At 44.4% G+C, this 288,358-nt stretch overlaps 1 protein-coding gene across 30 annotated transcripts; it reads right to left on the bottom strand.

Moving 5' to 3' along the window:
• Positions 1-71,051: 71,051 nt before the first annotated feature.
• Positions 71,052-264,659, bottom strand: TCF7L2 (transcription factor 7 like 2). Of its 30 annotated transcripts, XM_087432613.1 has the most exons (17): positions 263,949-264,659; positions 263,606-263,670; positions 263,271-263,397; positions 251,401-251,469; positions 190,017-190,118; positions 143,946-144,089; positions 96,822-96,954; positions 94,384-94,486; positions 92,112-92,198; positions 86,973-87,113; positions 86,192-86,351; positions 85,679-85,786; positions 80,568-80,616; positions 79,955-80,005; positions 78,589-78,661; positions 77,898-77,970; positions 73,093-73,184 (listed from the first exon to the last, which is right to left on the bottom strand). In XM_087432613.1, the coding sequence occupies exons 1-16, from the start codon at positions 264,135-264,137 to the stop codon at positions 77,928-77,930; spliced, it is 1,644 nt and encodes a 547-aa protein (XP_087288739.1). In that variant the 5' UTR covers positions 264,138-264,659; the 3' UTR covers positions 73,093-73,184; positions 77,898-77,927. The 30 variants fall into 30 exon arrangements, with proteins under 30 accessions (XP_087288719.1, XP_087288722.1, XP_087288724.1 ...); XM_087432593.1 differs by lacking the exon at positions 77,898-77,970 and having other exon boundaries at positions 71,052-73,184; XM_087432596.1 differs by lacking the exon at positions 77,898-77,970 and having other exon boundaries at positions 71,052-73,184; positions 94,396-94,486.
• Positions 264,660-288,358: the final 23,699 nt, after the last annotated feature.

Below are 288,358 nucleotides of genomic sequence, written 5' to 3'. Positions count from 1 at the left end.
ACATCCGAAGCCAGAAAGATCCTGGGAATTCCAGCCTCAATACTGAGAAAGTGATGCCTACAGGAAGACAGACCACAAAAGATAAACCAGGATGGTATCTTTGCCTAAGAAGTCACCTTGTATGTCTGAAAAACCATAAAACAAACTTAGAGAGTGCTCTCATTGATATGAAACAGACATTGCCAAGCAAAAGGACTCAGAAAGATTTTTAGTGGCATAAAGGGTGGTCTTTGCCACAAAACAGATCCCAGGGACCACTACACGTTAGCCATGCTCTATCTTTCATGATTTCTGCCTCCACCGCTGCATCCCTCCTGGCCTGCTGATGCCTCTGGCGGTCCAAGGTGCAGCATCCACAGCTCATCCTCTCCAGGTGTGTCTAGTGATGAACATTCCTTCTCTCTCCTCCCCTCAAAAATACTCTTCCCTCAAGGACAGCTGGTTAGAGGCATTGATAGGAAAGCAATCTGATTGAATTTTTCACATTAAATATAAATGACTATAGCCCTAGCTCTCCCTGTGGTGTCTTTTAAATGACACTAATTCATTTCTTTTTAAAGTGTCACCTTTGAATCATCTGCTTTAGAATCACCTGAGTGCTTGTTAAAATTATCGGTTTCTGGGTCCCACTCCTATCAGAATCAGAATCACTCCTGCTAGGCTCCAGGGATCTGCATTTTAAACAAGCCCCTTTGATTCTTTCTTTTTTTTGAGGAAGATCAGCCCTGAGCTAACACCCATGCTAATCCTCCTCTTTTTGCTGAGGAAGACCGGCTCTGAGCTCACATCTGTTGCCAATCCTCCTCCTTTTTCTCCCCAAAGCCCCAGTAGATAGTTGTATGTCATAGTTGCACATCCTTCTAGTTGCTGTATGTGGGACGCGGCCTCAGCATGGCAGGGGAAGCGGTGCGTCGGTGCGCACCTGGGATCCGAACCCAGGCCACCAGTAGCAGAGTGCGTGCACTTAACGGCTAAGCCACGGGGCCAGCCCCACCCCTTTGATTCTTATACACTCTAAAGTTTGATGACTGACAGAATATGGAGGAGAGTGAATACCTTTGAGCAGAGAAGTCTTCACAGTTGAATGACCCGCTTTCCACTCCAGGAGTACCCACATAAGAACACAGGGGTCAGTAATTCCACTAACACTTAATAAATGCTTTTTATGCAGCAGGCACTGTTATCATCTACATTTTAACAATGCATAAACTGAAGCTCAGAGAGAGTAGGTAACTTCCCCAAGGTCACACAGCTTTTAAACGTTAGATCTAGCTTTTGAACCCCAGCATCCTTAAGAAAGCCTCCTGAGGACTTATTTCACACATCAAGTTATAACCTGTCTCCATCACAACGTCTCCAACTTACCTGAGACAGGCAGCAGTGCCCAAACTTGAAAGCCTGTGAAGACATCCCTAAAAGGAGAGAGGAAAAAAAAAAAACACCTGACTTAAGTAGTGAATTACTTAGAACCACTACACCGGGTGTCAATTCTCATTGAACATTTTGGACACCAATTTAGGCTGGTTGATGTATTATAGTTTTGCCTGAGAAGGCTCAGAACTTTGAAACTGTTCCCTTTTGTGCTTTGATTACACGTTCGTTCTGACTTGAAAAAGGATTATGTTGTAGGAGCCACACGCTCCCACGTAGCGGCCGGTGGTAGCCGCTTCCATCTGTAATGATTGCTTAATGACTATTTAAGAAAGTGCTGCCTGAGGTTCTCTAATCACCCAATTTTTATTAAGCGCTCAAGGAAATCACACAGGTGCAGAACTGCCTTATTGACAGGCAAGCCATGAGTTGTGCAGAGCCTCGTCCTCCAGAGGAGGAAATGCAATGCTGATGGCAATGTGAGACCCACCCATCCCACCACCAAAGGGGGAAACTGCCAAAACACAGAGGGAATAGCACCTTGGTTCCCCCAGGGGGAGAAAAAGAGGGATTTAAGAGATAGGATAGATGTGAGAGAAAGACAGGGACCAGACAGAGTAGATATTGTGAAGAGGATAGGAGCAAGGTCTAGAAATGGGGGTCAGAGACGCTCTTCTCCCCCTACCCTGACAAGTATCCTGGAGATCCAAGACCCTTCACCCCAAGGGCTGTGGGAATCTTCAGCCCCAGTTAGAATGAGCTCTGGAGCTGAGCCATTCAACAGCTATTGATGAGCCAGACATTGTACTAGTTACTATGAAGTTGGTACATAGAGGAAATACATATATAGCATTTATTAAGTTACTTAGTTCTTCCCTACCACACTAACCAAAAAGTACTTCTGGGTTGGGTACAGAAGATTAACTAAAGAAAATCAGAATTGCCTTTTTAAATGGTGTATTAATACCAATTTCACAGAATCTCTTCCAGAAAATAGAAGAAGAGATTCCTAACTCGTTTTATGAGGCTAGTATTATTCCTCCTCTGTAACAACACAGTCTTTACCTGTGAGGAGCTTGAGTCTGGGGTAGGCGGGAGACACAGGTATAATACTGCAGCGATACCTACCACTTATTTAGCCCTTCTATGTGCCACACACTGCTAAGCGTTTTGCAAACAGAATTGAAGTGTTCCCATCTCCAGATGAGAAAATTGAGACTTAAAGTAGTTGGGCTCCTTACCCCAAATCATGTAGCTACTAAGTGATGGAGTCAGCATTTGAACTGAGATCTGGCTCCAAAGTACCTGCTCTTCACTACTCTCCTAGACAAAGAATTTAACTGAGAGCTATTGTGCACATGGAGAGCAAGATGTGCCCAGGGCATGATGGGAGCACTGAGAACGGACACTTAGCCCAACTTGGATCCAAATTCTGGATCTAGCATTTACTAAACATCAGACCTCAGACAAAGAACTTAATCCCTCTCAGCTTTAGTTCTCCCATCTCTAAAATGGGTTCAAAAATAGCAACCACATAGGATCATGGGGGATTAGAACGAAAGGAGATGAAGTACATAAAGCATCCAACATAGCCTCATCTAATAGGGCACGTAGTAGGTGCTGAGTTACTATTGCTTTGCCTTCCCCTCTTGCCTGCTTCACAGCTGGGAAATGGTGGGGGCCAGCAGCCCAGAGCTGAAACAGGCCAAAAGTGCACGGGGTAACAGGGACTGCCACACACTGCTGGTGGGCGTGTGGACAGGGGCAGCCACTCTGGGGAGACTCTAACATTACTAGTGAAAATTAAGTAAGAAAATGCAACCAGGTCCATAAGGGCATGACATGGGATATTCATCACAGAAGCGTCTGTAACCATGGGGAGTTGGAAGCAATCTCCATGTCCTTCACTTGGAAATGAAAAGAAGATTATGGGAGATGTCTATTAGGGAATACATTGTAGGAGTTAGGGGTAATGTACTATTCATATATACAACACGGAGAGAACTTAAAAACATAGTTTTGGAGTAAAAAGTAAGAGTCAGAAAGAGATCTATAGCCCAATTCCATTCATATAAATAAAGAATCTTTGCACTCTCAAAATAATATTGTATATTTTGCAATGATGCCCATGTATCTAATGTACAAATCTGTGTGAATAATGACTCCTAAAGATGTCCACATCCAAATCCCTAGAACCTGTGATATGTCATGTTACATATCAAGAGGGAATTAAGGTTGTAAATGGAATTAAGGTTGCTAATCAGCTGAGCTTGAGATGAGCAGCTATTGTGGGTCATTCAAGTGGTCCCAATGCAAGAAGAGGGCCCTTAGAAGTGAAAGAAGGAGAGGAGATCAAGTGTAAGAGCGGTGAGAAAGACTAGACCAGCCATTTCTGGCTTTCAAGATGGAGAGGGGCCAGGAGTCAAAGAATGCAGGCAGCCTCTAGACGCTGGAAAAGGCAAGAAAAAGGATTCTTCCCTAGAGCCTCCATAAGGTACACAGCCCTGCTGACAAATAATTTTAGCCCAGTGAAACCTATTTCGGGCTTCTGACCTCCAGAACTGTAAGATGATAAATTTGTGTTGGTTTAAACCCCTGCATTTGTGGTCATTTGTTACAGCAGCAGTAGGAAACTAACACAGTATCAAACACATTAGTATGAATACCGGTGGTAGAAGAGGAATGGAGGTGAAGACAGAAAATGGAGGGAGCACCGTGCATGGACCAAAGGTGATATTATGCCCCATGCTGAGGAGTGTGCTGAACTCAACTCTGTACCTGAGGTGAAGGAAAAAAGAGAGAGAAAGGGTGAAGGGGGTTGGGAGGGAGAGACAACAGAGGGAGGGAGAGGGGAGAGTTGGTTAGGCGGCACATGTCACATGGACGGTGGCCTCATGTCCAGTACAATGCCCTAGATGCCCTGAATGAGCCCATGCACAGATGAGAACTGGTGACTTTAAAGGGGGTGCACAGTGAAGGAATAATCCTACTAAGGTGGTTGGATTAAGACAACTTCTAGAGTGGGCCAGAACCTGGTCCTTGGTTTCCCGTGGTTTCAGGGTGTGGTACTAAGCCATCTTCCCTACCACACTAACAAAAATGTACTTCTGGGTTGGGTGCAGAAGATTAACTAATGAAAATCAGAATTGCCTTTTAAAATGGTGTATTAATACCAATTTTACAGAATCTCTTCCAGAAAATAGAAGAAGAGATTCCTACCTCATTTTATGAGGCTAGTATTATTCTGATACCAAAACCAGATAAAGACAGTACAAATAAAGAAAACTACAAATACCCCTCATGAGCTTAGATGCAAAAATTCTCAACAAAATATTAGCAAATCGAATCCAGTGGTATATAAAAATATCTACATACCATAACCAAGTGGGATTTATTCCAGGTATGCAAGGCTGGTTCAATATTCGAAATTCAATCAATGAAATCCACCATATCTACAGACTAAAGAAGAAAAATCATGTGATCATATCAATTGATGCAGAAAATGCATTTGGCACAACCAACACTTATTCATGATAAACATTTCTCAGCAAACTAGGAATAGAGGGAAAATTCTCAACTTGATAAAGAGCATTTACAAAACACCCACAGCTAACATTGTACTTAATGGTGAAAGACAGGAAACTTTTCCCCCAAGATCAGGAACAAGGCAAGGATGCCTACCCTTGCTACTCTTCAGCATAATACTGTGGAAAAAAGAGTGGACTTATTGGGCTTTCCTGGACTTCCTAACAGTAGGAGCCAACATCCAGACCTGCAGCTCACCTCGAGACAGGTGAGACCGCAGGGATACAGCACATGGGCCCCACTCTTAGTATTTAAGCTGCCCGAATGCTCCCGTTTGGGCAGTCTGAGGTCTCTTCCACTGGCCTCTCTCATACATCCCCATTTTTTTTAAATAAAAACTTTCCCTTCGACATTGATTATTGGATTCAAACTCTCACTGCATCCCTTTGTTCTTTTGAAGCTAAAGAGCTTCCCAAGTTACCATCAGTCCAGTCCAAGCTAAGAGAAAAGAATCCAGATTGCACGCTGTTTCATATTACCTGAAATCAGAATAAGAGCTTATCTTTTATAACCCTTCACAAATTGCAAAATGCTGTCTTGTTCATTAGCTCATCAGATCCAACCCTCTCCTCTCACCTCTGTGCCTTTCCCTGGCTCCCCCCTGGCAGGATGAGTTGCTCCCACCTTGGAGCTCCCATAGCACTTTGTCACCTATTGCCACACCTGGCACTTTCTATTAAAGCACTCGTTCAGGTCTCTCTGTCCCCTGCTGGACCAGGAGGGACCAGGAGGTGATGAACGTGGCATCTTCTCCCCAGCATCTCTCACAGGCTCGGTAACAGGGTTTGGGTATAGTTCAATTGAGAGGCAGGTATTATTGGCATGTGGAAGGGCCTCAGTAACTGGCAGCTGGAGTGGGACGTGGGAGAGATGAAGGAGCTGAGACCTGGATACCGTGAAGGACTCCATCAAGGTCAAACAGCAAGATGGTGACAGAGCCGGGCTCTGACACAGATCTTTTGCCTTTCATTTGGATAAACAGACACTTTTCACCTGCTGATGTCCTGCCCTATAGCTCTGGAGGGACCATACCCCAGGAAAGCAGCTGAGCGTTTAATTCATACCTCGGCGCGGGAGCTCAAGAGAAAGAAAGAGCCTTGTTCCGGCCGTGTGGAGGCGCCGCACAGAAACAGCAAAACTGCCGGGCTTCAGCCTCTGAAAACAGAACACAAACCACAAAGCACGGCCTATCACGAGCTCAACAAAGTTTTCCTGCGTTGAACTCTGAACTTGGAGAAGTCTGGAATCTTTAGCGATTGCTTATTGCCTGCAGGATAGATGCGGTTAGTCCCGTGCCTTCTGGGCATGCCCTTAGCAGCAATCCTCATTGAAGTTCCTGTGCTGCTGCTTTCGAAACTGCTCAAATTCCTTCACTCGAGTGTTCTTAGCATTTATGTTGATTGGGAATACTTCAAAGGGTACATCTTTACTTTATCAAATCTGATCTAATTTTGCAGATGGAATCAAAGAGGTGCATTTTGAGTCTAGTCAAGTTTGCCAACCATCCCGGAGAGGAGGCATCAATGCCTTGTCATCTGTGTAATTAACCTAAACTGAGAAGCCCCCAAGACACCAGGGTCTTCGGCCATCTAGACCCAGAGACTCCTAGACAGAGGCAGGGGCCTCCCTCCGGGTGAGGGGGGCAGGGGGAAGTGAAGGACCAGTCTCCGACATCCTGGGACCCATGACTGGTCGTTCGTAGCCATCAAAGACAGGATGGGTGTTCCGGGGGAGTTCTAGGAAGACAGAAAACATAATGAGCGTCCGTGTGCATGGCGGTCTTTAGAGTGTGCTGTATGGTGTAGGGGAGCCCCGGATGCGGGCAGCCAAGGCCCGGAGTATTAACCTTCACCCTCGGCTGTAGGAACAATTACATTTCTTTTCTCCCAACCTGGCACTTTTTATAAAATCCAAAACTTGATATCAGTGCTAATTTGCCCCTGATACCTGAGTTTGAAGCTGGATCCAGTCATGGATTCAGCTGCCTAGCCAGACGGTAATTTCCAACCGAGCTCTTATAATTGTTACAGTAAAATGTCTGTCTGCATACAACACACCAGGTCAGGGGAAAAAGCCATTGATTTGGCGTTCAGAAAAGTTCTCTGTGGCTCAGAGGAGAGACAGTTCTGGCTGGTTTTATTTTATTTGGATAGATATATATATGCATGCACAGGGGCAACCATTTGGCATTGAAATTGAACACGACAATAAAAGGCTTAGGGATTCAGTTCTCAATGTCCTCAGCTCTGGGGTCGCCCTTTCAAAAAGCTCTTCAAAAACTCCCACACACAACCTGCCCCCACCCCCTTGGCTTTGGACACTGGAGGGACATGCTCATCTACCAGCCTCCAGGAGGTCAGCGGGAAATGATGGCAGAGGCTTTGTGCGAGGCCCATGCAAATTGGCCATGAAAAGTCTCCGAGGCTGGGATCTCTGCCCTCATAGTCTGGTCATCAAGGGGGTGGGCGTCACTCTCCCTTTCCCTCAGAGGAGAAAAGCAGGCCAGGCCAGGGGAGGCGGAGACCCCCCTTGAGCCCTGAGGCCTTTGGGCCTTCCCAGGTTGCTGGCCCCTTACCCCCTCACTAAGAGCTCGTCCATCCGGCTCTCTTCCAAATGCTTCTCTACCCAGTAGCAAAGTGACCTTCTAGAAACAGATCAATCAAGACAGAATCCTGAACTTGGCCTTGAGGGCTCTATCATCTGCCCTGACTGCTCCCCTAGCCTCTCCTTCTAGCCTGGCCTGGCTTCATGGGCATGTGACCTCAGCAGCCACATAAGGCCCCACATACAGAAGGTTCTCGTTCTCGCTATTTTTAAGTTCTTAATAATTTTTTAACAAAGGGTCCACATTTTCATTTCGCACTAGGCCTTGTAAATGATGTAGCCAGTTCTGCCTTCCACATGCCCCATATGCCTTCCCACACTTCCTCCTGCCAAAAGCCTTTGCACAGGCTGTTCCCTCTGCATGGAATGCTCCTACACACCCCATCCCCACTGTTGACACCACTCGCTACTTACCTCACTCCTACTGATCCCTTGGATCTCAGCTGAGTTGTCACTTCTTCCAGGAAGTCCTCCCTGCCCTCCTCAACTAGGTCCAGCCTCCTATTACAGGTTCTTAGAGCACCATGCTCTTCTCCTCCATAGCTCTTTCTACAGTCGCAATTCTACATCTATTATATACTTACACACATTTGATTATGGGATGTCTTCCCCTCTGGAATATAAGTTCTCAGAGAGTGGAAAACATATCTGATTTTTTGCTCATCATTGTAGCCTCAGTGCCCAGCACAGTGCTAGACACAGGATAAATATTCCATAGATATGTGTTGAACTAACTACGTAATGTAAAAGGAGAAAGCAATAGAGCGTAGTGGTTGGGAGGCAGGCTTTTCAGTCAGACTGTCCGACTTCATATCTATTTCTGCTGCTGGCTGTGTGATCTCAGGTAAATTCCCTAACCTCTCTGTGCTTCATTTTTCTCATCAGGAGAAAGGGGATAAAATGAGTAACACATAACCATTGTGAACTTTAGATGAAACGATGTACACGGAACAGTTAAGAGGTGGCTGACGCACAGTCGGGGCCCCAGATGTCCAGCACTGTTATTATAGGATGGCTGGTGTGCACTGCATGTAGGTGCTCAGTGTCTCCTATGTCCTTGGAACAACGCTGATGGCAGGAATTGTCGTGCCCAGGGTGGCACACCTAGTAAGTGTCTGAGCAGGATGGGAATCCATTGCAGTCCATCTCCTTGGCCCGTGGTTGTGTCAAAGACGTGGTAGTTGAGAAAGAATAGTAGGTGGGATCACCAAGGAGTTGCAAAAGACGAGGTTCAAGTTCAGGCTCCATTCCTTACAATTTGTGTGATCTTGAACAATTTTGTTAGGCTTCTTAGGTCTCAGTTTCCTCCTCTACAGAACAGGGATAAGAAGAGCTGCATCTCATAGGGTGGCTGTGTTAAGTGAGATAAACCACATAAAGCCCGTGGCGCAGGGCGTGGTTCTTAGCACGGTTTCAGTAGGCTTTAGCTCTCAGTGTTGTGATGAAAGCTACAGGCTGGAGTCACTCTCGTTCAGTGGAAGGAGCCATGTGAAGCCTCACATTTCGGAGCTGCCTTGCTCCTATATTCAGAGCCACCAACGTTTCTAAAGAGGATTCGGATTGTTTGCATGGAGGAGGGCATCTTGGTCCAGAATTCCTTCAACTTCCAGCCTTCCCTCTCATTGTGGTGGCAGCAACACAACACCTCTGCTCTCCCAAACAGGGGGTGCTGTTCTCCAGCATGGAGGGTTTTCAGAATACCCGAGGCCTCGAGTGCAGACCTCTGAGGCCTGCTGCCCACCTCCATCCACCTCTCCCTGAGAAGACAAAGCCTGGAGAGCGAATGGCTAATCCTAGCAGGTGCCGTCCCCTCTCCACTCATCAGGAGGGGGGACACCTCATGCAGCCAGAATGGCTAGAATGTGCTTATCTGGGATTAAAGCAGAAATCTGGTTCCTTCCTCAGCCAACAACTTAAGGCTTCAAGGAAAGGAAAAATCCCGCCGTGCTCCAGCCCAATGCAGGCTGCTCAGCCCACAGGAAGAATGCTTTCTGCCTGCTGATGGTGTGAACTCTGTAAGACCGGGCCTTCCTCTCCTCTCCTCCAGGCAGATGGTGAGGGGAAGTCAGGTGCTGCTGGAAGGGTGGGCCCGAGGGGCCTTGGCTGCCATCCAGACATGTCATGTTCCCCGGTGAGCTGAGGGGCCCTGGAGGGACTCCTAGGAGCAGCTGACAGGGCCAGGGAGGATGAGAAGGTGAACCACAGGGTCCCTCCTCCACTTCAATCGGAACACTACAAGCTTGTCTGTTATCCCTATTGGGGTTCTAGGGAGGTTCCTTCTATTTGGAGGTGGAAAGTCACTTTTTAAAAGTTACTACAAAAAGTAAAAAGTTAGTGATTTTGTCCATGTCCCTCATTTTACACGTGAGAAAGCTGAGACCTAGAGAAGGCTCTGAGACTTCCCTGCACAGCTAGTTACCAGCCAAGGAGAGATCAGAACCCAAGTTTCCTGGTGCCGGCCAGTGCTCCTCTACCCAGCGTTGCGGCTAACCAGTGATGGATTTGGAAGGTGGGATCTGCATACGAAAACCATTTTTGGAGAAAAGAGAAAAATCAGAGTCAGAGAAGCCTTAAGAAAAGTTTTCCCTTTCCTGTTGTGGGAAAGGCAGGACTGAACACAGTTGCCCTGGCCCTCCCGGAGTCCCTCTGCCCCTTGTATGAGGAAGTATTGAGATCATCTCTACAGAAGAAATGTGGGGCCACGCCAGTCCCTGAGATCTCCCCTTCCGGTCCTCCTTACCTGGAGCCTCCCAGGCCTGCCCGCACCAGGCATCAGCATCAGAAGCACATCCGTGAGTGGCCTTAGCTGTGGGGAGCCAAAACCAATCCGTCTCTGCTTTGGGGGGATATTGTTGGGTGCTCAGCTCTAAATTCTTTTGAGTCTGGCCTCATGTCTTTAGAGCCCCAGGCTGATTAGCTGCCCATGAGGATGTTCCTAACTGATTGAAGTAAATGTCCTCTGGCAGAGGGTCCTGGAACCTACTTTGGTGGGTCATGAAATCCAAAAAATTTTCAGTAGGAAGAGACATCCAAGGTTATCTAGACTAATGACTTTATTCTACAGATAAGGATGCTGAAGCTCAGAAAGAAAAAGTAGCTTGCTCAAGTTAAGAAAAAGTAAAAATATATAATAATAGACCTATGCCTCTGGGATAGAGGAGAGGAACAATTGTGTCTCATCTCCCCCCAAAATGTAACTGCCTTATCGCAAACCAAATGCATCTTCTTTCTTGAGCTACAAGGCTCTCTCTACTTGATTCCCCATCTCCCCGCATGTCCCAAATCTTATTCTAAAAATGGCTGTCCTGTTGACAAGAACTCCTAGCTTCTGAATGAGTTATAACACCCCATCCCTCTACCACCCCAAATGGCTGAGCCATGTAAGGGACATTTTCAGGAATCATCAGTCCAAATGGGATGTAAGAACCCACTGAGCCAAAGTTGATGCGTATCCTTGACGCTGAGCCAGGCCACATCTCAGGACCCGGGAAGGACTCCATTTAGCTTAGTCCCACCCAAGCTCTCCTTCCAAGGCAGTGAATCAAGTTAACAAGAACCAACCTGGAGAAAGTGGGTCATGTTAGCCAAAACTATTGGAAAGTGTTTTCCATTTAATTGCGGCAATGTCAAAGTCAAGGAACTGACACTTTACTCAGATCTGAGGAATTAACAGGAATGGATCCCATTTTCCAAATCACAGAGCAGACGTAAAATCAACACAGAGGTAAGGAATACTTGCCCTGTCAATCAAATAAGAAAGATGGTGATTATGACAAATCAACTTCATATCTTGCTGTATGAGGTTCACGGCTCGTTAGACTCCTTTGCTCTAATCTCTTCCACCCATTTCTTTTTAATCTTTAAAAATTTCTCATTTTTACCTTCATTTATTCATTCATGCAAAAAAAAAAAGTCAAGGTCAAGGTGTTGGCCAAACCCTCACCACCACTCAACACGCTCTTTCCACTACCTCCCACCCCTCCCCAGCCAGCCTCTCCTCCAAAATGAGCCCGCGATGAAAGTATAGCAGGCTCTGTGCATTTTAAAGAGTTAGCCTATTTTCAACTATAAAATAATATGTGGCATAGAAAACAGCATGTAGGATGAAAAAAGATCCTGTTTAGTTTCAGTGTGACATTTGCCTGGGGGAAGAAGTGCAGAGCTCATTGGCAAGCCGATTGTTGAAGCCCTGACCAGTCAGTTACAAAGTGTCATCATTTAATATGCCAGTCAGCTCTGCCTTTTCCAGGCCAATCACTCCTTTTGTGCTGGGGAGAGGGTGGGGGTGGGGTACAGAGGAGATCTTGAGTAGAGGGGGGTGGGAGGAGGAGAATGCAGGGGGAAAGGGGCACATGAATGGAAGGCTGCAGAATGTTCATTGCTCAATCTCCCTCCCACCTCCATGTGAGCCTCACTGGTGCCCAGTGGGGCCAGAACCCAGTGGCTCTGGGTCACGGTAGCTGCCCAGGTGAGGCATCTGTAAATTAAGGGCCCCAGCCTTGCCCATGCCCCAGACACGGGTATACTGGGCCCCAAAGTCACGGAACTTACATATGGCCCTAGAGCTGGGGTCGTCTTCTGGCCCCAGATGCTACTGGAACACCAGCTTCTAAAGTTATGGGCAAAAAGGTCAACAAATCTGAACCTATTACCACCTCCTGCAAGCTCGACACATTTCTGTGTTTAGACATCAGTGCAAGATCCCAGCTCCTTTTCGTGACTTTGAGCTTTGTATCCAACTTACCATTAACAGGGTTCAGCCGAGGCAGGGCTTTTGACTCCCTCTCCCCCCACCACAGCCCCCTCTCTCAGTCTGTCAGCCTTTTCTTCATCAACTATATTTGTTACAATCAAGTCCTGTCAACTGTCACAGCTTACATACAGACTGCCAGTAAATATGTCTTTCCACTCATTAGACATTCCTCCCAGTCACCTTGGGATTTCCACCTTGTCTATCTCACTCCAAAAACTTTTGTTCAGAAGTATAAGGCACCCACTGAGCAATGTCAGCTTGCGGCCATTACCTCAGGAAGTGACAGAAAACACCCAACTGTCACTCATTAAGATCCATTTTTTCCAGAGTTGATGTAAGTCAGACTTTGCCCCCAAAACGAATCATGATTTATTTAATATATTTGCTTCTACAAGTGTCAGCTCATCAGCTTAAAATGTTCCTCCTTTAACTCTATTGAGGACTGTACAGAAAGTTTTCTTTGAAACCTAGTTTTTGCTTTAAGGCTTAATAATTAAAACAGAAGCAAGAACAGTCAAGACTCTGCTCTATAGGTGCACTTTGGTGGCCCCTGGTTTTATAATTATATGTACAAAGCAGTCGTGTTGGAATTATCCCTGGACACGCTGGGAAAATTGCCTCCCACTGAGCAAGCTGGCTTTTTCTGCCAGGCGCACCGGGCTGGGGCAAGATGAAATGAAAACCTGGGATGGTTTGAAAGCAGGGACAAAAATAACAATTAGGAAAGTGAGGAGGAGAAAAATGCAGTTTCTTAATTGCTTGGCCCATGTGCCAGCGGGCAGGTCCTCGCCTCGCTGCAGAAGCGTGGGGACCCAGGAGGACCCGATGCTGTCCAGAGGCCTGGGGGATGTGAGCAAAGGTGCATCGGCCACAGCTCTCCAGGACAGATGCCCGAGGCCTGGCTTTGACCTGGATTTGGGGAGAGATCAAAGCCTGAGCCGAAGAGGAAGGTGATTTGACAGGCTGATGGTTTCCTGTGGGGATCTCCAGCCCAAGGTCATTTCCAGCCGCCTTTCTCTCTGTTTCAGACTCACTCTGGTTAGTCCTTTCTCCTGGGAGAGGGGGAGCTTGGGTACCTCAGGAGAGGCCACTCGGAAGGTAAGAACAGTGCCCAGCAACTTGACATCCTCCTTGGCCTGGCAGCAGGGCTGCAGCTAGTTCTCATCCCACACTGAGGCTTGCTTCCCTCTCTCCCAGGGCCGAGGGACCCAGAGCGAGATTCATTCTGGGGCCAGCCCCATCACCAAAAGGACTTAGCCCCCAGACCCATAATTGCAGCCACATAAGTGTTAGCGCTATACAGTGGGGACAGCACAGAAGAGTAGAAAAGAAAGGAGAAAATCCATGAGAATTGCACCAAAAGGAGATGGGTGGTTGGGGGAGAAAGTGGGGCTCCTGTCATCAACATGTTCACACTCAACAGCTGCCTGTTGGGGTGTGGCATGGGAGAGCCAAGCCTCACCTGGGCATCTAGGCTCAGAGACACTCAAAGCACCTCACAGTTGAAGACCTGAGGATTCTAAGAGTATAATATTTTGCCAGGTGTTATTTTTGTTTGTTTCTGCATTACCAAGACAGCGTGGGTCTCCATCCTCAAAATCTCCCTCACTATCTGGCTGAGGACTCAAATCCCTCAGCCCAACCATGAAGGCCTAACCTAAGGGCTAGGAGATCCATCTCTGATAGACATGCATGCCCTGAGGCAGCAGGGGGAGCTGGGAGTCTGAAGGAAGACTCTGGAAGCAGACTATGGAACAAAGGCACCAAGGAGTTGGAGGGGCCATCACACTGGTCCAGATAGCCTCGTTGCTCACTTAAATGACTGCCCTGGCTTTCCTGCTTCCACACATCCAGTCTCTAACAGAAACCAGTGGTGTTCCTAAAATTAAGATTTGATCACAAAATCCCCCATCTGCACTCACAAACCCCTCCCACTTAAAACCTTCCAGTGGCTTCCCATTGCTTGTAGGATAAAAGTCAAACTTCATAAGAGGGTGAGCAAGGCCCTGCCAAGGCCTAATCCTGGCCCTGTTGGCCTCATCTTAAGATTTTTATGTCTTGGGGCCTGTGCCAGACTTGCGTCCCTGGAGACAAGGGACGCAAGACCAGCTCTGAGCCAGGTGGCAGCTGGAGGTGAAGAACAACTCATGGCTGCCCAGGAGATGTAGAGGAAAGAGGGAAGGAAGGCAAGGAGGGTTGGAGTGGTTATTACTTTGCCATAGCACCCTACAGTTTCCAATGGGTTTTCCCCGAATATGTGAGCCTGATTGATTGAAACCAAATCATGTGCTCAAGACCTGGCTGCCAAGAGGGCTGAGAAAGCCAGCCCTGCTCTTTCCCATTTCTATTCCCCTCCAAGACTCATAGAGTGGAGAATTCCCCTAATATAAGAAGGAGTTTCAGAGGCTGGCCTCCAATAAAAGAAAATGTTTTCTCACACTCAGCTCATTGCCAGAATATAGCTTTCCCAAGGAAGCTGGCAACAATCTCCCAACTAAGCCTAATGGGGGCACATTTTCCATCTCTCTAGCTCCCCAAATACCAGGAACAGGGCCATCTACCACCAAGCACGGAACCCATCCCTATCCTGCTCCTCTACCCAGCCCAACATGCAAAATTCTGAGGGAGAAAAAAACACATTGAAAATCAACCTGCAAATGGAACCCTTTCATGTCGCCCATGATCCACAGCTCCGAAGGTAAGATCAGATCTGGAAGTGTTTGATGAGGTTAAATCCATTTCCAACCCTTTATTCCAGCGTTTAAAACCATCATCTGTTTTAAGAAGTGAGGAGCTTTAATGTGCAGAGGGTACAGAAGGAACTGGGCTCCTGTTCCACTTAGAATACCAGGAGGCAGGGGCTGCAGAAAGTTCTGGAACCTTTTTTCATCCACCCCCGACAAGGGAGGAGGAGCCCCTACCTGCTGATCTCTAAAAATGACTGCTAATGATTTACAGCTGTGCTGAAATAGGGACCTGTGTTAATTAAAAATCAGAGTGGGAGATGTTTGGGGTTGATGCATCTGCTTGGAGACACTGAGCCCACATGGGCTCCCTTCCCCAAACAGGAACAAAAGGAAACAGATGTGTTTTCTTCCTCTATTAGAGGGCTTGCCCCAGAGCCCCACAACAATCCTATTTCCTCCATGAAGTTATCACTGATGAGTGACTCCTGCTCCTGAGCTCCAAGAGCATCTGTTGTCCATATCACTTGTTTCACTTAGAATAAAATCATTCATTCATTTGTTCATTCATTCATCAAACCCTCATTAAGCCATACTATGAGCCACTCAGAAGGTTTGAGGTGGAAGGCAGCTTGGAGATCTTCTCTTAATAGACAAAGAAACTGAGACAACCCTGGGGATGGGGTTGGGGGTGGAGGTGGGGAATGACTTTCCCAGAGTCACATCTGTCTTAGTGGGGCATCTGGGCTCCCATAGCTCCCCACAAACTGGCCCCCATTGATGGTTTACTTTCCTCCACCTGGGCTCTGTTTGCGATCCAGCTATCACCATGCATCACAATCCCCTGATAAGTCTCTCCACCCCATCAGACTATGAGCTCCTAGGCCAGTGATTCTCAGGCCTGGCTACATATTGGAATCACCTGGAGAGCTTTAAAAAATACTGATGCCTGGGTTCCGCCCCAGAAGTTCTGATTTAATTGGTATAGGCCATTGGGATTTTTAACACCACCACCAGATGATTTTAATAGGCATCCAAGATTGAGAAGCACCACTCTAGACCAATGCTTTTCAAAATTTAGCGAGCATACACGTCACGTGGTGGTGATCTGGCTAAAATGCAGATTCTGATTCAGAAGGTCTGGGCTAGGGCCCAGGATTCTGTATTTTTAACAAGCTCCCAGATGCCAAAGCTGCTGGTCTGTGGACCATACTTTGAGTAGGAAGAACAGGGTTTCCCACCTCGGAACTATTGACACTTGGGGCCGGATCATTCTTTATGTGGTGGCGGGAGATGCAGAGGGGCTTGTCCTTGCATTGTAGGATGTTTAGCAACATCCCTCCACCCACTAGGTGCCAGTAGTATCTCCTCCAGTTGTGACAACACCAAATATCCCCTTGGGTGAGGGGGAGCGCAATCACCCCCAGCTGAGGACCACTGTTCTAGAGGACAGATGTTGAAGCCGGCTTCTTTGAGTCCTCTATCTCCTGACCCAAAGTCCTTTCATGATACCACATTGCCCTGGAAACTATCTTTTCACACTCATCTTGTTTACTAAATTTGTAAATTACTCAAAAGTAAAGATTACATCCCATTCATTCAACAGTCAGTGATTCAGCAAATACTCAGTGAGTGCCAAGCAATGTGTTAAGCTTAGAGATAATAACAAAGGGGGCTAAAAGCTATGCCTGCAATATCTTTTCAATCCTCAAATGAAGATATTGAAGTAGTTGCTAGGGTTAGCCCCCTATTACAATGAGGCAACTGAGGTCAGAGAAATTAAGTAACTTGCCCCAAATCACACAGCTGGTAAGTTATAGAAACAAAAGCTGAAGATGAATAGGGTACAGATGCTTCCTCAGTGGAGTTCATGATCAGGCAGTCAACACAAGCATCCAGGCTTCTGACTCTACCTAGTAGTGAAAAATGCCTGCTCTACTCAGCAGACAGAGCATGGGAAGAGAGCAGTTAGTTCTGCTTGAGGAGTGGGAGGGAGGAAGAAGACCTCTCACAGGAGGTAATAACTGAGCTAGAGCTGGAAGGATGAGAGGAATTTCACAATTATGCATTTATTCGTCTATCCCCCACCCCAACAGATGTGAGCCTCTTGAGCTTAGGGACAGCCTCTTATTTATTTTTCTAGCTTCACTTCCTGGCACGGCACCAGGCACACAGCAGGTGCTCAATAAATGTCTGGTAAATAAAAGAAAAAACAAAGCACGTGGACAAAAATGACATCCCAGAGCAAGAGAACACCACGAGTAGAAGCGTGGAGGTATGTAAGCATGCAGTGTGCTAGAAGAACAGCAAATAGACCAGAGGCAGAGGCTTTAGGGTGGAAGGGGGCAGGAGATGAGCAGGTCTCAGACATTCCAATGCCTGCACAGTGCAGTTTGATTCCCTCTCACTGCGCTCTGGGGAAAGGGAAGCTCCAGAAAAGTGCCTCTCAGCCCACTGGGTTCCTTACCCGAAGAACAGAATTCTGTGTCTCAGGAGGGGAAGATCTCTAAGGCGTGCAGGGAAGTGAGATGTGGAAGCATGGTTTCACTTAGTATACGGTAAAGGAATCATGTGCATTTTGTAAAAATTCCTCTCATCCCTAATGAATTGATGGATCCAAGCCTTGATGATGGAGAGCTGCTAAAATCACAATGCAAGACAACCGGGCATCTTGTGCCTCCTGATGGAAGGACACAGCACCACCTATGAATCTGATCAAGGCTCTGGATGGAGCTAACAATTTACAAGTGGCACAGAGGACAGAGGAGCAGGTTAAACTACACCACAAGGATGCAACCAACAAAGTCCAGACTGTGGGAAGCTCCATGGGACAAATGACTTGATTTCTTAAATAGATGCATTTCAATGGGAAGAAAAAAGGGACAGAGAGAGAACTTATAAAATAAAAGACTCTTAATGTTTCAATCACTTGCAGTGTGTAGACTTAATTTGAATCCTGATTCAAACAAACAACTGTAAAAAATATAAGTGGAAATCTAAACACTGGATATATGATGATATTAAGAAATTATTAAGTTTTTAGGTGTTATAATGGTTTTGAGGTTATATTTTTTTAAAAGAGCCCTGGTCTTTTAGAGATCCATACTGAAATACTTACAGATGAAATGATATTAATGTCTGAGGGGTGCCTAGACTTCACTATACTATTCTTTTTCTTTTTTTTTTTTTTTTCTGAGGAAGATTCACCCTGAGCAAACATCTGTGCAGTCTTCCTCTATTTTGTATGTGGGTCAATGCCACAGCATGGCTGCCACTGACTGGTGTAGGTCTGTGCCTGGGAACCGAACCTGGGCCGCTGAAGCAGAGCACACTGAACTTAACCACTAGGCCATGGGGCCAGCCCCAAGGCTTCCTTATACTATTCTATCTTTTTTCCTTCTTTTTTTTTTTAACAGTTTCATTGAGGTATAATTTACATACCATAAAATTCACCCATTTCAAGTATACAATTCAATGACTTTTAGTATATTCAGAGTTATGCATCCATCACCACAATCAATCTTATGATATCTTCATTACCTCTAAAAAGAAACCTTGCTATAATCCCCCAAATCCACCCCACCCCCACACTTAGCCCTAGACAACCACTAATTTTCTTTCTATCTCTATAGATTTGCCTACTCTGACACTTCATAGAAATGGAGGCCTACAATATGAGGGCCTTTGCGACTGGCTTCTTTCACTTAGCATAATATTTTCAAGGCTTATCCGTGTTGTAGCATGTATCAGTATTTCATTTCTTTTTATGGCTGAATAATATTCCATTGTGTGGATGGACCACATTTTATTTATGCATGCATCAGTTGATGGACATTTAGGTTGTTCCCACTTTGGGGCTATTATGAATAATGCTGCTATGAATATTCATATACAAGTTTTTGTGTAGACATATGTTTTCATTTCTTTTGGGGATAGACCTAGGAGTGGACTTGCTGGGTCACATAGTAACTCTCTGTTTAACTGTTTCTAAGAAATTGCCAAGCTCTTTTCAAAAGTAGCTGCACCATTTTACATTCCCACCAGCAGTATTCTGTCTCCTTTTGTATATGTTTGAAATTTTCCATAGTGAAAACAAATTGTTTTAAACTTACCCTCACCAACTGAAAACCACCAATGCAGCATCACCATGTCAGCAACTGCACCTTTTGTAACACATCTGTGTCACTTTTACAGACATGGGCGCTCTGGGATAAGCTCATGACCCAGTGTCATTTTTAATACCTTCTTGTTTGTTAGGTTTTTAGGCACATCTCTTCTCTCTTTCATTTTGGGGAAGCAGCCTCTGAAGAAACTCGAAAGATTAGAGTCAGTAAATGACCTAAAGTAAGTTCCCAGAGCGGAGGTTATCAGGGGCAGAAGTCTCATCCTGCTGTGCAGCTAAGTAAATGCATGCCTGATGACTGTCCCCAACATAATTACATAAAATGAAGGCCACAAAGGAAAGAACTGCTCTGGTAAGATGAGGGGAGGGGACTGAGCCTGCGGAGCCCCAAGGTTAAATGCTGGGGCATAAAGAGATGTAAACAAGAGAAATCTTTCAGCACAACAATTTGGGACATAATGGCACACGGAGTCGCATTCTGCAGGTGTACACCAAGTACTTGGTGCATTATTCCAGCCCGGGGTCCCATTTTCTCTCATCAAGAGGTCTTTGACTGAAGACACAATTGTCTTCTAAAGAAAGGCTGAAATGCCATGTGAATGACTTAAGTGATAGGCTGTAGCATCTTGGATGCTCAAGAAAAAGCAATGCTAATGGATTTGTACACTAAATAACGCAGCAAGGAAGAGGGGGAAAGGCCCCACCCGGGCACTGCAACAGCACAGCCTAGAGCCTTCTTCTGAGACACTGCTAGGGATCCAAGGCTTTGGTTAAAAAGTGCCCCCACCCCTCTCTGTGAGGACAAAGGACACCTGGGTTCCTGGGAGTCCAGACCTGAATCTGCTTTCCCCCTCACATTCAGCCTGGGCCAGGCTCCCTTTCTCGAATCCTCCAAAAACTTAGAAGGTATTCCTTCACAAATCGGGCAGCCTGCCCAGCCTCCCACAAACAACGTCTCTGACCCAGGCCCAGGACAGCCCTCCCCTCTCAGGTATGCCTGATAGCAAAGCATCCTGGGTGATTTCCCAGCCTGCCCCACAAAAGAGTCCAACCCTTCCTAGAAATTTATAAGCTCACTAGAATGCTCAAATGAGCAGCATTATGCCATAACAAGGTGAAAAAAAATGTAGAACACGGGCACAGGAAAGGACCACAGGGTCCACCAGACCCAAAACCCTCTTTTTACAAACAAGAACACTGAGAACCAGAAAGAGTAAGCAACTCTTCAGGGTTACATTATCAGCTCATGTCAAGCCCTGTAATTCCACTCCTTTCCCCCACAGAAGGTAGAGTTCATTGGGGAAAAAATGAAAGAAGATCACTCAAGAACCCTCTCTCTAATATGCGTGGCTCTGGCAATGAGACAGGACAAGGAGACCTAGGATTTTTATATTTGAATATTTTAGGTAACGGTGACCTAGAAACCACATCTCAGAAGTTCCTTGTGAAGATGACACTAGCCTCTACTGCTGGTTAGGTTGTCCTTGTCTGTGAATGTCAGCCATGGGGGACTGGAGAATGGCTTTGGGAGATCATATAGTCCATCCCTCTTTATACAAACGAGGAAACTGAGGGGATGACATTTCCCAGGGTCAAAGAGCTTATCCTACTCCAGTGTTTCAATCCCAGTGAAGGGCACCACCTGCCATCCTCCAGGTAAAGGAACTAGAAACCAAGGAAACACTCTCGAGATGCCACCATCACCCCCTCCCAACCCAATCTATCCCCAATCTATCCCCTCCTGTGTTATCTCCATCTCCTCTGCCGCTAGCCTAGGCAGGCTATCATTACCTCTTGCTCGACTCCTAACCGTTCTCAAGCATCCACCCTTGACTCCTGGCCCCAATCATTCTCAAAACTGCAGCTAGAGTGATCGTTTCAAAACTGAATTTTATCATGCAGCTCCCCCTGTTTAAAACACTTCAATGTCCCTAGAGATAAAAACCTAAAACCTGATGCCTCAAAGCCCTGCCTGGCCTGGCCCCTGGGAGTGTCCCTGATATCCCCCTGAACCACTTCCCATCCCCATTCTCCTTGTTCAAGCCACCCTGACCTTCTTTCCAACCCTCAGGTGCATCGTGTTCCCTTCCACCCAAGCGCTTTTTTGAGAATGCTGTTCCCTCTCTGGAAAGTTCTTGTTGCACTCCTTACTTAATTCACTTTCAGGTTTTGGCTTGTGTCCTTCCTCCGGGAAGCCTTCTCTGACCCCCAACACTGGGTGAGTCTCCTATACCTCATGCTTCATAACAAAGCTTCTTTCCTTTAGAACATTTATCCCAGTTTATAATTATATGCTCATTAGTGTGATGAATTGAACAAGACCTAGACAATAACAGTCTTCTCAGTTTCACTGTTACTTTCCCAGCACCTAGCATATTGCCAGATGCCAGACATATATTCAGTCATTATGCACTTGTATGACCAGGACAGTTCTTAAAATGTTGAAATATTTCTGTATCCGTTGGTAATTAACTACTGCCCCAACCTCTCAAGTGCCCCCCTGCTACCCCGGCCAAACTACTCTCTCCCCTGGACCTTTTGGACCACTCCATAATCCAGTAATTAAAGGAGTAATGTCTGGCATAGCACACAGATAATAATGGCTAAATATTTTGAATATCATCCCAGCCTGCACACAGTAGGCACTTAATAATTATGGATTAACTGAAAGAATAATGCTAGAGCTAGTATTTCAACCCAGATCTGTCAACTCTCTGTTAATTATTCTTTCTGCTTCATCCTGCTCTTCCCCACCCCCATCCACCAGCTGACATTAAGTGTTTTCTCTGCAAGCTCTGGAGGGTGGCATAGTCAGGTTCATGCTTGGGTCCTTCTGAACATCCCCACTCCCCACTTCACGGCTTCAAGAGCACTACAGCAGGCACCAGCCTACCTTGGCACTGAAATCCATGGCATACAGTTGCTGCCAGGAGCAGAGGCACGCAGGTAAACTTGCCTCGCCATCTGCCAAAACTCTCCAGGGAAACCTCACTTCAGCAGAAGCCGTGTGACTCTGGAAAAATCCATTCACCCTTTCAAAGGGGTGAGGCCACCTGGATGTGAACTCTTTACCAGTCAGTCTTCCCTCTGGAGAAGCAAAGAGAAAGGAGGAAAACATTTTTTCCATTAAAGAAGATATTCAATTGTAATCATTTTTTGATTTTCTGGCACTGTCACCATGGTGGGGCTCCCTAACTTCTGGGCATTGAGAAGGTGGTGCCTTTCTTTTCTACTTTCCCAAAAGTAGACCCTAAGGAAAATATTTGGGTATAAGCAGTTTATTTGAGAGATGAACCAAGAAAGTACCACGAGGGAGAAAGAAGTGAGACCAACAAAGGGTGTACTAATGGGCAGGCTAATTCTGTGGGCGACTGGGGCTCCATCTCTGAGAACAGACCCTGACAGACTATGTAGCATGCTTCTCAATTGTCTGTGGGAGGGGCAAGGATGCTGGGATATTTATCCACCAATTGCCATCCCTCATGAGTTGAGGATCCCTCTGGGGCATTCATTCTCAGGCACTTCCAGCTTGCCCTTGATCTGGCCAAGCAGTCAGGAGACCAGAAAAGGCCTCAGGCCCAGAGACCCCCAAAGCCATTAGACTGTTTGGGAACTGTCTGCAGGTGACCGCACCAGGGGTCAAGGGTGTCTGTTGGAGGGACAACAGCATCTGCTAGTGTTCAAATGCCTTCAAGGGGAAAACTCTTGGAGGCCACTAAGGCAGCTGCATTTTGAGCAAAGTGGTACCCCCGGAAGAGATTTGGCTTCAGAATCCAAGCCTCGGACTTGAATCTCCTCTCTGACACTTACTAGCTGGGCCACTCAGCAAGTTAACCTCCCTGAACCTCACTTTTTTTTTATCTGTAAAGATTATAGTAAAGATTAAATTAAGTGGTGTATATAAAGTGATTGTACAGTGCTGGGCACATAGAAGCTATAGTGCTGGGCACATTGATAATTAACATAATAATAATACTATTTAAATAAATCATTTACTCTTGAGTTTTTCATAATCTAGAAGGCTCACGAGACTGAAAGTCCAGGAAGGATGATGCCTTCTCATGTTTAACTCTTGATTTTCTTTAATTCATTTGTTTGTTTGTTTGACAAATATTTTTGAGAATGCCTTTCAATGACCTCTTCAGCAAAAAGGAGGGTTGGCAGGCATTGCTGCAATAGTTACTTCTCAAGTGCCCTCTAGCATTTACCATGTTTCAATCTTCAACTGTTCCCTGCAGGAAGACAGCTTAGTATAATGAGAAAAGAATCTTATAATGACATAATGGTATTTAAATATTGATACTTACTCGCTACCTGACTTTGAATAAGTTAACCCTTCTATACGTCACTTGTAAAATGGGCATAATAATACCTACCTTGCAGGGCTGCTTCAAAACTTAAAAGAGATGGCATTCTACAAATCTCTTACAATGTCAGGCACACAATAGGAAAGTGACATTGTTGGGTCCTTCCCATCATCTCTAGCGTATGCATGGTTCAATTGCTAAATGTTGAGGGGTATTGAGAGGATAAGCATTTCAGATCTCTGGGTAGAGGTGAGAAAGACACAGGAGGCCTTAAGTGAAGATGAGCTCGTCAGCAACACTTCTATGTTCATAAAAGAACAAGCCCTACTAGACCGTGATGCCCAAGACAGAGCCTTAATCAACTCGTCATTCCTCCACGCCCACCTCAATGCCTGCACACAGTAGGGGCCTTGTCTATATTTGTTGACAAATAAATGAAACAAATCTAGCCTGCTTTTCTGAATAACAGCACAAAAAAAATAAATAAATAAAACACTTGAAAGAAGACACCATGGACAAAACTAAGATCCTTGAGGACAGGTATGGTGCCATTTCTTGGTACCCAATGACAAGCCAGCTCTGTATGTGGTTGAATAACCAGTAAATAAATGGAATAAAATGTCTCCTAGGACCAGGATCCACCTGCGCTATAAATATGGACCACTGGACTGGAAGACCTTGTTCCAAAGACAACCACTTAGGATCTTAATCATTTCAAATATATATTGTTTAGTCTAAAAGGCAGAAATATGAGCAAGTGCAAATAGCAGAACACTGCAGAATCTTCCTGCACAAAGGGTGGTCCACCGAGCGGTGTGGGCATCATCCGAGAGCTTGTTCAGAAAGGCAAGATCTCAGGCCCTGCTTCAGAACTGCTGGATCAGAATCTGCGTTTTACAAGCTGCCCACCTGATTCTCCAGTTTGAGCCATGTTAGCACTGGTTTTTCTAACTTGGCTGTATGTCATCTGGGGAGTTTTAAAAAAATTTTGGTGCCTGGGTTCCACTCCCAATATGCTGGTTATTTGGTCTGGAATGCAGCTTGGGCAAAGTGATTATAAAAACAATAATAATAATTAGAATCCCCTGGGGAAGGCAGCCCAGGTTGAGGGCTCTGCCTAGACCTCCACAGGGCAGCTAATGAGGGGAAAGGGCCCATATTTCCTCATAGAGATTTATTTCCATGAGTTCTTCGTGGTACACCATATCCGGCCACTGGGAAGAAGGCTTTAGTGTCATCTGAGAGCCTGGCCCGCATCAGGTCAGGCCTCCACCTACTAAGAGAGGAAAGAGTTAACCCAAAATTCAGCCGTCCCTTTCTGGCTTTTGGTGTCCACCCACTGCTGAGCCCCACGCACATCACTGGCAGCTTGTACATCTGGTTCCGCTCCTTGGAGATGTCTCCCTTTCTCATTGCTTCCCTCCCCTCAGGGACAGCTTTCCTGATTCCTGCCCAGAAGAATGACCTGGGGCCAGCAGGATCTAGCCTGGGAATGTCCCCACAGCCTCCTCCCCAGTCCAGACCTCCAGGTGTGGTTTTGAAGTGATTACATCAGCCGTGGCCAGGGCAGTGCATTCATCAGAAACGTTCCAATTCTCCTAGGAATCTCATTGGGACAAGCACAAAGTTCTGGCTAATTTTAAATGTAATTAAAAGATTTTCTTCCTTTCTTTCTTTCAAGGCGTGCTCGATTTCCATAGCTCCCCCTCCTTAGAACACAGTTCCTCTGAGAGCTTCTCTTTTTATTTTCCAGATTTTTCTCCCCAAATGAGAACACTTACAACAGATGCAAATCCTTTGCTCATTTGGCCTAGTTTATCAGCAGACAGTATTTTTACAACGCAGAAAGGTTTTTAATGGGATATGGAAAATCTCTTTTCTCCCAGAACACTAATAATAAAAAAAATCTCTTTTTTATTTTATTCAAATTGCTTTTTATGACCCATTCAGCATTTTCAGGGACATAATTAAAACATCAAACAGTTTTCCTGCTGGTTATGCTAAAATTTGAATACTTGAGGCAGCCACTATTATTAGATATTAAAATGGACTTGAGTATTTATTAAAAAGATCCTCTTAAGTAACTATTCATTTGGGTTTGCTCTGTTTAATATAAAGACAAGCCCCATAATGTGAAAATACCTGTTTCTAATAAAGACTATAATTGGTAGCAGGAGGATATTTTTTTAAAATATAAAATATGTATTTTGTTCACTATTTTTCCAGCTTAATGTGACTAATTTCCCCATTCAACTTTATCCCTAAGGAAAACTACAGAAAGAAAGGCCATTACCAATACATGAAGCTCAGTAGTTTGCTTTCGTGGGATGTAATTGCTATCAAGAAGGCTAGTAGCTGGGTAATTTTGGTTTAAATGAGTACATAGCCTGAAAAAGGATAAATTAACCTCTGTAGAACTGAAATTGGATTCCAGCGAGTGGTTGTTCTAGCTCAACGCACACTGAGTCCAGGGCTGCAGAATGTATTGCCCAGGAGAAAAAGCCAGCAAAATGCTGAATGCCCATTTAATGGTACAGGGAGAACACGGTAGCCGGCTCAGAGGGGAAAGGATGAGGCAGAAATGGAAACGAGAGTGGTTGTTTCTCTTTCTTTTCCAGGGGTTTGTAGACGCTTTCTAGATAAATACCGTTTTCCCTTTTCACAAAACCCCAGCAGGCTTCTCAGACTAAAGCAGATCAAGTCAATTCATTGGACACAGTTATTGCTAGCATATGACATAGAGCTGTGTCTGATACACGAAGAATAACAGGGGAACGAATGTGTGACTACCGTGTGGGGTTTGGCCCTCATCTCCCTGGGGCTTATTAACAAAAGTGAGACTGGTGAGCAAATCTAGAATACAAGATTGTGTGGGCTAACCGCTTTTGAATGGCACAGACATTAGGAACTCAGAGCAGAGTCATTGCTTTGGGTACGGGACAAGATAGAAGGCTTCTCAGTGGAAGTGGCACTGAGCTGGACCTTGAAAAATATATCAACTAGAGAAACCATGTCCTATTAAGTCTTCAGCCTTCTAGAAACACCTGCAACACTAGAGTGTGTCAAAACTCCTAGAATTAATTTCATACCTGTGACTCTACCTACATGAACTCATACTATGAGTTTAGTCCTTGCTTTCTTTGTGAGATGGAGAAAGAATGATCAGAGGATCTACAAACATTAGCTAGATGTCTACCACCTGTAAGGCACTGTTAGATGCTGCTGAAAAATGAGAAGAGAAGAGGTAGCAAAATTAACATCTGCAACTGGAAACTACTTAAAGATCACCATGTATACCAATCCCAGCAGCCAAATCTAACAACTGTAGGAAGTATACAGTAGGTCTCAGATGAGAGCCACAGTTGTTGATGCTGTGGAAGGTGAGGAAAGGAATGACCCCTCAGGTCCTGGCACCTGGGAAGTCTAGCTTAAGAACATAAGACTTGAACTTACAGCTAATACACCAAAGAGCGTGTTCTAGGCAAAGAACTTGAACAGTGACACACAGAAGGCAGGCAGGAGAGGAAAGTGCATTCCTTGGCTGAGACACTATTGGCACTTTCAAACCAGAGAACAGATAGTTTCAATAAAGAGTGAGAGATTTCCCAAGAGAACAGTTCCCTCTCCCTCTCTCTGCTTCCTCCCTCCTTTCTGAGCACATCCCAGTCCCCAGCCCTTATCTAATTTGATGAGACTGGCCAGTGTTATTTTGGGAGGAACAAGGGCTGGGAAAGACTCCATTGCCAAATTCTTCTTGATGAAAGCCTTTTCGTTCTCCGCTCCATAACCCCCACCCACTCAGAGGGCTGGCCCAAACCTCCAGGCCCCAAGGTTAAGGACCCTGTACCGCAGGTGGGGAGCGCACCTGGGAATCTCACAGCCCTTCCCATGGCCTCCCAAATGGGGCCCTGATGGATGGTAAACACAGAAGAAGGCATAGCGGTCTGTGGAGCCAGTGCCGAGAACATATCTAAAGCCGAAGAATTTTGTTTCACTACCCTCTGTTGAAGTAAAAACAGCTCCAAGAGTATTCCCTGGAGTGTGAATCAGTTCTCTCATCATACAGGGTTCAAAGACACTGTGAGGCGTGTAGCGTAGCTGAAAGTGTCTGTATATAATAATGCCTTTATGATGTTGTTTTGTTTCTGGCTTGCCTTTACCTGAATTATCTGAAGACATTGTTTGAGGCTACGAAAAAATATGAATAATATTAGGCCTTGAGATCAAAAATTATTTTTTATTTCTATGGTTGTTAGCTGCCAATATCCCACGCACGGCTCTCAATCTCCACAGCAGCAGTGAAATGCTGGAGAGATCAGGTGAGGTCTTTTTGGCTTATTTTTATTTTTGTTATTATACACTGGTCTTGATTTTTGAAGCTGGTGAAAGCTGTTTGATATGGCAAAACTAATCATGGGAGGGAAACCAGAATTTAAACATGAGGTAAAAAGGAACTATGTATACACGCAGAGGGAGATGTCCACGCAGTGGAGTGAATTATGTACCGTCTTCAAGGATGGCCCCACGGGCTCCAGCCACCCAGCCACCCAGCTGGGAGGAGATGCTGCCAAGGATCAGGGACCACCTCTGGCTGGAGATCCAAAGAGGGCTCTCCATGCGAGGAGACAACTCTCTGGCCCATCTTTTGCAATGACAAATATGCCTTTTTTGCCTCTTTTTCTCTTTCGCCACTCTGCTCATTCAACCCTGCCTAGTGAAGAACGAAGTTTGAAGAACTAAGTGAGAAGTTTGATTTTTTTGCCTTTGTTACCTAATCAATGGACAGTGCCCAAGCCGCGTCCCAACAAGCAAAAGAGGGCCAAAACCACAGCTGACAGACGTTCATCTCAGGCTGACCTGCCTTCAGGCATGGTCTCTAGGATCCACCGTGTCTCCCATGGAACACCGGATGTCTAGCATCCACCACATTGAGGCTATTCTGACATGGGAAGACAGCATCTGGTTTCTGGTCTGGCTTAACCTCTAACTAGGTCGCAAATTTAGACAAGTCACTACCTCTGCCAGGCCTCGGTTTCTTTATGCTTTCTTCATTCTCCCAGTTATTAAACCTCAAAATCAGAGACCTATCGATGCCTCAGTGTTCACCAGCCATGTTCCCAACCAGTTTCCGAGTCACAGAGTCGTGGCCTCCAACCACCCTCTCCTTCTCATTCCAGCTGCCCTTGCTGTGGTCCCTCCCCCCGTCTCCCAATCTCCATGTCCTCCCCTTCTCCCTTCCTTCTCTCTGCCCTAACACCACTTGCAGATTCACCACCATAAACAGTTCTCTGATTCTGTCCTTAACTTATTCAACAGCCATCAGTGGTTCCCCATTGCCTCTCAGTTAATGTCACAGTCCTCTACAACCTGCCTCAACCTACCTTTTCATCCTGATTGCCCACTGCTCCCCTAAATGCACCTACTCTCCACCAAATGGCGCATCTTGCTTTTCACACGCATTTCTATGCTTTCCACATCCACGCACTTGCTCATGCTGATTTCTCCTGGAATGCCCACTACCCACTACCATCCCCACCCTCACCCCTAATCTCTGCATATCGAAATCTTTCTGTTTGATTTATGGATAAGGAAATGCAGCAAAACATCATTTAAATTGTGAGAAAATGGAAAGAAACTGAATATCTAATTGGACTAAAATGGTTAAATAAATATTGGCCAAGCATACCGTGACTTTATAAACCACAGTTTTGAATAACATTTAATGATATGTGAAAACTCATTATTTCGTTGAGTGAGTAGGTATACCTCAAAAGTATTTATTCAGTATAAGCCCAATTTTGTGAACTCCGTGTGTGTGAATATATAGACATACATACACATAAAGAGAAAAGTTGAGAAGGAATACACCAAATGTTAGTTCTGTTTTCTCTCTTGGTGCTGGGATTATGAGTACTTTAATTGTTTTCTTCACACTTTTTAATATTTTCTATAATGAACATGTATTGTTTGTATAATTTACAAGTACCATAAAAAATTATTAACCATAAAACAGTGATCAAAAGAAATCCTACTATTGCTCAAGTGTCATCTCAAACATTATTCTTTCCTCAAAGCCTTTCTTGATGGTGTGCCCCTTCCCCCCATCCACTGACCTCCACCAACTGGACGTAACTTTTTCATTTGAGCCCCTGCCATGGTGCATGGCCTATTCTGCTTCCTATTAGAGCTATCATGTCTGTCTTTTATTTCTCCCCTTCAACTGTAAACCACCTGGGAGCAGGGACTCTTCGTCCTGTCTGCCTCCTTTCACAGTCCAGGCACACAGCTGGGCCTCCATAGGTGAATTGAGTTGAACTGGCTTTTTTAATTGGCCACGCTCAGGCTCTAGGACTAAAGGACTCGGTAACTGGATAGTCTATACTCCTACATCCAGCCATTCTGGATATCTCAGTTCATCTTCTTTTTTTGTAGTTCTGCAGGGAACTAGTTGAAGAAAAATAGCTCAAACAACCTTTATTTATTCATTTCTTCAGAAATGAAGAGGAACCCAGCTCCAATTCACCTCCGGTCTCCTCCTGTTAGCCAGTTCAAGAGACGCTTGGCAGTATTGACCCCAGATTGCAAAGACTGCGTTCAAGGTTCCTTAGTGAGTGTTTGTCTCTCAAAACAAAGAACATCCTCATTCTTGAAAATCTAAGTAGTAAATGTGTGGCCGTTACTCAAACTTTACCTCCTGGTTCCTGAGCTAGGAAGTGTCAGATACTATAGAATGAGACCAACATGGCCAGTAATTTCTCACTGATCTCTAGTAAGAGGCTTTCCCAAGAGTTGTCATCAACTTGGACCTCAGTCCAAGACTCTGAAGAGTCGAAGATCCTCAGCTGCAAGGATTTTCTCTTCTGGCCTCCTGAAACCTTGCCAACAGGAATACTTCTGCAGCCCCCATCCTTTCTTTCTCCCTCACCAAGCCAGAGAAATGCAATTCTCTGATGTATGTAGGAGACACTGATGGAAATGACCCAGTTAGGTAGTGGCTCAAATGCTTAAGGGGAATGGAATACATTCCCTACTTTTGAGGACAACCAACATATGGAAGAATTATTTAAGAATTACCACGAACTGACTCCCAAGTGGGCCCACTCTTCTCCGAGTTCTCTTCATCCTTCAAATTCTGCTCGTCTCACCCCTTTAAGGAAATCCTCTGAGACTATCCACCCATAATCACTTCTTTCCCGAACTCCCACAGCTGACTCTGTACCCACCTCACGAAGTTTTATAAAAATTTTTGACAATGTAAATAAAGCATCCAACACAGGGATTTACATGTAGTAGATGCTCAATAATTATCGTTAATAAGCCATCGTATAGTTTTTATTAGTGCTCATCTGTTCAATTTAATGTTAGCTGCCTGAAGATCAGGATCATGCCTTCAGAAGTAAAGCTTTAGCTGTTCATCACTGATGGTAAATGTATTGTTCTAGATCTTAGGCATTTCCGGAATAGCTCAGAGTTTAACTCTTTGAGTATGGCACACAGATATTCTTAGTGGCTAAGGGTTCTGACCATTGTCCTACAACCCCCGCCTTGAACCCTGACACATAGCAGAGTCTAGGTGGTTGAAGTCAGCATCTTCAAGGATGGCTGAGGTGTGCAAGTCTTTCCGTGTTCCTTACCACAAGCGCAATCCGACTTCACTCCCTTCTTCACTGACTTCCATCTCCACTGTTTGGGAGTCTTGTTCTTCGCTCCCTCATCATCAGATTGAATCTCCCAACAGCCCCTGTGATTGCCTCTGATTTCTGCCTTTCTCTTTCTACTTCTCTCTGCGCTCTTCATTCCCTCTTTTTCCTTTTGTCTCTTCTCAAAAATCTTGGCTCTTGTGTGCAACATCTAGGCGTTGCCAAATGTGCCTCTCAAGCCACAGCATCTGGGTCCTCCCTGCTGCATGTTACCACTGCCACTTTTACTCCCTAAGGAGATTCCTTTTCTCGTTACATCTATGCCAGTTATCATTCTGGATGATGAAGATGAACTTCGAGACAATAGAGGCTTTTACCCTCCTGCTAAATGACCTCCTGTTCCTGGTAGAGAGTTTAAGATGTTCGATTTTCAATAAAAACTGGATGGTTGATTCAGTGAAGTAGTTACTGAACGAGAAACTACGGGCTCAAGGCTATATTCGGCCTTAGCACATAAAGGATGAATGTGATTCACAGAAACTTCCCAAAGCCGTCCAAGGCTGTGCTGAGTTTTGAGGGGAATAAGAAGTTTTAGATGAGTTAGTTTGATTTTTGTAATTTCCTAAAGACATTTGACATCAGAAGCTTCTAGGGCTCCAGACATCTCGGTCTCTGTGGCATGACCCAGCGTGAAGCAAGACGCCGGGAGAACAGACACCATCTCGTTCTGCGGCCCTCTGCAGATAATTAGCACGGCTGAGGAGCAAACAAATTCATGCCTACTGCTCTGTCTACACGGCTCTCGTTGAGGTCTGGGAGAGAGGGACTTTTTCCCCCACAACTGAGGCACGTGGAAGTGACTGGGGAGAGACGCAGAAGATGAAAACGCTCTCTGGTGAAGCAACACCGCGACACACTCTGTGAACTTCTTCTGATTTGCAAATGAAATTTCTCCCACAGACAATGCAGGCAGCACCAAGCCCTAATTGAAGACACAACTCATGAAAGTCTCCAAGTCAGAGTCGGAAAAACCTCCAGCCACTGAAGGCAGAAGGCAGCGCTGGAAATAATGAACCACATTAACTAAGAAATAGCAAAAGCCATCTCTATTAGACAGCTGTGCAGGTCAAAAGGAAACCAGACAGGAGACATCAAGAGGAAACTCAGGCTCCCCAGGATAATTGCAGTGCAATTAACACAGAGTGAGTCACTGCCCTTGGTGGAAGTGGGATCTGCTGCAGCTGAGAGGAGAGCGCTCTCAGACCAGTCTCTCAGTCTGTCAGCAGCAATTCCCCTTCCTCCCCATCTGTGGAACCCAAGGAAACATCCTCAGGAAATAGGTCAATAAGACAATGTCGCCATAAAAATATCAACTACAGAAGCCACAAATATTATCACAGAAAGTACATCCCCTAGAAATCTGGAAATGGATTTAAAAGATGTCCATCCCAGTTCTTAGGCCCATTGGGTCTCTGACAGCATCACAAGGGGACACAAGTTACCAAGAGAGGGCTGAGAAGAGAAAGAGAGGGTGAGGTGAAACTAACACACATTGAGCACCCATAGGGTTCTGGGTGCTGGGTACGATGGTTTCTTCACCATTACCCTATGGGCTAAGTCCTTCTATTCCCATTTCATAGATATGGAAACTGAGTCTCAGAGAGGTTAAAGAAAAGCAAACCAGGAGGAAAATGCAAGGAAGCAGAGGAAAAGGATGAGAGTGGGGATGACAGGAGAAGGAACGCTAATCAATCTGTAAAATGTCCCTCACATTCTCCTCTCATCCCCTTTGGCCCTTTTCCCCTTGGAATCCTGAGCCTCACATAAGGCAGAGGCCACCAAGCTATAAAAATATCCCAGGGCCCTTTCAAGAGCCACAATTCAAGCCACATGCAGGACTGTGCAACAGCTTGGACCTACTTGAGCACACAGCACATACACCAAGCTAGAGGGAGAATGGTGGTGCTCAGAGGATGGTGTGCATCTGTCAACTGGGGAGCACGGTACAAATGCAGACTCGGGCAGACTCTGGATCAGTAGGTGATTCTGATGAGGGAGGTAACCACAAACTATGCTTTGAAAAACACAATCATAGAAGTTTTAATTCCTTGAATTAAAAGTCTGCTGGTTGGTGTTATTGAGCATTTCTCCCTCCCCATCCAGGAGTACCTGTGGAGATCTGAGAACCTTCTGGAATGCAGAGGGCAAAACCAGGCCAGTCCAGTGCCCTGATTCCAGTGCCCTGATTACCACTTCTCTCATCTCAATAACCCCATGGGAAAGCAAATTAGTTGAGACTCTTTTAGTTGCAAACAGTTGTGTGCTGAGCTGGTTGGTACCTGCTCACAAAAGCCAATTACTAAATATTCAGAAATTTGCACACTGCTTATGAAACCTTAGCAGCTTAAAATCTGCCACATTGGGAAAATTTACACCACAGTGATTGGCAAACACTAAAAATCAAGGTTTTTTTTTTTTTTTCTTTCTCCCAGAGAGCCAGTTTATCAGCATAGCACTGGTTGCAAGTGACAGAAAGGCTACTTAAACCAGCTTAAGTAAGAGGGATATTTATTTGTTGTTATAACTAGGAAGTCCAGGGGTAGAACTGCCTTTAGAGATAGCTGGATCTAAAAGCTTAAAAGACACTTAAATCTTTGTCTCTTTCCCCATCTTTCAGCTCTGCTTTTCTCCGTGTTGCTCTTAATCTGCAGACAGACTTTCTCTGTGTGGCAAGGAAGATGGTGACTACCAGCTCCACATCCACATTCACCCAACTTACAAAACCCAAGGGAAAGGGATTACCCTCCTCTTGGCTCTACCAGAGAAGTCCTGAGAGGATCCTGATTAGCTCTGGGTCTCATGCCCATCCTTGAACCAATCACTGAGACAAAAGAGAAGGAAGACTGTAATTGTCCAGCAAGGATCATGTGCCCTGCCCTAAGATGGGGAGGTAGTCACCATGATTGGCATTCGGAGTTTTTTAAAACTTACGGCTTGGAGTTGATATTTGACCAACCCCTCTGACTTAAGTGAAACAATGGACAACAATTCTTGCTGAGATTAGAGGTTTTGCTTAGCCTATCAGTGCATTGGAGAGGGGAAGGATTTTGGAAGTCAATGGGAATTGAGCAATGAAGAAAGCCCATGTAAAAGGACATAATGCTTGTCAAAGTGATCAGATAGGAAAATGGTAGGCATATAGTATCCAAGCCAGACAGCCCTGGTTAACATTAGATACTACCACAAGAGTTGTTGGGAGGACTAGGTGAGATCTACGTGAATAGAGTGAGGTAGATGCCTGGCATGTTGTGACTGCTCAATAAATGGTAGCCGCCATTATTATTATTACCTCTATCTGTGTGGCCCCAGATTTCTCACCTATAAAAGGAAAATGATGATAATAAGACCTACTTTGTGAGTCTGCTGTGAGGTTATAAGATACTCTAGTACAGGCATAGCCTATTCTGGCCACTCCATATAAATCATAGCTATCCCTATCACGTGGAAACATGATTTTTCAAAGTTCCCTTGCTCTTGCCTCGGCTCCTTCTTTGAATCATCACAATAAACACTTGACATTTTCCTTCCTTTCCTCTGAGCACATCAAGAAATAATCAAGGAAATAAGACAACCATTTTGTCTCCGAAAAGAACCTTCTGGAAATGTGTTTATCCAGCAGTTTTTCCAGAGCAGGTGGGTTTGGTTGAAGGGAAGTCAGATGTTAGCAAATATTTTCTCTCATGCTGATTTCCTGAGAAAATTGTACAAGTTACTGAAAGGTTAAAAAAAAAATCTTCCATCTCTCCAACTTCAAAAAAGACATTGAAGGGGGTATCACTGAAGTACACAAGATCTTTAGCAGAGTGGATAATATCAATGCATGTTGCTACTTTTGATATTGCCTCGATGACAGGAGTGGGGGCAGAAGTGGAAGTTCAAAAAAAACAAATTCAGAAGAGACAGATGGGAAAAGCTTTGTCACTCAAAGAATAATAAATGTTTGCAATGGCCTACTGGGCGAGGCTGTTGAGGTAAAGACAGTGGGTTCGTTCAAGTAGCAATTAGATGTTATCCTGGGGGAAAGACCGTATTACAAGAGAGAAGCATCAATGTGGTGAATGGCTTTTCACGCTCCTAACGCTGCCTATGTTCTTTTCGTACTCTTAAGGGTCTGCAGTCCCAGCAGAATATGTGAGCACAGAAATTAGGCCCAGCAGTATGCCCTGAGAAACTAGGCCAAGAGAAATAATGCTGTTCAGGCAGGACCACAATTTACAATGTTCGGCTATAGCATCCATTTCATTTCCATTGTTTCTTAGGTCTTGGGAAACACAGATGATACTAGGGCAGGGAAACGAAACAATCAGGTCCTCAGGTCCCTGCTAGCTATGCTCAACGATGCAATTATGCCACATGAAGCCTGCTACATTCCTGGGCCGGTGAATTCAATGTCATATGCAAATGAGACATTAAAGTATATGATGATCCTAAATAAGAAAGGCCATTGACCAAAGGCCAGAGCTTTTCTTCGTAGAAGTCCACCCTGATCTTTGCCTCTCTCACTCAGGGAACTTCATTTCTGTGCCATTTTCCGTTAAGAAAAATCACTATTTTCAAATATTTTATCAAGACACCTAATTTCTAGACTCCATTTGGACAGTAATGTTTCACATGTCTACGTTTAAGCTTTTTAAGTTTTGTTTCAAAGACATAATTCAAGTTTACAGTATAGCATCTTTATTTCAACACCAAGATAAGGCATTAGCATAGTGGCTTCACTAACCGCACTCCCAAGTCACATTTAAAAGAACAGGCAGACACACATAGCATCCTGAACGTAAAGGAAAAGAGACCATTGAGAATAAATGAACATTTGAGAGGTGCCAATCTCAAACATGAGAACTAAAACTAAGGCAACCAGTTTACTCAAGCAAGAAAAGAAGATTTTAGAATTTGCATAATTAAGATATGCAAAAAAAATGAATCAAATAGAATTCTTGAAAAGTAAAATTTTGGCCACAAAAATAATTAATAGGTGGGCTGGAAAATAGCATGAAATAGCTGAATAGCAATTTAATAATGCAGAAAACAGAGAGGAGGCATTTATGCAGAATACAATTTACAACAACGCGTTCCAAATATGACAAAAAACAGCTGAGATGTGGAGTCTAGATTCATTTGTTCCAAATTTTTTCTAATACGATTTCTAGATGAAAGAATGGAGGAAATAGAGCAGAGAAAATAAATTGTTTTATATTAATAGAAACAATTTTTGTAGAGCTGATCATTCACATTGAAGGGACACACTAAGTTCCTAGAAAAATAAGATGACTTTAAACTAAACATATCATGTAAAACTTTATAAAACTGAAGACAAAGTCAAAAAATCCCCTAAAGCTTTCAGGCAGGAATAGTTTATCTATAAAAGAACAAGAATAAAATTTGAATCAGATTTCTCAATACTGATAGAAAAAAAGTAAAGCAATACCTCCAAATGCCTGAGAAAATAATTTTTCACCTGCAATCTCTTATCCACTTGAATGTAAGAGGACAAAATATTTTTATGACATCCAGAAAGTCATAAACATTACCACATTTACATTCTCTGAAAGAATCACTTTAGCAAAAGCAAAACAAGCAAGGAGTAGATGAGGAATTCAAGCTAGAGTTTTGCTTAATGTATAATTAAATGCAAATACTTTTTGATGCATAAACAAATGTATAAAAATTAATACTTGGAAAAATTTCAAATGATGTCAACAGGAAAACATGAGGAGATGGGGGGGATGTGACAGCAAGCTAAGATTCATAGCGTGTATGTGTGTGTGTGTGTTTATGTGCTGTAGACATTAACAGAAAAATAAAAGATAAAATATGTGTGTTGAAAGAGTATGGAGAGAGCTTCTGGTAATGGCAGAGTAGCTCCTATTGGTTCAAACCTCCTTCAGATACCAATTGTGAACTCTGGACAAAATATAATATATATATATGAAGGTTGTGGACAGTAACCAAAAATACACAGAACTGAAAGAAAGTCAACATAGGAAAAAAGGAGCAGCAATAGGTGAGCTCCCCGTTTTTATAGCTCTTCACCTGAGGACAGACAGTGCCTGGTCGGGCAACTAAAATTTGGATGGAAACCCACAGTCTCACTGGCTTGAGGATCCATAAGACAGAATTTGTGATCACCACAGGAGTAAAGAGTAAGAGGAAAAGTCTCAGAAAGGAGAGAATCAGAGATGGGAAGGCTTAATTGTATAAAGAAACAGTGCTGAGATGTCCTGAATTATGCTAGTGGGGGACAGACTCCAAACAGTCCAGCTAAGCCAACAACCACAGGGGACTTTAAGTGTGAAGTTTGAGTCTGATCAGGTTAAATGCCTGCTAAAGCAAAAATAACTCTACTTTTCAGAAGATTATAACAGAATTCAAAATCTTCAAAATGTATCACTTAAAATGTCCAGGACACAATCCAAAATCACTAGACATGTGAAGAAACAGGAAAATGTCACTCATACACAAAAGAAAAGGCGATTGTTGGAGACCTACTGTAAGATGAACCAGGTGTAGAAATTAGCTCACAAGGATATTAAAGCAGCTATTGTAACTATGCCCAAGAGTACAAAGGAAACTACGCTTGTATGAATATGAATAAACAAAAGGAAGAAATCTCAGCAGAGAATAGAAACTACAAAAAGAAATCAAAATTCTATAACTGAAAAAAATCTAAAGTTTCTTAAAACAGAGTTAACAGCAGGCTGGATATAAAAAAAAGAAATAGCAAGTGAACTTGAAGATAGAGCAAAGAAATGATGACACCAAAAGAACAAAAAGATAAATGATTTTCAAAAAATGAACAGAGCTACAGTGATCTGTGGGAGCATATAAAATATCATGTATTTGAAGTCTAAGAAGAAATGGCCACACAGAGGATTCAAGATAGCAGAATAGGAAGCACCAAGAATCTCTGTCCCAAGTAGACAACTGCATTGGCAGAATCTGTCTGATGTAACTATTTTGGAACTCTGGAATATACTGAAGGCTTGCAACTTCTAGGGGAAGGCTTGGACAGTAAATTGCAGTTAATCTCAGTCAATTTCAGCTCTTAGCACAGGAGCAGCTACCCATCCTCCATCCCCAACTGCATGGCAGGCCTCTGTACACGTGTTCCTGGGGCAGCTTGCAGGAGCCAGGGTGGACAAAAAGGACCCTGTCCTCAAAATATCAGATCTGTTCTCCAATTGTCGATTGCTGCTTTTGATCTCTGAGGTGCAAAGAAGTGGGCAGCCATTGTTGTTGAACTTCCTTCATTGTTGCAAGCCCCTCCCCATCTGGCTGAAGTGACTGCCCGGAGATTTAAAGGGCCAGCACCATTTTAACCCCCATTTTATTTTTCTCTTTTCCTCTTTTGAGAGCCAGATATTAAAGACTGAGATATTCAAAAAAACTAAGATATTCCCTGCATATACAGAGAAAATTAGAAAGTTACCACACATGCCCAGGGAAAGGCTCAGAAAAGGCCTGAGAACCAGCCCCATGGCTTAGTGGTTAAGTGCACGCGCTCCGCTGCTGGCGGCCCGGGTTCGGATCCCGGGCGTGCACCGACGCACTGCTTCTCCGGCCATGTTGAGGCCGTGTCCCACATATAGCAACTAGAAGGATGTGCAGCTATGACATACAACTATCTACTGGGGCTTTGGGGGAAAAATAAATAAATTTTAAAAATTTAAAAAAAAAAAAAGAAAAGAAAAGGAAAGGCCTGAGAAGACCTTAAGTTTACACCTCAGACCGATCTTTGGCACAGAGAGACAGCCTATAACAATCAAAAAAACAAAAACAATAACAAAAAGCAACGACCTTGGGAAAGACAGAGAATCTGATTTCCAGAGTTACCACATTATTTAATGTTTAGTTATCAACAAAAAAATCACAAGGCATACAAAGAAACAGGAAAGTATGGCCCATTCAAAGGAAAAAAATAAATCAACAGACACTGTCCCTGAAAAAGACCTGATGGTAGATATACGAGCCAAAGACTTTAAAACAACTGTCTTAAAGATGCTCAAAGTGGGGCCGGCCCCATGGGTTGGCGGTTGGGTGCGCGCACTCTGCTACTGGCAGCCCAGGTTCGGATCCTGGGTGCGCACCGACACACCACTTGTCCAGCCATGCTGAGGCCGCGTCCCACATACAGCAACTAGAAGGATGTGCAACTATGACATACAACTATCTACTGGGGCTTTGGGGAGAAAAACAGGAAAAAAAGGAGGAGGATTGGCAATAGATCTTAGCTTGGGGCCGTCTTCCTCAGCAAAAAAAGGAGGATTCACATGGATGTTAGCTCAGGGCTGATCTTCGTCACAAAAAATAAAAAAGATGCTCAAAGAACTAAAGGAAGGGAAGATGTGGTGAAAGTCAAGAAAATGATATATGAACAAAATGGAAATATTAATAAAGAGATAGAAAACTAAAAATAAACCAAAAAGAAATTCTGGATCTGAAAAATACAATAACTGAAATGAAAAATTCACTAAAGGGATCCAAAGGCATATCTGAGCAGGCAGAAGAAAGAATCAGCAAACTTGAAGATACGACAATGGAAGTTATTGAGTCTGAGGAACAAAAAGAAACAAGATTGAAGAAAAGTGAACAGTGCCTAAGGGGCCTGTGGGACACCATCAAGCGGACCAATGTACACATTGTAGAAGTCCCAGAAGGAGAAGAAAGAGAGAAAAGGGCAGGAAAAATATTTGAAAAAATAATGGCTGAAAACTCCCCAAATTTGATGAAAAACAGGAATATAAACATCCAAGAAGCTGAAAAAAAAACTCCAAGTAAGATGAATTCAAAGAAACCCACACTGAGACACTTTACAAACAAACTTTCAAAACACAAAGAGAGAATCTTGAAAGCAGCAAGAGAGAAGAGACTTGTCACATACAAGGGATTCTCAATAACACCATATACAAAATTTAATCTGAAATGGAACAAAGTCATAAACATAAAAATTAAAACTATACAAATTCTGCAAGAAAACATAGAAGACTTGGTATTTTTTTTTGAGTTTTGAGGGTAGGCAAAGATTTCTTAGGACAGAAAAAATAATAAATTAGACTGGAACAACATTAAAAACTTTTGCTCATCAAAGACATCATTAAGAAAATAAATAGGCATTAATAGGCACAATATTATAAATATTAAATATACACCTTCTCTATAACCCAGCAAGTTATTACCAAAGAGACATGAAAGACACATATAATAAACACAACATAGATGAATCTCAAAAATATACAAAATAGCACTTACTGTATGCCTCCCTTTATAAGAAGTCTAGAACGAGTAAATACTAACGTCTGGTGAAAAAATCAGAACAGTGGTTGCAAATGGGGTCGGGGGCAGAACTCTACTAGGAAGGAGCATGCAGAAACTTTCTGAGCTAATAAAAATGTTCTACGTCTTGATAGGGTTTTGAGTTACACAAATATATGATTCACTGGATATTTATGCATTGCACTATATGTAAATTTTACCTTAAAAAGAACTATAAATAAATATTAAACTCTGTTAATGATATGCATGCTGAAGTGGTTAGGGGTAAAAGATATGAATTTCTTCAATCCATGTGAAATACATTGAAAAATTAAATATGTTGGGCCAGCCTGGTGGTGTAGTGGTTAAGTTCACAGGCTCCACTTTGGCAGCCCGGGGTTCACAGTTTTGGATCCCAGGTGTGGACCAACGCACTGCTTATCAAGCCATGCTGTGGCAGGAGTCCCACATATAAAGTAGAGGAAGATGGGCACAGATGTTAGCCCAGAGCCAATCTTCCTCAGCAAAAAGAGGAGGAGTGGCAACAGATGTTAGCTCAGGGCTAATCTTCCTCACCAAAAAAAATTAGGTATATTGATGGTTGAATGGATGGATAAATAGATAAGTGGATAGAAATATGATAAAGCAGATATAGTAAAATATTAATTATAGAATCTTGGTGGTGAGTGTGGGGATGTTCATGGTAAAATTCTTTCAACTTTTCTGTATATTTTTCATAATAAAATGTTGCAGTGAAAGTATGGGTAACAGCTAGAAGAGCATGAATGATGTGTACAATTTACAAATCAATAAAATGAAAAATAATTGAAACAAGAAAATTTGATCTATCCAAGAAAAGGAAGGGGAAAGGAATAAAGACACAATAGGAAAATGTAGGAAATATAAACCAAATATCAGAAATAAATCCAAATGTAATAAATTAATATAAAGCTGAATAGATTATATTCTCTTATTAAAAGACAGAGAATCTCAGATTGTGACTTTAAAAAAAAAAGAAGAAGAAAAGAAAATCTAATTCCATGCTATTTATAAGACACATCAAGGCCAAAACAAATTAAAAGTGTTGAAAATAACAGGATACATATGTAAAGTTGGTCAGAAGCCATGCAGAACTGGTGTCACAGCTGGAACAAGTGCCCAAGGGCCCAGGGGCAGGTGAGGCTGAGAGATGAGAGGATCTGAAGTGGTACCTGAAAGTTGTCTGATATAGGATCCAATTTCCTTTTTCCATTATGCATAATTGATAGTCCCAGAACTATTTATTGATTAGTCCATCATTTCTCAAGCAATTTTTAACGGTACTTTTATATGTGAAGTGTCCACATATACGTGGATATGTTTCTGGGCTCTCTATCTTGTCCTTTGGTCAATTTGCCTATCTCTACATCAATACTGTCTTAATTACTATGGCTTTATAAAAAGTGTTAATATCTGGAAGGGCAAATTATCCCACATTATTCTTTTCCCTCAGGCTAGTCTTGGCCTTTTGTTTTTTTAAGTTTTAGAACAAGTTTGTCAAGTTCCTCAGAAGAAAAACTCTGTTGGCATTTTTATTGTAGTTACATTGAGCATATAGGTCAACTTGAGAAGAAATGTCATTTGTACACTATTCAGCCTTTCTATCCATGAAAATGATATCGCTCTATTTATTTAGACCTTCTTTAATATCTCTGAATGACGTTTATTTTTTTCTCCATAAAGTTTTTGCTATCCTTTGTTAGATTTTCTTAGTATAATTTAGATTTATAGATGATTAGACAGATAGAGAGTGAGATAGCTAGATTGACTTTATTGGTATTGTAAATGGTATCTGTATCTGTCAATGTTCAATCAGGAAAACAGAAATAACTCTTAAGAGTTCAAGCAGAGTGAGATTTAATAAAAAAGATTTCAATGTCCACATTATTGTTAGAAAGGCTATGGGACTAAAAGAGTAAGAGGGTGTTGTCCAGAGATCAGGACACTGCTCTCACCCCTAGAGCCCACAAGCCTACACTCACTGCCCTGAGCCACTGTAGCTGCCAAAGCTGCCATAGGGTGGAAGCCACCCCCATTGCCACTGCTGCTACTAATTCTTTAGAGCATTTGTCACTGATGCTGCTAGATATCACTACCTCTGAAAAGTAGCCACGTTCACTATTGCTTGTAAATATCAAGTCTGTGAAGCACACAGTTGCCTGCAGTTGCCCACTCTTGATGGATCCAAAAGTAGAACAATTTCTCCTTAACCTCCACCATCTAATCTTCCACCAGTTCTTCCCACTAGCAAACCTCACCAGAGTCCAACTAGTAGGAAGTTTGAGAAATGAAGTTTTCAGCTTCCAGCCTCCTGCAAAACAGAGAATATGGAAACGCAGGAATGGGGCTAAGCACCAATAGTAATAGGTAGCAAAGTATCTTTTACTAAATTATTTCTTAATGATTTTTTCTTAAATATGAGGTAAAAATTAAATATTGTCCAGTATTTGAGAAAAGGATAAAAAGGGAAAGGAAAAAAACAAATAAATAACAGAAAAAAATTATTCTAAGGAAAATGTGTTAAATTTGAAAATAGAAGATAATTTTTTAAAGTAGTGTTTCAAAAAGCCACTGCACTCATAAATCAAGTAATATGAGGAAGTGAAAAATCAGAGCTCTGGCAAATTAAAAATATGATTGTTGAAGTTAAAATGTCAACAGAAAGACTGGAAGCTAAAAACAAGGAAATCTGGCAGAAAGTAAAGCAAAAAGAGAGCATTTTTTTTCATTGTGAACATGATAGACAAGCTAATAGATTTAAATGAAAAGTATACTCCCAACATTAGACTAAAAAGAATTCCTGAAACATAGAATAGAGAAAAATTGAACAAAAAAGTATCAAAGAAATAATACAGGAGAATATTCCAAGGTTGAAGTACAAAAGTCTTCAGATTATAAGGAAAATTAATGGGGAAAAAAATCATACCTTGGCAAATGAACATAAAATTTCAGAACATCAAGAATAAAAAATAGGGGAGAAAAAGTTACATTAGAAAAAAAAGTTTGCTTACAGTGGAAGTAGAATCAGATTTGCATTTTATTTTTCATCAGCACACTAGATACCAGGAGATGATGGAGAAATGCCTTTGAAATTATTTATTGACATAATTTTATACCTAGGCAAACTATCATTGAAGGGTGAGTGGTAGAATAAAGACATTTTCAAACATGCAAGGACTTAGAATTTTCACCTCTTACATTCCTTCTTTGAAGTTACTTGAGGTTGTGCTCTAACAAATCAAGAGAGTAAGCCAAGAAAGAGGAAAATCTGGAATCCAGGAAAGAGTGGAACCAATCAAAAAGGGCAATAAATGGAAGTCCCAGGATAACAGCTTTGCTTCAATCATATAGAGCTTTAAGTTTACATGTAGTAGGTTCATGGAGTACTCAGGAGGGATATATCTGAGAAAAGAATGGGGAGGGAAGAATTTGGAATATTTTACAGTTGTGATTTAAAAAACAATTCAAGTAAAAGAAAAACATCGTTAGAAATACTTTGATATGAACACAAAATTCACAACAGAAATATAAATGGTGAAATAAAACATTTTTTAAAAGATATTCAATTTCACTAGTAATATTATTAAACTATTAATGCATCAATTTTGGCTAATCAGTTTACTAAAAATTAAATATTGATTACATCTGTGCCAAGGAGAATTCAATTAAATAGGCACTCTCATGTCATTGGTCTCTTTTTGAAAAGCAATTTGGCAATAATTACTAAAAATTTTTAAATGCACATATTCTTTGGCTCAAATAGCCAAACAGCAAGCAAACAGCAGAACGACATGGATATACAAAATATGTTTTTGTAAAACAAATTGTAGATATATGTTTATATACATACAAATGTAGAGAAATGACCTCTAGGGAAGGGAGTAGGATTGAGAATGAGGGGAAGGTTGATGAGAATTTTAATACATTGCTACATATACTTTGACTAATTGAATCTATTGATTAATTGTATTTATGTTTAATTTTAAAATGAATAAGCTCCCCAAAATAAATTCAATGCACTCTTAGGTTACACACTAAAGAAGAGGGGTCTAAGAGAAAGCAAGTGATTGTCCCACCCTATGGTGTACATGTCAGCAGAGTCCAACACTGAATGCTGAGCACCAAGCACAACTGAAGAAGGACACACACAAATTGAATCAAATCCAGAAGATGATAATCAGGATAGTGAAAGTTCTAAAATATCATAGTAGCTGAGGATCAATGTTTAAATAATGAGAATGTTCAGCTAGGAAAAAAGAACATGATTCAAAAGAACATGATTTTTTTTTAAAAAAAGGACATGTTAGCTCTCTTGAAATGTAGAATTTATTCTGTGTGGAATTGAACCAATCAGTGGAAGTTATAAAAAAAAAAGTTCACTAGAAAAAAGGAATTTTATTTAAAAAAAAATACAAAGATTTAAAAGCAAGATATATTCTATTATCTAACAAATTGATACAGTTTTTTAAATTAAAATAATTTCTAGGTGATGAGAGTACATGAAAACAGCCACTCTGGTTTATGGCTGTCTAAGTGTCATTCAGAAAGGCTGTTCCCAATTTTGCTTTTTAAATTATATACACATCCATAGAATGTTTACACAATAATATAACTTTATTCATTCAGCAAACAAGTATTGGGCATCTAGTATGGGCCAGGCATTGTGCTAGGCACTGGAATACTGTGTGTTAGGTACTGAACAAGACAGCTGCTGGGTCCCTGCCCTTCAGATGCTTGGAGGTCAAACACTGGTTTCCCTGGCTCAAGTCAATAGCCTGCCCCTCTAAGTCTTTGAGTCTGCAAATTTCTCAATTACTCCCCAAGCACAGATGTCTTTGTTTATCAAACAGCATTTTGCATCTTTTAGCGAGCAGAAAGCTAACCCAAATGGATTCCTATTGAAAAGATCATTTGGTGCAGCCTTTGTCCAGAAGAGGGAACCCTCCAGACAGTGGCCCCAATAGACACCCTCCTCTGTTTTCATTTTCCATTAAAGGCAGTTGTAAGGATTCCAAAGATTGGATGCATTTTCAAAGAAAACTACAGGGAGAGTGCTCTCAGCCCAGCCCTAGATGAAGCAGCTCACTCCACCATCATAGGGCTCTAACAGAGGAAAACCTTCTCTGCTCTGCTCCTTCCATCCCCAAGAGCCTCATGAACAGCCTAAGCACTCCCTCCTCCATCTTCACTCCTCCAGGTGCTTGAAGTCAGCAGCCCGGACCTTCTGAGTCTTCTCTCTACACAAACACTTTTATCACTGCTCCTTCGTGTTGCATGTTTCCAATCCTTAATCTCTAAGTTGCTTCTTTGAGGGTCCTATTCACTCAAAGTAGACTTTATGGGTCTTTCTCAAAGTTCCTCTTCAACCTAGTGTCCCTTTTAACAATTCTCACCCTAGATAATAAACAGCTGATTCCAGTAACTAAATACATAATCAGTTTCTTAATCTATGTGGGAAGTCCAACAATGCCGCCGTGTTGGAGGGCTGAAGCAGACGCATCATGGGAATCTCTCCACAAGCAAACATCACGGCCCTGGCTATCCCAGAGAAACTGAGAAGGAATCATCTTCACTTTGGTCCAGGAGATTCACACCAGTTGTGTGGACATATGTGTATGTGTTGCAAGAATGGTGGGGAGGGGGAGGAACTGTTCAACCAGTGTTAGGGATGCATTATTGTGAGTTAAGTACCACCTTCTCTCATTGGTCTTTTTTGAATATGCAATAGCTTATCTTACTCTTAGCAACAGTAGGAGTTAGTGATAAGGTAGGAACTGTCATCCTTATTTTATAATGAAGGAACACTAGGCACAGACAGGTTAGGTAAATGGCCCAAGGTCACCTAGCTGCAGAACCTGGATCTGAATGCAGAGATGACTGACTTCAAAGCCCAAGGTCTCATCCAGGTTAAGCCAGTTGCTGGCCAACAGAAAATGGCCAAGCGGGGACCTCAACCCTCCCCATTGTAGCTGTTGCTCCCAGTTCACAGATCCATTCCCACTGTGTTGCTAAAACAGGCGTGTCTCTTACTCCCCGTCCTTCCTTCTTTATCACACTCCCTTGGCAATCTGCATTCAGTCAATAGTGGATCCTTAGGCTGGCCAATACTTACACCATGTTCAATAGTGTGCCAATAGGGCTGGAGCACTTGCTTTTTTAGATATTGGTTAAGAACACAGGCTTTGGGATCAGACCTGGGTTATATCCCTAAACTTCTCTGAGCCCCGTTTCCTTATCTGGAACACATGAGTAATATCCTGACCTCTGGGACTGGTTATGTGGATTACACAAGACAACAGCAAGTGAAGCACAGTGCCTAGCCCTACAGCCCCTGACATTGTTAGCAATTAAAATTGTTATGAATATTAAAGGATCACATAGGGGTTCTTATTGCTGAGGACAGTGACAGCTACCCAGTGTTCTTGCTGACTCAGTTCTCAGTGGGTCATTGTCTCTTCAGGACACTGAGGCAGGGGCCATGCAAAACCCAGGCTGCCCCACACACCACTTGACCCATCATCATAACTCCCTCTGGTTGGGCAGAAATGAGCATTTCTCCAGCTTCACAGATATCTCTCAGCAACTCTCAGGTACTCGGTGAAGCATTGGCTTCACATGGCACACAAGGCCCAGAGAAATTTGTCCAAGGATACACAATGATTTGGAAAAAGCCAAAGTGGAATGACCCCTCCCTGGTTCCCTTAATCTCACATCCCTTGATAGTATGTTGAAAATATAACACCCTTCAGCAGGGACTCAGGAAGGAATGGGGCAGCTGCCTCATCCAGGGCTGATGAGACCTTCTCAGTGTAAACAGGACCCTCTGCTGGGTCTCCTCAACAGCCCGAGCATCATCTGACAGAGCCAGGCATCACCCTAGGCCAAGTCCATTGCCAGCCCAGCTCTGCCAAGAATCAGGCAGCTCAACTACACTTGACTCTCAAAATAAATACTTTAAGTCAGAACAGATGCCGTCAGCTTGGCCTGGAGCCATTGGTGGCACCAATAGCTTGTAGAAAGCTGTTGGAGCAGAGGGAACACGGCAACAGGCCTCTTGGAAGGTGCTGGTCAGGCTTTCAGGACCTCCAGAGCACACTCTCTGAGTGGAGGCAAAGAGTCTGCCCGAAAAGACACATTTCAGAAGAGAAGAGGTTGTGGGGCAGCAAGAAGAACTCCAGCCAAGGGCCAAAGAGCTGGTTCTTATCCCAGCTCTGCAGCTCTGAGCAAATTCTTCTGGCTCTGGGACTGAATTTCCTGTAAACGAAGATTGTAGTGAAGGTTCGAAGAGCTTAGTGAACTGTAAAGGGGTGCCTGGGGGGGTGGGGGATGACAGCAGTCTGAGACCACTCTGGGATGTCCTGTGTTGCTATCATCAGGCATCAGAGAAAACCAAAAGGGGGCTGTCCAGGTGGCCACAGCCTGAGGACTGGGACAAGAGTAGGCCGTGGACAGAATCAAGACCTCTTCCCTCCTCCTTGGTTCCAAATAGAAAGCACCTCAATATAAGGTTCAAATTTTCTCTACCTGCTTTCTATCTGTTTTACCTTCTCCTGTCTTCCTTCCTTCCCTCCATCCCTCTCTTCTCACTTCCCTCTTTCCCTCTTTCTGCCGTATGGCTCCAGCCATTGACAATTCCTCTTTATTCCTGAAACAGACTGTACTTTCTCTCTCTCATCTCAGGACCTTTGCACCTGCTGTGCCCTCTCTTTTGACCCTTCTTTCCATACCTCCTTGTCTTTCAGGTCTCAACTTAGATATCACTTCCTCCGGGCTGGTTGAGGGCCCCTCTGTTGGGGTCTCCTAGCGCTCAGTGTCCATGATTGTCTGTCTCTCCTCAGCCTATGAGCTCTCAGGGCAGGGACTTCTTATCCATCAGCCTTCCTTAGAGCAGGGGCTCAGAAAATACGCACTGAGTGGATGAATAGGTAAATGTTTCTCAAGGACACAGAGCAGAAGGATGGGGCCCAGGTCCTCTGTCTACAAGTCCAGTGACCATTCATTCATTCATTCATTCAATTATTTACTCATGCAACAAATATTGTTGAGTACCTTCAACAAGCCAGGTACTCTACCAAGTGCTGAGCATACAGTGGAGAAAAAGACAGGTCCTCTGTTCTCGGGGGGTTTGCATACTAGAAGGAAAGAACAGAAAGTAACAGACAGTTGAGAAAACCAATCTGAGAGTGATGAGTGCTACATGGAAATTAAAATAGGCTAATGTTAGAGCTTGACCTGGTGGATACTTTAGATTGGATAGATGGGGAAGGCCTCTCTAGTGATGGGACTGAGAGCAAATGACAGAAACCAAAAAGAACTAGCCTTGTGGGTGTCAGTGGGAAGAGCATTCCAGAAGAGAGATAGCTAGTGCAAGGGCCTTAAATGGGAGCTTAGAAGAGAAGGAAGGTCGATGTGATGGAATGCAATGGTTGAAGGGGAGAATGCTCGAGATAAGGCTGGTAAGGTTGGAAGGGGCTAGTTTATGTAGGGCCTTGTGTCCTATGATAAGGAGATTCTATTTTAATCAAGCGGAATGGGGTCCACTGAAGAGTTTTAAGCTGGGATTCATGTTTTTAAACAATTAGCCTGACTACCATCTAGAAATGGTTGGGGGGGGTGGGGACAAGAGTAGAAGTGGAGAGACCAGAAAGGAGGCTATTGTGCTAGCCCAAGCAAGAGGTCATGTTGGCTTGAGCTAAGATGGTCATAGTGATGATGGAGAGAAGTGCGTGGATCCATGTTGGAAGGTAGAATTGTTTGGACTTGTTCATGTTCAGAAAGTAGAATTGATAGACAGTGGCCATGGATTGGATATGGGGGTGGGATGAAGGAAGTGGACTAAGGAAACTTGCTGGATGGGAGTGCCCTTTACTATGACAGGGAGAGGAGACTGGAGGAGAGCAAGGCTTAGGATAGATGATCAGATTTATTAGACCCTGTTAATTCTTAGATGCCTAGTAGATATCTACAGAGAAGTGTCACTTAGCAGTTGACTACACAAGACTGAAGTTCTGGGGAGAGATCAGGGTTGGGTATGCAAATTTGGGGATCATCTGCTTTAGGTGACAGTTAACGTTATGGGTCTGGATGGGATTACCTGGAGAGAACCTACAGGGAGAGGATAGAGCCCAGGACAGAGCACTGGGCACTCCAGCATTGGGAGGTCTACAAAAGAGGAAGAGCCAGCCAGCAAAGACCAAGAAGGAATAGCTAGAGAGGGAGGAAGAAAACCAAGGCAGTGTGGGGCCCAGAAGCCAAAGGAAGGGAGGTCCAAGTTGTCTTTCTGTTATAATTCTGCTTCCCTGCCACCCACCCCAAATCTTCCTAGATCCACCCCATGTCTTCTTGAACTATAAAGGTACCTCCCTGCCCCTCTGATCAGCTGTTCTCAGCGGTGCCACACCCACCACTGACCAGTGCCACAGTGTGGTCCTTCCCAATCTCCTTCAGCATTCTGGCACTAGACAATGCTATGGCCCTTGCCAGGTCCTTGCCCCTCCCAGTTCCCCGTTCCTCCCTGGACTAATGAGGAGACTGGAGATGGCGATCTCTTGCTGACAGCCCTCCCTGTGCCAACACGACTTCAGGCTCTACCTCTCCCTCCCCACGCCAAGGGCTCTCCAAGACTGGGCTTTGCTTTGGCACGGCTCAGAGCTGTCTTCTTGAGGGGTCTTTCTTCACCCAGAGGTCATACAGCTGTGATCTCTGAAGACAATCCCAATGATCCAGGAGGATCTGCTCAGAGCGTAATTCATAGGTGGGGCACATCCGATGGCCATGAAAAACCACTTGGAAAGAAACTCTGGCCTTAGACCCAGGGCTGCCGTGTGGGTTGTCCATGACGTGTCCCGCCCAAGAGTGTCCAGCCACAGGGCACCCACAAGCCTACATTTGCCAGTACCCAGAGGCGGTGACATTTTCTAATTGCACAAAAGCACCGTATTAGCAGTGCCATGTGACCCCACTTTAGACTTGTCACCTGTATTCCTTGCTCCTGACACTTGACTTCTCTGAGCTCACTGCCTGGTTTCTTTAGGCCCACTGCCTGATGTCTTTGGGCCTGTCACCCATTATCTTTAAGCTTGCCATTTGCATTATTTAGGCATATTGCCTAATGCCTTGGCTGGCCTCCTCATGTTTGGGGTCCACCCCATATTTCTCTAGGTCCGCTGCCTGGACTATTTAAGCCCGTTGTGTCATATCTCTAGGCCTGCTGCCAGATTGCCCAAAGCCCTGAGAACTTGGGCTGCTGCTGAATATCAGGGCTACCTGGCACATTAACACTGCTCTGTGGGGCTGCTGTCAGGAAGGGAATGAATGCACCCGTCTCTGGCCTCCAATGGTGACCACTCTGTGATCAGGCCAAGGGCTCAGCCGTGCTTTGAAAGGAGTGTTTGTAAGGTTTGTTTTCCTCCATGCTACCTCTGAGGCCAAATCCCCCAGAGATTGATTCATGTACCCGTTTTGCTTTTTTTTTTTTTTTTGGTAATCCATATTTAATAGGGAGCTGTGTGTGTAGCGCCCTGTGCCTCCAGCCGGCAGCTCAGTGCTGGCAGGGGACGCAGGCAAGGAAGGCTGGCCGCAGGGGTGGGAGCAGGCCAAGAAAAACCCCCAGGCCTGAGGCAGCGGCAGGACGGCTGCCCTCACGGCCTGCTCACTGAAGCCCGGCCTCAGAGCTCCCAGGCACGGGCCTGGTCTGGTGCCAGCAGCTGCTACTCAGTCACTTTGCAGAGAGCCAGGGAGACAAAACAGAGCTCCGTTCTAAAAGAGACACAAAGTGGTCTCTTCACAGAGCACTGCAGCAAGCTGGACCAATACAGACCGACATTCGCACACAGGCAAGGGGTCTTGTAATGCCTAATGTACAATATCCATCATGTGCAAGAATGTTGGGCTCGGACAGAATGACAAACAATGCAACTCACACTTAGCAACCCCCTTACCTGCCAGGCACTGTGCTAAGTGCCTTACATGGACCACGTCATCTGACGTGCACAAGAACACCATGAAGGCACGATTCCAGTCTCCATTCTACAGATTAGAAACTAAGGTTCGCCCAACTTGTTAGAATGGCTAACATTTTTAAAGCTGACAATATCAAGCTCTGGTGAGGATGCAGACAACTGGAGCTCTCACACATTACTAGTGGGTACAGTCACTTTGGAAAACAAGTTGGCAGTCTCCTCTAAAGTTAAACATACCCTAACCATAGGACCCAGCAAGTCCACACCTAGGTACTTACCCAAGAGAAATGAAACTTGTGTGTAAATGTTTACAGAGGCTTTATTCACAATCACCAAAAGCTAGAAACAATCCAAATGTCCCCCAACTGAGGAATGGATAAAAAACCAATTTGTCAATACCACAGAATATTACTCAGCAATAAAAAGGAACACACTATTAATACAGGAAAAATATGGATGAGTCTCAGATGCATTTTGGTAAATGAAAGAAAACTGGAATCAAATGATCACACACTGTATGACTCCCTTTATATGACATTCTCATGAACGAAAAACTATAGAGACAGAAAACAGATCAGCGGTGGCCAGGGGCTGGGGGTGGGTGGGTGGAGGAGACTGAATATAAAGGAGAGTGAGGGAATTTTTGGAGGCTTTTGGAAATGTTCTCTAGGTATCTTGATCGTGGTGGTTGTTCCATCATTGTATATGTTTGTCAAAACTTGCAGAACTCTACACTAAAAGGAGTGACTTTTACTATATGCAAATGAAACCTTAATTTTTTTTAATGGGAAAAAAATCGGAAGTTCAAGGGGCTCAAGTAACTTGGCCCAAGGCAACCAGCCAGGAAGTAGCAGAGTCAAGATTCAAACCCAGCTTTTTAACCATTATGCTGGAGACCATCTGATCCAGGCATCATTCACCAGGAGACCTGGATGCCCGAGGATACTGAGGGAATGGTAGGTGGTGGGGAGTTGCCTTTTTTTTTTTGTAATTACCTGAAGGATAATCTTCAAACCATTTTTCTTTCAACCTCTCTTGCTACAAATGTTTTTTGTTTTGTTTTACAGTAAATTTGAATTTTTTTGCATACAGTTATATGACACGTAGAAAATTGTGTAACTTCCACCACAATCAGGATACAGAATCATTTCATTACCCCCCAAATCTCTTTCATGCTATTCCTTTACAGACACATATTTTCCTCACCACTAACCCTTGGCAACCACTGATCTGTTCTCCATCAATATAGTTTTTCTTTTGGATAATGTCTCATAAATGGAATTATGCAGTGTGTATCTTTGAGATTAAGTTCTTTTACTCAGCATGCCTTTGAAATTCATGTAAGTTTTTGTGTGTATCAATAGCTCATTCCGGTTTTTTTTACATAAATGTTGTGTTTTTAATTGTCTGAAAATACTGTCATGCCTGACCACTCGGGTCCCTAACTCTGTTACACTTAAGAATTGTGCAGAGCCACACCACTGTAGTTGGGGACCTGGTCATCTTCCTTTATCTGTCACTATTTGCTGTGTCACCTTGGGCGTGTCATTCATTCCTTCTGGACCCCAGTTTCCTAATCCATGAGAAGAGGATAATTTCACCCACCTGTGGATGAAATGGGACCGTTAAATGAGAATCATAGAACCTACAGCTGTAGATCTTTATGATCCGATTCAACTACCTTCTTTTATCTCAGGGGATCGATTCATTCCACCAGTGATAATAATAATAGTCAACGCTTATTGAGTACTTACAATGTGCTATACAATTTACAGACGTTTGACCCTGCTGTCAAGCCTGTGAGGTGGTACTATCTCATATAACAGAAAGGGAAGTAATAAAAATGTACTCAGAAATGAAGTAATTTACCAAGATCCCACAACTAAAAGTAGGAGAGCCAGACTGAACCCGGGCACCCCCATCTCAGCTTTCCGCTGCCATTTGGAGAGGAAGAATTGCTAGCTACACCTCTTGCCTGTTATGTAACTAGCACCCTCTATGGAGCTTTCCCCAAATGGACTTCAGATGCCAAAAGGATTTTTCTCCAATTTAGAACAGCTGGCCAAGCCTTTTTCCTCCTGTTGGACACCTGCCCTTTCAGCCATTCCACCAAGCAAGGGTGCGGGAGGACAGCGGTGAGCGGCTGAGGGTCATTTGGCACCAGGAGGGAGATAAGAGGAGGAAGAGAGAAGCCACTTTTGTGGGAGAATGAGCAAGTGCCAATGCTTTCTCTCCTCCATCCGGGAGGTTCCATTCCGGCTCATTGTTCCTCATTATCAGAGCTAACTATGTTCAGGCGAAGGGCGAACATGTTCCTAAATTTACGTCTCTGTGTGCGACTGCGACAATGCATGTTTTGTGTGCTTCTCCCTGAAAAACTCCTCTTGTGACACAGGTGACCCAGCTTGGACTTGGTCTTTCATGTGCGTTACCCACTCCGACCGGCCCCTGCTGGCAGATTTTTCTTAAAGTCTAAAATGAGGGGCTAACCTTCTCTTCTCGGCTTTTTCTTCTCCGCTACCTATAATCTTGATTTGACTCACACAAAAGTGACTCAGTGGGAAACCCACTCAAGAAGGCTTTGACAGGGAACAATGGATGGGCACCTCTACAGAGGCCGGCCCGCCGCGTCGAGCGAGGGAAAATGGATTAAAGTTTAAAGATGTCATGTATGTTAACCGATCAGTATCGGTTTTATGTATTTTGTCAAAGAGACAGCACTGAAGCCGGGCCGATGAGGGCGAAGGGGTGCGGAGGAGGGAGAAGTGACCCCCATACACTTTGGCCAAAGGCCTCACCAGAGATAACGAGCCCAAGAAGCTGGAGTGTTTGAAAGGTAATAATAACAATAATAAAGAAGAAAGGGCTAAGAGGAGATTGTCGTGGGATTGTTGTGTGTGTCAGCTTTGTCCTTCCACAATGGCCCAAGGCCAGGAGCCGGCAGTCACTGGGGCAGCAGAGCGGCTCCTTCAGAAAGCAGACGCTGCTCATTCAGCCCAGATGGCTTTCTTCCAGGATAATCCTCCAATGGGCTCCCCTGGAGCAACAGAAGCCCAGGGGAGTCGTGGGTGAGGCGGGGAGAGGCAGCTGAAAGGAACGGCTCCCTGCCGGCCATCTCTACGGCCAGGCCCAGCACAGAGCACAGGAGCAAGGAGGCCTCAAGCCTGCATGGGGCCTCGGCCCTGACCTCGCCTCTTGTTCTGGGAGGAGGTTACCCACAATGCCCTGCTCCCTTGACAGGAAGTCAAGAGAATATCTTTGGCCTCTGGAACTTCTCTTCAATATTCCTGAAGGAAAGTGGAATTCCCCACTCTGATTTCTTTGGACCTCTGAGTACTTTTCCTTTCACATAAACCTTCCTTTGTGAGAGTTGCTAGAATTTTCTCAAGTAGTCAACAGGCTGAAAATTGAGTATCTTTGAATCCTCTTTCTGAAGCAGTTCAGACTCAGACAGGACAAACCTAACTTCCCTGAAGGAAGTGATGCATGGAAAGGATGCATTTATAGGTTGGCTACTTCCCATTCATGCTCAGGACTCTAAGGGCTGGCAATAAGGGCAGCCATCTTGGCTGGGTCTGCAGTGGAGGTGCCTTCTAAATGGAATACTTCAGAGACCAGCAAGAGGAAGGCTTCAGAGCTGGTCCAAGGAACTCCCACGGGCTCCCGTTGGCCCATGGGTTGGAGGCAATAGTATGCTGAATCCAGTTCATACTGGCTTGTGAGAACTGACTGTTAAATTTCTAGTAGTTTTGCAAGCTTTTTTTTTTTTTTCACTTAAACAACACAAATTTATTTTCTCACAGTTCTGGATGCTGGAAGTCCAAGATCAAGATGCCAGCAGAGCTGGTTTCCCCTGAGGCTTCTCTCCTTAGCTTGTACTGTTCACCTAGCCGTGCCTCTGTGTGCCTCGAGCCAGTTTTTAAAAATTAAGTTATGTGAACTTACAACCAAATAAATTATATTAATAGCAAAGGTGATAAACCCTCAAAATTCATCACTTATTTTACTATTATTTATGCTTTTAAGGTCATGTATGTCTGTGGTATCTATATGATAGAAATATTCTATTAATGGTATGCTTCTGAGCATCTCCTCCCAACTCTGTATACAATGGTGTCACACTGATAGATTGAAATTGGCCATGGTAGGGTATTTACACCATAGAAATTGGCAAAGGCTACAAATCAGGCCTTTTCCCCCGGAAGTGCTTGCTGTTAAACATTCACCAGTGCACTTGTTGGGGGATGGTCTGGCCCAGCCCTTGGTCACTGGACCAAGTCACTCTTCCTCTGAAACAAGAGGGAGAAGAGAAGGGATGGCAAGTTGCTTTGAGGACAACCCGTATGAAAGTATGAGAGCTTCTGAGCTTCTTGACCCCATATTCATGCATTCATTCATTTATTCATTCATCCTCTTTCTTTTTTTTCTGTCTCTCTCTAAAAGAAAATACTGTGTTAGAAGAAAAAGATTATTTCCAACTCTAAGACCCTTTATGAACAATCTGGTCTAATATCTGCCTTTAATCAGGATAGTTCAAGGCCAAAGAGTTGGTCCTCATGCAGGGCTCAGGAATGGGGGCCAGAAGGGACAAGTTCCTGGCTCTGAGGACATCACCTCCCTTTGGGCCCACTTGTGCCCTCACACAGTCTCTCTCTCTGGGCCTCAGGTAAGAAGGCTGAAGTGTGAGCCCTCTTGCGGAGTGTTTGCATTTGAATAGGGGTCTGAGGAGGCTGAAAGGCCTCATGGGGGATCTCAGGCCTTGGGAGCACTCTGCATATTTGAGTCTGGTGGCCTTCTAAAAAGACATCATGCAGGCAACTGCCTTCCCCCTCCTAGAAGGCTGCACTTGGCCGGGGTCCTTCTCGCTCCTGCTCCAGAGAGCACAGAGCACTAGCGGCAGTAATAATAGCTAATGTTCATGGAACAGACCCCAAGTGTCAAACACTGGCCCAAGCACTTTTATCTCATCTGAACCTCCCAGAAGTAGGTGGTGTCTTAGTCCCATTTTACAGCTGACGAAACCACAGCTTAGAGAAGTTCCTTAAGTTGGCCAAACTTCTCAGCCAGGAAGCCACACAGCTGGGATCCAAACCCAGGCAGGCTGACTTCAGAGTTCCCCCTCTTAACCACTATGCTCAACTGGTTCCCAGGAAGGTGTCCTTTTTGGCCCAAAGGTCACAAATCCAGTTGACTCTGCCTACCACCACCCAGGTCTGCTCAATGGAGAACAGGAAAATGGCAGAGGAATGGGGGAGGGGCCAAGGACAAGGAAGCCAGAAGTGGGGGGAAACTAAAGCATGCAAGGACATGACTGTTGCTCCCCTGCCTTTATTGGGCATTCCCTCGGAGCCTAGGAGTTTACAAGGGTGTACACTCTCTTCAGGGTGAGGTGCACTCACGCCCGTTCCAGAGTGTCCCTCCTCCCCTGACACACTGGGCCCAGTACCTGCAACAATTTCTTTCAGATCTTAAGGGGAAGTAGCTGGAGCCTGAGACCCTGGACACTGTGGCAGGACCAGGAGCTGCCTAGGGGCTCTGTGGACACACATATCCCCTACCTGTGCCCACCCCCCCCCAAACAGGAGAGCATCACTGGGCAGGCCCCCACACAACAGTGGGGATATAGCATAGTCCTTCTTTTCCCAAGAGCCTCACCATCTACAAGGCAATTTCAAACTCAAGTTCTCATTTGCTCTTTATGATTTTGCGAGACCAGCGTATATAATGAGGATGCCTTTTGCAGAAAGAAAAAATTAATTCAAATGCTTCTGGGATTTTGCCCAGGCCACTCGGCCCAGCTGAGTCCAAAGCACAGTCCCTGGACTCGCAGCCCAGTGCTCATTTTACTGCAGCATCAACATGCACTACCCTCCCTGCCACTCCCTGCAGGAGGCCTAGTTTCTTCACAGCAGATGAAATCAACTGGTTCCTGGAAATGTGTCAACTGCTGAGATGAGAAGACAAGTGCCAAGAGGAGAGAAATACTTGAGATTCCTGTTAAGGAACAATGTTGGGTTTGACCTGAATAACACTAAAGAAAGAGGAGAAAATCATAATGTCAGATATTACATAATACATGGAGACACAGACCGATGCTGGGCCCGGAAGGAAAGCAGGGGGGGAGATTTCAAAGGGGGCACCTTTCCCCATAGAAAGGATGAGGGGGTAGGCGGGCTTACTGACATGCACTGAGCCGTTGCCATCTGCTAGGCCCTGGGAAGATATTATTTCAGATAATTGCCATGACAACCCCAGGCCTAGGATTATTACCTCCAGTCTACAGATGAGGACATGGAGGCACACTCAGGAGCAGTGCTGAGATGCCCAAGGGCTCTTCCTCAAATGGGGAGTGTGCCAGGTGATTCGGTCTGGTGTTTCAGGGCAAGGACTCTGATAGCCAAAAAGTGGAAACAACGTCAAAGTCCGTTAACTGGTGGATGGATAAACAGAATGCAGCAGATCCACACGATGGAATACTATACAACAATCAAAAGGAGAGCACTACTGATACATACTACAATATGGATGGACTTCAGAAATACAATGCTGTGTCTTACATTCTCCATGGACAATGTAACACCTAAGAGGGAGAAAATTGGTTCTTCGGGGGCAAAAAATTCTTAGATATTCCAGTGGTCTGTGGCCCTCCAAAGCTCAACTCTACCTAAAAAACTTTATTCCTTAGTATTTCATTTCTGTCTTTAGGGAGAATTTTAAGTAAATTTAATTTTTCCCCTTTGGAAGGTGTGGATGGTAATGAAGGTAAGGTTGAGAAGCACTGTGCTAAGTGAAAGAAGCCAGACACAAAAGACCATATAATGGATGACTCCATCTACATGAAATGTGAAGAAAAGGCAAATCTGCAGAGAGAGAAAGTAGATTAGCGGTTGCCTAGGGTGGGGCGTGGGAACAGGAAGTGACTGCAAATGAGCAAGAGGGATCTTTCTGGGGTGATGAAAATGTTCTAAAATTGAATTGTAGTGACCATTGCACAACTCTGTAAATTTCCTCAAAGTCATTGAAATGTACACTTAAAACAAGTGAATTTTCTGGTATTTAAATTATACTTCAATAAAGCTATTTTTAAAAAAAGGAAGAACACAGGCTTGGGGATCTGAAAGGCCTGACTCCAGTTCCCGTTCCCCAGCTCCCATGCCCCAGGCAGGACGCCGCAGGCCTGGGTGTGCTCATCTGTAAAATGGAGTCGCTCCCAGAGCTTCCGGAGGGCTCGGCACTGGATGGGAGGGTCTGAGGGAGATGGCTTCAGGCACAAGGTCTGTGACAGACCTAGAAAAACTCCTTCTCAACTTGCAGGCCTGGGGTGAAATAGCAGCACTGTGAGAGGCCTTCCTTGACCCTTGAAGGTCATTACCCAGCACTCACAGTGGGTAATAAACCGTGTTTATTTCCCTGTAGCCCTGCTGAAATCTCAAGTGGCCCTTTGTTAACTTGGTCATTGTCTGTGTCCCCACCCTCCCCTGGAATGTTAGCTCCAGGCCGGCAGGGACCTAATCTTCACCACCCCTGTCAGAAGGTCACCCTGCACTGGCACAAAGCAGAGCCGTGAAATGTCAGCGATGGTTATCGTGATCATTGGTTGAATACCAAATGAAAACAGGCATATGAGCTACGTTTGTTCATCCAAAAATTGCAGATTTCTGGAGACTTCTTTCCTTTGGAAAGATGTCTATATCAGGTGTGTGAAGGCGTAGACAATTCTGGAAAAAGTTTGCTTTAATTACATTGATTCATTGGCCCTACATGCCTCCTGCAGTGATTCTTATCCTGGGAGTCACGGTGGCTCATGAAACTACTGAAAATCTATGCAGCAGGTTGTTCATATTCAAGCACACACATTTTCTCTGGGGTGATGGTCGTTAGCACTTACTAGGATCTCAAAGGGGTTCGTGACCAAAATAAGGCCATGATTCTCTGGTGTTCCAGGTGAAATGAAAACTAAGCATGGAGACCACGCCCCCCTCCCATAGCTCTCTCTCTTTTACATACCCCCCCCACCACATACACACACACACACACACACACACACACCCCATCTGTAGCTCCAGCCTTAATGGAGAAGTTAGAGTTGGACAGTGATGGGGAATCTTCATGAAACTGAAAACAGACCAGCTGAGACAGGAGCCCAGGGAGATGGGAAGCAGGAAGAGGAGTGGAGACATCAGGGCTCACTCATCATCTGTTCCCGGAATAGTAAACTGTGAAATTAGAACCTGAGCCTGGGGCAGGTATAAAGAAAGTAGCAAAGAGATAAAATGAGACAAAACCTCAATTTGTTTCCTGCCCCTCAGCCAGGGACACCCTCTACCAGCAACATATGAGAAGGGGCAGGGCACAGTGAAGCGGGGAGGGTGGCAAGCCTCAGGTGGGACCTGAGAGCAGGGCTTTGTAGGTTGCACGCTGAGGTTGTGTGATCAACAGGCTTCTACAGGTGATTTTCCAGGAATGTGTGTGTGTGTGTGTGTGTGTGTGTGTGTGTGTGTGTCTGTGTGTGTGTGAGAGAGAGAGAGAGAAAAAAATCAGTGATCTACTAAGTACAAGAACATACTTAACCATCCACTCTTAAAACAGGGTGTCAGCCAACCAGGGGCCCAGAAGACCAGCTCCTATTCTGAATATTGTGGCCCTTAAAGAATAAAACCAAGAAGGGAGAGGCCCAGGGAAGGGGCTAATTACACCTAGCAAGCGACAAATCACTTGGAAAACATAAATACGTTTTCAAGGACACTCCTCCACTAACGAAGCTAAAGTGTTTTTCTTTCAAACCCCAGCAAGAAAATCCAAGGGATGAAACAAACTTCGCTTATTTTAGTTTCTACTCAATTACCTGTTAATGGAAAAAATCTGGCACCAACCATAATGAGGCGGGCATGAGCTCACTGGCGTGGGGGTCGGCGCTGTCGGGGAAGGCTGCAACCAGCCCAGCATTTATCTGCCTCTCTATAACCCTTTTCAAACTCGCTGTCAGGGAGCCCACGCTGAGCAGGCAGGAGAGGAAGACTTGGAACCTGCTCCAGGCCTCCGAGGCCCTCTGGGAAAAGGAAAATTGTTGTTGGCAAGTCTGCCTGGCTCCAGAAATTGATCCAGTGCCCCCCACTTGTCCGAGCAGCAGCAGACAGAGCTAAGAATTTTGTTATAATTAAATAGAGTGCTGATTGGTTGCTGGAGGTGGTCTTGAAACTGGTGTTTAAAAGCGGAGGAGAACAACGGTTACTATTCATAGGAAAAGCCCAGAGTCTTAAAAATCCATCTGTTTCATTCCCAAATTTAGGCCAAAAAAATGCTCACTTGCTGTCTTTAAAAATACCACCTGCTTTGAGATGTTGTATAATGCGCCATTATATAAGGTGGAAAGGGGCGGAGGGGACGGCCGGGCGGGAGGATGCGGCATGGGGGCCTAGCCCCTTCCTGAGGAGAACAGGCAGTCTGCAGAGGCCAGGCTGCCTGCTCCCAAGGCCGAGCCCTCCTCCTCAGATGCCAACACCAGCCTTGAGGCACCGAGAGACTTACCAGCATCATCTCAGTGAGTTGCAATCAGCAGCCCCCAAATGCCGCCCTTGGTAATTACAGATTGTACCCACCTGGCCTCCGAGATCGACCATCTGGGGGTTGTACCAGGGCTGGGTTGGGCTATGATCTCAACTCACTGCTCACCACAGCTGGTGGTACAAGGCGAGGTCACGGCTCGTGGAACCCAGGGGAGAAGCATCCAGGTCCTCTTAGCCCTGGTGTCAGGGCCACTTAGTACCCTCCCGCAACACACCACCCTAACCCGAGGGTATGGCAGCCACAGGACATACGGTTCTCAATGGGACAGCCCTGTTTCTCCCAATTGGACAGATTCCCAGTCCTGCCTAGTCCTAACAGCTTTTTCCAATCCTCAGAGAAATGTCAGGACTCAGTTTCTCCTTAAGAGTCTTCTTCGCAGGGAATTGAAGAGAATTGACTCTATCACAGGTCTAATTTTAACCCCATCTCTGCCACTTTTCAGCTGACTGATGCTGAATATTACTTAGCTCCTTCCCATGACAATGGAAATGGGAAGACTTCACCATAGTATTTGCGTGAAGAACAAGTAAAATAACACATGCCGTGCCAGAGGCCCGGGAGCCTAGTACAGTGCCTGGCACGTCGGAGGCGTCTGCTAACACGTGGCTGCTGAATTTCTGGGAGCTCCACACTCCAGTCCTCCATTGCATTGGGGTCTGCAACCCTGGACACCGACCCAAAATGGGGAGCAAGTCTTGGAGCTGGCAGCAATGACAAGTCCCCACATGAAAGCCAGCCAGTAGAGAATTCCAGGCAGCAGGCAGTTACTGGAAAGATCCCTGGTCTAGATTGTGAGGAATCGTGGCATCTAGCCCAGACCCAGCCAGCACCCAGTTGTTTGGCTTCAGACAAGACACTCTTGGAGCCCCTTCTCTGGGCCCCTTTCCTCTGGTCCTTCCTTCCAGCTCTTAGAGATGTGGCAGTCTGTTTAGAGCAGCTGCTCTTGCCTAGAAAGCCCTGCTGGAATTCCTACCCAGAGGGATGGATAGAATTTACGTGTCTCCACGCCTCGCTCTTGGGAATTCTGATGCCCTGGGAGGATGAGGGCTAAACAAGGAGCCCCCTCCCCACCCAGACACCAACGGTAGGCTCTAATTTCACTAACATGTCCACGATTTCCCATTTCCACCCTCCCCCCCAACCCTTGCACCCTGAAAAGCAAATATAGGCACCAGAGTGGTTTCTAGCAAGGTATTATCTGAAAAGTTATTAATAGGAATTTAATCTGTTTTATTATTATTTATCCTTAGAGGCCATTCCAGAAGCCCCACTCCATGGACATTTTTCACTGTGAATTTCCTTCCACACGTGGTCTCATAAAGCTAACATGAATGTGGGTGAGGGGGTGGGCAGTGCATAGCTTGTTTTTTTTTAAGTAGCAACCATCACTACCTTTAGAAGGCAGAGGAAGTCAGCGTTGCTTTACCTAAATTCTGCATAATTCCATAAATCAAGTGAATGAGGACATTGAACTGTTTTTCAAAAGGCTTGTTTCATGACTTTTAGCTGTGGTGACTCACTCCTCAGGCCCTGCGCTATGGACCATATGGTCATTACAGCTACAGTCTTTTATTACCTGCTCCATGCAATGTACACACCCATCCAATATCACCTTCAGCATTTCAGTGGAATGGAGCATATACCATCTATAAGAAAAATCCACAGGAATCTTGAGTACATGGGATGAGAACTACCCATCTCCTGTATGAAAACCACAATGTATTTATCTATTCTACTATTGCTGGACAGTGAGGTTGTGTCCAGTTTTTGGCCATTATGAATGGAGCTGCTGTGATCATGTACTAAAGTTAAACATATGCTATTGGGATATCCTTTTTTGTGAATTACCTAGTCTCATTTTTGTTTTGCTTTTTGCTTTCAATTGATTACGCTATCTTTTCTTGCAATTTTTAAGAATTTTTTATACTTCTGGATATCAGTCCTTTGTCAGATAAATGTGTTACAAATATCATCTCCTAACTGTGGCTTGCCTTTTCACTCTTTAAATGAGTTTGTGATAAACACTTTCAACAAACTAAGACTAAAAAAGAATTTTCTTAATTTGATAACATGTATCTACAACAACTTAACAGGTGACATTATACTTAATGGTGAAATAGTGAATTTTTTCCCGAGTTCAGAAACAAGGCAAGGAAGTCAAATATCACGACTTCTATTCAATACTCTATGGGAGGCTCTTACCAGCCCAACAAAGGGGAAAAAAAGCAGGAGAGGGAGTGTAAAGATTGGAAAGAAGAAATAAAATTGTCAGTATTTGCAGATGATATAATTTTGTGGGCAGAAACATCTAAAAGAAGCTAATCTATTAGATTAGCTAATCTAATTCTAATTCTAATTCTATTAAAAGCTAATCTATTAGAATTTATATGTGAATTTAGCAAGGCTGATAGATAAAAGGTCAATATACAAAAATCAAGTATAATTCTACATACTAGCAACAATCAATTAGAATATAAAACATTTAAAATACCACTCATGATAATTTGAAAAAACATAAAATATCTAGGAATAAGTTTAATGAAAGACATGCAAAACCTCTGTATGTAAAACTATAAAACATTTGTCATGGGCTGAATTGCGTCCCCTGCCCCAAATTCATACGGTGAAGTCCTAACCCCCTGTACCTCAGAATGTGACTGTATATGAAGATAGGGCCTTTAAAGAGGTAATTAAGGTAAAAGGAGGTCATATGGGTAGGCCCTAATCCAATATGCCTGGCGTCCTTATCAGAAAAGAAGATTAGGACATAGACACACGCGAGGAAAGACCACGTGAGGACACAGCAAGAAGGCAGCCATCTGTAGGCCAAGACGAGAGGCCTAAGAAGAAACCAAACCTCCAACATCTTGATCTTAGACTTCTAGCCTGCAGAACTGTGAGAAAATACATTTCTGCTGTTTAAGCCATCCCATCTGTGGTCTTTTGTCATGGCAGCCCTAGCAAACGAACACAACTTTACTGAGGGAAATTAAGGAATACATAAATAAATGGAGGGACAGACCATGTTCATGGATTAGAAGATTCAATATTGTTAAAATGTCTTTTCTCCCCAAAATGCACAACAGATTCATCACAATCATAACAAAAAGTCCAACAAGATGTGTGTGTTTTGAGAGGTTCGGTGGATTCGATCGGAGACGTAAAGAAACTTTCCGACCCAGACGAGTGGACTGAATGTATACTTTATTATATAGGGAAAGGTAAGGGCAAAGGCAGCAAACAGATCCAAATAGGTCAAATAACAAGAGGGAAAAACATCACGTAGATCGAAAAGGGAAACACCAGATTGACCGAAAAGAGAAAACATCAGATCAGGTACTCACAACATCCATGCCCTTACACCGGCGTGAGTCCCTTGAATTGACATGGCTAGGCGGGAGTTCCGATCGACAGTGGTCCTGGGCAAGGCATCTGCCCCACAGGCGAGACTCTCGCCCAAGCAGAATTGTGAGTTGCTTTTATGCCTGTTTTTACCTAAAGACCATCTCTATGGGAACATTTGGTATTTTTCCTTCCACTGTCATCACGTGTGTACGTGCACTGTAACTCCCAGTACTTATCTTGGACCAACACAGATGGCCAGTCTGTGTCTGTCCTTGACATCCTAGGAGTTTTATAACCTAAATAATTGCAGCTAGTATTGTGGGAGAAGGGCCAGTTCCCACCACAAGCAGCTGCTCTGCATTTTTTTAGTGTGGCTGGTTTCCTAGGGTCATCAAGTGGACAAATATGGCGATACTTATGTTAAGTCAGTGTGTTTGTGTATGTGTAGGTGTAAATTGACAAGCTAATTCTAAAATTTATATAGAGATGCAAAGGGCCAAGAAAGTCATGATAATCTTGATGGAATTATATGCTAGATAGCAAGACTTATTACAAAGGTATAGTAATTAAAACAATGTGGGATTGGCAGCAAGACAGAAAAAGATCAATGGAATAGAGTGTCAAGAAACAGATCCACAATCATACTGTCATTTGAATTATGCTAGGTGAACCAGATATCCATATAGAAAAAACTGAACTCTGACCCCTGCCTCATATCATACACCAAAATCAATTCCAGGTGGATCATAGATCTAAATGTGAAAGGTAAAACAATAAAGCTTCTAGAAAAAAACAGAGGAGAATGTGTTCATAAATTTGGAGTGATAAAATAGTTAAGTGGGATTTAAATGCACTACATATAAAATAAAAGATTAATAAATTAGACCTTATTAAAACAAAAAGCTTTTGCTCATCAAGAGACACCCTTTAAAAAAAAAGTTTGATTCACTCATTAACAATATTTATTGAGCACTTACCACGTATCAGATACTAAGTTCTGTGGATAGAGTGGGAAGCAAAGAGACACTATCTTTACCCTCCAGAAGCTTACCTTCTAGCACAGGGGTTGGCAGACTTTTTCTGTAAAAAGACAGATAGTAAATATTTTAGACTCTGCGGGCCACAGTTTCTGTTGCAGATAATTCTTCATCTCCTTTTTGTTCTTTTCCTTCTTCTTTTTCAACTCTTTAAAAATATAAAATTGTTTCTAACTCACAGCCCTACAAAAACAGGTCATGAGCCTGGTTTGGCCTGCAGGCTATAGTTTGACGACCCCTGGTCTAGAGAGAAGGGAAGATTCACAACAAACAGAAAAACAAATAAATAAGCACATAACTTCAAATTTGTGTGTGTGATATATCTAAGGAAGTGTTATGAAGGTAATAAAGGAGTGCTCTGACAAAGAGAAACAGGGACAGTAAGGAAGATATGAGTTAGATTATTAGAGCTCATCCATATCTGTGTGCTTCCCAACATTTCTCAGCCTCCTGTGAAGTTAGGTTGGCCTCGTAACTGAGTTCTACTCAACAGAATATGGGCACAAGTGATGTTTGTCACTTACATGTCTATAAAATGTCCTGGTGATCATCCATTCTCTCCCTCATCCGTGGGGCTGGAAGAGGTCTCTGAGATGGCTGAGAAGTAAACCTACTGTGTTAAGCCATTGATATTTTAGGGTTTGTTTGTTATTGAGCATAGTCTAGCCTACTCTGACTAATACAGGACACCTCATTTAAGCTGAACTATAAGAAGGGGCAAAACAATAGATTCTATTTTCTATTTCATTCCATTTTATGTTTTTCAAATGCTGGCCTTGATCCACTAAATTGATTTCCTGATCTATCCATGGGTTGCAACCCACAATCTGAGAAACATAGATAATATGCATATACAATATTATAATACATATGCTATACCTGGTGGTCTCATAGTCAGAGCCTCTCACAAGCCCATGGATCGAATTAGCTCCACCCTCCGCCTCTCTCCTATTCAGGTGGTCCGTGTCCTTACAAGGAGCATAGTAGTTAGCTACGCAGGCTCCTGAGTTATGCTGTGTGCATTCAAATCCTGGCTCACTGCTTCTCAGATATGTGCCTCTGAGACAGCCACTTAACCTCTCTAAGCCTCATGTTTTACATTTGTAAAATGGACATAGAAGCAATTTCTATCCCCACGAGGTTTAAATGAGAAACACAGGTAGAGTTTTTAGCACATCCTCTTGTCATTATCCTTGTATAATGCCACTTTCCTGGTGAGCAGCTTGTCCGGGCCTCAGGAATGTTGGTGGCCCCTTTTCTTCAAGACTCTGTCCTGTAAGATGGTGCAGGACTGAGCTCAGAGGGAAAAGTGGAAACCAAGCTGACTTCGTCCAGACCTACGTGTCAGTGCCTAGAACAGTACCTGGTGCAAATAGGTGCTCAAGAAATAGTTGTTAAATGAATCAATGAATCAACGTGCTTACTCGCAGCTCCCATCAAGCGTACTCACAAAATGCCGGCTTTAAAAAACCCCAAGCTCCAGAGCCAGAATTCACCACTGCTCCCCATTGGAGCCGTGCCAGGATCCATGTAGACCTCTGCCATTGCCACATGCCCGGGGATGCTGGACCAGATGTGAAATGGGAGATGAAGAAGCCAACCTCAGATGGGAATCCTTGAGAAAACCAAATGGATGGCCCTGTTTATTAGTGATTCCCAGCTCTGGTTTCTGGCACTTGCCTTGAGGCACCGTCCACAAGAGACTTTTAGGCTATTCCTTAGTTTCTTTCCAAAGGGCTTTAATTAAAAACACATTTCCATACCACAAAAAGCACCCTAGCCAGCACTGTGGCTCCCTAAAAGGTGGAAGAAATTTTCATAGGGCCATTAAGTTTCAGGTAAGATGAATGACTTGTGGGTGAGTCACAGCGTTCCAGGGCCATGGTCGACTCTACAATGAGGATGTGGCTTCCACATCTAGATTACTATGATTCTCTAAGCTGAGTTTGAAAAGCTGGACTAGCAGAATCCCAAAGAGAAATAAGGAAAAGAGTTATGACTGGCCTTCTGCTTTTATGATAATAATAAACACTATGATTTACTATTCTAGGCACTCTGCATTCTAGCCCTCACAAGAATCTGTCAGAACGAGTACTACTGTCACCACTTGTTAGCTGAAGAAACAGAGGCTCAGAGAGATGAAGGAATGACCCCAGGACACACAGTGAGGGAGTCAGACGGAGCATTCTCCAAGCTCAGGCTCACTCCACTGCTCCCAGGTGCTTCCTTTCTTCAAATCCTGGATCTGGATGAAAGGCCCCTCTATGTACGTCCTTATCAACAGAATAAAAAGTGAACCTTCCGTTATCTGAAATGGAAAATCACCTACTACAATCATCGCTTTCCACACAGGCTTGTCCAAAACCACCACCAGCAGTGCAACAACTGCTCATTCTGGAAGGTTCTGCAAATATTCTACAGTTGTCCCAGAATTAGCAAATGCCGCTGTAGTGGGCTGAAGGAGGGCCCCCTAAAATCTATGTCCATGTCGTAATCCTAGAAGCTGTATTAACTTTATATGGCAAAAGATGTGACTAAGTTAAGGATCTAGAAAGAAGTAGCTTCTCCAGGTGGGCCCTAAATACAATCCCATGTATCCTTATAAGAGAAGAGGCAGAGGGAGTCTCGGGACAGACACAGAGGAGGCAGCGACGTGAAGATGAAGGTAGAGATTTGAGTGATGTGGCTACAAGACAAGGAACACCCAGCACTGCAGGCAGCCACCAGAAGCTGGAAGAGGCACGTAACAGATGAGGTTCCAGAACCTCTGGAGGGAGCATGCCCTGCCGACACCTGGATTCCAAACTTCCAGCCTCCAAAGCTGTGAGAGCTGTTTTTGAAGCCACCAAGTTTGTATTAATTTGTTAGAGCAGCCACAGGAAACTAATACACCTTCCTAATATGCAAACTTATTTGGCCAGGTCCCATCAGAAGTCAGGAATGATGTGGCTCAGAGATTGAGAGTTATGGGCTCCTAGATGTTGTCTCGGGGTCTCTTAGTAACAAAAAATCCACAGATCCGTTTTTCATGGATGAAATCAGAAGATGCTCAGTTTGAAAATGAACTCTTGAGGTAGGAAGAAACCAACCAGATGTAGAGAGCAATGTTGAAGGGCAAGGAGTTGGCCTGTCATTTTGGAGACTGGAGCCTCGACTGTCAAGAAGACAAGATTGGGGGAAAGGAGGCTCCACAGTAGGGTGGAAAGAACATCCCCCAAAGTATCACTCAAACGACATAGGGCAGTAAGCATGTGGCTAGGGGATCCATATTTTGAATTTTAGAAAGAGATTCTCTGCTCTTGGGCTGGCTGATGGCAGAGGGACTGCCCCTACTCCCACCTGGCTTTCCTTTGCCTTTGTAGCAAGGGCACTGAGTTTCATTCCAGTACAGCGGAAAGGATTAAGGAAGTAACTGACACCTTGGAATGAGAACACGAAACTTGGAAGCACTATGGAAAGTTTCCATTCTCCTGTTTCTCAAAATACAGACATTGAGTTGGCCAAACTCATTGTTCCTTCCTTCAACAAACAAACACGGAGCACCCTCTGTGTGCCAGGCTCTGAACCAGGACTCTAATACAGCCATGAACACAAAAGCCATAACCCTGTCTTCTCGAAGGGCTCTCTGGAGCAATGGTTCTTCTCAACTGGGTGTGATTTTGTCCCCCAGGGGACATTTGACAATGTCGGGAGACAATTTATTATTTTTTTTGTGAGGAAGATTAGCCCTGAGCTAACATGTGTTGCCAATCCTCCTCTTTTTGCTGAGGAAGACTGGCCCTGGGCTAACATCCGTGCCCATGTTCCTCCACTTTATAAAGGACACCGCCACAGCATGGCTTGACAAGCAGTGCCTCGGTGTGCGCCCGGGATCTGAACCCCAGGCTGCCACAGCAGAGGGTGAGCACTTAACCACTACGCCACCAGGACGGCCCCTGGAGACATTTCTGGTTATTATGACTAGTTGTGGGGAGGGTGCTACTTTCATCTAGCGGGTAGAGGCCAGGGATGCTAACATCCTCCATCGCACAGGACAGTCCCCCACAACAAAGAATAATCTGGCCCAAAATGTCAATAGCGCTGAGTTTGAGAAACACTGGGTGCCTAGAGGGCCCTAACTAGGCTACATCCATTAACAAGATGGTGGGTGAGGGGCTTACACGGCAGGAAAGACAAGAAGCTGAAGAGCACACAGGAGGGGTATATCACCCACCCTTGTCTATGCTGAGACCGGAAGGATGAGGGGTGGGTATCCAGGCAGGAAGTCCGGAGTGCGGCTGCAGGAGCTGAGCGAAGGGAGGCCGCATCTTTGAAAGCCCAAGAGCAAAAATGCTTTTAGGTAGCTTCCCTCTCTCATATGGCTAGAGGGGAAAGTGAGCGAGTGTGCGGGGCAGAGGAGGAGGCAGAGCAAACAAGGAAACCTTCAGAGGGACTGTCCCATCCCTGTTCTGAAAAGGACCATCCTTATTATGCAACGAGGCATAACTTAGTGTTAGGAGCACGGGTTTGGAGTCAGATCTGAATTTCAATCCCAGCTCCACCACCCTACACACTCTGTGGCCTTGGACAAGACACAAACTGTGAGTTTCTAAACCCAGTTTTAGAAGATAAAGCCGAGGGTGGAGGAGAGAATAATACCTACCTCAGGTGGAAGTGTCAGGATGGAATGAGAGAATGCCCGTCAACGGCTTGGCACAATGCCACAAACAACAGATATTGTTCTTATTTGTGTTTTCAAAGGTCACTGGGCCCAGTGTGCAAAATAAAATGGGGAAGGACAACCAGAATCACTCCTCCCTGGGGACACAAAGCAAAGCAGAAACAAAATGCTGAGATTTTACAGAACAAAAACTAGCTTGAGCAAAGCAGACCTTCCGGGGACTTTTCAAGTCCTTGATGACAACATAGTGTAAACTTAACTGACAACGGCAGCAACATGAACAGATTCCATGCCCATTGAAATCACGTCTTTTGAAGGGCTGGCTGTCCTAGCTAAGTGGAACAACGTATACACTATCCATCCTAGTCAGCCTGAGGAAGGCAGGCAGTGGAAACCTCAGGAAGATCTTTATTGTGGCCCCTGGTTGGTGATGGTGATGAACTTGCCCTTGCCAGGGCAGAGCCAAAGAACTTGGGTCCCACAGACAAGACTCCTCCATACAAACCTCTAAGTAAATCACCTTGATCCAATTTTCTAAAAAGCTTCTTGCTCAACAATTGCTCTCTGCCAGAGAAAGGGTTTCAGTTTGACACCCTGGCATCTCTCCCTGTGTGCAACTCTTAAAAAGAAGTTAGGATGCTTTCACATCAGTGATCCTTAAACGGTAACGATGTGGTTTCTTAACTCCACTCCTGGTAAACTAAGTCTCATTAACCGGAATTAAGTCCTTTCTGCCTGACACTGTGAGAGGGACAAGAATGTATCAGAATGACTGTTTTAAAGCCAGAAGAGTGACATTTGCTCTGTAATTGCACTTTGCTTTCAGAGATGAACGAACCAAGTACACAAAGTATGCCGAATAGGCATTAAGAATGAGAGGGACAAAAAAAAAAAAATCAACCCCTCAAAAGTTCAGGACCACTTTTCCATATGCAAGTAAGCTCCCCCCAGCCACACCAACCACGGGGTCTCCAGTTCCAGCCTGGGAATGCGTTTCTCTTGGTGAAGGCAGATCCAGTGTCCCCAGAGATAAAATCCAAATCACAGACACAAGTGGCCAGCCTTTGTCTGCACATACTAAGTTGCTTTTATTAATCCAGAACGGCATGCTACAGATACTGTACAGCATGAACATTTATTCATTACAAAAATGGCTTCCAAACCATTAAAAATGAAATTGGAATAAGAGCATAAAACGGAACAGTAACATCACAACTGTTAGGAAACATTCAAAGTATTCACAAAAAATGTTATAGTTAGCATTTTAATAAACCAGAGAAAAATCGGAGACAGTTTTACAATCGCTTCATGTCAACTACAATGGCACTGAAGGAACGGGTCTCAGCTTTATACAGCATTTTGCAACATCAACATGCCTAGGTTTTTTTTATTTTTAAAGTCTGCTACCTACTTGTATGTCATACATGTACATAAAAGCGGCAGCTGGTTTTTCCTTTAAGAGTAATCTAATATACAGAATTTTGGCCCTTAAGGGTTTATACCTCTTCATTTAAAATGCTTTCTGGACAATCTGCTACCAAACACATCTTGTTATAGGTGACATTAAAACTACATACAAATCTACCTATGTAACATCACAGCAAAACATGATGAACAAAAATTACAGCATCAAAAAGAGGGAGAAAGCTAAAGTCATTGAGAATTTTGGCACATAAAGTTTTGCACACAGTCAGTCCATGTCCCAAGGGTGCAGGGCATTCGACTGCGAGTCCCAAGAGGAGACAGGATGGTTCCCACTGTCGCGCATACAGCGTCGCTAAGATTCCCTCACTAATTTTCAAGTCTTGTTTTACATAATGGCTTTTAAAGCAACTTTTGTTAATGCTACTGATCCTTGAATGCAACTATTAATGTCCATTTGGTGGCGTCTGGGTTTCATACAGCAAAAAAAAAAAAAAAAAGTCAAAAAGGGAAACCAAAAAATATATATACATTTTATATATAAACTTAAAAACCTTGTACAAATGAGTTGTTATATATAAGATGCTTATGCTAAGGGGAAAAAAACTTTATACAGTTTCAAGAAAAAGGAAAACATATTTTAAAAGGGACGACGTACAGGTTCGACAAGCAATCTCTAAAGCAATAAATACTACTGGTCCAACAGCGTTGTGATTCCATTAATTGTTGAGTAGCATCCCCTCCCCCCAAAAGAACAACACCATGGAACAAGGTATATTAACACATTTTAACCCTTTGTTTCTGTACATTTAAACAATAACAAGTAACATCACAATAAAAGTTGTTTCACACAGAAAAAAAAAACAGAGAAAGTCATGGCACTACATTCCTCGTGCCCTTATTATGGTTTAAAAACCAGATGTAAAATGATTGGTTCGCAAGCTCGTATTTAATACAAATAATACAGAACCAACTCCTTCTGGAGGGCTGCTTCAAAATCGCTTTTTTTTTTTCTTTTTGTTTTTGAATCAGTCTTTTAAAACTAAGCTATCCAAACTACATAACAGTTATGTATATATATATATATATTTTAAACGCTACAAAGACTTTAAACAGCTGTTGATAAAAATTTTGGTAGAATCATGAGGTTCTTCTCTCATCTACATATTTAAAAGGAGGAATTGAAATAAGAATGGGTCAAATATTGACCAATGAACTCGATAAACATCAACTAATGTAGCCACGTGGCACAAAATTAAAAGAGTACAAAACGAAACCTTTCGAACAGGGGACAAGAAAGAAAAGCCAAACGCAACACTCCACAAACCAAGCGGGGCTCAGAAGCTAAAGCTATTCTAAAGACTTGGTTACGAGGGACAGGGGCTGGGGGTGGGTCCCAGCCAGAGAGCTGTGGGAATGTAAGGAAGATGTTGACGGCTGTGCAATCGACGAGGAGGACATGATGGGCGGCTGCAGAGTGGCGGGAGGCAGGTCCAGGGCCCCGTTGGGACAGAGGGCGGGGGCCTTGCCGTGGGCGGGCTCGGCAAGCAGGAGGGCGGGTGGCGGAGGCATCATGGACAGGTGGGCCAGGGGGTCGGGCTTCAGGGAGAGCGAGAGAGGTTGGGTCTGCTCAGTCTGTGACTTGGCATCCTGGGGAGGGGAGCCTAGCAGGGGCGGGGAGGGAGGAGGCGAGTCTAGTAAGCTTCCATCTGAAGAGGGCGGACTGACGCAGCTGCCTTCACCTTGTATGTAGCGAACGCACTTTTTTTTTCTCCTAGAAACAGGGGGAGAGAGTTATCTGTGAATAAAGGGCAAAGATGCCAAGGGAGAGAGTTATCTAATGCTCAGAGCCAGGCTGAAGTCACCTAATGGATGCCCCATGCAGACGGCACACCCAGTGGCCAGAAGACATTACCGTTACCGGGTGCCACGCTCACTTAACGACTGCCCACACCTACGCCTGCTCTGGCAAACGACATATTAAGAGTAGAGGGCTCCCTACCTACCTGCTGCCCCTGCCCCCACTAACCACCCACGACCCCACCCCTGCCCAAATACAAGTGAGCAGACTAAAGCATGCCACCTGCAGACTCTGGCATCCATTTGCCAGCAAGTGGCTACGACCAAATTGAGATGAACTTAAAGGCTCGTTATTTCTCTTTTGGCTTAGACATTCCCTCACTTTCCCATCATATCCTCCCTCCCTCCATTCCCACCACTACCACCCCAACCCTCCACTGGTGTGTGTGTGCGTGCGTGTAAAAGAAAAAGACAGAGCTCCTTCCCCAGGCGCCTCATATCGATATGAAACTCTCAAAATGCTGACTGTTGAGCCCACAGAGCTGAAGACAGCGCTAGCAGGAGGCATAAAGGTTTTAACACACCACCGCCACCACAACCACCACCACCAGGCTGCCGGCGCCCAGAGAGCTTCCGGGCTTGTCTGTTAAGAACCACACCAAATCAAGAGAGGTCAGAATCAGGAGAGAGGAGGGGAGAAACAAAAATAAAATAAAGTAAAAAACAAAACAAAAACCAAAAATAAAAAAAAAACCAAAAAACCACCAAAAACAGGTAGAAGAGGATAAACAAAGGTGGGGGAGGGGGAAGAATAAGAAAAACAGAAAATGATCCAAAGGAACAAGAATAACTGGTTGTATGGCCTGCAGGTTGTGGATTAAATTATGATTCAAACTTGATTTTTTTTTTTTTTTTTTAAGATTGGGGTCTTCCCCTCCCCCACCCCAGTGAGAAGGCTGGAAGCAGAGACGGTGAGGATGGGATGGAGGCCTCCTGCCCTTCTCAATATGCCGAGGCCAGGAAATGGAGGGCGCAGCATGTCACAAGGAGGTGACGACAAAGAAGAAGTGCCAGGGAATCGCAGCATGGAACCTTCTACGGTTTGGGTTACCATGATTAGTGTTTAAACCAGAAAGACTAACTTTGCCCTGCACCAAACCAGAATCTCCCCTCTCCATTTCCTGTTTGTGTAAGAAATAGGAATGAGAATTTCAGAGCCTCTCTTATCATCAAAGGTTGGGGAAATCAATACAAGAAATTGACATATGACCTCAAAGCTTCTCCTCTGTTAATCTCAGTCCGATGGGATAATATTTGGTAGGAAAGGTGATCCTTGGGATCAACCCCTCATGCTATAAAAATAATGCAGATACAGGGTATATGCTGATCTAAGGAGAATATAGTCAGAACTGTGGTTGACAACACTCTGTCTAAAAACAAGCGTGTAAGCGCCGGCCAGCTTTCCATCGCTGGAAAGCAACTAAGTTGCTGCCAGGTTGAAGGCAAGCACCGCCAGATATCACTGGCCTTTGAAAGGAAGGAGGTGTAATGAGTTCCTCTTCGGTCTGTGCCCCAGAGCTGTCTGATCATGCCCCTCAGTGCCTGGGGTGTGGACTCAGCAAGATGGCAGGAGGGATGAGAGGAGGGGAGGGGTGGGAGGGAACATGCTTGGGCTTCCCTGCCTCCCAGAGGCTGAGACCCATTGCGCTGGTGGCCTCAGGGTCTACCTGTGACCCCTCTGCGTCAGAAGGAACTCTAGGGGAGCGAGAGCAGCCCCTTCACCTTTAATTTGACAAGGTTTCTTTTTCTCCTCTGGGATAGACTGAAATAGACTGGGGGTTCTGCTCCCATCCCAGAAACCCAAGATAAATAATTAAACCTCTTAGAGTTTTAAACCACCTTAGCCTGCAGATCAAAACATGCTCAAAAAACTAAGATGTCCATGCATTTTAAAAATGGGAGAAGGAAGGGGTGGGGATGGGGGGAAGCATAAGCAAAACTCAGAGAGCAACAGGGACAAATGAGAGAGGCGAGAGAAAAGGGAGAAAGAGAGAGGGAAACACAACAGGAAACAAGGGAATGACATCAAGCAGCATTCCATGCTATATTAGGGCAGAATGAAAAGATGGGAAAGCAACTTGGTGGGCTCAAAACAGAATCTTGTTAAAATGTCCTCAAATGTCAAATAAAATTAGAAACCCTGCACAGCGAGCAAGGAGCCCTGATTGGCTGGGAGCGTTTTTGGGCTCCCCTCACCCCTCCCACCCTCCTTGTAACATGGAAGTTTCCATGTCATGGGGATGAGTGGGGGCATTTTGAACATGAGACATGAAGACTATGAATGACAGAGTGATGCTCCTGAGCAAAGGGCAGTGGGAACACACACACATTTCTAACGAGCCAGAAAATGCCTCGTTTTGCAACTTTTCTTTTTTTAAAGCACATTTTGTCCTATTGATTTAGCATCAAGCCAGATCCTGGCAATGTTAAGAGGAAAAGTTGAGGAAAAAAGGGACAAAACCCATCCACTTACCCTCCCCAACTTAGGCTCCATCCCCAATCAAGGAGTGCCCTCTTATTAAAAATCCATTTTTAGCTTTTTATGGATTTATCCTGAAAGGAAACTAAGGGTTCTTCCTGATCCTGTTTTGGAATTACACCCTTAAAAGAGCAGAAATGCACCTGCTAAAGCTTTTAGGATATGAAAAAATATCCCCAACAGAAGAAAAGTGGCCACCAGGAAAATTCTAACGGTGCTGAGGCGGGAAAGAATGCTGAGGAAGGATGAGGGACAGCAGTGCCGCCGCACTGACAGCTGGCCCCTCAAAGCGGCACCTTAGAAAATCATGTTGACGAAGCAGCTACAAAGGTTTAGGTTTTGTTTGTAAAAATGTAATGAAAGTTCTGGTCTCTGAGGAAGATACCACACCTTGGCTTTAAGCCAGGTGCAGGCTGCATCTGAGAAGGGAATGTCCATCCCCATCAATGTCCGTAATGATAACTTTCAGGAAAATTAGCCAAGTCTAAACCACAGCAACTGCTTCCGAAACAAAAAGGGGATTCATAAACCACCACTCACCCCCAATGAATAAAATGCACAACCTAGGCAACAAGCCATATTGCGAGGTGCGCACAATGGTGTCAGCCGTCTATTTCTACAAATCATGAGAACCCCTCTCTTAGGAATAGGCTCTGCGATTAGCTGATCCTTTGCCATGGCAGGGCGTCTCAGGACAGGATTCTGCAGCTAGTTATCTTCCCACCCAGAACAAATAAAATTCTGCAGCAAATTCACTGCCTAGAGAGGGCAAGCAGAATTCCTGTCTTCAGGCTAGCCATAACTAAATACCTAACATCCGTCTTCAACTTCATCATGAAACTCTTTTCTGTTGCACAGAGAAGACCCCCAGGACCGTGTGGAAAGGACATTTGTCACCTCTGTGAACCCTGCCATCTCATGGAATGACTGGAGAATCCCTCTCCTGCGGGGTGTTCACCTAAGGCCCCGAATCCTCACTCAGTGGACGGAGGGCCATCCATGGAGATCTCTCTCCATCAAGACTCTCAGGCCCTCTCTCCCCTAAGCGTCCGGTCAACGCCGAGGCAATTCACCAATCTCTCGTGAGGCATCAGGGTTGGGAAGAGACACAGGAGACTCGTGGGCATGCACGTAATGGGATGGACATCTGATCTACTGTCTAAGACGGAACACATGGCAGAGGCATGGAGGAGAGGGACACGTGACAAGGGAGGCACTACGAACAGGGAAGCGTGTGGGGGGTGTTGAGATACCTACCATCATAATATTCCAAATTCAAAGACTGCTTGTATCAGAACAAAGAAACAACAAATTTAACCAAAGGTGGTCATTAAAGGAAAGGAAATGAGACAGGAACTAGTTGGTATCCCTCCACCAGGAAGGAAGTACCTACACCTTCCCTGAAATTACAGGTTGGATGGAAACCTGCAGGTGGAACATGGGTGTTTAACTTGGACTCTTCCGATTCATTTTGGAACCAGTGCTCTCTCTCGCTAAATATATATATTTTTTTCATTCTGCAGGCTAGCAGCACTGCAGTCTGTGACTGCATGACTCATTGCTTGCAGCCCTTTCGCTGGTGCATGCCGTTCAATGCCACGCTTCTTTTTAGCACTGTAAAACAATGTCAGCTAACCAAGCTCCTCTGTGCAACAGGCGGTTTTTCAACATAAAACAAAAAAAATAACACAAAACCAAAAAAAGCCTGCCCCAGAGCACTTCTCCAAGTGTCTTGACGCAAAGTGCACGGGAATGCCATTGCTGCCAATTTTAGCTCATTCAAACCTTTGGACCTATGGCTCCCTACGCTCAGCATACATGCCACAGAAGTGTGCACAGGGCCAGGCCGGTTCCAGGATGCTGGCTTTCAAAGCAGAAGGATAAGTGCTCATCCTGGTCTGTTAGGGTTGTGGTCTGGGTGCTACCACCAGGGATATGTTATTTATAGGAGCGGGGGAAAGAGAAACAGAGAAAGTGGGGAGAGGACACGGCATAAAATTAGCAAGGAAATTTTGAAGAGTGAGGATCATTAGTCATTGATGCCAGTGGGGAAGTAGATGGGAACGAGGTCAAAATATATTGACACACTAAGGTACCAGAAGGACAGAATGCTTTGATTTTCCCAAAGGCCTCGCAGTGGTAATATACCTGCACGGTTTGCACCATAAAGTCTGTCGGTCAAGCCCGAACAGTGCCCGACACTTCTTTGGAGTATTTGCATCTGTTAGCATAAGGTAAACACAAAAAAAAAAAACACAACACAATGGTGGGTCGTGCTCAGTTGGATGTGAAAATCTCAGCTACAGCTCACTGGTCTTCTCTAGCACCTCGGTTCTATTTGATTGTCTTCCCTCACCAAGGACATGAAAGGAAAGGGCTTCTATGAGTCAAAAGAAAAAAATAAAATAAAACGATAAAACACAAAACAAAACAACAACCAGAAACCAAAAAACAACAAGGAGAAATAAATAAAAATAGAGAGAGGAGAGGAGGGGAGAAGGCGATGTTTACGTCTACCTAGGCCAGGATTACAGTGGATGTCACTGAGCCCCATCCTGGGCTGTCATGAGGAAGGGGTTGGCAGGCAACGTTCCCTGGGAGGGGGCGTGCTGGGGTTTGCTGTCGCTGACCCGAGGAGGCACAAAGGATGCTGTTTTACAGTGGCATTTTGGCTAGCAGCAGCAGCGAGAACAAGCACATCCCTCACAGAGCAGTGTCCCGCGCCCTCGTGTCTCCTAAGATCCACACAGATCTACAAAGCAACAGGCCAGAGAAGGGGGAAAGGACCAAAGAGACCAGCTGCAAACCAGCACAGCGAATCTGGGAAATCTATACACACCTGCAAGGGCCGCACCAGTTATTCTGTTGATCAAGGCCAAAGCGCGCTCGGCATTTCTTAGGAGCGCTCAGGTCTGAATGAGTTCAAGAGAGAAGCGAGCAGAGGAGGAGGAGGAGGTGGGAGAGAGGGAGGGAGGGAGAGAGAGGGAGAGAGAGAGAGAGAGAGAGAGAGAGAGAGAGAGAGAGAGAGAGAAGAGGGGGTGGGGGGGAAGAGAAAGATACAAATAAGAAAAAAATAAAAATAAAAAAGGGAATAAATCAATGACCTGGTTACTAATTACAAAATATCGACTTTCGATTTTTAACTTTCTTTAATTTAAAAAAAAAGGTAAAAAATCACATTCTTATTCAACTTGTGAAATTAGCTGTTGCAAATAAAGCTGCAGTATCCCTTCTTTAAGGACTGTCTCTCAGATTTGGTTTGAGCTGATAAAGGGAAGTTCGATACCGAAGAACTAACTTTTAAATAGCATTTTTCCTCTTTTGGTTCTGCTTTTCTTTTTTTTTTTTTTTCTCTATCAATTTGTTTTTCTTAAAGAAGAAAATAAAGTGAAGGAGGGAATTAAGTTTGTAACATGCTTTTTTCTTCTCAGAGTACCACAGTTTCAAAAAGAAAAAAAAAACTACAAATAAGAACAGAACAAAACGAAACAAAACAGAAAGGAATAAAGAAAGAAAAGGGGTGTGGGACTGGGATATTGCAGCTTTTGGAATGTTCGTCTTTTTAAATCTATTTTTATTAATATTAAGAGAGAAACAGAAAAAGGTCAACAGGCTGTGTGAATGAGCTGTTAAGAGTGAGTTAGAAGCTCATAGCAGCTTTTAAGCAGGTTCAGTCAGTAAAATGCTAGTGGATTTGCAAATTATGAGCAGAAAAGCAAAAGGAAGAAAAAAACTAAAATAAAAAAAAAGCTAAGGAAAAAATAATCATACTGCGGATGCATGCTTGCGTGAGAAAACTTAGTGGGAGCGATGAAAAAATGCCATTAGATTAAGGAGGTTTATTACTGAATTCCTTCCATTTTGTGTTTTTTTATTATTTTTTTTTTTTACCAGTCTCTTTTAAAGAAATACTGCATATTCAATTTGCACAGTTAGTTCAACTCTAAAGCACTGTCATTACTGCTTAAACAACTGTTATGGGAAAAATAAATAAATAAACAAAGCAGAAATTAAATTAATTCAAAAACCAACCAAAGCAACTGAAAAAAAAAAAAAATCTACCGAAACATACGAAACTGTGTAGATGGTCATTTTAAAAGACTGTTCAAATGTCATACGTGTTCAATGTTAATAAAACTATCATGGCAAGAAAAATTAAAAAACAGTTTATCAACTATTTTAATGACTCAAAATGACATTAGCACCTGTAATCGGAGGAAGTGAAAGGCAAGGATTTAGGAAACATTCGCTGTGTTCTGAAAAAAAAGAACAAATTATACAAAGCCTTCAAAATGTTTTGTTGTTGTTGTTGGTAAAAGCCTGCCTTCTCCAAGGGACCGCTGAGATTGCCTATGCAGTATTTCTAATTTCTTCTAGAGAATGACAAACCTCCTTAATTTAAATTGGGTGCAATTTACCACTGTAAAGGCATGCATCGGAACATTCAGGAACAGCCCAGTTAATATCAAACACACACACCCCTCCTACGCCCCTAGCCCCTCCTCATCCCTACTCAGACACATACAGAATAAGCAGACTGGATAAATCCCCCATAGCCATGCCTACTGCTCTCTAGTTACAGGCTCTGCAGTTATTTAAAAACACATTCCACTAGAATTACAATGTGCTTTTCATGCAACAATGAATGTTACTAGCTTAAAAAGGGCAATCATGAAGCAATTAATTAAAATGCATAAACAAAAGGCTGCCTAAGATGGGTTCCCCCACAATGGCCTGGCCTTGAATTTCTTCTGCTTCCCCCCAGATAGAAGCCTAACATCAAAGCCGCCTGCCTCCATCCTGATCATCCTAACTTACCATTGGTCTCTCCGGGCTGCTTGTCCCTTTTCCTCTTCTTCTTCTTGCCCTGGATGAACAGAGGAAAAACAGGGAATTATTTCAAGAAACAGGTCTGGGCTCACCTGGAAAGGAGAAGGCAGGAGGAAGCGAGCTCATGGCTCTCTCCACCCACACTGGCTCCTTGCGTGTTTTCCACCCCACCCAGCTTGAATCCAAAGGCCCTTCAGCGGTGCTGACGCTGGAGGGACCCGCACCAGCAGAAAAGAAGGGATCTGCAGTGGGGGGTAAAGGAATTTCCTCTTCCCCACATACCTATGTCCATCCTTAAATCTGACCCAGGGCACCTGACTCCATAAAAGGGAAGACCTGGATGAGGAAGATTCAGGGACGTATGGAGAGACAGGGTTGGAAGTGGCCCGAGAGCCTGCTGCCACAGGGCACAGGAACATTGGGATGGCTGTGTGGACTCAGCTGCCTTGCGCCATGCAAATCTCATCCTTATTAAGGCCAAAAGGTCCTCATTCCGAATCAAAAAATGAACGCTCTAGTAGGGGCTTCTCTTAGAGCTGTAGCGTGGCCCTTGGTTTTAAAAGGAAGAGGACAAAAAAAAAAAAAAAAGGCGAAATAGAACCAGAAATCATCTGAGCTCTTTTTTTTTTTTTCACCTGCTGAGGAAGATTAGCCCTGAGCAAACATCTGTGCCAATCTTCCTCTATTTTGTATGTGGGTTGCCTCCACAGCATGGCTGATGAGTGGTGTTGGTCAGCATCCAGGATCTGAACCCGCGAACCCAGGCCGCTGTAGTGGAGCGCGCAGAACTTAACCACTATGCCATGGGGCTGGCCCCTCATCTGAGCTCCTTTTGAAACTGCTGAGTGGACATCCATAAAAGAGGGGACCTTCTCTCCATTCTCCTCGAATATAATGATTATAATTCTCCTAGGAATAACAGCTCACATTTATTGAGCCCGTACGGTGTGCCAGGCATGATTCTAAGTGTGCTATGCACTCACTCATTTTTCCTCACACAATCCTATACATCAGGTATTATCACTATTCCAACTTTACAGATAAGGAAACTGAGGCCTAGAGGGGTTACATAACTTTCCTGAGATCATACAGCTAACAGATGACAGGGCCAGGATGGGAACGTAGGCAGTCCCGGTTCCACAGCCCTTACCTACTAGGCTACACTGCCTACATATTTGATGCCTGGAGCTCTGAGGAAAGTTTTCAATTGATTATGGGTGGTGAATGGCATGGAGTCATTCACATTCCCCAACCTGATCCTCCCTGCTATCTTCACAGTCTGCTCGTGGCTGTGCATGTGGAATGGGCACAGAGGTGAATTCTGTAGAGGCGACTGCCTCATTCCAGATCTGAAGCGAGCTCCCCCTCCCCTCATTAGCACCGGTCTCCTATCCATGCGAGTTAGCTGCCTGGTATATATGAAACGTCACAAACTAAAGGAATGGTCCTACACTTCCATTTGTTTCAGAATATCTAAACCCTGCCTTTGCTTAGAGGTTCTCGTGGTATGCTGACGTCAACTCAGGAAGAGAAAAGGACAGTGGGAGGTAGAAAACCAGAGAATCCAGAAGGCCCGGTAAGGAGAACCTCAAGATGCAGATGCCATAGAGTTTTAGCTCCATCCGAGGGCCGAGAGCCAGCTGTTTTAGAGAAGGCCCCTCCTTTCACTCAGATCTTGAGACCTGTACCACTTAGGAAAGTTGTCTTGGCCTTCAGTTCAGTGTTTCCGTTTGAAACATTTTATGTTCCTTGACGTATAATTTAAAAAATAGAGTTCATGTCAATTCTCATGAGCCCCGGCACCATCTTCATGTTTGTGCCTCTCCTGTGTAAGGAGCAAGGTGCCATCTGGCCATCGTGGAACAGGCAGGAGGGTCTCGCTTCAGTTTATTTAGGACCCTGAAGTAAAAACTCAACTGGGCACAGAAACTCTTCAACTTCAGGTGGTGTCAGCATCCACACCCCCAAGGGCTTCTCAGTCACCTTGAACACAGTGTCCCCCATTTCCACCCTCCTGCAGCATGTTCTGAAAGGCAGTTGAAAATTCCGCTACCCATGGGAAGCTATCAGTTTAGGATATATAACTGAGATGTTCGTGACTGAGAAAATTATCATTTACACTAAGGGTTTCTAGAGCACAGGGACTGTGTTTTAATCAGAAGAGGGCATAGAGAAACTTAATAAATACTACTTAATGAAGATGGAGATGTGTCTCAAGGGAAGCAGCCACTCCGTTATCTCTTTAAATGTAACAAAAGAAAGAAAAGGCCTAATATATGGGGGTAAGGGGAAAAAACTCAAGATGAGCAAATGACCTAGGATCTATCTCCTTTACTTCATCTAGAAGAACTAGAAAGGAAATAACATTCTAAGACAATGCCAGGGGTTAGAGACGTCACTATGGGACCAAAACGTTTTCCCTTGTGCCCCAGAATGTGCCAAGTCCAACAACCTAAATGTGACTGTTTTACGCCATTCTATTTTGCTAAGGTAGCAACATAAAGGCTTCTGTCACCACTTCGCGGGAAAGGTAGCAACGTGCAAGACGCATGAGGTTAGCTAGCAAAACGTTTTCCAGAAGAACCTTTTGGACTTTACAATGACCCAAAGTAATTTTACAGAAACTCCAACGTCAAGTCAGTTAAAAAAAAATACTAACAAGTTTCCGCCACAATCAAATCCATAAAAGCTGCAACCAGATTCTTGCTCCACAGACTGTTTCCTGGGGCACGGAAGGAAGGAGTGTGTGCATGTGTGTTCACACCCAGGTGTAATGAGCCATCAAGACAGGACTCTTGACAGTACACCTTTACAAGAACTAAACCTCCTAGAGTCCCAAATCCAGATCGACCTCTAAACCTTCTGTCAAGTCTTAGCAGGAGTTTCCCTATTATACCAGAATTCTTTTGAATGAGCTAAAGTCCTTTCAGGAGTCTCATGGACCTTCTGAAACCTAGAAAGCACTTCACAGAAAGCCTTGGGCAATACTCTGTCTAACTGACTGCCAGGCAAGTCAATCGTACTGTTCTTTTGAAGCTATCACAAAGTCAACCTTGTACCTTTGTGGAGATTTCACCCTGCACAACTCCAGGGGGCACCATGCACACAGACCGTAGTGTAAATGGCGCATCCTAGAGTTGTGCAGTGCACGCCCTGCACAGCTGCACATGAAGGCCCTACTATGACCCAAAATGTCTAGTGGGGATATGATATCTACAGAGTAGCTGAATTCCTCTCTGTGGTACCATTCTAGATTACTCAAAGAATTGGATCTGTTGCAGGTAGAAGCTGGAGATGAACTCTAAGAACTTCTGACCCGAAACCAGGAGAGTGGCTGTCCTGAAATGAGATGGCTGTACGTGTGGAGGCTGCAGAGCATGCCTGCTGCTGGAAAGCTCCACCTCGAGGTCAGGTGGGGGTGAGCTGCAAGCCTGTGGGAGAGCATTAACTTTCTCATCCTCTTCCTTTCAGCTCCAGAAGAAAGGCTTCCCTACCGCACACATGCTGAGGACAAACGGAAAGGTCCCAGAAGTTAAGACCCTGAGCGTGCCCATCTGTGAGTGACAAGGGCTCTGAGCAGAGCAAAGGCGCCATTGAGAGGCACTGGCACTAATGCTGGTTTCCACTCCCAGGAGGAACACAGTCTAGTGCTGCCAGCGCAGGGCAGCGGGCCCTAGAGGAACATGGGTGGGGGCTGTGATGAAGACAGGGGAGTCAAGCCCAACAGTCTCCGCTCATTTTTCCTCATCCACATGGTCAAGAGCAGGCCAGCAAGCACGTGTTGAAAGGGATGAGAATAACACGTGAGGAAATTTGAAATAACCAGTCAGAGCAAGCAGGAAACAGTCTCCACTCAGGACCCACACATTCACGCAGATGTCTGTGACCTCCTGATGGATGGTAAGTTCTGAGAGTAAATACATCTCATTTAACTCAACCCCCACAATACTGGGTGCACGGAAAGTTCGCAATCAGCAATAATTGAATGGATCTCAACCCACATACACACAGAGCTTCTTTGCCACGGATGACGTCCATGGGAGAGCTCAGGCAGGAAGCACTGATGGGTAAAAGAATATTCCAGGGCTCCGTGCCACTGACAAGAAACGGGAGGAGACGCCTGTTGTCGACATTAAGACAAGTTTTGTTTCTCCCCGGAAGAGTGGATGGTTAAATTCGTTTCATAAAATCCAATGCAGTGTAACAAAGTATCAGGCAAAATAAGAGACATTTCATCCATCTTGAGAGGAGAGCGAGCCCAGCACTTGAACTACTGGGCAAAATGCAGAAGAAGTAACAGTGAGAGGGGACAGAGGTCCCCAGAGCAGAGCCAGGTTGTGGGAGGAGAGGAATCGTGGGTGTCACATCCACTGTGATTACTAACAACATCCTACTGTGTTTTCTAAAATCTAGGAGAGGAAATTAGGCAAATCCTGCAGCCAACACAGAGCCCAGGAACACACACACACCGCACAGTACACACACCCTCTCCTACCCTAGCTGGGCCCCAACTCATTTCATCCATCCTGCCAAATGATGACTTCCACTGGCTATTTTCAGGGATATTCCCATCATGCCCCTCTCAGAATGAACCAGGCTTCCAACTTCTATTGTACCACGGCATAAGGCAATTGTTTCGTTTTTCTCTCTTAAGGTTGAAGGCCCTGTTGGAAGATCTGTGAGGAATTAAACTCTCTTCCTCCACCCCTACCCACTGGTCTTCCCTGCAAGATCACCCCATGAACCACTACTGAGAAGCACATAAGCCCCATTGGGCATATCCTAGAGCCATGTCTTTTCAAAGACATGGGCAAGAAGCTGTGGACAGTCCCAAATCAACCCCATGGGTTCCAAGCTGAAACACCAGAACAGCCTCCTCCTTCCTCCTTGAAGAATTACTGCACACTGATGGAGCCATACTGGAGGCCAAGACAAGACCTTCCAGTCTGGAACTCGGGCAAGATGCTAATGCTCCCAGGAGTGGGAAGACCGAATGGTTCTGAGGCCTGATTCAAGCTGGCAGGTAGCGTTCCCTTTGTCCAGACGGACATCCAAGACACCTCTATAGACTCTAGTCCTGAGAAAAATGATCCACCTACATAGTTATCCCGTGCGGACCAGCCAGGGTACAGCTGCATGTGAAGCTGTCGCTCCTTCCGGGCCAGCTCGTAGTATTTCGCTTGCTCTTCTCTGGACAGTGCATGCCACTGGAGAGGACATAAGGGGAAGAGAGGGACACACAAAAACATCATGAACTACACTGAGGCCGGGGGATGAAGGACGCTTCCATCAGAAATGGTATAATCTGCAGATACTGATGGTTTAGGGACCCTGGCCCTAACAGGAGTGCTCAGACAAACCCGACTTGTCATCTGTGTCGTCGTATCATTTGCTCTCTCTCTGGGGGTGGGGGAAGAGGATGGCTGTGGCTGTTCTGAACGTCACTGGAATGTGGAGTTACTAGTCCTGACTCCAAGAAGGCCAATGGGGAGTCAGAATGTGGCTGAAGAGAAAGGACTCTCGAACCACTGAGAACGGGGACATTCTGCCACCCCACCCACTGCATCCTAGTCCATTCTTCCCCCTCTTCTCCCCACGAGGTGGCTGCCTACCCTTCGCCCCAGGATCTGGTTGATGGCCGCGCTTTCTTTCAACGTGCACTCGGCTACGACCTTTGCTCTCATTTCCTTCATATACAACATGAATGCGTTCAGAGGTTTCTTTATGTGGGGCTTCTTCTTTTCTTCTTCCTTTTTGGAGTCCTGATGCTTTCTGGATGGAGACAAAACAGACAGACACAACCCAATGAGCAATCACAAGGTCCAACTTCCTCCTCAGCAGAGCACCCATCTTCTTGTCTCCTCAACACCCAAACCCAGCAGTTTTGAATGAGAAGTACGCTTCCACTTTTGGTCTTCTCTACCCTGGAAAATGGAACAGAAACAGCCTGGGGAAGGGGTGTAGAGGGTGGGGGAAGAGAGAGATTTTGTAATCACTTCCTCAAGTTGCACAAATATACAATTTTCCCAAGCCAGAGGGGAAAGCACATTGTGGCGGTTTCCACCTTGGCTGGCGTCTCTCATGCTTGCAGGACAGAGCTCCAAGCGTTCAGTGACAGGGTAAGGGACCGCGAAGTGGTTGCAGATCCCAGTCCATCCAAGTACACAAAAGAGAGTTCTGTTCTACCCCTCGATGGGTGCCATCCATGCAACTCTGCACTGTGCATTTTCTCCCTCTTTGTAAGAGTCCGGAGCCACGCAACCTGGTGTTTGCCAAAGTCACACGCAGTGTGGCCAACCTTGGGCAGAGCCACCCACCCAGTAGCCACCGCAGCAGCAACAACAGGCTAAACACGACAGTGGAGGAGAAAGCGATCAAAAGAGCGAGACTTACGAGCTATGGAGTGAGCCGACATCACTCTGGGAGGATTCCTGTTTGACTGCTGGCGTGACTATGGCCGGGTGGGGAATGCCAGTTGTGTGTAGAGTATGATGTGGTGGGACCATATGGGGAGGGAACCTGGAAGACAGAAAGCTGTGTAAATCGTCAGAATCAAAATGAATGAATGGGGAGGGATGTGTACACACAATAAAAAAAAAAAAAAAAAACCAGCACGTAACACTCACATGAAAGCAACCCAAGGCATATGAAACCTGTCAGCATTAATTAGCGATAAATTAAACATAATGATTCTCATAATGTCATTAAAGCCAATCTCCCCTTTCGTTATTGCTACTGACATGAGACATTACGATTTTTAACATCTTTAGCAAAAGACAAATCTAACTGATGTACTTGGGCAGAAAAGTAAGCTTGGACAACCTGCTGGAAATCACATGTCCACTTGTTTTTTGAGGTATTATTAGTGGCATCTAAGAAAGCAATTTCTTAAGTCCTAATCAGCTCTCGACCAAAAGATGAAATCGTCTGTTGTATATTGACAGCTAAATAAAATATTAACACGGATGAAGTCTACACGCATTTTTGACAATGCAGCACATGCCTCATTAGGCCTCATCCTGTTGATGGAGTGCAATAAAATTTTTATTTTTCCTTTGCTGCCGTGCCCCATTGTTTTGACAGGAATGGGAGAGAGGGAAGCAGAAAGATGGGGGAAAATCCAGATATTTCCTATCTGGTTCTCATCACAAGTCACAGACATTTTTAAGTTTGTATCTTCTTATAGGAAGAGGCAAAACAAGCAGTATTTTACACACACCCACCCATAAATGAAGATCTGAATTCTGCTTTGCATGTCCTCCCTGCTCTAAAATTCTAAGATTCCAAAGTTACTTTTACTTAACATACTGCCTATGCATTAAAAGGCTTTCTAAATGATTATCAAAATTGTAAATAAAGAAAAGAAAAGTAAAGTTTGTGTTTTCTCCGCTCATACTGTTTTTTTTTTTTTTAGAAAAGTTCTTTGAAATACTGTTTAAGCCCGGGATGGGTATTTCCCAACCACGCAAATCAGCCAGGACACAGAGAGGTAATTTCAAAATGCTCTTGGTCCATCTGTAAACTGACAACTGGATCAGACAAACAGCTTTCCCGTTTTCTGATAGCTTGGAGTTGCCATGATTTGTCCTGGGTTAGGAGAACCACCCCTCTTAAAGGAACATACACAACTGCAGAGAGAAGCAGGACAAGGCCCAAAAGGGAGAACCACCCCCAAAACAAAATGGCAGCCTCCAGGCTCCCAGCTGGCAAGGCTCTGTAAGTGAGCAGACGGGGGGTGCTGTCCAGGTGAGGCGAACTCAGGTCAGGCAATTGTTGCTTTCTTAACAAATCCAAACCAAAACAGTCCCCGTACCATCCAGGGAATGATGACCTGCTCTTAGGAAGCCAATTCTGGTGGGAACTGGAGGTGCCTATGAGGGTTTATCGTGATGGTTATCTCAAGAGGATCCTGAATTTATTTACAAGGGTTCTTTCCATATGTGGATTGGGGGCAAAAATAGTTTCCATTTCACCAAAATAATGTAGCAAATGCTAATTTGAAAAATGATGAAAGATTAAAGTAAGAACTGAATCTGCATAGATGAATAGAGAAAATACCAGTGAACAATGCAGATTTCTGAAGGAGGCCCAGAATCACAGTGGACACTTGATTTAGAAATTCCATCCTGATGTGGCCCTCTCCTGCCACTACCCTTACAAATTTAAGCTAGTATGAAAGTTTGGTAACAATGACACGATTTTTTAATAAGAATCATGTCAGTTCTTTGGGGTGTCAAAAAAAAAGGAAAAGAAAAACTCTTATGAGAGAAAGAAACAACCAACCAATCTCCACCCCCGTCCCCTCAAAAAAAATGAAAAAAAGAACCCTTGGGAGGCCCTTGGGCTCTCAAGCTACACACCCTGTTCGTTCCCACTGCTCGAAGGCCTCTGAGGAAACATAAGTTAAGAACATGTGTTCTTGGAAGCCCTTGGGTGAAGCAGTGGGTGGAGTGGCAGGGAGCTTTTACTGTGAATGTTAAAGGCTTGACATTCCTCAAATACATATGTTCCCTTCCGGCTGAATGAGAATATGTGTACAGACGTATGAGAGGGAGAGAGAGAAAAAGGGGGAGAGAGGGAGTGAAAAAGATAAAAACACTGTGTGTGTGTGTGTACGCACCAAATAACACAGGGAGACACCACAGTTTGAGTACATTTTAGGGTGGGGAAAAACTTCCATTGCAGCCATGAAAAACACTTCCAAGTTCACATACCTACACACACATTCATATATCCGAAAAACGTATAGCAGAGAAAGAGACCGCGTGTGTGTGCGTGGGGGGGGGGGGGCTATACTCATACCTTTGCTTAAGAAATTCCTTTCTGCAGACAACTATTTCACGAGATGCAATAAACACCCTAAAAATTCTAAGCAGCTCATTATATACCCCCATCTGCTTTTATGGCTCCAAGCCAGAATATAATGATGAAACTTAACTTGTTAAGGACAACTAATTTTTGTTTCTGGCTGTCTCAGGGGCTTCTCTCTTACTCACTCTCGCTTGACTTCACTGTTGACACGTTTCTGTTAACTGGATGTCATCCAGCCTTGATTTTATGCACAAGCAGTAGGATGCACTTTCCTGTGCAACAGTCCTGCTTTGAGTTGCATTAGGTTTGTCATTATTCTCTCATTTTCCCCCTTGCACTTGTAACATTTCATCTCTTCCTGCCTTATTTTTTGTGAGCCACGGTGCACCCACATTATGGTTTATACATGATCTCGCTCCCTTTGAAGCCGGCAGATTTCAGAGCCCGCTCTCGTCAGGAGAAGAGCCTTGCGCCAATTTAGCAGGCTGAGGGCCCGGAGCTCCAACATCTCAATCTAAAGGGGGTCACAGGGTGGCACAAGTGAGTGTCAGCAAGAGCTGTTTAATTGCCAATCTAGGCTTCTCCATGGTGTTTAAAGTATAATGACCCATCACTTAATTCTGAGAAGTCCTGGCCCCGCTGCTGAATAGAATGAATATCAAAGGGTGTTCTGGAACAGGGCAAGCTGCCTACATTCCCTATAACTGCCATAAGTATAATAGACCTATACTTCTGTCGCCCCATTACCACAATAATGTATTTAATTTGCTGTATACGCTTTTTAACTAGCTACCTTTCATAAGGCCTACCTGGGGAATCGGCTGCCTCCCCCCTGCACCTCGAGCCCCTAACCTTTCCTCCCACTGTTCCCTTCCTTTCTCCACCCCCCTGCCCACCTACAAATCATCCACTAACCTCCTAATGATAATTCAATCAATAAGCTTAACCCCAAGCCCTATCCTACGATTACGTCACCGCTTTTAACCTCTGCGATGCACCAAATAAACAAGCAAGCAAAGCAATGAGGTGCATTATATACATGCTGGGATGGAGGGAGGACGAGCTGTGAATTATAAGCTGCTCAGAAGCAGCTTTCCTCCTGGGAGACTCCCTATTCGTTCCCGCGCTTTGCGAGGTTGTAATGACATTATATTTAACGAATATAACCTTCCTCTTCTGGCTGGAGAACAGAACACAGGCGTTTTCCCTCCTAACCAATACTGGTGTGGATTTTGAAACTGAGACAATTTATCACACGTGGGAAATGGATCTTTAACATTACATGACACCCATGGTGTAATTACAAATGTCAGATAGGCTACAGCTTGTTTTTCTTAATGAATGTGACTCTTACTCTTTCCCCCACCAAAACCAGACTGTTTTGTAAGGCGGAAAAGAGGCATTGTGGCCTGTCTTTCCAACCTTTCCTCTGGTCTTGGGTTCCCATGTTGGCTAAAGATTGGGGGAAGAGGCCAGGGGACAGCATCCTTCCCATGTAATGCCTGCTAATTTAATTATGTGCCATCATCCAAATGGATTCGTTGTTGCAGCCCATCAGGAAAGTCTAAACCTCCACCGATTTAATTAACTTGACTGAAAATCAGATGAACAGAAAATAAAACTATCATTAGGAGCAATTAGTGACTACTTAAACGTACTGCTGCCAACCAGTTTGCAAATAGACTAGCAGTCACCGAAAAATTAGCCAGAATTAATTAGAGGGAGGAAAAGGAGAAGATGGGGATTAGAAAGATCTAGGTACACAAGTGTGGGTATATGTGTGTGTTCTATATATACTTATAGTAAGCTTAAAGATATATGAATGTATACAAGCACATAATTTTTTTTTTTTTAACTTTCCAAGATTTAGAGCTGCACGGTAATGTAGCAATGACCAGCCACATACAGCTATTGGGTACTTGAAAACTTAAAATTCCATATGTGGCTTACCTTCTGTTGCTACTGGACAGTGCTACTTTAGGGAGGGTATGTTGGGGCAGGGGAAGGAGAGTTCCTTTCTAGTTGACGCTGAAGTGTCTCAGCTTTGAAAAGATCAACAACCTTTCCTCAAACTCTTTTTTGTTTTTAATTTTTATTTATTTATTTACTTATTTATTTATTTATTTATTTTGAGGAAAATTGGCCCTGAGCTAACATCTTGTTACCAATCTTCCTCTTTTTGCTTGAGGAAGATTGGCCCTGAGCTAACATCTGTGCCAATCTTCCTCCATTTTGCATGCGGGACGCCACCACAGCATGGCTTGATGAGCGCTGTGTAGGTTCGAGCCCAGGATCCAAACCCACGAACCCCAGGCTGCTGAAGCGGAGAGCGGGAACTCAACCACTACGCCACCGGGCCAGCCCCAAACTCTTCTTTATGTAATAATAAAATTACTCCCACCCTTTTCTTTCTTACCCAGTGTAGGGCAACAGAGAAACAACACTTGAAACAGCTCCACAAGTCCTAACTACTTCTTCCCGCCTTCTTAAATCCTTAAAAAAAGTATTGTTCAATTTGACCTCAAAATTTCAATATCACCTACCTGAAAAGTTCAGGGCAATTTTTCAGTATTTTCTAAGAGTAAAGCCTAATGCTCTATGGGTCTTACAGCATTAGAACTACATAGAACAGCAGTCCCTGGCTGGCCTGGTAGCAATCTAGAGAACTTTCTGAGAAGTCGCCCAGGGCTTTAGTGGAGGTCCCCCGCTCTTGGAACTCACCTGGACATGGAAGCGTTGACGGTCAGAGCCGTGGGGTAGGGGTGACGGAATCCTCCTGTCGTGATTGGGTACACTGGCTGACCTTGCCTACAAAGAGGGGGGCATAAAGTGAGACAGTGCAAACTAGGGCAGGGGTGGGGAAAAGCAAAAGAAGAAAAAGGAAAAGTTCTCTCTGCACAGTAAGCCTTATTCTCATTTGATCAGAACAAAAATCTTGGGGATTGTACAGGAAGGATCAAAGGGAAGAAACACAGAACAATTTGAATGCCATAAATCTGATAGGAATGGCTAATTAAATTTTATAACCCCTGCTTATGTCAATAGAGACCCTCTCCCCAAGCTGAAACTAGGTGTTTTGTTGTAATAATTAAAGGCGAAGTCTCGCTTGCTTTAATGGAGCCATCATACTAATTGAGGGCTACACTTCCAAAGGAAAACAATAATGAATGTAAATTTATACCAAAATAAAGTGCAGTGAATCAAAGGACTTCAGTTGCGCTTTGGGCCTCTTTCGGTATTTAGATCTCGGTGAGAAAACATTAAATTAACAGAGCTTAATTTGTAGCCTTTTGTCAAATTAACAAGTGTTGACAAGAGTTACCGGGGGGGAGAGTCCCCAAGAAGAATTGTGGGTAACCAATAGACAATCACACCTCATTACAATAATTAAAAAATACAGCAACATGCAAAATAGCATCCTCATGAAAGACACACAACTTTTTCTGACAGAGGTTGTCTGAGTTGGCTATTCCTTTTTATCTAGACTTCAACTCTCTCCCCATCAGCTGATGGGGCAAATGATGACAGAACTATTGAGGAATGGCCCCATCTACTGAAGAAGAAATGGGACATGAGCTCATGGCCATGTCTATCCTCCCAAACAAAACTGAGGAGGAAAAAGTAAAGAGAAACTACACCAAGGGTTGGTATTTGGTATAGCTACTACATAAAACAGGCTGGTTTTTTTGGTTTGTGTTTTGTTTTGTTTTGTTTGCTGAGGAAGGTTGGCCCTAAACTAACATCTGTGCCAATCTTCCTCTACTTTGTATGTGGGTCACCACCACAGCACGGCTTGATGAGTGCTGTAGGTCTGCGCCTAGGATTCGAACCCACAAACCCGGGCCGCCAAAGCGGAGTGCACCGAACTTAACCACTACACCACCAGGCCAGCCCCTAGGCTGTTTTTCAAAAACAGTGTAGAATCTATTCAACTAGAGAAATAAGGGTAGAACTGGGGGGGGTGAACCACCAGATCCAAAATTGTGTCTTCTTCAAGGCTCTGAAAGGGTTTCTTCCCCAAGACCCAGACTTGAGAGGTTTACCAGGATTTATTCCTGTTAAGATTCAACAAATTGTCCTGTGTTTTTTAAACAGTAGAGATCACTGACAGACATGAAGAAATATATACACAAAAACACACAAGCGCAAAACACACAGTATATGCATGCACACACACACAAACACGGTATGCTTATGCATATTACTTTCTACTCCGATTTTAAAACATTTTTAAAAACTGTCCAAGGAAAGTTAATGGGTAGTACTATAAAAGAAAGATGGGGTGACAGGCAAACAAATCATAAAAGGCAGTGTGGTGACCTGGGCACTGCCAGGAACCGGGGCGGGCACTCAGGGAGGCCCCACATGCTGGAGTGAGGGCTCCAGCTGCCCCGCCCCCGCCCCTCATAATCAGGTAAAGCACTGAACATACAGAATCTCAGAGAGATGCTGGTTAATAACACGGAGCTTCTCAACAGACAAAAACTTTCCACTGTTGTTGTCAACCTTGGGAGTGATGGTTGGGATGGGGTTGGGGGTTGTAGGGTTGTTAGAGAAGAACCCCCCAACCCCCACCCCTGGATTTCAAAACTAGGCTGTGCCTGGTCCCACTCCCTTGTGGCCTCAACCCAATGACAGGGCTCCAGTTTGGGCTGCCACCAGCAAAAGAGCCATGATCAGCTTTAGGGGATAGAAGCCCTCAGAGCCTTCTGCAATTCCCAAAGTACCTGAAGGGCACCTTTGTTCTCAGAGACTTTGGGGACCATGGGTTCAGAATGCTAAGCATCAATAACCCTCTTCCTATATAATCCATCTGAATGGCTATTGACTTGCCTGCTTTCCCATAGGGCATCTCAGCAAGCATCTTCCCCACACCCCCACTGATCACCCTCACCAGCCCTGTCTTCTAAAACACACACACACATGCACAGAATAAATAATAAGCATGCCCATGTAAGAAACAAAAAGGAAATTAAAAAATGGAACTCCTTACTGTGGTACTAACCATCCTAGCGGATGGGGGATTTGTCCTACGGTGCCGGGCGAGAGTGGGTAGTATGGAGATATGTCTGGAGGGTGTGGAGGCCGTGGGATTCCTGAGAGAAGAAGCAGCATTTTAGGTACAATGGAGGGAGAGAAGGAAAGAGAAGAGATGGGAGTCGGGAGATGAGAATAGGGAAAGGACGAAGGGGGGTGGCTCTTCTATAATCCAAGCATGAGGTTCTTTTCATGATTATGATCGTAACAGTTGTCGGTAAGTTTCGTCTCATTATCCCTCTGCCTCAGTTTGAAAAACGGGTTTATCTCATTCTTGAGGGATCGGTACACTAGGTAAACACAGACAGACTCAGAAAATGCCATCTTGGGTATTCCCACCTCCTGCGATTGGTGTGATTATTTGAATTAAAAAAGAAAATCTAAAGGGCTTCGCACATAGTAGGTGATCAAGTAATATTAATTCCCTTTACCCTCACAACATGTCTCTCCTCTTCTTTTAATTCTAGTGACCTACCTACATGAGAGTTACTCCTCTGGTTTCTACCACACTTTTTGAGTTATGACTTTTGGAAAGTCTACCCTTGCCTTCTTTCAAAAAGGTGAATGCCTCTAGAATGTCTCCACCTCAACTTAGAAGATGAGCTGGAGGAGAAACTCACCCAATGCCATGGCATCTTACCCAAGGTAGAATCTGAACTGAATAGACAAGGAGGTGTTGGAGGCCTGGTATTCTCAATTCCAGAACCTAATTTTCTAGAAGACAGAGTAACCTGTGTGAATGAACCCCACCTGCTGACTGGGTAGTGCTGTATCACGGGGGTAAGAACCTTCGCAAGGCACACATGAGTGAATTCTGAAGGTCCTTGCCACCGCACACTTACTCATTCCATAAGAGCACATCCTGCAATCCATTCTTAGAAAGCAAGAGCGCTGGGAGCAATTCTGACAGAGAGGAACCGACCTACGCAGCTGAAGTGGAAAGCAAAACGAACAATACCGCAGAATTAAAACAGGATTGAAGAGAACTAGCTGCGTGTTTGTGGATGAAAACTATCTCATTTTTTAAAATTCATTCAGGAAGCTTTTAATCTGTAAATTAAGTCTCCCTGGGTGACATTTTCATGCAGACATTGCTTTCTCTCTATTACAAAAACCCAACAGATTAGCTGGGCTTGGACCCTACACCAAGCCATTCGCACACTTGAAAGAATGTTCGCGGAGGAAAAGTAAACAGTCTGCAGACGTTAATCATATGTTTTACGATAACCATTTAAAAGCTATTCCCCGTACTACCATTATTTAAATCAGACGTTGATGCTGCCATTCACTCGCGGAGGCTGGGGCCGGCTGGTGGCCTCCTCCAGCCATCTAAGCGCCAGGCTCGATCCCCACAAGCACAAAGGGGGCTCAGAGGCTGCTGAAAACCAGCTAATGTGTGGCTTCATTCAGGGGCAGCAAAGGCCGCATGAACAGGCGGCCTACCTCAGCCCAACACCAAACAAGGGCCTCTGACAAAGAGACACGGAATAGCCATTTTAAATCCACGCTTCTAATTAACTAGCTGGGAAGAGAAACCCAGCCAGGACACCGCCCGGCCTGAAAGACACAGCCTGGCCTTAGCTGTTCTCCCAAGACCACCCCACCATGAGCTGTGGCTGTCTGCTTCTTTTAAATCTTATTGTAGGGAGGTCTATAAGTAACCCCACCTTCTCTCTCTCTCCCCTTTGGGGAAAAAGCAGTCAATGAGCGTGTGGGATGGAAAAGAGGAAACAGGTGTAAAGGCTAAAGGATAAGATGGCAACTTCTGCCTGAGACCCTACTGGTTGTTCTATGATGCAACAAGGAAACCTTCTTGGGCTTCGGTTTCACATCTGTAAAATGGGCTTACTAGTACCCAGGATATTGTAGGGGAAGCAGAACCCAAATAAATGAGCGAAGAGAATGCAGAGCCCAGGGATGTGGTCTCTTGAGGCTGCACCAATAAGCCACTGTCGAGTGACGGGAATCTCTTAGTCACCAAGGGAGCTGGGGCTCTGGGGAGCTGTGCTGTTAGGGCTCTTGTACTCCCAACGAGCTGAGAAGGCGCCCATGAGACGTCTCCAAAACGATTACTGCCTCCATGTCTGTTTGAGGCTCTTGGTGTTATATGCTACTCCTGAAAAACACTGGATGTGTCATAGACAGGTTCCCAACACAGCCCCTCAAAGGGTGGTGGAGCTCTATAAAGATCTTTAGCACGACAAATGGACATCTCCAGAGAGGAAAGGAATCCACTCTCTCACCAGCTGCTGGCCTCCCCACAGAGCTTCCTTTTCAACACCCAGGAGAGGAACAGGAGCCTGAGTCACTCCCAAACTCCCCCACCCGCCCCAGCAGGTCCTCCGGTGGCCCTGGGACCATCACACTCTCTTAGCACCCAAGCACACAGCCTACCTGTTTTGGGGTCTACATCAGCTGGTAAGTGTGGAGGTGGGTTTCCCGGGGTGAAGTGTTCATTGCTGTACGTGATAAGAGGCGTAAGAGGGTGGACATGGTGAGGGTGCTGCACAACCGGCACTTTGTTCGACTGTAGGGAGCAAAAGAACAGAGAAACACACCATCAAGCTGGTTCCCCGCAGCCCAAAACCTCTGAGCATGGGCCCTTGGGTTCCCCCGACCATGCCCTTCCACCTTGATTTTGTAAGATGCACTCAATTCTGCCCAAAGCCTTGGCCCCAATCCATGTATTAAAAATAACAGATAGTTGGGAGACAGCTCTAGGGTAGCTAGGCTTCTGTTTTAACCTCCCCACTGAGCCTGGCTTTTAAAATACCTTCTCCACCGCCACCCCATCATGGAGCCCAAGAGTTTGCACTTTTCCCATCAGCAGGTAAATCGGAAGTGGGGACTTTAATCTCACAGGCCTACTGTGTTCCTGCACGTAGGGGGGATCTCCTACCCCAGGGCCCCACCAGAGGGACCTTCAGGAGGCAGGCAGGCTTCATGGGGCACCGGCTAGGAAAACCTTCACTTACAAGAAACCCAGCAGGGCCCAATTCCCATCCCCCCAACCTTCTTATCCACCACCCCAGGCTCCTAGCCCCTCCCTGCCCCTTAGAACCAGCGGGCATGCTACAATCCTTTACAGACAGCATGGATGAAAAGCCCCACTCCTGGTCTGGTTGAGAGTGTGAACTTTACCAGAAAGCTCTAAACTGCCAGGCAAGCACCTGCATATTTTATGCAGATTACAGCAGCCCTGATTCATTAGGAATTTCATTAAGAAGTCATCGGGGAATGCTAATAAATTAACGGGATGATGATGAATTGGGCTAATAAAAGGTAAGCATTTTAGAAATCGGCCGTTCTAGAAAACAAAGTACAGCCGTTTTTATGTTTGGGAAGGGTGGATAGGCAGAGAGAACCAGGGCAAAAAAGAACATCATTTTTCAGATTTTTCTAGTAGCCATGACCAGACCTTCCCCAGTTATTCTCCTCTCCTTCCCCCACCCGACTCTCAGCCCACCCCAGCCCCCCTCCACTGGGCTGTGCTATAACTTAGCCCAGCAAGATCACAAAGAAAAAATTAAGCTGAAACAAGCGAACTACTGGGCCATTTACTGAGAGTAATCCAATTGCAAAAAACCCTATTCCCAATAGAGGATTTTCACTAAAATCCTACAACAGGGACATTTAACCAGATTAGGTACCAGCGAAGATAAAGAGGCTAGTATTAGATGATGAATGGATTAGAGTCAAGTTTCATTTTGGAACGTGTCTTCATTTCCTTTTATTACTTTTAGAGAGGCACAAGTTGCATTAACATCAAGGAAAAGGAAATGCATTCAAAGAAAAGAAGTGAGGTTCCAGTGCTGCCCACTAGCGCCTCTGGAGTTCAGGGACCACCAGCAGTTAGTTCTCTATGTTTTTCTTCTTGTCCTTTCTTTTTTTTTTTTTAAATGGGTAAGGAAAGGATATAATATGGAAAGAGTATTTCTTACCACAGTTCATTGTGGGGAACGCATCTTTAAAAGATGCTTCTAACTTCTTCATGAGTATGCTTGGAAAGAAAAATATGGCCTTCCTAGATACCCCAGAAAAATCTACAGAGAAGGAAGTCAACACTTCCAACAGCCTGATTTAACGATTCCTATAAACAAAGGGACACTTTTGGAGAAAGAGGCTAGCTAGTTGCTCTGAGCCTTATGTGTTGTGAGTTATTTTGCAAGCAAAGCATGAAATTAAAAGCACCAAAGCAGAGGGAGCTCTGGACTCCAGTAACACTTCCTTAGCAGCTGTGAAGGTCTGGACGAGGCCAAAGCCGGCAGCGGGAAGGGCTGCCGCCCCAAGACCAGTGCTGGCGTCTCATGGACACGCACTGAGGGTTCTTTCAGGGGAAAATTTCTGTTTGGGACAACTTGAAAGATTACCAACAAATAAGTTCCCGCTGTGTGCTGGGGTGGAGAGGGAAAAGAGAGAGGGACAGGGAGGGAGAGAAAGGGACAGACATCATCAGATGCAGTGGAGACCATTAGGAGGAAAGGAAAATGATTGCTGCTGCCTTCCAGAACCTTTCTATCTGGTTGGAAAGATACACACTTGCTGAAATGAAAGAAAGCAGACCAGTCAGAGACAGTTTAAAATAACTGCGGAAAAACTGTGGGAGGGATGAGTGGGAAGAACCACTGATAGCCCAGAGGAGGGAAGACTGTCACTTGGAGGTTGAAGGACTTCCGGAGAATGGGACCACCATAAGCAATGGAAGGAAGCAAGTGTACAAATCCATGATGGGAGTAGGAGGACTGGTAGTGGGCAGTGAAACCTGCCATTCTCAACCCTGGCTGAGGCAATCGTCTCTCAGGATGCTTATCACAAACTCGGTCCCCTAATCCTAGGAAATCTCTGAGTAGGGACCTAATTCAGTAGGTCTGGGCTCAGGACCCAGGCCTCTTGGGTCTGCCTATCAAGTGCCATGAGGGGCTCTTCTATCCAGCCATGACCCCTAGACCAGAGAACCACACGGGCACAGACAAGCACAAAGGTTAGGAGACTTGAGTTCTAATCATGAATCACATCCTAGCTCTTAAAAGACCCCAAGGGCTTAGCACAAAACCTACCACGTGGTAAGCACAGGAATTGTGGTTTATTATTATTGTTAGGGAGGATCTGCCGATGGCACAGTTCTGCCTGCAGTTCAGAAGCACAAACTCCACAGCTGTCTTCCAAGCAGAACTAACAGTAAATTCTGGGGAAACTCTCTTTCTCTACTCATCCAGCAAAGAAAGAAGACAGAACCTGGGGAACAGTGGGTGTTCACTGGGTATAGGATTTAAAAATTAATTCTCCCTCTTCCTCTTGGATACATATATGAAGGTGATTCCGACAAAAGTTGGACACCTGTTCTGGCTGCCATCGCCCTCGTATTATTTTGCACACCTGGGCCTATTCAACTGGTTTTTTCCTGTTCAGTCAAAACTCTATAGCATGGAGGGGTGGGTTTAAAGCTGCTGCTGCCTGGCTTTGGGGGGCGGGGAGCCCTATGGGGTATAGTTCTCTTCTTTGATGGTGACTGCATGCCAGGCAGGTCCCTAGGAAACAATACAACCGCATCTCTCCAGGTTGACTGGTTCCCAAGCAAGCAGGGAGAATGCAGTTATACCTGCAGAAGCCAAGGTCTAATTGCCACTCCCATTCGACCTGCCTGTACCTGGAATGCTTTTGTGATGGGAGGATGCTCTTGAAAATGCCCCCCGTCTCTCCAGCCTCAGAACCCCACAGTCCTTTCTTTCTAAATCACATCATGCCCATTGCTGGGGTCGCACTGTAGTTTTAAGTTTCTTAAGGACAAAGACTGTGTCTTCCAGAACTTTGTGTCCCCAGGCAATGCCCAGCCTGTGGGAGTGGTGAGCACAATCTTACAAACTGTGTAAGAACCATCAAACTGCGAGGGCAAGCAATAAAAGAAGAGGATAGAGCCAATCTCACCGACTCATTTCAGTAAATGGCTGTTCTCTTTAAATGCAGTCCATTCAGCATCACAGAACAGAGCTGGATGGGCCTTCAGAAACCATCCAGTCCAATACTTTATTATAACAATGCCTTAAAAACGGTTTTAAGGCCCAGTGGCATGCACGCAGTGACCAAGAGTGAAGACTGAATTCAAGGAAGACCCGGATTTAAATTCTACTTCACCAGTCCAGCTGTGCAACCTCTCTCGGGCCTTCGTTTCTGTCCCTGCAAACTCCAGATGAGAACTGTGTCAACCTCAAGGGGTCGTTGTGAAAATTAAAAGAGATCATGCCTGTAAAGTACTCAGCACAGGGCCTGGTACATAGCTACACACACAATACAAAGAAGCTTTGAAAAATACCGTCCGACGAACACGCACGGTGAGCACACAACGAAGATGAGGTTCGCCACCCCTCCAGTCTCTTCTAATTAAATTCACAGGGGGACGTGCAGCCACAGACTGCACCCCTCATTGCAAAGGCAAGGATGTTTACCACGGGGCAAGAGTGTGTGGATGTTTTGTGGCCACCCTTCCTCAGGAACACACTCTTCTTAAAAATGTGATTATTTTACTATCTCTTTTTAGAAAAACCGTCACTTTATATTATGCTAATAAATCAGACTGTCACGAAAGAATTGAGAGTTAAACAAGAATAGGTGGAGATGACCAAGGCCCTTCCAGAATCAGGGTGAGGGCCTTGCAGGAGCTGATATAAATGAACCACAGAACAACCCAATAGGGAATGTCCCTGAGACTTCCCCCTTCTCTACGAACAGCTCCTATGTCGTTCAAGAGTTTTTTAAGCATTGTCTTAAACACTGCACCAGCCTAAGAAAATTCAGATGTGAAAAGTACCTTTCTTGGGGGAGGGACATAGACAACCTTCCAGAGATGCACCCAGGAAATCAAAATTAAAGCAACCATCTATGCTGGGAGTGTTGGTGGGATAAACCGCCTGAAATATGTCTCTCTCCCCCTTGCAACTTTTTACAGAGTCCATTGTTCAAGGCAAACAGCTAAAGCATAAAACCTTTTAGGTACCTTTTAGGTAAGTGCTTTATCTAAAAATTAAATATGTCTTCAAAACTACCCAGGGGGGATGCAACCTAAGTGCCCATCAAGGGACGAATGGATAAAGAAGATGTGGTATATATACACAATGGAATACTACTCAGCCATAAGAAACGATGAAATCCAGCCATTTGTGACAACATGGATGGACATTTCGGGTATTATGCAAAGCGAAATAAGTCTGAGGGAGAAGGTCAAATACCATATGATTTCCTTCATTAAGTAGTAGATAATAACAACAATAAACAAACACATAGAGACAGAGATTGGATTGGTGGTTACCAGAGGGGAAGGGGGGAGCAGGGAGGGCGAAAGGGATAATTGGGCACATGTGTGTGGTGATGGGTTGTGATTGGTATTTGGGTGGTGAACATGATGTAATCTATGCAGAAATAGAAGTATAATGATGTACACCTGAAATTTATACAATGTTATAAACCAATGTTACTGCAATAAATAAAAAGTTAAAAAAAAAAAAAAACAAAAACTACCCAGGGGGACAAAACCATTCCCTCCAGTGACAGCTAACTAATGTTCAAGGTCGTGGTGGGGGGTGTCATGGGAAGCTACATGGAAAGTGTAAGTTACTGGTATTTAACCGTTTAAAATATGATGAAAACTAGGAATCTGTGAGCCACGAAAACAGCAAACATTCATAAAATAGCCCACATAAGTTCAAGGAGTTATGTTACAGTGGCCCATACACATCAGCACCCTCAGCACCTGCAGCTCCCCCATGGAACCAACTAGAAATCCTGGCCTAGACGATCTCAGGGGAGGACAGGAGAGATGAGCACTGGCCAAGTGCTACTCCCGAAGCTCTGTACCAGTACCAGCACAGCTCACGACGGTACCCGGCTCTGTGTTAAGAGTGACATCCTTTATTAAGACCCCACACCAAACCTATGAAGTTGTCGGCATTTCTTATTAGCTCTACACGGGAGGTGAGGACATCTGTCCCAGGTCACAGGCCTTGGGAAGGTGGTGTTCCCAGGCCTTGCACGCTCACCTGCCTGACTCCACACCTGCTACGGTGTCCACAGAGACTGGCACTGGGGTGGGGTCCAACGCCACGCTGACCTAGGGAGCTGCACCCAAGGAGCCCAGCCTGGGCCAGCCTTCCCACCTGGGTACCGATGCTTTTAGACTCATAGAGGGATCTGGCCCCAAACCCCCACCTACCAGTCTCTGTAACCTAGACCAGTCTTAGCAAACAATGTCCCCCACCTTCCCTACCCCAAATTAGGAGCAGCTCAGGGCTCCCTGCCTCAGCCAGGACACTACTGCCATAGGGCACTGAGTATTCTGAGCAGGAGTTTTTACAGCATGCGGCTGATTATGGGAGGTGGGCGGATAAGGACATTTAACAGGATGTTTCTGCTTCTCAAATACAGACACAAGAAGCCCAGCAGAAATCAGGGCCCAGCAGGATTCTGGTGATAAAAACACACTATATGTGGTCAGTTCTGGCTGACAAGAAACTAAAGAAAAAGTCAGCTAAAAAACCGAACCCATTAAGGGAAGCAAATAATATTTATTTAAAAGGAGCCCAAATACTCATCTGACTTTAAATCATTAGGGCTTTATGCTTTATACCTGGAGAAATATGGCTGTTATCCCAAGTCAAGCCTTCCCCGGTTCTGTTCATTAAGCTCTATGGGTTTTGAGCATTGAATAGTTAAATTATTTTAAAAAGAGTCCTTTAATGGCCCTCAAAGTGCACAAAGCCTTTCCATCGAAGTATTCATCCAACTACAGTGGGGGGAGTGGGGAAGGGGTGCCCTTGTAGCTGACCTTTGACCTCTCGAGAACCCTTAAGCATAGTGTTCTGCAACTTGGCCATGCCACCCTCATCGCCAAGCGCCCACACACCCGTCCAGTGCTGCTCATGATTTGGAACCTGGCAAGTGAAAGATTGATTCAGGCACTTCTAGATCGCCCAGCTAGCCCTCCTCTAACCCCAACCTCTCAACCTTCTATAACTGTGGGGAACCCAAAGGGAATGAAAGCTTGCCATTCACCTCACAACCTATTAATCAACAGACGCTGAAAACAAATAGAGGCCTTGCTAGCCCTGGCCTCTCCGCAGGCCCTCCTCTTCAATACTCCCCTATTGCTCTCCCTTTCTGCAGAAGAAAAATGGGGCCAGAAAGTGTCTTTAAGAGCCCAGCACAATAAAACAAAAGCAGCACAGAGGAGCATTTGTCAGCCTTCTCCTCTCCCGGGGGGTAGATATGGAAGGTCTTCAGTCTTAGGTTACCAGCCCTCCCAGGGTCTGAAATCGACATCAGGAAGGGACACCATTTACATTAAAAAAATGGGTTATAGCTCACCTTCATGCATTTTTCCAGATGCTGCTTACTATGACTGCACCAAGGCCAACGGCGACTAGCAAAATGTTAATAGACGCTGCACGTCACAGGAGCCATGGAGCACTGGTGGAGAGGAGGGCTTAGGGATGAAAGTGGGGCTGTTTCTTACTCATCAACAACCCCTTGGTGATGCAACTAGTCCTATTATTTCAGGCTATGAACCAGAGGGTGGTGGAATGGTCAGTGAAGGTAACCCTCCTGCCTCAACAACTCGTTACCACAACAATTAGCAACCACTCAGCTGCTGGAACGACCTCAAGGAAACACACAGAGCAACCTGGATCCACGCCTGCACGCAAGTCTCACCCCAACTTCTCTGGTGACCATCTTGCTGTTGCATGCTGCAAACCTCCTACATACACAGAGGCAAAGGGTGGCAGGCAGACTTCCGCCCCTGGCCAGAGGGGCTTCTGCAGACATCTTACCCTGCCCCTCCCCTCACAGCTACAGAAGCCTAGCCAGCCAGGACGCACCTAGTGCAGCGCCTGGGGTCCGTTCACGGTTAAATGCTGCTCCTCTCGGTCTAAGGCCTTGCCCCCAGCTAATGGCACACTGATTCCCTGGACAAGACTTCTATTGATAGTTACAGCACTGCCTGTTGAAAATAATAAATAAAAAAGAGAAGCCTTCATAGGGTTCAAGTTTTGCTTGGAGAAACGAGGTGGCTGAGAGAAAGGAGGTCTGCCTGTGAGATGCAGTCAGGAACACCCGCTCTGCAACTTCAGCACCCGGCCTCCATCACCCGCCAGGCTGCTCGTGTACCCACGAGGCTGCAGACTTACAGTTTCTGCAGCCCGGGGAAGCCTGACACTCTGGGCGCTCCTTATTTGTTTTGTAAATTATCAATGGCTGACTCCTCCCCCCCACCCCACCCCCCAGGAATCAAATGCACGTAGACAGCAAGAAGAGGAAGAGAGAAGATTCTCCCTGCTGTCTACAAAATTCTGCCGACTCACAGTTTCTCATGGCCTCACACAGGCATTAAAATTCTTCGTGCAGGGAAACGACTGAACAGGCAGGCAGGGAGAGAACAAATGTGCAGTCAATTTTCATCAGAATTCTCACACACATATGCATGTGGGAGAACTAACTCAAACCCTCCTAAGCCCCTGGCCTTTTCTTTCTTTTTTTTTTTTTTTTACCTATTCTATAACATAACCACCCAGTTGGTAACACACTAAACAGACTGCCAAGTGTTAAGGGTCTAGGGGGCTGAATTCAGCTCTTCGTAGTGACCTTTTCTTAACTCCCAAAAGGAGGAGGGGAGGGGAGGAGTGGGGCAGGAGGTGCTGGGGTGGAGGAGTGGGCACACGAAGGGCAACATTTAAACCTGGAAAATAAAGATGTGCTCCAGCTGCTCAGCTTTGTGAGAGCCGCCGCCAAGGCCCGACCAGCAGAGCTGCGCTTTCACAGGCTCTTGAACAATTACTTCCAGTTAAGTTCATTACACATAATTTATTTCCATTCATTCTCATTTATTTTCCAATAAAAAGAAAGCATCCCATTGTGCTTCCCCCAACTAACGTTTAAAGCGCTTGCAAGCTTAATTCTTGGACCGCCCGGTCCAGGCTCGCCCCTGACCAGTGAGTTCCCAGGGTTTTCTTCCTGCCTGCCTCCCTCCAGCAGCATGCCACAGCATCCTGGGGGGGCAGTGAGGGGGTGTGGCAGCGCAACGGGGTCCCCTGACTGTTCTAATTCTCCACCCCGTCTCAGAGATGAAGAACCAGCCACTTCGCTCCTGAGTAATTTCCAGGAATCTGCAACTTCCGCCCTCCTGCAAGATATTTCTCTACTACTTGGGTACTAAATGATTCCCATTAGCATAATCAATCTCGTTAAGTGTCTGAGTTTGCAGAGAATGTTTGAGAATTGGGTAAGAGGGTACAGCTGTTTCCAGAAGAGCAGATTTTCAAAACAGAGCCAAGAATAAAACTAACCTAACTCCAAATGAAGAAATCCAAAAGCTCAAATTCAAAACAACTTTTAAAAAATAATGATTTCCAGACCATCTCCCCCAAAACACAACAACCCCAAATCTAGGGATTCCTAAATATAATGGAAAGGAAATCACCAATTTTGATTTAGAATAAATTTTAAGTACATAATGGTTATTACATCCTGGGGATTTCAAGAAAGAAGGACTGAACAAAATCTGATACCACCTTTCTAATTTATGTACAATGAACTGCTGTATAAAAACGTGTTTTGTTTTTCTTATACATCCTGGGCCTAACTTTCGAATCTAGACGGTATTTGAAATTCACGCCTGTTACATGAGTCTGATAAGAGCTTAAGGAACAGCTGTTTCCTTTAGAGAGCAGGTAAATTTCTCCCTTCTAGAAAAGAGCAGGTAAACTGAGAGGAGGGATGAGCATTTTCATGCAGCCCAACAGATAAAAATGCCCCAACCCAGATTCTACAGGCATTCAGCAAAGACAGACCGAAAGGAAGATGAATTCAAAGGCGGAACTGCATTGTTCTGCTCTACTTTGCCCTGTTAGTGTCCCAAACATGGGCATCCTTTAACGCATATCTGTAGCCTCAATAAACGAGGCACGTGAAAAGGACACAGAGCTGTGACGGGCCAGGGGGACACAACAGGACTGCTGCTCCCTCTGGTCGCGAGCTGACGAGTGGGGAGTTTAAGGTAACAAGGGAATGACCCAGGCAAAGTTCAATTTAAAAAAAAATCTTCAGATGTGTGCAGAAGTATGTAATCTGGAGGGCATGTTAGGATTTCATCACATTCCAAAATATTGCAGAAGGAAAAAATGCCGTTACATAGCTCAGCCAGACCCCCCACCAACCCCATACCACAAAGGGGAGGTTTCCTTGAGAATATAAGGTTGCAGGCTCTGTTGCTTCCAGAAAATGCCAATGCAGCAGCCTGTTGTGACAATACAAAGATCATAATATCTGTATCATTGGAGTCGGCAATTTACCTTTTCAAAGCAGCTCCCTTCTCCTAAGACATCAAGAATGGAGGTTTACCCATCACCAAAGCAGCAGGACCGCTATTAAGTAACCCAAGTAATTTGAGTAAACAAAGGTCTGGAACCTTTCAGGAATCTCGAAAAGGGCAACTGTGCCGCGCGGGAAATTTGCGGCAACACAACTTATACATTTGCAGGCCAACTTGCCCTCCCTTCCCCACAATTCTTGACAGTTTACACAATCGGAGACTGAACTAAAGTTGCACACAGTCGGAAAGGGAAAGATACACATCTTTCACTCCTTCATGCTCGACTAGAGAACTATTTATCACTTTGTGTTTTAAAATGACAGATAGGATTTAATTCACGGTTTTGAAAACATAAGGACTCTACAGTCTGCAGCATATTTCATTCTTTCTTCCCCCCAAAATCGGATCTAGGAGCGGATCCACTGCTGCAAATGTTTCTGTGTTTGGCCATTCAACCAAAAAATAATAATAATAACAAAAGTAATAATAAAGATAGTTAAGGAATCACCCCCAAATTCAAGAGAATGCCCTTACAGCTGTGGCAAAGGATCTGACCCAACAGTGGAACACAGTGTAGCATATCTGAAGCCCCAAACTGGTCTTGCGAAAGGGCCTTCTTCCTAATCATTAACAGCACAATGAGCTGTCATCACCATCTTGCTCAGGTTTCCAAAACACATTTTATATTAAGTTTAGAAAATACAAACACCACAAGCAAGACTGTGGCCCTAAAAGGCGGGCCACTAAATGTGGAGATTGAAAATAAATACAACTGAAGACACAGGAACAGAAAGTTAGCATGAAGTATGAAACCAAAATACACAGTTTACACAAGCCCTACTACTGTCAAAGCCTTATTGCACAAAAATGTCTCAAGCTTCGAACGTCTGCACCTCTACGAAGCAGTGTCATTTTCCCTTCTCTTTCCTCCGCTGGAGCCCACCTTGGTGGGTGAAGGAAAACAATGTGTTAGAAGAAATCCCAAACCCACCACCTCTTTCCAGATTCCAGCTCCCTCGCACTTGGGGAGCCGTGTCTGCTCTATAACTGTAAGGACCCTGATGAAAGTCAAGCTTTCTCTCCTCCCCATCTGTTTTTTAACCCTTTCCCCCCTTCCCCAAAAAACTGCTATGAAAAGTACAGAGTAAACGAGCACAGCTTGCGTTGACCATTTATTGTCGTTTTTGTTTTTTCCTTCCCACCGCCTGAATTTAACAACAAAAAAAAAGCACAGAGGTTTAATGGTCAAGACCACAAGCAAGGACAGAAACGCACGCACACGCGCGCGCGCGCACACACACACACACCCCACTACTCACCCAGCAATTCAAATTGAGGTGCCAACCGCCCAAATGCTGGAAGAGAGAGAGCCCGGAGGCCACCGCGCCTCCCTTCCCACTCAAATCTTCCATTCCCACTAACATTGTATCTCTCGGGTACATAATAGCTTTGGTTTCCTTTCTCTCCACCTCAAAAAACTTCCCCTGTACCTTCAAGATGGGACTGGGCCAGCTTTTTTTCTCCTCTCTTACTGCTTTTCTCACTTTTCTTCTTCCTCCCAGCTTCCCCTCCTTTTATTGCTTTCATTTAAAGAGCTGAAAAAAAGCATCTTAAAAAGATGGAGATGGCTCCAAATTTGTGTCCTGGTATACTCAAAACGCTCCAAGTTCTCACTCACATGGCCTACAATGATTCTGTTAATTCCTCCCCTTCCACACACATCCCTCAGAAACCAAAATAACAGAAAAAACAAAAACAAAACGTAAAACAAAAAGAAACCTAATCATCTAGTTCACCTGGTCGCAGAATAAATGTAAAAAAAAAAATTTTTTTTTTTTTTAATTTAAAAAACTCCTAGTTTCTAATCTTTACCACTACAAAATCCGTGAAGGAAGGCGGAAGGCCCATTTTCCCCAGCCAGCTCAGGGCAACTAAGCAAAGTCCCCCTCCCTCACCGTTACCTTGGGCAGCGGGGACAGAGCTACCGCTAAGAGTAGCTAAGAAATTACGGTCAGCCATGAGGGAATGATCAACCGAACGCAGTAGGCAGGCACTTTATCTGCAAGATTGTCAAATCCCTCAAAACAAATTTCTTAGAGAGAGGGCTGCCATGGGAGAGGGGGAGGGAGGAGGAAAGGATATTTTCTTGTCACAGTGACACGGGAGTGACACTTGGTAGGGCCTTGCCTGCCACACGTACACACCCTCTTTTTCTTCCAGAGTAAGAGATTGTGCCTGGAAGATTTTCAACTGACCCCTCTGGGAGCAAAAGAACGTAAGCTTCCTGTGTCCACTGGCATTCCAGTAGGGAGCATGCGAATGCACTTTCTGACTGTGGAGTTTTGTGAGCTTTCCCCAGAATGAGAGAGATGGAAGGAGAGAGAGGGAGAGAAAGAGAAAAAGATGGAAAAGCTATCCCTGAATCCCACAAGCCGACTTACTTTTCCTGGGGCTCTCATAGGATCCAGGGCCGGGTACATTTGTGTGGGTTTAACTTAATTGGAGTTGAGAGATTCAGGCATCACAGGCCCGAAATTGTCCTCTTTTACGTGAAGGAGGGGAGTGTAGCAGGGTGGCTGCTCCCGGAGGGGTTCGAGACAGAAGAAAGTTGCAAAGGACAAAACTCGCCCAGAACGCCTTCCCGGTCCTTTCGAAACCACCCCAAGTGTTAAATCATTTCACCCTCTTCAAAAGCAAACACAACAACTCTGATTTGCATGCAGGTAAGAAAACACCCTTGCTGCCACCTGGGAGCCTGGACCTGTCTTGCTTGAAGCCAAGACCAGTGGCAAAGATTTGGTTTCTTCTGGCGGCAGGACACTTAACATAGAGATGTTTTTAATTTATGGACCTGATTGCCCAGCTGTTTATCTCCAAACTCACAGGACAGTTTTCATGACGCTGGTCTTTATGCAATCTGTTAATACACCGGACAAGTTAATAACCCTCGCCCCCTGCACGCCCCCCAAAAAAACAAAAACAAGGGCTGGAAGGGCTTAAAGATAACAAAAAAGTGAGAATTCTTAATTTTCTTCTTTTTTAAAATACTGCTCCATGGCCCCTCTTTCTGGACTTATCCGGCCTTCCTGTGTGTCAGGCAGCAATCTTTAAGGCCCTTAATACCAAAACAAAACCCTGCCATTTCCCTTTACATGGCGGTAACAAAAGCAATGAGCCTCCAGTTTGACAAGTAAAAAGCCCCAACCACACAGCCCCCTAATTGCCTTCCCTCCCTCTATTCACACGGACCACCACACTTCGGCAGCTGCCTTTGTCACACATGCAATTTCTTAAGTAAACTCCAAGTTCCCTCCCCGCTGATGGACAGCTCCCAATCACTCAGCAACAATAACTTATAAAGTGCAGCAAACATGGGCAACTCTGACTCGGAATCTATTTTCTGGCTTTCTCAAAAGACAAGGAGAATGGGAACAGCAAGATGAGCCAACACATTCCAGACAGACCTCCTCCTCCTCCTTAAAAAGAACAGGGAAATCTCGTGGATTTCTTCAAACTAACTCCTCCTAAGAAACTGTTTCCGGATATCTGCTGTCCCATCGTTCATTGAGAGTCAGTCTGGCCCCAGGGCGCCCCAATTTGTCAGAAGTACACCCACGCTTAGAACATTTCCGTAAGAAATCAAAAGGTGATCGAAGGCTGCAAAGTTCTGTGGGGTTTTTGTTCTTAAAAAAAAATTCCCCAAACCAAGAAAACCCCAAGAGCTTCCTTTCCTTTTAGCATAAAATTACAATCATGTGCAGAAGAAATAAAGTCAGAAGGCCAGAAGAACTGCCCGTTGGCATCCGCGGTCCACATCATGTGCCAAGTTCTGTTTTGTTGTTTTTAATAAAGAAGTTTGAGATGGGAGGAAGGAGAAATGGGTCGTGAACGAATATGTATGAAAAGTAGAAAAATGCGGACCCCGTATGAAAATATATGGGGATAAACGGGGAATATAGGAGAGAGAACGATGGAGCGTTTGTGACTTTAACTTGGTGGGCGAAAAGAAACGAAACTCCCTCCTCGAGGATTCATTTTTAAGTTAAACAATAAGTAAAAAGCAGGTTTCCATTATCACAGGCTAAAAGTGCGGAATAAAAAAAGTATTGTCATTTTCTTCTTCCGTTCTTTTTTTTTTTAAAGGAGAGTTAGAAAAAAAAAAAGACTTACTCCACCTGGCACCTTACCAGTCAAGGGACATCCATCTTAAAGTTACTGCAAAGTGACAGCGAACCCTGCGAAGGCTGAGACCGGGAGCATGCAGCGGCATGGGACAAGCAGGGATGCGGCAGGGCCAGGGCGCGGGGATGCAGCGGGCCGGCCACCGCGCGCCGCCCGCCCGGCCGCCCGCGCGCCCGGCCCCTCGCTTACCATCTAGAGCGGGTTGCGGGGCTCTCCTTCCCGCCGCCGGCTCGCGGGCATGCTGCCGCGCGCCCCGATGGCCGCCCAGGGCCCGCGCCGGCCGCAGGCTCCACTGGAGGGCAGCACGCGCCCTGCAGCCGCGCGGCGCACCCGCAGCACAGCGGAGCAGCACACACCAGCAGCGCCGCCAGACAGGATGCTCACGCACAGTTCCATTCACAGAATTATCTCGCTTGATAGGGAAGGGCACAATAACTGGGATCTCCCCCGATTCCACAACAATCCACCCCCCACAAAAGGGAGGGGGTGTTAGAAAAAAAAAAAAAAAGGCAGGGCTTTCTTACTTTTTTTTTTCCCCAACCCGGCATTCAATCAAAAGAACAAAGCCTGATATTTTGTTTGCCGACTTGGCAAACATAAAGGCAATTTCAATAGTCCAAAGAAGTTCACCTAAGTTGGTGTAAGTAATGCTTTGCAGTTCTCCAGTGAAATTAAGCTTTAATAGCTATCTGATGCCATTCAGAGAAAGGAAGAGGGGAAACTAGCTGAATTTAGATAAAGTTAGAGGACCACTTCACTCCTAAGTTTTTTTGCCGGCTGAAAGTACCCTCAAAATTCTTGACAACATCCAGAGCTTAATTATCCTGTTGAATTCTTCTTTTGGGAGGGTGGGGGATACAAAAGCCAAAATAGACCATTAAAAACACCAATATGTAAAAGAATTCAGAGCAATTTACTGTATAACATTTTTCATGACTAACTTAAAAAAAAAAAAAAACCTCCCGAAACTTGTGGATGTGTTCCTTTAAAGCAAATGGTCCTAACACATATTAAACCACCGCTGCGCCTCTTCTAAGCATAGTAGGAAAAAATGACTATTGATCTTCAAATAGCGATAATTGAAAAGATCAAAAAGATTAAACAAAATCAAGAATGTGCTGACTTACCATGCTATGCTTTTTTGTTGCAACTTTGTAGAAATTTCACTCAAAGAAACTGCATCAGAGGTGTCAAATTTTTTAGCGGACTGTGATCGTATTATTTCCACAGCCCTGCCTTCCAATGCTTCAGAACTTTTTTCCCTTTCTCTTTTTTGTTTGTGGTACCTAGCTTTTTGCTATAGACTTTAAAAGCCTTCAGCTCAGCAAACCAGCACAAATTATCTTGCCACCTTGCGCAGCTCTGATGCTTTGGCCGCTAACTTTGGAAGGCCCTTTACTACTGCATCAAAATTAGCATTGTCAAAGCAGTTAATGAATATTAATATTGTATTTGTCATTGGAGCCGGCCCGTTGCTGAACTCCGAGTCATCCATCAGGGACAAGATTAAGAACACAATTATTTCTGACTGACAGGGACCAAATCTGCTAGAATTTTTTTTTTAAACAATTCGGGGGGAAAAAAACCCACAATATCATCATCTTAAGGTGTCTCCCAAGAGACTGGGAACCAGATTAATACGCTTTTAATGAAGTAGAGATCATTATGTATGAAGGAGAAAAAAAAAAGATGTACTATTCAAGCTATTTAGTTATGGTGGCGGCTAGAAATTTAAAAAAAAAAAATGCAGACGGCATATCTTTTTCGACAGCTGTCCAGATTTTATTCATACTGTTCTAAAGAAAAAGATGACTTTTTTCCTGAAACCTTTTCCTTTTTAAAAAAAGAACAGAGAACGAGCGATTCGTCCCATCTGGGATAATTTTCCATGTCTTCAGTTTTACTGTAGCAGCTCAGGAAAGACAGCACGGTAAATAATTCCTACACAAATTTGACAAGAAACACCTTCATCAGCACAGCTCCTTCACCTCTATTCCCCAGATTCCAAGCACTGTCTCGCTCACTTGATTCAGGATGAACCATTACATTTACAGAAACTCTTAAGTTCCCTTTAACCATGACATCTTTCTGTAATAAACACACAGGAAACCACACAACTCAACGAAAGCCCACTCGCACACACCGAAGATCCCGAATCGCCATTACAGACAGAGTACCCATCTCACTCCTGAGGAGCCAAGATCGTCTAATTTATGGTGCCGCAAAGTTGAAATGCAAGTTTTATCAGAAATTAAACTAACAGAAGCTTAATGAACTGAGCCATCAGTCCAGTAGCAGAAAACGGCTTACGAGATGATACATACGCACAACTTTCTCTACAAAATAGGCAAAAAACTAAGTCAAAGGAATTAAGTTTAAAAACTTGCAGCTTACCTGGCATAATCAACTTATTTGAATTCACCAAAATCATTTCAACATCTATATGTCATGCAAAGTTATATCATGTATAACCATATTATACATATATGCACACATAGATATATATGGCGATTTCTTAGACGGTTTAGGAATAGAGTGCTTCATTGGCTTGCTCCATATAAATTGTCTTCGAGATGGTATTTCCACCCTCCCTTTTCGTATTTTAAATGTGGTAAAAAGGGAGAACTAAAAAGGATAAAATGACAGATGTGATGGTTAATCTATCCAATGAATCATGGGGGTCTAGGTAAAGCCGTAATGGCCACTGAGCTAATCTACAACACCCACTGACCACCCCACTGGCCTTCTAATACCATTATCAACCCTTAGATGAACATTCTAAATTAGAGTTTTGTTCGAAAAGGGTGTGAATCTGACCTTCGATGCTGGAAAGCTGGTGCTGTACATACAGATGGGAAAGTTCTTATAAAAAAAATTTTTTTTAAGGTTTTTACTTTCTCGCGATTTGCATCTTTGAACTTTGTATCTTTACACCCTCCCCTTTGCACACACACACACAAAAAAACCCCACTCTCCCCAAATCCCCTCCTGCAATAGCCACTGATGTCATCTCTACCACACACCCCACAGTACTGATGCTTATCTTCTAAGAAGAAACTAAACCAAACTAAACCGCTGAAAACAAAAGAAAATCCCAAACATACATACAAACCTTCCCCGTGGCCCAACTTTTCTCCTGTCTTTCAATTTACCAGTGACTTTACCTATTGGTTTCTTTATGTCCAACAGACCTTTGGAATATATCATAAAAATGTATGATATCATAAAAATGGGGAGACGAGACAAAATCTTGTAAGGGAATGCACATTGAGCTCAACAGAGAATTCCATTTGTTTGCATGAACATCAAGCTACGCTACAAAGAAGGAAAGAAATTTCGGGCTAAGACTTCTGAAGAGCTTTTTTTTTTTTTTCAAGTGGATCAAAATGGACTTTTGTCAAATTATTACTGCCTAGGTATTATTCACCTAAGGAGATATTCCTGATCCCACTTTTTAAAAAATCAACATAACCCCCTACAATATTAGCATACTTTCAAAGCTCCCTTCAAAAAGCACAAACAGGTTTTGTTCCTTTTTTTCCCACATCACCCCATAAAACCTACAGTGGTCCTTATGCATATATCCCCCTTTATTTTAGAAAGGGGTGTGTGTGTGTGTTTCCTGTGTCACATGTTTAGCTATACCAAATGGACATAGGTGCAAACACACGTACATGTGTAACCAACTAAAGGTTTTTCAAGCACAGACCAGCTTCCAAATAACCTGAGATGTCTAAATTAAGGACCCCTTGCTTTATGGGTCCACAGCTTCCCCATCCCTGGCCAGAGCCTCTTTTCAGGGTCGTGGATGGATCCATAATCTGCATCTCGGTGCGCTCGGTACCGGAGTTGTTAATAGGCAGCTTTCTCTGCCTCTCTCTCGGCTTCCCCAGCACGACCACATCAGCACTAGTATCAAATTAACTCTCCGACTTTGAAACTTATTGATCTGCTATTAAGACACCAGTGAACTTGATGAAATGAGTGCTGTAGGTGCAGTCATGACTTCAAAGTCTAGCACAGCCACATAAAGCAAGCGCCTTTGATCCTAACTCCTATCTACTGAGGGTTTAAAGCCCAGCTCTCCCTAAGCTGCCCTTCACTCTCGTCATGTCTGATGTCTTACCAACTAGTGACTTGATAATGTTAATAATGCAAATTTTACAAATGATTTTTACAATGGCAAAATTATTATATGAATTGATGCTTCTTTCAATCGGGGTTTCTGCACTTCTCTTCCTACAACACAACAATTGGAGCAACTGTCATGGCTAAGAAGGGATAAGGGGCCCAGGTAATACTGGACAACGTTTTACTGTCTCTTTCATTTTTCCATTTTGTACTTAAAACTAAAATAATCAACTAGAAATTCCGCTAATAATCTTAGTAGCTTATATTCTATAATTCTCATTTGCTGGAATAGAAGTAGCCTCCTTTTTACATGAGGTTTCTATATTTATATCAGTCTACACAAAATCCTTATATTTGTGTAGGATATCTTCTCGACACTTACCACGAACCCACAGTAAAGTTGTAGGGTTTCATACCCTCCGTTACTTTTTTCAATTAGGAGTTATCTAAAAAGGCCTATAGTTAAGAATCAGAATGCACTACACAGATTCTGTGATATGGAAAATTTAAATATGCATATTCTCTCTCAATAGGGCTAAACAAAACCTTTAATCTAACAATTTTTTTTTATCACCAGAGAATATGTCTTTAAGCATAGATTAATTTTACAAATTCCTTCAGTAAATATTTTGAATCACTGATTTTAAAAATAGGTTTCAAATTCAAATTCTCTCTAAAAAGGAAGATAAGCCATAACAATTCTCAGTTTCACTTGTAAGTTCAGATTTAAATAATATGAAATGTTACTGATTACATTCTAGGCTAAAAAATAATCTTATATATAACCAGAACAGCAAAATTTAGGCAGAATTGCATCTTGATACTTGAGTGAAGAATCAAAATCTGAGAACAAATCCTTTGCCAAGAGGTTATTCTTTGTATGCTGATTTTGGACAGAAGAACATCAGTAGCTCAGAGTAAAATGTGCTCAACTAATAGAAGCTTATATGTCCCTTTTGATTTACAGTATGTTATGTAATGTTTGTGTTACTGCTGTTCTGCATCCATTTATTATAGGAAGAAATTAAGTAGTTAAATGGATATATTTTCCTCAATCAACATGACAACATGTTCTCTCCATTCCAAATGCCAGGGCCAGCCCCCCTAAAATGACAAAACATAACCTAAGTTGAAAAGGACCATAATTTTAATACTTGCCTTCATTCTAGTGTTTGTGAGTGTGTGTAATCCAATTAGCTTGTTATCCAATTTGACTCTAATCATAAAATTTAGGTAGTAGTAACTTTGGGTTAGTGTTTTCCCTCCTCCCACCGCCCCCCCAATGTTGATACTCACTTAACCTACTTGCAATTCTAAAGAAGTCAACACTTGATTGTGACAATGTTCAAAAGAATTTCCTCTGCCACTAGCACAGTAAAAAAACTTTCACCAATTAGTGCAGGAAAAAAGGAGGGAAAAGCCACAGTGCTGGCGCTCAAAGAGCCAGGCCTTGCGGCAAATCTGTCATGTCGAGAGGATTGATCAACAGGATGGCAATTTCTAATGGCATGTTGTCATGAAAAGTCAGCCACAGGGAGCCACCTGCTTTGCTCCTCACAGACAGCTAGGAAAGGAAGGAAGGAAGAGGGCGGGAGGGGGAGAAGAGGAAAATGCTCTCCATTCCTATCCCTGCCAGTTCCCTTTTGCTAACAATTTTGGTAAAGGTATCATGATTTTTCATTCGGTTGAAATATGTCAAGTTTCCAATCATATTACCCTTCCTCTAAGATAACCGTGGTTTGAAGGCTGGCTCTTTCTTCTACCTCAATCCCCTTTCCCCCATTTAGAAAAGGGATTGGGGTACCTTTATTACTTTATTATACTAAATTCCCTCTCCCTTTTTGTCAACCAATACTCCTTAGATCAGAAGATGTCTATTATGGCTTTACATCAACAAGGAGCATCTTGACTTAATAAAATCCAAGTTTGGAAGATCTGGAAGACGAGAGCGATACGGTGACACCATCAGGTGTTATTTTTCTGAGCCAAGCATTTAGCCAATTGAACGTAACTCCTGTTGGCCTCATACTTCATGGGGCTTCCTCTAGTTGAGAAATAGTTCTGAAACTAGGTTTTGTAGTCTATTATCTAATCCATTCTAATCTACTCTGGTGAAAGTGGTACTGATAGTTTTTTTTGCTGTATACTTTCTTGTGCTCAGTGCAACTCAATATTCCATAACAACCTCCAACTTACCCTTGAAAACAGAATACTTCTTCCTTTGAATACTTCTCCAGAAGGTATTATTTTCTTGGTAGCCAAGACTCTGATTACCAATCATTCCAAAGAAAAAGACATTCCTTCCTCTTCTAAATGCCCTACTCAGTGGCTCCCTGGTCATTTCAAATAACGCTGCATCTGATTATTAGTACTGCAAGATACTCTTAACAGTACTATTCCCCAATATCTCAAGCACTGAAGGATACTGGAGGGACTCAACACAAAATCGCAGTATTTGAAAGAATGCTTTCCGTAGACCTGATCTTAGGGAGTTGATGTGGTTGCTCTCCTTAAAAGGTGATAACACAAAGGCCATCTTCACCATCTCTGGGAGGATGGTCCAAAATATCACTGTGACCCACTGTTCCCTGGTAATTTTCATACTTTAAACACTCACAAATATACTCACCCCTCAATCTACTTTGAACAAAAGAAGAAAGTCAAATAAAAGTTAAAGAACTTTAAGTTCATGAAAACAAACCCTACTTGGCATGCAAATCACGTACTGTAACCTTTTATTGGCGGAGCCTCTGGTCTCATCAGTCGATGAAATTCTCAGCCCGCGGCAACAGCTTAGCCGAGGGACACAGACCAATGAGAAAATATTCATTGTGTTAGCATTTCAAATGGCGAGAAGGGGAGAAGACGCGCTAACTGATCACTGCCCGTGGAATTAATTGGATATTCCAAGAATAATGTCTCTCACTGAAGATCCTTGGAGGCCAAGCGCTGGTAGAGACCACATTTTGAGCGGCGCCTTCAAAAAGAGACCGCTTGGGGGTACTGGACATATTAGGGTTTTAGCGCATTTCCCTAAAGGCCAGAAGATAATCAGATGCACTGAACCAAACTCAACTAATCCAATCCATAATTATGCACACAAATCCAATAAACTTTGCCACATTACTGGAAAATTAAACTGTTATTTTCAATTACTTACAAAAAAACTTTAAGGGGCACCATGGCTAAAATGTTTCTTTTAGAGGTCGGGGACATGTGGCCAAGAACTTGATTATTTTTTGCTTGCAAGTTATATAGCCTTCTGTTATGTTCAAGGACTGATCATAGTGCCAACTCGGTTTCTTTATTCAGGGAAGGATTTGCGTTTCGGCTTACTGCACATAACCCAAGCATTTGCAATGACCCTGACCGATATTAGTATATCTTTCCTTAAGACACATCTTAATCTAACCTTTTTAAGACTCTTTTGCTTTCAAACTCAAAACAGCATAAAAAATAAGCATTGTTGGTGGCACCGGGAGCCTGAACTAAGGCCCTGGCGTGGTCCGAAGCAATAGCCCCCTGGATAAACAGCTGCTGGTGAAACTAAATAACCATCGGAGACCAAAAGGTAAGGGGGGAAAAATGAGATTAGGAACTTTCCCAAATGTTCCATCTCTCCTATCGACCACTGGCCTAGCGTGAGGTGTCAATTTTGACTCCAAAGAATTCGCAGCGGTCCCATTATGCGGTCTCTGCTCTCATTGTAAATTCTGTCAACGAAGTCAATCTTATTAACTTCCGCACTGGTTCACACATGACATTTTCTTCAATTTTCTTGCTGACATCAAAAACATCAATTAGCAGCCCGAAAATAGGAAGGACCGAATGACAGCGCCTGATAACGTCGACTATTTGAAGCCAAGGGTAAATCTATTCTCCAGTTCTGAATGCGTTCATTACAATTGCATTTTCAAAGAAGACCTCCAAATAGCAAAGAAAATTAAATTTATCATCTAGAAATGCCTAGAAATTGTTTTTTTAATCCTATGTCTATCTCTCAATCCCAGAGCGTAATACAAAGTATCGCAATTGAGTTTTATGATAACATGCCCCAACTTAAATAGAAAGTTTATAAAATATGCAGCCTGGACCACACTTACTATCAAATAGCAACTACAAGGCTGGGGAAAAAATTTCCCCAACAGATTGCAGCCTCATCTTGTAGGGTCTATCCATTTTCCTGAGCTGTCACTGTTTTCGAGGGAAATGTAGATGAACACACACAGACACACACACACAGACACACACACACACAGACACACCCTGGACCACCGGTTGGTTGAAAAGTTTTAAAAAGGAAAGAGAAAAGGCAACCAAGGTCTATAGTTCAAAACCCAAAAGTTTTCATGGAAAGTAACCAATACTATATCTCCCTATTAAATTAAAATTATCTGACTCTCTGCATACCCTGTCTCTTCCTAAGAAACAAACTTCCAAATAAAATCTCAATCTCCCCCACTGACCATCCCATGATATGCATAAGCCTTGTCCAAATAGTTCAAGCCAGGGACAAAACAATTATTCATCTTCCTGATGCGCCCCACCTAATTATCACTCATTTCACTCTTACTGACTTTTTCCCTCCAAAATCAAATAAACAAATAATAAAAATGTCAAGTGTTCTCCCCTAACCAGAAAATTAAAATGCCCACGAGCAAATCCCACACCCCCTCTGCCGAGCTGAACCCAGGAAATCTGGAAATGGGTGAAATGGATGGAAAGACACAGCACCAAAATCTTGGTTTTTATAGTCTTAAAAGGTCTTCATTTATTTTATTATTTATTCCTGGGGGGAGAGGGGGTGCGATGCGAGCAAGCTAACGTGCCCACTTTGCAAACATCGCTTCGTGCTGTATCACATCTCCCAGGGAGGGAGGCGACCCGACTTCGGTGCCTGCCCCAGACACCACCTCGGACTTCCTGGCGGAACAGAACGAACAGCTACACCCTGGTAAACAGATCGCATTCCTGCGGCCCATTGATTTTTTGATCTTTTGACATATTTTAGTTGCTTCTGTTCCCTTCCTTGTCTTTTCTTCAATGTCACAAAAGACAAAAATGTCTAAACAATTGAGGGCAGAGATATCTATTAGCTGTCAGACTGCTGTTTTCCCGGCACTGACTAAGCGCACGCCACACAGAATGCCGAGAACTGGTAAGATGGCAAATTATATCATTTTTTTTACTTAAATAAGGATAATCATATTCCAATACCTTGGCCTCTCCTAGCCAACCAAAAGATGCTGTGAGAGAAGGGAAAGAAATCTCATTGTATCCTTTTCTGCAATTTCTATTATGCTTAGCTATATTTGTTGAGAGGGGGAAGAAAGAGAGAGAGAGAGAAGAAAATCCCTTCAAGGAACATAGTAACATATTTCAGGTTGTAGCATCTGAGAAGCAAAGCATATCTTCCTGATTATTTCCCCCTAAGAACTGCTTCCATAGTGCAAGTATCACATTAATAAAAGAAACAATTTGTTATACTTAGGGATGAAAGACAGCAAAAGAATGAACTGATGTCCCCTAAGTTATTTGTTTCCCCCTGAAGACAAGCAAAGCTATTCTTTCAAAGCAGTTAAATTGCAGATTTGAAGTACGGCCAACCTCAACTTTCTAAAACCTAAAATCTGAAACTTATCATTCCTATAAATAATGCCCTGACATGAATGCTTTAAAAATTATTTCAAATGGGTTCTCTCTGCTTGTGATTTGACTGCAATGAACATGTTGTACATCTATGACTTCAAAGTTAAAATTCAAACACACACAAACTGCGCTTTCCTTCAAAACCAATAATCAACGATTTATGGACAAGAAGGCTAAAATGGATCAACTTTACACTTACATTTGAGAAGATTAATGATTTTCTCTCAAGAAAGCAGTGCATTAGAAGCATTAGTTCCCAACATATATTTTTGCATGTAATATATATTAAAATGTTTGGGTTAAAATTTATTACCTGTTTTATAAGGAAATGATTTTTAACTCTTTTTAAAATGGGCCCAAATTTGTAGGATGCACCTTAAAAAAAAAAAAGGACTGTTTCAATTTAGAATAACTACCTCATAATTTTATAAACAACTATTTTAGAAATAAGCAAAAGAATCTCCATATTTAATCCATACTTTTATTTCTATTTTATTTATACAGACTCCTATTTGACATTTTAACATCTAATGTTTATTTTTCTATTTTCAACGACGCTTTTTACAAAGACTAAATTTTTTAAGATACTGGTGTATGTTTATACTCTTACAATACAAGGGAAAATATTAATTAGGTGTAATACTTAGATTGCAAGTGATAAAATATAACTAATTCAAATTGAGGAGGAACAAAGCCCTATTATGCTTTTAAGAATTGTATGAAATATCCCAACAATACTTGAGGTATTCAATCTATGACTTTCAAATACAGATTCAAATCAGCAAATGTAAGAACAAATTTATAAACTCTAAAAAGGGGTAGAAAATGGTAACGTAAATTTTTCAGCAAATTATTAAGATAACATATGTTTGCAAACATAACTGATCCAATTTTTCTGTCGTGATAAACTAATTTCTGCATTAATGAGCTACATACACCAGTGTTTTCTTAGTACAGCACACCATAGTCAAATAGGTTCATTCAAGCATTTTAGTAAAGCAGGACCAAACTTCCTTAAATCATTCCACAATTATAGAAGGCAGGTATCGGTAAGAATTTCTCTCTCTACATATATTTAATATATATATGTATATTATAATGTTTGGGGTTTTTTAAGTTTAAGAAATACAGTATGACATTACAGCAGACCATTTCAGAGGGGAGAAGGCAGTGGAATCACAAGAAGCAAGCATAGACACACACACATTCACAGAACTGACCACAGGTTGCGGACGGCATGGTCGGTAGTTGTGGTTTTTAAAACCGCGCGCTGTCCTTGAAATGGAGGCCGCACACAGCTCCATTAGATACAGATCCACTGCTCTTGATCTATTATTTACAAAGAAAAACCCTTCACTGCTTAAGTGCCCCCTTCTACTTCAGCCTTCCATTTCAACAGCATCAAACAACTTAGTGGGGGGAAAACAGAAGACACACAACTTGTGTTCATCACAACGTTCCATGCAAGTCAAAATTCCACTCGGATAGAAAAAAAATCAGAATAACCTGAACACGGGATGTCGGCTAAATGACAAACAAATGAGAGGTTTGCTCCAAAAAATGGACTATCATTTTCTAACAAGTGATGCAAGGTTTTATAATCATTCTCTAAGAGGAATTTCTATTGGAAAAGAATGGGGAAAAAAATCAGGAAAACCATTTTTACCTCAAGGATGTGAAAAGAATGTTTTCAAAATGTATATTTGGTATGAAATTCTTTAATTATCAAGTCTGCTCTTTGAGTCAAACTGCATTCGATCTAATTAGTAAGCTTAGATCTCACCTTCATGCTGAACTTTAAACTCTCTGAAGCCAATTAAAAACTATTAAAATGAATATTAAAAGGATTCCTGTGATCATTTCTGACATAAGAGAAAACATGCTTTTCAGCAAAAAATGGGTTTACACAGCATGCCTACATTTCACAAAATATTTGAATTGAGTTTTGCATTTAATCTATCTATTACCCTTCTTAAGACGATTCTGCCATCCAATGCTCTTCATTGGCTGTTTTATCATCCTCGTTCAGGCATATCTGCCGCCAATACAGTTTTAACTGCAATTAGAACTGTTTTATTATTCAGTGCTCTTCAATTTTCAATAACTTATTAAGATTTACTGGACGGTACCCATTTCCCACTTGCATTTCGATACACTATTGAATTGGGCACATATGGCTATGTACCAATAAAAGTTGGAATAGAAAAAAAATTCTTAGCAATTTCCAATTTGATGAGGCAAAGCATACTAAGACCAGAGTCAGCATCAAGTTAAAATATACACTCTTTCTCTCTAAGTCTAGGCCTTGAAACAGCTGTTTAAGAATTAATAAATTATTCTGTTTGCTTATAAAATTAAATGCTCCCATGCAAAGCCGTTACAATTAACATCACTAAATGTGTTAGGTTACACTAAAGAAATCTTCACAGTATAATTATATCAATGAGTCATTTAACTCACATATATTAATTCAATTTATCTTCATTTTGAACTGTGTAGACTGATGGATTGTCATCATTAGAAATGACAAAACTCCACGCTGGAGGAATACACAGACCTGCTAACGCTCTGCCTTCTCGCAAGACCACACATCATTGCCTCCACTAAGGGCACCCACAAGTTAGCAAGGGATGTATTCTCTGCTAAGGACCAGAAAGTCAGGGCTTCTGATCAGGATGCAAAAGAATATCAGCTGGAATCTCTGGAACGTACAGAGCAGTGTCAATAAAGAAAATTCCTAGACAGAAAGCACAATGGCAATATGTTCTTAGGACAAGGACCCTTATATATTTGGTATTAAAGAAAAACTCTCCAAATACTCCTTGGGAAAACACTACACAACAAATGCCATTTTCTCCAACCATGCAATCTACTGATAAGCATTTCTGATTAAAAACAAACAAACAAACGACGGTACCAAAGCAAACATATTAACCAAGAGAGCTCAGCTGGGGATGCTGTCAACAAACATGACATTACCGGGCAAAGCAATTCCAGGATTGTTCATGAGGATTTCCTTCTGAAAACTCACAGGATTAGAGAGGTCCTTAGTAAGATATGAAGAACTACTGAGACCGTGTTTGACCCGTAACAGCTGATGGTCAAGCTAATGTCCCCACCCTGATGCCATCCTAGGTCTTGAAAAGCAGAATAATGGGAAATTCAAGGCTAAGTGACTGCCTTTGCATTTGATTATTAAAAGGCTGATTTTTAGATTTTACATCTTAAAATATCTGACTCAATTATTTAGTTCTCCCACCCTCTTAAAAGAGATCCTTGGCCAACTAACGTAGAAATCCTTGGATTTAAGATGCCCATCATGGCATCATTTATCTCTGGTTTCTCTACTTTGGACAGTGGGGAACAAAGGAAATTAATTTTAATCCCTCTAAATGCTGGTGAGAAAGAAGAGAGACCACAAAGCAATCTGGGACTAGAAGTGTGTGCGAAGACTAACAAGCATGGAGGGTCCCAGTTTCTAAAGGGGGCACATCTCCTTTCTCAAAGCAAACTGGCCAGCCACACAGAGCCCCTTGAAGAGAACTCATCAACATGGCCGCTACACCCAACCCAGTTCAGCTCTTCTTGGAAGGGAGGACACCCTATTCCCTCTGATTCATATCTTCATAGCCGCTGCCCAGTTAATCAAGTACTGGGGGAAAAAATTAAATAGGCACATCAAGTTGCTTTAAGAAGTCAGAGGTTGTTGATCTGGTCAAAGCTAAAGTATTTCAAAATAACATCCTTATGGGAATTTTTGCACTTATTTGCTGGATCAGGACTTACTATTAGGCATCACCCATCACCTCCAGTGAACTGCAGAGAGGAATGCTTAAGAACCCGTCTGGCTTTCACTAACTTGACAAGGCAGACCTGGACGCCCAGTGTCTGGGGTTGGTTTTCGGTTATAGAACTAAAAGACTCCTGTCGCCCATGAGGCCCCTAACTAAGTACTGCTGCAGCAAGATGACAAAAATAAGGGAATTTGGGGAGCATAAAGGGAATCTGCTTTAGCCATAACTGGGACTCTGCTGGAACCAAGAGGTGAAATTAACAAATGACCTGGAAGGGGAGGAAGTCATTCTATAAACAGCAAGGACACATAGAAACTCACCAGAAAAGCATAATAAAAGAAAAAGTTTCTGTTTTTCTTTTTTTTTAGAACGAGGAGGATCTGAATATACGGACACTGACCAAACTCACCTCCCTTTAATCGCCTCATATGCTTAAAATACATGATTGCTTGCCCCTGGATAAAGAAAACCTGCAACCAAAACATTAGAGGGAAGGTGACAGTACAGGACAGCATGATCCTGTTCTGAAATTCCTTGGTTTTCATTAACAAATAAGTGATGTTTTTGTGGACTTTGAACCTTTGCTTTTCACAGCAAGTTTAGGAGCGCTGCCAGGGAAAGTCACCCAAATCCAGTAAGTGGATTTAAACTCTACTAAGTAAGCGCAGGGACATGCCGTGTCCCTTACAACACGTGGGTGTTCTTTGAGAAATTAGGTGCGCACATGCTCAAGCCCCAGCTGTTGCCTCAGGGAATTACAGGGCCAAGAGGAGGAGATTTTAGGAAGGCAGGTCCTTCAGAGCCTTTTGAGCCACTTGCTGAATAGCGATGATTTCACGTCTGGCCCAGGACTGGTGCTGGATGCCAGGGACGAAAGAGGTGTAGGGGTGTGTGTGTGTGTGTGTGTGTGTGTGTGTAAATGCCTGACCCTTACACTGACAAGACAGCTTTTATAGACAAGGCAGCCTCTACCTCTTTCCTAAGCTCCTTGTAAACACACCCAGAGGCTAACATACAATGGGCACATCCCAGCAAATAATAAAGTAAAATTAAATTATGTCATGCCTCCACCATAGCAACACCCATTGGCTGTCTCGGGAAGCACGGTGCCAACGTTCCTGCCACAGTGTGGAGTCGGAGTGCGAGCCTGCTCCTTCGCATGAGGCGCAGATGGAAAGCATGTTGCAATCGCCTGCCTAAAAGCAGACCGTGAAACTGGTTTCGAACACAACCAAGCATCTTAGTACAGTCTGGACTGCGGTGTTATTTTTTCAAAACCATCTTGTTTTCGTCTAGCACCTCTCTCTTCAAGGAAGTTTAGGAGAGACTATTTCTCATAATCAAATAAAGTCTCACATGACAACAGCCCCATTTTATAGACAGAAAAACACACAAGCTCAGAAGGTTTAGAAGAACTCATTCGAGATGAGCTGGTTCTAAGTTTAGCAAATGAAAAAGAGGAAGAGGAGAAATTATTGCTGCTGTTGTCATGAACATAGTAGAACTCTCCTACATTCTTCCCTTAAAGATTCAGTCACTGATTCAATAAATACTGAGTCAGTGTCTATTTCATGCCTGGCACTGTTCTAGGCACTAGGGATAGCAGTGAACCAAACAGAGAAAAGTCCTTGCCCTCACGGAGTTTATAATCTAGAAAGGGTGATAATTATTTACAACTGTCAGAGAGCTAACCCATACCCTGATAGTATAATCTAGTCCAAGTCAATGAACCTCAAACAGAAACCAGTTCTATAACTACCCAACTCAATGTCCCACTCCAATTATTCTGTCCCTTGAAAAATATAATTGAAAACCTTGCTTTATATGCTAGAGAAGAAGCACAAGTTGTTTTTTTTTTATTTTATTTATTTTATTTTATTTTATTTTTTTTCCCCCAAAGCCCCAGCAGATAGTTGTATGTCATAGCTGCACATCCTTCTAGTTGCTGTATGTGGGACGCGGCCTCAGCGTGGCCAGAGAAGCGATGCATCAGTGCGCGCCCGGGATCCGAACTCAGGTTGCCAGCAGCAGAGCGTGCGCACTTAACCGCTAAGCCACGGAGCCGGCCCCAAAGCACAAGTTTTTAATCATCCCTTTCTTGTTGTTTTAAAAAAATCCCAAATGCTAAATTACGCTGTCAAATCATCTAAAGATGAACGGCTATTTGCGATGGAGGTCGGAGAACATCACAGACTTGGAGAACAGGGTGTTAACAATCAGACGTAGTGGTTTTCACACCATCCTAAACTCGGAGCCGTTGGCTATTTTGTTTGACCCATAGAGTTGGCCAAATTCGTCTATGCTGGAGTGATCATGAATACCAATTAATACTAATTTGGGTTTCTTCTCTTTGACCCAACACGTAGCCTGGGCTTTCTGGCACTTCCGTACTAAATTCCAGGGCTATATATATATAAACTACAGCTCCTCAAACGACTGGCACGAATTCAACATTTTTAGCTGCTTTTCCAACTGTAAATTAGGTAAAATATATAGATGTGGAGGTCAAGAGCCAGCAATTAGAATCTACTTCATCCTTCACTGTAATTTTGGGGCAGCGAGCTTATAAGGAGGAGCGTTTTCTTTACCAAAAATGTGTGTATATACAGGTTATTGCCATGTCCTAAGTATTTTAAAACATATAGGACAAATTAAGCACTGGTAAATGCTCAAGAAATCTTTGTTGCAGAAATTTAGGAATTTATATGTAAAAACATCACTATTGGAATGCCTTTTAGGGGAAAAAAAATCTTAAAGAAATAAAAAACACCTGCAGCAGACAATCTCAAAATATTTTAAAGAAAATGTTGGGATTAGAAATTCTTTAAATACAGCTCCTAAAATTGATTTTTTTTAAATCGTTCAGACTGTGATGGTCTGATGAAAAAGGTATCAGAATCTAGTGTAACAATTAGAAGTTCATTATTATCTAAAAAGATACTATTTTTCTAAAAGTGCATACTTTCTTCAGACATCACAGAAATCTGTAAGAATTGATTCCTCTAACAGAAGAGTTTCTTAAATTCAGGGGAAGCAGCCCAGAATTACAATGCTTGTTTTAAAACAAGGATAAGACTAATGTTTTTAATATTTTCTAAACATGTCTCTCTAGTGGCTTCAACAAGTGTATTTTCGAAGTGTAGGCACAGCAAAGCTAATTTCTGTGTGAAATTTATCATCTTCACGAAAGAGTCAATTTTTAAAAGATTGATAAAATATTATACATTCTGATATAAACTATTGGTAAATTAGAATATCAAAGAGACACGTAGACAACAGCAAAATGAACTACACACATATTATGTTTCAAAAGACAGACAATGGATGCCATTGTATTTAAGCCTCTAGTTTACAAACACTGTATAGGACCTTCCTGTATATCCCTGGAGAACTGGATGGCCCTGTGCACTGATGCCTAACTCATAAACATCTTATTTAAATCCCACACCACTCCTGGATACCACTGTCCCTATTTTTATAGATGGCAAACTGAGGCTCCCAGGGAATAAAATAACTTCCCCAGGATAACACAGTAAATGGCAGAGTCTGAATTTGAACCCAGGTCTTCAGACTCTTCCCGGTCCTGTGGCTGAATCCCTTTCAAGTGAATACTACATAGCAGAGGATCTTGATGGAAAATGCCAGAGCGGCAATTCTAAAGCTGGAAATACCCTCCTGCCTCTGATCAACATGTTGGGTTAGGTGGCGTGTGTGTGTGCGTGTGTGTGCGTGTGTGTAAACACTGTCGGTAGGGTTTGTAGCGGTTCCCTTTACTAACTGAGGGGACAGTTGGCAGGTATGTTGGCACAATTAGTACAGATAAACCCTCAATAGCCTATCTGCCTTCTGATTTTTAAATAAACAAAGGCTGAATGCTATAATTAAGATCAGAAGTGCCTCTGAAAGACCAGATGGCAAAAGGGAAGTTAAATGAAAAAGTCCCTGGCAGGGAACTGGGGGAGTTTGTTATTCCTAAGGTGGAAGAAGTGATTTTTAACAAATGTTTTTAACTCGGATGCCTGGAGGAAACCAGCAACACCCCTGCAGAAATGATGGCTGGGCCTAAGGCAGGTATAGGGAGTAAAGGACGCTACTCAGATGTTCACAGGGGGCACCACATCTATACCGCAGGGGGCGCCACATCTATACTGCAGGGGGCTCCTCAGTGCTGCCTGCCTACACTGACCTTGCCAAACCGCTCTGGTTGGGGGGGGTCCCTCAGGGATAAGCAAACCTAGCAAAGCAGTCAGCACAGCGGCCACACTGATGTCTGAAGGTCCCCAGAGTCTTCCTCCTTTTCTTACTACTCAGAAAACAATGGCATCTCTATGCCCTCAATGGCTTCAGTGTGAGCCCCTCCCCCCAACAATGGCCCCATTCAATCCCCCACCAAGAGCGACTGCCCCAAGTTTAACAGGCTGTGTTAGGAGAGCACCGGACACAAAGGGAGGTGTTTCCAGGTTCAGTGAACACTTTACTTCCATTCATGAGAGAAGAAACAAAAGCGATCCCCCCTCTACCTCGGGCAGGGCAGAGGCTGGGGTCCGCCATCCCCACCAAGATACAACCTTTTTCTGGCGGGGCGGGGACTACATTGTGCTTCAGGATCATTGTGCAAACATGGTTCCTGATTATTTCTACCTTCAGCTCTAGACGTTTGCATAAAAATAGGATTCTTTTGTCCCCTAAGAAGAGCCAAGAGGAAGCTTGGGGGAGTGAGTGTGAGGGCAAAGAGAGAAAAAGGCTCCCAAATAAAGACCAAGAAGGTCAGCAGACAGACCTTAAATTATACTTTGGAATCTTTATTAGGAAAATAGCCCACCTCTCTCTGCTTTAAATTTTTATTAGGGTTTACTGCTATTTTTATTAAGGAACCTAATGCTTACTCTGTATAATTGCTTTAATTACTAAGTACCCCTGCGAGCATATAGGCTACTTTAAGAAACACCATTTCACATAACCCAAAAGCATTATTTCCCTAATTGCAAGCGATATACCTTGATGTCTTGATCATAGATTTCTACAGCAGTCTTGGGTATCAGTCAACAGCCCCTGATTTTACTAGTTGGTTATAAGGCTCAACTTTTTTTTTTTTTTTGTCTGCAGAGTTTACACAAAGTGCTAAGATGCGAAATAGCCAAGTCATCCACATCTCTCCTCAAAGAGACACCCACCCACCCCTTTACCCAGCCAAGTTAGATTAGTCATACTAAACACAGCCCATTCTCAACCAACTCTTCAAGCTTCGGCAGGCCTAGCCCAGCTGACATTCCGGGCCCAGCTTAACATTACATAATGAGAGCTTCACTCCCATCATGGGCTGCAAGTCAAAACAAACTTGCTGAACTTGACTCAGGCCATCAGCTTTTTCCCAGTTATGGGACAGGAGACTGCAAGGGGCAGAACAGAGCTCTTAGCAAAAATTTAAAAGTCACCAGTGAACTTGAATCCATTCTTATTGTGGTCAACTCTGTCAAGGCTGCTTTGAGTGCAAGTATGGGTGATCCCCAACCTAGATACCTTCCAAGGTTTATCACATAGTGTTGGCGGCAAACTTGTTTTCAGAGGATCATTTTCACACATTTCTATGTTTGACTTTTTAACAAAAGCCCAGAAAGCAACACTGTAAAAGGATTCCCAAATACTAGTCCTCTGGGAAAGAAGGTGGTGGGTTATGTAAGAGGACAGAATTCCCTGCCAAAGACTAGTTGTGCCTCCATCATTCAAAATACACGTATGAACAGTAAGATCGGATTTTCTATGTAGTGCTAAAGCACACTCATTGCTGGAAACGTTTCCAATGCTCTTTATGTATGAATTCCGGCTCACCTCTTCCTAGTCAACCTCCGGCAGATGATCACATGAGTGCATCCTCATCACCATCATGAGCCTCCTGATCATCATCATGTCAACACCCAGAGCATCCCAGAAAATCAGGATCTCTCCAGGAGAAAATAAGCAGATTCATACTGAACACAGTGAACTTCACACACTAACCCAGAAAGAGCTTAAAATTAACAGCACTTAACATGAATGGTTCACAAAATCAAACTCTGCCTTGAATCAGAGGTGGCAGAATGGAAAGAGAAAAGCCAAGAGGTCTGGATTCTACCACTATCTGACTCCATGACACCATGACCTTCCAGCAGTCATCTCCTCTTTCTAGGCCTCAGTTTCCCCAGGTTTGCAGAGAGGATTTGACTAGATAGGTAGGTTTGAGTTATCAGTCAGCTCACACAACTCTAAGATCCTTTAACTGCCTCTACCAACCCACCTACCCCAACCACAGTGAACAAATCACCTCTGATTGGGGTTAGTTGCTCAAGGAATTGTTTGCATTAATACTTTTAGGTCACTCAGGTCCATTTGTCTGACCTGAGTTATTTTCTTTGTCTTGCACCAGAAGCCCAGGCCCATTTGCACAATAACCTTATCAAGAGCCTACTACCTATTAAGTGACATTCAATTTATTACTCTCTCTTTACTTACAAGACAGTCCCAGTCAATCTCCCTAGATAACATTTTTTTTTTTTTGGTGAGGAAGATTGTCCCTGAGCTAACACATGTTGCTGATCTTCCTCTATTTTCTATGTGGGATGCTACCATAGCATGGCTTGATGAGCAGTATGTAGGTCTGGGCCCAGAATCTGAACCTACGAACCCTGGACTACTGAAGCAGAGAGCTTGTGAACTTAACCAGGATGCCACCAGGCCAACCCAACTTTTTTTTTTTTTTAAATTAGAGACCACATACTTGCTTAACAAATCAGGATCCTAATTAAAAACACTGATTACTGGAGCGCTAAAGGCTGTTTGCCCTATTCTAAATAGCTGCAGGTTACAATGCTTTTAAATAATTTTGCTCTCCCCTCCTAAACTGTAAAGAGGCTAGGATGCTCAAGACTCTGGTCTGCCTGGAGCCTGAACAGGCTGTGTCCGGCAGACAGGTATGTATCTTAGATCTTTGTGCTTGTAAGAGAGATAGAGCAAAGACTTGATGTTGCATGCGCAAGAATGGAAATGTGGTGAGAAATTCCACTGGATGGGCAAAATAGATTTGGGGGAGAGGAGAAGGAGAATGGGACCAAAAGGATGCTAGTCACTAGGCAGAAGTGAGGAGTGAAGAAGCAGAGAAATGGATCTGGCAGTATCTAGGCTGTGGTCAGAACCACAGCCATGGTAACTCCCAAAACTGTGAAGGTGGACTTGTTCAAAAACACCCTCTTTAACTATGGCTTTCCTTGGCAGCCTCACTACCAAGACCATTCACACCAAAATGAGAGATCCAATCATTGAGGGAGTTCAGAGGCCTCCAGGAGCTCTGGAGGCAACCTCTGATGACAATGTCTCAGAAAGGAGCAGGCCTCTGGGTGGACTGGGACTGAGTGTGAGACCAAAAGGGAGCAGGATTTCCTAGGGACTCAAGTCACTGATTCCAGCTGGAAGGTACACCCCTTGAAGGCAAGGCCTCACTCTGTCTTGCTCACACACTTAGCCCCAGTACCAGAACAGCACCTGGCACAGCAGTGCTCAATAACACTGTGCTAAACGGACTCGAGCTGTCCAAGCACTGGTATCCCTGTTCTGTCACCCTGGGAGTTAAGATTTTGCAGCCTTTCTCATAATTCGTGTCCAGAAGCACTAAAGGGAGACAACAAGCCTATCTCACAAAGTCAAGTTAATGGCCTTTGTGACGGCAATCAGTCAGAAGTCTGATGTCTGAAAGACTCATCTCATCCCTGCTGCACTCCATAACTTCTAGTCTCCCTTTAATCCTCATCTGCCAAGCTACGAAGATGGTACTGTCTTGTCTACCTTAGAACCTGGCCTGGGAACCAAGCCACTAAACAGCCATAAGAGTAGAATAAACATTCCTGGAGTGTCACTCAATGTTACAAAATATATGGACAGATCTTCCGGCTTTGTAAACAAGGAGGAGTAGAGCTCAATAATGCTGAGACTTTCAACATCGAGTTGAATGTGTAACTCACCATGTATTTTTTAGGCCATCTGCAAGTCCGTTAGGACACTGTACCCTTTGTCCTAAAATTACAGGGTACGGCACACCATACTGTGCTACCACCAGAACAATTACTCTGGATGCACTGCCCTGAAAGGCATAAAGAAGAGGCTGGGAGACTATAGCATTAGAGCAGAATCTCACTTCTAAGACTTTTCCCCCAGTGCTTCTCTACGCCCCTCCCTGGTGTCCAGATGACATCTATTAAATTCAGGCACTGCTCCACAAGGGATCTTGGCCTCTGGCTATGAGAAGAATAGCATCAAAAAATTGCTTGCCAACAACCCATAAATTTAAACAAGTCAGGATGGCAAGAGGAGGCTGCCTGGGAATCATCATAGAAGAGAAGTCAAAAGCAATGCGTTTTAAAATGGGACACAGACAGACATCCCTCCAGTGGGATGTTCCTTCTTTTACAAAGGCAAATCCTTAGAGCGCTCATGAGGTTTAGGAAAGCATCTCTTCACCCACGTGACTGCTTACAGTCTTGGAACTACAGGAGGGTTAAGATGGCGACGGGAAGGGCGAAGGATCTCCAATGGACAGCACATCTGACTTGACCAAAGGCATCAACTCAGACCCTGGCCCATCCTTATTGTTAGGAGGGGGTGAGAGTGAGGGAAACAACATATATGCAAGGGCACCGATTTTATTCGCACAAAAGTGGGAGCACAGCTTGAATAATTAGAGCACAGTCCTAAGAAGCCAAAGGTCCCAGCTACACTAATTCAGCCCTCTTGACCTGGGAAGAGGTCTGGCTTACTCCTGCCTCAACGATGCATCCATACAATGGAAATTGTTGAGGCCGTGCTAAGGCTTCCTCGTTCTCCTCCTCCTCTTCACTTAGCCCACCCTCACGGGTAGTAGCATGCAGCAGAAAGGACCACACACTGTGTAAATATATGCTTTATCTTCTCAGTCCTCACACCCACTTGCACAAAAGACATACCATTAATAAGTACAAAAAAATGTGGGTTTCCTCTCAGAGCCATCTTGTACGTAATCTCTCACATGCACTGGCCACAACTGTTAACATGATTTGATTCTGAATTCAGACAAAGGAGGAGGTGAAAAGCAAGGGATCCCTAGCATTTTCACATCTCAAGCTCACCCTCCAAAATGAACTTTCCTCTTTAAAGCCCTGTTTTAATCATTCTACCAGAGGGGCTAATTTTTTTCTCCTTAATTTGCGGGATCCAAGCAATTTTTACTGTGGGTGGTAACAAGAGTCTAACTGTTTCTAATTATTTAAAAAACAAAACCACACACACAAAACAAAACAGAACAAAACAAAACAAAAATCTATGCTGCCAATTGCTGAGAGACTCAAGCCACAACTTCCGGTAATAAAAGATTTTTCTTCCCAACTATCATAAACCAGCATTATCTGGGGAGCATCTATGAGTCTGCTCAATGCTTCTCATACATGATCGTGGCAAGCTGGGACCACTCACATGTTACAGAACAGAGGTGGCGGTACAATGGGAGGTGAGTACCCTGGCTTCACAAACATGTGAAGACCCAGCCTTCAAATCCCAGACAACCAACTCCCCTCAGTGGAACCAAGGACAATTTTTTTTTTTTTTAATTTTGTGCGGGGGTTTCTCTCTCTTTAAAAATGGGAAAAACAGTTCTTACCTATTGGAAGGATTAAAGAAGGTAAAATATAACAACCACTTAAATCAGAGCTGGAACATAAAAGGCAGTCAATAAATGTTACTAATAGCTTATTTATATATAAAATTGGAATAATAATAGTTTTTCCTCTCATGGCGTAGCTCTAAGAGTGAAACAAGAATATTTAAGAAAAACTGAACTCCAAACCTGAAGGACAGCAGATTTTTAATAAGTGGTGGGTAGTATTCATATTAAACCACACCTCTACCAGGGATGGGGTTCATGCTTCTTTCCTCCCAAACCAAAGAGATGAATTTAAAAATACCCACTGACGGGCCAGCCCGGTGGCATAGTGGTTAAGTTCGTGAGCTCTGTTTTGGCGGCCCAGGGTTCGCAGGTTCGGATCCCAGGCATGGACCTACGCACCACTCATCAAGCCATGCTGTGGTGGCATCCCATACACAAAATGGAGGAAGATGGGCACACATGTTAGCTCATGGCCAAGCTTCCTCACCAAAACAAAACAAACAAACAAAAAAAAAGGTGTTTACCACCTGCCTTACATACATTAACTCATTGAAATCTCCCAATAAATGAAAAATAAAGTACAAAAACACACATGGTCCCTCAGCTAGCCAGTAACAAAGCCAGGGTTTGAATTCATGGAATCTTGACCCCATGCTCTTCATCATTCCATTTAAACAGACTCTGCAATAACCATAACCAAGTGCAAGAATCACATTCTCTCTTCTCATGAGTCAAGATAGCTCATGCCAAAAAGGCTTGCAAGAATCACAACTTTATCATTAAATCCAAAAGAGAGAATAACCAATAGATCCTTTTTATGGAGAGGAAATCCACTGAGAAGACCATCCTATTAAAGACCCAGAAAGAGGTGATCAACATCGAAGACGGAAGGAATTTCTTTTGGCTAACTTGGACCTCAGCATCACCAAACAACCCTATTCCACTCAACACGAAAAAGAATCCAGTACAATCCTCCCCTGCCCAACCTTCCTTTCTACCCAACTTGTTAATCATGCCCAGAGGATGGCAATAAGTTTAACAGCAGACAGTAATTTTTGTGAACGGAATTCTAAGCCCATCAGTTTTCAGCTGGGAGGATGAGAGAATCTTTTGCTGTGTTTTTCTCAAGTAAATATTTAGTGCTTTCATCTTTTAGTGCCCTAACATGCAATCTGTCACCCAAATAAGGAAAAAAAAAAAAACCCTTCTCATGTGGGTGTTTGTAGAAATGATATCATGTTTCTGACGTCAATCAGACAAATGGCAAGCATTTTCAGAAGGGGCTGATCATTCTGCAGGCTCTTCTAGAAGCAGTTTGGAGAGTTAAGGCACCCAGGCCCCATGGTCATACTTGCTCCACTTGGGAAAAGAACGCCGCCACTGGCTTTCTCAAGTGCCCCTATCATTTCAGGATGCCGAAAAGCAACTGGTTTCCAAGTTATTTTGTTCCTCTTGTTTTGCCGAGGGATCCATGCTTGTGCTGCTTTATTTAGCGTGTGGTTTTGTTTTTTTTTTTTTAATGAAAATCATTCTTCTTCCACCTGGAGGACATTCCTCTACAGAAACCTGTTGCCAGACAACAGTAGTTTCTTATCAGCAAAACTCACACCTCTCAGCTAAATCGTGGATGCCCTGACTCCACCATACTCGAGAGATGCCTTCAGCCTGACAAGAGAGGGGCGGGGAGAGGGGTACAGACATGAAAGTCGGGTTACATCTGTAGAAGGCAGTTGTAATTCTTTTTCCCGATTCTAAAGCGATTTTAGACACTGGAAAGCCCGAAGGAGAGCTACGATGGTGTTTCTAGATGTTACCTCCCCTCTGCTCCCCGACAATTTCTGCTTTCTGCACTGGGTCACTTCTCAACTGACTGCAATGGCAAGTCTCCAAGTAATTACAAAGACAGGAATTGGATTACACAAGAATTTACATGTGTGCGACTGCTGTTCCCTTCCCCAGCAAAATCCATGGCTGCGGCATCATCTACCATTCAGTCAAGTGTGAAGCTCTGAGCTGGGGACCTCTGAGGTCACCTCTCCTCATCGCCCAAGAGGAAGGCAAGCACACACACGGGATCCTCACCACACAAATGTCCCTGCGTTTCACTTTTCCCTAAGAAGGCATAAGCTCTGACCCACAGCAAGTGCAACAGCAGCTCTGGTGTTCCCATGCACGTACCAGCTTGTTCCAGAACCTGGGTGGGGATGCACCGATGGCCACGGAAGCACCTCAGGTGCTCTACGCTCTCAATTCCCAGTCTCACCTAAGTAATGGGACAAGTGAGGACAGTCTGGGAGAACAATGTTGGGTCAACAAAATCTACAGATAACGCACCATCTTCATTTCACACATTATGCCCAAACCTTGATAATCTGTCCTGACATCTGGGAAAGAATAATATAGATAATTAAAAAGTCGTTTCGTTTCACTCTGCAGCCTACGGTTAGCAATAACATAATTCCCTCACTAATTATATTTTTCTTTGGCCACTGTCAAAATTAGCTTGAATTCTCCTAAATCCACAAAGTGGCCCAAATCATTCTGGGTGCGTGGGCAAGAACAGCCAGTACAAAACGTAGAAAATCCAACCCAGACTTGTCAATAACCAACAAGCTGACAACCAAGGCGCTAAGGTGACATCTCTTTTGCTGGAGAAGGCGTGGAGAAAGGGTAGAGCAGAGACTCGGATAATCAACAATGAAAAATTAGCCTCTGAATGAAAGAGATGAATCAAGTCAATGCTACCTTTCAAATAGAAAAAATGGTAAAAATAAAACCACATTTCTCGCGACTATAAAGGGACAGCATGAGGTGACGGAGCCATTCTGCATCCTGATGGTGGCGGTAATAATATGAATTTATGCTAAAATTCATAGAACTGTAGACCAATAGAAAAATTTTGTTGTATGATGTATTTTAAAATATAACTTTTTTTTTTTTAAATCCCACGTCTCAAAAGAAACCTGGTGCCCAGACCTAAAATCAGGGACACAGAAGTATATGAAGTGTAAATCCAAAAAATAGACAGTTGCATGTAACCCAACCAAGCAACACTGCAGCGAGGACAGCCCCCCATGGGAAGCTGATCTGAGTACCTTTTACGGTCCCAGCAGGACAGGGCCAAGGAGAGACAAATGTCCAACTCTCTTTAGAAGCAAACATACCTATACATCACAAGAGCTAGGTGTCTATGCCCAGACACTGCTGTCCCTGCCTACCAGATACAGAGGAAGGGCACAGAAATGGCCCCCCTTCCCTTCAGAACGGCACGTATGCCCGAAGCCAGTAAAAACACCATGAACAATCTCCCCTTCCCTTTCTCCTCCACCCATCTTTCTCATGGGTTCTTGTAAAAGTGGCAAGAGGAAAGAAACTTGTCCAAGAGACAGAGTTGTGAAGAACCAACAAACGGATCTCCTTCTGGATGGTTACAAGTCTCTTCTACTTTTTGGTGGAGGGGCTGCTCATTTCCCAGGGCCTCACCTGTCACACTGGCTCCTGGAGAACCACCAGGCCCGCCAGAAACCCAGCGGGGGAGCCAGCCTGAGCACACAGTGATTGAGAGCCTCCATGATCCCTCCGACCCCAACCCCATAGCTCACGTTCAATCCAACATCATCTCCTGCCAACTCTGTTTTCCTAAGCAGCAAGAGGCCGCCGCCAGGGCACGGGGCTGCGACGCAGGGGCTCAGGCAAAGCTTGGCAGACCAAGCGACCGATGGGGTTGGGAGATAAACCAAGTGGGGCAGCCGCATGTCCTTCGGTCACCTCAATTCCTTCTCAATCCCTTTGCCTCTCACTTCTTCTTTCTCTGGTGTCTCTAGTTCCTTCCTTGTCCCCACCCTCCCTTTTCAGAAGGAACTGGCCTTTCCAAAACAGAAACTTTCGCTCTGAGCACAAACAGCCCTCTTACTTAGACCTTCCCAGAGAAGAGTTTTTCTCTCCTGCTGCACTGGTGGCTGGGCTGAGTGAGCACGCTCTGGGTGGCGTGGCTCAGAGACACACGTGTGCACATGGATAAGCACACATATCCCAAGAGGTTTTTAACCAAGAGTTAAAAACGCTGTGGCTGTACAAAGGCCACCTCCTTCCTCATTTTCAGCTCAAGTAGAGGAGGCCAGCCACTGATGGGGAGAGGCCAGCCACTGATGGGGAAAGGACAGCCCACGGAAAAGGCGGCAAAAACTTGAACTTGGCCTCATCAGGGACAATATGCCACTTCTACTACCTTGCGCTCCAAACCAAACAAAAAAAAATTTTTTTTTACTACTGCATTTTTTAATGCAAACAGGCTTGAAATGGACTTTCAGAGATGATGGATAAAGTTGGAAAAGTGTGGAATAAAGGATGAGAAGATGATGTAGCTCCCCATAGCATCTCTTGCTAAACTAGCAGCAGCAGCTGATGTAATAAATACCTTTTACATAAGGTACGTAGGACTGGCCGATAAAGAAGGATAAAAACTAAAATCTTCCACTTTGCTTACCTAACGAGTACTGCCCTTAATAAAAATGAGTAAATTAAGTTCTAGAGTCTGGGCTGAAATGTGGTTCCTTTCTGTTCCCAAATTCCAAACAGTTACCTCCCTGACATCATGAAAGACACTGATAATAGGAAAGTACTCTGGGAAACAGAGGTCACAACAAAGAGAGACAGACTCACTGACTTGACAGATGTCAAAACCATGTGAAAGCATCCACACTCTCTCTGGAAGTACTGACCAAGTATTTTGATTTTGGAGGCCCTATAAGGAATCAACGGTCTTAAGGCTAATTGAAACTCTCCCTTGACACGGTTTAGCCCATTAAAAACTGACCTGTCACCTCACAGAAATACAAAAGGGAGGACCCAAAATAATAATCTATGTGGATGACAACACGTCAGGCATCGAAGGCCCAAGTCTTCTCTATTAATGACCTTTGTCACACAGGACCTGAAGAAAATATGTGACTCACAAAGAATGGGGGAAAAGGGAGGCAGCCACCGAGATAAGAGCCGTGATATAACCTGCGGCATCTGAGGGAGGTCAGGCGGCCCAGGAGTCCTGGACGCGGGGTGGGAAGGCACCCCACCTTCCACATGGATGAGCTCCTTAGGGGACCTCCATGCAGTCTGCCTGGGCTTCCTACTTTGAATACCAGATTCACAGGGTGGGAGGAAAGTGTAAGAAGTGAAGATGACAGTGTTCACAGCATCCCATCCAAGGACTGGTAGACATGGGAAAGAGGGCCCAGAATGATCCTCTCCCTCTCTAGTCCTTTTTCCCTGTGGTGAGCCCTGCCCAGTTGTATCCAAGCTGTGTCAATCATGTAGGGGCTCTGACCAGTAGGGGGGAACTATACCATGTTCATGATGCGCTGGGAATGTGACTTCACCCAGGCGTTAGAAATTCCAAGTTAGGCGCTGCGGTGTCCTTTTATACTACTGGCGTAGGTTAATCGGCAGGGAAATTCACGCACTCATTTAACCTAGAAGAATTCAACAAAGAAGCTTTGCAACTAGAGAATGAGAGAAAGGAAGAAATGACAAAAGAAGATGGGTGGTCCCACTTGCCATCCCACCCTGAGCATGAATTTGGGGAAGGGGGTGAATTTGCTTGTCCACTCGCACAGAATGATCCAGGGCTGTATGTGCTAAACCATGGGTCATATACACCATGAGGGCATTACGGAATGTCCAGAGTCGTTCTGTCTTCGTTCTTTTCAACTCACACCCTCTCCACACAAGATGCAATTGCAGTGTAATAGTGAAACTTTAGAAACAGTCTGTTTGCAGCGTCGCAATGACTAAGCATATTGACACCACTCACTTCTAGAATGGACAACCACTAGAAGTTTTATGAAGAGTCTTCGTGGCATACATAGGAAAGTGTTTCTACTACAACGGATGTAAAATAAAATAACTGCATGTACGATAAGAGTTCACTATGATTTTTAAAACATATCTTTTAAAAGACTAAAAAGAAGAATGTCAAAATATTAACTGTGCCTTTGAGAGGTATTTTTACTGTTTTCTCATCCTGCTTCTCTATGTAATCAGGAGTGGAGGAGAAATTAAACATTTTAGCTTAACAGAATGCTTGCTAACCCAAAGTTATAAGGCAGAGATTTATAAAGCAAATACTTCCCTTCTACTGCACTTTGTTGTGTAAATCCAAATTTTCCATACATAACAAGTACTGAAAAATAGAGCACCAAGGAAATGAAGCAACATCTATATTTGTTTCAATGACTAACAAGCAAAAATAAAACTTCAGCTGTGATGCCATGCTTTTTAGAAATCAGACATATAATAAGCCACAGATTTATAGGATGTGGTCTAATAAACCTTAGAAAAGTTTCATTTCCTCTCACCAAAACGGTTAACTCCCTGTCTATGTGACTAGCTTTGCAAAATTAGCAGAAGTCTCTGTTTTTCCTTAAATGTATAAGTTGAGAAGTTAATAAGCAAGTACCAGCAATAATGTGTCCCCTAAACACACACACACACACCCCTAAAAATAGGCTCAACACTAGCAAAAAGGTAGGTCAACCGAAACATCAGAAAAGACCATCCTGCTAATCCCCAGGCACTGATCAGGAAAAGTCTGTAGAAGCCCCGAAGAGGAAGGAAGCAAGGAATAAGGGAAGGATCCAGACAAAGAACTTTTTAAGTCTGTTTGCAAGCATTTCTGTGAAAATGGTATCGACTAAGCAATTACAGGAAAAACACTTTCTTTCTTATCTGAATGCGTTTATGCCATGGGTCACACCCTATTATTGTCACTATTAAACATGTTAATAGCCCCAATGTAATGGCTTTGTATGGCTAGCTTTAAAATGTCCATGAATAGCTAACTAAAAAGGAATGACTCACGACCGCCCAGGTGGGTATTGACTTTCTTAGTCATATTTACTCAACTGGTCTACCAACCTTAATTCTTTCGAGGAGAGAGCTAATAAAGGGTTAGAATCACGCTGAATTGCAAGGAAAGAGAGAAAAGGGACAATGAAAGTTAAATATGGATGGGGTAGAAGTATCCAGAATGTGGTATTTGTAAAGCCAAAACTGGACTTGGGATGTCCTGAATCAGAAGTTTCCTCCCAGTGCCTGAGAAGGCTGGGTGTTGAACAGGACTCCCCACATTCTCCTTCAGCAAGTGGAAGATGGCTGGTGTGGAAGGCTCTGAACCATGGGCTACTGCCAGGGTCTTTCATTAAGAGCAGTGTTATAGCTCTGCCCCTTCACTGTGTGATCTTAAGCAAGTTGCTTAACCTCTCTGTGGCTCATCTAAAAGATGGGAATAATCACAGCACCTCCCTCTTAGGGCTGTCGTCAGGTTTTGAAGAGTTAACATAAGCAAACTGCTTACAGAAGTGCCTGGACCATCAGAAGCGCTGTGTTAAAAGTCACTTTATTCAGTATTTCAGGAGATCCCCGTAGGTGCCCAGTGAAGCAGGCTGGGCGGGTATTCCACAACCATCCCCTTTTTACAGACACAGGGATTACATCACAGGGGAGAAGCACCTTGCCAACAGAGGAGAGAGAACGTTGGACTCAAATGGAGCTCTGACTCCCATCCTGTGCAGCAGTCTCTACTATGCTGCAGAGCCACCATTAGCACGCACGTGCTGTGGATCAGGACTTCCATACACCACTGCAATTTCTAAAGTAGCAAGTACCACGAATGATACATAACTAATTTCCGCGAAAACCTGTATGGAAAGCATGCCGCACAACTGAGCGACCCCAGCGGTGGCTGGCCCATCACACAAACACACCATCACTGTGACCCAGCACACCAGCCCCTCTGGCCAAGCCCTCACTTTATATGCGTCAACTCATCAGATGCTCACAACAGCCCATGTATGAGCCCCCTTCACTGATGGGGAGACTGAGGCACAGAGCAGTTGGGTAACTTGACCAAGTTCACACAGCCCGTGAGTGGTGTCTGTGCGTCTGGCCTATTCACAATGTAGGAATTTAGACCCAACCCGGAAGCAGGGCGTACTGGCACCTCCCTAGGAGATGGTTCCCTGTCCTGAGGGCAGAGCTGAGAAACCAGCGTCATCACTGGCGCCGGGGATCCGATCGGCGCCTGCAGTCTCGAGTTATAAGGAAGAAATCCAGTCTTTCTGTTTCATTTTTCTCATACTCAAAATGGGTGCCTGGTTCTCCTTTATCTACCTCATAAGTCCGACCAAAGATTAATGAGTCACCACTTTCCAGCCCTGGTGGAGGAATAGCTATGCTCGGTATGGCCTTATCATCCACAGTCAGAAGGAACAGCTATGCTTATTAAAAGCCGGCCCAGGGAGGGGCTGCACAGAAGGGGCCTCCGAGCTCTCAGCCTAGGCCAAGTAAAGGAAACGGGCCTTACACATACACCAGCTCCAGGGCATCCGGGTACAGGCAGCATGAAAGGAGAGGGAGAAGGGGGGTGTTCAGAAGACCCCAGAAACGTCCTCAGTTTTATTCACATCTGGTCAAAGGGATGGTTAGACAGCAAGATTTCCACAAGACACTAACACATGAAGTTACTACCCAGAATCAAGACCCGTCCTAGTGAATGACAGCATCCTTGGTGTTATATCAACGGAAAAGAAAATACAAAATCGTGTAAGGTACAATTCCCATTCTGTGAAACATTTTTAAAGTTTAGACACATGAATGACAAGAAAGAAATGCATCCAGACATTAACAGATTATACATAGGTAAAAAGAATGTCGGTATTCACCTTTTCTTCTATATGTTTGTTTACATGTCGCCAGTTCTCTTAAAAGCCTATTTACTACTTCTTAAATTAGAACAAGCTTTTAAAGATGATTTAGTCCACCCTTTCTCTCTCCAAAGGCAAGACACAGGGACACCTGTTACATATTAACTCCAGGTAGCTGCCTGGTTTCTGTCCCTGTGACCCTAACAGAGCACAGAGCCCAGCACACAGTAGGTATACAATAAATGTTTTTAAAACACAGAGACTTTACTAATTGGCTCTTAAATATTCACTTTTCTTTAAAAAAAAAGCTAGCAATAGTACTAAACCATTTGCTGCTTAAGTCTAAAGAGTTACTTTAAAATTTTTTATCTGCATTGACTTTTGCTTTTCTGAAGATGAAAGCATGTTCTAGATGTTCTTTATTCTCTGGGACTACTAATTTGAAGAGAACTGTCACTCCGAAGCACGGAGCAGTGTGGGGTATTGACATCGTATTGAATTATTTAAAGGAAATTAACAATGCTTCCTGTCCTTGGAGAGCAGGACGGGCGAGAAAAGCCATTCACAGCCGTTTCGGGAAGGTATCACTGCAGAGGAGTGAGCATTTCTCAGCACCCTGGATTCTAAGGGAAAATCTGTAAGTTCTAAAGAATCAATAACAAAGGCAGAGTTGAGGTGGTAACTTCTCTTCCACAGGGAGCTGTGAAGAGTCCCAGGAAATAATTTCCTGTGCGTCAAGTTTAATGGGACAAGGTGGTGTTCATCACTTCCACGGAAGCTACTCGTGACGCTGAACCACGCGGCTTTTACTGGGAGCCAGGCGCCTTGGGTTCACGGAGCACCACCCTCCACCCTCTCCTCGTAAACTGGCATTTTTATGGCTATGATAAACCTATCAGTGGCCGGTGCACCCAGACATCACGGCACCTGAGATGACAGCGACCCGACGGGAACTCAGGGACCATGGCAGATGGTCAACTTTGGATGGGTGGTTTCATTCCAGGGCTAGCTCATCTCATACCGTCATTCTGCTCCGAGACCTACCTCCAAACACCAGGGCTCCCCAACTTTTTGTAAGGAGTGGCTCCTTTTCATGTCCCTGAAGACTTGAGTGCTGACAGTGAAGTCTGAGGGGGGGTAGAAGTGCTGACAGTCATGTCCCTGAGTGCAGCAAGGGAGGGGGCACTGCTGCCAGGAAGAAAGGGGAACAGAGTGAGGCTTGGGAGGGAGGGGGACGCAGTCACCAAGGTCTTCATGGCCCCCAGCCTGACTTTCTAACCCACACTTCTCTACAAACTCCGAGCGGGGAGGATGATGGTTCCCAACACGAACCCGGAACTCTTTCACCTCCCTGCTGTCCAGCTTGCAGCCCCCTCTAGCAACATCTTAAACACAACCTCCTCTCTATAGCCTCTCTGCTGCATCCTTCCCACCATCCCCACCTCTGCCCATCATTCCCCCAGTGGACATGGCCACTCCTTCCTCTGAGGCTCCAGTGAGCCAGCTGGCTAGCATCCTCTGTCTCTCGCAACTTACCTTACTGAATCTCTATTAGTTTAAACCATGTGATATTGCTGATATTTCTACTCCTTTCTTATATATGGTCCCACTCAATACTAGAGCTATCTGGGGATCTGTCTTAACATCCTTCCCTCTGCCACACTACAATCTTTTGGAGAAAAGCAACTACGCTGACATCTCTGGACCCCTCGAAGTATCTGGCAGCACACCTGCTGCGTGCTCAAGAAGTATGTGCTGTACTGCATTTCAGCCTGGCTGGAGCCCTATCCTGAGAGCTGCTTCAGCTCAGTGACTGCCGACTCTGTTTGGGGCTCTAGACAGGAATGTGCATGTGAATCACTACTCCTCACAACCACCCTGTGAGGTAGGTATTGTCATGCCCATTTTACAGAGGAGGAAACTGACTCAGAGACATTAAGGAGCATGCCCAAGGTCACACAGCTAGTAAATGGCAGAGGGGGAATCTGGACCAGGTCTCAGTCAATTCATGGTGCTGCTGTGTAGACTCGCTTGTCTGTCCAGATGTTGACTACCGCTCTATAAACGGGGTAGAGAATTTAGGGGGATAAAGAGCAACCTGGGGTCTGAGAAGGGCTATTTCACAACAAAGAAATATTCTAATTGTCTTTAAAAAAAGAAAATGTCTACATCTATTTTTATGTTCATCGTAAAGGATGTATATCTTCTCTAGTCTAGTTTTTAAAGTTTTATGAAGGAAAATCCCATGAACAAATTTTTCACCCTTCTTAATGCCGAATAACAGAATTCAGGATTAAGAATATGAGATTGAGCACAACACCCAGTATCTCACGTTCTGATATTAACTAAATAGCAGAAGGAGCCTAGAGGGTACTGAAGACTCTGGGATATAGGAAATTGATGGAAATAAAGTACAAATCTACAAAACAGCAGCCACATTTCTAGAATAATTTACCTGGTCCTCCCATGGGGGGAGGGGCGGTTATCCAGGTGGATTAAGACCATCCAAAGGCCAAGTGAACTCTCAAAATGAGAAGGGGCCACACTGCCTGCAAACTGGTGCTACTCCAGGGCCCTCGCTGGCTGCAGCTGTCCCTGTGTCTGGACTTTGAAAGCCACCAGGGCCAGAAGCCCCGAGGTCTACTACCCAGGAAGGGCAGCCCAAGCCCCAGAGAAAGCACTGGTTGCCCATCCCTAAAGGTCCCTGGTCTCCATGTGGGAAGCAGAGCCTCCCACCTTGCATTTCTCCACAGCGCTCATTTGTAAACAGGAACGTGAGTCATTAGGCAAGCATGAGTCCACTTGCGAGATGGGCCCAGCTTTACAACTAAGGTGATCCTATCCTGCCTTGTCACAGCAGTGACTCACCTTACTGCCTCCCACCAAAGGTCACATAGTTTAACCCTCCAACTGTTCCTGGAAAGAACCCAGCAATATCGGGGTTTAAATCCTTGTCTGCTTGCTTTGTGTTCTAACACAATGCTGAGGGCAAAGAGGCAACATTCCCAAGGGCACGAGGCCCAGAGGAGTTTGGAAGAGAAATGTATCCAAGGTTGCCATGGACCACAGCATCTTTATTATCTTCCCATGGTCTCTCCTCAGGGCCTGGACTCCCACAGAGGCCTGTGCCGTATGAGGAAATGTAACACACACACACACACACACACACACACACACACACACACACACACACACTCACTCCCCTCTGTACAAGATCCTGATGCTCTTCCGTTCCTGGGAACCTCAGAGCCAAACTTGCTGGTCACTTCTCCCAGTCCTCTAAGAGCTGTCAGCTTTGAAATTCGTGAGATTAGCCTTATTCCCATCTTATCTTATGGGCCTACCCTACTTTTCTCTTTGTTCTAATTTCCTTAATTATTCATTTCTAACCTTTTTGCATAATATGAAGTCTTATAAGCCACTTCAAATTTGGGGGAGTATAAGATGTCTTATAAACAAATTCAAATGTATATACAAATATAAAATCCTTTTGTACCATAAAAGAACTGTAGTTGACTCTCCCCTAATAAGCACAAAACTCTTCAACGGATCCTAAGGATTAGGAAGTGGAGGTCTACCAAGGTGTCTGCTCAGTATCCGCTCATGCTTTTTCTGGTAATAGTACCCTGACCTACTTAGGAGGCACTACCTCGACTCTCAAGCCATGCAGTTTACATGGAGTGGGCCCACCCCCAACTCCAGGGATGGGCAAGGGTACTCAGTCCAAATGCACTCAGCACATTACATCCCCCTACCACAGCCACTGGTTCAGAACTGTGGGAGAAGTTTAAGATCAATCTAGACTTGAACCTGACTCCATGCTATGAAGCCAACCTGGAGGAAAGCAGAGCCAAGAGCTGGAGGGAAAAGGTGTCCTGGGATGTGAGCCCCTGGATCCAGCCATGCCTGATGCATGCTACCTGTGGACTGTTCAGTTTTGGGTCAATACATTCATTTTGCACAGACTAGTTTGAGCTGTGTTTGAGGAGAGAGGGAGGTATCCTGACTGGGGCAGACTGGCCACCTCAGTCAGACCTCAGTAATTGTCCATCCACAAATCAAACAGTAAATCAAACAGTAATGTGGAAAAAACTAGAGTTGTTCCAGGAAAAGTGAATAAAGGCCACGTAAGTTTCATGCTCCTGGCATGATTAGGGGGTTGTTACAAGGTCATATCTTGGAGTAGGCATCTGGTACTTTTTGAAATAAGAATGAATATGGCTTGTGACCAGTCTCTGGGAAAGGGAAAGGGGGACCTTGAGCAACCACACACCCGCTGGAATTGCCACTCGGCCCTCCTGCTCCTCTAGCGCCTCCGAAGCCACTGACTGCACTGACCTCCTCTAAGATGTGGTCTCCAGAAAGGAGGGGCCATGAATATTTAACAGCGCTACAATCCACCTCCCAGCTTTCTCTGGAAGCACCGCCTATTTGTGACAGGGGATTTCAAGAGGTGCGCTCCTGGGGAAGGTGAAGTTATCAAGAGAGAAGGTAGGCAGAGGGGGTGGTGGGTTTCATTTTCACTGGGGACTCGGCATCTGATGACGCGGTGTGTTGACCAGTTCTGGATGTGACCATGTGGATCAAGAATCAAGACGTGCCACGGAAAACGTCGTAGCAATATTTGTGTATTCCACTATTCTGTTTCTTTATGAGCTTACAGTCCCCTTCCACAGCCTGCTGGGCAATATTCAAATGGTAATGCAACAGAATGGAACCCAGTCAGCTAGAAAGTACAAATTGCTCTGCCAGGAAAAACAAACAAAAAAGAAAAGAATATAGAAGGAGGAGCTGAAAAGCATTTTAAAAAACAAAAATATTAAAGCCTCCGGAGATTAAGATTTTGTATGAAATAATGTTATTCAGACTGAATTTAGCCAGTAGCTGTTGGCTATTGGGGGTATTCTGAACGCACCTCCTAGCCAGGAAGAAAAAGGCAAAGGTTTTAAATTTTCCCTCAGAAAAGTTTGGTGCGATTGTTTTTTTTGGGTGTCTTCTTGACTGGGTCATGGGGTGCCAAGATATTTGGCCAAACATTACCTCTGAGGATTCCTGTGTTTTTGGATGAGTTCAACATTTAAACTGATAGACTGAGTAAAGCAGATTGCCCTCCCTAATGTGGGTGGGCCTCATCCAATCAGTTGAAGGCTTGAATAGAACAAAGGCCTGAACTCTCCCCTAAATAAGGGGGAATTCCTATTGCCTGGCTGCCTTTGAAACTGGGACACTGATTTTTTTCCCTCCTTCAGATTCAAACTGAAACATTGGCCCTTCCTGGGTCTCAAGCCTGCCAGCCTTTGGACTAGAACTATATACCATCAGCTCTCTTGGTTCTAAGGCCTTCAGACTCAGACTGGAACCACATCACAAGATCTCCTAGGTCTCCAGCTTGTTGATTGCAGATCTTGGGACCTGTCAGTCTCCATAATTGTGTGAGCCAGTTCCTTATACTAAATCTCATGTATTACACACACACACACACACCCTCTATCGGTTCTGTTTCTCTGGAGAACCCTGACTAACACATTTGGGTTGTGTTTTCCACGTGTTTTGTCCCCCATAGCAAGAGGGAAAAGATTATCTGTGCATGTCTAAAAGAAATCAGAATTACAAAATGGAATGGGTCTTAGAAATAATGTAATCAAATTCATTCTTTACAATTGTTTTTACATCCCTAAGTCTAGATGTAAAAGGACCTACCCAGGACTACACAGTTAGAAAAGAATAAACTAACACCCAGATTTTACAACTAGGAGCTCAGGGGTCTATGCATAACATGGAAGAATTTTATTTTGAAAACGCAGCATTTTCGGAGGAACAAATGCATTGTTTGAAGGGCACTGACAAAAGTCATTCCACTAAAGAAGCAAACTAGTAAAATGACACATTTTTTTAAATTGGTTAAGAGGGTAAAATCCTCATTATTTCTTTATCATTTACCCACTTATACACACACACACACACACACACACACGTGTTTACAAACAAGGACACCAAAAGACAAATAAGCAACAGCAACCATCCATCCAACCATCCAACCAACACCCACACATACAACAGAAACATGGGGAAAGAGTTCACATCTTTACAGGTCATGTCGATCCAGCTTTAAGTTCCATCAATAATTCTCACCTCTGAAGGTGAGGTAACTTTGATGGGAACGAATTACATTTGAATATGCTATTAAACAACTGAACACTAATGCAAAGAAACTGTAATCAGGGCTCCACACAAGCTACTATTTTTGTCATTAAAGGTGAGCCCAAACTAGGATACCATTGCTGATGAGGCAAATGTAGGCAACATTATTTTTCAAAAATGTGAGCACGTGGAAGTGACAGGTATGAGAGTCTGTGCATGGTGTGTGTGTGTGCACACGTGTGCATGCCCACACGCACACAGAGGTAGGCGAGTATCATCCAATACAGAGACGATGGCCCACGGTCAGGGATGGCAAGCGCCAGCTCATGTCCCACAACTCCCTCTTCACCATCACTCAGGCACCCTGCTCAGAGATGGCATGAGGCGAAACGTAATCACCATCCCTACACTCCAGGGATGTGGAAATGAAGTCTGACTTGGCCTTCAGGGACCTCATCTTAGTGAGAAAGAGACCAGGATCCAAATGGAAGGTAAAACAGAATGAACACAAAAGGAGCCAATGCTAAGTCCATCCTTACACTTGCCTTTCACAAAGCACAGTTCACCTCTTCCCAACCTCAGCACCGAGACAGATGTGGGGTCTCAGTGTCACCGCCACCTCCCACTAACTAGCTGTGTGTGCCATGTATCTCTGGGGCTCAGTCTGTCATGTGACATGAGGGTGCCAGCTGCTGAATGACTTCTAAGGGCCTTGCCCACCTCCAACATACTCTAGTTCTGCAGGGCTAGCAGAATGCAGAGGCGGGGGGGGGGGGGGTCCATTAGGTCCTCAAATCACTCTAAGTACAGATCCAATGTGCCTCCATTTCTGGACACGCTAATTATATAATAAAAGGGTACCGAAGAAAGTTACAGTCTAGGAGAAAAGCAACTCACGCATAGTCAAGCTTTCTTTCATTAGATGAAAGCTCCACGCGGCCAAGGAAAAATATCTTAGGGAGAAGGCATCATCAATGGGAATTTGCAACATCATTTCAAAAGGCGCTTATTGGTTAAAAGAAAATTTTGCCTGGCTTAGTGGTTAAGTTTGGCACACTCCACTTCGGTGGCCCGGGTTTGGTTCCCAGGCATGAACCTACACCACTCGTCAGCCACGCTGTGGCGGCAACCCACATACAAAATAGAGGAAGGTTGGCACAGATGTTAGCTCAGGGCGAATCTTCCTCAGTCAAAAAAAAAAATTTGCCAACTTGTTTTCTGGGAGGGAAAATACTTCTCAATATCAAATACTGAGAAGGAAATAAAACATTTTTTTTTCATTATGGTATCATAAACAACAAAGAAAAGTAGGTACAAAATGGTTTTTTAAGGAGTTTGGGATAAACTTTAAAAAAAAATTGGGGTAATTTTGAATAAAGAGGATACTTTTACTTTTTAACTGAAACCTACACTAAATTTGCTCTCTAAGGAAAGGTCCGGGCTTTACCGGGATGAAAGGTAATAACACAAAGTGGCTAACCTTAACATTATCCAGAGTTGGAACATAGCTAACACATGCGAAAAATGAATGAAGTTCTTAACAGGCATGGCTGGAACACTAAATGAATCCTTTCTAAGGCCAACCTGATTCCTTGGATGCCCATACGCTAGCAGAGCACCAGGGCATTGCTCCATCTTTTTCCTTCAACAGTGATGAGGTTCCACTGTGACCTCAGCGGGTGGAAAAGCGAAGCTACCTCCATGTCCATTATCTGCATTCGAAACAGAGAGCCCCTGTAATGGGGTGATCTCTCAGACAAGCAAAACGCCAGCAAGCCCATGAAAAGCCACGCTTGTCACCAACTGTCAGAGAAGAGGAGTTGATTCACATGTACAGGCATAAAATATAAGCCCATCTACCTTCCCCAGCAATGAATGCTATGAAGAACTGGAGGCAGAGCTCAGTTCCAAGAATCACAGGCTGCAGAAAGCTTTGTGAATCCAGCTAATAGAGTAATCGTAACACCGTGTTTTGAATGAGATTCTTGCTAAAGGGAGGTTCCTTCTCCCAGGCAAGCCTTTGGGAAGGAATGTGAGGCAATGCTACGCCACGGAGGACCACAGACAGCACTGTGCAGAATAAAGGGGCCAAGAGGGAAGAGAGACTGATTGGGACGTGTGATGCTTACTAGACAATCCTCTCTTTAAAAACCAACATGTCTCCTACAAAAAGACAATGAGCAGCCTAAAATGGGATTGGGGGGTTGCAAAGACAACATAGGGGCTGGTGTACCTGGGGATCTGGTTACCACTCAGGAAATTTAGAGTGCTTTGCTCTGAAAAAGAAAGCAGTGTTGATAAACAGCATCCTCCTCCTCTATCAATGGAGACCAAATGTTTTAAAATGCAAATAACGGGTTTCTAGAACAAGCCTGGAATTTCTCCTGGAAATGCTTTCATAATTCACATCTTGTTAGCCACAGGAGCCCCAATTACATGTCTTCTTTTCTCATTTCTACTAACCAATTATTAGCATTAGATAATAACATACTACTTTCTACTAACACGTTTCCTGACAACATCAACTCCAGAGGGTCTTCATGGTGCAATAACTGAATAACTGTGCAAATGAGGGCTAATTTATGAGAAAATGTTATTTAAACCTTCTCGGGTGTTTATGAAAACAAACCATTTGGTTGAAACGCACTATGCTAATTGCATAAAAACTTATTAAATTGAAATAGTTTGAAAAAAGTTCATTATGAAAGGAGGAATCACATTGGAAGGATAAAAAATATATAAGGATATAAATATTCAGAAACAATGGATTCCCCCACAGGCAGGATCAATCTGGATACCACGTCATTCAGAATGGAAAGGTACACAAGAATTTGGGGAAAGGCTCGCCAACTCCACTCACTAACCTCCCTGCTTCCAAAAGGATACTCGCCCCCAATTTGTCATCCCCAGAAAGAATCAGGCTATTGCCAACTGGATCACTTCAGCAGCCACCACTGTTGTCATTGGGCACATGCTTGGAGCAACCATAATGGGTCCTACGTGGACCATGGTGATGTGGCAGAAAGCAGGGTTTCTTTACTCAGGGTAGACTCAGCCTGGGTCAGCGGCTTTGTAATTAATTCTGTTAGTACTATGGTATTTGGGGTTTCTCAGCTTGAAAGGGGGAGTTGGAGTCACGGAATAAGAGATAAGGGGCCTGGGATAAATTATCCCCTGTGCCACTCAAGCCTTTGGATATCTCCTTCTACCCCAAACATTTATATCTTTGTTAGTAAAAACTAGATTAAAGAGACCCTTGAGAGAAAACCAAATCCTAAACTGTGTGTGGGTATGTGCCCATGCGTGCACGTGGTGTGTACAGAAGGCAACAGAGACGGTACACCGTCTCTGGAGTCAACCCCATCTTGCCCCACTTCTTCCCACCACTACATGGATGGGCCCACCTACCAAAGTGCAGAGCCCAGAATAATCATTCCCATATTCTCATTTTGATGGCTCTACGAGAACACCTAGTGTTCAGGGTTCTCTTAAAGATTAAGGGTTCCCTGCTTCTTAAGGTGAAAATCATCTTCAGATGTCTAACATGTGCAGCCAATAAGGAAAAAAATCAGGTTTTCCTTGAAAAGTTTCTCCTCAAAGTATTTGAGGGACCTTAATGCCAGAAACAGTCTTGGAGGGTAGTGATGAGGACGGATTACAAAGCAGCTGACCCAGGCTGGGTCTACCCTGCGCAGAGAAAGTCTGCCTTCGGCCACGTCAACCACAGTGCCGGCAGGAGCCAGTGTGGGCAATGTGGGCAAAGTGAATTTTCCTATCTCCAGAATGTAAACGTACCTGGGCCTCTTAATATTTACAATAGGTGAAACCAACAACCAAAACAGTAACAAACAAGCAAACCAAACACAAAACAAAAAGACTCCCCAGGCTGGAATAACCTCCTCTGATCACTATCTTTTGGGTGCCATTTGAGGGATTCCCACCTGAGGAAAAAATGAAGACAAAGGAGACAGCGCCTATCAGGGCGTGTTTAAGTCACAGGAGATAATCTCTTAATCCTTAGTCAACCTACAGCAAGAGTTACTAGCAACAGTTACTACCTTTATAGATTAAAAGCCGTCAGTGCTTCAGCGAGACCATGGACTCTCTATCCAATGGTTGGTTCCAGGTAGAGTCTAGTTGTGGTACTTGTTCAAATATGTAGACCACTCATAGACTTGGAAATCTTTGCCCCACAACAGTCACTACCATAAGAGCACTGGACTTCCGATAAATAGGAAGGGATAATTTTGAAAGTTAAAACAAACACGGACTGGCTGAATATTTTTAAAATTCTGAAGTTTACCATCAACTGATGAATGGATGAATGAAATGTGATCTATCCATTAAATGGAATACTATTAGGCTATAAAAAAGAAGTGAAATACTAATATATGCCACAACATGGACGAATCTTGAAAACACTATGCTGAGTGAAAGAAGCCCATCACAAAGGACTACATGTTGTATTATTCCATTTATACAAAATGTCCAGAATAGGCAAATCCATAGAAACAGGAGGTAGATGGGGGGCGGGGGATGAGTTGGGGGAAATGGGGAGTGATAGCTAACGGGTCTGGAGGCTCTTTTTGAGACGATGAAAATGTCCTGAAATTTATTGTGGTGATGGTTGCAACTAAAAACCATTTGTCCACTTTAAATGGGTTATGTGAAGAAACTTATTTTTAAAAAATTCTGAAGTTTCAACTGGCAAAACTGCCATTATCTCATCTCTGTCTAACTGCTTTCTATTTGAATTCTGAGCACATTTTATTTGAAACAAATACACAACTCTGGGAAACAGGCAGGATAAGAATTATTATTCCCATTTTACAGGAAGCAGAGGTCCAGAAAGTTTCTGTTTTCTTTCCACTGGCTGGCTACACTCCCACAGGGCACAGGGAGGAGCGTAAATTATGGGGGAAGGGTAGGGGTCATAGGCCTTATCATCCCCCAAGTCAGGGAGGGATTGATAACCGGCTCTCGCCAGATGTCTAGAAATTTATATGGTTGGGTCATACAGACATGCTGCTAAACAAAAGACATTGAAAAATGACACTTGAATTACTGGAATGCAATTCCTAACAGCATGAAATTCAGGTTAAACAATTTAACTAAAAACCAGAGGAGGGGGGAGAGTCATCTCTTTAGTTGATATTTGGTGGGGTGAAATACACACAATTAGATGTGGCCATATAATTTTCACATCAAACATCCTGTGCTCTAAAAGGCAACTAATGGCACAGCTTGCTGCAGATTTTCCCAAGTTTTCAAGAGCAGTGACAGCCCTCTTCAGCAAAGCCATTTAACATAACGGAAGGTTAAAGTGGGAACCACAAACACTTGCTTTTCTTAATTTACACCTTTCATTTACTTCCCCAGAAATGTCATGGAGGAGCCACGAAATTGATGATGCACTGTCAATAGATGGTTCCTTTTAAGAACAGGATTTAGAAAGCAAAATGTGAATCCTAGAAGATAATCTGGAACTATACCTTTAAAAAAAAAATTTCAGTATTCTGTGAGAAGCAAGATGATCTGGTTTGGATCTCTCACTTAAAAAAAAAAAAGACTATTAGGTGAGTGGAAGACTAGCATTTTGAGAAATGCAAATATAATGACTTCCCATTATCTCTTCTATTAACCAGGTAGAATCTAAACCCAGTGCTAGACCACAGCAAACAAACAAACACAGCACACAGGGCCTCTTCTCTGCATCACAACCCTTTTCCAAGCATGGGAAGCTACTAGCTTTTACTGTATCATCATGTTTGTGTAGTTTTAATCTTTTCTTTTTTTTTTGAAGAATACTCTAGTAAACCACTAAGATATTTTTAAGTACAGAAAGTAATTGGCAAAAAAGACAACTTAAAATGTACATTTGCAAACTGGGGTATCATTCATTTTTAATATTCTCTCCTATACTTGAGTCTGTTCTTTAGTTTCAGGACTCACGGAAGGACGGTTGTTCAATAAACACCTATGTTAAAGCGAGATTTCTCCACCTCAGCCCTAATGACATTTTGATAATTCTTTGTGGTGGGGGGCTGCCCTAGCAGCATCTCTGGCCTCTACCCACTAGGTGACAGTAGCATCCCCTGCCCAGCTGTGACAACCAAAAATGCATCCAGACATTGCCAAATGTCCCCCAGGGAGCAAAACAGCCCCAGCTGAGAACCAATGAACTAAAAGTTACTGGACTGAATTTTTCCTATGACATGAACCAATGCAGAGGACCTAGCTTGAAAAAGTACCCAGATCACTGCAGCAGCCAGCAGCAACGACAGAATCATCCAACCGCAATCCAAATCCTCCAACAGCAATCAGGGACCCAGAAAAATATGGTGATGATGTAAACATCCCCAGGAGCCCCCCAGCAACTAGTGTGTAGCCTTCAGCTATGTGCCAAGGTCCCACAGAGCCCCACAACTCTTTAAGTGTCCCTAATATTGTCATTTACACATGTATGAAGTGACAGTACTAACAAGATTAGTGTGTGCCTGAAGGTTGGGAGGGGTCCCCAGTTGTGTTTAGGTCTCTTTAAAATCACAGAGCTTTAGTAATCTGCTGATCTACATAATAGATACCCCAGTCACTTAAGAAAACTCAAACTACTCCCTTTGAGGCGGGGCGTGGGGGGGGGGGCGTGGGGGGGGGGCGGGGGGGGGGTCCTGTTGGTAGCCAGCTGGCAAAACAGTGATATTTTTGTCTCTTATCTCTTTAATAAAAGAATCCAAAGTACCAAATAAAAAATGTAGCCCAAGACTAATTCATAAACCCAGAATGTTCTGCATACAGTGAGTCCGAGTATCTACGAGATCCAAGATGATGTTTGTGCTCAAGGCAGAGAGGTGCTACCATCAACACCCTCGCTGACCTTTGGTGGATTAGTCAGCCTGCCGACCGCCCTCTAAACCGCCATGGGGAAGCACTCCTCTGCTGAGCAGCCACGGCCAGCTCCCCAGTGATGGTCAGAGAGGCACCAGCAGCACCGGATGCAGGGAGGACAAACCCCAGACCCATCTCGAGACCCTGGTGCCTCTTGTCCGGAGCGAAGAAATGCTATAACGCATCATCATTGCTGGGGTGTGGTTTGTTTTCTCGATGTCGTGCCAGCAACTCCCGCCGGGAGTCGTCCAGGCCACGGGGAGGGGCGGCAGTCTGGCTAAGTGACTCACGCCGAGGCCCACAGGTTGGGAAGGCTTTCGAGAATGAACATGGGAGTGGGAAGCGGCACTGAGAGGAAGAGTCAAGAACATCTTGTGACCCATTTAAATCCAAACACTTTCATGATCATCGAAACCTGGGCTTTCAGGGTTGACAGTTACCATGATGATAACAAACGGGTATTTCTCTACAGACACCAAGCGGGAAGGGAGCCTGGGGATTCCACCTGCTGTCTCAGTTCTAGACTGGAAAGACACCTGCTGGAAAGACAGAGACCCACTGAGGTGGACGGTGCACATCTGCCAGCCATGCACTTCTATCTCGCAACATGGTCCTGCCATGGAAACATGGCTAGTCAACCAGCATCCCAGGGGCCACATTCACCCCTGGGGACATGAACAGTGTAGTTACTCTAGTTCAGGGGCCAGGTCCATCACGCAGCACTTAACACCTGAATTCATTAAGAAACCCCAAGAACCCTGGTATCCGCATTTTTACCGAAGACACCAGAAAGGTCTTGGACCCATATCATTACCATGACATACACAGGGAAGCACACTGCTTCTTGTGTCTTTTCATCCCAAAAGGCAGGCAAGAAACAACAGATGGGCCACACATTAAGGCAAGAACCAAGCTACATGCACCCACCAAGCTGCCTGCTCTCACCATAAATAAAAACTTCTCATACTCCACAGCCAGTTTTCCAAGCATGAGCAACATTTGTACTGGCTCCTTTTATTTAAGTAGCTTATAAACAAGCGATTCGAAAAGCACTTTCCCTGTTTATTAACAGCAATCTGTTTGAACAGCCATTCTCCTTGGGGCATGTTACTGAAGAGGGGGTGTACCACCTCTACTTCCTCCAGCACCCACACAGCCCCAGGCCGGCCCCTTAACCCAGAGGAACCCACTCATTCTGGGAGGCGTGACAGTCTTCCATGGATCTACACCCATGCAACCTGCCTCATAGGGTTTGTGCCATCCCCGATGTCAGGGTCCCCACCGTGCCAGAATGGCGAGGACAAATCTCCGCGGGACAGGCCAACGAGCTCAGTGGCAGCCAGCTCAGGCGCAACCTGCCCTGCCGGTTCAGGCTCAGCTTCAGTTTCAGTTCAGGCACCGGCAAGGTTTGGTCCTATGCCCAGTCCCAACACTGATAACATTCCTTACAGCTGCCGCACCGGAACAGAAAAGCTAAAAGATTCCTCCCTCCAAAGTGTGAACTAGGGGAGGAAGGGAGGAGGCCGGGGGGCGAGAATACAGAAGAGAAAGGAGAGGCCTTCTGAAACTGCCCTGGAGCCTCTCTCAGCACTAACGGAATCGGTACCACATCTCCATGTCTGTTCTAACATCACAAAGCATCTCCTGGGGCCGGCCCCATGGCTTAGCAGTTACGTGCGCGCGCTCCGCTACTGGCGGCCAGGGTTCGGATCCCGGGCGCGCGCTGACGCACCGCTTGTCCGGCCATGCTGAGGCCACGCCCCACATCCAGCAACTGGAAGGATGTGCAACTATGACAGACAACTGTCTACCAGGGCTTTGGGGAGGAGAAGGAGGAGGACTGGCAATAGATGTTGGCTCAAGGCCGGTCTTCCTCAGCAAAAACAGGAGGATTGCCATGGATGTTAGCTCAGGGCTGATCTTCCTCACAAAAACAAAAAAAAACAAAGCATCTCCTGCCAGTGCACCCTCAATAGGAATTCCCTCAGAGGTAGATGCCTGGGGAACCTCACTTCCCAGGGGTCCTCATTTAACCCTCCCCCCCCAACACTGGAGTCACCAGGTATTAAAAGGGAGCAATCCATTCCATCCCAGGTCCAAATCTACCCACCAAACATTCCTCTGCTAACGCTAGCAAGCAGATTTGTTCTCAAAAAGTCCACATGGGTGTTTCTATCCTCTGGCTTCTTGTACCAAACAGATACTGAGGCAGCGTAGAGGGAAGCAACAGGACACTGAATACCAGAAGGCCAAGGCTAAGAGGACACCTTGGGCAAGCTTCCGTCGGAAGTTCCTCCCTCTGCTAAGTGAAGGGAGCCAGGCACAAAAGACCACATTTTGTCTGATTCAATTTATATGAAATGTCCAGAATACAAATCCATAGAGACAGAAACGACATTAGTGGTTGCCTAGGACTGGGAGGAATTGGGGAAAATGGAGAGTGACTGCTAATAGGTATGGGGGTTTTAGAGGGAAGTGATGAAAATGTTCTAAAATTGATTGTGGTGATAGCTGCACAACTCTGACTATACTACCACCACTGAATTGGACACTTTAAATGGGTGAACTGTATGGTATGTAAATTATATCTCAATAAAGCTATTGGGGAAAAAAAATAGTCTCCTCCTTTTAGCCATAGCAAACATTGGCCTTTCATCCTTCCCGGGTTGAGAGCAGCCTTTAAATACTGTCTCTTGGACTAGAAGTAAAGATCATCTGCAGGGTCCTTAGCAAGTATTTGGGTAAGTTAGTAACCTGCTTGAGACTTAGGCTCCTCATACGAGGGTAATAATGGTATCTACTCTAAAACGTCACGAGGATTCAATTTAAAGGGGATGTAAAGAGCTTAGTCCAGTGCCTGGCACACAGTAGGCACTCCACAGAAAACGTCTGTTTCACCCACCTTCCCATCGGAAGCCTCAGAGAAAGACGAGCTCCCAGAAAGGCCTGACGGCTATCTTTGCCTGAACCCCTTGCTTTTTTCAGCATTCTTTCCTCGTCAATATTAAGGCTTTGACAAACTTAAAAAATAACAATAATAAAAGCCTAAGGTTTGGGAACTCTATGAAAGCTGTTATTTGCAATGGCACATCCTAAAAATATCCCACATAACCACTCCCGCAGAGCTCTCCTTTGTCAGAAGGCCTTGCCCCATTCAGCAAGTGGCCACAGCACACAGCAAGGGGAAGATGCCCAGGATTATGTTGGATTCTACGCAGAAGGTGTCCATGAGCTCAAAATCGGCGAGACCTTATGATCGCCTTTACAGGAAGGAGGAAACTAACGAAGAATACCTAGCAGATTACAGACAAAGGGCTAAGAACTTTATACCACTCTTTTAATGCAAAGTTAAAATATTAATTAATAACATTTTTAAAAGACTGACTCCAGCTAATTCTCCCAGGGATCTCCCTAACACCAGCGAGTCATGTGATCCAATGGAAGCCACCATCTTTTTACATGATCCCCGCTTCCTAGCCTCACTGATTGATCCAGAAATGGCACCTGACCCAAACCAAATCAATGAGAATCCTGCCCCAGAATTTGACCTGAAAAAAGCTGGGGCAAGAGTCCCACCAACCTCCAGCTGAGGATGAAAACCCATGACACCACCCATCCTTCAGACCTTCCTGCCTAAGAGCTGCAGCAGAAGATGACGACAACAAGGAGAAAGAGAGGACACACTCATAGGGCTGATGTCCTCTCGTGGGGATGGTATTTCAGTTGTCCCTCTGGCAAGCTCTACCTCTGCCATTCCCAAAAGTTGGTTATGGGAATCAAAGAACTCCTCTTTTCCTCATTTAACGTCGTTCAGGTTGGGTTTCTAATACCTGTCACCATAGAATTCCATTACAGAAGGTTTTTTTAGGTTTTCAAGAAAAGGGGAGGAGATTCCTGAGTAAGCAACTTCTCTACATCACACAGGTAATAAGGAAAGGGGCCAAAAACCCTGGCCTATCTGGTTCCAAAGCCTTGGTTGGTCCATTCCACTTACTCTATACCAACCCTCCACTAACACCCTGTGCCTTGAACAGGACCCCAGGGCATTCAGTGAGGCTTCAGCAGGCCTTTGAAGTTTCACAGAAGTTGAATGTGCAAAATGTGCATGTGTACATCCACACAAGTCAAGTGCCAACACGGAAGGCCCCTTCTGCCAAGCAAGCACCAAAATGATTAACTGTGGACTCCTTGAGGCCTGTGTGTCTGTGTGGCAACGTGTGCATGTGTATGGCCCCCTCCGACCCCCCCCCACAGAACGGTCCTACCGCTAGATGTGATGGAACACAGGGCTTCTACACTGTGGAAGTGAATGTTAAAAGACAAGGAGGATACCTCATCCACCCCATCCCTGTAGAATTCGTGCTTAGAACCTTGAGTGGGGAATTAGCAAATGGACCTCTCCAACATGAAAAGTATCAACTGTGTTCCTTCCAGTAGTATTCTATCATGACTGGTTTTATAAGGAATCCCAACCAGGTTGACTCATCAGCCCTTGCAGATCTCAACGCTAAGAAGCAGGCATGAAAACAGGTGAAGGAGATGCCCTCAGTGAATACATGAAGCACCAACTGTAGACACGGTCCCTGAAGAAGCAGAAGACTGCATTGGTGTACTTCTTTAAACACATCCCAACTCCACTTGTGAACAATGTCTGAGTGTTCGTGGTTGTTTGGATGGCCTAGCACATCCTCCTGGAAGACTTCTTAACTTAGGTAAGCAGAAAGAAACAGCCTTCTGTTACAGACACACTTCCCTCTCTGAGCTAGACACCATTCATAGTGCCCACCACACCCACTGTCCACTTCTAAGGGGGTCTACCCAACCCTGGGCTGCACCGTCTGAACCATGTGACAGCCCCTCCCTGCTAACTGGACCCAAGGACAGACAGCCAAGGCTGGACAGTGGTCAGTGACGTCAACGAACACAAACACCCCATCCAAACAAGAGTGAGCAGGGCCAAATTCTTGCTCTTGCTTTTTTTTTGTTTTTTGTTTTTTTAACTGGGAACTCAGAAAGAACTAGGAGCCAAAGCTAAAGGGATATAGAGAAGGAGTCCATGAGGTGAAATGGCCAAAGTGGAGCATGAGTGGTGGAAGTTCAGAGAACGTGGAGACTCTGAGAGAAGGTGCAGCAGGGCAGGCTGGCCTGCAGACAGGGAAGGGTAAGGAGATGAAACAAAGATGAGAAGAGATGAGTGAAGGGCCGACTCACATCACGGCTAAGCACAAAGGACAGAGCCGGCAACTCCTGCTGCTGAGGTCCCTCCAACAGCCTGGAGTCCAGAAGAGTCCCACTTCTGGGCCTTCCAGAGCCAACATCCACCAGCACCTGTTTAGGTTTTGAATTCCAGTTGTTGTGAACTCTGGTCCATTGTCTCTGTGAGGCCTAGATGCCAGGGCAGCATCTCTTTTCCCTGATTCTCCAGTGAAGCCTTATAATAGACTCCTCACAACTCACAGTAACTGAACTGTGTCCCCTTGTTCCCCAGGGCCCACCTCCCACCCCCTTTCCCAGCATCCTGGATCACTCGCAAAGGTTTCTGGGTAATCTCCGTTCAGGTGGCCCAATCTTTAGCTAAATGATTAAGTTGCTGTCAACTGTCGACAGTTGAGCAAGAGCATAAGAATAAAGAGGCCACAAAACCTTTTTGTACAAAAACTGTCACATTTTGTCCAATCAGAGCATTTCATCCAAACTGGGAAGTTGGTATAAGCTTCATTAGCCATTTTTTTTAAGGAGAGTTAAGTCTAGACTGTTTTCACATGTGATAAATGGTCTCCCAGGACTGTATCTCCTCAGCAGGTTTAATAAGGCACTTAAGACTTAAAAAAGTACTAACTTTCTGAAAGGGACTTCAGATTTTAACTGAAGTCCATAAAGTTATATTAAACGTCATGGAGGAAGACTTGTACCCAGTTAAAGAGGTTTTTAAAGAGTACCCAGAGATGAAAAAGAGAAGAACAACTTGAGGAAAATCCTGGTTCTCGAAGATTATGAGGCTCTGTCCACGTAGTCTATTTTCTATTTTGTAGTCACAGCACAGAAGACACAGATCATTGAATCTCTACATTTCCAAGCTATAAAAGGACCAAAAAAGATCACAGGTAACAACTCTTTTTTTTTTAACCCATGAGGTAAAACATGCCAAGACTTGTCCAAGGTCACACAGCAAGTTTCTGACAGGAGTAACACAGGGACTCAGGCTCACTGAGACTGAGCCCGGACTTGGTGCTTTACACTCTGGAATTTAACTTTCAACACATTGAAAGTTTTTGTGAAATCTAAACATAATTACATCAAAAGCCTAGCACTACTTCTTATGAAATCTAACAGAAAAATATACTGCTTCTCAGAAGCTTCAAAAGAGAGCCTTGGCAACAGAGAAAAACTATGGCTGAGTATTTCTTGGGGGGAAAAGAGGTACAAAGAGGTTTGTGGATAATAAAATCACTTCCAACCCAAACTGACCCACATTTAGAAGTCCAGATCCAATTTATCTGACATTAGTCAATTCTGTGCTACAGTCCAAGCATTTGAAAATTTACTTTGGGCTGAGTATTACCAGAAAATACTCCTGCCAGTGGTCTGCAGTTCATTTCTTTATATGACAACCTCAACGCCTAGAACTCCAGTCCTTCTGGAGCCCATCCTAGAGGCTCTTAACTGGTGGATTTAGTTCAAGGTCCTCAAAGTATATTGAGTCATTGTCCAATTCACATAATATGTTAATAACTATGGGCTATTATGTTGATTTATTCAAAACCGCTCACAGCAGAAATGCATATTTGTTGGGCTGTTCTTCAACTGTATGTTCAAACACATCACACTTACAGTAAGGTTAATGTGTGGTGCCCATTCTTCCCAACAGAATACACAAGAATGGTAGTACATTAAATGCTCAAATATCGCCTTCTGATGAAGACTCTGTATTCATTGTTCCCGTTCATCTGCAGCCCCACTCCTCCCAACGGGGAGATGGGCTAAGGAGAGGTTGGAATGCAAACATATTTTCTACGGTGTGCTTATGGAGACACAAGCTTTACGTGGTCCAGCCTCATCATACATCAACACCAGCAACTCCCTTTAATGGTCAAAATGTGAAAACTCGGAATTTCAGAATCTTCATTAATAGAATCCTGCAAAACTGGTCCATGTGATCATCTAAGTGCTGATCTCTGGCATGATCATGTCTAATGACTACGGTCTGCTTTTACACTTTGAGTGCAGCTTAAAAATCTGGTCTGCATGAATCCTACACCTTTATGTGATCAAAAGTGGGTTCGGAAGCTTCTTACATAGCATCCTTTTGAAATTTAGAGCTCTGAACACCACAGCTTTTATTCAAATTATACACACACACGGGCATATCTCCTCCATTCTCAGACTCACATTGTTTCTACATTTTTCCATTTCTGAAATTTAAATGCATATGATAGGTAGATAAATTTAACATAGTAGTGTTTCTTTACTTCCTGAAAATCTGTTATTACATTAAAGGCATATCTTACAACTGATAATGTATTAGAATTGAGAACACATAGTATTGTAAATAGTCATTCTCGTGCCCTTGAATCATGCATTTCTCGGCTGCGTTTTGCCTTCAGACACAAACCAATAATAAGAATTATCATAGCCTTATACTGATGCACAAGAGTTATTTGCAAAGCACTCCAAGTATTAACAGCACCTCCTCCAAAACAGGGCAAAGCAACATATCCTGTTTGAAAAGCGTTTCTATATCCATCAGCTCGCCTGATCCTCACAACATCTCTTAGCTGTCAACTACAACCCAGGAGGAAGGAAGGTATTCTCTTCCTCACTTTATCAATAAGGAAACTGGGAGATTAACAACGTTCCAAGCTGACCCAGCAAGGAGGCAGCTAGTCAGGGAGAAAACCAAAGTGTGTCCATCTCCAAAGCCGGCTCTTAACCACCAGGCTACACAGCCCGGCCCCTTCAGAAGCCACAGCTCTCCCCATTCTCTACAGATGAAGAAATCAAGGCTCTGTATTAAGCTGTCAATACAAAATCACACAACTGCAAGTGGAAAGAGGCCAGGCAATGGAGGCCAAATACTGTGTGAGTCTGGAGGCAGGAAGTAACTTTTTTCAATACACTAAACAAAATACCGTATGGTCCCAAACAGCACCCTTAAGGTTAAAAAAAAAAAAAAAAGATGAGTGTCCTTCACTTCACACACCGTGAGTATTTGGGACAAAGTCTCCAGCTCTAAGGATGGATCTGTGGATGTCTTCTCATCTCTGCCCCTGACCCCACCCAAAATATTTCCAAACTGTTTGGGTATGACATTTCATATTTCTAAATAGGAGGCTACACTCCCCATGTTCAAAACAGGCCTTCTGCCAACCCATGAGGTTGCTGGCCTGGTAAACAGCACTCACACAGGCCACACTAACCACGCTGCCTTACACTGGGCCCCAGAAGGAGGAGCTGGTACAAAAGTGGCCACAGCCTCTGGGAGCTGGAGCTCTGCCTGGCCCAACTTCCGGTTTACAACTCAATGAGAGGCAGGTCAGAGAACCTGGCTAGACTTCACTTTTCTATCTGTAGAACGGGCTGATCTTCCATCATTTACTCAAAGTCTTCCAGGCACTGGATGAACACGTGGGGAAATATGAAGGCAGAGCATTATACAGGTCAACGGTCATTAGAGGTAACAACAGTAATAAGTTTAATCTCATGGCCTACTCCTCGACAAGTTCTGACTAGGCACTTAGACTTCAGCTGAGAATCTATGGGCCTGCCTTGAGAGGGGATGAAATTTCACTTTAAGGAATGACAAAATATTTTCCCAGGCCCTCAGCTGCTTCATTAATGCTTGCCTTATTTGGGGAAAAAGAAAAACTGGCTGAAGCATCCGTGGTAGTTTTACACGCCGTGAACTGGCAATGTCTTGGAACAAAAAACAACTTTTGCACGAGGGCACTTATGGCGTCATTATCGCATTTTCCGAGCCCTGCCGCCACGCTGCCAAGGCGAGAAGCAAGGGGCTGAGGAACAGTAGCACCTTCACCAGCAGCAGGGCTGAAACAAGGGGGCTTTAGACTAAACCTTGGTCCGTGTGCACATTTATGGCAAAATAACCCACGTGCATTTACCTTATAAAAGTGTTACAGGTAGGCATACTTATGTAATTTATTTAATGTTCTTTAACATCCACGCTTACTTGGGTTTCATACAATTTATTAAGTTTTCAGTCTGGCCTGCAGAAATGGGAAAAATAAAAGCAGATGTGAATGTATGACTCCCATTTAAATGTTCACCAACCTCCTGCAAAGCCTGGAATCAGCTAGGAAATACTTCTGCGGCCGCCATTCTGAGCCTACCCTGGCTGGGTCCCTCTCTCCCACCCAGAGGAGGCCTGTCCTTAGCAGGTATGAGGGTCTCTGTAGCTGGCTTGAGTCAAAGAATTAAAATTCTCAAGCAAAAAAAAAAAAAAAATCTTGATACCTGGTTGGAAGCCTGGTAGACAGCCCAAAAGAAAGGGTCCCTGTTCAGGAGACAGAAGCACGATGGTGCAGGCCCACCCAGACCCAGCCAGTCCTTAACAGTCTCTCCAAGTAGCAATGGACTCTCTCTCCTTCCCCGTTGGAGTTCCCAGACTTGTCTATTTCAGGAACCCCACAGCCTTTTAGGAACCCCCTGAACCTGCCTGGATGGCACATAATCCCCCCATCCAACAAAACACATATAACACATTTGTGCACACACATCTGTGAGCGCATGTGTGCGCACGCACACTCACTTATTCTCTCACTCTGTCTAATCTTCCCGTGCCTGGCCTTTCGGTTTAATATTTACCAAATCTCTTGGCACATTTCCCTTTTCACTAAATAAAAACTCTTTCATTGCTCTTTTCTTGGCCCCTTTTTCTTTCTCCAGCCTCTGGCTCCTTGGGAGAGGCTCAGAATCAGCCAATTGAGGGGTCTCAAGAGAAGCAAGCCAGGAGGAGAGGGAGGATTGGGAGGCCTGGGAGGTAGCAGATTCAATTCGACAGCTTCAGATAAAGAATCAAAATAATGTCACATTCAGTGTTGTTTCCTTCAGCCCAGAGAGGGCTCACACTCCCTCTTCAGTGCACCCAGGCTCACAGCTCCTCTCCCTCCCTCCTCCCTCCAGCCAGAGCAGGGCCATATCACAGGGTCATCTCGACTCCTTCACCAACACAGACAGCACTGTAAAATGCCATTGCTTCATTGTGTAAGACACTGGGAGGAAACAAGAAGTATGTTTTTTGGCCTGACATAAAAGCAGCCAGATAGTTTGATTGGGGCCCCGAAGCCAATGACTGTCAGAAGGGAAGTTTATTAGTAAATACCAGCATTAGCCTATCACCAGAGATTGTTTCTCTCTAAGGTCGAATTTACATCTCCAAATACTACTGCCCCAAGGACAGAAGACATGTGGACAATGGAAAGGGGGGCGAGGGGCAGGGGTTCATTGAGCTTCGAGCTATTTCTTAAAGTCGGGCCTAGGAAGGCCACCCCCAGAGAGAGGACAGGAAGTGTGTAACTTCACAACAGGAACACTGCCCTGTCTGCGAGCACTGTGGTCAAGCAGGGGAGAAAGGATGGATATGCAAAGTTCCCAGGTCCAGAGGTCATTCCATGCACTGTTTTCCCTAATGTAAAATGAGAAATTTTATGCATAGCCCCCAACAAATTATTCATGATATATGTGTATCTATAAACACGCACTCTCTCTCTCTCCCTCTCCCTCTCTCTCTCTCTGGCTGTTAATGTTTAAGTCAAAGCCATCATACCCAATTTATTATTCAGTCTTTGGTAGTCAAGAGCTCAAAATGAAACCCTCACTCATTTATTAAGACCCCAGAGGGTCCCACGGGCCCGAGACTCCAGGAGAATTGTAATAGACCACAAAGCCTTGACCTCCAGGTCTTGGTTCAACTCCTTCCCCAGCTTATACAACTTAGTCACTATTAAAACACCTAATGGGCCCTTAATTGGGTTGATTTTTTACCTTAATGGCACACACTAAATAATCTGGCCCGGAAAGACTAAACTTTCTCTTAACCATTATCTGCTTATACCTTCACTTGCCACACACTCGCCCCCAAAAAGGGAGGGAAACAAAAAGGAAAAAAAAATGTGCTAGGGTCGTAAAAGAACCGCACAAGAAAGAAATGTAATCAGAAGCAGTAAAAGAAACCCGTACATATCAGGAAAATGTTAACTTATACTCCTACCGGGTTAGACCTAGGCTAGGCCTTGTAGGGAAACGTGATGTGGTCCATTTTCTCGTGGCTTCACATGGATGTATTCTGTGAGCACATGGGAATAGAGAGAGAAGTACGGACCAACCAGGCACTAAGGAGCTTCCGATCCAGGGGCGAGGCAGCCACCTTCAAGATGACACAGCAAGAGTGAGGACAGAGGTTAGGCAAGGAACGTGGGGGTAAGGAGGGCCTTCTGATGGTAGCCCCAGAGTTTAGCCATGGTGGCGGCAATAAAGGACTCACTGGATGGCTGAGTATCGGTCATATTCACAGAATTCAGTTCTTCCGCAGTACTAACATTTCTACTGAATAATATGTCCCAACTATTTCAGCCATGGTGTCATTTAAACTTTTGCTCTCCACGCCCTCCCCCACCCCAGCAGAAGTTTAGTAAGAGGAATCTCTTGCCCTTTGTTCACAACAAAATAAACAGATGTCTAACGGCCACGTTGGCCCCTTTCCTCCTGTTTCTTCATGACAAGCTTCTAAAGCTCTCTTCACTTCTAAGTCACCAACGAGATTCTTTTAGAAATATCTTCTAGGCTCTTGAGCAGGAAGAGACTGAAAAATACTGAGACTCTCAAGAGGGCAGGTAGTGCCTACTTTTAACTCTTAATCTGCTAGTGCACACGCCAGCTAACAAACTGGGAATTCCCTTTGTCAAGAGAAAGATCAGAAAGTGGACTGTCGGTTCCAGAGGAGAATCAATAACCATCAGAGGGAAAAAGGGGAGAAAAAGCAGGTACTTAATGCACTGTACTTTCATCTCAACGGAAGACAGATTTCCTGGGTGACATAGCGTTCTCTTCCCAGCAAGTCTCGTCCAACTACAGACCACGAGAAACACTGACGGTGTGGACACTCCCGCATTAATACCTGCGACAGTCCTTACAAATATACTCACTGCTGCAGACATGGGGGAAACAGAAGAGGGAAGGGTTACAAGTCGTTGCAGAGGGGAATCCCTCTTACTGGCAGAGTTTATGACTTTCCCTTCAATTAAGGAAATGTGTATGGAAAGCAGCAGTTTATCTAGTGAGCATCCGTCTCCACACACACGCTGGGCCTCGGACACGCTCCATCCCAGAGGGGCAGACAGAATTGCTGTCACCTGTGAGCTCTTGGTGAAACGATCAAGAAACGCAAGCCCCCCTCTCCAGTAACTGGGGGCCACGCCAGCCAGTAACCCCAAAGTCACTGGACTGTCTCTTGAAGGAAGCCATTAGGTTGAGAGCTTGACTTACCTGAAGGGGATGGGGGGAGGGGGTGTCAGATCCCTGAGTAAGAAAGGGACGGAGGGTAAACATATACCTCAAGCTGACAACTGGCTTCGCCAGAACTCTTGAATCTGTGAGGTAATCAATGAGAGTTTACTGTCTACCACCCTTAGGACCTGAGAGCTCCCAAATAAACAGCGAGGGATCTCACCTAGCTGTGACCTTTGTTACGGCTCGGCTCCGATAAGCCAGGGCTCCCCAGGGGCAGCTACAAACTCATCTCCGCAGAGCCGCCAGCCACACTACCCCACCCTACCCCTGGCTGGTCCCAGAGCAGCAAACTGAGCCATTCCCGGTAGTGCCCTGGCCTCGGGGAGGCACCTTCCTTCCAACGACACTCTTCCCTCGCTATTTTGGGCACGCCACCATCATTCGGCGCTACCCATTTATGCTTCCGCATCTAGAAACACAAGTCTTCTGGGAAAAACATGCTCTTTTCGGTGTGGCCGGGGAGTTTTGCCACAGCTTGTAATTTTGGCTAAGGAAGTGATTTCCTGTCTGACAGGAAGCAGGAGCCGAAGCTGACTTTAGCTGCTGCAAACCTCTGGCTTTCAAGTTAAAAGGGAGAGAAAGACAACCACTTACACTTATCAGGGAGTCAGGATCCGAGTCTTCCAAGAACGTGAACCTCTCCCCTGACCCCTATTTATGAAAACAAGTTTATCTAACAAACAACCCCAGTGCATTCTGTCCCGAAAAAGTAAGCTTGGTCTCTGCTTTTGTAACAACACAGTCCTGTTAAAGATTCTAAGGACATAATTACCAGTTGGGTTTTGAACTTTGCCCAGATAAAGGCTGATATACCAGGCTTTGCTGTTTGTTTCCCTAATCAAGTAAATTCAAGTGCGAATAGAAGTCTGTACCTTCTTTGTACCTAGCTCTCTCTGTAAGATATAGTTACTTTTCCCCTTTATCACTAAGTGTATTTTTATGGGTTGTAAAGTACATTTTGTTTTGTAAAATTCCAACCACTTGATTTTTATTCTGTCGAGGCATTTTTAAGAGGAGCAAACACTAACAGGATATCAGCTGAAAGCTAAAATTTAAATTATCAGAAATCATGCTTCCTTCCCTAACCCTGCTGGCCTATCCACTGGGGGCGGATAAAACCGACAGGGCAGCTATCTTTAAAAACTGACAATATGCAAGGCTAACATTGAAATGTGAAAAGAAACACCCTGTTCTCCCTCCACACACAATGCCCCCCCACGCCAAAAAAAAAAAATCGTATCTAAGAATATGGAGTTGAATGGCAGATAATTAAGGAGAAAACACTCACACATTTAATAGTTTCTAAATAAAAAGGCGATTTTCTGTCTTTATTTTTTCCTTCTCAAAGCAATTTCTCAGCCAGCCTTGGGCAGTAAACAGTTAATATTCCACTCTCCCCTGCTGCCTTGAAAACCAAGGAAACAATTGAGACATTGTCCAGCGAACAAGACTCCCAGGGACTGACATTTTTGTTTATGTCCCAGTTCTCAGCCTGTCAATTTCCACTAGGCTGCCTGACCCGCACCAATACAGTCCACCGTGAGCTGAAAGGGCTCCGCTTCATTTATTTTATTAAAGCTTCGGTGTCTGTTTTTGATTCAAACTCCAAACCTCTCCACCCCCGCCTTTTCCCCAGAAAGTTGCCTCCTAACTCAGAGGCTGTGTTGCAATTCCTTCTTGGGATTCGTTGCCAAGAAAAGTAACAAAATATTTTTGAATACCAATGTTTGCATGGTTTTGCCAAAAAGGGGGGGCGGGGGGGGGCGGGCCGCTGCACAAGTCACCCAGCCTTGAAAGCCTCATGTTTTTATGGAGTCTTGAAAATATTCCTCTGAAACGTGTCCCTAGGAGTGGACACCTACAGTGACCTAACATTCAAACTCCGGTGCTCAGAAAACACTGAAAAATCCACAGATAACGTCTGAAAACCCAAACTTGAGGTTCAAAAATAAAAAGGGTACATCAATATTTTGCTCCCAACCGATGCCACTGCCTAATTGTACAAATTACAGCCCCAAAGCGCCCTCCCCAGCCCACTTCCCTAGTCCTTTCCAGCCCCCCGACCGCACCCCAATACTACCCTCTTTGGGCGTGGGGGGCTGCAGTGATACTTTGGGGCCCTGCTCCTGACTCTATCTCCACAAAAAGCACATGCAGCAACGAGCACCGTTTCCTGTTTGAGGAGTGGGCATGAACCAGATCACACCCTAGGCACAGCCACGGAATTCCACAGCACATGGCATTGTGCAAGGATTTACTATGGAATAAAGGCAGTAGAACTCGCCTGCTGCTGCATACCAGATCCTGGCACTCTGTGCTTGGAGGTCTCTCTCTTTCCCACTGGCCCAAGACCATCTCTTTACACCGAGGTACCACACACACCAACACACACACACACACAGAGTCCCAGACCCAAAACCTGGAACTTTTACAAGGAACAGGATACTTGAGAACTTGAAAGCCACATGGATCCAACCTCCCTCAGCCCCCTTGACTGCTCCAGTTGGAGACACAGCCCCCTCTTTTCACAAGCTGACCAGGAAGAAGGGTTGTCAGCTGTCCCAGGGAACCACAGAGTGAAGCCCACACTACCCTCGATTCTCAGGGATCCTACCCAAACTCTGCGTATCAAACCACATTTTCCAACTAACCATCTATACCTTTCTCTTTCCCCTTACTCTCTCCAAAAACAGCGTTTGGCTATCTTCCCATTGCTCTTTTTGTTTAGAATTGAGGATTCCCCACCCCCTTTCTATCTCTGCTCTAAAGGGCCTCTTCAGACCCTTTCAAAGCCTCCTCAGCCTGCCCACCCCAGCTCGGGTCATCAGACACTGAAATAAATGGTGATACTTTTATGGCATATTTGAATGCAACAGGCCATTCTCTACCATTTCCTAAAAGGAAGCCCTGTTGGGCAGTCACAAGTTATTACTGAGCCAAGGTTGAAAGACTGAATCCCTGAGGGCCAAAGGTAAGATTGTAACATTTACAGCCACCTCCTTCTTCCCCCTTTAAGGCCCTAATGAACCAGTGTAGGGCCCAGGCAAGGCATTAACTCCTTCCTGCCAGAAGCTTCCATTTGCCCTGCTAGGTGAGCATCATGCCTCTGGAACCTGTCTCCATTCAGATCTCAGCTTGTCCACTGTCCTCTCAGGGAGCTCTCCCTGATCCCTCCATCTGAAACATGCCCAAGCCACGGTCCTTCACCGTCCTACTGGCCTGCCTTTTCTTCTCCAGAGCTCCTACCAAATCTGAAATGACCTTGCTTGTTTTCAGCTGGAAGGAGAGCACAGTGAATAAGAGCTTGGCCACTGACCAAACTAATACTACAAAAGTCTGATGTTCCAGCTATGAAGAAAGAAGCCGCTTCCTTTCTCTCTGAGCTTCAGTTTCTTCATCTGTAAAATGGGAACAGTAATAACACCTACTCCTCAAATGGTTCTAAGGATTGAAGTAATATATGTAGAATCTGGCACATAATATAAACGGTAAAAAAATTATTTTATTTTATTATTATTGTTATTATATATTAATTTAATTATCTTTTTGTCGTGTTATTTGTTTATTGGTTTGGGTCTCTATGCCTCCTTTCCCTTCCCCCAATAGAAGAGAAGGTCCATGAGAGCAAGAATATTTTCTTGCCCATTGATATATTCCCAGCCTGTCTCCTCTTGGGTAATCAATAAATATTTGTTGGTGGGTGGGAGAGAGAGAAAGAGAAGTTGCACCAAGGCGGATGTCTGGCTTTTCAGTTTGAACAATTAGTAATCACTCTAATTATCATCACCTACTTTCCTCAACTGACACAAAGGGGCAAAGACAAAAAGATCTTCATTGGTTATGAGGTCTGTGGTCTTCAGACATACTCAGACCAGGTAACATTTCAGTCCTAGCCTCCATATTTCCTCACGCTTCCTGGAGGACGAAGAGTTAGGGAGATGTCTGGAAGGGCCTGCTCTGCAGAGGCCCAGCACAGGGACCATGTCCCAGGCAACAGCCCTTAACTTCCCACCAGTCGCCCTCCCCTGGCCTGCCCATCTGAAGTGACGATGCTTTTCCAAGTGGTAAATGAATCATGTCAGACCAAAAGCCATTTTAAAAGTACACTTTGTAAAAAACCTCGTACTACAGCACATTTCATTTATTAATTATGCTATGGATTAGGGATCAAAGTGGTAGAAATCTCAGTGTACTCGAAATAAATGGCTTTTGTGGTTACCTAAATCCTCGGAGTCCCCTGGAATGTAATTCCTTAGGCAAAAACAGCTTCCCAGACTTCTTGCCCCCCTCATCCATAATACAGAAGAGGGTGATGACTCAGCATCAGACCTGCATGACGCAATTATTTGGGCTTAACATTTTGGTTTTATGAAACATGGAACAATTTCTTTTGAACTGCCCTCCTAGTGATGGGTTTTTAGTTTCTATTATCGAGTCTCAAGCCCTGCCCCTTTTTCTTCCTGCCTTCCACCCTCACCCCTCTTTCTTTCCAATTAGATTCAAACTGAAAAGAACACATAAAGATGCTGGAACTCAAATAAATTCCAAGTAACTTTCAAGAAGGCAGTGGGGTGCAGTATTAAGCACACAAGCTTTGTGGTCAGAAAGAGCTGGATTTGAATCTTGGCTCTGCCACATGCCTCATAAATTTAACTTCTTTAAGCTTTGGTTTTCTTATCTCTAAAATAAGGATAAAATTGCCTACTTCAAGAGGGACTGTTGGGAAGATTGATGAAATAAAATACAGAAAGCTTCTGCCCCAGGGCTGGGTACCCAGTACCTCATCAACACGTGACCAAGAGTTATTTATTGCCCCTGCATTTCCATATTTTCCAGATAGGGGTCCAGTCCAGAGTTTCTGCATCTTGCTCCAAGTGATGTGTTTTTATTCATATTTAAATTCTAATTTAAAAATCAATCCTCTGGCTTAGATTCCTACCAAAGAAAAGTAACTTCCTTAGATGTCCCCATTAGATAGCAGACACCCAAACAAAATCACAATTCTGTACCAACTGCTCACAGAATTTGAAGCTACTTAAAGTAGGTATAAAATGAAAGCACAGAGGAAAAGACTGACAAACTTGAGTGCATTAAAATTTAAAACTTTTATCTAAAACCCATCTAAGCAAAGTTTTAAAACATAACAGACCAGGAGGATGTATTTCCAACACACAGCCACGTCTCCAACTCATATAAATAGCTCCTATAAATCAGTAAGGAAAGATTATCTGATTCTTAAAAAACGAGCAGAGGATTAAACCAGTCAAGCCACAGAGGAGACAATAAACAAATGCCAAGATTGTCAACCTAGGAGTCAAAGAAATGCAAGTTAAAACATGATAAGATGTCTCGGCACACTCATCAGATTGGCAAATATTTAAAGTCTGACAAGATAAAGTTCTGGTCAGACTGTGGGGAAAGAAAGTGTTTAAACACTGGTGATGCAAGTACTAATTGATCCAATCATTCTGGAGAGCTTGACCATACCTTGTGAATTATGGCTGGAAACCAGTACATTATGTCCTACCAATCCCTTTAGCTAGTATGAACCCCAGAGAAACTCGTACACACGTGCCTACATACACCTACCCAAGGATGGTACAATTTGTAATCTTAAAAAACCGGCAGCAACCCAAATAATTATCAATGCAGAAAAGGAAAAACTGTCGTATATCCATACAATGGAATAGTATACAGCAGTTAAAACGGGTGAACTAGATTTAAACGTACAACATGGGTAAAATTCAACTGCAATGCTGAATAAGAGAGGCAAGCTGTAGAATATTATGAAATATGAAACCACTAACCTAAAATTTAAAAACCACTGACATTAATTGTAATACATTGTAGATCAACATATATATATGTCAAAAAGTGTAAAAACCTGGACTGGGGAGACACCAAATTATATCAGCAGTTATCTCTCAGGAGGGAAGATCACGGACTAGGAAGGCGAACACAGGTCTGGTTTTGCATTTTTTAAACACAAGGGAGAAGATTACTAATTGTTATTTTAGGTGACAGGCACATGAGTGTGTTTGTTATATTATCCTTTGTACCTTTCATTATGTTTCGTTTTAGAACTGCCAACCATCTTGGAAAACTTCAATACTTAAAAATCCAAATTTATACAGAAGATAAATTAGAGAGTGACTATGCCTGGCACTAAATGTTTGGTGATCTGAGAAGAAGACTCACAAAAGCCTTCCAGCCAATGTAATTTACCGAAAAGATTTGTAACCTACCCTGAGGTTTGAGACACACCCACATTGTGTGAAGGGAGGTCTAACCTGAGATGAATGAAAGGCTCATCTTGAAGCAAATCTACTTTTGTTAGCTCCTTCCTTTTGCCATGAGTTCATACCTTTTCCTCCTAGGAACCCACAAAGCCTCATTTCCTCAACAGGAACTAACAGCATCACAAAGGCATGACAGGCCTCTGAGTTTCCTGGTGTGGCCTGACCAGCACCAGCCTGGTTGGTGTCGGAAAACCTGCCCCTTCCTGGCTGTGTGCTTGCTCCCAACTAAAGCAATATATACGTAAGAGCCTCAGTGCTGGAGTCAGACTCCCTGCCTTCAAGTTCCAGTTTGCCACTTACCAGCTGTGTGACCTTGGGCACACCATTCCCCCTGCTAAACCTCAGTTTCCCCATCTATAAAATGGGATAGTAACAACAGCTAACTCATAAGGATGTTGTGAGGATTAAACATGACAATCATGTAAATTACTTAGAACAGTAAATTAGTAGAATGGTAAAGTTACTGGAACCAGTAAATACTCAGTCAATTTCCAGTGTATCATGATCTTGGGTACATCTCACCATTTCTCAAAGCATCCATCTCGCTCTCTTTTTTTTTTTTTTTGTGAGGAAGATTAGCCCTGAGCTAACATCTGTTGCCAATCCTCCTCTTTTTGCTGAGGAAGATTGGCCCTGGGCTCACATCCATGCCCATCTTCCTCTACTTTATATGCGGGACACCTGCCACAGCATGGCTTGATGAGCAGTGCATAGGTCCGTGCCCAGGATCCAAACCCATGAACCCCAGCCTGCCCAAGCAGAGCACGTAAACTTAACCACTATGCCACCGGGCCAGCCCCCCAAAGCATCCACTGCTTAACTATCACAAGGAGGGCTTTGCACCAAGAGAATTCCTGAGTTCCCTTTCAACATGCAAGTCTAGGATTAAGTCTGAGATTAAAAGAAAAAGCAGGAACAGGAGATCTAGCCTGAGAGAGAATAAAGCTCTGGTCTATAAATTGCAATCCTGTTGGAATTGAGGCTCCAGGACAGTTTATGACAAAAAGTTCCCCAAGCCCCTTCCCTTGGCTTCTATTCTGACCTCTGGTATCACACCTCTGTGCCCAACAGGATCCCAACAATCCCCACCCTTGGCTCCATACCCAGCAGATTCCACGTTGCCAACTGAAAACCTGTGGAGGAAATTCACATAGGCATCCAGACACCGGAACACTTGGCCAAACCCAACCCTGCTGGCCTCTGTATGTGGCGCTGGCCCCCCAGAACCCCAGACCATTTCCCTGAGCCAATGGCCCGCCCTCCTTCTCCTTGACAAACGCCCTCTCTGCGCACTCACTTATTCCACACAGATGTCCAAACACGCACTAGTCCCCATGTGTCCTTATTGCCTCTCAAGGGGCTGTATTTTTCAAATCATGTTCTAAAACTTAACCATGAGATTGTTGGTATGAGAGCTGTGCTTGTGTCTCACATCAGACCTGGACCCAAACACAGTGTGGAAAATAAATCAGGACGAGAGTCATCAGAGGTATGCACCAAAACAAACTGGATAAACAAGGAGTTGGTTCATTTAACAACAACAAAAAAGCCTACCCTTCCAAATTAAACATTTAGATAACGTTAAAGTTATCATCCTCTTTAGACACATCTTGATTTTTTTATCATGCAACTTTTCTTTGTAGGGTGGGAGGAGAGGAGAAACGTGAAGATTACCCCTGAAGGCCATTTTTTAGTAACTGTCAGAAACATGAGTGTACACAATGCAAGCATTCACAAGTGTGATGCACAAAAAGTGGGCTGAATCTGCATGTCACACTTGGTCCATGATACGTCCTGCAAGACCAATCGATCATGGGGAGCAAGGAGTCATCCTGGCCGTGGGAGGAACCACGTGGAAGAAATCAAGACCGCTAAACCACAGCCCAGGTCCTAGGCCTAAATTCATTTCCTTGGGCACATTCTCATTCCTGGTTCCAATGAAAAATGTTCCTCTTCCCCATCACTTCATTTAGAACAAGTTTTTAAATGATGAGTCAGTAAGAATTTTATTCACCATGACAGCTTAATGGATATCTGACGGGGCTCTGATATATCCAGTAGGGTCTGAGAGTCTCAATTTCTGACGCTTTCTCAAAAAGTTGATTGCCTAAACAGAAATGACAGCTGTAACACCTCTACTGTCCCTTACTCTATCCTACTTCACCCTCAGCAAATACATATCCATCAATGCATTCTCTCTCTTGGAGCTCTGACATATAAGGCCTCAGAATCTCTCTTAACACAATGCTCCAAGCAGACTACCCAGCCTACAGTCTAGGTACAAACACTGCACTCTGCTCAAAGTCCTCAGAACAACAATTTTAGTCTTTTGGAGTGGCACAATCTTTTCATGGTTTATATGGATTGTAAAGGAAAATGGATAAAACCTTCATCAAATATTAAAGTTGTAATAATAAATAAATCAAACAAAATTAAACACCTGTATGCCCAGTTTGCCACCAATTATCCATGATAAGAAAGCAGTGCTTCTAAAATAATATAAGAAAGTGTTAATAAGTTGAGGAGACCACTGAGGTTGCAGTGGCACCTCCTTATGTGGGTTATTATCACATTTTTGAACAGAAAGGCCAGTATTTAATACTATTAATTAACTGGTTGTTCCTTAACAGTCCTAAGGAACAGAAATAAGACAGCTTTAGGGCAAAGATGAGTAGATTAAGTAGGACCCAGGAAAAAAAAAACTCTGAGAAATTAAAAATATGAAAACAGGAATTTTTTTTCATGAAAATATGTAAAGTTCATTTTCAAAATTCCCCATGACCACAGGAGCGAATCATGGAAACCGCTTTTTTCACACAAGCCTCTCTCTAGAAATCATTTGTGGAAGAAGATTGTGTACTATATGTCTCCCTCTTAAAGCAACTCGCAGATTAGCACAAATCAGCCCAATATTTAAAAAGGCAGGGGCCGGCCCCGTGGCGTAGCAGTTAAGTGCACGCGCTCAGCTGCTGGCGGCCCGGGTTCGGATCCCGGGCGTGCACGGACGCACTGCTTGTCAGGCCATGCTGTGGCGGCGTCCCACATAAAGTGGAGGAAGATAGGCACGGATGTTAGCTCAGGGCCAGTCTTCCTCAGCAAAAAGAGGAGGACTGGCATGGATGTTAGTTCAGGGCTGATCTTCCTCACCAAAAAAAAAAAAAGGCAAGTGTGTTCTACTCACATGGGAGCCTATTTACATAGGAGCAGAGTATTCAGTTTATGCTCCAGCATATTTAATTCAAAAGAACTGAAAATTCAAAGAAAGAAACAACTTTTTTATTATAAGTCTAAGGCTTGGAAAACTGCATCAGTTAGAACTCCATTGGTTGTAAGCGACAGAAAACCGTCTCAGGCCAGTTGGCTTCCTAACTGGACAGTCTAGGATTGGAGCTGGCTACATAGAATTAAATGGTGTCATCAAGACACCCCCCACCCCCTCCGCACATCTTAATCTTCTGCAAATGAGCACCTTCCATGCAGTGGTGCACACACGTGCATGCTTGTGTGCAGGCATGAGGGTGGTTGCAAAGAGCCACAGATTTAGACTCTCTCTGTCTGGAGAAGACTCAGTGTCTTTGCTTAAATCACATGCCTGCCCCTTTGCCCAATCACATGTCTCCCAGGACCAAGGAGAAGAGGGGGAAAGTAGTTCCCCCATAGTTAGGGGGGTGGGGGAGGATGCTATTAGCAGGAAAAAATGGTGTAGAGATAACAAATGATATCTTCAGAGCCTTACTCCATTTTTAACATCTAAGGTTGGCACATAGGTGTCATTCTCAATACCTGAAAACAACTTGATAATTTAAGAAGAAAGCATAATAAAGACTATACCAATCAAGCTCTTTGCAGAAGTAGGATGGGAAGGAGCTTGAGGAAGAATGGAGGAAAGATGCTTGGCTATATTCTAAAAATGTAAATGGTGTCTACCACACTCACTAATTTGATCTTTGACAATGCCTTGCCTTGGTCATTGCAATTCTGGGTTTGAGACATTCCTTCATTTATGGGCTTTGGCTGAAAGGGGCTGTTACCTCTTTACAAAAAAATATTTTCTCCCGAGTTTCAACTGAATAGTCCCAAAGGTTTCCCCAGGAGCTCTTCTGCCCAGCCATGTTCCTTCTGTTTACAGAAGGATTACATTTCACATTCTACCTCCACCCATCTGATTGGCTTCTCCCTTGAGTTTGAAAGGGTTGGGGAAAAACACTTTGCTTAGAATCTTACACGTGTCCCCGAGTCAGGCCTAACTTCAGGGTCATTAAAAACGGGAAGAGTCAGAGGTGGGGTCCAAAGACAGGTCTCAATATGGGACTGCCATACCCCACAAGGTCTCTGGGGGCTATGGGATGGTCCAGTCCTAAGGCCTGTGGCACGGGCTTTCTTCCTTCCTTCCTCAGCCTTTTAAACACTTGCTCTTTTCTTCACCCCAGCACCTGAGCAATGTAGACAGTGTCCTTGTGAGAGAAACAGGCAGCTTGTGCCCTCGGAGCAGGAAGAACAAGAGGCCTTTGCCCCACTGCACTTGGACACATGGTGACCCCATCTCACTCAAGCCTATTAAACGGCCTGGGCGATGCACTTAATCATTGCCCGGATCCACCCACTCTGCAGGCGCTGGCTGGAAAACAGATTGCATCACGCTGTCCAGAGTTCTTCACAAGCTTCTCATCGCAGACAGGCTATGGCTGAACAGACCGCACGCTTTCGGGGAAGGGCAGGGCTCAGATGCGGTAGTCAGGAGGCATCTGGGTCCCACTGGGGTATAACCAAAACATCTGCCACATCCTGCTGCACTAGCAAAGGAGTGACGAACGGGGGCTCACTCAGCCTACATGCTTGCCTCCTGGCCCTCTCTCCTCTGGCCAACACAAAACTCTAAGAGTGGCAAGTGCCTGGGCCCAGTCGACATTTATGCTCTCCCTTCTGTACCCTGGAATCTCAAAGTCCCACCTTTCAATCAGGTGACAGAGCCATGTGCCTGTTCATAGCTGTTCTGGGTCTCTTTCAAAAGACAAATCCATCCTCCAGATTTTCAGTAGACGTATGTGATATGATCTGTCTAAGGATTTATAAGGCCATCCCAAGTATGGGAATGAAGTGCGGGGACCAAGGAGGGAAGATACGAAGTTACAAGGTGGGAAGCAAGGAGACCAGTGCAGACACTCGGGCAACACCCAAGTGAGAGATGACGGTACACTGCACTCCAGGGGTAATGGCGGGGGTAGTGAAAAGAGGTCAAATTCCACAACCATTTTGAAGGCAGAGCTAATATGATGTGCGGATGGATTATGGGTCCACAGGATAGGCCAATGGATTGAAGATGGGTGTGAGAGAAAAAGAAGAGTCAATGATGAACTCCAAGGTTTGGGGCCTACGCAACTGGCGAATGCTGTTGATTTTTACTGTGATGTTCAACACTGGGAGTAACAGGTTTGGTGGTGGGGAGGGGATGGAAATAGTTTGATTCTGGATATGCTAATGTTCCCATGTCTATTTGGCAACCGAATTGAGGCTGAATCTGGCACTCAGGAGAGAGCACGGGGCTGGAGCAAGGACCAGGATACTTTTCCAAACACGGCCACTCCTGCCCATGGAATCCTGGGCAACCAGCTAACTCACTAGATTATCACATCCTTATATGCAACTTGGACATAATAATAAACTCTCCCAGCCAGACCTGTCTAGGGTAGCTTCCTCCTTAGTTCCAAGGAACAATTCTAAAATCCAAGTGTTTTCTTCTTCTATATTAATTTATTAAAAGAGATGAAAATCTAATCTGCAAGCCATTAACAAGCCAATCATGAAATCACTTCATATACCCAACAATTTCATTGTTGAAATTACCTATTTCCCATAGTAAATCATCAAGTCCTGGATTTCCCCATTGGGCCCTCTCTTAAAAAGTTCAGGTACCCCATGCCAGGACTCCTAGGGAACAGTCAGTGTAAGCCAAGATTGGAAAGAGATAGAAACCCTACAAGCCTGACCTTCTGGAGCTTTGTGTTAACCACGTTCCACATAAATGCTGCTGTGGTGATTAGACACGCTCCACTGTGAGCTGGAATGTATAAGGGTGGATTATCAAGTTACCGGCAAGCCACGCACAATGTCATAACCCAAAACTATCTTTCTCCAAAACATGCTACCACATCAGGTAGAAAGCAGACACGTGGACAAGTCCTCCTGCTAACCAGGATGATTCTGAACACTCTTAAGGTAATGAAGAAATAACACTCATTCTAGGCTAAATCAGCTCCAGTCCCTCACCAGAAACTGGCTTTCTGCTTAATTAACAAAGCACCACACTAGGAGGGGAGACAGCCACACGCCAAGAAATAAACCATGGGGCTCCTTGGCTTCAAGAAACTTACAATCTGGTTGGAGAAACAAGCCTCATACACAGAATTAATCAGCAAGGCAAGAAATGACAAGCAGGAGAGGATGGGTGCCAAATGAACACTTTTGTTTTATTTACTGGAAAGATAAACATAGGCAAAACCATGAGTTGAGTTCTAAGCAGATCCATGTTAATTTAAAACAAGCTCCCACGCTTGGGAAACAGAGCAGGTGCTTGAAACTAAAACAACTTTCCAAAGGATGTTCCAATCTTGTTCCTGAAGGTGCTGAGAAGAACTCTGCAGTCAAGTAAGCTTTAGGAACTCCTCCTTAGGAAAGGCTGGAAGCATCAGGAGTAATCAAGATCCTACCCTAAAGAAACTAATTGACTTTGCATAACCCAGTGCTTCCCTAAACCTGTTTTCGGAGGGAACCCTTTTTCCAGTAACCTTATTAACACTGGGTGACACAAATGTCAGGAAACGCTCCCCAGAGCTGCCAAAGACTTTTCCCCCAGGCACAACAGGACACAGCATTGAGAAACGGTCACGACAGATTTGAGGCTGCAAGCCTTCCCAGCATCTACTGTGGGCTGATCTTAAACATAGCAACAAATGGCATCTTTGAAAAGTAAGTATGTCTTCCCAGAAACATAATGCAGGGTCATATTCCTGACCAAGCTCACACACAGCATCAAATAAATATCTTTGCTCAATAATATGCCATTAAAAGAGAGACACTAAAACTTAAAAAACGCTACAATCACTTGAGGTTATAAAAGTATACTACAAGAATTCTAAAATTGCCCTAAATGTGCTGCATATATAATCAGGGTATTATTTTAAGAGTTATGCTGTGGGTTATCTAAAATGAACATGTAATTCTATAAAACCATGATAACATCAGCTGACTTTAAAACCTACTAACCATTTAGGAAGCAATCATTTATTTTGAAGGTGAAAGGCCTTGGGAAGGTTGATGTGGATGGGCTGGTTGGGTCTCTTTTCTGGAACAAGGTGGAGGTAGGGCACACCTTTCCAGGGAAGCCTGAACTTTTCCTTTTGTTAAATTCCCCAGAAACATTAAAATCATTCCAAACATGCTAAGCATAACTCTCACACACTGCTGCTACTTATAAAAATGAAGACCTTTCAGGAAAATCACTGGTGGCTATATATCAAGAAATGCTATTCTCATTTACTTTTCCTCCTAGGAATCTATCCTAAGAAAATAATAAAGGGGGAAAGGGGCACAGAGATTTATGCACAAAGATGTTCTTCACAGGATTATTTAGAATAGTAGAAACAAAAGGAGGTACTCTAAAGGCTGACAATATGGCATTGATTAAGCAAATTGGGGCATAATCATATTATGGGCTGTTATGTGGTCATTAAAAATCCTGAAGAATTTTAATGACATGGGGAAGTGTTTATTCACTACAGCAATTTTCATTTTAAATAAATACAAGGCTGGAAATATTGAGCACTACTACGAACTCAAGAATGTTAAAAACAAATATAAATATTAAGGCACTCAGAGGAAAAGTATAGAAGAAAATATACCACATATACCAATTACTCACAATGTAATCTCCAAGTGGCAAGATTATGGGCTATTTTTCAAAGTGTCTACAATGAACATAAATTTTAAGAATCAGGAAAGCTACATTAAGAAATTAATTTCACTTAGTTCAGAGGTAGGATTTTTTGATCAAAAATTAGCAATTCCCTTCCTTAAACAATTTAACATCAGTCACTGAAGATGTAAATTACAATTGAGGGTAATCTTGAAGAGAGGACTTGGCGATGAGGGGAGGATGTACAAGAGCTTCCTTCAAATTTTCAAGATGGGGAACTAGATGCACGAGCAGAACTGAGCAGCAAAACACAAATCAAGGAGTGAGCATTTCAAGGAGAGAGATTTCAGCTCAGTATAAAGGCAGAACTTTCTTAAGAGCCCATATTGTACCAACAGGAAATGGTCTGCATCAGGAGATAGATGCCTTGCTTCTGTGTTCAGGAACAGTATGAACCACAGGCGACTTCTGGACAGTGAGTAAATGACAGAAGGGATGGAGTGGGTGATGTGACATGTGATTTAAGGTTGTGAAAATTTCTGTGATTCTAATCTGAAAGGGATACAACCGAGCTTACAAAAATCCCTCTCCATAGAATATTTTCCATCGTCATGGTGGTCATTTGCCACAACATGATCCCAAACCTCAAGAACTTCAGAATTCCTCACCATAAAGTAGTTTCTGGAAAGAGAGAAGGAAGCTTGGACTTTGAACCATAGACTCCTTCATCACCCAATGCACATCCTGGGGTCTACTCCACTCTCTCCCTTTACAGCACGACTGATCCTATCTACCAGTTCTTCCACGAAAAAAGATAACCTGGTTGCCTGGTTCTCAATATTGAATACTCACAGCTCTCCTTATAAAAATAATAATATTTTTGCTGCACTCACAGGCTTGCGTTGTCTTCTTAGACAAAATATACACCCTTACCATGGTTCTGTCTGAGAAATGGGAAAGTTGTGACTCAGCCGCTGCTAGGAAACACATGCCAAGTATTCTAGAAAGTCTGGTTGAGTCATAGATAAATGGAATACAAAAACAAGGGGAAAGTGTATATGTAGTGGAGGGAGTAGAGACAGTGCCCAGGGAAAAGCTTTTAGGAGCTCAGCAGAGGTTCACACCCTCACATCGCCCAGAGTTCACTGCCCCGGTAGAGAATGCCCTCCTTTCCCACAACGTGTCACTACGTCCTCTGCAGTAGCCACGCCCAGAAACCAAATCCCTAGCCAACCTCATGTTCCACTCCAGTGAGGCCAGCGGATCCCCTCGAGCCACGCCCACCCTGTCCAGCTGGGACTGAGGGCTCCTCCTGGTGCTCCCCCCGGCAGCACTCAGCACACCCCACTGTGGCCATTTACTTGCCTTTTCCCCAGCGATGGTTAAGAGGATGGCGTGCTCTGGGACCAGGCTGCCTTGTTTCACATCTTGACTCCTACAATTGGGCAAAACCCTCCCTGTGACGAATTCCTCCTCTGTAGATGAGGGATAATAAAACATTGGTAAAGCACCGAGAACAATGCCTGGCACGTAGGAAGTGCTACAGGCTTATTTGCTATTATTGTTATCATCATTCATCGTTGACTCCACTTTCTCTCAGCATCTAGAATACTTTTCCCACATGGTAAGCAGTCACTAAATATTTGTGGGCTCAATGAATGTAAACTGATTGAGTCAATGGTGAATACGGGACCAAGAGGAAGACCAATTAAAGCTACTTATCTAAATCTTAGGGAAGGAAAGGGAGAATTTACAGTACATTCTAAATAAATGGAAATCTAATAGATAACATTACTCTTAAGGAGCCAATTAAAAGTTTGGGTTGTTCCCATTTCACACTGCCATGCTGCCTTGGGGGAGATCATGAAACCTAGCATCTTAACCTCTCTAAAAAGAAAACTCTTGAACTGACTAGACATTTTTCCAAAGAAAGTACATGAAAAGGTGCTCAACATCACTAATCATCAGGGAATGCAAATCAAAACCACAATAAGATATCACCTTACACCTATTAGAATGGCTATCATCAAAAAGATGAGATAAGTGTTGGCAAGGGTGTGGAGAAAAGGGAACCCTTGTGCACTGTTGGTGGGAATGAAAATTGGTACAACCTATGGAAAACAGTATGGAGGTTCCAGGTTCCTCAAAAAATTAAAAATAGGAACTACCATATGATCCAGCAATCCTACTTCTGGGTATATATCCAAAGGAAAAGCAGATCTCGAAGAGATATCTGCATTCCCATGTTCATTGCAGCATTATTCCCAATAGTCAACACATGGAAACAACCTAAGTGCCCCAGAACAGATGAATGGATAAAGAAAATGTGGTATAGGTATACAATGGAATATTATTCAGCCATGAAAAAGAAAATCCTGCCATTTGCAACAACATGATGCTAAATGTAATAAGTTGGACAGAGAAAGACAAATACTATACGATTTCACTTGTATGTGGAATTTAAAAAAGCTGAACTCACAGAAACAGAGTAAAGTGGTGGTTTCCAGGGATTAGGGGGTGGGGGAAATGGGGAGATGATAATCAAAGGGTACAAACTTCCAGTTACAAAATGACTAAGTTCTGGGGATCTTATGTACAGCGTGGTGATTATAATTAACAATACTGCATTACAGTATATCTCAATAAAGCTAGAATGAAAACTAAATAAAATAAAAAGACAACTCTTCTACCCCAAACTTGCTCCTCCTCCAACATTCCCCATTCAGTAAATGGCATCTCCATCTACCTACCTTTAACTCTCCTTTCTCCTTCAAGGCCAACATCTAATCCATCAGCAAGTTCCGCTGATGTTCCCTCCAAATCTGTCCACTTTACCCATCGCCACTGCCAGCAGCTTAACACAAGCCATCCCCTCAATGACTTCCCACGGTGGTTAGGATTAAACGCCAACCTTCACCATACTAGCGCTACCCAGGCCACTCTCCCTGTGCCCTCACGACCCACAGCCATCGTAGCTGGCTTTCTGAGTCTCTCACAGCCAAGCTTTTTTTCCTTTAGGACCTTCAAACACATTTCCCCTTCTGCCTGGAACGTTCTCCTGCTTTCCACTCCTTCTCCCTTACTTTCCTCTAGCTAATTCCAATCAATCCTTCAAATCTCATTTTAAATGCCATTTCCTCAGGGGGCCATCCCAGCTTGTAATCCTCACCAATTTCTCAGTGGAAATCCCACTCCCCTGGTCATACCTCAGGGGCCCTGTACTCTTCATGGCACCCAGGACAGTGCCTCCCACACAGGTGGGGGCTGTGATGGTTTGCGGGGCCCCAGCATCTAGCACAGAGCCTCCTAGCACAGACCAACTCCCAATAAGCATCTGGCAGAAGAGGGGAGAATACAACCTAAGTCAAATAACCCATCCAAACATCCACATGTATTTAATAACCAAGAGGATGCTCTCAAAGCAGTTTTTTGTTCTTAACTACGAGCAGGTCCCTCCCTATTCCCCTGAACTCCTCAGAAACAAAAGCAGAAGGCTCACCATGCCCTCTGAGCTGACTTGAAAATGCTCAACGCAGACAGCAGAGACCCCGCCTGAAGTTCTACCATCATGCTACGCTTCCTAAGAGTTTTACGCTTTCTTTCAGCATTTAAGCAGTAACAACAACAAAAAGTACACCATCACAGTCTGGCGGGCTTTGCTCCTCGGGATTCAGACTGCTTTGTCATCCCACACCTCGATGCTCATTACACAACAAAACACAAAAGACCAAGAACCATGAGGAACCCACCCCAAGGTAAAATTCCACATCGACTTCAAAAGGAAATCTCTGAGATAAAATGGCAGGAACTTTTGAAGCCTTTCGCCGTTTTGTAAGATATACATTATACCAAAATACCACCATTTTTGGTACAGAATCTTTTTTTGCTGGGTACAAAGGAAGTTAAATGCAAGTCTTTGTATAGCAAAGACACCGGGGGTAGTGTCCAGAGAGTGGCGCCTCACCCCAAGCTTACTGGCCACTGGAGGCGGGTCGGCCAAGACTCAAACACCACCACTTAGCACAACCTAGCTGCTTGGCACTTATTTTGTGGGGTTTGCTTCTTAATTTAAATATTATTTGATCAATTGAAATCCACTTGTAAGAAAATTTACTCTACACATCCATTTTTATAATGTGGTAACCCACGTACCACAAGAAAAAAATCCTATCAGATTAAAATATTCTGACAAAATGGTTTAAATTCCCATGTGAAAATTCTGCCCCAAACAGGTACCAGGGCAAGTTATTTTCTTAGCAACCTGTGGTGGTTATAGTCTTTAATGATTACTAACAAACACTGAACACTTCTCTAGTTTCAAAAGAAAACATTAGAAATAATTATGAAATAGCTTGGCCCAGAAGTTACAATAAATCCAAATTTCGGAGAAATTAGGAAGCAATCCTTAGACAATTGTTTTGAAACACGTCTGATGAAACACTGTGATGTGACATTTAAAAGAACGAAAAACAAAATGTGAGGAAGAGTCCAGAGTCTGGAGAAAATTTAGCCGTTCATCAGCGAACCTGAACACGAATCAGACTCTTCTGGCCAATGTTGAGCTATGCAAAGACCCAAATGGTATATCAGCCATAATCCAGAATGCTCCCTCTATAAATATAGACACATCGTACCTGCCAAGCAGGTTTTGGTCAACACACTGCCCTAAGTCCAGTGAAAAGGTGATCATAAATGTGTAGTTCCAACATGTATGACTCCTCAACCCCAAAAATCATTTGTGGTCAACAATCTCCAGCCTTCTTCCACCCTACTTCCCCATTTTCCTCTACTAACAGTCCCCCCCACACCAACATCCCCCTCCTCACCCCTTAGTTTCAGGTGAAGATTGCAGAAATGCACCATTACAGGGCTGACTCATATAACCAAAGACACCATTCCGGTGCCACAAGCATTAAGTATTTCACAAATTTGATTTCCTTTTGCCCAAGCTCATGGCTTTTCTCCTCTCTCCAGCTCCCAGTGCCCACCCTCCACCACCAACCCATAACCTCTGTGCAACGACCATTCCCCAGGAGCACAGCAGAAAGCACAGAAGATCATATTATAGTTGCCAGCCGTGGCTCCTTTGGACAAGGGTCTCCATCTAAAGGGTGGTGTATGCTCCCAAGTGGTTGCTATGGTAAACATGCCTTCTAACAAAGAACAGAGGAAAAGGAAGTCCCCTTGCTGCCCCCCTTGCCAAAATCCACATTGGCTCTGGAAAAAATGTTTTACCAACTCCTCAGATTGTTAATTTCTACATACTGAAAATAAGGTGGTTGGGGCCTAAGTGGTAGCAACTGTTCTTAAGGGATTTGGGGGCCCGGGGGATGGAGGGAAGGAGGGCAATCATCTCTCTCTCTCTGAATAGACAAATGCTCACTCTCACACAGGAGTAATGCTCACCAGTACAGACCCATGGACCTCCATGCCACACCAACAAAGGGCTGTGTCCACTCTGAACCACTTCTAAAAATGGAATCTTCTCTCCACACTTATAGAGAGAAAAGGCTTCCAAGAGATTTTAAAGATAACGTCCTTTCTCTGTACCTAAAAAAAAATGTGAGTGAGTCCTGCCAAGCGATGTCCAAAAAAGCAGAAAAAGAAATTTCCAGGCCTAGACCCACACTGGGAAATTCAACGAGGCAAGAAAAGGAAAGGACAGGCTTCCTCATTTTACTCTCTATCTCTAGAACTCTGTAACTATCACACTTTTAAAAAATCTTTGTGGACTGTTAAAATATTTTTTTACACAGCATCACTTTTCTAGGAGAAACCTACATCAGAACCCTGAGCCAACAAGTTCTTTACACCTAAGACACTGTCCCTGATGATGAACCGATTTATAGTAAGCAAAACAGAACCAGCCACAGAAAGCTACTTTCTACTCTCTTAGGAGAGAACATTCCATAAGGCCCTGGAAAGGGAGCAGAGAACTGGGTCCAGTCCTCACTCTGGCCACTAACTCAGCGTGTGACATTGGGCAATTCACTTAAGGCATCTCTGGGTCTGTTTCCTTTTCTGAGTGCAGGTTGAGCCTAGCTGATCTAAGGTCACTTCCAGCCTTGAAATCTTGGCATTATAAGAGCATGTGTAATTATGAACATCCATTTTATCGTGGGGTTGGAGGAAGAAGGAAGCTTCTGGAAAATGTCAACCTTCTTTCTACATGCTTCGTTTATAAGGTAAGAATTCATAAGACATTTTCACAAACGATGACTCACGACATGGTTTTACGGAAATAAATTATTTTGTGATATATACGTACACATACATATATATATTTAATACTCATAAAACAGAGGCATAATTCATTAAATTATACTCAATTATAGCAAGCTACAAAATAAGGAGGCAGTTAGCCTGAAATTTGACACAGTGCATCCTAAGATTTTTCCACTTAAGAAAATTATTTTGCCATTTTTAGAAATTACAAGTAACACAGAGGCAAAATATATTAATGGATAACATTTTGTGATACTTAAATAAAAAATACATGAATTGTTTCAAGCTTTGCATAATTCTACCTGTCATGGATTCGCTATAATTATTAAATAGTCTTCCATTAATTATTTCAAAAATATGAAGTCCAGCTCATGATACAAATATATAGAAGAGAATATTCTAATAAGGCTAAGCTATCTTCTCAAGAGGTTAATTTATAAATTCCACTTTCAGAGCCTACAAAATCCTAAGAAAGTGCATTAAAAATATATGTAGACACACACTTTATGTTGTAGTCTCTTAGTACTACAAATGTTACCTATATTAAACCCGCATGCTTGCAAAGCCATAGATGTACTGCTTAAACTTCATTTAAACCTTTCCAAGTTCATTTCTACTCCAGGCGTACAATCGATCAGCCCAGATGAAATTTTTCTGATGTTAGTGTAGAATGTTTACTTTCCAACAATTAAGATAAAGAGGGTGGGGGGATTGGAAAGTCTCAAATCCAGGGCTTCCCTTTTGAGTTTTCTAATTCCCTCCTCTACAACTCCCCTTCCCTAAATGACTTTTTCAGGAAAGGTTTGGGGTATTGTATTTTTTTTAATTGCTTTGATACCATTCCCAGTCTTCCTGACACTGTTGTGCCCAATTAACTGGAGCCCACAAAGCTAGACGCTAGCCCAATACTAGGGGAAAAGGTGGTGGGGAAATTTCTAGGTAGGTAACAATCGCTAAGGTCCAAGAGCAGAATACAAGTACCTTCTAGATATAACCCATATCCAAGAAGATGCCAAAAAAATATTTTTAAAGAAAGAAAATCTGGTAAACAAGACCTGTCATCAACAAAAGAGCGTTTTCCTCATCTCCCCCAATAAAGGAAGCGATCGCCTTTGTAAGGTCACTTACAACAATGTGTGCGGGCGACGGAGAACGGGCATCCTTGAGAGCTTGTCTGCTCTGGAGGGTCCCCGCCTGGACATCAAGCAGTGGCCATTTCATCTGGAGATACTGGAGGGAGAAAACAAAACAAACACGGAAAATGAATTTAGAAAAGAAATGCAAAACAGCTACCCCAAGAGTTATCTCTTGATACGTGATACATGGATCAGACACTGAAAAACCTAAAAGCACACAAATAACAACACTAAAAAAACTTAACAACGACTTCAACAACAACAGAAGAATCATGCAATACCAATAGGCTCTTCCTTAGAGTTCATGTTCTACAGGTACATGTATAGAACATCGATATAATTAGCAAATAATATTGTATTCAAACTACAGGGTGGCTTCAGATAAAATGACTTCATGAGTACTACCCCATTTAGAGGGGAACACTGGGGAGAGGGAAGAAGGGAGGGAACACAGAGCTGTTCTGAAGGAAGAAAGCAAATGGGAGTCTCAAGCCAGAGGTGTCCTAGCCATCAATTCCCAATCTGCTCTTTCAGCGACCTGCATTTCTAAAATGCCATCATCCTTCACTTTCAAGAAAGCTGAGTACGTATGTGCAACTGTCCTGTAGTAGAAAGTACGAGTGAGGTGAAGATGGAATTCCTCATCCAACCCAAAATCATATAAAACAAAAATATTTCTTGGTAAAAGATGCACAAACAGGGCACGATGCAATTTAGACACTCATCTCAAAAGGCCGGAGAAATTCTTAAATACACACAGATTCACCACAGAGAGAAAAATAAAGGTATGTGCCAATTAGGTCTATCTCTGCCCTTCTCTGAGATAAAAAATAAATACAAGGGAAAAGGATCTACCTCTGTCAAAAGTGACACTCAGTTCAGACGGACCTGAACAGTAGGCTGACCCAACTCACCCTGGTGCAGATGAAGGAAACTGAGGTGAGATGGCTTGTCCAGGCACAGAGATATTTAGCACGTGTATAAGCAACTCTCAGGTATTTGACTTTTGTTGTTCACATTACACCAGTTTCACTCAGGAAACCTTCTGACAACTGAACAAAACTTAGACACAATGCTAAGATTTTAATAAGGACATTGACACCACCATTTGTACCACTAAAGGCCAACTGATTAATGCATCAGTTAACGCTTGGAGGGTATATAAGGAGCCATCTTGATCTTTCCAGAGACCCAAAGCAAAATAAATGGCTAGTTTCAATATTAATTCTACGGAAAATTTTACTCAATGAACATTGAAAAAAGCGTGCTTTGTACACAGCCTTCTTGCGAAGCATTATGGAGAGAAAAGATGCCTGCCTTCAGGGAGCTTATGTACGTGTGAGGGAGCCAATTCCCACACAGATAAGTCAAGAGAGAATGTGGTGAAGCCGTGACAGAGACTCAGGGAATCGTGCCCAGGGAATGCCAAGAGAGAAGACGGCATTTCTGAGAAAAAAAGACCGGGGAAGGCTGCACAGAGGTCTTGTGAAGTCAGAAATATTTCAACAGAAAAAAAAAAGGACAGCGAAGGGCAGTCCAGAAGGAAGGAAGGGTTTGCTCCAGTTCCAAGTGAAATAGAAGGGCCCACGCCATCCACAAGCTCTTCTACTGGTTCCTCAAAGATACAACTGTTCCGGGGAATTAAAAGCAAACTCGGTTATACCTGAAGCTGGAAGACCCTAGCCCATGAGCTACCTGCCAACGTACAGAGTCATTTTCCCAAACTAGACCTATACAAAGTTGGAGCAACTTCTACCATTTCAGAGCTTTTACCTAGAGGCCTCCTGTGGTGAGGAAACCTGGTTACTTGTCTGGTAACTCGCCACAAGACCTTGCATCATAAGCTGTAATGTGTAAACTGAAAGAGTTGTCCTATCTGTGATGGGGGTGGGTGAGGGGCTGCCCCAAGCACTGAAGGACTTCTAGAATTCTGGGCCCCTAGAGAGGAAATACCAACAGGCAGCCCTTAGCCACCCCTATAATCAAACCATTTCCAAATACCTTCTTGGGGGCAGTATCATCCCAAGTTGAGAGCCAGTAAAGTAAATGTTTCCATGGTCTCCCTCAGCCCTATAACCCACGCACGCCAGTAGGCTATGGGAATCTATTCTGCCCTGTCTCACCCTGACTTCTTCCCATTCTCACTTGCCACATAAATATATGGGCCTCATTGGTCAAAACCACTCAATAGAGTCATTTCCTTGAGGCCAACCAAAATGGACACCCGCCAACACTCACCTCTCCATCTCATAAAAACCTGTGAAGAAAAATGCCATGCTGAGTCGCCACACACCTACATCTCATCCTACCCTCAAAGGGGAGAGTGAGATTAATGGATAAGTTTTCATCTTTGGCCATCTGTAAAACTGATTTGATCGCATCCAAATACAAACTCCACAGAATTAGGAAATTTAGGCTTCGTTGAAGGTGACAGACCTGCCCTGAGGACCCCACCCAAGAACTGTCATACCCAAAATGCAATATTAATGCAGAGACTTATAATTCTTACTTTACATAAAAGCTTCATTGTGTGCCATATCCAATCTCCACAGGCTACCTGCACCACATATTTTTATGAGCCTACATTTCAGCGCTCCAAGCCTGCAATACACATAATTTTCAATTATGTTAGGGCAGCCCAGGATCACTGCCTATATAACATTACTGGTTGGAGGAAATGAGACTCGGCCCCGCTGCCCAGAGAGAGCTAACCAGATCCAGATGGTGGAGGAAGACAGCCCCAGTCCTGCCGACTTGCAGGGACTCCAGGGTGACAGCCCCAACCTCTCCATCCCAGTGCAACTTGATCCCACAGAATGGCTGGGTCCCTGCAAATCCATGCCCGTCCCTTAGATCTTAACTGGCATTCAGGCTGTCGAGGTTCCTTTTGGGGAAATAAGTATTATGTCAGGATTTTTTAAAGGAAGTTATTAACCTCCTCCAAAAGTGATGGGTTTCCCAGGTTCCTTCATCTTCTACAATTGGTCCTTATTAATAGGGAAAATAAATAAATAAAGGTAAGAAAAAGGAAATTAGGTACTATTATGGCCTAGAGGAAAATCTTTTCCTTCCTGGAGACATTAAGCAGCAGGAAATTCTATTCTGTTGGGTCCTAAAGGAAGACCTGAAGGAGGAGGCATCTCGGATTTACGAAAGGGCTGGATCGCCACACCACATTTTCCCAACAGTTCAACTTCGGTTTTATATCCTTTTGGGGAAGAAAAAAAAGTTCCCACCATCCCACTATAAAAACAACACTGGGCTCCAGCTCTCTTCCTTTTAGGCTGCTCAACGTGGAAATTATGAATTGCCTACAAAAACATTAAACTTTTCAACAAACTGCAATCAAATGGGGCTGTGGGAATTCTTACATTGAAAACTGTTGAAATGGAGTCTGCCTGACTTTCATTTTGTAAAAAAATAAAAAATAAAATTAAAAAATAAGGCCATCTTGGCTTAAGCGTTTCATCCTTTGTTTAATAATAATGTTCTGCTCATGGCCCATTAGGGTTTTTCCCAAAATCATATTTTACGATATGTCTTAGGGAGCTTAAGTTAAGCTTTGGACCTGTGGGCAAAGTCTTGAAATATATACAACACCAATGGCCTAAAAGGAATCAAGGCGGTTTAAAAGCCTGTTAAATTGTCAGTAAAAAAGAAAAAGGTACATTATCTCTAATGTCTCCTCCTCCACCTCCCCCATCAAAAAAGGAAAACGAAAGGCAAATGGGGAGGATCTTCCAGATCAGAAGGCCCCTCCGGGATCTATGTTCGTAGCAATGGGCAGCTACTCAAGGGGCCTGAGAGAAGCTGCTCCCATAAACACATCCCCATCCACATGACTCCAGCTTCAGGATGACGAAGACGGGCTGCTCAGAGAACCTGCCACCTTAGGGCCGCTGAGGTCTTTGCACAAATTTATTATCTAAACAAACAGCACAACTCAAAGGACAATGAGAATAATGATGACGAAGTTGCCAGGAAACTCCACATCCTTGATAAAACACCCAAGCGGCTTCAGGGCACTTCCTTTCATTCACTCCATTCCACAGGTGGACAGGCACGTCAAGTCTGTCCCTTTATTTGTTCAGGGCAGGGGTGGCAAACGTTTTTTGTAAAGGGCCAGATAGTAAACATCTTAGGCTTTGCGACCCATACCGTCTCTGTCCTAACCACTCAACTCCGTCACTCTAACACAGAGGCAGCCATAGGCAATATGCGTCTGTATTATGTCATGGCTGTGTTCCAATAAAACTTTATTTACTGACACTGAAATGTGAATTCCATATGATCTTCCTATGTCAGAAAATATTATTCTCTTGATTTTTTTCAACTATTTAAAAATAATAAAAATCATTCTTAGCTCACAGGCTGTACAAAACCAGGTGGCAGGCCACCCTGGCCTGTGGGCCGTAGTTTGCCATCCCTGGCTTAGGAAACGAAGATCATGTCAAAAAGGATACTGTCCTTCACCAGGCCTTAAATCCAGACAGCCAAACACGATCACATAGGAAAACATGTTTGGTAGCCGAAAAGCAACATTTCGGATTGAATCGTCACTGGTAAACTCAAGTTTTGGGGGAAAAGCTTGGAAAAGAATCTGAGCTCTCTGGCTGTGACTGTCAGTCACAAGGTCTAACCACTAGACCACAATCTCACCGAAATAACTAGCCCTCCTTTCCAAAATGAAAGTTAGAAAATCCCTGAGCAATTCTGACTGGAAAAGTTTCACGTGTTCAGAAGTTCTCACTCACTTCCCAGGAGACACTGGCAACGTGTCACATGTCATCAAATCACCACAAAAGAGCACCATGCAGAAATTCCTTGGGTCATGGGTCATGTGCCCTGTGTGCTTTGGGAATCACCTTTCTAGGTCCAGAAGCTCCTCTCTCCAGAACTTTTCAACGTGTACAACTTTCACATGTCACAAAGCTGGAATGAAGTCCATGTTGTGCCAACTCTGTCCGCCACCAACAGATGGCATTTGCCAGGGGCACAGGCAAAATGCAGAGTGCAGGGTGGGAAGAAGGACACAGTGGGGCCTGATGAGACTGTTCAATGGAGATGAAGCCAGTCCTTCTGAAAGACTAGGTCCCGTAGAAAGCCTCTCACGCAGAAAAGGGCTGATTTTAAAATTTTTGAAGGCCTCGCTCCCCTTCCCTGCCTGGTAGACACGCATCTGTCACCAAAGTACAAAAACAACAACAACAACAAAAATCAGCCTTTTCAAGCTAAGCTATCTCTCTTCAGGGGTGCTTTTTCCCAGGAAAATGCATTTTACAAGAATTCAAACTAATTGGAAACCATCCTCATGGTAGATTTCGACTGCTAAGACTTCCTAACTCAGCAGTGCCAGAGAACTGGACATGCTGTGTTTGTTATAAAATGGAAAGTCGAGACTCTGCCTAAACACCCAAAACAGGGAGCACCGCCAACCACAGCCCATCAGGTCCTAATTCACTTATCCTTCCTCCCCTGCAAGATGACTGGTCCCACCCTTCCCACACAGCCTCATCAAGGGCCATGCTAACTCTACTACAAATGTGCAACAGAGGAGGGGTCAAACTATAATTATGATGTTCATGTCACTGAACTTTACAAAGAAAAGGCCACCAAAAGCCACTCATCATAAGAGGAAAATAGAAAAACTTAGTGAGACAATAGGAAGCACAAGTATCGGTGCCAACAGCACACACACATTTCTTCAGGAACTCATATTGTAAGGCACACCTGTAACATGCGTTCACACACACAGGTCTGTTAAAGAACAGGCTTGGCTGTCTCTTTCTGAACCTACTTCATTTCTCAGAAACCAAAGATGGAAAATTCAGCCCATCTTCTATAAATAAGTAATTTTGCCCTGGGGGTCAGGGAATCCCAATTTATCCAGAATGGTTATGATTAATTTAATGCTCTGTGCTACGCTCTGAATCATACAGGTACCAACAGGTTTCCAAAAGCTGGCACTGAATCACATATACCTAACAGTGAAACTATTTCAGAAGTCTTCAGAATCCTGCAGGATCCTCAGGGCAACTATTACAAAATCTGCTTGATCAATTTTCCTGCAGATGCATAAGGTATAGGAGATTAGGCTGCTTTGTCCTAGGTTAAAACATACTCCAGAAATTGCTTCTTTTGAAAAATCCACACACAGCCTAAGATGGAGGCTCTATTTAAAGAAGCTTTATTTGCCTATAAAGCATGACTACACAGAAAAAGAAAATACAGGAATGTGTGATTTCTGCTGATTGGGATTTAGCATAAATGAGTATGTACTACAGGAAAAGAAAAGCAAAGACCTCAGAAGGCAGGGTACACTCTAAACTTGGAGAAGCAATAAAGCCACAGAAAAAGATCATTAAGATGTTAAGATTGAAAGTCAAACATAGTAGGAACTCAGAAATGCTTCCCTTAAAGTCACTATCCCATTTCTCAACATCAAAGGAATATGGGGGAAAGGGAGAGTGCAGGATATCAAGGCACCTGTGTAAAACAACAGTTTAATAGTTTTATCTTCTGTCTCTGTGGGTCAGTCTTAAAATTTTCAAATGAAATCCTTACAGCTAATCTTTTTCTTCCTAATCACAACAATCTAAAGGGTCCTAATAGTATTGCTTCACATTTAGCGAGTATTTTAGAGTTCATAACCACATAACCATAATTCACAATAACCCTAAGAAATAAATGGGAAGAAAGCTACAACTACCATTTTACCAAGGAAGACACTAAGGCCAGGAGAGCAGCCCTACTTTCCTGAGGTCACTGGGTCAGCCGGCAGTCACTGCATGGGGCTCCAGACCACCAGTGTGTTTCCACTTCATCCCAACTTCCCTCAGAACTCCCCTCTACCTTCCCTGGTTTTCTTATCAACTGTTGGGCTTCCCTGCCTGATCTCCAACCAGGATCAGCGTCTCAAAAGGGCATGACTAAGGAACATCTCAGTGTCCACAAAGGAATAAACAACGCTTCTCCAGCATCTAGCATCTCTCTTTTAGCCTCGGTCGCTGGGCAAATTATTATCCTTCAAGGCTACCAGAAAATTATTTCCACCAGAGCTACAAAGCAAAACAAGCAAACAACAAACAAACAAACAAATCCAATAACCAAAACTTGGGATTCACTTTTTCCTTACCTCGCCAACTGTTCCATACCCCGGTCCCCAGTGTATTTTTGCATTTGCCAAGTCAGTGGTTTTGTAGGGAGGCTGTGGGACAGCAGTTCATGGAAGCACAAGTTGGACAGAATTTCAGTGGGCCCTTCCTCTCACACCCAGATGGGCCCCTTAAGCTGGGGTCCAGGCCTTCCTTCCCCCCTCCCCAAAAAGTCACTCTTAAAATTATGACTATGTGCTCCTGGGAGCAGCAAAAGAAGGAGGAAGAGTCTGGAAATCTAGTTTCCGGGCCCAGCTTGGCCACAACCTGGGCAATCACTTCACTTCTTCACTGGGCAACCTCTTCCCCACTCTGGGCTGTCTGGAGCAGGAAATTGGGGAACATGATCTCAAAAATCCCTTTCTACTCTAACACATGGATTCCTACAGCATTTAATAAGCATGTGCTCTGTGTCCAGAGTGGACTAGACATTCTGAGACCTAGAAAAGTCATCGAATGGAGAAAGCCAAATACGGTATGATTTCACTCATCTGGAAGATAAAACAACAACCAAATACATAGATACGGAGAACAGACTGGTGGTTACCAGAGGGGAAGGGAGTGGAGGGAGGGCAAAAGGGGTAAAGGGAGACATTTGTACGGTGACAGAAGGCAACTAGACTTTTGATGTTGAACACAACGTAGTCGAAATATGATGTAATCTGAAATTTGTTATAAACCAATGTTACCTCAATCAAAAATAAATAAATAAAATTTTTAAAAAGAAATCAGGAACTGTAAGAGATATTAGTACTCCCATGTGCATGGCAGCACTATTCACAATAGCCACGATGTGGAAACAACAACATAAATGGATATTTATCCATTGACAGATGAATGGATAAAGAAAATATGGTCTGTACTTATAATGGAATATCATACAGCCTTTAAAAAGAAGGAAATTCTGTGACATGCGACAACATGGACAAACCTTGAGGACATTATACTAAGTGAAATAAGCCAGTCACAGAAAGGCAAATCCTGCATGATTCCACTTGTAGGAGGTATCTAAAACAGTCAAACTCGTAGAAATAGAGAGTAGAACAGTAGTTGCCAGGGGTTGGGGGAAGGACTAATCAATGGGCATAAAGTTTCAGTTATGCAAGATGAATAACTTCTAGAGATCTGCTGTACAAAATCATACCTGCAGTCAACAATACTGTATTGTACTCTTAAAAATTCATTAACAGGGTAGATCTCATGTTAAGTGTTCTCGCCACAATAAAATAAAATTTAAAAAAAAGAAAGTCATCTAAGACCCAATCAATGGGACAATAAGCTCATGAATGGTATAGGAACTAACACAAGGAAGATAAGTAGAAACACGAAGAAAGATTTACTTCACAGTGACATGGTCCCACAGTTACCAAACCTCACTGGTTTGTTTAGAGAGATTTTCTCCTGACCATCTTTGGACCTGCTAAATCAAACTACCTGAGAGTGGGCCTGGGGGTCTTTATTTTTTTTTTCCAACTTGCCAGGTGACTCTGATGATCAGTCATTATAAACCATGTGTGCTAGGGCAGTTTCAATAAGAAGCATGCTGTATCTTTGCAGATTCCATATTACTTTCTCAAAGGCTCTCTTAAACCTCTAAATTGCTTGTGACTGCATCTTTTTTAGGTGGTCAAAGCAGATCATCTCCAAGCCCATTTTAAAAGAGAAGAAAAGAAAGTGAGGCAGAGAGAAATTACGTGACTTAGCCACGCAGTTACTAGGGATTCTGAACCAGAATGCAGAGCTTTGCTATTTTCAGGCCAGAACTCTCAAAAACTCCCAAAAGAGACTGAGTAGAATGGACAACGGGTCCCCCTCCAGTGGAGGCTAAACAAGATGCACAGGGGCAAAAGAAATGGTGCAGCCCCCACCCCTACACAAGGAGCCACTGGGAAACCAGCTCAGAGACAGATGTCGCCCTGTCGTGACCAAAAGTAACCCAGGACTAGCCATCTTGAAGTCTTCAGGTAGCCACAAGATTGAGCTTCCCTACAAAGGGCTGTGGATTCCAAGCACATGTCAGCCCTGCCATAAGCACCCAAGTTCCTGACCCATGGGTCACAGGACACGAAGTCACTGGAAGAACTTGAGAGGAAGAGCCCTTGCCCTCCCTTCTTGCTCAAACAGGTCACCCGGTCTTCAGCCTCCAGACAGGGCAGTGCAAGCTCATTCCCCATGGCCCGCAGAGGGTGACAATGAATGCTTGCATGCCACTGTAGGAACCTCGCATTAAGAGACAGACCAGAGACGACCGACCTTGTGGTCACCACATTTTTTTATTACTGCTTCCTATAAAAAGGCCAAGTACAGTCCTGTTAATTGGAATGTTTAGCTGCTGCCTGCTTCGCTACAAGTATGCTGCAGTGGATATAAGCACCTGCAGACCAGCAAAATAAGCTAGAAGACAGGGAGCAGCCTGGGGACCAGGTAGGGACATCACTGGGAGCTCAGCGCATATGGAGCATATTGGGATAAGAGTGCAGCAAGTCTTAGCCGATGAATGGATAAAGAAAATGTGGTACATTCATACAATGGAACATTATTTGGCAATAAAAATGAATACTGACACATGCTACAACGCGGATGACCCTTGAAAACATTATGTTAACTTAAAGAAGGTAGACAAGAAAGGTCACATGTATGATTCCTTCCATATGAAATATCCAGAATAGGCAAATCCGGAGAGACAAAGAGTAAATTAGTGATTGTCGGGCGCTGTGGGGAGTGACTGCTAGTGAGTATAGGAAGTTTCTTTTTGGGGTGATGAAAATGTTCTGGAAATAGTGGTGATGTTTGCACAACCTTGTGAATATACTAAGACCCACTTAACTGTATACTTTATTATTTTTTTTATCATTTTATTTATTTATTTTTTTCCCCCAAAGCCCCAGTAGATAGTTGTATGTCATAGCTGCACATTCTTCTAGTTGCTGTATGTGGGACGCGGCCTCAGCATGGCCAGAGAAGCAGTCTGTCGGTGCGTGCCCGGGATCCGAACCCGGGCAGCCAGCAGCAGAGCGCGCGCACTTAACCACTAAGCCACGGGGCCGGCCCTAACTGTATACTTTAAAGGAGTAAATTTTATGATATGTGAATTAGATCTCAATTTTAAAAATGAATTACGAAAAAAAAAAGAATACGCCAAGCCACTTGATGGTTATCACATTCATTTCAGAGACAAAGCAAGTGGGAAAGAACACACAGACTTCACCCATGATGCCCTAATGAGTAAAGAACGAACAGAAAAACAAGTGAACCTATTCTTTTAAAAAAATCATACTCTCGGGGCCGGCCCCATGGCGTAGCAGTTAAGTGTGCACGCTCCGCTATGGCAGCCCAGGGTTCAGGGGTTTGGATCCCAGGCACAGACCGATGCACCACTTGTCAAGCCATGCTGTGGCGGCGTCCCATATAAAGTAGAGGAAGATGGGCACTGATGTTAGCCCAGGGCCAATCTTCCTCAGCAGGAAAAAAAAAAAAAATCATACTCTCCAAAGCTTCTTGGGAAACGAGCAATTTCCAAATGTGATTCTGGTTGGTGTTGGATGTTAGGGAGGGACTGTTACAATGGCAGAGGAAAGCCAAGACTTCAAGAAGGGCAGGAAGAGCCTAGTATACTCTGGGTTAAAAGTGCTGATGAAGAAATAGGAATGGGTGATCACTGTTTCAAGGCATATGGCTAAAAACAAATTGAGCAAGCAGTTGAGTCAACAGAACTGCAGGCAGCTCAGAAACCTGAATCCTATGGTCCATTCTCTACCATCCCGTGGCCTCAGACAGGTCATGATGGCTCTGCACCTCTGTTTCTCTACCTAAAAAATGAGCATGAAATTGCTTGCAAAGTCTCCCGACTGACTTCCTCACCATTTTTCCAACCTCAGAGGAGAAACTGTGTAAATGAAGTAAATGAAAAGAGTTATACAAGGTCCAGGATAGTTACGATTTGCCATTTCTTCCTCCAACTGCACAGGGGATTTAAAAGCCAGAAGTTACAGGTCTACCCTGTAAATTGTTAGCGATGTAGCCATCAGATGACCTTTGAGAGGTACAAAGCCAGATAGTAACAGGGTCCTGGTGACCTGGAAGGGTTATTTTGAATGCATGAATCATCAGATTGCAGCAGATATTAAAATCAAGAATGTCAAAAAATTCTTTCTTTCTCCATGGCCGTAAGCTATCAAGACTTGGACTTTTCTGATGCGGTTCTCCTCCCTATTCTGTATTTCTTCCCCCAACCCACAGCAACAAAAGACAACAAAAGTCTGGCAGTCAACAATCAACCAATTAACGTGCTTTAGTCGGTCGACATAGAGAACCAAATGCAAGACAGACCTTGGCTCAGGTCCTCCAAGTCGAACTGAAACTGTGAACCGCGCTGCATTTTCTTCCTATTTTTTTTCCCCTTGTCACATTTGAAGGAGGTCGATGGCTCCAGCAAGATCTCCCTATCCAAATTTTTATTGCCCAGTTCTAGCTGTGACAAGCATGTGGCGATGCTTCATAATGCTACACCCAGGAAGCCACAAGGCCAGCGGCGCCTCTGGTTAATTTTGCTTGGGGACGAACAAACCCCGGAGCCAGGGTGAAGATTTAGTGAGGCTGACCTTCTGGAGTCCCCTGACCCCCCTGCACACAAGTCTTGCTGCCTCAGCCAGAAGCAGCCTGCCATTCAAGTATCATCTTGCTGTAACAAATTACTCCTAACCCAGGATTATGGCTCTTTCCAAATCCCTCCTAGAGAGCAAGGAAATAAACATTCTCTCCCAGGACTCTGCCCAGTTGTTTCCCCTGTTGGTAATCCTTGTCTCTATTTGCTTCTCCTACAAGCCTTCGTCTGGGAGGTCTGCTAGACCATTCCGGCCCACTTTCCTTTCAGACATAAGCTGAATGTCTCAATTGTCCGTTAGGCACAGTAAAAGATGAAGGCAGGCTTTCTGTCCTGAGGAGACTCACACAATAGTTCCCTTTGCCCACACACTTCTCATCTGACTGCAGACTCGACAGGCCTAATCCCAGTCACTCAAGGAAGTCCACACCCCAAACTCCTTCCTAACGTTCCAGAGGGACGAGTGATGACGGGTCGCCATAGAGCCGAACGGGTCAAACTCCACACCATCACAGGGAAGTAGGGCTGCCCCCGCTAGGGAGAGTACACCATCTGGGGATAGGTTGAAGGGCGGCGGGAGGAGGGAATGGGGGTGGGAGAAAGATCTAGAAAGAATAGGCAAGCTAGTAGGCTGTAAGCAGGAGAAACTGCCTCTGACCCCAGTCTGTGGTTTCCTTTAATAAACTACCAGGAGATATTTCAAGCACAATAACCCCATTTGGGGAAGGAAATACAGTTCTGTCCACTTCCAAAGTCTCCTCCGAAACACCGGGATATTCCAGGCACTTCGGACACAGAGGGCTGTTTTGTGTTTTTAATTGTATACATAAAGCAACCAGTATACGCCAAGAAGCAAAGAGCAGAACAATGGATGTTATAATCAAAGTGGGTGATTTGAAGAGATGGGGATCTTAGGATTATTTTACACGAGACTTTCTCCCTGGAGAAGAGAAAAAGAATGGTTGACAGCACACTCACTGACATATTACCGGCTGGGAGAGAAACTTTCTGAAATAACCCAAAGGCACTGAAGAGATAGAAATACCCCCATCAAAAATACCAAATCAAATTCCTGTTTCCAAAAAAAAAAAGGAACTCCAGTTAAAGCAATGGAATTAGACAACACAACTCATTCTGAAGTGAGCACCACCTTAATTCTCTCATGTGTCGGCCCGAGCTGGCCACCCTCCTCTCTCTCAACAGGGCCATGGAGCCTCTCTAAACCAACATGTTCTCTGCTTTTGTGGTTTTAGTCTTTAAAGGGAACTTGGCTTGGGAAGGCGCAATAACGATCTGAAGCTAACCACTTAGCTCATTAGTATGTCATCTGGACAGGCAAAATCAATTCCAACAGCATCAAGTTTGGTTATTCCCTCCCCCAAAGGTCTGCACTATTAATAGCAAGCAAGTTTCCCAGGCTTCAGTTTATTTGTAATCCCAACCAGCCCTGACCACGGAAACTGGCCATCTCCACTTCCAGAGCTCCCAGGGATCTGTGACGGAATGTCAGGTCTCCCCTTTTTGACAGCAGCAGAAAGATGCGGAAGGCAGGCTGAACTCAAAGGAAGTGGAAACGATTCAGGTCAAAGAGGACTTGAGCCCAGGAAAGGGCCGCGTAGTCAAGGGGAGGAACTAAGTAATGTCTCTCTACCCATCTAACCAGTTCCTGTGCTCTCTCGTCCAGGCTGAGCTAACCCTATGGACAGAGGTTGCCATGTTATCTCCCCGTTGTGGAGTCAGGTGACAGAAGGTTCCAGAAGAAGCAGGTTGGTTAAAAATGAACTCAAAACCTAATTCAGACGGAGGTGGTACGGTACAGCAGAATGGGTAAGAGCACAGGGTCAGGAGCTAGAAGGCCTGGGTTCAAATCCAGGACCTGCGGCTTGGTTCTTCTGGGGCTTTGGACAAATGGCTTCGCCTCTCTATGCCTCTGGACCCTTGCCTGCAAAGTGAGGATAGTAACATGGGGATAATAACAGTAGCTCCCTCTTAGGATGTATATGACTGATTAGCAGTATATTCACTACAAACCAAGCCTAGTTTGAAGTAGGAGATAGAGGGCTGACGGAGTTCATGTTCATGAAGCAAGCAATCCCACTGCAGGGAGTAAAAAGAGAAGAGAAGGTGTGGGATTCCTGTAAGTAAACGCAGTACATCACCAGACAGGCTGCCCAAGCAGGGCGCCTGATGAACAGACCAGCTGATAATGACCTGCCCTTACCGTCCACACACAAATGGGAAAGTAAGAAATTGTTCATTTGGGTATTTTAAATATATCCCTCTTCCTCTCGTTATGTACCCTGGCAAAAGGCTTGGCCTTGAGAATTCAACTCTAGCTGTTTCAAGTTTCCCCAACACCTGCATGAGGGGAAGCCAGTTTCATGAGGTCCCGCACAGGCTCTGCTCAGGTACAGGTGAACACAGTCATTCCAACACAGAGGTCTTCCGGAGTTCAGCCCCACTCGCTCTGCAGACACAGGGATACAAAGCGAACTGCAGGCAGCCACCATCAGACAGGGAAAATGCTGAGTGTGCAAATTCTCTCCAATGACAGTCCACGTTAGGCCTTTAACGCCAGCGTGCCCAGGAAATGCCCCAGGAGCCCCGTTCTGGTCTTCACAATGTCCCCTTGCTCCTTTTCCTTTGGACCACTGAGCCCCTGCTGGGTTAATCCAATCTACTACTATGAGGGCCCAAAGCAGCAAAACAGGAGTCTGGGGACTGCACGGGGACCAAGTTCCCTGATCACATCCTTAGGCAGCCACGGCCTGCAGTCAAACCCCAGGTCCCTAACCGTATTCACTCACAAAAATGTTCACTGTGTGCCTAACACGTGCCAAAGTGCTGACACCCAAAAGAACTGGGTTCTTGAAGAGAGGCTATCACAGCTGACCATCTAAAAGCAGGGTGAGCTCCGTCAACGGAGCTCTCTGAGCACTGGTTTCCTCATCTGTAAAATGGGCATATACACAGAGAGTCATCTCTCAGAGTTCTTGGAAGGATCAACTGCTGGGCCCAGTGCCTGGCATATGGTAACTGCTTAGTAAATGCTAGCTATTATATTATTAGCCAGCTATTATATTGCTATTAATATAATCAGAATCATCAGAATAAAACTCCTCAAGATATTACATGATTCTAAATCATCCAGGAAAGTAAATCCCCAGATATGTGCATTATCCAACACTTAAAGGGAAGTAAAACAGACTGAAGTAAAGCAAAGCGACTGAAAACACTCCTAGTTAACCAGCTTCGCCTCTCCAGATGACTCTCGGCCCCACTCTCCATTTCACTCATTCCCCTAGCCTTCTGGTTAAGTGGAATTTTCCTGTTACTGCAATTGGTCTCTTCTGTGTCTGGTCTCCCCTTGGGTACACCGAAGCTCAGCTACAGGCCTGCTGTTCTATGCCACCGCATGTCTCCCCTCCAACTGGCCCTCAACCTTGAAGAGATTTCTTAAATGCCTGAAAACCCCAGCAGAATTCTGATTCTTGCCTCTCCTGCTCTGCAAACAGCAGACTCACGAGGCACAAGTTGGCCCACAGAACAGGGGGTTGCAATGCATTCGGCTAAACCCAGCGGCAGCTGCTCCAGGGCTACCAAGAAACCACACGAAATCATCATCCAAAAGAGGTTTTACAATGCGCACAGAAGAAAAAGGAAAAAGGAGGGAAAAGTCTCCGAAAACACCAGCCACTTTTTCTCCCAGGCCATGACTTGATGTTTTTTTCCTCCTCTATCTTTCTTCAGAGATGTCAATAAGATTTAAAACCTCGCCTGTTAAAAACATTGCCTAAAGAAGGGATAGACAGTTGGGAAGGGAAAATTCAAAGAACTCCACAGTACCCTTGGCTTACGACCGTAAGGCAGAAAAACAAGGGGCAGCCATTTGGCACCCTGTTTGGGGACCATTGCCAGCCCCTGGTTCAGTCCAAAGACCAGCGTAGGTGTCCTCCTGCACCGACCATGTGCTCTGAGAAGGAGGAAAGCAAAGGTCCAGGCTGTAAACGAGCCAAGTGAGATATGAAAACACCCAGAACAAACACAAGTGGGGAGCTAAGTTTTAAGTGTGGTTTAAAAAGTGGGAAGTCAGACCAATTCTGGTGCTTGAATCCCAGGCCACCGCCTACTTCCTGAGAGGCCTCGGGCAGGTGACTTAACCTCTCTGAGCTTCAGTTTCCTCTTCTAGAAACCAGGAGTTCACAACAGCTCTCTCCATCAGAGTTGGTGCCAAACCATGACGCAGCAGTGGCTGACAACGGCACCTAGCATATGGTAAGTGCTCAAGAAATGTCGGCTCTATGACCATTGCTGCTGTTGTCATTAAGTTGACATTTGTCACATTTGGTGATTTGGGCAATAATGTCATGGATGCTTTTTTCAACACTACAGTTTGTCATCAGAAATTTATTTTCTAGGAGGCAGGAATAAAAAGGGAAGCTGTGTGGTAAGAAAAATTAAAAGAAAACAATAAGGAGTAGAAATCATCTAACATTTGACATCTGACTTGAGGAAATGCCCTCTGCTAAGTCCTTTACCCATTTTTCAGATGAGTTTTCAGGAAACCAAGCTGGGAGAGTGCAGGCAACCAGCCCAAGGTCACAGGACTTGGACGTGAAGGTTATGAGGGCAGGAAACATGTTTGTCTCCCTGTCCCCTGTGCCAAGCGTGAATGGTCTCTTTAAGCCTCATTTAACATTCGACAAATATTTATTGATGCCGGCTCTCTGCCGGGCATTATGCTGGGTATAGACACAGAAGAGAAAGATCACAGGCCCAAGAGGCAGGTGACCTGGGAGAGAATTCCCAGCTCTTACCCAACTTGCTAGGTGACGGTGGGCAGACATTTCATCTCTCTGACCCCCAGTTATTGTAAAATCACTTTCCCTGACCCCACCTCCCTCAGAGGGTGGATGCAAAGATTCCATTAAACAATATCTAGCCACTTGGCAGCTTTCCAGCAGAGCTTCAGGATTCATTCAAGATTGGTTCCCTTCCCTGTATCCACCACATCCCCTCTCGTTTCCCAAAACAAGCCCTGGTTAACACAGCCATAAAATAAAGACAATAGTAAGGCATCCAAAAATCACTTAGACTATAAAATATAATAGAAAATACTATAAAAACACAAGTCATTACTATTGTAGCAGTGCACCCTGCCTCTGCGTCCAGTTGCCTCATTGCCACTAGGAATTTGCTACTGGCACGGTCTCAGAAAAGCATGCTCTCATCAGGTGAAGCCAACCTGGTCCTCCAGCCTTGGAGGGGAGGGAGTGGGGGGAGAAAGGAGTTGGGAAGAGAGGGCAAAAGGGAGCTGAGCTGTGCAGGATGCCCGCATTTCCAGGCAGGAAGGAGGAGCACACAGCACTAGGTACAGACTGGATCTACACCTGGTGGCAGGGTGAGGGTAGGGAGGCAGTTCTGCATGCTCCTATGATGGCACCCACTACCTTCTTCTCAACTGGCTCCCCATCAGCATGGCAGCAACTATATCTGTCTCCCAAACCCCATATCAATCAAAGAAGCATTCCCAGGCCCCTACAGTAGGCCAGGTACATTCTGAGTGATGGGGACGCTCAGGTGAGTGGTAAGGCAGCGTCACTGCCCTCATTGACCTCAGTATCTTCAGGCAGAGAAGATTCATTAGTTAAAACAACAGAATTCACATACTAACTTCGAAAAAGCTTACCCTAGCCACAGCACTTTCCAATATTTTAAGAGGATCCATCCACTCACCACCTAGTTATTATTCCTGCTTTTAAAGAAGCTCAAAGATTACCATAAAGAAAGTAACCGAAGAGTTCTGGATTGTCAAATCTTTATTATAATGTAAACCTGCCTCCCTCGATGGCATCCACAGTTAAACCATCAGACAAATAAGGCAGTGGTTTGCTTTTCATTAAGGGGCAGGTGTCAAGCCTGGCTGAAATCCACGTGAAAAAAAATGTTGGCTGCCCACGTGACCGCGTGCACACCTGAAAAATCAATATATCCAAAACGCTCATCTATTTCTCACTTTAAAATAGAAAAAGAAGGGGCCGGCCCAGTCGCACAAGAGGTTAAGTGCGTGCGCTCCGCTGCGGCGGCCCGGGGTTCACCGGTTCGGATCCCGGGCGCGCACTGACGCATCCCATATAGCGGCATCCCATACAAAATAGAGGAAGATGGGCACAGATGTTAGCCCAGGGCCAGTCTTCCTCAGCAAAAAGAGGAGCATTGGCAATAGATGTTAGCTCAGGGCCGATCTTCCTCACAAAAAAAAAAAGAAAAATCAACTACCTTTAACAATGCATGGTGGGATTATGGACAATTCTTTCTAGCTGCTTTATACTTTCTAAAACATTATTTTAATCCTAAAGTAAAATTTTTAAAGAAAATATATTTTTCAGTAAACTATCAGATAGCTATAACTTACGTAAGACATAAAAGGTGAAAGGGGCTACCATGCTTGGTGACATTTAAATTTGGACACGGAAGGCTGGCCCCGTGGCTTAGCGGTTAAGTGCACACGCTCCGCTACTGGCAGCACAGGTTCGGATCCCGGGCGCGCACCGATGCACTGCTTCTCCGGCCATGCTGAGGCCGCGTCCCACATACAACAACTAAAAGGATGTGCAACTATGACATACAACTATCTACTGGGGCTTTGGGGAAAAAAAAAGGAGGAGGATTGGCAATAGATGTTAGCTCAGAGCTGGTCTTCCTCAGCAAAGAGAGGAGGATTAGCATGGATGTTAGCTCAGGGCTGATCTTCCTCACAAAAAGAAAAAAAATTTGGACGCCAAAACTCGACGGGTCAATTTTGTTTGCTGGGGTGGAGGCACTGGACTCGCTTCCCCAAAAGGATTCACGGGCCCCTAAAACCACTAGGGAGTCTTTCTAACAAACCAGAGACATGGTTTCCTGCAGTCCCTTGTGAGGACTTCTTCAAAGGTGATTCAACCGCAGGGAGGACCCTTCTGCGTGTGTGCCACTGGCCCCAGAAACCCACTCACTCTTGTGTCCCATCTGGACGCTGTTCACATTTCCACCATCACACCCATCATAACTTGACTCCACTTCCTGGTTCTCACGGCTGCCTCCCAAGGTCATGTCCTGCTCAGCTCTACCTCCAGCTCCTAGACTGCAGCTGGCAAAGACTAGGGGCACAGGAAGTGTACACTGGAAGAAACTGACGCCTGGCTGTCCACCCAGCAAGATCCTAACAAAGGACTCAGAACAAAGCCTGCAGGGGTGGCCAGCAGCCTTCCACCCATTCTCAAAACCAACATGTTGGGGGCCTGAGAAGACACTTCACTGCTCATCCCAGCGTTCTTGAAGACTGAAGGACAAAAAGAAGGCAGCAGAGAACAAGGCAGCACACCCCAGAAAGGCAATTTAATCTCCTCCCACATCTTAAGAGAGGCTAATCTCCATCTAGCACCTACTATGAGCCAGGCGCTGGTCAAACGCTTCCCATGGGTCATATAATCTTCACCACCACTGATGATGTAAATGTATGTTTCCTCAGCAGTGACGGGAGATGACTCCGGGGGAACGAATTAAATGACTCAATGTCTCTTAGCGACCAGTAGTTCATCCATCACCCAGCATTGGGCCCATGCCATAATTATGTGCTGACGACCCAAATGTCTCCTTACTCAGCTCTCTCGAGCCCTCTTAAATACATACATTCCTCGGTTTGCAAAGAAGATGCATTTATAAAGACCAAAGGTCTACACTGAACCTCTCTGGACCTCAGTTTTCTCATTTGTAAAATAATCATAAACATAACTCCATTTGCAAAGCTGCTGCAAAAAGTAACCGAGACCCAATTAATAGACCCAGCATGGGATTCAATAAAAAGTTGGTTCCCCTGTCTTTTTTCTGAGAAATAAGGTGACCAGGACAGGAATGCTTGGATTCCCCAATGGCTTGATGCTTTCTTAGGAGATTCTGCATGGCGCGTGCCCTTGTGGAAGGAAGGAGGGCATTGGGTAGAAGAGAGAAAGTCTGCAGTGACCAGAGAGGGTGTCTCCAGGTGGCCAGCCTTCCCCTCAGTTCAACTGCAAAGGGCCACATCCAAGAGATCCCCCTGCTCCCTCCCCCTTTCCAGCCAGGCTCCAGCCAAGGGGAGCAGGGTTCCCCGAGAATTTTCATTTAAAGGTGTCTGAGTCGCTACAGTAAGGCTCACAAAGAAGTCAATGTGGGCAGCTGAAGAGTACACCCGCGGAGGAATCGGGAACACAGGACGCTTAGCTCTCGCTCCATCACTGGGTAATTTCTCTGCTTCCTCATAGGTAAATGGGATATTGCCCACATCTACCCACCGTACGGATCCTTCATTGGAGCAGTCACGCCTGGCTCATGGAGGAAATCATTCAGAAAAGCCTCAGGCCCTGCCCCAGATGTTAGTACTCTGTGGACTCGAATCCCTCATGGTTTAGGAAGTCCTGTAAACTAAATCCAGGATTCCTGTAAGAAACTGCTCAGGTATAATAGACATATATCAATTTGCCGCTTCATCGCAAACTAGGATTTGAGTATTACTGGCTGTTCCACATTAATAGGAGACCAGGAGTGGAAGGTAATATGTTGGGAGTTCAGGGGAAAAGGAAGTTGCTAGTACAGAAATCAGGAGCTCTGCTAGCCAGGGGCTCTTTGCAAACTGGAGACAAGCCTCAAGAATTGCTCAGTCCTCTGGGCGTCTGAGCCTCGGGGCAAAGAAACACCATCGAGTTTACAGAACACCAGGCAGCAGAGGCTGCGGGGCTCACACCCGTGAGGATGTCAGGATCTGGGGGCAGCGGTGGTATTTATTGAGAGTACAACTGTTTCTGATTAGCTGAGGGCTTTTCTTGCGAGGGGATGCAAATCATTCTGATAAGCAGATGGTAAACCAAATCTTCATTTCAAAAATGACTGGCCCAATGATTTTCCTTTTCTCCCTCCCCAGACCCCTCTCCCCTGTCAATAAAGTAACCCCAGCAGCCGATGAATTCAATTCCAGTCTAAGAAAGCTGGGGTGAAGAGAGGGCAAAGCACCAGAGAGCTCCCCCTTGGGACTCCTTGCTCTGCCCCGAGCTGCGGGGTACCTGCTTCAGCATGCCAAAATTTTATGAAGAAATGAAATACTGACATGCATACACACTTGAGGCCCACATGAATCAATCCAGAAAATTCTACCATAGCGAGAGATAATTCTCAATCCCTACCCTGTCGACACAAGTACATCTAGGTCCCCAGGAAGCAGATTCCTTAGCATTAATATCAAGAAATCAAGTGAAATTTAAACTAAAAACACAATATGCGAAGCACAGGCAAGCAGGACCGATGGCAAACCGCCGCCTCACCCCAGGCCCCACAGGCAGCCCTGATCACCCAGGGTTAAGAGACTCCCACTCTGGGACCACAGTGAGTCCGTGTTCTTTCACATCACCTATCCACAATCTTGGGTAGACGATGCATTCATGATTATGATCCCCTCACACTTTCTTCAGTTTTGTTTTTTTATACAGAAAGCCCATCAGGCACAAAAAGAGCAGCAGAAGGAGTGGGCCTGGCACAAGGCGAGAGGGGCTGCCTGTTCTGGTTCAGACTAATAAGAAATACTACTACTTTGCGTTTCTCTGGTGCCTCTCATCCGAGGATTTCGAAGTGCTCTGTAAACATTAACTAATTATTCCTCCAGAATCCTGAGGAGATGGCAGGAGCAAGGGACTGACACAGCCGGGACTCACAAAAATTTCAGGATGTCTAACACCCAAGGATTCCAAACTCTCTCCAGGACAACGCCCCTCAAGACGGGAGAGGGGAGGCAGGAGCAAGGGGACGGGCAGACGTCGCCCTCAGCTTTCTCTCTGGCTCTAATCCCAACTCCGTGGCTTCCTCAAGGCGATGAGAGCGTTACTAAGCGCAGCCATCAGTGATAATAACTAGGGGTGACCACATAACGCCTCATCCAAACCAGAGCACTTGTAAGAATAAAAGGGGGTGCTGTGAATAACTGGCATAAAGGGGAAAAGTCCAGCCAAACAAGAGACTGACCCTCGTATGAAATCCACTCATTTCAGGATTAAGGCTCAGCCCAGGGCTTCCTGGACTCACGCACTGACATAATCAACAAGGAAAGCTCCGAGTGCCAAGTGTGCACTTCCGTTCTAGAAGCATCATCGAGTCTTGAAATTAAGCCCCACAGAAGTACCACCAGACAGTCTTAACCTGGTTCCAGCAAGAGTGATATTCAACATAGGTAACCACCAGCAGATGGCCTTCCCACGGGACCCATCAGGGTCCTGAAGCCCCTACTATGCCCTTTATACTTACCGGATCATGAAGATTTGGGAGGGAATGCAGAGAAGGGCATATTTCAGGATGTTAACCCCAGTGTTTCAGCTGAATACTAACACATTCCATGCCGAACCACCCCCACTACGAAGAGGCCCGGCTCTTCTAGGGGCCACTCCCCAGGTGCATGCACCTCTGTTCTCACATGCGAACTCTACTAGTTTCTGCATCCAAGTCTAGTTTCAGGAACACACTTATGGGTCACAGAGAGAGCTGAATGCAGCGAGAGCCGCAATCAGCACTTACTGGTTCTCACAAAGTCAAAATTAACAAAACATGAATTGCAGATGAGCATTATTTTTAATAAAAATGTTTTGGTACCTTCAAATACTTAAAGTAATCCCAAAATAAGCAAAGTGAATATTCCTTAGACGAAAAGAAGCTGCAGAAACAAACAGGTTAGCCAGGCAGGTGCTTGTATATAAATGACAGGGCTTCTACAGAACCTAGATGCAGCAAGTTCACCGGCCCTCTGCTAGCTCATTACTCAATGCCGAGCAAAGCCCTTCATCATAGAGAAAAAACAATTTCGGTTTGGGGTCCTGACCAAATTACCTGTAATTCAAAAGTCCCGGGGATCCTCCTGCCTAAAATGCTTCTGCTCTCAGAACCCTGCCTTCCTTTCCCAGGCCTTCTCGTGAGTTCAGATCACCATCACAGCAGCACACTGCGGTACCCCACCCCCAGCCCCTAGAACTGGACCTGGCCTGCTGCAGGCGTTTGACAAACATTGCAGACTTCATGAATAAAGTAAGACAACCATTGAGATGCTTCTCAACTCTGCTCCAATCTGTCTCCTACATTCTGTGAATGGAGCAGTCAGTCCCCTGACCATCCCACCCCCTAGAGCAGTGTTTCTCAATCATTCCCACACACTGGAGTCACCTGGGTATCCTTTAAACATACTGATGCCTGGCTCCCATCCCCCTGGAATGCAGTGCGACCTGGGCATTAGGATTTTAAGTTTTCCAGGCGATTCTGCTGTGCAGCAAAGTTTGGGAACCACTGCCACAAAGACTCACACTCAAGGTGTAGCAGCAGCAGCAAATGCTGGGAGCTTGGGAGAAAGGCAGACTCAGGCCTACCCCAGGCCTGCTGTAGCAGAATCTGCATTTTAACCAGAGCCCCCGAGGATTCGAGCGCCCATTAGAATTTGAGGGCTCTTTAGCACACAGCATTCAAGGCCCTTCGTGGTAGACTCCTAAACAACTTTTCTAGCTTCAGAACCATCCACCACCACCACTGCATCTGTTGCTTCCCTTTGCACACACTACTCCAGATACGCCTTCTTTCTGAGAACTCCGTGACGCAGTGACGGGGATGCCCTTCCCCGATGTCTGTGTAAAACTTACACCAAGGCTTAAGCGTTCAGATACCAAATTCCTTCTAGTCTACCACGAACAATTCCCTCACTCCCATCCCATCCCATCCCATCCCATCCCATCCCCCCGTGCCCTTAGCCATTAAGCATAGTCCAACTAAAGCTGGGTCTCTTCAGGGTAAGGACTAATGCTAGGGCGAGGGCATGGACTCTGGAGGCAGATATACCTGGATTCAAAGCAGCTTTCCACCACAGACTATCTCAATGACCTTGGTCAAGGTGCTTAAACCTCTGTAAGCTCCAGCTGTCTTGCCTATAAAATGGGGAGGATACCACCTACCTCCTTAACCGCAAGAGGATTAATTCAGATGATGTATGTAAAACGCTTAGAAGACAGCCTGGTGAATGATTAGCATAAGCGACTTAGAATGCAATGTCTTGTTATCCTAATACAGTAGTTCCTAAACCTTGAAATCACTTAGAGATCTTTACAATTACCGATGCCTGGCTCAGTGGGACCTGGGTATTGGGGTTTTTATAAAAGCTCTCCAGGTGATTCATATGCGCAGCATATTTGGGGAACCACTGTCCTAATACATGAGTAGGAGCTATTGTCACCAAGAATGACTTAGACACACACCCCTCTGCACCTGCTCCCCTGTCCCTTCACCTGGTTGCCCCACCCCAACCACTCTCACTAGAAGGCCCTGCCCAGCAAACACAGAAGCAAACTTCTATAGGACTCTATAGGAAAATTCAAAGTTCCCAAAGACCCCAAAAACCCCCATTCTTCAGTCCCCAATGGTGCGTTCCAGCAGACCAGACAGGGGAACAATGAAAATGGAGCCCACAGGGGCCCACAGGGTGACACACAGGCATACAGTTAAAGGAGACCAAGCAGAGATGTAAGACCCCCAAGTGAAAGGTAAATGGACGCATGTGCTCATCTTTTATGGTCTCCCTTAACTACCTAAAAGAACAGTCCATGCTACCGAGTAGGTCTGGAGAAACCCTTTCATCTCTCCCACGCCTCTCCCCCCAGGAGACTCTACGGGTTTTCTTAAATGTATGAAAGGCTCTGTCCAGGAATGCTAGCTTCAATTCACCATCCTCTGAGGAACATGAATTGAGAGGCTAAACAAATCTGACAATGGCCCTTTACAGCTTTAAGCACTGGCAAAAAGCGCCCATCCCAGGGAAGCTGTCTGGGCACCCAGCTCAAGGGGTTAAGGCAAGTAGTAACATTTCTCCAGTAGCAGCATTTCCTCAACACCCAGGATGTGTCCCTGAAGCTCTGGAAACCCCTCCCCAGAGCTGGATTCTTATATTTTCTGAGAAATTTCCAGAAGCCCACACCCACCAGTGGCGGGAACTGCCTTTTCAACAAGGCACCAAATCAACGTGTATAATGAATGCAGCTAAGAGTCCCAAGGGCTGAAAACCTAGAACCATGAGGTATTCGTGCCAACAACTCTGATCAAGAGGTGGCAGGGATTTGCCTAGACCTTTCAGAAGGTAACTCAACCCGGAGAGATGGCAGGCTGCTCCAGGCCAGCTACACCATCCACCTCGAAAACTGGTGACAACCTGAAAAATGGTGAGGACTCGGAGAATGCATCTCCAGATTTAGAGCGGCAGCACGAAAAACGATGGAGGAGGGACGCACCCCATCCGGAATGAATTCTAGTCACTATAAAACTTTCCAGAAGATTTCCAGAAGACTAAGACCACTCCATGTGCAGAATTTTGAATCCACTCGTGAGCTGAGCAGGGGTCAGCTGGCGAGGGCTAGGTGTCAACAGATGCCCAAACCTGCAAGCTAGCAAAGAGGGAAAGGAGACTCTCTTAAAGCAGTGTTTCCTGACCTGTGGGGCTACCAAGCATGATTTCAGCTGGTACAAGGTGTCACTTGAGTAGTTACAGGATTCTGTTAATGTGAATTAGAAAAAAACAACTAGCACATCAAACTTATAATTTCACAGATGCTAAGGCTTACAGCAAGGCTGAGTTTAAGTAAGTGAATCAAATATATGAATGCATCAAATAAATAATAGTGCAGGTGGTATACAGTTATGCCAAAACTCATTCCCTCTTGTGTGAGGATGAGAGAAGCCTGGGAAACCACACTAAAGAAATGCAACAGGAATTCTGGTTGCACAGTGCTGACATCATCAGGGTTGAAAGGCCCGGCAGAAAGGAGAGGCACAAGCGCCCTGCAGGGAGACAGGTGAACGCAAGGAGGGCTCAGAGGGAGAGGGGAGTGGCGGCTCGTGATGCTGGATGATGACAGGAGCAAAGCTCTGAGCACACAACAAAAAGGTACCCAAAGCAAGCGTGGGGAAGATGAGCAGTCTAAGACACTGTCCCCCAAAAATGAATCATTTGCCAAACAGTGTTGAGGCTGGGATGTGTTAGAAAACCACTCAAACATGGCTTTGGATGAAAATCTAAAAGAGGAGAGTTGCATAAAATGTTAAACGAAACAACCACCAAACAAGTGTCCACGAAACTCAGCGGAGAGACCAGGCAAGGAGACCAGTGGGTGCTTTCACTTTTGCTTCGATGTAATTCCCTCTCCGGCGCTCGGGCCCGCTGCCCTCTCAGCGCTGCAGCGTCTGGGCTGCACACGACTTCCCCAAGCCCGAGCCAAGCTGCCTGCCTGCGGCCTTCTTTGAATTCCATCAGAATTCGGAAACACCCAGCTAAATCGGGAACAGTACGTGGTACAGAGACACCACGCCGAAAGGCAGGCAGACAGCAAACCTCGAACAGGGGCAAGGAAAACTTCTAGAGTGCTGATCCATGGGGTCACCCCCTCTCTCTGGGCTTCACCTCCCCCTCCCTACGTCCCCTCCCCACATCCTCTCCCCATGTTTTCACCCTTCCAAGGAAAGGAGGTGAAGGGGAAAGAAGATCTCGCTACAGCCCGAAGTCATTCCAAACGCAAATGAAGCCCTTTTACAATATTAGGCTCCATTTCCAGGAAAATGTGGTGGAATCGCTGTGTTTACTTCAGCCTCGGTGATGCTGCCAGGACGCAGCACAACCTTCAGTCAAGCTATTAACTTGAACGTTGAACTTCACAGCCTGGCTGTCTTCCTCAGCCTTCCTTTTGATGTTACCTCCAAAGCAAAAGATCAAAGGCTTTGAGTGTGGTGAGGGGAAGTCCCAAGCTCTTAGCCTACCAGCCTGTGATATATGTTAAAATCCTGGCCAAGAGAGCAAGCAGGAGAGGGAGCCTGCTCCAGAGAGGACTGGGGCGGGCAGGGGGTGCAGGAATAAGGCTGGACAAGAAATGGGGTCACCTGTGACACAGACATCGGGGACAATGACAGTCCATGTGCTTGAAACATCTCCTATCTAGGAACACACAAAACCCCCAAGAATAAAACCGCCTTGGCAGGCATGGTACCCCCCCAGCACACACACCCCTAAAGGAGCCAAACACTGCTCGCCGTGAGCCCTTCTCCTTTACAACATACCCCCTATCCTATCATCCAAACAACTGGAACTGGGGTCTGCTGTGCACCAGACACGGATGGCCCTGCTCTCATCTAGAGGGAAAGCACATGTTAATCAAATAATCACACCAGGCAATGATGGTCACAAACAGAGATGCCAACGCTGCAGGGAAAGGACTGCAGCTCTAAGCAGGTGCAAAATACAGCAGCTGCCACAGGTGTCCCCCTGAGGTTGGGGGAGGGGGGGGTCAAGGATGGGAGAGAAGAGAGCAGGCTGAGCTGTGGGGACAGCATGCACGGAAGACCTAGGTTGGTGTGGGAAGGAGCAAGAGGGTGGAGGAACTGAAAAGGGCAGAGAGGTAGACAGAGGCCAGCCCCACAGGGCTTCCAGCAGCAGTGGGGACTTGAGTGTCCCAGGCAAAGTGTGCCCTACGCTTTTCCACCTCTAATGCTTTGACACCTAGATGAGATACAAAAAGCATTCTTATAAAGAAACATCCAAAGATTCCAACAGACTGGTATTTGACAGGGAAGAAGGGTAAGAAATTAAAATTAAAACACCAATGATGATTCTGTGTATATGAAATTCAAAAAGAGAAAAACTGTACTTATAAAAATCAGAAGTGGTTCTCTCTGGGAAGGGGCACGAGAGGGCCTCCGGGACACGGGTGGAAAATGTCCTTTATTTTGATCTGGGTCGTGGTTACATAGGCGTAGGCATGTAAAAATCATACAGCTGGCTACCTGAGGTCTGTGCACTTGAAGTTATACTCCGATAAGTAAAGAAGGGGAAAAAGACAAAGGTTAAATCAATAGACCTTATCGCCTGCTCCTCCAGTGTGGGAGGGTCCGGGCATGGACAGCTTCTGGCACACCACAGTGAACCAATTCTTGGGCTTTGCTTGTTCTGACCCAGGAAAATGGGCTTGAAATATAAAAACCAAAGTTTCAACTAAGAAAATAAACAAGCCTATCTCTAGCCCCTTTCCCCTTTTAGAAACAGATTTTTGGCTAAGGGGATAAAATAGAGAAATTCTTGTGGGATAACTTTCATTATGGACAGAATGTTCTGTTTCCCAATTTGCTACATCTTCTGAGTTCCATTTTATTTTTTACAAAAAAAGTCTCTAAAAGGAATCGGAGGTCCTTAGCGCCAAATCCATCTTTACTCTCTCCAAATCTAACAAGTTCTTTCTCCCTTCCCCTCACCTCTCTGGAACATTCCTGTTGGCCCCCTTCTTCTCCTACCTCTGTGGGTCCCCCTGTACCAGCCTTGGGTTTTATTTCCCAAAACATTTAACAGCTATGTTCCACATTTAGACAATAACACCGTGGCCCAGACTCTGGTCAAAAGAAATCAAGTGTGACAGAGGGGAACCACCAGATCCATCAACCAAAATCCGCACCCAAACCAAGAGTGGTTTCTCCTCTCCTTCCTTCGGATTCCAGGCAACCACTCCTCGATGACAAGGACAGACACTGAAGAATGACTTCCTCCTGCTTCCCCCGCCCCATCCTCTTCGCAGACCACCTCTCGGGAGCAATCCTTACCCCTCAGTGCAAGGAGTGGTCAATCAATCTCAAAACTCGAGCAAAACAGGGCAGCAGGAATGTCAACGAGGGAGTGTGACAACCGCAGAAGCAGCCTGTAGCCAAGCAGTCGGGGACTTTAGGAATCACTGCTCTCAGCTGGAGGGTCATCAGGGGTGAGAGCGTTTCCAAAAGCGAGAGCTGAGCCCAGCAGATCACACCAAGGAAGAACCTCAGAGTAGGAAAGGATTTAAAATTCTGCCAGTTCAAGCTCCATTAAAGCCCAGCGAGATGGGGCACCTCCTCTGCAGTGACCCTGCCAGCTAATGCGGAGACGGACCTCAGGCCCATTCTCCGAGAACCAACCTTTCTCCCAGCACATCACCCAACCCCCGCCATGCTAACCGGACAGTGGAAGGGTCCTCTGTTCACACGTTCACCCGGTGCCATCAAAATGATCAAACGGCATGTCAGACCATCTACAAGACCACCTTGAGCAACAAGAACCTCATTCATTCATTCATCCATCTTTGGCCCAATACTTGCCAGGTGCCAGGAAATATGACTAGGGTTGAAATGTCATAAAACAGGGCCGGCCCTGTGGTGTAGCGGTTAAGTGCACGCACCCCGCTGCTGGCGGCCCGGGTTCAGATCCCAGGAGCGCACTGATGCACTGCTTGTCAGGCCATGCTGTGGCGGCATCCCATATCAAGTGGAGGAAGATGGGCACAGATGTTAGCCCAGGGCCGGTCTTCCTCAGCAAAAAAAGAGGAGGATTGGCATGGATGTTAGCTCAGAGCTGATCTTCCTCACAAAAAAAAAAAAAAAAGAAGAAATATCATAAAACAAAGGCCCCCATTCCCCTGAACCACCACGGCTACGGAGGCTCTTGTAGGAAGACATTCCAAGGGATCAAAAACAGGGTTTAAGAAATGGAGCTGTGCAAAGACACACGGCCAAAAGTACACTTCGATTCAGTGTGGGAAATTTCATGTTAATTGCCTGAAAACACATGGTGAGTCACAGCTAGGAGAAGAAAAAGGCCATCTCAATTCCAGACAGGGAATTCTTCCCGTAAAAAAGTAGGATTTCTAAAAGGAGGATTCTTATTTCATTGCAGCCAGCTGCCATCGCTGATTTGTGACATACCCGGACTCTATTAATCTCTCAGTCTGAATAATGACCAAAGGACCTTCAAGTGCCACTGTCCACTGAGCTGCTCTTCTCCAGGGGAAGGACTAGTTAATGAAATTAATTTCAACTCTAACTTCCACACTCATCTGCAGCTCCTTCACGGCTCCCTCAAATACTGACGTAGCTCATCCAGAGTCTACGGAGACCAATACCTCTTCCGGCCTCGAATCCTCCCCGCTCCTCCCCTACTCGGCTCCTCTACTTTCCTCCCACAGTGGCTCACACTATACTTCCTGCCCCAAACGACACCCCACCCCAGAGCCTTCCCCAGTCCCTGGCACTCCTCCTACAGATCAAAAGTCCACGCTCTCCTCAAGGAACCGGGGAAATCTCTTCTCACTCACAAAGTACAAAACAACTGATTGATCTCCGGCAATCAACTTCCTCTTTCTCCACCTCTGTTTCTTCAATCTGTGAAGTCCCAATGGTTTACCAATTCCAGGCTTTGCTTGATTCTTTCAGGCCTAAGGGTACCTAAAATGTCTCTTGAATGCGCCCATTCTCCGGGTTTCCCACATAGAAGGCAAGCGACCGCGTCCCGGTGACCTGTGGGCGTGCATGACTTCCAGCTCCAGCCTCTGTCCACCAAGCTCAGAGCCATCTAAAAGCAGTGGTGGTCCACCACCACCTCAGGGGGTCTCGGGATTTAAGTCAAGTCCTATCACTGACACTTGCTGCCTGTGGAACCTCAGGCAAGTTCTCTAACAAAAGCCACAGTCAGGTTCCTCTCCTGTTTAATGAGAATCCCATCTACTGGCCTCAGAGGGTTGGAGAAGGGACAATGACTGGGCTCAGTAGCTGGCACTAAGTAGGTTATCTTAGATGAGTTCCCTCTCCCTCTCCCTACTTGTCCATAAAACATTTGGTAAGTTACTAGAAACAAAGCTAAAAATGGTTCATCCTGGGAAAGGGGGTCAGGGAGGGGAGGGGAGGAGGAACAGAGCACAGCCATTATGTCTGAGCCCAAAAGTGACTCTAGAAGGCATCTAAGTCCAATCATGGAGACCATCCCCAGGCCATGCTGGGGCTCTGGGGACAGCTCCACAAAGCGGATGCCACTGACACCACATGGGTGGTTGGAAACAAAGGTCCTGGCAGCCAAAGGGTCTCCAGGGGCACATGGGTGAGATCCCACAAAGGAAGAGCATCAAAAAGAAGGCCCAAATCAAGACCTGATCACACATCAGCTGCAATAAATAATGTTTGCTCAAAGGTGGGAGGGACAGAGAGAGGCCCTTAGTGGAGAAGGCCTACTGGCATGGCCAATGTTGAAGAAAAGCTTGTTTTGTATGTTACACAAAGGAGACATTGTTCACAACTGCTTTGCCCATATACATAATCAGGGCTGCCTCTGGTTATTACATAAGTCTCTGATGGCTTAAGATTCCCAAAATTAATTTCTTTCTATACTTATTCATATATATATATATGAGTAAGAACATATTCATATATATATATAAGAATATATATAAATTCTTAAGAATATATACTCATATAAGAACAAAGGCTCTAAAATGAAATTTAGAGATGAGAAAAATTTACAGACATATCAAATTGTTAAAAGTGGTTCTATCTAAAGAGGTGAAGAACCTTGACCTCTTCATTATGCCCCCTTCAAAGAAAAAGTGGAGGGTAATGTAATTTTTATTTTCTTTTTTTCCGAAGAGAAAGTCTCAAAATAAAAGCAAAGACAATTTTAACAGAGCCATTAAATAAATCAGATTAAATTCTTTTTCCTGTTGGATCTAAGGACCATTCACGAGCCTGCTTAAATCTTGATGTTCCCATAACCAACACCAGGCATGGGGCACAGATGAGCATCCCCCACAGTGATCCCCAGGGCAGCATGTGTAAGTATCCTTTACTGAACACAGAACAGGAAACACACACACACACACTCGCTCACACCAGACACTCCACCAGGGATCCTCGATCTGGGCACCACTGACATTGAATAATTCTTTGTTGTAGGGGGTCTGTCCTGTGCATTGCTGTATGTTTAGCAGCATCCCTGGCCTCTGCCCACTAGAGGCCAGTAGCAGCCCCCAAGGAGTTACAATCCTAAATGTCTCCAGACATTGCCAAATGCCCCTGGGGAGCCAGATCACCTCCATTTCAAAATCGTTGAACTAAATAATTTGGACCCAGCAGCCCCAAGGAACAACAGAGAAGCCAAGCCCCCAGCCAGCTTTCTTGTAGCCAGCTCATGTGGCACACGGTGGGCACTCAAAGACCAGTTAACTGAACCAAAAACATCTCGGTCTGAAATCAGCCACCCTGATATTGTCCCAGGCCTCATACAAAGCTGAATACAACTGACAGGTTTCATAAGTCACAGCTTTTCCTCCCTAAGAACAGGAGCTGGAAGATGGTACTTGTCATCCCATTTAATTCTCACCCTCATCCTCGGTGGTGGGATTATCATGCCATTTTACAGATGAAGAAACTGAGGCCCAGAGAGATGCCAGGACTGGCCTCCAGTCTCCTAACCTCTAAGCAGCTGGGCTCAGGCTCTAAAGCACTCCCCATCTAAGCCAACCAACAGAAACAATGCAGTGTCCGATGACAGAAGGGTTTTTAATTCTTTAGGAAATTACTTTCGGGGAAAACAAACAAACTGACTATCTTAGTGATGCCTGGCTTAGATTCACAGCTCTTCTGTTTGACTTTAAACTCAACACTCAGAAGACAATAAAAAACTCCCTGCTTGTTAACAACTAGCATCTTCCAGAGTGATCTGGTTCACGGGGCGGGGTGGGGGGTGGGGTGCACACAAGCCATCTCTTAGACAACCCCCTCCAGAAAGGTCAGTGGACCCTTTCAGGAGCTAACATGCCCAGAGAAAAGTTTAGAGTAGTCTTTCCCCTGTACTAAAAGAAGGGAAAAAAAAATCCACTTAATCATTGAAAACTAAGGCATTGGAGAGAACAGTCTGCGGCTCAGCATCCCGTCCAGCCAGCCGCTTCTCTGAGAACCAACCTACCAGCTAACAGCACACAACTCAGAGCTGGCTGACTGGGGTTCTACTTCCCCTGCAGGCATTTTTCTTATTTCAAAGTTTCTATTAACTCCCCACTGATGTGTCCTAAAAGAATTTTTCAGGGCTTGGAAACACATAAATAAAATAGTCTTTGTTGGTCCAGCACAGCCAAATGAAAGTCTTTCACCTGAAGTAGTGGTGATGACAGTTTCAGGTCCCGCTTTCACATGAGCCATCCGAAGACCTGGGAGCCTGCAGTTCTCACATCTTCCGTGGCTCTCCCGCCCTCCAAGCCAGTGCATTCCCCAGCCGAGGGCAGGGTGAGGAAGGCACGCCCACTGTGCGCACAGGTTACAGGAAACATTCCTGACTCCAGGCCGGCCCTCCGGAGCGCTCTGTGTGCCTCCAGAGCCTTCCAAAAATATACAGTCAATCATGTTTGTCAAAACCCAGTTCGCACATAGTTAAAGATGAGGAGACTGTGGCTCAGTGGAGGGTGAGGGTGGAGGACAGACAGGGAATTTGGAGGAGGAGAAATATGACCCAACCACATCAAATACCAAGAAACAGAAAAATAAAGGTGCCCGTCTAACCGAAGGCAGTGCAGTAAATCTTCAGCCATCGATCACATGGGCAGAGCCAATGGACCCATGTGATGTGCTCATGTACTCAGAGCCTTCTACCAGAAATACAATTTCCTGCCCTCCCCTCCGGGTCCAAAAGATGGTTTGCCAGTGGTAGGACAACAGCAGCACTGCCAAAGGCCATCCTAAGCAAACATCACTGCTTACTCTATCCAGGAAGGACATCATCCTAACACCATCTGGCAGATTAAATAGCTCTGCTGTCTTGTTCTGAGTTATTTGTCAAATCTGGGCCATTGGTTAACCGTGGGATTTTGGGAAAGTCACTTTGCCTCTCCGGACCTAAAGACTGCTCACCTTCAAAAAGACTATTGGCCAGACTATGACCAATTTCCTTCCAGTCATACAACTGTATGAAGTATAAGTCATACAAATTCTATTTGCCAATGGTCTCAAGCCCCAATCCAGGTAGGTCTCGATTTCTCTTCTTCCCTCCAGAGCTTGGTCACCCTGCACCCTGGGTTGTGAATTAGACAAGCATTAATAATGCCATGTTCCCTCTCTATCACTGCTTGCCCTCCCAAGATGGCGAGCATCCCTTGACTGAGCAGACGTCTGCCTGTGACCCATCACAGATGGGAAAAAGAAATGTGGACTGGGACTCATCCTAGATGTTGAAGGCTGCTCAAACATCACCTGATGCCACAGTTCCCAGAGTGCATTCTTCGGTCCCCCAAAGAGCTGTCCAGATTCTCTTTGACTGTAGGACTTCTCACCTTTCGATGAACATCTGAACTCTCCAAGGAGTGACAGCTTATGCAGAATCCCCTAGAACCATTAGCCACAGAACTTTTGTTCTCTCAGGGCTAGCAGGCTAGAGAACATATACAACAATAGCCTGCTCCCCACATTTCTCTTACAGAAGGGAAAACAGGCCCCGGGGGAGGTACACCAAGAGACAGGCTTAGGTCCCGGGTCTCCTGAATTCCAGGCCAGCTTCTCCTGAATCCAGTCTGCATATCTTTCTAGTTCTAACACAATACAGACAGAGGTGTTTATGGAAAAGAGTGGCCAAAACTACAAGTTATTTGGGGTTTCCAAGGATCCCCACAGTTCCGGAGACCTATAATCAAGATCCACTGAGTAGCAGCAAGTTCTACTAAGAGGGAAATTTTTAGGCCTGGATCATATTCTACATATGCATTACTTATGTCACCAATAACTGAAGTTTCAGGACATTCAATTTTTCATCTACACCATGAGAAGAATTAACCAGCAACCCCATTTACCCGTATTCAAACCCCTCACAGAGGGACTCATCTCTTGGGCAGCTCTCTCTCCTCCTCCCAGAAAGCAAACTGAGATGGTATCTGCAGAGTGCAGACAGGGAGCTTCCGAGAAGGAAGGAACCAAGCTCAGACAAGTTACTGTTATATAATAATAGGGGCTCATAACCCTGCCCCAAGACATCGGCAGCATGCAGACTCCTCCAGGCCCAACACCTAGTGCACTGCGAGGCGCCTCCCTGCCTCTCCTGCAAGTCAGGGATGGCACTCCCAAGTCATGGCTTAAAGGCTGCCGCCCAGCCACACGGAACACGGATTACAATGCAGGACCGTTTCAATTAGTCCATTACACAGGCCTGGACAGACAGGGTCCTCCTGCTGCAAGAACCCCATTAACTGGAAAGCCCCAGCCTGGTGAAGGCCCAGCATTACTGCAGAGGACGAAATCCATCTACAAGTTATACTGATGGAGCAGACCTGGAAAAAGAACCTCTCCCACCGCTGAACACTATCCCTTAATTTCATGTGGATGCTGTGATGACTAATAAAAATACAAAGCCCTGAAAAGCATTACCAAATTCTTAGAACTTCTGGTCTTTGTGTATTGTTCCCAGTCAGCAAAAACACAGACAGAAACTTTATACTGATGAGAGGAAATGCAGCAGTTAAGCACTCAGACTTCTCACCCCTTCCCAGCTGTGTGACTTTGAGCCAGTTGCTTGCCTTTGCTGTGCCAGTGCTTCCTCATCTAGAAGAGGAGCATGCCTCCCACGGTAATTCAACTGCATAATGTCTATAAAGCGCTCAGCTCAGTAACCACTCAGTAAGCGACAAGTGTTTTAAGTGTTGAGGCAAGGAGAGTCTGTGCCATCTTCACCACTTAAAAATGGGTCTTCTCGGGGACAGACCGGTGGCGTAGTGGCTGGGCTCGTGCGCTCTGCTTCGGCAGCCCTGGGTTCACAGGTTCGGATCCCAGGCGTGGACCTATACACCGCTGGTCAAGCCATGCTGTGGCGGCGTCCCACATATAAAGTAGAGGAAAACTCGCACAGATGTTAGTTCAGCAACAATCTTCCTCACCAGAAAAAAAAAGAAAAAGGTCTTCTCCTTCATTGGGCTGGCAGAGACTTCATCATACTTGCACTGTCATCTGTGCCTGCCCCGCTCAATCCCGTTTTCTCTCCTTTTTCTCTCACAAATGCTACCCTCCAATAAAAGATATGTATACCTAAAAAAGGGGAGAGCAGATCTCTGTATGTGAACAACCTGGGAATGTTTGCTTTAGTCCAACTCAATTTACAAATAAGGAAACAGGTCCAGAAGGAAGATCCCAGTCTGTACAACCAGAAAGTGATGCAGCAGAACAGAACCTGGGCTCTGGTGTCTCCAGCCAGGGCTATTCCCATCATCAAGGACTCCTCCCCTCCCCTCAACCCCACCCCAGTCTTTACATCCTCTATAGTAAATCACAAATATCATCAAAATATCCCCCCACCTTTTTTGTTTTAACTGTCAAGGCCACTGATTAACCATCTACTCCATAGGGGCTTGCAACACACTGGAAATCAGAATAAACGGACATGGGGAGCACACCAGGTGTCCTTAGATTACAGTACATGGTCACTGATGAAGTTGCTCAGCCAAAGAGGACACCCCTTACCATCAAGAGCAGCACTAGAATTCATGAGGTATGGGACTCATGTCTCCATATGACTCATGAGGTCTCCATATGACACCCCAGACTCAATGGAAAAGAAACCAATATGGAACCTTGTTCAGCTTGACCCCTTGGCCTGAGAACAGAAATCCCTAGAGGCAGGACAGGACAGATGAGACCAGGAGACATTCTGCAGCGCAATCACTTGATTGGCGGTCCTCTCTGGTCGCTGGCCCACTCTTGCCTGTGGGGGAGGGGTCAACCCTTTCTCGCCAGGAAGGCCCACACGTCTCTTGCTCCTTTTCGGCCTCTGGGTGATGGAAAAGTGACTATCAACAGATGGCCTCGCCATCATCTCCCTAACTATCTCACAGTGAATCTCTCAGGCCTGGTGTCTCTCAGCCTTCAACCCATTGACCTGTGGATGAACAAAATAACTCCCAAATCCTCCCTAATGTTCTATGAAATTCAAAACAAAATATCGTGACTCAAATGACAACAAGCATAATTTTTCCAACTGCTTTTTCACACGCTAATAAACCTGTAGTCTGTCTAAACCAACCTACTTGGAGGTTTGTTCCAAGTTGAGAAATATTCTACCAGCTATAGATGATGCTCAAAGACTTCTAATTACCAAGACTAAGTCACCCCAATAACAGAAGGAAGGTAGGAAATTACCCAATTAACCATTTAACTTAACTACAAAACCCATAGCAAATATTCTTTAAGATCTCTTCAGAAACCTATGGCTTCATAATGTTTTGAGGAAAAGGATACCTGAGCAGGAGTCTTGCTCAACTCCTTGGAACCACTTGGAATGCAGCCCAGCTCCTCACCAGCACCACCATCACTACCCACAACCATGGCAGAGCAGGAACCTCACCTTTTCCATTTTATCTTTCCCCAAGCTAAATTCTAACATCTCTGAGGAACACAGGGTCTCCCCACAGTCTCAGAAGAGAGAACACCCTTGTAAACTCCCCCAAACCTGCACAAATTTCCACCTCTAGAGCCCTGGACTCTAGCCCTCGCTCAGCCTTGAAGGAGATATGGCCTTCATCTATCTTGGTCTCAGTTCTCTGATCTGAGAACAAGGAGGTTCAATGAAAAGTCTCTCTGGCCTCTTTCAGCTAGAAAGTTCTAACTCGGCATGCTACACACACCACATCGGCCTGCTGGCTTCCCCTTTGCTAAGTGCTAGCCAGAAATCCCAGTACCCCCCACAACCCAGCTGAGGAAGGAGATGGTGGGTAATGGCGGCCTTCTGGCCTTCCTAGATAAGGCTCACCAGTGACCACTGCAGCCTCCACCAAGGGCCTCACCAAACCGTGTGATGTTGGTTTCTGCGGCCATCACTAAATGCTCAGGAAGCCCTGGTCTTGGACAGTGGTCAACAATGAGAACCACCTTTTAGATCCTAGGGCGTCCCTCCATGGCCTGACACATTGGCTTTCTCCACAGAACTGCCTCCTTTAGTGTCTTGGGCACACGGACCACCACACTGCCCCTTTTCTGGGTTTCAGGCCAAAACCAACGCAGGCTCACCTTGGGTATCACTGAAAGCAGAGTCTTTTCTTAGCGCCGTAATGGATACCTTTGACAAGGGACCCAAATCATTTTGGTTGCCATATCCATGAGGGTCACCATCCTCCTCCCCAAGTGTCATTTTTCTTCAATAAGCAGGATTCTTTTATTTGCTCTTTCTCTCACTGGGGGCAATAGAGCATTATGGGCTCAGGAGCTGGGCCGGGGTCCTCGTCTCACTGCACCGCTAACTGGTCTGCTTCCTCATCTGTAAAATGGGGGTCCCTGTAAATGAATGCCTACCTCCTAGGATTGCTATGGGGTGTAAATGAGATAATAAATACCAAGTCCTTAGCCCCATGATGGGCTCAAAGTTTTCAATAAATTATTATTCTTTTCTTGAGTATAACTTATTAAATTGAGAGGGGGAAAAAAAAGAATCTCAACTCCTAGGGCTCAAAGCTACAACCCTACAGTCAATGGACATTTGAGGTAAAGATTCAGTAACTCATTTATTTACTCACAGATATTTCTGGAGCCCCTAGACAATGAGGATGAAGCCATGAACAGATGCTCCCTACCCTCAAGGAGCTAACACAGGAGAGGGAAGGGAAGAGATGGTGGAAGGAAGATGCCAGTGTGAATGTGATCAACACACTGAAGGGAACCATCAGGTAGGCATGAGGGAGGCAAGCACCTCTGACGAGGAGGATGTTTCAGAGAGGGGATCTCTGGGGGAGTGGCACTTAAGCTAATTTAACCAAAACACTAAGCAGAGGTGGGCTTAGGAGAGGACAATTTGAACCAGAGAATAGCAGAGGTGGAAGATCCTTCTAGATCAAGCCCTCCTTCTGAACCACCTGGCATGTGGTGACGTGCCCAAGGTCACACAGGTACTTAGGGAAAGCCAATGCAAGCTGGGGTCTCTCCATTCCTAATCACTCCTGCTCCCTGCAGTGAACGAGGGCAGCCTGTCAGGAGAGAGCAGGTGGTCGGTCACTCACGTCCCCAGGGCTGAGGCAGAAAAATGACGACAAAACAACAATCAAACTCCTGCCACTGTCAGGGGACCAACAAACTTCTCAGCATCTGCCTCTACACGTGAGCATGTGCTTCAGCCTGAAAAAAAATTACAGCCAAACTTTGCACAGATTAGGAGATTCTTCTCCATCTCAGCCACAGGTCACTTCTCACAAGCTGCTCCCACCTACCTGCCCCAGTCCCAGGTTCCCATTTACACCCAAAAGAACAGCCCAGGGTTCCACATAAGAGTGGATGGGATCTTTCCAGATTCTTTCTGGCCTGCATGACCAACCCCATCTGTGCCTTTTCCGCTCACCCACAGAGGGGAGAATCTGAGGTTTTACTCAAAACAGCTTAAGAAGCAGAAGGTGTGACTTTTGCTGGGTCTCTCTTCGTGAGCAGCACCAGTGCGCCCACACTATGTGCTAAGTGCCCAGTGGGGCGACTCACAGACAAGTGCAAGTCCAGGTGTACCTGAGGAACCTCAGCATCTAGGGACAGAGCCCGAGAAAGGGCGGAAGCAGGCGACAGCACACGGCAAACAGCATTTTTACAAGCGTGTTAATAGAGACACCTAGGTCCCACCCCCAAAGATTCTGATTCAGTAAGTGGGGCGGGGAGAGGACACAGGAGGAATCTCAATCTTTAGCAAGGGAAGAGTCCCATGGTCAGGAAAGTCTGGGAAACACTAAAATGTAACAAAGTAACACTTTATTCCAGAATCTCCGAGAAGAATCAACTCGGAAGTTTATCCTTCAGGAGATGCCTCCAGGGGCCAGAAGAGAAGCATGGAGTCCTCCTCGAGATGCTGCAACCACCTCCCATCCTGTGTTCTAGGACTCCCTCTCTCCTCCCATGAGCTCAAAGCGCTTGGCACAGACAACGCAGTCTTAGCGCTCAGCAGCGCCCAGCTCCCGTAGGCCTTGTCGGGCAGGCTGCACTTCTTTTGATTCCAGAAATGTTAGCCCAGCGCCCGGGCGATTGGCAGTCAGCTGGAACTCAAACCCAGGAATCCCAACGCCCACAGATTCTCACCTCCAGTTCCAACAAAGGTCTCTTTGTCGGGCTTGGGTGTCTCCTGGAGGGCATGTTTCCCTCCCAGGGCTGGGGAGAGGAGGCGAGGGTGGTGTGTGGAATGGAGTCTATGCCACCGATGTGCATTTTCTGCTCTCCAGGTTGCCCAATCCCACTGCCCGAGGGGACGGATGGGCAGCGCTTTCCCTGGGCTTGGCATGGGGCGTCCTGGAGGGCGTCGGGCCCCGCCCCACCCGGCTGCTGCTCTCTGAATCCAAGGCTTGACGGACAGGCTGCCCAAGTCTGCATCCTGCCAGGGCACCAGGGCTCAAACAAACAACAGGGCTCTTGTTCAGACACGCTTTTTAGCTCGTGAGGCTACCCTCTAGAAATACTTCCAAATAAATACAGAGGCCAGCCCATCCTGAGGTCTGTATGCAGCGCGGCTTTGGCACAATGCTTGCCTCCGTGGCATTTCATCCCCGCCGTGGCCCTGACAACCACCTCTGTTGAATGGCTGGCTCCACTGTTCACGGTGAGGTCTCCTCGGGAGCCAGAGGCAGAATCCACAGGCTCTAGTGGAGTCTAGTGAATTCACTAGTGTGGGGCTGGGAGGCAGAGAAGCCAGGTGCTCACAGCATGCCCTTCTTCTTCCAAAGCCCCCTCGCCGAAGAGCACAAGGGAGGGATGGGCTGTGGCCGAACAGATTAACAAGAGGCCTTCATGAGGGGATGGCAGCCCACACCACCCTTGCTCCAGATGTAATGCAGCCCTGGCTGGGTGACGAGGACCACCCCAATGAGAGATCACTGTCACTGCAATGGTGTCTCAGCCTGATCCTCCCCTTGGCAATGGGAGAGGCTTCCTCTGTGTCTCTTCTCACCCTGGGGGAGGGGCTCCCTGATTTCTGAACCACTCAGGAGCCCGGGGTACATCCTCACACCGTATACAGGATGTGTACCCCACTAGCAAGATATCTGTAGTATCCTCACTTCCCAGGGAGGGAAACTGGTCCCCCAAGGTCCTGAGAGAAGCCAGGTGGCCCTGGTTCTAGGATCCCCAATTTGGCATGCACGCTCCACCTGGCAAGAAGGAATCCAGACCTGAGGGTTCCTGAGGAAGGCCACAGTGCCCACCTTGATGGGGGAGTTACAAGAAGGAGAGAGGCAGCTTTGAGCTATAAAAATATAGGATTCAGACACCAACTGACCAAAGACACTGAATGGTCTCAAATTTAAGAGCCTGCCTAGTAACGCCGCTTTCCTCTAGAGGGCTTCCTCCAACTTTGTCCCTTCTGGTGCTCCAAACTACCCATCGGGATGAAAAGGAAACATTACTCCCATTTTAAAGGTGAGAAACGGGCTTGGAAATGTAACAGACCTATAAGCAGCTAATGAGTTAATTTTAACATCCTTTCAGATCTTAAGATTGGTATCTGCCCCAAAATTTAAGGGATGGAGATGTATGGCAGGGGAAGATGGGGGGAAAATGAATTTTACAAAGCCAACTTGCTCTGATATTTAATGGATATAATTAAAAGTTACCCTTCAAGCAACAGGAAAAAATAAATAAATCTACGTCTAATCTGAGTTACCCTGGGGATCTGCAGGACGGCCACTAACAGAACACTCCAGTCCCCACCGCTGTGTATCCCACTCCGTGGAGAAATAACTACCTGTCAGCCACGTGCAGGAGTCCTGAGAGGCAGGCAATTGTCTTTATATTATTAACAGTAATGGGGACACACTACCAGGAATAATCATTTCTGCATCATGCCAACCTGAACTTTCATTTCACCGTATGAGCTGTTGGGCATCAAAGCCAACAAATTCCCAGAAATGCTCAGGGAAGGAGGGAGGGAGGGGGAAGAGAAGAGAGCCCAGCCTTCTGGCCACCCCCATCCCCCCACCCCATCCATTAGAAAACATATTGCTAAATAAACAATGAGGAAGCCCAATCTGCAAAATATTCCCCGGCGCTAGGTGAGCAGAAATCCCCAAAACATCATCTCAAAGAAAATCTTAGACTTCCATCTCGCTGATGCATCTACCCCCCCTCGGTCCAAATTAAATGCTATCACGCTGCTGCGTTTTAAAACAGTGTCCAAGAAGGTAGAAAAGGTTACCCACAGCAAGCAAGGACTGCCATCCTCACCATAGCAACGCGCCTATTTATAATATGGTCTACCTGCATCAAAGGCTCTCGCAAGACACTCAAGGCAAGTCGAGGGCTACATCCAAGCCCAGAGATGAAGCCGAAAACTCTCATGAGCATGTGTCAATGAAACACTTCCAATTACATGACATGCCACAATTATTAGCACTGGCTATCCATTTTTTTTTTCTTTGTACTCAAGTAAGTGTAAAAGGGAAAATGAATTAAGACAGTTTCTAGGACATAGTAGAAACCCAGCCTGCGACTTCCCGAAGTGCTTTGGCTATTTTTTTTTTTAATGCTTAACACCAGAGGCAGAGACAGGAAGGAGAGCCACACTTGAGGCTGCCAAACCCTCACCAGTGTCAGGCGCATGCAGCCTGGGAAGGTACCCACAGGCTGACCAGCAAGGCCTCAGCCACTCATGCCAGACAGAGGAATTCCAGAGGAACCCGGATCCACATCTACACTGGACCGTGGAGGAAAAAAGAGGCGCTCACTTCAGAGGGAGACACAGGCACCCGCATCCAATTACTCACTTGCAAAAAGACTCTAATTCACTTTCGAAGTCCACATGAGAATTCTGAAAGAGAAGCCCAACTATATTCCCCCCGAGCAGCCTCGCCGTTTCCACATCCATGCAGGGACCTTACAGCACGGAAGGGTCCTCGCATCAGGCAAGGCCCAGATTCAAACACCTGTGCAGCCACTTACAGCCATGAGTCCTTGGGCAAGTCCCCTAACTTTCTTCCCTTTTCTTATTTGCATAATGGGGAGGATAGTTATTAAGTTTAAAAATATATAGAATGCTCTAGAAACTGGCACGCAGCAAAAGCTCGACAAACAACATCTGCTCTTTTTTCGTCTCACTCTAATATTAAGGTTCTTTCTGGAGTGATGACTGCTGAATAAACAAAGCCTAAGTTCCCACATATAACAGAACCACAAGAATACCTCAGAAACGCGAGCATTCCCTCCCTTCACGCACACTCCATGGAATAATGCAAGCCCCACTTCACAGCCAGAAAAACTAAAGCCAGACTCACATCTGCACCAGTGATGACGTTCAAGTGCAATCTTAGAAAAGTTAGAGTAATGGAAGGGTGAGTGGCCTAAAGCAGACAGAGTGACTATTTTCATTCAGTCAAATGAAAGAAAGACAAAAAGCATCCCCTGGACCAAGATGAACGGCACATAAGACAGAGGGATTCACTCTCTTCCGCTGTCTGTTCCAGACACTCTCCTCTGCTAAGTGTTTTCTCTCCCCAATAGACTGTACACTGCCACAGGGCAGGGACTATGTCATTGTATCCAGGCATCCCCAGAGCAATGGACACACCGCAGACCCTAAATAAATTTACCTGTTTCCATTGAATGCATTTGGGGAAAGAAGCTCAGCTTCCTAGTATCTCCCCTGTAGTGTTTTTTGATAAAAAAGCAAAAGATATAGTATTATTTCATTTCATTATCACAACACTCCTTTGCGGGATATTTTTCTCATGCCTATTTTACAGACTGGGAAACTGAGGTTTAGAGAAGTACTAGCTCAAGGTCATACAAAGTCACAAAGTAGCAAAGCCAGGATGCAAAGGTGGGTCTGTCTGACTCTAGAGTCAAACTCTTAACCACTTCTTCATTTGTGATATTTCTCTTGGTAAACACGTGCATCTAGAATAGTTCTTAGCTACTAGTAGATACTCAGTAAGTATTTTCTAAATGGAAACACAAAAGAAATGGGCGACTGAGGTTGCAGCTTCCAGTGCTCATAAAACCCTAGATTAACCATAGCTGAGAAGCCTTCACTTTGGCCTTGCAAACTAGGTGAGTACTCCTCGAAGCAGACATTTTGGAAAAAAGAACTCAATGCATATCTTCCTCTACCAATTTCTGCAAGAGAAACCCAGGAACGACACCGGTGACATGAAACGGGCTAGATCTGCTCAGGTCCAGATATTAAATTATGCTGAACTAGAAATTTCCAAACCAGGAATCCAAAGAAAAGGAGCAGGAGATCAGGGCAGCACCCACCTGGGCGGAGTTCTCGAACATGGCACCTTCTCAAAATCTTCCCGGGAAGGAGTGGAGGCAGCAAGAAAGGGAGGTACGTGGAAAATGTTCTAATACATCCTCTTAACCACAGCCCGAGCATTTCTCCACCAGAGAGAAACACGAAGTACAAGAACAGCGACTTCTAAGTGTGCAGCCCGATTACAGCTTTACTTTCAAAAGAGCTTTGATTGATCTTTTTTGATAGACCTGAAATAAATTAAACTAGATTGACTCACTTGAGAATGGACTCTAATCCCTTAGTCAGATCCCAGAGAACTCAAACCAAACCAGCTGTTAATTTAGGCTTTATAAGATAAAGCATGAGAAATCCAAGTTGATGTACCCCAGAGCAAAGCTTACATTATCTCTGTAAGCAATCAACTTACTGCTTCTTTTAGGAACTAATCAGTTCTTGGGTAAGTGGATGCCAAGCCTATACTCTCAGAGTGAAACTAGCTCAAAGAAAGGAGGAAAGGCCAGAAAGGAAGAGAGAACCCAGGAAACACAGGCTGACTCACTACCCAAGCAAGCTCAGAACCGGCCCAAGACGTTTTCATTTTGCTTTCTGCAAGTCATCCATCTCCTGCTTCATAAACTGCCAATGGCTTGACCGGAGCCCAACCATCAAGTGAGAAGAAGCAGCTGACACTCTTAATATTTCTTTAAAAAGGTGGGGGGGCAGGGGGGCAGAATTACCCAGAAAATATTCCCCACTTCTTTTTTATACCCTCATCTTTGAAGATCACTGTCCCCTTTATCTTTGCTTCTGGGTGCCTTTGATTTGAATATAGGAATCCGAAGGCTTTCAAGTGGCGGCTGCCCATGGCACTAATAGAGTTAACAAGCACATACATACATATACACACACACACACACGCACGTGCGGGCACACACACACGCACACAATTACAGGCTTCTTCCCAAGCTAAACTCTGCTCACCAGCATTTTTTGGAAAGGGATTCATGTCTTCATCCCAAGTGAAGGTGGGCATTCACCTCTAGGGGACCCCACCCACAGCCTCACCCCAGGAGGCTCCAACACGGTGCCTTTCCTTCTGAAAAAAGCAAGGCTGCCAGCCTCTTGCTCCAAAACAATGATGTTTCATAGAACACTCTGTTTACCGAACATAAGGGGATCAAGAATTGAAATCCAATTTAAGGAATTATGGTGCCTTCAGACTGTTTTTCCTCAACGATGAAAAAAGACAGGCATGTTGTTTCTGGAATTAGGCCAGAAGAAACTGATCCTTGTAGTAATAGAAGAAAAAAGAAAGAAATCAATGTATGTGTTTATGTATGTGTTGGGGCGAGGGGATGGCTAAAATATGAGTTAAAACCTGGGTAGCAAATGAATTTGTTTCATTCTATGGAAGGATCCTGGAGTTTATTTCAAAGTCCTATTTTGATATCTAACTGACAGGTAGAATATGGTTCATCTCTTACTGTTCTCAGAAGCAGAAGAAATTTACCCAGAAAAGACGGAATGAAAAGACACAACGAAAATCCACAATATCTGTCCACCTGCCTTCACTAGCCGCAAAATGGACCAAGTACCCCAGACATAGTTAGAACTTGCTAGAATTACAAATATCACTCCTCTTTAAATAAAAGTAATCACTGATGCTCTGCATGCAGCACTGGCCACTGTGTTGGGGCTATAGTATATTATCCCATTTAATTTTCTAAGACGGGTTTTATCCCCATTTTATTGCAAAAACTGAGTCTCAGGGAGGTTAAGTAACTGGCCAAGGTCCCACACGCAATACACGGGTGTGACTTGAGATCCCAGGTGTGTCAGCACCCAGAGCTCTGATCCATCTTCCTAGAATGCCTCCTTTTCACAGCAAAAATGTCTAACTCCAGATAAAACAGCATTTCCAGGGCTTCTATTGGTCTCACCACTGCACACATCCCAGGGACGCATTTCACAGATGAGCAAACTGAGACCCAGAGAACACACCGTCTACAACCAGATAATTGAGTAACAGGCCGAGGAGTGTTCCAAGCTCCTGGGCCCCTAACTCTAATTATTCAGCTTCAACCTCCTCCTCAATCAATTCTTCCCCAGTGCGGCCCCTGAAGACAAAGTCCTTCCCAGAGAAAAATGTCTCGTCTCACCGAGTGCTACCTGGGGAAATAGTTTTGTTGTTGGTGTTAATTTTGGGGGGGAGGTGGGATGGGACTAGAAGGAGGGCAAAATTATTAGATGAGGTCAATTAAGGCATTTCTAATAGGTATGGAATAAATCATCACTTAGAGGAACTAACCAATTAAAAAGGTACAGCACTGCTCTTGCTAAAAGCTGTGCCATCAGCCAGGATGCCCGGGACAAGCTGCAGCGGAAGGCAGAGGAAAATGGTGGCACCTTCCACAGCCCAAAGCCACCTAACGGCTCCAAAAGTCCGGCCAACGCCAACAAAAATACCACAGCTTTCTGATTAACAAAGCCTGCTGAAATACGAGTCCTTTTTTAAGCGGGGGTGGGAGGATGGGAGGGTGTAATCACGCTAATCTATTGTTTTACACCTCCCAAAGCCAAAAAGAGGGGAGTGAGGATAAAAAAAACAGTTCATTGATTAAGACTGCTTTCTGATTCCTCATATTTCACTCCAACTCTTTTCATTTTGGCCTCTGAAAAGCTAAAGAAAGATAGCCATAAAAACAGACAAATCTCCAAGCACTGTGTTTTAATTCGGCTTTCCGCAGATGAGGGAGGCCTGAACCACACCTTCTGGAACCAGGAGGTGTTCAAGAAACAACGGCTGCTGTCAAGTCGATTGGGAGAATCAATGTCATTTCTTAACCACTAGTGAGAATAAATCATTCTGGACAAGCTCCTTACTGCAACGCTGTTATCCAAGTTGAAGTGTGAACAGGCCGGAGTATGCTGTCCACTAACTGATTTCTTGCCCGAGAGAGCCCCACTGGAAAGTTCCAGGGAGCTGACATGCATGGTGGGAACAGACTCAACCACAGAGATGCGGCCCTTCATCCCGTGGGTGCTGGCACCCAGGGGCCCCAGAGCAATCAGCTTTCAATCACAGGTCTCGAAGGTCTCTTGTCCCTCGTAACCCACTACTGCCACTTGTCTTTGAGGCCAATTAGAGGAGGAGGGGGCTGTTACACGCTCATTACAAATTCAGACAAACAATAGCCTGACCACAAACTCCCTCATAAAGAAAGAAGTGTTATTAGGTTCGAAAACCAGGAGCCAGCCCTCTGCCTTTCAAGAACGGAAAAGGTTGCCTTTTAAATCTATTTTCTTTAACGAAGTTCAAAGCAATAGAAATTCGACCAAAGAAGAGAGCAGACATTACAACTAAAAGGCCACAAATTCCTGTCTTGCTGTCACTAATTTCATGCCCATCAGAAGCTGAACAATTCTAAGTCCAGTCTCCCTGATAGGTTTTTTGTCTGCCCTCCCCGGGGAGATAAATTATGTCACAACACAGACTTTCACCCTAACACTCTTCAAAAGGTGTTCTGGCCTCCGGATTCGGCCCACTCTCTTACAGGAGAAATAACTCAAAACTAGATTATTTTGGGAGGCAGGGGAGAAGAGGGATGGGAAAGAAAAGCACAAAAAGATATGCAACACAACGTGTGACTAACTTGTCGACGTGGCAAGAGTGTAGTGACAGTGCTGTCAGGGTGACCAACTGTCCCAGTGTGCCTGGGGCTGACAGGTTTCCTGGGACACCCTATTGCTAACAGTAATAACACCGTTAAACCTTTCTTATGTACTCAGCACTGGGCTAAACCCTCTCACATAATCGCACAATAACCTGCATGACAGGCAAGTCCTTTCATTAAACTCATTTTTCACAGATGAGAAAACAGAGGCACAGAGCAATTAAGTAATTTGCCCAATTTAAAGTTTTCAGCTTTATGTAAAAAAAAAAAAAAAAAAAAAAAAAGGTGGTGGAAATCAAATACTGGGATATAAAAAAGTTCATACTTTATGGGGAAATTGTGACCTGGAAACTAGTTAATGAGGAAAAAAATATTTCCTGCCAAAGGAGATGAGAGGAAAGCAGAGGAATCAGGGGAAATACACAGAACAGAAGATCAATCACAAGTTGGTCTAGATGTTTCCAAAATAGTCCTTCGAGGCCTTACATAAGTAACACAGAAACAGAGAGCAGCAGCCCCAGGTGGGGGAGTGTGTGACAGCTGAGGATCCAGGAACAATGGCACTACAGCCATTTGTCAGGGCACCCAGACCCCGCTCCGGATCTTCAGTCTCGATGTGGAACTGAGGGAGGGACTGCCCTCCTGGGGCTCCCCTTCCTCAGATCCCATGGGCAGGAGCCCTGGGCACCTCAGTTCCCAAGCAGCCCAATTCATGAGCTGAGATGCCAACCGGAAACCACAAACCACGAACCGAACCAGAAGTCAGACCGAAAGATAAAAACCCACTCTCACGGAAAAAGACATGATAACAGAACCACTGAGGCCGAAATCAAAACCTATCTGCTTTGCATCCGGCATGTGGTTTTGTGTGTGTAGTTTCTACATGTCAGCTCGTCGGTTCCTGTCACCTGGAAGTCTTCCAGCTCCTTTAACTGCTATGCAAATCAGGGGCGCTCAAGGGGAGCATCTTGGCCAAAAATTCCAATAAGGGTAGAGGAAGGAAACCCCAAACAACTCTCACGTATTACTATTAAATCAACAGTTGGGGATGGCAGGGGCACCCAACCCGATCTACAGAAACAACTCTCTTGGTGCTTTTCCTAAACCGTCCTAAAATGACAAAATCATGTCAGGAGCGGCACAGTTGTGGGGGAATGATAAGTACATTAGGCTTTATTTTCGGATGGAGATAAACCAGCAAATTTAACCCAACGGAAAAGCCACCCAAGCAAAACACAGCTTTTTCTTTCTTTTCCTTTTTTTGAGGAAGGAGGGTTCTCTTCCAAGAAAAGGGGCCTACCACATTATTGGAGACTTTTCCTCGCTCAAGAATTCAAGCCCTGAATGCCAAGTCTTCAGACACAAATGGCTTCACGCGTCAGGTCTTCTATGGGGAGATGTTTGTCATCTGCTTTCACTCACCATTATGAAAATGTGACAACAGTGACAAGTTTTTTAAAAAACACGAAAAAAAATAGCGTGCGTGAAGCACAGCGGTGGTTTGGTAAACACGTCCGTTAGCTTAGGGGCATTTTCGAAACTTCGTTTAAGTTCTCTCTCAAGAAAATGGATACGTTGGGTCAGTGAGTTTTTTAAATTAACAGAGAAACTCTTGGCTTCTTCAGCAATGATTAAGAAACAAAAGCTGCTGGATTCCAGAATAAGAAAGCAACTGAAGACCAGGAAGAGGGAAGAGGGGAGGTCTGTTTTTGATTTTAAGGATAAGAATCAAGTTCAGAACTTTGTGACTCCTGAATTGAGTCTTGTAGATCCTATACATCAGTAAAGCCCCTATATGGAACTTGATACCACCGGGAAGTTAATTTTTTTAATTCTACAGAACATAATTTATTTAAAGCTAAAGAGCTGATATTATCTCACTATTTCATTTCTGTATCATATTTTAAGTATTCCTAGGTCTTTTGCTATATATTTATATTTTCGGATCTAATCAAAGGACAAAAAAATCCTCCTCAAACACATTACTGCAAGATTTCAGCTCTTCTGTAACACCAGAAAGCAATAAGTTCATCAAGAAAGCACCCCTCCAGGACCCTGAGAAAACACACCCCTAACACGCACTGGCCCATTCTACCCACAAAGCGGATGCTTTCTTTTCCTTAAGAGTCTGTTCTTCAGAAATCCCCTTATTCACTGTCTGCCCAGTTCACATTGTCTATACTCCACCCTCAAGAGCATAAATCTGACAACTGCTTTCGAGCCAAACCAGACAGAGCCCCCATAAAACTCATGGAATGCATAGGATGCTCTGTCTTTCAGCATCAAGATCTTCAGATTCAGAAGCACGTCTCAATATTTCTTCCAAGTTCATTTCGTTACATGACTGACTTGGTCCTGAAATGATTTGGAGGTCTACCATCAGGCAGGTCAAATTGAGGGCTAAATGTGCTGGCATTTTTTGGTGGAAATGGTAAATTATCTCAAAATGTTTTACCTACATTCCACTAGTAAACTAGATTGGAATATTCAGATTCTCTGAATTCAGTGTTGAATCATTATTGTAAAGTCTTCATTTATTATTATCATCCCCTTATCGGTTCTCCAACTTAGTTGAAAGTTGGAAAAAGCCAGAAAATAAAATCCTAACAAATGTGCCTCTGGGAGAAAAGAATGGCCTAGAAAGGACACTATGTACACCACCACCCCATACAATGAACTGTATCCCCATTACAGAAAAAAAACTCTAGGGCTGTAACCTCCATTTATACCCAGCACTCCCAATGGTTAGATTTATGGGTGCAGGGGCAAGAGAGCACAGCCATGAATTTCTTGGTGGTCCACTGCCAAGCTCCTTATGCCCTCCAGTCTTTTAAATTCTCCTTTCAACAAGCAAAGTCTCTAAGTCCAGTCCACTCCACAAAAGAAAGAAGACAGCTCCTAACCAGAAGGGAAAAACCAAACAATAACTCATCGGGGGTTTTATCAGCTCCTCCCAAAATAAAATCAAGAACATCCTCGGCAAACCAACACCATAGAAGCAGGGGTAAAAAGTAAAATCATAAATTTTTACATAAAAATCATAAAATTTGTAGGAATGCAAACTACTGGGTGAAACTGGGATATGAGGTCCTTCTAGGTCCTAATGATTTTAGGTGTGGGAAACACCAGTATTTAGCCCTGAAAGTTACTTCTCTCAAGTTCAACGTTTCCATTCACTTCATCAGTATATACTGAGGGTCTACTATGTGCAAAGCTGTGTCACCACTCAGTAGCTATTAAAAAAAATAGAAATTTTTAAATAGACAAGACCTTCCAAATTCTCTTCCAAATATGCATAATATATACATTTCAGAATAATAATCCCCTATTAACTGCTTTCCAATAGACAATCAAATGCCCCAAGATTATTAATTTAAATTTAGCTGTCCCTTTTCTTTCTCTCTCTCTCTTTTAAATCATCATTAAGCAAAAATAAAGAGCATTTTCTAGGCCTTCTGTTACAAGGCTTGGAAAAACCCATAAGGGTATCAGGGGATTGAAACACAGACAAGGAACCTCAAATTTCCTTTATATTTTAGACTGTCAAGAGCATTTAGGAAAAACACCTCCTCTCATTTCTGCTTCATATGTTTTCCTTATTGGTTCATTTGCACAGCGCTGCTCTCCCAACAGCAGTTAGTACATCGTTTTGTCATTTCTGCCTTTCCCCGCCATTAGTGCTGGCTGCTGAGACGACACCCCAGCTGCCTCCCCAGAGCGGCTTGCAGCATCAGCGCATCCCTTTCCCCCCTTCGACTAATGTCCACCAACACTCATACATCATTCCCAAATTGGTCCAAATGAATTAAACACAGCTCTGCTTAACATTACGAGATTTAAATGGATTTTCTCTCTACAGGTCTGCCCCATAATTGGGTTTATCCATCTTGTTGAAGTACAGTTTACACTTGCTAACATCACGCCAATTCAAGCTACATTTTCTGCTCCAGTGGCAGGAGCAAGGCAGATTTGTCATCGGATCATAACAGGTAATTCAAACAACAATTAGTTTGATGACGGCCCGTATGTCAATGTCTGCTCCCAGCAGCCCCGGCTCACACTTGATGCTCTCTGCTCCTCAAGCTGAATTGTCTTCACAATTCTTCCATTTCAATCATCAACAATGCTTACTGAATCAACTTAAAAACTATTGACACAAGACTATCTTCCCTACAGGGCATCCTCACCAAAGCCCCAGGGAAAAGAATCCTCCAACGCCCCTAGGGTGGGCTACCACCACACACACATCCATTTTCAAGCCTCATTTCTGATTTTCAACCACAGCTATTTATTCTGGTGCCTCAGCTCAACCTCAAAATTCTGGAAGGCACAACGTTTGGGAATAGAAAGTAACGCATTTGCTGGGGTGGGCTCATCCATCCACAAGTAGGAAAACACTTGTTTAATTTTTTTGAAGTCCCCTGCAGGAATTAGTGACAATTGTCAAAGGCTGAGAAAATGTTATGAGCCAATGGGTAACACTACGTCTCATTTAAAAAAAAAAAAAAAAAAAAGCTAATATTGCTTTTAAAAACCAACTAACCTCCAAGCATTTTGAAAATTTGAAGACAATCATATAAATATAAACCAGTCCAACCATGGTTACCCATTGTGAGATGCAAGAGTCATTAAGACAGGGTGCAAATTCACGCACTGAAGGAGAGCTGAAACCAAAATATAAGATACCTGGGAAAGAACATCAAGTTAACAGAGGGGTTTATAGTCTATCTCAAATTATTTGGTTGAGTACCAAAAAAAAAGAATTTTATTGGCCTCTCATGTTATGAAAGGGGTTATTATGAGAAAAATACAAAAAGCTACCTCTACTACACACCCACCCCAATCTCACTTATGTACTCTATTCCCTTTCTGCCCACAGTAGGTATTATTTAACCCCATTCACACCCCTTGTTGTACACCTACTATGTCCCAGGCTCTAGCTAGATCTAGTCCTGCAAAGTGCTTGATAAAGGGATACAGAGATAAGTAAGACTCAATCTCAGAAGAGCTTATATTCTAGTCAAATGTTACAAGGACTAGGCAGTTTTTTTAAGTGACATAAGAGAAATGCAAACAGCAACCAACAGGAGTCATAAATCTTTGTTACTCAGCAAAGATAGTCTAGGTTATCAAATTTATCATGTGTGATGCTCTTGACAAGAAATAAAAAATATACAATGCATGTCGGGAGAAGGCATATTCTAAATCTGCAAACAAGTACTTCACATAGCTCTCAATAATAAAAACAGCAGCTTGTATTTATCAAAAGCACACTTCTATATGTGGGGCCACTGCACTGCCCACTTCATTACATACCTTATCTCATTTATTCTCAAAACAACCTTCTGCAAACAGGTACCATTTTACAGATTAGGAAACTGAGGCTTGGCAGAACCGGGACCCAAACCCAGGTTATCTGACTCTAGAAGCATGAGCTGAACCACCCACCTCCTCCCTGTAACATGCAAAAGTAATGTTACTACAGCCTCAATGGCAGGTCTCACACTTTAAACTGATGTACTCAGCCAGCAGTTCTCAAATGGGGGGCAATTTGGACCCTCAGGGGACATTTGGCAAGGTCTAGAGACATTTTTGGCTGTCACCTTTTCATTGGGTACTGGTGGCATGGACAGGGTAGAGGCCAGGATAGTAAATAAACAAATATTCTACAACTCACAGGATAGTCCCCTGTGCAACAAAGAATTATCCAGCCCAAACCGTCAATAGTGCTGAGACTGAGGCACTAAGCCATCCTATCTCATCTAGCCCCACTACTAACCAAAGACATGCCATTTTCCAGTCAAGGCCCCAATCGGTGTAGAACCTGGTGTAACAGAGTGTTTTTCCAGCTGTACCCCTTAAAAAACTGGAGTTTTGTGAAGATGCTTCAAAGAGTCCACAAATGTTTGATTCTAATGTTTCTTTTTATAACATGTTCTAGAGAGATATATAGTACATGTACCTACTTTTAAGCTTTATATATTTTTTAAATTTCAATGCATTATTCATTAAATATTAAACACACTGCCAACCACCCAGTGGTTTTGGTGGAACCCTCAGGAATAATGGTCTGCTGACATTTCTGTTTAATTGAAGACTATGCTGAGATTTCAAGGTAGACCATTTAAAAAAAAATTTGCAACCACTTATCTGTTTGATCAGGATTTGATACCATGCAACCAAACCAAACACCAGAAACAAATTAAGTGCTAAGCTTGATAAGCCTGCAAATGTTAGCCACAACCCACTTAAAAATTTCTGTGCTTAGCTCAACGGCCTCATGATTCTCAGGGACTATTATAAAGTGCAACGTATTGAGTTACTAAGAAAATGCAACCAGCTGATTGCCACACATCAGACCTCTATACCTACTTGCTGTGGCCCATAAGGGGGACACGTGGCTGATAAACAGTTGGTTTCATTCCTGCCGGTTGTTCTTGTCAAGGACCATCAGACATTCTCTCTGCATCCTTCCAGCCCTCTTACAAAGCATGCAGGCTAGGCCCCAAGTGCTTAAAACGGTGGAGAATGCACAGACCCATGAACAGACCAGAATATCTCAACTCATACAAACACGACAATACAATTAGAACACATAAAAGTTTAAAAATGACATTAAGTAAAAACAGTAAAACTAGGTTGTTTTATTTTATCTGGCCAATGTAATGCAACTGCTATGGGCTTAGACAAGACGATAACTTCTTGAAAGACAGACATGAAGCCGACCTGGACTCCTGGCTTCTTGTCTTGGCCCTGTTTCCAAGTTGTGGGACCTCGGGCAAACCAATTCGTCTCTTCGCAGGTCAGTTTCCTTGCCTTTCAAAACAGACTCTAGGGGCCGGCCTGGTGGCGCAAACAGTTAAGTGCGCGCACTCCGCTGCGGCGGCCCAGGGTTCGCGGGTTCGGATCCCGGGCACGCACCGACACACCACTTGTCAGGCCATGCTGTGGCGGTGTCCCATATAAAGTGGAGGAAGATGGGCAAGGATGTTAGCCCAGGTCCAGTCTTCCTCAGAAAAAAGAGGAGGCTTGGCATCGGATGTTAGCTCAGGGCTGGCTTTCCTCACAAAAAAAAAAAAAAAAGGACTCTACCTTTGCTCCACTCCAAGGGTGGTCTGGGGCCCAGTCGCATCAGCATCCCTTAGGAGTCTGTTAGAAATGCAGACTCTCAGGCTCCGCCCTGAAACTACTGAGTGTGAACCTGCATTTTAGCAGCATGCCGTGAAAGTTTGAGCAGGACTAGACTGCCAGGCCCCTCAGCTGCAGGGTTCCGCAGCCCCTTGCATAAGAGAGGAGATTCCCACCTTCTCTCACTGGTACTAAAATCAGGAGACAGAGACCATCGCTGATGACCTGTTAATGAAATGTTCTCAAAATAAGACTCCTACTATTGAACAGACATCCTTTAGAATTCTGAATGTAACTTCTCTTCTCCCTCAAGGAAAGAGAGTCAAGCTAAAACAAACAAAAGACTTCACATCAATTGTTTTCTAAGGAGACTACATGCATCAGAATCATTGGAAGAGTGAGGAAGGGGTGCAGATTCCAGGATCCCCTAGACTGGTGTTCCTCAACCCTGTGAGCACATTAAAATCACCTGGGAAGCTTTGCAGAAACAGGGATGTCCCAGCCCCATACCGCAGAGACCCAGATCCAGGTGGGCTGGGGCTAAGCCTGGTCCGGAGCATTGTTTTTAATGCTCCCCAGGGCACTGGAATGTGCAGCCGGAGTTGGGAACCACTGCCCTAGTCCAGAGGTTCTCAAACTGCTGTCGCCAGACAAGGGGCATCAACATCACCCGACAACTTGTTAAAACTGCCATGAGGGGACCCACCCTGACCTGTAGGTCAGGTTCAGGACTTACAGAACCTGAATCTCTGGGGGTGGGGCCGCAATCTTCATCTTAAACTCTCCAGGTGATGCTCACTCAAGTCTGTGAAACACTGACCTAGTCCTAATGAATGGAAATCTCCCAGGAGTAAAACCCAGGATTCTGGATTTTGGAGCAGCTCCCAGGGGATTCCTTTGTATACAGCCCAGAGAGCTGGGTGCTCACCACTGCTTCAGGAAACCCTTGGACCCTCTTGAGCATTATTTTGCATAGATAGTAGTTAGCATAAGGCTGTGTGGTACAGTCTCTCTCCAGTCTGACTGCCCGGGTTTGAATCCTAATTCCTCGATCTTGGGCAAAATACCTCAGGTATCTGAGTCTCCGTTTCCTCCTTTACAAAATGGGGATAATGGTGATAATAATAGTAACTACACCTTTTGTGTTTCCTTCCGTGTTGTTACGAAGAATCTATAATTCACATACAGCACTTAACACCAGCCCCAATGCATCAGGAGAATTCAATACACATAAGCTGCTATTATTATCAATGGTTGTTATTGCCTCTAACCCCTAAGACCAAGCACATTATTGTCCCAGCTACTCCTTCATAAACAAAGAAGTGCCTCTTCTGGAACCTTGCAAAAGTATCCAGCTCTCTTCACATACCCATGGAGAAGGAAAGGCCTCATGGGAACCTCAGAGCAGTCTAGCTTCTCACTCAAAATGAGAAAAAGTTATCCTGATCGAGTACTTGGCCAGCCCTCAATTTTTATTCAGCAAGTGAAAACGACTAAGTAGCCAATAAATGATCAATCCATTGACTTCAGAAGACTCTAGGGCAGCAATTCTCAAACTTTTAGTAGGCCGAAAATCAGAACCCTGATTAAAAATGCAAAATCTCAAACTGCACCCAAAACCTACTCAACAGACCAAGGAGTGGGGTGCTTATAATCAGTGTTTAAAACATCACCAGAATTTAAGCTCAGTGAGAGCAAGGGATTTCGTCTGCTTTGCTCACTGATGAACTTCCCAGGGGCCCGGCACACAATAGACGCACAACAAATATTTTTGAATTAATGAATAAATGAACATTCTAAAGCGTGGACTTAAATTAGACAATTAAGCTAAAACTTACCACTGTAGCAAATGAATGAATCTTTTGAATGAGTTAACTGGCATCCACACGCTTTGTCAAACTACTCTGGTGAAATGACATCTGTGTCTCTCTCTCCATACACACACACACACACACACACACACACACACTTTGTTCTTTGTGGAAAGTGGACATGAAATCTCACAGATAGGTCTAGCGATGGACCTAAAGGAAGAGTGAGGAAGTGACCGCACTAAGAACTGAAGCTGTTTCTGGAAGTTCTCCCACTGAGCTCAGACTTGCTCTTCAACCGAGAGAGCACATCCTCATAAGAACTGAAAGGCCAGGGAAGCTGTGGTGTGTAGATGGGCCTAGAACACAAGAGACTACCAACAGGAGCGTAAAGTGGGGCAAAGCCAGGAGCCCTCCCGAACATCCCGGCCAAACCCACTGGTACTAACCTCTGGCCATTTTTATCACTAATGCCAAGGATCTACTTGGGCAAAGAGATGGACTCCAAGCCATAGCACCTCAGGAATCTTAATGATTTTAAGACACAGACAAGACAACACATCAAGTTCACATTCCAAGAGTAAGTGGCCAATATGGGGCCAGGACACTCTGCAGCTTCTCTCCTACTCTGCTTGACTCCAGAAAGCACCCAGGCCCTGGAGGAGAGTCCATGGGGCCTTACTGAATCATGGCGGATGAGTTCGAAGACCAAGCAGAAGGGGTACTCTGGTAAAACTCAGATGGAAGCTTGTAAGCCTGAGGACAAGAGGGAAAGCAACACCCACTGCAGAGTCTCCACCACTCAGCTGTGTAAACAAATAAAATGGTCCATTTCTTCTGGATCCTCTCCTAGTTGTCTCTGTGCACACACACAAGCACGTGCATGCACGCGCGCATGCGCACACACACACACCACTTCACATCTCAAAAGAAAAACAACAAAGAAAGGTCCACACAGTTTGTTTTTGCTGTGTGTGGAGTTTTTTTTTCCTAAATCACATCTGACTTGGTGTTAAAACATCAACCTTTGGCCAAAATACTCTTAAAACAAAGGCTTAATTGGTTCTAAAGTAGCCCTTCTGAAAACCAAGGGAAACATCTTCTCTGGGTCTTGACCTTGATTACAACACTGCTCTTGGGGTTGGAATAATGATGAGCGGAGGAGTGTTGGAAGAGCTCTCTTCAGGGAGGCAACAAAGATGTCTAAACATTTATCCACCATCACCTGCCAGGCATCCCTGGGAGGCATCTGCAATGTGGGTCCCCCGCTGCATTCAGCCTACAAAATCTCTTCCCAGGTTAATGGCGACAATGGGAGGAGTTCCTAGGAGCTGGGGCCTGAAGCCAAACCACTGTGTGAAAGGGTCTGCACAGGAGCCTGGGCAAACTAGCCTCTGATCACACCTAGATCATTTTACTGCTCCCCCTCATATATATCACTCACATACCCAACAATCACTATGCTAGTGCATTTTAATGACAACACCTGAAATCCAGTGTTCAAGTCTCTCTCAAAAGGTCAATGCACAGCTAAACACACATATTACCCCCTGCCTCTCCAAGTCCACTGCTGTGTATGAACAAGAGAAATGGACACATATATTCCTCCAAAAGATGTGAGTGAGAATGTTATTAGGACATTATTCATAATAGCAGAAAATTGGAGGCAATCCAAATATCCAATATCATAAAAAGAACATGCATGTGGCATATTCCTAAGTGGAACACTACATGGCAATAAAAAAGAGCAAACTATTACTACACACAATAAGAGAGATGAAACTCATAGACATAATGCTGAGTGGGGCCAGACATGAAACAGTATATTCTATACAACCCAATTTCTAAGAAGCTAAAAAAACAGGCAAAACTAATCCATGGCAAGAATTTTTGTTGGAGGTGGGGGAAGCCGTACGACTGGGAAGAGAAGGGAAAAAGCAAGACTTCTGGGGAGTTGGTAATATTCTGTATCAGGGGCCAGCAAACTACAGCCTGTGGGCCAAATCCTGCCACTGTCTGTTGATATAAATAAAGTTTTATTGAGACACGGCCACACCTATTCCTTTAGGTATTATATTGGGTGGCTTTTGCACCACAATGGCAGAGTTGAGTAGTTGCCATAGAGACTGTATGGCCCACAAAGCCTAAAATATTTACTATCTGGCCCCTTTACAGAGAAAGTGTTCCAACCTCATTCCATATATTCATTTGGGTGATGATTTCATGGATGTTCACAAATATAAAAGTTCATCCACCTCTCCACTAAAGATCTGTGTACTATGCTGTATTTACATTATATTTCAGTGAAACTCTTTAAAAATCAATAAAGTTAAATAAGCATGTCTAAAACAAAGGCCTTTTAATTTTCATTCCAATTATATCTGTGTTAACCATTCAGGGAGAATATGGCCATTTGTGTTACTCTTGTCTTTTCAAAACTGAAAGGAGTTAGGAGATTGTCAAAAGTGGGGAAGACCCCAACACAACAACTGATATTGTGTCCAAACCTTTTACAAGAACAGGACATGTCTATAGAATCACCCAGAGGTCATTCATATAAATGGTGAACTTGGCCAAGTCCTGAGATTACAAGAGGGATGGGAAGGGAAAGGGGTATGAATCTCATGTGATGCACGGTGTCATACTACGAGGTTATTTTAGGATATAGCTTAGGAGAGCAACAAGCTCACCTCATATTGAAATACAGTATTTACTAAGGTTAAACAGTTTTAAGTTTCCAGGGAAGAAAATTCTGCCCCACCAAACACGTTGCATTTAAGCCTTAAATTGCAGAATGGAGCAAAGGGAAAACGTCCACTCCACTCCACACCAAAGCAGGGCCACCCTCTCCTCTAACCCCCACATTGCTGCTGAGCCGCCATGGGCTTTGAGAACAATTTTATTGTGTCTGAGGTTTCCTCTTTTTTCCCTTTGCTTCTTTTGTTTTGTTTTTTGCCATTTATCCTTTGATGATCAAACTAAAATTACGGCTAGATGCCAGTTGGCTTGGCCTCGTCCTGGTCTAGCAGAGATTGGGAGAGAATGAACACTGAAAGCATGCCGGTGCTGGGTCTCTAATAAAATGTCTCTCTGTTTGCCCACATGGGCATCAAGCCTTAGCAAATAGAAGCGTGGGAGAACAATACTACCTGTTCATGGAGAAACAGTAATGGTTTCAGTCCTCCAAACAATGAGCTCTGTAATTTACTCCATCTTCCTCCTGAGAAAGAGCTTCACATGGCCTGCACCGTGCCAGGTGGTCTGGAGAAAGACGAACTGCTCGGCCTAACAAGGGACGCTTCAGCAATGGGTGTAAAGACACAACAGCTGGTCTGGTCTCGGCTGGTCTCCCAGTGACATGGCCCCAGCCAGCCTTTCCACACCAAGATAGCGATCACTATGCTATTCAACCTCAACAATTCCCACACCCTGGGCAACAGGATTTTCCAGCACTCCACGAGCTGTAGAAGGCCTCAGGACACTGTCTGTTCATCCATCCATTCACGGAGTTAGGGTTTGGGCTTCTTCTCTAACCAAACCCTGAGTCTAAACCATTTTCTGGGAGCAAGATTCACCATGCTGTTAATCAAATGGAAGAAGGGTCCACCAGGAAGTGTGCCAGCAAGAACAACTGCAGCATCAGTTAAAGAGACCAGGCTTGAAAATATTTGGGGATGGTGGGGGAAGACCAAGACTCGCACTTTCCCCTAGAACACACACACACATCAGCAGCTCAACTGCAGAAGTAATCAAAATATTTTTGAAATAAGTGACTGTCGCCTTGATATGAACACAAAAACATCAGGGATCCACCAAATAAAACTGTCTGCTGAGTCATACTTCTCACTGGTGGAGTAACTCACCATTTACCTGGGGCTAATGGCTATTTGCAAGTCTTATCTGGGAAGATGCAGATTTGAAACAGCAGAGCTACAAAGCTGCCATGTGGCTGGAGTCCATGAGACCACATAGACATACACACGTCATCTGCAAGGGGCAATTACGAGAAAGGGAGCCATGGTCTAACCAACCAACAACCACTCCCAAGAAGAGAGACCGGAGAGCCAGACTTGAACATCACAACCACCGGTTTTAAAGAGCCTCGCTTCAAAGGGTTAAACCAGAAGACAAGAAGTTTCAGTACCATTAGTTACCGCATGAGGTACATCCATCCTGGCAAGGCCAGGCAGACAGACGAAAATCGTATTAGTCTGCTCTCCCTCCACGATTGCACTCTGTTGGCATCAGTTCAGCTGAGTCTATATTAGTCCGTGATTTGTTTAATTAGCCTTCGGATTTAAGAGAATGAAAGTACAACGTGAGCAGGAAACAAGACTCTCATCAGATGCTGGGATCTGTCGCCTCTCCCTTCCAGCACTTTTAGTGTCATATATCAACAGGTCCAAGAGAAACCAACATTTCAGGACAACCAGGTCAAAAGTGATATTCTTAGCACCACTTAACATGATTTTGATCTACCGGAAGCAACTCTCTGGCTGCCACACAGCCTCCTCTCCCACCTCCCCGCCTTCATTCTTCTCATTCACATTCTGTCGCCTCATTTTACTCCCAATTTGAGACCTCTCCCTAAGCAAAAAACAGTAGCCAAGCTGGGGTCTGGGTGCCCATTATGCCTGATGAAGAAATTCTTAACAAAAAACACAGGCTTCTCTTTCTTTCCGTATCTTTAAATCATTTTAGCAGCATTTCTCCTGCTCTTGTTTTTTCTTTGCTTCCCACCTCCCCCAATGAATCAACCACCACCACCATCATCATCACCGCCATCATCATCATCCTCGCCACCATCATCATCACCGCCATCATCATCATCATCACCATCAACATCATCACCATCATCTAGGTTGGGGGAAGGGGTGGAGAATAAAAGACACAAGAGACCTACATATTGACAATTCAAGCTTCAGGATCTCTTGCATTGCCTACCTGAATTGCAATCTGGTGTTCAATCGTTTTGTACGCAGAGTAATGTGTGCTCCCGGACTGAAAATGGAGCTGTAGAAAGAAACCAAATCAAAGCGTTCTGCTTATGTCACAAACTACAAGAAAACATCTTAAGCAGTTTATGAATAGCAGACAAACCTTCCCAGATTGAAGTGCAGCCTTGGCATTCAATCAAGACCTGTGTATTTTTATTTGTGGCTATGAACAAGATGATCACAAATAATCTAAGGTGAAGTTTAAAAAAAAAGAAAACGCCTATTCAATAAGCAAAAAGGGAGGGGGAAGGGGGCCAGGAGTGAGAATCAATGACATGAAAAGGAAAGACGGATGCCCATTAAGACATAAAGGAAGCCAGTGTGCTGAGCAGGATGCTGCAGAAAAATTAACTGTGTGCTGCAAAAAGTCATCAGAATTGCGACATGTAGGCAAGAGGAAGAGGTAGTGAGAGAAAGGATTATGAGAAGCCACGAGACTGCAACAGGTACAAGACCCCCACGGTTCTAATAACTGGGCTCTCGCTCTCAAACACAATTCTATTTTGGGGAAAACAAATGTGTCAGGCAGAATTCAGGGGCCACCCGATGCCTTATACATTCTTTCGCAATGACTAAGCTACCCGTCCCAGGACAGCTCTGTAGCCCGCACTCTAGGAATCCACACTTCCCCAAAGAGGGAGCCAGCCACTGCCAAAGAGCCACGGAGTCTTCTGAAGACCACTTATTCGGTGGCCCCTGGGTGAATGTATGTCCCTGGTTCACCCAGACCCTCCACAGCAGAAAACTGAAGTCTCTTCCAGGCCTTTCCCTCTGAAGCCCTGCAGACCCCCCTTCAAAGAAGTGGGGATCCCCAAACAGAAAGGAATATCAAGATTCCTCACCAAATTATTCTTTTCCCAAATAATATTTGTTAATCCTGGGATCCCACCAATTGGGAAAACAAACACCTGATCTGTTGTATAAACAGTACCACAATCACTAAAGGATCTCAACAATATCTGAAAATGCATTTTAATTTGCCATGTATGAACAAATAATGAAGAGTCAGGTGGTCCTAGGGAACCGCTGCCCAATCCTGACTAGCAAAAGGCAAATCAGCTGTATTTCCAAACACGGATCTGTATTATAACACGCTATCGCTATTACTACTGCTAAACTATTACTACTCCAGGACACTTCCATACAGCAAAGCATAACCCAGCCTGCAAGCCAGTTTTAGACCCAATGATTTTATATCTTGCTCCCTGCAAGAAAAATTATTCAGTCCACACAGGTTTTTAAAAAAAGAAAAGGAGAGGAAAAAAAGAAACTTATATAAGAACTTCTGAACCAACTCAAGACAAACACAACACAGCAGTAATCAAATTTAAAAAATAGTCTAAATCCATATTGCTCATGGGATAAGGCTATAAGTCCCCCTTTTAGGATACAGTGGGTTCTGAGATCATTTCATCTATTCTAAATAAACAAACAAAAACACTGCCTATATATGTTATGAGACCGCTTGCCCCAAAACATAATATTAATCAAAGTTAAAAGGGGGCACAATAAAGGTGCGCCCCCAAAATATATTCCTTTACCTGTCAAAGCAGAGTAATGAACCAATGTCCCTAAAACAACAAGAAATGAACACTGAGCAACTGAAGATATGCCCCACACGCACACGGCCCCCACACACACTCAGAAGCAGTTCATCTCAAGTGAATTGCTGAAAAAGCAAGATGAACCTGTACCCTTTGCACCCCCCGTCCTTTTTGTGAAAACGGCCAGTCAGTAAGCATAGATGGCACTAATTACTGTGACAATTCTGCATCACGTTAAAACAACTTTTGTGCAAGGTAACAGGTTCCTCTGCGAGTTTGGAATTCTTGGCTGGAAAGCAGCTCTTGTCTGGGGAGGGCTCTCAGTCTAAACACAGAAGGTGACACTAACAACTTGTCCCCCTTTTCAGCCGGTTTTATTCTCCTTTTTTCCAACTGCCTGATTCAGGGCTTAACGAAAACTTGTCCAAGCTTTTCTTCCCACAAACCCTGCAAAGCCCTAGGCAATCTGCACTCAGAGTAACCACGGGAATCTCATATTGTCAATTAAAATTGAATGGACACCTGATAACTAACTATATGTCTGGGAAGCAAAATTTCATATAATCACAGTCTTATGAATAAATTAATGAAACTGTGGCTAATCCAAATTCAATTTGCACTTGTCCGGTTCCATTCTTAATCCTGGCGTTCACCACCACCCAGCCAACACCACACCCCCAGAGACAATGCTGCAATTAAAACAGTAAAGCCCCAGCTGCAAAGTCCTTAAGAATCTAGCAGGACAAAGTTAATTTAACCTTCACACACTCCTTTCTAACTCCCCCAAGCAATGTAACTTCCCTCCTCAGGTGTCCAGCCACACAGAACACCCTCGACCAGCTCATAAATCCACACAGCCCAAGCTCCCATCAGATCTTTCCTCCCAGCCCGTCGCCACTGTGTTGAAGAGATTTCGAGCTAAACTTCCCCCAGCTACAGCGCCGAACGAAGACTTACAGTTTTCTTGTGTCTCCTTTGGGTTTCCACCCTCTCTTTTCTCCAATACTCTTTTCTAAAACACACACTTTAAACTGCTTTTCCCTTCCCTCTAATACACAAAGATGCCTTGTTCATTATAGTCTAGCTTTTTAAAACCAAGATAAAATACAAGGACCCAGTAAAAACTTGGCATTCTAAACTGGAACAATAATTTATTTATATCTCTGTAAAAAGCTTTAAGGAAGGAGAGAACAAGAGATGGCTGGCCCTTGATTCTTTGGAAGATGAGGGGAGGTTGAGAGAGCCACGCCAAGACGGCTATCTAAGGCTTCTCTGAGTTTAAGAACCAGGGGCCCACCTGCCTCGACTCTTGGGACCACCCTGCTCTTGGTCACCTACAGCAGTCCGTGTCACTTCTTCTGCCAGCAACTGTGGCTGTTACACCCTGGGCACACAACACGCCCTCAACATGGTGCCTCCCTCCCTGGGGTGTCCTGGAGTGTCACCAAATGAGAACTCCCAGGTACTTTTCATTTAATTCCTTCCCGTGAAACTCAACAAAATAAACCTTCCCTTCCTGCGTGGTTGTTTACAATGGCCAGGCCCACCCACCCATTCTGACACGTCCAGATGACCCTGCCCTCACTTGTCCACAGGAAGAACCAAGAAGATGTGGCTGGGCGTGCACAATTTTCCAGCAATTGAAAAACCAACATTTTATGATGAACCGCTTCCCTTATTATGATCCTATCTTGATTTCTCTCATTTTATTCCTAATCACTACTACGGGCCCTACAGTTGATGTTTCAGATACAAGACATCAGAGATAGCCAGAGATAGGAGGGAAGGAGAATGGCTTTTTCAACCACAGGGATCTCATGCTCAAAGGTAACTAAAGAAATTGAAATCCTATGTTGGTTTTTCCAGCATGAAGTGAACTTCCAATGGGATGAAGATTAATTTTTTATGCCTTTTCACTCTACTAAATTGGGGAGAGGGAGAGCATTTGCTTTATTTTCAGCTTTATGAATCACTTGCCTTTCTCTTTTATATAAAAAAATCCAGATTTATTTCCTAAAAGATTTTGGTTTTGAGGGGTTTTTGGTTCACTCTCCTTTCTACCCTGTAGCTACCACCATGAATCTCTTTAATTTCCATGCCATTATCGTAAATGACAAAATACTTTTTTTTTTTTAGTATAACTAAGACTTTTTCTTAGGTCATCGGTCATCTTTCAGGACAGAGACAGCACCCCTCGTCCTATGTCGGGAGCCTCTTATATTTAATGGGAAATAAACTTCTATCCAGGACTTTGGGTTTTTGCCTGCCCTTTTAAAAACTGTCAAGGGGACCTCTAACTTCCAGTGGGAAAGCAAAACCAGCACCAACTGGTAGGTACCCGGCTTAGACATTCCTGCAAAGATCTAGACACCGAACATTTGTGCCATCCTAAAACAATAACTTCATAAAAGCCTGGCCTTTTCACTTCCTGGCATTCTCCTTCAGAAATTCTGCTGCAACAAAACACATGCCTTCAGACACAAGAACAATCTCTCCTTCTGTCTCCATGTTCCATCAAATGTCTATTTACCCTCATTAATTTCTTCTTTTCTTTTCCTCAACCTGAAACCATCAGCTATGAGTCAGAGAACGATCATTAACTTTTACAGCTTCCATACACATCCACCTACTCACAATGGGGGAAAGAAGTATTGACTTGCAACATTGCCTCAGACCAAAATCCTCTAAGAAGAAAAAAAGGGGAAAAAAATCGCTCGGAGAACGTTACATCTACAGGTCTACCAAGGGATGCTACAGTCATTGTTTTTCCACTTTGTTGCTGCAATCTCTTGCAAAAAGAAAAAAAAAGAAAAGTTGAAGTTGAACTTGGTTATGGTGATAGGCATTTCTGGGTTGATTTTTGAGGAAAAACTAGATGATTTTCTTTAAACCTCAAAACATAATTAAAGTTCTTAAAATGTTGGGGGGGGAATAAAGTGAATCAAGTTTCCTGCTCTTCTACAAAACACATTTCTAGCATATAAAAACACATGGGCTAAAGTGCTGAGACATGTTCCTAACATAGCATTTTTCATTAAAAGTTGCTACACTAACACTCTTAAAATGATGCCCCATCATTACTCCACTTAGCAGTCACAGCACCGCGACTCATAACGAATTAATTTGCATTAACGTGGGTTTCATGTGTCCCTCCCTGGCTATGCCATTGTGATTCAGGCTTAATAAAACTGACATGACAATAATATAGTGCCTTTTATTTCCCTTTCCAAAACAATCCAACCCACCCAAAGACCCACACAAATCCTCTCGATTTTTAAGGCATTTTACTAACATATTTAGTATGTCGTAATTGGCCCAGCACGCAGGAACCTAGTTATCTTCTCAGTAAATATTTATAGCATCACTCTCTCTCATTCATTCTGCATTTTCTTAGAGAATCTCACTGTAGCCTACATCTGCAATTCATTGACTTTACAATTTACCACATGTTGGGATGGGAGAGGTCTTAGCTCCATTTGAATCACTACACAAATATGCAAGTGATTTATCGGTTTCAAACTGAAGACTGCAAGAGAGGGACTCCACTTTTCCTGAACATTACTTCTTCTGGCAGACCATGAACAATTACAGTTCATACTAATTAAGCTCCGTAAATGTGCTGTGCCCTGCTAATGCCTACCAGGCCTCAAATTTATTTTCATGATGCCAAACTTTAGCGAGCAATTTTAACTCCTTCGGAGCCGATCCCACTCACAGCCATTCCTCCCCCTGTAGACCAAACTGTTTCGGGCTACTTCACGACAAAAAAGAATATAATACAACCGGCTGAGTTACCAGCCCGAAATCAGATGTGCCTAAGGAAGAAAAATCTATCCTGGGAAAACCGAAGAACACCAAGGCTGATAACCCGTTCAAAGATCCCACAGCCCCATCTTTGTAATGAGCTGTTAAGGGATTCACATCTGTCCCTGAGGGCTAGTAACTTTCTGCATTCCATTGATTAGAAAATAAAACCTTTCAGCCTAGGTCTCTAAGTTTGGGTTGGAGGAGGAAGGATCAAGCCAGAAATGACAGAGCCATCAGCCCCCCTCACCAGCTACCCAGTCGCCTCGGCCTCCCCCCCCACCAACCATGTGGTCAGTTTGTAACATACAGACCAGAACAGCCCACTTTTTAAAAATAAATTAAAAGCGGCTAGATAATTGGTCTCCTCTCTCACATTGGGGTCTCGACCACAGACGGCCCCACCCCCAGATCGCCAGATCCTCACACAATAACTGATATGAACACATGTATTGCTGGATAGAGCTCTGGGTATGGAGTGGATGGGAACAGTCCTTCCTGAGCCAGGCAACACAGTTTTTAACAGCTGGCCCCCCCGCATGGTACTTCCATTTCTCATAAGAAATTTTCAATCTCCAATTTCAATCAAGCCATTCCCTCAAGCCCAAATTTTCATCCCATCTTCTTATACTTTTCTAATCTTTCTTAGTTAAGCATTTATTCTGCCTCCCTGGCTATTTTCTGTGCTTCCTCTCCCAGATACTGGTCAACTTTTCCCAAATGAGTGGCCTTCCCATCCCTAACGTAAACCTGGATTTTCTTTTCTCATCTATCAAATTCTTTTAATCAATTCTCCTCACCCCACCTCACTTTCTTTTTCAAACCCTCACCTTAACTAGCGCAGTACACAACGTGTGTTTTTTCCCTTCCCACTCAATGGAACGTCATATAAATTAAAGAGCAGTCTCCCATATCAGGTCTAAGTATTCTGGGAAATATCACAATATAGGCAACACAGTCTCCAAAAATAAAAAGAAGAAAAGAGAAAGAAAGGAAAATGAGAGAAACCAGAAAAAAGGAAAAAGATGCAAATACCTAGAGCAACTTTGCTTTTGAAAAAGGCATTTGTGCAGAACCCCCCCACTGAATTTCCATCCCTGAAAGTGCTCTTTATAAATGTGTGTAACAATAGCCTAGAGGAAAAGTACAAATCAGCTGCCAAAGGAAAGTGTGTCTGTCTCAGTAAGCTCAGATTGTAGAGGTGGGGGTCAGAGGAGGGGGGAGGGCAGCATTTGCAATGGGCTCCCCCCCATCTCATTGCTTATAATTAGTGAGAGAAATTTGAGCTACTGCCAATGTCTGCGGACCTTGAATATTATAAGGCCAACGTGGCGTCAAATATCTTAACATTCATAAGTGTTATGGGCTGTAAATAAAGCCTGTGGATTTATGACCCGGTGGCGCTTGCCAGCAAAGGACTGGGGCACATTTCTTTCAGCAGACCTGTCGAGGTGCAAGTTTGCCTTTGGTTGTAAAATTAACCATTTCCTTCACAAATGTGCTCAATTATAAGTCAGAGTTGAAGATTTACTTACACCATTGCCAATATTCACTCCCAGAAGAAACTCAGACGCCCACATCACACACCCCTTCAAAAATAAAAGCCTCAAGAATTTGATTTACCCCTCCTTTTTAAAACTTCTGAAAAGTGTCGCCTCCAAAAAGCTATAAATGCGGTTAAAGATATTATCTAATTCCACTTAACCAAGACTAAAAAGCTTACACCTACTTCCTTGGAAAGTGCTTATTTATTTAGCAACTCCATGGTTTAAAAAAACAAAAAAGGAGTAAATCACTCCTTGCCTGAAGTCTCGTCCCTTCCCCCCCAGAATGTCATCTACTTCCTGTGTAGGAGAGAGCTTTTGCTAAATCCAGGTTGTCTCATACTTAACTGCCAATAAACCAACTTCCACATAACTTCCAGACAGCTGGGGAAAAGGTCCTCGGAGTTTTAGTCATGGTCCAGAAACACGCGTCCACACAAAAATTTGCAGCTGTCCCTTCTCTACAGTGCATTTTTAATGTGATTCGGGGGCCCCTGTTGTGAAACATCTGACAAAATGTAAAATCCTCTTAGATACCTTCTAGTTTACCCACTGTGCATGTGTAAGAGAAGTTGCACCAGGATTTCTCAACCAAGAAATCTAGGCACTTTTTGCCGGCACACAGGCACCTCGCGGGATGTAAGGAGGCATTCAAAACCTGGAAAGACTTCTACTGTCATCTTTAAAAGCACAGCCTCTGGTGCAACTATTAAAATGCTAGTTTTCTAAAGCAAATATTTTTTTAATGGCGTGCAGAACTGCAGTTATCCTGCGCTGCTAACAGAACAGCATTCTTGATCTGGCAGCCCCCGGAAACCTTCCTGTAACTTTTTCACAGCTTAAGAAACAGAAAGCTTCCCAGCTTCCAGCAGTGACTCTCGATGAACTCCGTATCAGAAAAATTAAAATCAAGGTGGAAAACTCCTAGCAAGAACCGGGATTGTTTTCCTCCAAATCTTTTCTCAATCAGATAGGGGGCATCAAATGAAAGCTACCCCCCTTAGGCAGTCAGAAGTTTCCAGAAACACTTCTTCCAGATAAGCACGTTAGGCTCCCAACTGCCTAATAGTTTGTTTCTGGGGCTTCAGAAAGCTTTAATTTCAACAAACTGCAAAGCGCTGGCATATTAAATTTATAATCATTAAAATATGACTTATTGGGTGAATGTTGAGCCCATAATCCATAGTGCAGACATTAAACCCCAACCTATAAAGATTAGCATGGAATTAATACCGTTGCATTGAGACTGAAATCTAAACATGTTCGCCATAAATATTTCTGAAGGAGATGAAAAACAATTAGCATAAATACCAAAGAAGGGCAAGAACACCTGTTCTTTTTCAGGGCGATAAGCATTTTATTGTTCTCTATTTAAAATGTAATGACCTGTGTAATGACAGTAATATTACATTGTTATGGAGGGGCTCGGAATGTCACACTTTGAAAAGTGTTGTCAAAACAATCAGGGGTGATGGTGGGGGGCAGGAGGCAACCGGGAAGGACCACCATTAACCCTTCACACGCCAAGGTCTAAATCTTTTGTATTTGAAAGGATTATGTTGTTTGAGTCAGGAGAAGAAATCCATCTTTCACAAGGCAGAAAGAGAAGTTGTTGCCGGGCTAAATAAAACCCCAACGAACAGGCCCCTCTTGGTTTCCTTTAAATGCCGGATTCCAAGTTCAAAAATGAATTCAAGATGCCGCTTATTTATTTGTTCAACCTGGTAGCAAACAGCTCAGTTGAAAAGCAAATAACTTTGGATAAAACAAGATGCGACAGCTCTAATAATCAAGCCCTTACAAAGAAATTTCAAACATAACTGGAATTTCAACCACCATATTCCTATTTCTCATTCGGCAGGAAGGAGAAGAAATGTAAAACTACTTTTTCCTTTCAACTTTAATATGGTAACAGTATTCTTATCTTTAGTATACAAATGTAACCACAATTCTAATATTTGCAGTTCTGTGACTTCCCATCCACTTCACTAGACCTCTCTCCTTAATGCTTTCTTGTATTCGAATCTGTCTTTTTAAAAGCCCTTCCTATTACCGTATCAAAGACTAAATTAATGTTATGCAGAAATCTTTGTCGTTTTAAAATAAATTTATTACTATCAAGCTTTACGGCATCTTCAGCAATTAAAGCATTATTCTTGAGATAATGTATTATTCATCATAAGCCGATTTAATGATACTCCTTAATTCTTTACATTCTTAAAACAGAAAAGCAGAAATCAAGGATCCAAAGAGTTTGCTTTTTAAAGGATGCAGCTGCTTACAGGTACACTCATAAGTAACAGAAAATGTAGCAAAAACACCACCACCAAGGAGGGCCGGGAAAAGAACAAAGCACACAGCTAATTTGTCTTTACACCTTGCCCTCAAAAACACACTCTATGAAACACTAAGCATTTCAGATGAGCATGAAAAGACCGCTATCTTGCCTATAGACTCCTCCGGCAGCTGTATCAAATCTGGAATTGCAAGCTGGCCCTCTGATCGAAGACGTCAGGGGCAACACACAACAGCCTCTTGTCCTCATTTCCATTGCTCTGCTTACCGGCCTAAATGAATCACTTTAATTTTGGAGCACATAATCTAACCCAGGTAACAGGAAGGAGGAGAACACACAAAGATGTCTGTTGGTGTTTGACATTCAAATACTAAAACTGCCTACTGAGTTCAGAAATGTCTTCTCCGACTCAATCTGATGTCACAGCACAAGGCCACCCGCTATGTCCACAATTAAAATAACTAGATGCTGTCTATTCCCATAAAGCCCACAAAGAGGACCCATGGTTGGGAGCCTTCCTCTTCACACCGGGAAATCATATATTTGCCTTTAACAATTTCTCTACTTCCTAATTACAACACAACTGGTCAAGTTTTAGGAGACAGGTCAGCAAGATCGCCAGCAGTCACAAGGAGTTTGCAAAGAGTCAAGAGGGCCAGCAAGCCCACCATCAAAGCTCAATATTCAGATGGCCCTTCGGATGGCTAAGTGGATTCTAGAATAATACCAGAGAGGCTTCCATCGCAGGGGGAGGGGAGGAGAGTAAAAAATTCTCAGGGTTACTTTGGAATGTTGCTTGGTCGGGTTGGTTAGTACACAAACCCTCCGGATTCTGAGCCGAATGCTCCCGTTTTAAGGTGCCCACAAGCTCCCAAGAAAAATACAACCTAACCGGACAGTGCTTCCCCTACAGCTGCAACCCACAGAACGGCCCCTGCAGCCTGACAGAGCTGGCTCTGCAGGAGGAGGTCGGGCTGAAATGCTCTCCTAGCTTCCCAAGCATGCAGAAGCCTGGGCGCAGGGGAGGGGGAGAATAATTATTTCTTTCCTAGCCGTAAAAAATGACCGGTCTAGCATGCCCTTGCCTTTTTTGCCAGGGCCCAAAAAACAAGTCAAACCTGATAGTTAATATTTTAATGCTTAAAAAACACTTGTAGATCTGATCGACTCCCGTCCGGTAAACCCTCGGCCATTAGCACCGAATCACGGCTGCTGAACAGTGGGGGCCTTATTTCAAATTGCTATCTCGAATTACCGAAAAAGAAAAAACAAAAGTGGTGCGTGTCAATAAGGGGTAGAGGGACCAAACCAGACAAGGTGCAAAATGACAATCCCAGGAAATCGGGGACAAACGTCTAGAGATTCGTAATCCAGGCTTTTTAGAGGAGGGTTGGAACGGGGGAGGGGGTTTCAGGGCGAGGGCAGGGGGCACAGGCCGATCGGGGAAGGGGATGAGCCTTACTGACAAATGTCAGGGCTGGGAGCGGAACGCAAACTAAGGGAAGAGCTCCCGGAACCTGGCACCCCGCGCTGCCCTGGGGGCCCCAAAGTTGAGTGGCCCGCGATCAGCAGCCCATTCCCTTGAAGGAGAGCCGCTCTTGTCCTCCCATAACTTCTACACACCTTTAGGCCCCGCACACCCTGGTCTCTGGCCCCCCACGGCCCACTGAAGGCCTTCTCGGAAGCTGGCGAGCGCAGACCCCACTATAAACCCCAAGGCGCCAAAATTCCCTAGAAATACATCGAGTCCGCTCGGAGGAGGCCATCCTTGCTACACACCAACCAAGAACCCCGGCCACAGGGGCCTCCCCACTCAGCGCGGCCGGGGAGAGCCCGCAGTCTGCGCGCCGGGCAGCCGAGCCCGCCACGGCGCCCAGGGCGCTCGCGGCCCTGCGGGATTGCCAAAGAAAAGCAAGCCCAGAGCCCCCAAGTTTGCAGTAGGACCAGTCTGAAAAGCGTGACCTTCCAGGGGGAAAGGGGAGGAGGGCTGAGAGCCAGGGATCGCCACTAGAAAGCTAAATAAATAACCGGCCGAAAGAGAAAGCCGAAGCGCTTCTCCAGGGCCCCGGGCTCCGCGCGCTCGCTAGTTCTCAAGTCCAACGCCTGGAGGAAAATCACTCTCTACTCCGCGCGTCGGGCGCAGCCCAGTCACTCAGTCCCCGGCAGCGGCAGCCAAGGGGTTAACCGAGGAAAGCCCAAGACGCCACAGAAGAGGGAAGGAAGAGAGAGAGGGAGAGAGAGAGAAAAGAAAGAGCCACACAGTCATCTTCCCAGGGTGAAGAAACAAACAACTCCACCAAAGGGGGAGGGGGGAATCAGAGCGCAAAAAAAAGTTCTTCTGATTTTTTTCCCCCAACAAAGCCGTGCTTGGAAAGAAAGATCTCCCCAACATCACGAGGCAGCAAACTGAAAGCAAGAACATGGCGAAGTGCAAACAAATCCAGTCCACAAAAGGCAGAAAAGTTTGGAGAGTTTCGGGCTGCCTGGGCCACGAGCGGGGGAGGGGAGGCGGGGAGGGGAGGAGGCGGGGAGGGGAGGGGAGGGGAGGGGGAGGAGGGGGCAGGGCAGGGGCCGCATGCGGGGCTGGGCAGGCGGGCCGCGGGCGGGGGCCGGGCGCGGAGGCACTTACGGTTCGGGCGGTGGGCGAGAGCGATCCGTTGGGGAGGTAGGGGCTCGTCAGGTCGGGGATCATGATGAAGGGGTAGCCGGGATACGGTGGCCCCTTAAAGAGCCCTCCATCTTGCCTCTTGGCCGCTAACATGGCGGGGCGGCGAGGGGACGGCAGCGGCCGCGCGGAGCGGGAGAGAGCGAGAAGAAACTTTTTAGAAAGTGCCCCAAGTGGCCGGGCGCCCCGGCCCGGGCGGCGCACGGCCGGGCCGAGCGGGGCGCGGGGCCGGGGCGCGCGGGGCGGCGGGCCCGGGGGCAGCTCCGGGCGGCTGCGGGGCGCGCGGGGCGTACTCCCCTTCTTCCAAACTTTCCCGGGATTTATCTCGGAAACTTTCGGAGCGAGGCGGAGGCCGTCTTTCCGCCTTCCCGGAGGGGTGGAGGTGGGGAGGGCGAGGGGCAAACGCCACGCAGAGGGGGAAGAAGGGGGAGAAAAAGAAATCAGCGGGGTGGGGGGATTTGGGGGGGGAGAGAAAAACAGGGTTACAAGTTTTTGCAATGGTGGCACCGCACGCACACGCCGCCCGCCCGACCCCGCGGCGCCCCGCCGCCGCCCCCGGCCCCGATTTCTGTCCTCGAAGCAACATTTGCCAAGCCCAGGAAATAGATTAAAAACCCCACCAGCCCGAGGGGCTTTTCCTACCTCGGAATCGGAGGAGCTGTTTTGATTCGTTTCTGATTCATTGACTAGAGACGATTTGACATCAGCTAAATCCCTCTCTGCCGAGGAGTTTTCGGAGCTCTTCTCCTCCTGCTCGCCCTCGTCTTTGAAGGAAATCAGTTCGTCGTTGGCGCCTAGGTCATCTCCTCCACCGCCGTTCAGCTGCGGCATTTTTTTCACCCACCAGCAGCAATTTTGGAAGAAAAATGAAGGAGGAAGAAAAGCCAAAAAAAAAAAAAAATACCCCCAAAAAGTTTTGCCCCCCCCGGAAAAAATTATTGCAAGAAAAAGACGAGTCCAAGGTGAACTTTTTTTTCTGCTTTGGGGTCTTTTTCTCCTGGGGAGGGGAAAGAGGGAGGAGGGGAGGGGAAGGGGGGGGAGATCTTCTGCACGCGTGAGTTTGGGTTTCTTTTTTCTCTCGTTCCCAAGGATCCGATCAATGTGCAAAAAAATAATAAATAAAAAAGGGGGGTAAAAAAAACACACCAACAACAACAAGAAGTCAGATATAAAGAGCAAAGGGGGGGGAAGCCGAAGATACAGGAGGAGCTCGTGCCGCTCGGATTTGAGTGAGTTGAAGTTAGACTGAGAGCTTTTCAGTTCAAAGGCGGCGCTGATTGACAGATAGAAAAAGGGGGATCGAAATCCGGAGGAACGGAGTAGTCTGGGAGCGGAGATTATTGACAGGGCGAGAGGAACACACTCGCTTAATGAGATGCCGGGGGGCGGGGCCGTCCCGGTGACGTGCGCATAATAAACAGCCGGGGTGGGCGGGGCGGGGGCGGCTAACAATGATCCTTTCGGGCGCCGGGAGAGGGAGGAGGGAGAGGAGGAGGAGGAGGACAGGGGCGGGGGGACGCGGGGGGACGAGGGGGGAGAGAGACGGAGGGAGGAGAGTGCAGGGGGAGAGGCCTGCGCTGAGTGTGTGCGAGCCCGGGAGTCGGGGCGAGGGGACCGGGACTCGCTCCGGGAGGGGGCGGCTTCAGAAAGACAATGCGGAGTGGGAGAGGAGGGGAAGGGGTGGCGACCGAGGCAGGAATCCGAGCCGGGGAAGGCGGAAGGAAAGCCCACTTGGGGGGCGGGGATGGGGAGAGGCCCAGAAAAAGTGCACTTTGGAAATATTAGAAATAAGTCTTAAGGAAGGGGAAAAGGAGAGTAGGGGCGGGGGATGCTTAGTGGTTAATCCAGCAGTGAAATCAGCCACCCTTGGGCGGGATGGAACAGAAGTGGTCAAGAAGAAAGAGCAACCCTCCACTTTCAGAGAGCTTGGGGAAGTGGAGGGCTGGGCAAAGTTCCTGGTCATCTGCAGTGAAAGAAACTATTAACCCACGAGATCTTCCCTCCCCTTCTTATTTATTAATAGTGAATCATTTCATTAAATCTTCAATCTCACTAGACTAAATATGCCAAGATGACTTTTATCCAAAAACAATCAAATACTGTCATGTTTGTCAAAGGCATTAAAAATATCCTTAAGGAAAAATACATGATTTCTTTCAATGTAGAGTGTTGTTTTGTTTTTTTTTTTACTAACGTTGGAGGTGGTAGGAAATGAGCTAGGATTCAAAGTCCTTTCAGACTTTGGAGGTAAAAAGTTTGGGCGTTAACACCGCCAGGGAAAATAAAACTGAAAGTTCACCAACCCCTGGGATCAGCGGTGCTGGAGTCTTTCTCGAAGGGGGTCTGAGATGAAATCCCCGAAAGACTGACCACATGATGAGGGTGTAGATGGCTCCGGCAGGAAATTGCTAACCGAGCTGATGCTGGGAGACCTCAAGGAGTAGGTGGAAAACCTGGGCTGTGAGGCAGGTATTTTGTTGATTTTTAGGCACTCGCCTGGGGGGCAAGTTGATTTGCTACAAAATGGGGAACAGAATTATGTGAAAGGGTAAAAGGCCTGGCTCCCAAAACACAATGTCCCTGGATGAAGGAGCAAGAACATTCATTTTCTTGCAAATATCCAATGAGAAGTGGACTGGAAACTACCACATGAAAAGTGGATAAAAAGAATCAGAAAAAAGAAATCAATAGAAATTAGCAAATTGTCTATTAGGAACAGTGTTGGTCCTGAGTCCATGATGTACTAAATTATCCCACCCATGCCTAAAAAAATCTCACCTGCCTTTCAGCTGGCCCATCAGCACCTATGGTTTCCAAAAGAAAGGAAATTTACCATGTAATATTTAGAGAGTTTGGGGTTTCAGCAAAACTGTTTTATAGGCTAAGGTCTCAGAAAGAAGACTACTAAAAATAATGATACCAAGATTGACAAGGCCAGTGAATTCCCCTGCACTGGAAAAAATTCACAACCACATTTGCACACTAAAGAGAAAGATACAGGCAAAATAAAAATGGGGGGGGGAGCACAGAGGAGATTCACTGTAACTCCCAACTTTAATATTAATCGGAAAATCAGAAGTAGAGCGAGAAAGAGTCTGAAAAGTAAAACAAATGTGTACATTTAATCAGACAGGATTGCATAGGATACAAAGCACAAGGCTAATTAGTCTCAGCAGGTAGAACTAACCTTCAGACTTCATAAATAAATAAGGCAGGCACAGTTTCTAAGAGGGAGAGTGGAGACAGAAAGGGGATTATTTCAAGACACCAAGTAAAAACATGAAGAATGAAATGCTTCACTGTTAAATCCATGTACAAATGGATTTAACACTTTCCCTTTTTTGGATCTTTTCACTCAGTTGCCTTTAGATTTACACGTTTAGTGAATGCCCATAGCTTGTCATACTTGCTAATTGTCACCTGTATACTTAGTGTGCCTGAGACTGTCTGTGTACAGTGTACACTTTCCTAAGGCCGGTTTTAAGGGCTTATTTACTTAAACTGGAACACATTTATAGTAACTCAATTTTATGGCAATTTCTTTGTCCTGTGCGGTGGTGTTTTTTTTAATCTAACCCTGATCTGAATTAAGCTGGATAATGAGGTCTTCTCTGTCCTTTATAGGACTACCTGGATAATAAAAGCTCATAAATAGACTGAATTGAAATTTTAGAGAGTGTACTTATTGTTTTTAATGTCCTGGCCTGCATTTTTATCATATGTAAATACTAAGGGCTTTTTTCCTAATGATTAGTAACCTCATCCATTTTGGCGTATCCTTATATTTCTCATTCAAAGGGAACTCTTGAATCTTTCCTTCTTTAAATCTCTGATTTAATTAAGCAATTAAAAGTTATTCCATGATTGCAAACATGCCACATTTAATTTTGCTGCTTTGTGCAGTAAAAAGGCTTGGGGAGCCCAGCAAGATCTCAGAGGGTCAATAACCCCTGAGTCTCTGAAATGGCTTCAGGTGATGCCAAGATGTGGGGGCCGGGGGGAGGGTGTGAAACTGAAATTGGCAAAAAACAAGGTACTATAATATTAAACAACAACAAAAAGTCAGGTTGGTCCGCAATGTGAACGTGTAATTTGAAGATTTAGTGTGAAATTTTAAACAACAGTTGGCTTGTGTCCAGGTGTTGAGGCTACTTCTCTTTCTAGATACTGATGACTCCTGGTTTATGACCAAGAGTTCTGCCCAAATAGCAGAGGCTCTACAACAAAGGGAGGAAGCCAGACCAGTCCTGACTTTAGCCTGAGCCAAGGGGTTTTGCATATTGGGAAGTGGGCAGGATGGGGGAGAAGCTGTATCTGCTTCCCTTGGAGCCCATTCCTGGGGCCAGCCCAGGTCCCGAACTCTCCTCCTCATCCTCTGCCCTTCTGCTTCTTCACTTCTGTTTTCTCCTCCCCTTCAGCCGTCCCTCTATTAAATCTCTGCGGACCTGTGTTGATATCAGTGTACAACTTATTTTACCTTAAAAATTAAGTGAGTGGGTTACCTCTCCCAGGGGTACTTCCTTGTTCATCCCTATTGAAGAGTGAGCAGAAGTGTCAGTTTATATAAATCACCTTTCAGGCATCGATTCCCCATGGGGCACTTATGGCAGAGTGGTAGGTGCCCTCTGAAAATGGGAGGTTGCTTGATGGGGACAGCAGAAATAGGCCGGCCATAGCCCACGTCACCTGTGGCCCCTTAGTCTTGTCTCACCTGGCAGGTGAGGTAATTGGTCTTGATATTTTCTTAGGTCTTTTTTAACATTCAGAGAGTCCTTGATTCCGTAGATTCAGCCCACACCCCAGTTATGCTAAGAAGTTCACCGGCACACCAGCAAAGGGGACGAGCCATATTGGAGGTTTGGCTTTGGAACTTAGGGAAAACAAGGATAGTCTGCTCAGATTCACCAGAAGTAGGGAATACATGTTGACAACCATATTCGGCTCCCCCGATCGCTTGGCAAGATTCTGCTAAATTACCCTTGACAGTGATGCGTACGTGTGTGTATATGTGTTCTGTATGATTTTTCTTTAAAAAGCTGGGCTCCAAGATGGATGATCTGTTACCCACTGTGTTGGTCTTATCTATGCAGGGAGTGTGCTGACTGAAGGAAGCCAAAAAAAGAATCTGAAAATATAAGGAAGCTATGAAATGGGGAAATGTTTAGAAGCCAAAGTCCTGATTCCACTGTGAAATTTTCTGTTTGCTTTTTGTTCTGCGTGGGTGATGGTTCCTTATTTGGACCTTCAGGAAAGCAACTCCCTCAGCCAACATAGGAACACTAAAAATTGGACCCCTGAGAGTTTTCAATTTTAGCGGGAGGAAGGGGTAGGCAAAAAGGGCCCCACTTCACAGGCATCCTTTTATTTTCCCCCATTGACTCTGTCAAAAGATGTGGAAAGGCACACAGCATCTTCTGGAAACCCTGAGGAACAGGGTTTTTTTTTCCTCAAGTGCCTGGCTGGATCACCTTGCTTCAGCTAATGACAGGTCTGGGTAATAAAGTGACAATAATGCCTGATGATCTAAGGGTTAATGGGGAGATGTATGCATTTGTACTGGATTTCATCACCTGCCTTCATAAGCTGATCACTACCGCGATAGGCATTTGTGACAGGAGCAGCCTTTCGAAAGACATCAATCCTCCATAAATATCCCTTTCTTATTGATAAGATGTCTTTTAACCCTAATAGTAATGGAAGAAGGCCAATAAATGAAACATTTACTGCATAACTTGCCTTATTTTGGGGTGGTGTACGATTCCTTTCTAGCTGTCTCTAGAAGATGTTTTCAGCCTAATTTGCTCCCTAGAAATTTTGCTTGCTACAGTTATACGGCTATGACGTTTTATTGCCTGAAGCCAAGTCTGCATAAGAACTTTCTTAAGATATACTTATCCTAATGCCAGGCTACAGGAACCCGGCTGCTTTATGCTGAATTATTTGTGCTACCCTGATATACAGGGCAGAGACTTCCCAATACTCATTGCCATAGGGTAGGTCTAAATGTTTCTGAGAAGGGGGAAAATGGCAGGAAAAAGGTGAAAAAAGTTTCATCTAGGTTGATTTGTAGAAGTCTTTAGAATTACTAATTGGGTGTGTATTTAACATATTAAAATGCCTGAGGTTTTCTTTTCTTTCCTTTTTTTTTAAAACATAGCTTCAGTGACCCCATCCTTTCTTTCGGAGCATCCTTGCCTGCTCATACTCATTGTTATGTTCAGGAATGTCATGGATTCCAAAGCACCTTCCACAAAAACACGGGTGCTTTAAATTGAGGCAGAAACAATCGATGTCAGCCAGCATTGAGCAATCTCACAGGGTAGTTTGTGACCGTTCAAGGGATGGAGCAGGTGAAATTTCAGGAGAGGACAATACCATTGTTCCTTTGTAATTTATCTAGGTGTGGGCTGACACACCTGCTTCTGGCCAAAAGCATCATGGGTTGGAGGAGGTTAAGGATCCAAGGAGACTCCTAGGTCCAGAGTCTGAAGATTTCAGGCTTGATCGCCCCAGGAATCCACAGCAGCTTTGAGCCCCAGTCTGTCCTTGAAGAAGGACTAAATCTGTGTCGATCAGATCACTTGAGACTGGATTAGAATCAGCTCCCCACCTCCTCCCTTGCGAAAATCCCAATGGTTTCTGTAAATTCCAATGATATTCATGGCTTACATCTCCTAATGAAACGCTCATTTGGACGGGGAAAGGAAAGAAGGATAAATGATGAGTCCCAGGGTTCAGAGTGGGTTTGGATGGCAGTATAGACAACAGCCTGCAGCACACGGTTCAGCAACAAGTAGCCGGGCTTCAGGGCTTCCGGTTGACTGTCATCTTGAGCAAACTCCGTTTCTTGGTAGCCTCAGGGCACACTGTCAATACCTAGAGCAGGAGGGAAGGCGTTAATCGTTATTTCTTAAAGGTTCCAGGATGCCGAGAGTGAGAGGTTATAATGACCCCAAAACCCGGTAAGAAGCACGGGTGCCCCTCCAGCAGCCCCTCACGTGGAAGCGTGGTCTTTCTCTATGCGTGTGTACCCAGACATTGATTCTCCATGCTTTCTTGAGATGGCCCAGGTTCCTGACGGTCTGTTCAGAGCACAGGCGTGCACATTCCTTGCTCCCATCCAGCAAGGGGCTCTGCTCCTGGACAAACCCAATCCTGCCTGGGGAAGAACCAGCAGAGGCCCCACCCACTCGCCCGTCTCCTTCCTACCAGGGTTCATCAGGGCTGGAGGCTTTGTGAATGATGGGTCTGTGTGCCTGTGAGAGCCTCGGCCAGGCCCTGCCACCCACTTCCACCCCCAGTGGCAAAGGTGATGACTCTCTGGAAGCCAGATGGGGCATTTCTTAGGGAAGGATCTGATATTGATGTCTTTCAGCCTTGTCTTCTTTGAAGGAACCTCGCACACCCCTCTGCACAAGAAGCATCTTTCTAATGTGATTTTATGGCTGTTCATGTTATTTTATTGCTAGCTACGAAACAGCATGTACTATAGAGTTCTTTAAAGAAGAAAAGGTATAATTGTTCACTAAAAATGTTTGAAAAGACGTGCTCCAAAATGTCAACAGCACTTTTTTTTTCCTAGATGTTAGAATTTTGGGTAATTTTAACTTTCATTTTTATACTTTTCTATACTATCTGGTTTTGTTTGGTGTTAACAACTGGGCATGGATTCTGTGCATAATCAGAAAGGAAGATCACGCTCTTCTTTCTACTTTGAGAAATAAATGCTCTGACGTTCCTCCTCCTCTCTCACGGCTGTTCCCCCTTGCTCAGAGTGGGGTTATTTCAAGGTAGCTGTTGCTTACTTTGCATCCAATATAGAATTTTAAAGCTCTTTCTGTCAAATTTACTCTCATCCTTGAATTTCAAAGTCCATGAATGACAAAGGATTTCATTTCTCTCCTTTAATTTAAAAATAAATAATGAATCCCACCCACCCAAAATGTGCTCAGAGGCCTGCACGGCAGGACCATCCTCTGTCCTTTAAGGGGGTTGTCCTTCTACAGAGCCGTTTCTCCTACATTGTCCCACTTGTACTCACAACACTTTGTGAGGAAGAGAGGGCAAATTTAATTATCCCCATTTTGCAGGTCAGGAGGCTCAAGCTCCAAGAGAGCCAGGTTGGCCCAGCGTCACATAGCTGGTAATGGCCAGGCCAGGACTGGAATTCAAGTTTCCTGGCTCCAAATCCAGGTCTTCCTTTGCTACAGGCTCCTGAGTCAACACAGCGACAAAATCACCCTCACCATTTTTCTCTGATGTTCTGGGGGTATAAGGAAGATCTTGGCAAAAATATAAGTAGTTTCTCTGGCCCTCAGCTACTCTGTGAAGTAGATAGCATTCATCTTCAAGGCCCATCCATTCCTCCCCCAACTTGAGCTTCTTCTGGGATGCCCAGAGTTCCCTCCTCAGTTTATCCCCTTCCTTACCCCCTCACCCCAAAACATTGCCGGTGTTTCTCAGCCTGGGTGCTGTCGGCGTTTTGGACTGAATAATTGTTTGTCGTGCAGGGCTGTCCTGTGTGTTGTTGGATGTTGAGCAGCGTCCATGGTCTCTACCCACTAGTTGACAGTGGCACCCCCACCACCACCAAGTTGTGACAGGAGAAAGGTCTCCAGAAATTGCCATATGCCCCCTTTGGAGGAGGGAAGCAAGATCCGCCCCCTTCCACCCCCACTCCCACCACCCCCACCACCCCCACACCCCCTACCCCCCACCTCCCCCAACCCCCCGTGCAGAACCACTGCTCTGCACGGACCCCTGTCTCTGGAAGGAATGTGATAAACTCATTCACTTTAGTAAGAAAATTCGCTAACTGGTAAGTCAATTCTCTAACCATCCCCTCTTCCCCAGCCAACCAGGGGCTGTATCAGAATGGCCTGGGGAGTTTTTTCAAACTGTGCCAACTTCCCTCCCTGTTGAGATCCTGTGCACAAGAGGGCATCTTCTCAATAGAAGCGTTCTAATTTCGGCTCTGCCATGTATGAATGCATGACCTGGTCCCCATCCATAAATCATTCTGACTCTCTTTCCCCATCTATAAAACGGGGATGTAACATCTACATCTGAGTGTTATCATGAGGGTTCAGTGAAATAACATGAAATTGCCTTGATCACAGAGGCTTTCAATGAGGGCCAATTTTCTCTCACCTTCTCTCTGCAGATGGAGATCGAATGTCGAGAGTTAACACAGTCCTGGCACCGTGGGAGGGCTCAGCACACCTTAGCTCTCATCACTGTTATTCTGTCCCTCCTAATTACTCCTCTCAAGAGGAGCTGGATTATAGAAAGGAAAAGTGCCTAAACTCAAAACAAACACACCTGTGATGATGGCTTTCAAACCAAAGACAAGCTGAGCAGTTGCAGCAAAGACTCTTTGAGATCTCTTTGTGGTGCTCTCCATTGGGAGGGGGCCAGCCCCGCCATAAGAGTGTCCCCAACCACCCTCCTCTCTGTCCCTCCAGGCAAGTCCCTCCTACCCAGTTAGGGAGGGCAGCATGACTGATTTCGAAAGCCCCCAAGGCCTCATCTTAATTGTCTAGTAATTTAATAATCCGCAGCCCTTTGCAAACACTAATTAAGCAAGAGCACAGCTCCCTGGTGAGGGCAGCCGGCCACCCTCCCACCCGGGCTCCTACTTTCAAATGGGAGGCGACTGAGAGGTGGCTCCCAGAAGTGGTGTGCCTGGGGCTAAAGAGGAAAGAAAGGAGGAAGCTAGGTCAAAAAGGAAGGGGGAAATTCCAGGTCACAGGACTTCAGGGGCTTGGTCCAATCAGGGCTACCACTGGCGACTCTGGGCTAGTGCATCTCCTTTAGCCCAGCGCGTCTTCTAACTCTTCCACTTCTTAGGGGAGGATGTCATAGACCCCCTTGAGAATCTGAAGCTACGTTTAGTCTCTCTCACCAGGAAAATGCATTCACACTTAAATTTTTGCAAATACTCTCTAGACTTTTAATTAAAATTTCCTGCCCTACATAATCATAAGTAAAGTCTTGTGTTTATTAAGTCTTTTACAATTTTAGTAGCACTTTCCAAAAGGCAAGCAGTAGAGTGTGGAGGTAAACTACGTGGGTTCTAGAATGATGAGTTTGAACCTGTGAATGCCACTCACCAGCTGGGTTGCCTTCAACAAGGTATTTCACCTCCTTACACTTCCATTTCCTCTTGTATAAAATGGAGTTAGTAGAATACGTCTTGTAAAAACTATTTCCATTTTACAGATGGAAAAACTGAGACTTAGAAAACCCATACCAAACTCACTCAAATCAGTAAAGGCTAGGATTTGAACCCAGGACTCGTGACTCTTCATACATTGCTCTACCTCTCTATTAAAACGTTTAAAACTTTTTTGTTAAAGTATAACATTCATATAGAAAAGTGCAAAAATCTTAAACGTTCACCTTGATGAATTTTTAGAAACAGACAACCCATGTGACTACCATTTCGATCAAGAGAATGGAATAGTACCAAAACAACAGATGCAATCCTTGTGTGCCCTCCAAGTCAATAGCCCTCAAACTAGGGTTGCCAGATTTAGCAAATAAAGATATTGCATAGGATATACTTACCATACAAAATTATTTGTTAATCTGAAATTCAAATTTAACTGGGTGGCCTATATATTTTATCTGACAATCCTACCCCAAAAGCAACCACTAGTCTGACTTTTATGACTCTAGATTAGTTTTGCCTATTCTTGTACATCATAGAAATGACATCATATGGTTCTGGCTTCTTTTGCTTAGCATTGTGTTTGTGAGATTCAACAATGTAGCAGTAGTTCTTTTTCATTACTGTACAGTATTCCACTGTGTACAATGGAATATAAATTTATAATATGAATATGTTTATTCATTGTATATTGTAAATATATACATATACAATGAATATGAGTTTATCTACTTTACTGTAGATGAACCTTGGGGGGTTTTTTTAGCCGAGACAAACAGGGCTACTGTAAATAGTCTTGTACATGTCTTTTTGTTAACATATGAATGCGTTTCTTTTGGATATATACCTAGGAGTAAAATTCCTGTAACATCAGGATATGCATATGTTCAGCTTTAATAGATAGTATCAAATTTCTCCAGAGTTGTTGAAACAATTTATTCACCATGGTACAGAGAGTTCCAGTTGCTTCCCTTGCTATTACCAGTTTTCCCCCTCTTATGGTGAGTGTATAGTGGTATCTCATTGTGGTTTTTGTTTGCTTTTCCTTGATGTATGACGCTGTTGAGCATCTTTTCGCAAGCTTATTGGCTATTTAGATGTCCTCTTTAGTGAAATGCCTGTTTAAGTCTTTTGCCCATTTTAAAATATGGGTTGTCTGTCTTTTTCCTGTGGATTTATAAGAATTCTTTACATATTCTAGATACAATTTCTTTGTCAGATGTAGGTTTTGCAAATATCTTCTCTCTCTCTGTGGTTTGCCTTTTTATTCTCATAATGGTACATTTTGATGAACGGGAATTTTTAAATTTTAGTAACCTTTACAGTTATTGCTTTTGTGTGTGTTAAGAAATCTTGACTTATCCCAAAGTCATAAAGATATCCTCTTATGTTACCTTCTAGAAGCATTTTCATTCTATTTTTTTCACATTTAGAGCTACTAGACTTACTTCTTCATCTATGGTATGTACCATCCTATTAATTTTTAAATTATTTCCCAGCTTCATAATCCTACAAAATCTATATTCATATTCTCTAACATCATGATTAGATAGTTCTATTCGATCCATAAAGAATTACCAAGCATCTTCACGTGGGCTGAGACAGTATGCTGGGTGCTATGAATTTAAAACCTGAGTTTAAAACTCAGTGTGGAGGTCATTCTCTCGGAGCTCCCAGTCTGGTGTCTCGCTCCATGTGGTCTGCCCAGATCCACATATGGCTCCTGCCCCCGCCCACACTGTCTCCTAGGGTTCCCTTTAGGGGCAAAGTCCACTTAGATTTGCTTCTATGGCTGGGGCTTGATACCTGTCTTCCAGAGTCTGGGCAGGGAGATGGAGAGCAAGCTCACAAGTGTTACTCCTTTGGGGCAGCTCTGACTGAAGGTTCAAAGAGAGAGACTGAAATCTGGATCTTTTGTGAGTTGCGGATCCCTGTGCCAAGTAAGAGCCTACATTCCAGCCAAGTCGGTGGTGGCAAAGATGCATTGTCGAGTCACTTGGAGTGGTTCGAAAATGCCTGGGGCAGCTGAAATGCTGGTACCAGGACAAGGAATAAACTATGAATGACTTTTGTGGGTACCTAATTGTATCGTGACTGTTCTGCTTTGCTGGCCTCGCTAGCTCTTCCCATCAATCATCAATCACATCATTAACACCCAGGTCCCAATTCCTTCTGCTGGGGAAGGTGGTGTGGATCAGTAAAGGAATAGCAACCTCCACTTCAATTCCAATGCCTGTCTTTTGGAGGCTTTTGGTGCTGGTCCAGAGCATGGACCTTTAAGCAAGTCCAGCCCACCACTCTTGTAACTTGGGCTCTTGAAGGCTCTTCCGCTCTGTTCCTAGTAATCACCCAGAACCCCTTTTCCTGGTTCCTGGTTCCTCCCGTTGGCCCAGGCGGGCTCTTTTTCTTGGGATGTGTCAAGTAATCTTGATTTCCCACTGGGCCCAGTGGGAGGATTAGAGCTTATTATCTGGTTCTTCCTGCCCCCGGCCACCTCGAATTAGAACAACTCACTCTCCCCAGGGAGCCCCAGCCTCCAACATTGATGCCTATTGTCCCAGACAGGCCCACCACAACCTCTGCAAAAGATAGGGTCTAGACATTGTGGGAGAAGGGGGCTTACTTCTCAATTTTCCTGATACATTCTCCCTCCCTTCCTGCACCAGCCACTTCCCAACCACTCCAGCAAAGAACCCGAGGTGGTCAGATGACACCTTCCTATCTAGGACTCCTTCCTACCTAGGACTCACTTAGCCAAAGGAACCCTTCCTGGGTGGCAAATAGCCCTTTCCTAAGTAGATGGGGGATTCCAAGATGGGGGGGGCGGGGTCAAAGCCACAGAATTGAAATGCAAATATGGGTTCTTAAGGTATTTTAAAGGAGTAAAGAAAAGCTGAGAGAGGGCCGCCCCGTGGCTTAGCGGTTAAGTGCGCGCACTCCGCTACTGGTGGCCCGGGGTTTGGATCCCGGGCGTGCACTGAAGCACCGCTTCTCCGGCCATGCTGCGGTCGCGTCCCACATACAGCAACTAGAAGGATGTGCCACTATGACATACAACTGTCTACTGGGGCTTTGGGGAAAAAAAAATGGAGGAGGATTGGCAATAGATGTTAGCTCAGAGCTGGTCTTCCTCAGCAAAAAGAGGAGGATTAGCATGGATGTTAGCTCAGGGCTGATCTTCCTCACAGAAAAAAATAATAATTAAAAAAAAAAAAAAAAGCTGAGAGAGATTTCTCTGAGAACATTTTCAACGTGAGAATGTACCAAGAATCTCTGAGAGCATCGGTGTATGTTTTTGCCTTGTGGGTGGGGCAGGGAGGTAAGCTTCTATGATGACCAGGCTAGAGGCAGAAAAGGGACCTTTACTGGACCTTTTAAGGGGAGCAGCCGAGGGGTGCAGAACCAAAGGATGTTCTTAGAGCAAACAAAAGGAGCCTGGAGGAAGACCACAGACGGTGGGAGGCAGGCCTCTAGGACAGACTGACCATGAACGGGTTAGAGAAATAGTCCAATCTCTGTTGCAGGCCAAATACAGGCATTTAAAAGGAACTGGAGCTCCTATGGGCAGTGCTGGGGGAAAACGGCAGAATTAACCGTGTTCTACACTCCAAAGCCAGCAGCTCCCACTGGGAACTCAACGGGAAAGACCTGACCCCTTAAGAGACAAAGAACTCAGGAGGGCTGACTCCTGTGATCACTGCTCATAGAAGGTGCTGGAACCAAAGCGAACTGTTATACTCTCCATACCTGAGCCAAGGGGCCCCTAGCAACTCCAGGCTCTATTTAACTCTGCTCTACTTAATTTCCGCAAGATGAAGTCTACCCTGTGGACTCAAGCTTGCTTTCCTGGGAAGCAGCTGGGGGTGGCCTTTATTAAGGAAATGTTTCCTCTCTGACAGAGGAATGGCTGTGAGGAGGGAACCAAAGGCTTGAGATGTGTTCAGGAGAGTAAGTCAAGGGGGAGGAGTGTGATATCTCATTCATCCTCCAGAGAAAGCCTACTATTTGTTTCCAAGGCCCAGGCTGCTATTATGATTATTATTACTTATTATTATTATTGTTATTATTCCCTGGGGTGGTCAACCTCTCTGAGGAAAGGAAGGGAAAACAAATGAGTGCCATTTTTGAGAAATAGCTTTATTCACTGAACTGAGCCTCTTACCCCAGATTGATCCCAAAGGCTTTCCAAGGGCTTCCTGATATGACATAATTCAGGGGCCTGTGAACTTTGAGAAAAAACATTGCCTCTTTATTTTTACTGAACTCTCACTGAAATTTAACATTTACTTCTATTATAAATGTAGGCAACAAACCATAATAGTATTAGCAGTAACTGTGACTTTAAAAAAAAAGAATTATTAACTTTATATTTAGGGCCGGCCCCATGGCTTAGCGGTTAAGTGCACACGCTCCGCTACTGGCGGCCCGGGTTCGGATCCCAGACGCGCACCGACGCACCGCTTCTCTGGCCATGCTGAGGCCGCGTCCCACATACAGCAACTAGAAGGATGTGCAACTATGACATACAACGATCTACTGGGGCTTTGGGGGATAAAAAAAAAAGGAGGAGGATTGGCAATAGATGTTAGCTCAGAGCTGGTCTTCCTCAGCAAAAAGAGGAGGATTAGCATGGATGTTAGCTCAGGGCTGATCTTCCTCACAAAAAAAAAAAAGCCTGGCGTTAAAAAAAAAAAACTTTATATTTAAACATTTTTAATTATATCGTGTTACAACAAGCACATATTACTTATATAATGAAAATAATTCATAATAAAATATAATTAAAAAAATAAAAATCTATAACTCTCCAAATAACTACTAGGCCCAAATGTATTTCCCACAGTATATAAACAAACTTTTAGAATATAGAAAAAGTCGAGAAACCACCTACTCCACTTTATGAGGCTAACTTTAATCCCCAAGCCAAAACTAGACAATGACAAAGCATAAAAATAAAACTTCAGATCATCAGGCTCTGAAGACATGAGTGAAACTCCGTTTCTCTCCCCGTTTCTTGGCTTGGCTTCCTTGGTGTTGGCAACTGTGACTTTAACGCTACTAGAAATCACGGGTATTTTCATGTCACATTATAATGGTTATGGATACCTCGAAATATCATGTATATTCATCAATTCTAAATTGCAATAGTTATTAGACTTGCCTTAATAAAAAGCACTTAGGCAATTATATCACAAATTCATTTTTTAAAAATATTTTTGGGGCCGGCCTGGTGGCATAGCAGTCAAGTTCCAGCATCCCGCTTTGCCAGTGGCCCGGGGTTCGCCAGTTCGGATCCTGGGCACGGACCTATGAACCACTCATCAAGCCATGCTGAGGTGGCATCCCACATAGAAGAACTAGAAGGGCCTACAACTATGAGATAGAACTATCTACTGGAGCTTTAGGGAGAAAAAGGGGAAAAAGGAGGAAGATTGGCAACAGATGTTGGCTCAGGGCCAATCTTCCACAAAAAAAAAATTTTGATAGCTGCATTTCAATATAATTGAGCTCTTTTGTAATCCTATATGTATTTTTTAATTATTTTTTATTTTTAACATCTTTATTGAGGTATAATTGACGTATGATAAGCTACCTGTATTTAAATTGTACAGTTGATAAGTTTTGACATAAGTATACCGTGAAATCATCGCCACAATCAAGATGGTGAATCTGTCCATCACCAGCAAAGCTTCCTTCCTGTCCACTTGTAATCCCTCCTGCTCCTCCTCAGACCCCGAGCCCCAGGAAATCACTGAACTGATTTCTGTCGCTATAGACGAGTTTGCATTTTCTAGAATTTTATATAAATAGGATCATATAGCCTGTGCTTTTTGTCTTTTTTAATGTGGCTTCTTTTATACAGCACAATTATTTTGAGATTCATCCACACTGCTTGTGTATCAATAGTTTGCTCTTATTTTTTTTTGTTTTGTTTTTTTCTGAGTGGTATTATGTTGGGTGGATAAACATCAATTGTTTATCTGTTCACCTGTTGATGGGCATTTGTGTTGTTTCCAATTCCTGGCAATTACAAATACAGCTGCACTGAACTTTAGTGTATAAATGAGTCTTTGTGTGGACATAGGCTTTCGTTTCTCTTGTGTGAAATGAATTTCATGAATTTCTCTCTTTCATTTCTCATTCCACCTAAGAGTGGAATGGCTAGGTCAAATAGTGGGTGTGTGTTTAACTTCTTAAGAAACTGCCAAACTTTTCCGGCATGGCTGTGGCACTGGCATTCCCACCAGCAGTGTAGGAGAGCTCCCGCTGCTCCACATCCTCATCAACACTCGGTGTGGTCAGTCTTTTTCATTGTAGACATTCCAGATGTGAGTGGTATCTCACCGTGGTTTTAGTTTGTATTTCTCTGGTGACTAGCGATGTCGAGCTTCTTTTCATGTGCTTATTTACAATCCACATATCTCCTTTGGCGATGTGTCTGTTCCAATTTTTTGTTCGTTTTCTATTGGATTGCTTGTTTTCTTATTATTGAGTTTTTGTACTGAATACAAATCCCTCATAAAGTTCTATAGTTTGAGGTTTAACATGTAGGTCTGTGACTCATTTTGAGTTAATTTTTGCATATGATGCAAGCAAGGTGTGGGTTTAAGTTCTTTATAGATAGATAGATAGATAGATAGGTAGATAGATAGATAGGTAGATAGATATCCAATTGTTCTGGCACCATTTGTTGAAAAGATTATACTTTATCCATTGAATTGCCTTGCATTTTTGTGGAAAATTAATTGATTATATATGTGTGAGTCTGTTTCTGAATTCTCTATTCTCTTCCATTGACCTATTTATCTATCTTCACATAATTACCATGTTGTCTTGATTACTGTGGCTTTATAATAATTCTTGAAGTCGGATAGTGTTAGTCTTTCAACTTTATTCTTCTCTGTAAAAGTTACTTTTGCTCTTCTTAGTCTTTTGCATTTTCATATGAATTTTAAAATCAGCTTGTTGATTTATATAAAACAGCCTCCCAGTATTTTAATAATGATTGCATTAGATATGGGGTCAAAAAATGTTTTTTGTAGAGGGCCATAGTAAATATTTTAGACTATACAATCCTTGTTGCAATTATTTAACTCTGCCATTGTAGCATGAAAGTAGCCATAGCCAATGCAGACACATATGAGTGTGGCTGTGTTCCAATAAAACGCTATTTATAAAAACAGGTGGTTGGCTGGATTTGGCCTACAGGCCATGGTTTGCCTATCCCTGCTGTAGATTGGTTTGGGGAGAACTGATATCTTAGCAAAATTGAGTCTTCTCACCCATTAACATGGTAAATCTCTCCATTTATTTAGGTCTTCTTTAGATTGTTTTTAATGGACTTTAATTTTTAGAACAGTTGTAGATTTCCAGAAAAATTGACAAGTTAATACAGAGATTCCCATATACCGTACACTCAGTTTCCTCTATTCTTATTATCTTACATTGGTATGATACATTTGTTACAATTAATGAACCAATATTAATATAACATTGTTGGCTGAAGTCCATTGTATTTAGATTTCCTTAGTTTTTACCAAACATCCTTTCTTTGTTCCAGGATCACATCCAGGATACTACATTATATTTAGTTGTCATGTCTCCTTAGATTCTTCTTGGCTATGACGATTTCTCCTTTGTTCTGTGTTTTTGATGACCTTGACAGTTTTGAGGAGTATTGGTCAAGTATTTTGGAGAATGTCCCACTGTTAGACTGAAGACTGTGGATACGGTTTTAGGGAGGAAAGGTAAAGTGCCTTTACAGAGAGGTAAAGCGCCATTTCCGTCACATCATATCAAACATACATATGTCAACATGATTTATGATTGCTGCTGTTGGTCTTGATTTTCTGGCTGAGATGACATTTGTCAGGTTTCTCCACTCTCAAGTTATTCTTTTTTCATCTTTCCACACTGTACCCTTTGGAAGGAAGTCAATATGTGCAGCTCATTACCTAAAAAATGAGTTAGACCTTCTTTAGTTTACTTTCTCAAATTTTGTAGTTTTTAGTGCACAGATCTGACACATTTTTTGTCAGATTTATCCCTAAGTGTTTCATATTTGGTGCTAGTCTAGAACCTGTATTTTTTATGCTATTGTAAATGGTATTTTTTGTGTGTGTGAAGAAGATCAGCTCTGAGCTAACATCCATGCCAATCCTCCTCTTTTTGCTGAGGAAGACTGGCCCTGGGCTAACATCGGTGCCCATCTTCCTCTACTTTATATGGGACGCCGCCACAGCATGTCCTGACAAGCGGTGCATTGGTGCGCGCCCGGGATCCGAACCTGGGCCACCAGCAGTGGAGCGCGCACACTTAACTGCTACACCACGGGGCTGGCCCCTGTAAATGGTATGTTTTATATTTCAATTTCCAGTTGTTCCTTGCTAATATATAGAAATACAGTTATGAAATGATCCTCTTTATTTCTAGTAATATCCTTTGCTCCTAAAACTATTTTTTTGCTAATTTAGCTACTCCAGCTTTCTTTTGATTCATGTTAGCATTGTATATCTTTTTCAATTCTTCTGCTTTTAACCTGTTTGTTTCTTTACACTTAAAGTCATATCTTTGAGGCATCATATGGATAAGTCTTGCTTTTTTATTCTATCTGATAATCTCTGCCTTTTAATAGAGTGTTTAGACCATTTATGTGTAATGTGAGAATTGCTATGGTTGGGTTTAAATCTACCATCTTGCTATTTGTTTTCTATTTGTCCTATCTGTTATTTGTTCTTTTTGTCCTACTTCTTTTGGATTAATGGAACATTTTTATGATTCCATTTTTTCACCTGTGTTGGCTTATTAGCTATAACTCTTTGTTGTATTATTTTGATAGTTGTTTTAGGGTTTATAGTATAGTCTTTAACATATCACAGTTTACCTTAAGTGATATTATTCCTCTTTACATATGGTATAAAAAACTTATAATAATATACTTCCACTTCTCATCCAGCCTTTGTGTTATAATTGTCATATATTTTACCACCACATATATTATAAACCTCACAATACATTGTTAGTATTTTTGCTTTAAACAGTCAAATATCTTTTATTTATGTATTTTTTAAAAAAATTTTTTGTTTATTGCGGTAACATTTGTTTATAACATTGTATAGATTTCAGGTGTACATCATTATACTTCTATTTCTGCATGGATTACATCATGTTCTCATGTTCACCACCCAAATATTAATTACAATTCATCACCACGACATGTGCCTAATTATCCCTTTCACCCTCCTTCCTCCCCCCTTCCCCTCTGGTTACCACCAATCCAGTCTCTGTCTCTTTGTGTTTGTTTGTTGTTGTCAAATATCTTTTAAAGATATTTGAATAATAAGGAACAAGTCTTATATTTACCTATGTACTTAACATTTCTGGCACTCTTTATTTCTTTGTATAGATCTGGATTTCCAACTGATAAAAATTTTCCTTCTTCCTGAAGGGCTTCCTTTAGTATTTCTTGTAGTTTGGGTCTGCTGGTGATGAATTCTTCCAACTTTTGTATGTCTTAAAAAAGTCTTTATTTCACTTTTGTTTTTAAAAGATGTTTTTTCTGAGTACAGAATTCTAAGTTGCCAGGTATGAGGGTTTATTTTCGTTGTTGTTTTTTTGGTTTCAGTACTATAAAGATTTTGCTCCGCCGTCTTCTGGCTTATATTGTTTCTGACAAGAATTCTACTGTCATCCTTTCTTTGTTCCTGTGTGAGTAGTGTGTCTTTTATCTCAGACTGCTTTTAAATTTTCTTTTTATCACTGGTTTTATGCAATTTGATTAAGATATGCCTTGGTGGTGTGATTTTATTCATGTTTCTTGTGCTTGGGGTTTGTTGAGCTTCTTGGATCTTTGGGTGTATATTTTTTCTCAAATTTGAAAAGTTTTTGATCATTATTTCTTCAAATATTTTATCCTTTGGGGACCCAAATTACATATTTTGGGGCTACTTGAAGTTGTCCCATAGCTCAATGGTGCTTTGTCTATTTTTCAAAATCTTTTTTCTCTTTGTGTTTTATTTTAGATGGTTTCTAGTGCTATGTTTGCAAGACCACTAATCATTCTTCTGCAGTGTGTAATCTGCTATTAATCCCATCCAGTGTATTTTTCATCTCAGGCATTATAGTTTTCATCTCTAGAATTTTGAATACGGTCTTTTAAAGTATATATCTTTGATGTGTCTACTTAATATGCTCAATCTTTCCTGTATCTTCTTGAATATAACGGTCTTAATGTCCCTGTCTGCTACTTCTATCATTGGTATCATTTCTGAATCAGGCTTGATCTTCATATTCATTATGGGTTGTATTTTCCTGCTTCTTTGCATACTTGGTAACTTTTTAACACACACTAGACATTGTGAATTTTACTTTTTTTGGGTGCTGAATATTTTTGTATTCTTTTCTATTCTTATTAATATTCTTAATACTTTGGAGCTTTGTTCTGGGACATGGTTAAGTTACTTGGAATCAGTTTGATTTTTCTTTTAGTCTTGTTTTTAAGCTGTACTGGGTGAGAACTGAGCAGCATTTAGTTTAGAGCTCAATTTTCCAAACTACGGAGACAAAACCATTCTGAGGACTCTACCTGATGCCCTATGCATGACGAGCTTTTCTAGGCTGGTTGAAGAGAAGAAGAACTGTTCCCGACCCTGTGTGAGCTCCAAGAATTGTTCCCTCTAATCTTTCCAGATGGTTCTTTTCCTGGCCTTACTCAGATTCCTCATACACAATGCTGATCAGTACTCACCTGGAGACTCAAGGGAGACCCACTCTATCTCTCTTGGTGCAGCTCTCTCCTCTTTGGTATTCGGCTTGGCAGACTCCAGCGTCTTGGCCTCCCCTTTCTCCCAGCCTCTTCTCCTCAGCTCAGGGAGACCACCAGCCCCCGTCCTTGCACACAGTTTGGAAACTCTCCAGGCAGTAAGCTGGCCAATATCACAGTGCTCACCTAGTTTGTTTCCCATCTCTCAGGATCACTGCCTTTTGTTGCCTTATAGCCAACATTTTGAAAACTATTGTTTCATACACTTCGTCTGGCTTTTTAGCTGTTTCAGGCAGGAGAGTAAATCTGATCCCTCTTACAATCTTGGTCAGTAGTGGAAGTCTGCAATCAATCCTATATATTTTATTTAGTGCATTAAAAAAAATGTGAACTCTGAGAAGGTGTCTATACCCTTTGCCAGATGGCCAGAGGGGACCCTGACATACAAAAAGGTTAAGAATTGCTGCTCAGCACCTCAGGTATTAATTAATAGTTTTTGACCTCTCTCCCTTCCAAGTGCAAAGATTTTCCCTGGGACAGATGGGACAAGGCCTGCACTGCTTTTAGGCCCTCAGAAGCCAGGGTCCAAGCATGGATGAGACCGTGAGCATGGTCTTCGGATGGCCTGGGCTCCGGGGTTTATCCATGGAGTCGGTGTAGGAGGAACCTGATTTCTACTCTGCACGGTGTCTCTCCACGTTGATTGTGTCTCTGCTGCTTCTTGTAGAAAGATTTGTAAATCTTCTGCATGCTGTGGGCAAATGTGTCATGCAGTTGTAATTTCACAGCTAAACTGGTTATTAAGCTTCTTTTCTTTCCATGTCGCTCCTGGAAACCCTTCCCCTCCCCGTTGCAGACTGCCCCATTTCCCCCTCCTCCGTAATTAGGGCTTAAGCTTCCTGAACCTGAACGCCTTTGCCTGGTGAAGGAATCCACGCAAGCCCTAGCAGAGCATGTTTTGTTAATGCTGGTGCAAAGTCAGAACAGGTTGGAGGTCTCTCCCACATCTGACTGACAAAGGAGTAGTAGGTGGGGCTGGCTCCCACCTGGAAACTATTCATTAGTCCTGTATTTGCCCAGTATTCCAAGTCTCTCCTAATTCCCTTTGGAAGACTGGAACTACCTGGGCTGCTCTGTAGAGATAAATGAAACGAACTCATGAGCATTCATAAGCAGATCTGTGGGAGCCAGGAACGAGGGACGTGTTCTGTAGAGATTAACACTGACGCGGCCCCCAGAGTTGAACTACACTGCTGCTCCCGCATCAAGCTCAGAAGCATCTTTCTCTGACTCTTTCTTCTTGCGTGGGTTTAGTGGTCCTGCCCCATCAGCATATCATAGCCCAGACCCAGGGGCTCCAAAATCCAGCCTTGGCATCCATGCATTTTTTCATCCATGCATTTTTCATATATGGGCACCTACTGTATCCCAGTCCCTATACTAGGCACTGAGGATAGAGTGTTGAGCAAAACCAAACTCTGCAGTTCCTCTTTATGTGGGGCTTACCATCTAACTGAGAAACAGACATTGGGAGGTGTGTGTGTGTGTCTATAAGTACATAAGTATATATACACACATATATAATTATATGCATATATTTACTTATACATATACGAAAATATAACTGTGATAAGAATCTGAAACCATCGACTAGGGGAAACTGACCTGTTCAGGGAGCTCAAAGAGGGCTTCCTCAAGAGATGATGACTCAGCTGAGATATGAGAGATGAGTAGACCTTAATTAGGGGAGGAGGGGAAGGGATGTTGCAAGTAGAAGAAACAGAATGTGCAAAGGCCCTGTGGCCTGAGGAAGCAGGTGTGTGTGTGAGACTGTAGTTTCTAATGATGACTGCATCACTATAGGATACCACACACTCTTCTTACAATGTGCCCCTGATACTCATCCATGGAAGGTGGGGTCTATATTTCCTCCCCTTGAATCTTGATGAGCCTGTGGCAACAGCAGAGGTGATGCCATATGACTTCCAAGACTAAATCTAAACATCTTCCACCTGGTCTCCTGGGGACCCAGCCACCATGCTGTGAGGCAGCCATGCAGCCACTTGGAAAAGTCCCAGCTGAAGACCCAGCTGGCAAAGGGCATCACCCTCCAGAAACGTGAGTGAATGAACCTTCCAGACCCAGTCTTTGAGCTGCTGCAGCTGGCGCCAGGTGGAGCAGAGATGAACTGCCCCCACCAGGCCCTGCCCAAATTGCATACTTGTGAGCAAAATAAATATTGTTATCATTTTAAGCTACTAAGTATTAGGGTGGTTGGTTCTGTAGCTGTAGGTAACAGTGTGTATGGGGAACTATGGGAAGGCCAGTGGATAAGAACACACAAAACCTAGAGCTCTGCTCTGTGGGCTGAGAATGGAAAAGGGACCAAGGACTAGATCCAAAACAGCCCAATGACTCTAGAAAAGGAACTCCCTCTGGGCAAACAAAGACCTGGGGCACGTGGCCTGGCAGTTGGAGTGAGGGCTGGATTTCAGTCCTCACTCCCCTCTTGGCCAAGAGCACCTGTCCAGGGCACACCTCCACAACTGTACTGAGGGGCCCTGGCTAGATCCTGCAAGGCCTCAGAGGCTGGGGTAAGGCTTGTGGTCTTTATTCTAGAAGCAATGGGGAACCAGTAAAGGGACCAGCGAAGTGATTCCTACCACTTAAGTTCAGAGGCTCCCGAAAGGCTCCCAATAGCTGCTGTCCATAGATTTCAGGGTCCATTTCCAAGGAGAAAACGGGGTCAGAAGAGGCAAGCTTCCCGTTCTTCAATATTTCTCTTCTAAGAAGGTGGAGATGATTTCTCCCCCTTATGGGCTCAACTCTACCTACATGCTAATCCCAGTCCTGGCCTAACCGAGGATGGTTAAAAGATGGCTAAAAGTGAAGATCATGCTAAAATCTGGCCCCTTTGCCTTTTCAAGCCTTCCATTCTAGTGGCTTGGTTCTGACCCATGTCTCAGATACTTTGGATTTAGATTTCTGCTCTGATCTTTGTGTCCTTTCCCTCTCGTTCTCTGTTCTCTATCACCTGATCGCCAAGAGAATGATCTCCAACGCCCACCAAGAACATGGCCAAGTTGTGGGCTGGGACCAGTACCCCCGACGTGGGGAGGCCATGTACAGAGCAAAGGGGGTGATGAATAAACCAGTGGGGTGGACTGTGGAAGGCACTTTTGGCTGCCTGCTCAATGTTATCCATGCCATTCTCTCCTGTCTTCCCAGCTAATGGAATCCTGATTTTGTTCACCTTACCCAGGTGATCACAGCCTTTCAGGAAGGTTGGACTTCTCCCGAGCCCCAGGGCCTTGAAGTTTGATTGATCTAAGCCAGTCATGGTGGTCTCATCCTTCTTGCCAAACAAATGGTCTGGACGGGTCCAATGAGATGTGAGGGGAAGTCTGCCAGGGAGCCTCTCAGAAAGTTTTCCTTGCTCATGAAAAGGGATACAAGACCCTAACCCAGCATTCACATGGATTGCTTAGTGGATGTTGTCATTTTTGTAGGACTCGCGGAACTGTAGCAGCCATCTTGGGACCATGAGGGAATCTCACTCTAAGAGGACAAATTAACAGGCTGAGGATAATTAAATGAAAAGATGGAAGTAACCTGCTTCCTTGAAGACATCATTGAACAACTAAATTACCAACGCTGGAATCATTCAAACGTCTGCTGCTTGTCATATAAGGTAACAAATTATCTTATTATTTAAGGCACTGTATGTAAATTTTCTATTGCTTGTGATTAAAACACCCTAACTGATAGAAGCCTTCTTTTTGTGAAATCCCCGATCGTACAGTTAGATTATTCTTCTACCTGTGAATAGAAGATGAGGAAGAGACACTAACATGATAAGCACCTTCTGTGTACCACACATTGTGCTAAATTCTTTCCATTTAATCTTCACCATGAGGTACTGTATTAATTTTAGAACACGGCTACACATTCTTCAATGCTTTTCCCATCAAGAGGTGGGGTCATTCTTTCATAACTAATCTTTTTGCTTATTTTTATTCTGTAAAGTTTCATAATCACTGAGCTCAGCAATAATTGATGAAGTTGTACGCATGAATAATAACAATCTGATTTTTCTCTTAAATAAAATGATTCATTAAC

The sequence above is a fragment of the Ceratotherium simum genome, chromosome 6 (assembly GCF_057802395.1).
Source record: "Ceratotherium simum simum isolate JZ-2026a chromosome 6, ASM5780239v1, whole genome shotgun sequence".
In the NCBI taxonomy this organism is placed as follows: domain Eukaryota; kingdom Metazoa; phylum Chordata; class Mammalia; order Perissodactyla; family Rhinocerotidae; genus Ceratotherium; species Ceratotherium simum.
Note: the sequence above shows the minus strand (reverse complement) of the source record. Positions and strands in the feature narration are given on the sequence as shown.

Coding starts and splice junctions, on each gene's coding strand:
- TCF7L2 (XM_087432593.1), bottom strand. CDS start 264,137: ATGCCGCAGCTGAACGGCGGTGGAGGAGATGACCTAGGCGCCAACGAC. Junction 251,470..263,270: donor TCTCGCCCACCGCCCGAACC/GTAAGTGCCTCC, acceptor TTCTTTCTACAG/CTCCATTTTCAGTCCGGGAG. Junction 96,955..143,945: donor GGGAGCCCTGGTGTTTGGAG/GTAGGTCTCGGA, acceptor TGCTCCCTACAG/TCGAACAAAGTGCCGGTTGT.